The sequence below is a fragment of the Aotus nancymaae genome, unplaced genomic scaffold (genome assembly GCF_030222135.1).
Source record: "Aotus nancymaae isolate 86718 unplaced genomic scaffold, 86718_ANA_hifiasm-v0.15.2.pri h1tg000003l, whole genome shotgun sequence".
NCBI lineage: Eukaryota > Metazoa > Chordata > Mammalia > Primates > Aotidae > Aotus > Aotus nancymaae.
The window spans coordinates 33,371,348-33,613,964 of NW_026988414.1; the positions used below are offsets into that span (position 1 = coordinate 33,371,348).

General features: G+C 47.6%; 4 protein-coding genes, 1 non-coding gene and 1 pseudogene across 7 annotated transcripts; 3 read left to right on the forward strand and 3 right to left on the reverse strand.

Moving 5' to 3' along the window:
- The first annotated feature begins 13,340 nt into the window (after positions 1 to 13,340).
- TBC1D2 (TBC1 domain family member 2) lies at positions 13,341 to 69,345 on the forward strand. 2 transcript variants are annotated; one of them, XM_012475772.2, is made up of 13 exons: positions 13,341 to 13,829; positions 17,120 to 17,261; positions 23,750 to 23,885; positions 35,184 to 35,317; positions 38,476 to 38,672; positions 47,692 to 48,087; positions 54,430 to 54,540; positions 56,410 to 56,597; positions 57,893 to 58,369; positions 63,993 to 64,113; positions 65,698 to 65,883; positions 66,987 to 67,108; positions 67,772 to 69,345. In XM_012475772.2, the coding sequence occupies exons 1-13, from the start codon at positions 13,461 to 13,463 to the stop codon at positions 67,977 to 67,979; spliced, it is 2,787 nt and encodes a 928-aa protein (XP_012331195.2). In that variant the 5' UTR covers positions 13,341 to 13,460; the 3' UTR covers positions 67,980 to 69,345. The 2 variants fall into 2 exon arrangements, with proteins under 2 accessions (XP_012331195.2, XP_021521173.2); XM_021665498.2 differs by having other exon boundaries at positions 67,776 to 69,345.
- On the reverse strand, positions 33,182 to 33,688 carry LOC135276248 (ADP-ribosylation factor-like protein 8B; annotated as a pseudogene).
- Positions 69,346 to 74,620: 5,275 nt separating the features above from the next.
- CORO2A (coronin 2A) lies at positions 74,621 to 143,296 on the forward strand. The gene is made up of 12 exons (XM_012475776.2): positions 74,621 to 74,679; positions 107,584 to 107,784; positions 125,999 to 126,115; positions 129,075 to 129,224; positions 131,753 to 131,932; positions 132,678 to 132,794; positions 133,891 to 133,995; positions 135,039 to 135,135; positions 136,220 to 136,332; positions 136,672 to 136,762; positions 138,109 to 138,380; positions 140,017 to 143,296. The coding sequence occupies exons 2-12, from the start codon at positions 107,584 to 107,586 to the stop codon at positions 140,146 to 140,148; spliced, it is 1,575 nt and encodes a 524-aa protein (XP_012331199.1). The 5' UTR covers positions 74,621 to 74,679; the 3' UTR covers positions 140,149 to 143,296.
- Positions 143,297 to 145,039: 1,743 nt separating this feature from the next.
- TRIM14 (tripartite motif containing 14) lies at positions 145,040 to 180,335 on the forward strand. Of its 2 annotated transcripts, XM_064379662.1 has the most exons (7): positions 146,184 to 146,201; positions 146,361 to 146,426; positions 153,897 to 153,992; positions 165,978 to 166,211; positions 170,912 to 171,074; positions 173,954 to 174,046; positions 179,687 to 180,335. In XM_064379662.1, the coding sequence occupies exons 5-7, from the start codon at positions 170,936 to 170,938 to the stop codon at positions 180,220 to 180,222; spliced, it is 768 nt and encodes a 255-aa protein (XP_064235732.1). In that variant the 5' UTR covers positions 146,184 to 146,201; positions 146,361 to 146,426; positions 153,897 to 153,992; positions 165,978 to 166,211; positions 170,912 to 170,935; the 3' UTR covers positions 180,223 to 180,335. The 2 variants fall into 2 exon arrangements, with proteins under 2 accessions (XP_012331172.2, XP_064235732.1); XM_012475749.2 differs by lacking the exons at positions 146,184 to 146,201; positions 146,361 to 146,426 and adding an exon at positions 145,040 to 145,246.
- Positions 180,336 to 184,100: 3,765 nt separating this feature from the next.
- On the reverse strand, positions 184,101 to 212,623 carry NANS (N-acetylneuraminate synthase). Its single transcript, XM_012475752.2, has 6 exons — positions 212,430 to 212,623; positions 207,789 to 208,004; positions 197,673 to 197,772; positions 189,585 to 189,739; positions 185,869 to 186,135; positions 184,101 to 184,331 (listed from the first exon to the last, which is right to left on the reverse strand). The coding sequence occupies exons 1-6, from the start codon at positions 212,559 to 212,561 to the stop codon at positions 184,122 to 184,124; spliced, it is 1,080 nt and encodes a 359-aa protein (XP_012331175.1). The 5' UTR covers positions 212,562 to 212,623; the 3' UTR covers positions 184,101 to 184,121.
- A 15,970-nt stretch (positions 212,624 to 228,593) lies between these two features.
- Positions 228,594 to 228,699, reverse strand: LOC135277378 (U6 spliceosomal RNA). Its single transcript, XR_010344985.1, has one exon. It is a non-coding gene; the product is annotated as a U6 spliceosomal RNA (small nuclear RNA).
- Positions 228,700 to 242,617: the final 13,918 nt, after the last annotated feature.

The window sequence follows — 242,617 nt, forward strand, 5'->3', positions numbered from 1 at the left end:
GATGTCCCCATTGCTTAGCATCTCAGAGAAGAAAGTTACAAGAGGTCTGCCTTTGTTTGCCCCGCCATCAAACCTCCGGTTCTGACCATGAGGTTTCTGAAGGAGCACTTCTGGCAGTGAGGCACTGGATAGTGACAAGCTTAAGCCTAGAAACTGTCATGGGCGACACAGTTTAAGGAAGATTTGTGGGTAATGGGGAAGCATGGCATGACAACTATTACTTCCTAGGGAAGCCATCATACATAAAACAGCCTGTCCTACTCTTCAGTTCTCCAAAGAGACAAAGGAGGACAAACTGCAGCAAATTCCAAACAGACAACATCAGCTCAGTAGACATAACTGTTTACATAATAGAATGGAGAGTCTGGTGAACAAGGGGCCAGTCCACCACGGGGAGGGTTCCAAGAGGGAGACTGGAGAGGGAATGCCTGCAGCAGGTGAGAGGTTGAAATGGATAAGCCCAAAGACCCATGCTGCAGACATTGCAAATTGATGACATGCATGTCATTTGAAGAAAACGGACGTATTTTCTTTACTAGTCCAGTGTTTGCCTACAAAGTGTTTTTGTGCTTCTTAGTATTACCATTGTGTCAATAAAACCTGCATTTTGAAGTTCTCTTCTAATATAGAACAGAGCTGAGTAGAGAGCCTCCTTTTTTATGGATATATGTCCTTCAATTCACACAGCCTCCAGCACTCCCTCTTAAGACCCATCTTCCAAGTATCAATTGACATTTGTCATTGTGCCTGCACTGTAGAGCTGTTTTTCCCTTACACTCAGCCCACTTAACCTGTATATATTATTACCTGTGTTCTCTCTGTAGGCATTTGAGTGAAGGGCTTTTGTTGCATTCTGTGGTCTCAGCCTTCATTTGAAACAATGGTAGAGAGCCGTGTTCACCTCACTTCTCCCTCTCGCCCTGTGCCTTCTGTCACTGCTGTGAGCTGCTCTGAGATTTGCAGCACACGTGAACAGCACAGGAGGTCAACAAAAGGCGCAGCTCTGCAGTGAGACCCCCAGGAACTCAATGGAAGTGAGCAAGGCAGCTCCTTGAACTTGCCACTGGCAGATGATGAAGGCACACCACCTCTTCAGGCCAATGGACATTTTACATTTTGAAAGGGACATTATTTCTTGTTGAAGGAGCATTACTATCTGGTTGACTCCTATCTAGGAGAGCACAGGGACTCCTGTTACTTAATGAAACCAGCAACAGGCAGAATATGCACCAGACAGAAAAACTAGCTTGTGTGCTATCCTGGAATAAAAATAAGTAAGGGGCCGGGCGCGGTGGCTCACGCCTGTAATCCCAGCACTTTGGGAGGCCAAGGCGGGTGGATCACGAGGTCAAGAGATCGAGACCATCCTGGTCAACATGGTGAAACCCCGTCTCTACTAAAAATACAAAAAATTAGCTGGGTATGGTGGCGCGTGCCTGTAATCCCAGCTACTCAGGAGGCTGAGGCAGGAGAATTGCCTGAACCCAGGAGGCGGAGGTTGCGGTGAGCCGAGATCGCGCCATTGCACTCCAGCCTGGGTAATGAGCAAAATTCCGTCTCAAAAAAAAAATAAATAAATAAGTAAGAGTTTGAACTAGCCTGGAATAAGAATAAGAGTTTGAGCCACACCTGAATCAAATGAATGTTGGGCGTTTCCTACTAGCTCAAAGCAAAGGTTCCTAGGATTCATAATATTGTTAGTAGCTGACATTTGTTAAATGCTTTCTGTGCTAAACACTTGACACGGTTTATCTCACATATTCACATAACAACACTATGGGGTAGGTGCTGTCATTATACAAAGAAACTCAGGCACGGAAAGGTTGACTCCAAGGTCATACCTCTAGTGAGTGATGGAGCCAGAATTCAAATCCAGGTGACCTGACTCCAGCAACATGAGAAAATATATGAAAATACTGCCAAGATTCGATACCTAATTTCCTGTGGAAATTTCTTTTCTCTATCCATTAAATGACTTTGCTACATTTCTTGCCAAGCATAGTTTTTCATTTCTCTGGGTTATAAACTTACCAAAATTAAAAACATACCCCATGTTGTTCCAGTCTTAAAATATACAATAAGTTTAAAAGAAAGTTTATCTGGAACTGAAGTTCCTTCTGCAGAATCTGTTTCACATTCAGAATTTGAAATGGAATATAAAATAGGAGAATGTTCAATGTCTGCAGTGTCGGGTATTTTGTTCAAGGTTCTGTACCTAACTGCTGCGCTTGGCATGCGGAACTGAATTTCCATTACGTTCAGTCAAGCAAGATTTGACTGACGGAGAGGTCATTTATTACAATGATCCTGCCAAGTAGCTTGGGGAGCCCATTTTGGCCTCTGAGATCATATTATATTACGAGGTATTCATGCAAAACTAAACTTTCTTTCTCTTCCCTCTAGTTTCTAATAATCACTGTCTGAATCAATATTTATAGAAAAACTATCAGCAAGAAATCCCATTTGCAAATGACTTAGTTTTAAGTGAACCTAATTTCTTTAAAACATATGCATTTGAAAATCTGTGTCAAATAAACATAAATAATGCTAATTATTAGTAATGATATTATTCAAAAAAATACATATGTGAGGAAGTATATGATGTTTTCCAAACAAGAAAACCTAAAATTTTTAACATATTTTCAATAAAACTGTAGAACCAAATTCGTGTCCTTCATTAGTAAAAGAACTAAAATTAGACCAGGCGCGGTAGCTCACGCCTGTAATCCCAGCACTTTGGGCAGGGTGGGGATCACCTGAGGTCGGAAGTTCACCTGACCAGCATGGAGAAACCCGGTCTCTACTAAAGATATAGATATAGATATAGATATAGATATTTATATCTCTACTAAATATATATCTATATCTATATCAATATCTATATCTATCTATATATATATATATATAGAGAGAGAGAGAGAATTAGCCTAGTGTGGTGGTGCATGCCTGTAATCCCAGCTACTCCAGAGGCTGAGGCAGGAGAATCACTTGAACCCGGGAGGTGGACGTTGCAGTGAGCTGAGATTGCACCATTGCACTCCAGCCTGGGCAACAAGGGCGAAACTCCGTCTCAAAGAAAAAAAAAAAAAACACAAAAAACCAAAATCTAAAATTATCGTGTTGTAGGAGGAGAAAAAAAATTTGACATGGAAGACAACTCGGAATAGTTTGAAGTATAATGCTTTATTAGTGCATATAATAAACTTATACTGAACACAAATACATGATTTTGCTGAGAAAATCAATTTCTTATTGCCTTCACCAAATGGATGGGCTAGACAAACATTTAAAATATGCTGAATTTCAGGGTGTCAACTTAGTAACCTGTTTTGGGGAGACAGGGAGTAGTGCTTTGTGCCTCTTTTAAGTCCTTGACAAAAAGAGTTTGAGAACACCAAGTAGTGTCCCGGAGGGCAGGTCCCACAAAGGCCACAAGATGTCGCTTTCTGACAGCCTGTTGCTTGCAGCTACTCGTACCACAGCAGACGGAAGAGAGGTTGAAAGGTTGATCATATTTTTATGTAATAACCAGAAGGGCATCTGTTAGGATGTACAATAGTTGATGCATCTAGATCAACAGGGATTGCCTTATAATATCCCTAAACTTAAAATGTAAATCTTTTTTTTTCTTCATTTTTTCCCCCCTGGAGCAATCCTGAGTATGTTGGTGTTGATGCAGATGTGGGACACCAAACTAAAATTTTTCCATCATTATTTTCAGTCTTCACAGACATCCAGCGGGATGCCCTGAGTAGTAGTATAATCCCCATTTTACAGATGAGAAAGCCAAGGCCCCTAAAAATTGTAATTGGCAAATGAAAATTCCAGTGGCCAGGTTTCTTGACACCCAACACCCCAGCTGAGGCTTACGCACTCTGCCCCTCTCCCCGGCCCTCATAAGGAGGTGATTGGGGGAAGGCTTTGACTATTTTGCTTTTTTGAAATTGATTTAAAATATTTTATACTAAACTGTCTGATATGAACCCATATTTATTTATGTTTATCGAACAAGGCTTCAGAGAAATTTCATGGGTGCTCTAAGCCACTCTGGGCTGTGTCTGGAATGGGTTTCCGAAGGAAGCTCACTTCATTGTTTAGGGTGTGTATTAGTTTGCTAGGGTTGCCATAACAAGGAACAGATCGAGTGACTCCAACAACGGAAATGTATTTTCTCCTGCTTCTGGAGGCTGGAAGTCCAAGACCAAGATGTCAGCAGAGCTGGTTTCTTCTGAAGCCCCCCTCCTTTCCTTGTAGATGGCAGTCTTCTCTCTGTGTCCTCACGTGGGCTTTCTCCTGTGTGTCTGCGTCCCAATCTCTTCTTCTTATAAGGACACTAATCAGACTGCATCGGGGCCTATCATAATAAACGTATTTTACCTTAATTACCTTTTAACAGGCTCCATCTGCAAATAAAGTCACATTCTAAGGTACTGGGTAGGACTTTATTTATTTATTTATTTATTTATTTATTTACAGAATCTTGCTCTGTTGCCCAGGCTGGAGTGCAGTGGCATGATCTCAGCTCACTGTAGCCTTTGCCTCCTGGGTTTAAACAAGTTTCCTGCTTCAGCCACCCAAGTAGCTGGGATTACAGGAGCATACCAACCAGCTAATATTTGTGTTTTTAGTAGAGACGGGTTTCACCATATTGGCGAGGCTAGTCTCCAACTCCTAAACTCAAGGTATCCACCCACCTCCTCCTATTAAAGTGCTGGAATTACAGGCGTGAGCCACAGTGCCCAGTCTCAGGAATTAACAAATGAATTTAGAGAGACACAATTCCCCCCATAACAGGATGGAAACATTGAGAAGCCTGCATTATCCCTTCCAACTTTTTCCCGTGAGAATGATAAGAGTTCTATCTCTGTCCTTAATCTATAGCACCAGAGAGTTTAACATTGTGTCTTTCTTTCTCTAAGAAAGCTTCTCAGTTAATCTGTTGTTTATATGTGACTCCTTCGTTGTTTTTTATGGAAGAGGAGCTGGGAGAAATGATTTCTGATCTCCATTCTTGAGGTAAGGAATGATATTCAACTTTAAAACAACTTAAATACAGGAACAGATGTATACTTACGATTACATTTATTTTTTCCTTAAAAAAGAAGGACAACATGGATGAACCTCGAGGACATTACGCTAAGTGAAATGAGCCAGACACAGAAGGGCAAATGTTGTATGATACCATTTATGTGAGCAATCTAAAATAGTTGAACTCAGAGAAGCAGAGTAGAACGGTGGTTGCAGGGGGCTGGGGGAGGGGGAACATGGGGAGGTGTTGGTCAAAGGATATAGTTTCAGTTATGCAGGACGCGCAAGTCCTAGAGATCCACTGCCCAGCATGGTGTCTGTAGTTCGTAATACCATGGCTTATACTTTAAAATGTGCTGAGAGTAGATCTCATGTTATCACAAAATAAAAATAATAACACAGTGATAGGAAACTTTTGGAGGTGATGTTTATGTTAATGGCATTAATTGTGGTGATGGTTTCACAGTTTATATACTTATCTCCAAACTCATTAAGGTGCATACTTAAATATGTACAAATTTCTGTTTATCAATCCCATCTCAGTAATTTTATTTAAAAAAAAAAAAAAAAAAAAAAACTCTGGGCCAGGCACAGTGGCTCAACGCTGTAATCTCAGCACTTTGGAAAACCAAGGCAGGCGGATCACTTGAGGTCAGGAGTTTGAGACCAGCCTGGCCAACACAGTGAACCCCATCTCTACTAAAAATACAAAAATTAGCCAGGTGTGGTGGCAGGCACCTGTAATCCAAACTACTCCGGAGGCTGAGGCAGGAGAATAATTTGAACCCGGAAGGTGGAGGTTGCAGTGAGCCGAGATCTTGCCACTGCACTCCAGCCTGGGCAACACAGACTCTGTATCAAAAGAAAAGAAAAGAAACTGGCTGGGCGCAGTGGCTCACCTGTTATCCCAGCACTTTGGGAGGCTGAGGCTGGCGGATCACTTGAGTCCAGGAGTTTGAGACCAGGTTGGTCAATATGGCAAAACCTTGTCTCTACTAAAAATACAAAATTTAGCCGGGCGTGGTGGCAGGTGCCTCCTAGCTATTCAGGAGGCTGAAGTGGGAGGATCACCTGAGCCTAGGAGGCCAAGGCTGTGGTGAGCCATGATCATGCCACTGCACTCCAGCCTGGTAACAGAGTGAGACCCTGCCTCAAAAAATAAATAAAAATAAAATAAACTCTATACTGATTAACCAGCAAATCCCCATTCCTCCCTCCACCAGCCTCTGGTAACCTCTATTATACTTTCTGTCTCTCTGAAGGTAGGTACCGCATACAAATGGTATCATATAGTCATCCTTTTGTCTGGCTTATTTTGCTTGGCATAGTGCCTTCCAAGTTCATCCATGTTGTAGCATGTGTCAGAATCTCATTCTTTATAAGGCTGAGTATTATTCCATTGCATATATCTTACAGTTTCACTTTTTATATGTAATTCCCTGATCTACCGAAACTCTATTTTGATGAATGGTGCTATGGTCTGAATGTTGGTGTTGAACTCAAAATTCATATGTTGGAACCTAAAACCCAATGTGATAGTATTAAGAGGTAGAGGCTGTAGGAGGTGATTAGGTCTTGAGGATGGAGCGCTGATGAATGAGATTAGTGTCTTAGTAAATGAGGCTTGAGGGTGTCTCTTTGCCCTTTCCACTGTGTGGGGAGGCAGCAAGAAGGCGCCATCTTTGAAGCAGAGAGGAGCCCTCACCAGACACTGAATCTGCTGGCACCTGGACCTTAGACTTCCCAGCCTCCAGAACTGTGAGCAGAAGTTTCTGTTGTTTATAGAATACCCGGCCTAAGGTGTTTTGTTATAGCAGGCTGAATAGACTAAGACAGAAGGTATAAGATAAATACATAAACTTAACTAAATATGTCGATTTTTGTTTTTCAGCACTTTGTACTTTGCTCTATTGATGTGCCTGTCCATGTGCCAAAAACACTGAATTCTGTTGCTCGTGTAATTCTATTCACTTTCTTTCTAGCACTTAGGAGGCTCTGGAGGTTACTATGTTCATTTACTTCTTTACCTGCCTGTTACCTGGCTCCTTTGACTATAATGAAGCTCAATGTGAGCTGTGACCTTGTCCCACTCATTACTCTATCCCGAACATTTTACGTGGTGACTGATGGAAGGTGCTCACTCCATACCGGTTGGCTGAATTAATAATGTAAATGTCTGGTAGGTTAAATCCTTTCTAGTTGCTCTTTTTCTCCAAAATCTTGGCTGTCTCACTTGTTTACTGTTGAAAATGAACTTAAAACTGGGCACAGTGGCTCAGGCCTGTAATCCCAACATTTTGGGAGGTCGAGGTGGGAGGATCATGTAAGCCCAGGGGTTCAAGACCAGCCTGGGCAACATAGTGAGACCCCCATCTCTAAAAAAATTTTTTTTAAAAATTAGCCAGATTAGGTGGCATGTGCCTATAGTCCTGGCTACTTGGGAGGCTGAGGTGAGAGGACTGCTTGAGTTCAGGAGGTCAGGTTTGTAGTGAGCTGTGATTGCACCACTGCACTTCAGCCTGCCCAGGCAACAGAGAGGGAGAGAGAGAGAGAGGGAGGGAGGGAGAGAGAGAGAGGGAGGGAGGGAGAGAGAGAGAGAAAGAGAGAGAGAGAGAGAGAGGAGAGAGAAAGGAAAGAAAAAGAAAAAAGAGAGAGATGGAGAAAGAAGAAAGGAAGGAAGGAAAAGGGAAAGGGGGAAGAAAGAAAGGAAAGGGGAAAGGCAGGAATGAAAGAAAGAGAATGTAAAAATCATTTTAATAGGCTGAAAAAATTCTTATCAACTCCTCCAGGAGGTGGAGCTATCCAATTTAGCAATCCAATTCCAAAGACTAGTGTGTTGAAAGTAAAAACAGTAACTTTATAGCAGAGAAATCTGGCAAACACTACTTTATCCAGGTGATTACAATTAACATTTCTTGTTACTAAAACCACCACGCCTAGCCTTAACATCCTTTTAAAATGAGAAAATTTAGGCCAGGTGCAGTGGCTCACGCCTGTAATCCCAGCACTTTGGGAGGCCGAGGTGGGTGGATCACCTGAGGTCAGGAGTTCAAGACCAACCTGGCCAACATGGTGAAACCCCGTCTCTACTAAAAATACAAAAAATTAGCCTGTAATCCCAGCTATTTGAAGGCCGAGGCAAGAGAATCACTTGAACCTGGGAGGCAGAGACTACAGTGAGCCAAGATTGTGCCACTACACTCTAGCCTGGACAAGAGAACAAGACTCTGTCTCAAAAAAAATAAAATAAAATAAGATGAGAAAATTTAAACTACACCATTTAACAGTATAGGGACCATGTAGATATCACGTATTCTGATGTTATGTGATGGGACAGGCACTTCACCTCTGTGGTAGTCTCCCTCAAAATATAACCTCAGTGAAATCATGAGACAAACCCAAAATGAGAGTAATCTACGAAACATCTGACTAGTAGTCTTCAAACTGTCATGATCATGAAAAACAAGGAAAAATGAAATATGTCACAGTGCAGAGGGGACTAAGGAAACGTGACGAATAATTGTGGAAACTTGAATTGGATCTTGGAACAAAAAAGGCTATTAGTAGAAAAACAGACAAAATCCAAATAATGTCTGTAGTTTCAACAATAGTTTTGAACCAATGCCAGATGTTTATTTCTGCCAAACATTCCAGGGTTATGCAAAATGTTAATATTAGGGGAAACTGGGTGTAGGGTCTACAGAAATTCTCCCATTGTCTTTGTAACTTTTTCTAAATCTAAAACTATTCAAAAATCAAAAAAATTTTTTAAAAGCCTATCAAGGCCAGACTTTGGGAGGCCTAGGTAGGTGGATCACTTGAGGTCAGGAGTTCAAGACCAGCCTGGCCAACATGGTGAAACCCTATCTCTTCTAAATACAAAAATTAGCTGAGAATGGTGCCAGGTGCCTGTATTCCAAGCTGCTAGGGAGGCTGAGGCAGGAGAATAGCTTGAACCCGGAGGCAGAGGTTGCAGTGAGCCAAGATCACTCCAGTGCACTCCAGCCTGAGTGACAGAAAAAAAAAAAAAACAAAACCCTTTCGAGAGTTTGATTAAAAAGGTATTAACTGTGTGGATTAATTTGAGGAATATGGCATCTTTACAATATTAAATCTTCCCACTCAGGGACATATTTGTTTTGTCTTATATTCTACTATAAAGCAATAAGGTATTCATTATGTAAGTCATTTAGGTAAGGGATGTTGTCACCTTTTTTCTCATATTTTCCATTTGCTGCTGAAGACATCTATACACATACACAGTTTTTAAAAATAGGCCACCACTTGAGTTTTTTTGGTATATGTAATATATTTGTAACATAATTATTCTTTCAAATATTTATCATTGCCTAGCTAGAAAACCTAGAACAAATAATGTATGTTGTTTGTTTTATTAAGAGTTTTAAAAATCAGGAATGGGTGTGGGATTTGATCAAATACCATTTTAGAAAACATTAGGATGCTTTTACTTTTTAAGCTACAAATGTAATTAAATTTTCTTGTTATTAAAACATCTTTGCATCCATAAATTAATCCCTTCTAGGTGTAGTATATAATTCCTTATAAAATGCTGAACTTTTACTTGATAATATTTTATTTATAATGTTAACATTCTTTTAAAATGAAAAAATTTAAACTATGCCATTTAACAGTATAGGAACTACCTGTGGCTAGAAGCTAAGAAGGATTTATCTGTTAAAATACTTGGACCCAGGACCTCCTCTGAGGTGGTTTATTCACAATTGCTTTATGTTATGGTTACTATATCTACAGGCATTACTTTGAAGACAATATTGGCTTTATATTTCCGAGCAAAGTTTATATTTTCTGAGCAAAGTGCCCAATATTTTCAAACCCATCAGCAAAAAGCTATAATGGTGTTGTCCAGTGGCTTTTGTAATGGCCTTATCCTCGTCCTAATGTTGTATTTCCATGTACTTTCTGCATTTTTATTTCCTGCCTAGGTTTGCCAGTGATTCATTTCATGGCTCTTTTCCCAGTAATCTGATTTTGAATTTATTTGTCAATTATATGATTTTCTGTTATCTGAGTGGGTTTTTCAACTTTGATTTTATTAATTCCTCCCTCTTGGTTTTTTTTGAGTTCTCTTTCCCCCTCCTCCACAAAGATTTTTGGTTGAGTGCTTTTTATTTTCTTACTAAATAATACAAACATTTAAAGATATTAAATTTCCTCTGAGAACAACGTTGGCCACATCCCATAATAGCTAACATTTACCGAGTGATTGCTATGTTGCAGGTATGATGGTAAGTGCTTTATAAGCTTTATGTAATCGTCACTTTATAAGCTTTAGGTAAGTGCTTTATAAGGTTTATGTAATCGTCACTTCAAGCCTATGAAGCAGGTATTATTAATATCATCATTTTACAGATGAGAAAACTGAAGGTTAGAGAAGTCAAATAACTTATCCAGGGTCAGAGATAACTTATCCATTGGCTGTGCTTAGTCACTCAACACTGAGTGACTTAAGGCTAAGCGGGGAGGATTGTTTGAATCTGCAGCCTTGACCTCGTGGACTCAAGCAATCCTTTCACCATATTGTATTGTTATAGACAATAACTACATGTCAAAATTCAGCACTGAGTGCTTAATTCTAACACCAGAGTCCTTATAACTCCAGTGACTAAGTACTCAGTGCTGAATTTTGATATGTACACTTATTGTCTTCCACTCTCCCCCATGAAACAGCTTATAATGGCAGCTTCTATGTCTTTTACCCAATAGTTTTAAAGGAAATTTGCTGTTTTTATTTCCAGTGGATTAAGTTATTTAGTTGTTTACTTTTATGCATTATTTTCAAATTTTCATGCATTGTGTCCAAAGTACTTGCACAAATTCTGCTTTTTGAAACCAAAAATTTCTTTTTGACTTGGAACATAAAAAGACCAGATATTCTTCAGTACTTAAGTCAATCTTATTATGGCGTTTGAGTCTCTGTATCTTTATTTTTTGTTATTTTCTAGCAAATCTTACAAAGGCTAAAAGTGATGTGTTAAAATCTCCCATTGCAGTCTTGTAGTATTTCCCAGTTTCAGTGGTATGAATTCTACTATATAATTTACCATCCTCTTTGTGGCTTAATACTTTCTGCCTTGAGGTGTACTTTATTTGTCTTTAATTACAGTTAACATTTATTAAGTATTATGTCCCACGGCCTGGGCATGGTGGCTCATGCCTCTAATTCCAGCATTTGGGGAGGCTTAGATGGGTGGATCACCTGAGGTCAGGAGTTCGAGACCAGCCTGACCAACATGGTGAAACTCTGTCTCTACTAAAAATACAAAACTTAGGCTGGGAGCCGTGGCTCACGCCTGTAATCCCAGCACTTTAGGAGGCCAAGGTGGACGGATCACGAGGTCAAGAGATGGAGACCATCCTGGCCAACATGGTGAACCCTGTCTCTACCAAAAATACAAAATTTAGCTGGGTGTGATAGCACACCTACTATTCCAGCTACTCTGGAGGCTGAGGCAGGAGAATCGCTTGAACCCGGGAGGCAGAGGTTGCAGTGAGCCGAGATTGTGCCGTTGCACTCCAGCCTGGGCAACAAGAGCAAAACTCTGTCTCAAAAGAAAGGAAAAAAAAGAGTTTGTCTCACATTTTGTGCTAATAGGTTCACACGTGTTATTTTATTTAATTATCAAAGCAACTCTAAGGGTAGACAGGTGTGGATCCAGGTTTTGTGGGGATTGGAATTAAACAATATGGAGGGCCTTCTGATATAACAAATTTACAAAATGATGAACACAAAATTAGGTATGACGATGTTTATTTAGAATGAGAAAATAAATTATAACAAATGAAGGGCTCTCTGGCATTTACGAGAAATGCTTTCTGGCTGCAACTTCCCACCTGTTAGACTACAAATCCCAGCGACCCATGCAAGTGAATATTAATTTCATTAGCTTCATCGTAAAGTTGTCTGGCGGCAGGTCGGGGGTGGGTGGGAAGAAGTGTTATTATCTCCATTTTTAGAATGAGTAAATCACTCAATATTGCATAGTAGGAATCTGAAAATTATGCAATAGAAAATTATGCAAACAGAGCCCTCGCCTTTACCCCCAACCAGCTTCTCGTCAATATCACTGAGTGTGCTCTAGGGTCTCATTAATGAAGGCTGAGGGGGAAGACGCTGAAGTAAGAGGAGGAGCTGAACAAAGGGCAAGAGAAAGACGGAATGAAGGCCCTAAACAGAGCTGGACGTCATTGGGCTCCGCAGCCCTAATGCAGAAATGGCCTTAGGAGGGAAAGGGAGAAGTTTAAGGGGAGACAGGTAAAATGAGGCAGCAGTTGAACGAATTACTCAAACCCTAAGTTCTTTATTTACAAAACGGCCAGGCGCGGTGGCTCTCGCCTGTAATTCCAGCACTTTGGGAAGCCGAGGCAGAAGAATCGCTTGAGGCCAGGAGTTCAAGACCCCCTCTCTACAAAAAAAAAAAAAAAAAAAAAAAAAAAAAAAAAATTACAACAGCCGGGTGTGGTGTTGCGCAGCTGTGGTCCCAGCTACTAAGGAGACTGAGGCGGGAGGATGGCTTGAGCCCGCGCAGTGAGCTCTGATCGCGCCACCGCACTTCCAGCCTGGGTGACAGAGCCACACTCTCTGAAAATAATGATAACAATAACAAGATATAAATGGACAATCGTTTATTTTTACTGCACCCAACTATGCCCCAGGAGTGGCACTGGGTTTCCGCAGCGCAGCGGCCGCGCCTGGGTGCCCCAAGCAAAACGACCAGCGCTGTCAGGAGGCGAATGGGAGCCAGGACAGAATGCTGGGGAGGCCACTGCGGTCAGGCGAGGGACAAGAGGGCCGTTCGCTGCGTCACTGAGGGGGCTGAAAGAACACCGGGGAGAAGAGGGTCAGACAGAGCTCCGGAGCCGCGGGGCCTGGGTGGCGCCGGAAGAGGGCCCTCCCAGCGACGTTCCTTTCAGCCAATGGCCGCGTGATGCGCCGTCCGACGGTGACCCGCGCGGCACAGGGAGAAAACAAGCGGCCCATCCGGTGCAAGAAAGCACCATCTTTCTAGGTGACTATGCGAACTACCAGGAAAGTGTACTCAGGGACAGGCTTCTGTGTCCGCGGTTAACCTAACTCGGTGCCACCAGGTCTTTAACCTGAAGCCAGGCAGCACGGCTGCCCTCAGTAAAGATGGCTGACAGGCGCGGAGAAAAAGCCGGAAGCAGCCGGGCCGTGGGGGGAGTCAACACAGGGCTGCGGGGCGTGGCCAGCCGCCTTTCGAGGCGCACGCGCGGCGGCCAGTTCCGACACTGTGGCGTCCTGGGGGCGGGTCCGCAGCCGACTCCGTCCCGCCCAGGTGTCTCCCTTTGGGAAGGTGCCCACCGAGTCTCCGAAATTTGTCCCTGGTGGTCCCGCGGATCCCTCGTCCTTCCGCGGTCTCCAGCTGGCAGCGATGGAGGGCGCCGGGGAGGACGCCTCTGAGTCCAGCTCCTTCGCCCCCGGGTCCGAAGAGTCTGCCGGGGACCCACAAGTGCTGCCTCTGGAGGAAGAATTGGGGGGCTGCGCCCCGTCCCTGGAGGCGGTCCCCAAGAAACTCTGTGGGTATTTAAGTAAGTTGGGAGGCAAAGGGCCCATCCGGGGCTGGAAATCCCGCTGGTTCTTCTACGACGAAAGGAAATGTCAGCTGTATTACTCGCGGACCGCGCAGGATGCTAATCCCTTGGACAGCATCGACCTCTCCAGTGCAGTGTTTGACTGCAAGGCGGACGCTGAGGAGGGGATCTTCGAAATCGAGACTCCCAGCCGGGTTATTACCCTGAAGGTAAGTTCCTGGAAGGACTTTCTCCTTCCCAGCCGCGTGAGGTTCCCTTTTCTCAGGGCACGGCTGGGCGCGAGTGTGTGGTGGACACAGTGAATTGACTGGAACTGTCGTCACCGACGTGTTCTAAGAAGTTTGTGCTTTCCAAAGTGCATTCACACCCATTTCCTAATTGGATTCCCACAAGGCAGGGAGGACAGACCCATTTTACGGATCAAGAAGCTGAGTCAGAGGGAGATGAAGGGACTGGCCCGAGGTCGTGCATCTAGAGAGTGAAGTAACTTGGAATCCCGTAGTCTTTCTACCTCTCAGTGCTGAATCAAAACTTTTACTTTTGGGTGTGCCTGACGGTGCAGTTACCTTAACTTTCTTACCTGGGACCTAAGTAAGTCAAAATATGGTCTTTGCAATCCTCTGTCAATGCCAGGATTCTGATATCCTTTTCTTGATGTTTTGGCCAAGGGCAGTGAATGCTGAGAAGAGATTGGCAGAGATTAGGAAGATAAACACAGGTTTCACTGATCAGCCTAGTTTGTTCAGCTCGGCATGTCTAAACCTGTTTTCCTATCAGCCACAAGGAGTAGGTTTTGTTTTATCATCATGTTTAATTGAGAAAACCTAAAGCAGTAGAAAAGCCACATTCTTTGAGATCAGACGGGCTTGGATTCAAATTGTATGTTTGCTACCTACTAGCTGTGTGACCCTGGACAAGTTACTTAACCTCTCAGAACCTAGGTGGTTTGTAAGCATTTGACACATCACAGGCATGTACAAATTGTTGAATTAATTTCATCACCTAGAATATAGCCTGGTACCTAGTGGGGTACTTAAGAATTTTTTGTTGAATAAACATACATACATACACAAGGTGATGGAACCAAGGTCAGAGTGCTCATGTCAAGAGGAAGTGTCCCATAACTTAATTGGAAAGACAGATCTGGGCTAAGTGTTCTATGGGCATCAGAAAGGAATGTGCCAGGAGATAGCCTTTCCTACCCCACCCCCATCTTTCCACCCCTCCCACTCCACCTCCAGCTAAACAGGTATCTATGAATGCCCACAGATTCAGTTTCCCTTTACTGACTGGGCTTGGCTGGTGACCAGGCTGGGGGACTTTGTTAAAATAATGAAACTCAGGAATCCCTGGCCAGGGGAGGCATTTTCAAGGTCATGTGGTTCCTGGGTCTGTATATCTCTTCCACAGGTTGACTGCTGTATACAAGGTCTCCAACACTTGGTCTTTATAATACTATTCCATTGGTCCTGGCTCTGTGCTAGGCTCTGGGATGTGGAGGTAAAGCACCCCTGCCCCTAGTTCTCAAACAGCTTAAAATCTGGTGGGAGAGACTGACAGAGAAACTGGCATGCACCCTAAGATGTTCTGTAGAGACACTGCAATAAGTCTGCAAGAAAGAGTTGTCAGTTGCACTGAGTAGAAGGAGATAGCCAGAAAGGCATCTGGAGGAGGAACATACCCGAGGCTTGAAAGAAGAAATAGGTATTTGGCAAGCAGACAAGAGGTAGAAAGGTATTCCAGGCCAAGAGAGCGCCGTGGGCAAAGGTAGGAAACCATGATACATGATACAGCCCTGAGTGTCCAGGCAAATCGCACAAACCGGAAAGAGAGGCTCAAAGGATACAGTTGAAGAGCAGACCGGAGGGTGGGGCATTGGCGAGTTAGGCCAAGTAGCAAAAGCCCAGACTGGCTATTAGGTAGAGAAGAAACTAGGGGAATGGCAAGGCTGGTAATCAGGAGAGAGTGACAGCTGAACCAGAGCTGTGGCTGTGGGGAGGGGGACAATGGAGGTGGCTCGGGATAGTAGAGAAGTAGAATAGGGGAGATGTCAGGAGTGGCTGGGGTGACTGGCTGACTGCCTGGTTGGATCAGTCACTGACAGGAGGGAACTCAGGATGAGGAGCCATGGAACATCCAGGTGCATGTCCCCTGCAGGAGACTCTCAAGTTCCAAAAGGATAGGGACCATGTGTGTTGCCTCACCCCTGTATTCAGTGCCTAGCACTATCTCTGACACATACATCAGTGCTCAGTATACCCTGGTCAAGTGAATTAATAAAATGGAGTATTTGGGTTTGGCTGGGGCTCATCAGCGTTAAGGTCATGGTGAAGACCAGGGAGGTGCTGTGGTCTCTCTGGGAGAGTGCGTGAAAAGATAACACTGGTAGGCATCATTTATCTTACTGATACCTGCATGAGAGCCTGAGAGTCTCTCTCTTTCACAGTCACCCCTGGCATAGTGCACACCAGTGAACCCCTGCAACAGGGAGCTTGCTGCTGTTGCCATGTAGCCTGCTGCTGTACACATGAGGCCTTGATTGCAGGCAGCTCTGTGAGATTCCCCATCCATGCCCATGAGCTGTCCATCTTCTGCAACCCACCTCAACTGATCTCAGGCCTTCTTTATGAAGCCACCAATCTCCTGGCCATAAAATTCAACTTCTAGACCAGGGTTCTGGTCTACAAGTAGGAGGTCTGGGTTCTGGGACCAGCTCTACCACCGCATGCCTGGGCGGCTTCAGCTCCCTAGTTTCTCCATCTGTAGAAAGGGCTGCTGCTCACTCCTGCCTTGCCTCCCTCCTAGAGAATCCAGGGAGTTAATTGGATGTGAAAGTGTGTGTTTGGACCAGCCAGTGCTGGGAGACTTATGACCAGCATTTACCATGAACTTGTTTGGAGGGCCAGAGCACCTGGAAGGTGCTACCATGCTGTCAACAATGTGCATGTGGCTTTCTAGTTCCCATTCATATTCATGATACCAGTCCATCCCCAAGGCAAGAAGGATTAACCCCATTCCACAAAAGGCAGCAAAGACTTGGAGATGTCACACAGGTGAGATACCGTCTCACCTGGGAGATGATGATGGTACCAGGACCCCATCCAAATCAGAATTCAGTGCACCTCCCCTCTCTCACAGCACCTCCAAATTCCTCTCTCAAAGTGAGCACAGTTTGAGCACCTACTGTGTGTCAGATACTGTGTGATACCCTTGTCTCATTGCATCCTCATTGTCCTATGCAATAAGTGTTATTGTCACCATAGTACAGATGAGGAAACTGAGGCCCAGAGAAGCTAAGGATCTGAGTGGGAGACCAGAGCCTGATGATTTTCTGTGGCCAGGAAGCATGTGGTATTTCAGAGACGGGGACATACCTACAGTGACCTTTTTATTCTGGGAAAGAGAGCATTCTTAAGCCCCCCACAACCTTCCCCTCTTCCCACACCCAGTGCCACCCTGCAGGCACAGGGCCTTGCCAACTAATCCTTGTGCTTCTCAGGCCGCCACCAAGCAAGTCATGCTGTACTGGCTGCAGCAGCTGCAGATGAAGCGCTGGGAGTTCCACAACAGCCCGCCGCCACTTCCCGCCGCCCCTGACGCCGCCCTGGCTGGGAATGGGCCCACCCTGCACCTGGAGCTAGGTACCCAATGGGCTACCCGCCTGCCCACACACCCAGGGCTCTGGTGATTAAGCATTTACCTTCCTGCTGGGAATGAGAGGGAGGAACCCTCCGCTAAGGAAGCAGAGAGCCAGGGATCTGACTCAAGATTAGTTAGGGCAAGAATTGGGGCTGAGGCCAGATTGCCTGGGTTCAGACCCTAGTCCTATATGATTTTAAGCAAGTTGTTTAACCTTTCTGAGCTTGTTTCCTTCCCCATAAGATGAGGTTTATAAATTATTCCTGCTTCTTAGGGATTTTATGAAGATTAAATGAATTCATACACCTAAAATGGTTAGAACAATGCCTGCACGTGGTCAGAGCCCAATACATGTTAGCTACTATTATGATGACCAGTATGGAAGGCCTCAAGAAATGAGAGTTTCACAGAGTTGCCGTGAGGAGGTTAATGAGAAAATGCAGTGTTGTAGATTTGTGTCATGAGTTGGGTAGATCAGTGATTTTTATCGCTGGTGTTTCCATAAGATAGGATCTTTTCCCCCCAGATGACTCACAAATGAAGTTTCCTGATCCCAAATCCTGGATCCTCCCAACGTGGAGAAGTCCATGAGCTCACACCCTCCCACCCCCGTGCTGCAGCCAGGAACATGATTGGCAGGTTTTAGGATCGGTATGGACCACCTCACAGCTACCCCTGCAAGAACACGGAAAATCAGGTCCCAGCACAAAGCCACAGAGTGTCTAAAGTGCTTCATGTTCAGTTGACAGGGAGGCCAAATAGGCAAGGGGAGGACTTGTTACCAGGTACCTCCTGGACCTCTGTACCTGGGTGCCGTGCATGTCCAAAGCTGAGTGCATCTCTTCTGACCCTTCTTCCCCTTTCCCTTCCCTCCCTTTGGTAGATTTTCCCCCATGTACCCACTAAGAGTTGCCCTCCACCCTTCCTCAGTTTCACCCAGTGAGTCCAGTCAATCACTGTGGTGGCCATTTTTGCCCTCTGACCCACACATCAGACGCAGGCCTTTCTCACTGCCACCACCCAGGTCAGACCTCATCTCTCAAAATCACAGCGGCCTCCTCTCCAGTGTCCCTATGTGCAGTCCTGTGCCAGAACTCATCCCCCTCTCAGCATCCTGAGTGAGCTTTCTTAAGTGAAAACCTGAACCTGTCACTGCCATCCACAGCCATCCACCACCCAATTCCTGCACTCGGCACCCAGGGCCCATCCCTCCCGATCTCACCTCTGCCTGCTCCCCCAGTTCCCCCCTTGGACTTGATGCTTCAGCAGAGTCTCTGCTCTCTCTCTTCTTTGTCTGGCAAATTCTTGCTTATTCTCTATGGCCAAGCTACAGCATTGCCTCCTCCTCTTGCCAGCCTCCTCCTGGAAGCCTTCTCAGACTTTGCCAGCTGGATTCTCTCTGGGCCCTCAACACTTTTTTCAAACACTTCAAGGGACACCTGTTCCATTGTGTTCTGTTAATAATTACCCCGTCCTTGTTCATCTCCACCTGCTAGCCCTTAAGGGTGGAACCGATTTTTTGTTGTTGCTTGTGTTACCTCCCTGATGACCTGCCTGGCACATTGGATATTTGTGGAGTGAATACACTGAACTTTATAATTAAATGAGGAAAGAAATGTAAATCCCCGGCCAGGCGCGGTGGCTCACGCCTGTAATCCAAGCACTTTGGAGGCCAAGGCGGGCAGATCACCTGAGGTCGGGAGTTCAAGACCAGCCTGACCAACGTGGTGAAACCCCGTCTTAAAAAAAATAAAGAAGGAAAAAAATGTAAATCTCTTAACATAACTTCAAGCACATAGTAATTGCTCAATACATGGGAGTCATCCTAATAATACTGTTATTTGGTGTGTACTTGACTGTGTATACAACACACCCATGCTGTTACTATCATAATAGTATATACACACACATATATGTGTGCTATTACTGTTATAATAACTCTTCCTTTTATTCTTAATAATCATTAGTCATTTCTTTGGAATTTCTTTTGAAGGGTGTCCTTGCTTCTGCATTCTCCTCCAGCCCCCCATCCTCATCTGCCAGGGAGCCAGACAGTCCTGGCTTTGCATAATACTATGGCCTAAATTGATGCTGCTGCAAAGGTCAGCCTCAGACTAGACACCAGGAGAAACCTTTGCAATAATAGAATTCCTATGTGTCTTGAACTGAAATGTGAAGAAGCAGATTGTGGAAGCATGGCTCTGGGATCCTCAGCCCTCTTCTGCTGTGGTGAACCTGTTGCAGGTTCTTTAATTCTATGGCTTTGCTTGCACACAGTGGGCCTCTTCTAGGTCAGCCCCTGCTGTGGGCATTGGAGAAAGGGATGGAGTTGCTGTAATGACCTGGGTCTCCATCTCCTGAGGAGGATGCTGCCCAACACTCAGGAAGCAGGGACCTGAGCTTCTCTTCTTGAAGTCTTTCCTTGCCTTGCAGCAAGCCTGCACTCTCCTCCAAGACCCAGGGTCCAGCAAAACCTTCCCAGCCCCTGCAGAAAGACGTTTCTGGTGTCTTGGGCAAGTCAGCAAGGTCTGGATTAGCCATGTGGAGCAGGCTGCCCCACCTTGCCAGCCTCCACCCTTCCTGAGGAAGCAGGGGCCCACTTCTGGGTCATTGAAAACCTCCTGACCCATGTGTGACTTTGAGTCAGAGATTCCTGGTAAAAAGTGTCTCATCACTGCTTTTGAGCCATCTGCAAGGCATGTTCTCTCCTGCTTTTAAGCATTTACAGCTTTATGTTATACTTAACCTAAACAATGATCTCTGCAGAGCCAAGAAAGATCATAGGGAACCCAAGAGATTTATAATAATAAGAATAGCAGGTTGCCACAGTAAGTTACAGTTTACAGAGAACCTGTATAAATGTGTACCTTCATGAAATGTGCCTGCTGCCCCAACGTTTTACATGCATCATCTTATTTAATCCTCACAACAATTTTATAGGGTAGTTGGTACTATTTCCATTTCATAGACCAGGAAACTAAGGCTCAACGAGGTCAAGAGACCTGTCCTAGGTCATGTAGTAAGAAAATGTCAGTGCTGAAATTCAAACCCTAGGCTCCCGACTCATAACCTGCCCTCCCGAAGCTGAGGAGCAGCCAGGCATCTGTCCAGGGCCCTCTAGGGAGGCAGTGACCTCCTGGGTCAGGCCCTGTTTTTGTCTAGGCAGTGACTTCTTCCCACTGGTGGTGGGGCAACCCTCAGAGCTCAAGCAAAAGGAGAATTACAAATAAATGCTTCTGAAAATTCTCTGTACAATCACTCATGGAGGGCATTTCTCCAGGGTGTCCCCAACCAAAGCCTCAGGTCATCGATTCTGCCTCCTGCGGGAAGTGCTGGTCTCTGTTGTGGCATCGGCGTCATGTGCCTTGCACACTCCTTTGCACTGGGAGCTTATGTCTTCATCGGCAACCCCTCCTGTCTTAGATGATCTGCTTGTTAGAAAGGCTGCTCTGATAAGCCACACAGTTTAGTGGGAAAAGCAAAAGTGAGGACTGCATTTGAGTCTATAACTGTGTCACCTGCTAGCTTTGACCTTGGCCACAAAACTCACCCTCTCTGAGTTGCTATTTCCTTATTGGTAAAACCCAACAGTGATAAAACAAAAACAAAAACAAAAACAAAACCCAGGACTTGGCTCTGTGTAGTCTCAGAGTTGACCTAGGGCCACAGGTGGCTCTTACAGGAAAACAGACATTAACAGTTAGGGAAGTACTTGCTAAGATACCAAAATCTTAGAAAAACTAAGTTTTTTTGGTTTGCTTTGAAGGAGAATGAGATGGTTAAAGTATTGATAAATAAGAAAATTTTATTTATTTTGAATCAGCTTAGAGTCTGGCTTAAAGGCTACTTTGAAAGATGTAAGTCCATAATATGGGGCTTTATGGCTTTCTAAACATTTTTGTGTACTTTAACTCTGAAGGAGACAAGGTAGAGAGTATTATTCTTGTTTTTCTTTTATTCTTTTTGTTGTTGTTGAGATGGAGTTTTGCTCTTGTTTCCCAGGCTGGTATGCAGTGGTGCGATCTCAGCTCACTGCAACCTCAACCTCCCAGGATCAAGCAATTCTCCTGCTTTGGCCTCTCAAGTAGCTAGGATTACAGGCACTTGCCACCACACCTGGCTAATTTTGTATTTTTAGTAGAGATAGAGTTTTTCCATGTTGGTCCGGCTGGTCTCAAACTCCCAACCTCAGGTGATCTGCCTGCCTCGGCCTCCCAAAGTGCTGGGATTACAGGCATGAGCCACAACGCTCGGCCTCTTGTTGTTGTTTTTTTTAAAGTGATTTGCAAACAGGTTACCGCACCCTCCCCACAGAAACAGGGCTCAGCTTCAGGTCCTCCACCCAAAGCCAGATTCAGTTTTTCAGCCTCTTGCTCAAACCCCCAGGGGCTCTGGTTTCCATCGTGATGAGGTCCAGCCACTTACCCACACCCTCTTCTGTTTGACCTTCCCCACCCCATCTTGCCTGCCTTCCTCCCACAAACTCAGCTCTGGGTCTGAAGCCCCTTACTGTTGCCTGTATGCTCTGCACAGAAAGATCCTTCCTGGCCCTCCTGCAGGTCCAAATCAAATCCAGTCTTTAAGGCCCAGCTGCAGTGCCCCTCCTCCAGGAAGTTTTCCCTGACCTGGATTGGAAAGACTCTGTCTCCACCTTCCAGAGCTGCCCTTACCCCAGCACCCAGGGTTCCCCATGTGTGCCTTTCTTTCTTCCTGGCTCCTTAGGCTGTGAGTTTCTGCTTTGATTCATCTCACTTTCTCCAGCCCCACTTGCAAGCCTCAGGGTAAACACCCAGTCCATATTTGGTGAGAGGATTAATTGAAGAGAGGACCTCAAAGAGGTGGATTTGAGGAGTGCGAGTACTGGCCATCCTGCCAGATCTGATGGAGCCTGTTAGGAATTTACAAATATACTGTCTGTTGTTGTTTGAATTATTGTAAAGTTTCTTAAGTAGATTGAACAGCTCTCCCAGCCCCCATCATTATATTTAATATTTTTATACCTACACCCTTTTTGCAGATATAGTGCAAAAGCAATTCTCCACTCCTAAATATTTCAGTCTCCCAGTAAGAGGGCTCCAAGTGGAAAGTCTCAGGGCCTGTCTCATCAAGCTCATACCACCCCATAAGTGGTCCTGGCTCTTTTCCCCTTTTCTAGCACTCAAAGTTAATTTCTAAATATTTTACCTCCTCTCTTATACTTCAGGTAGTTACCTTAGCCTTGAAAGCTTGCTTAGCATTAAACATTTTGAAGTCACTCGTAGAAGAATCATTGTTTAAACAGCACATTTGGAAGACTAAAAAAAAAGAACTATAATCCTGTCACCGAGAGGCAGCCAGTGTTGACCTTATGTTACGGCCTCCTGCCTGCCTTTTATTTAAACATGTTTCAGATCATTTAATACTATAAAATGTCCTACTAATTATTTTTGATACTTAGTAGTGTGACCCTAATATTTGCCTGTGTTTTAAAATCTCTTTATAAACATCTATTTTTGACAAATATTCATTTTCTGTTTATAAGTAATTTTTTCCCAAAAATTTGGGAAAAAGTTAAAAAACAACAAGAATAGCCTTCTCACTTCAAATCCCATCATGCAGCTCAAACCACTGTTAAGATTGTGGAGTATATTTCTTTGAGACTTTTTCTGTACAATTGAGATAATACTATAACCCCAATTGTTTTTTCTTTTTTCTTTTTTTTTTTTGAGACAGGGTCTTGCTCTGTTGCCCAGGCTGGAGTGCAGTGGTGCCATCTCAGCTCACTGCATCCTCTACCTCCTGGGCTCAAGCGATCCACCCACTTCAGCCTCCAGAGTAGCTGGGACTACAGGCACGAACCACCACACCCGGCTAATTTTTCTGTTTTTTGTAGAGATAGGGTTTTGCCATGTTGCCTGGGTTGGTCTCAAACTTTCAGCTCAAGTGACCCCCACCCCCCGCCTTAGCCTCCCAAAGTGGTGGGATTACAGGTGTGAGCCACAGCACCCAGCCCTCCAATTTTTTTTTTTAATCTGGCTTTTTCCACTTAATATATTCCATACAGGTTTCCCTGTGTATAAGTATTTAGTCACATCGTTTTAAATGATTAATATTCTATTGCATGAAGATATTCTGATATACTTAACCTATTCCAGTTTTCTAGATCTTTTCCAACTTGAGGCTTATGTGACAATGCTGGAATGAACCTCTTGGCACATAAAGTTTTGTCTGCATTTCCATCTTTAGGATGCACTCTCAGATGTAGAATTAACTGTAGGTCTGCATATTTTTAAGGGATTTGCAGGAGGGCTATACCAACAAAATGCATCATTTTACTGGCTGCAGTGCATTTTGTGAAAAGCCTCTTTTGCTGCTGTCAACCTACCTTCCCCCTGCAACTCTCCAACTCCAGCCTGCTCCCAGTCAGGGCTGCACCCATAGCATCCCATCTGACCAGTCTTTCCAAGGGCAGTGCCCCCGGCTGATTGATTTCCCTTTTCTTTCTTCCCAGGGCAAGAAGAGGCAGAGGTGGAGGAGTTCCTGTGCCCTGTGCAAACACCCACTGGGCTGGTGGGTGAGGCAGCTGCCTTGCAGCCTTTCCCTGCCCTTCAGAATATTTCCCTCAAGCACCTGGGAACAGAAATACAGTAAGTGCAGGCAGCCCGTTCAGTGGAGCTTGACCTGCTATGATTCCCCTGCAGGGAAGTGGGCCCGGGGAGAGGGTTATGGGCTTTATTTTCAATTAATCACATCATCACTTTAAAGTATTATATCTGGCCAGGTGCAGTAGCTCATGCCTGTAATCCCACCACTTTGGGAGGCTAAGGCGGGCGGATCACCGGAGGTCAGGAGTTTGAGACCAGCCTGGCCACCATGGCAAAACCCCATCTCTATGAAAAATACAAAAGTTAGCCCAGCATGGTGGTGGGCGCCTGTAATCCCAGCTATTTGGGAGGTTGAGGCAGGAGAATCACTTGAACCCAGGAGGCAGAGGTTGCAGTGAGCCAAGATCATACCACTGCATTCCAGCCTGGTTGACAACAGTGAGACTCTGTCTCAAAAAAAAAAAAAATTACCTTCATTGTTCTTATTGGAAAAGTAGTATACATTCATTGTAGGAAATCAGAAACATCTGGAAAGGTATAAAAAATTACCCACTAGATGAGGTGGCTCACAGTCCCAGCTACTAGGAAGGCTGAAGCAGGAGGATCACTTGGTTATAAATAAAGTTTCTTTTTTTTGGATACAGTTTCATTCTTGTCTCCCAGGTTAGAGTGCAGTGGGGCCATCTCGGCTCACTGCAACCTCAGCCTCTCAGGTTCAAGCAATTCTCCTGCCTCAGCCTCCCAAGTAGCTGTGATTATAGGCAACTGCCACCACGCCTGCTAATTTTTGTATTTTTAGTAGAGATGGGGTTTCACCATCTTGGCCAGGCTGGTCTCAAACTCCTGACCTCAGGTGATCCGCCTGCCTTGGCCTCCCAAAGTGCTGGGATTACAGGCATGAGCCACTGAACCTGGCCAATAAAGTATTTTTAAAATTATCCATAATCCTATCACCCAGACAAATATTCTTAGCATTTGGTATATCTCTTACCTCTACATTTTCTATATACATATTGCATAATTGAGATCATGTTGAATGTGATATAGTGATGGTTTCACAAATGTCTATACATGTCAAAAGCATCAAATTATTCATTTTTAACGTGCAATTTATTGTGTCAATCATATCGCAACTATTTTTTTAATGTGTTATATATATATGCGTGCATATGCACGCGTGCACACACACACACACACACACACACACACACCTTACTATTGTCAGGCTTTGGTTTAGATAATTTCTAAGAAGGTAGCAGTATGGGCCAGCTGTGGTGATTCATGCTTGTAATCCCAACACTTTGGGAGGCCAAGATAGGAGGAACACTTTAGGCCAGGAGTTCAAAACCAGCCTGGGTAACATGGTGAGACCCTGCCTCCACAAAGTAAAATAAGAAATTAGTCAAGCATAGTGGCATGTGCCTATAATCCCAGCTACCTGGGAGGCTGAGGTAGGGGGATCACTTAAGCCCAGGAAGTAAAGGCTACAGTAAGCCGTGATTATAATACCAGTGCATCCTAGCACTCAGCAGAGTGAGACCCTGTCTCAAAAAATAAATAAATAAATAAAAAATAAAAGGCAGCAGTGTGGCCTGGGCTTTGGAAGCAAACTGCCTGGGTTTGTATCCTGACTCTACCAGTCATGGCTGTGCTGCTGTTGACAAGTTGTTTCTCAGTGCTTTGCTTACCTTGTTAATAAATGTAAATACAATAGTACTTGCCTTATAAGCTTAGCATGGTAAATAAATGGGTTAATGCATGCAGACTGCTTTAGAACTGTGCTTGGCAGTCTTAAGCATGCAATACATATTAGCTGCTGCTGCCCTTGTTACTCTAGTTGAAGGAATCTTGGCCCACCACAACCTCCGCCTCCCAGGTTCAAGCGATTCTCCTGCCTCAGCCTCCCGAGCAGCTGGGATTACAGGCATGTGCCACCACACCTGGCTAATTTTGTAATTTTAGTAGAGACGGGGTTTATCCATGTTGGTCAGGCTGGTCTCGAACTCCCGACCTCAGGTGATCCACCCACCTCAGCCTCCCAAAGTGCTGGGATTATAGGCGTAAGCCCCCACACCCAGCGAAGAGGCAAGTTTTAGGGAAAAGAAGGTAAGTGTTCTTTGGGGTCTGCTGGCTGGGGGTAGAGCTACCCCACAGGCATTTGGATGGAATGACCTGGAGCCTAGGAGAGAGAGCTAAGCTGGAGAGACAGGCTTGATGGGTATAGGGCATGGTTGAGCCCCCCAGGGTGAGCGGTTGTGGAGGGCATCCTGCAGGAGATGACCTGTTGGGAGGAGCTGCGGGGAACTAGGTGCATTGGGAGCATGCTGAGGTAGAGAGGGGGCCTGAGAAGTCCAGCTATCCAGCCAGCATGTGCCCAGGGCAGTCTCACCAAGATTAAGCTAAGCCTATGCCTGATAGACGCCACAGCAGCAGAAGTGGAACATAGAAAATGCAAAGACCTTTGGTTCAATTCATTCACTTAAGAGGACAGTGAAGAAAAAAAAAAAACGAAGACCAAGAAAGGAAGGAAGTTTCAGAGGGTCAGAGAGCAACTTCCCTCCTGTAATTTGTAGCCCACACAAAATGCCAGGCTACTTTGCAAGAGAAGTGCCCTGGGCTGCTAAGAGCCCCAGACAACTTGGTGAGATCAGAGCTGCCTTTGTGCCCTACACCCCTTTGCTCTGGCTGGTCTTGGAGCTTGCTGTTCGTGCTCCCATGAGCCCATGTCATAATCAGGGGAGGGGATAGGGAGCTTCCTGAGCACTGCACTATGTTAGGTGCTTTATGCTCTCGAGTTGTCTGGATAAACCTGTGAAGTGATATCATCACATGGTTACATTCTCAAACCATGGAGTTAGACGTCCAGGGCTGCTCAGCCCCACCACCTACTTGTTCTGTGGTTTTGGTTACTTATCCTCTTTGAATCTGTTTTCCTCTCTGTCCAATGGGGATGATAATAGTACTTAACTTTATTGGTCTTTGGAGGATTAAATTAGTGAAAGGCATCATAGTGTTTCGCTTAGAACTTGAGCCATGGAGGGGGCCATCCAGTGTTCATTATGGGTATGTTCATCATCCCCATTGCACATGAGGAAACTGTGGCTCAGGGAGGATGACTGGCTTGCCCAAGGTTATCCTTCCAGAACAAGTCTTTAGGACCACCACTCCTATGCTGGCCAGGCCTTGCAGACCTGGAATTAAACCTAAACAGAAAATGGCCCATGAACTGCTCCAAGCAAAGTTGATAAGTTTATAAAATGGAGACAGTTCTTCCAAGCATAGTTGTTTAGCTGGGTGGTGACCAGCCAGACTATTTCAGAAGTTAGTGAGCTCCCCATTACCAGAGGAGATGTGTGCTAGGGGCTTAGAAGGCCTTTCACTGCCCTAAAGTTGTGGTTTCTTTGCTCTCCCACACCCCAGGAATGATTGCTTATGAGACCCAGGACATATCAGGAAAGGAGCAGTTCCTGGTTAAAGGGAAGTGTGGGCAGCAGTGATGATTACCCCACCTAACCAGTGCCACTAGCTGTAGGGATGTGGCCCTGTGTCCCCATCCAATTCATGTAGTTTGTGGATTTCACAAACCACAAGCCACATGAATTGGATTCTGTCACAGGGCTCAGCATAGGACCCAGAATAAAGTGATGCTCAGTAAGTAGTAGTGGCCATCCTGATCATCATGATTCTCTTCAGTGATACTATATTCTTGTATTTTCAGATAGGGAAAGCAAGACTGGGAGAGGGAAGTCACTAGGCCAAGGAGTCAGGGGCTCCTTGTAATAGGACCCTTTAGTAGTTACAGCAAAAGATCAGGTTTTGGGAGCGCTGAGTTCTAATTTCTTCTCTGCTCTTAATTCAACTGATGAATTTTTCCTTCTATCATTCAGCTGTACTATACGTGAAAGTGTAATCTCATTATTTTCTTATTCTGGGACAAACTATACAAAAAAACAAAACAAAACAAAACCTGGATCTTGCTTTAAACTAAGTTTGAGATCAAATAGTGGTTCTTTGAAAAGAGCAACAAAATTGACAAATCTTTAGCTAGGCAGACTGAGAAAGGAGAGAAGACTCAAATGATTGAAGTCAGGAACAAAAGAGAGCATTGCTCTCCACCTTACAGAAACAAAAAGGATTGTACGGGAATACTTAGATGAAATTTGATAACTTAGATGAAAATGGACAAATTCCTAGGAAGACACATATACTCAAAGAAGAAGAAAATCTGAAAATATCTCATTAATTAGTAGGGATTGAATTAGCAAAATAAATAAATAAGTAAGTAAAAAACTACCCATGAAGAAAAAATCAGGACCAAATGACTTCATTGGTGAATTCTACCAAATATTTAAGGAAAAATGAATACCAATTCTTCACAGATCCTTCCAAAATATAGAAGGGAAGGGGCACATCCCAACTCATTCTATAAGGCTGATATTATTTTGATACCAAAACCAAACAAAGACATCATAAGAAAGGTACAGACCAATATCCCTTATGAAGGCACATGTAAAAATTCTCAACAAAATACTAGCGAACTGAATTCAGCAGCATATGAAAAGGATTATACCACCATGAAGTAGGATTTATCTTAGGAATGCATGGTTGGTTTCACATCTGAAACTCAATTTATGTAATACGGTACATTAATAAGATAAAGATGAAAAGCCACATCATTTCAGTAGACTGAGAAAAAGCATTTGACAATATTCAACACCTCTTTGTGATAAAAACACTCACAAAGATGGGAAGGGGCCAGGCACAGTGGCTCTTGCCTGTAAACCCAGCACTTTGCAAAGACAAGGTGGGAGGATCAGTTGAGGCCAGGAGTTTGAGACCAGCCTACAAAAAACTGTAGTGAGCCCCATCTCTACAAAAAATTAGCTGGGTGTGGTGGCATATACCTGTAGTCCCATCTACTGTGTAGGCTGAAATGGAAGGATCACTTGAGACCAGGAGGTCAAGACCGCAGTGAGCTATGAGCATGCCACCACACTTCAGCCTGGGCAATGGAGTGAGGCACACTCTGTTTCTAAATAATAACAATAAAATAATAACTAAAGAAATAAAGAAATACATTTTTTAAAAGTCTAGAAGGAGGCTGGGCACAGTGGCTCATGCCTGTAATCCTAGCACTTTGGGTGGATCACCTGAGGTCAGGAGTTCGAGACCAGCCTGGCCAATATGGCAAAACCCCGTCTCTACTAAAAATACAAAAATTAGCTGACCATGGCGGTGTACACCTGTAGTCCCAGCTACTCGGGAGGCTGAGGCAGGAGAATTGCTTGAACCCAGGAGGCACAGGTTGTACCACTGCACTCCGACTTGGGCGACCGAGCAACTCTGTCTTTAAAAAAAAAAAAAGGTAGAAGGAAACTTCCCCAGCTTATTAAAGGGAATCAATGAAAAATACAAAGCTAACATACTTAATGGTAAAAGACTGAATATTTTCTCCCTAAAATCAGGAATAAGACAAGGATGTTCATTCTGGCTGTTTTTATTCAACATTGTTCTGGAGGCTTTAGCCAGGCCAATTAGGCAAGAACATGAAATTAGGCATCCAGATTGGGAAGGAAAAAAATAAAACTATCTTTATTTGCAGTTGACATGATTTTTGTATACAGAAAATCCTTAGGAAAAACTATTAGAGCTAAGAAATTAGTTCAGCAAGGTTGTAGGATTCAAGATCAATATAGAAATATCAGTTGTATTTCTATACACCTGTAGTGAACAGTCCAAAATAAAATTAAGAAGCATTCCATCCACAATATTAGAAAAAGAATTATATATTTAGGAATAAATTTGACAAAAGTAATGCAAAATGTATGCTCTGAAAACACCAAACATTGCTAAAAAAAAAAAAAAAAAAAAAAAGGCTTAAAGACCTGGAAAGATATCTCATGTTCATGGATCAAAAGACTTAATACTGCTAGGCTTCCAGGTCCATCCTGCAGACCCCGGCCAAGCAATGAATGAAAGGAGTACTCTGGGCCGGGCGCAGTGGCTCACGCCTATAATCCCAGCACTTTGGGAGGCCGAGGCGGGTGGATCACGAGGTCAAGAGATCGAGACCATCCTGGTCAACATGGTGAAACCCCGTCTCTACTAAAAATACAAAAATGAGCTGGGCATGGTGGCCCACGCCTGTAGTCCCAGCTACTCAGGAGGCTGAGGCAGGAGAATTGCTTGAACCCAGGAGGCGGAGGTTGTAGTGAGCTGAGATCGCACCATTGCACTCCAGCCTGGGTAACAAGAGCGAAACTCCATCTCAAAAAAAAAAAAAGGAGTACTCTGACACAGGCATACAGTATAAGAGCAGCTAGGGGTCTGCCAGGTTCTAGTGGCCAAGTTGCAGCAGCCCTGAAAAGCTGGAGCTCACTGCAACCTCTGCCTCCCGGGTTCAAGCAGCCCTCTGCCTCAGCCTCCCATGTAGCTGGAATTACCACCACACACAGCTAACTTTTGTATTTTTAGTGAAGATGGGGATTTACCATGTTGACCAGGGTGGTCTCGAACTCCTGACCTCAGATCTGCCTGCTTGGCCTCCCAAAGTGTTAGGATTACAGGCACGAGCCGCCACACCCAGCTGAATTGTACACTTTAAATAGGTGAATTGTATGGTTTGTGATTTCTGTTTCAATAAGGCTGTTTGTGTGTGTGTGTGTGTGTGTGTGTATTTGATTGGAACATGTAGGTCCTTTTGGGAAAGGGCAAGAGAAGAATGAGCAAATCTTGAGCTATGATTATGTTCCTGACCATCATGTTCTGCACTTATGTGAATTATCTCATTTAATTTGTGGAAGGAGACAGCCTTGATTTCTCAGTAAAGGGAAGACACCTTTTAACAATCAGGGTCTTACAAGTTCAACAAATAATCACCCGAAGATTCGTTAGTTTGAACAATGTTTAGCCTCTTCTGTTTTGGGAGTCATATATTCTATGTATTCAGCAATCATTTCAGAAACTTTACTCTGCATATTTAACTTTAAGTCTTAACGCTAAGAAAAGTATCTCTGCTTTTCTCTTAAACAACCATAAGGACATCAAAACTTCCATGAGACCAAGTCTTCCTTATGTTTTATTGTCGCCCAATCTTTTAGTTCTGTCTTGGTTCACTCCCCTAATTAAACACTGTTTGTTTGTTTGTTTGTTTACAGTAGATGTTTGCTTAGATTTATCCTCATGTTTTCCGATTTCTTTGCCTATAGTTCCTTCTTGCATGCAGAATTTCCTATGGGGATCATTTTTTTTCTTCCTCAAGAACTGCCTCTAGAAATTCCTTTAGTGGAGAACTGTTGGTAGTAAACTCAGTTTTTTTTCTTTGTCTGAAAAAGTATTTCACTTTCACTCTTGACAGTTATTCAGGGAATAAAATTCTCAGCACATCGACTATCTTATTCTAGTGTCTTCTTGCTTCTGTTATTGCTGTAGTGAAGTTGGCTAATGGTCTAGTTGTCATTCCTTTGCAAATCACCTGTCTGGCTACTTTAAAAATGGAATTCTCTTTGTCTTTGATATGGATTCTTCTTAATTTTTACTGCTTGGGGTAGGTGTGGAATAGAATACAGAGGCCAGAAATAAATCAAATCTGAAGATTCCTATAAGCCATTGTCTCTTTATTTCCTCTCCCCGTTTTCTTTGTTCTTTCCGTAGCAAGCTCTGATTAAACATATATTAAAACCTATGGTGCTCCCCATGCGGTCTAAGAACCAACAGCATCAGCATCACCTGGGGGCCTATTACAAATGTAAATTCTTCACCCCAGACCTACTGAATTAACTTCTCTGTGGGTGGGACCAAGAATCTCTTTTTAACATGATCTCCTGGTGATTCTTAAGCACACTAAAGTTTAAGAAACACCATACAGTTAAACTATTTCATTCTACTCTCTGTGTCTCTTAACCTCTCTGTCATAGTTGCTATATCTAATTCTTTGCTGACTGCTGGGTAATTTATTTATTAAAGATCTTTCACCAAATTTTCCCATTACTTGTGTCTAATCTTCTGTTTAATCATTGGGTTTTATAGTTATATAAAATATATATATATATATAAAGATTGCATTTTACATTTTTATAGATTTGATTCTTTCTCAAATATGCCTATTTTTGTAGTCCTTGTTCTGTGATTCCATGTTGTACTTCTTAGTTTAATATAGTTATTTTATAATCACTAATAATGCCAATATTTGAAGTGTTTGTAGCTTCATAATTCCAGTATTTGAAGTCATAATTATGCTGTTTGCTGTTGTTCTGCCTTTCATTCATGGCGTCTTGTTTCCTGGTGTGTTTAGTAATGTTATATTTACAGCTTAAGTGGCTCTGGAAATTTTGGTGGTGGTTGTGGAAGTAGTTTTGGTGGGAATGACAACTTGGTCATGGAGGAAACTTCAGTGGTCATGGTGGCTTTGGTGGCAGCCGTGGTGGTGGTGGATATGGTGGCAGTGGGCATGGCTATAATGGATTTAGTAATGACGGTGGTTATGGAGGAGGCAGCCCTGGTTACTCTGGAGGCAGCAGAGGCTATGGAAGTGGTGGACAGGGTTATAGAAACCAGTGCAGTGGCTATGGCGGGAGTGGCAGCTATGACAGCTATCACAACGGAGGCAGAGCTGGCTTTGGCAGTGGTAGTGGAAGCAATTTTGGAGGTGGTAGAAGCTACAATGATTTTGACAATTACAACAATCAGTCTTCAAATTTTGGACCCATGAAGGGGGGAAACTTTGGAGGCAGAAGCTCTGGCTCCTATGGTGGTGGAGGCCAGTACTTTGCCAGACCATGAAACCAAGATGGCTGTGGCGGTTCCAGTAGCAGCAGTAGCTATGGCAGTGGCAGAAGATTTTAATTAGGAAACAAAGCTTAGCAGGAGAGGAGAGCCAGAGAAGTGATAGGGAAGTTACAGGTTACAACAGATTTGTGAACTCAGCCAAGCATAGTGGAGGCAGGGCATAGCTGCTACAAAGAAGACATGATTTAGACAAATACTCATGTATATGGGCAAAAAACTTGAGGACCATATTTGTGACTAATTGTATAACAGGTTATTTTAGTTTCTTTTCTTTGGAAAGTGTAAAGCATTCCAACAAAGAGTTTTAATGTAGATTTTTTTTTTTTTTTTTTTTTTTTTTTTTTTTTTTTGCATCATTGCTGTTGATTGCTAAATGTTTTAGTCTGATCCTGACAATTTCTTGGGGTTGGAAAGGACTGTATTTTGGGAAATACGTTAGAGAAACAGACAATAATTCTAGGATTATAGTCAAGAAGGACTGGAAGACTTCAGGAGACGCTTCAGCTTCTAGATTTTGAATGTTGAATAAGTCACGAAGTGTGATACCTATATTATCCTTTTCTTTGCAAAAAATCGAATAGTAGCACATTTCTTTATCCTGAATAGCAGACATTCATTTTTTAAATTAGCTGTTTCTCATCCAAGGCATTAGGAAGATCTCTGTCTCTCTTGTTTCCAAGTACTAGCCCTGGAATTCCTTGTAACTGTGGTTTATCTAGATTAGGTAGCTCATTTCTGGAGGCCTCTATCTTTTCACGATCTGCAGCATCTGATATGTAAACAGTAGCGTTGACTCCTCTGCAATACAGTTCCTACATGCTCCAAAACTGGGGTTGTCCTCCTATGTCCCAGATCTTTACTGTCATGTTACCTTTAGTTACTTTCCTCGTGTCGAAGCTCACTGTGGGTATCATCTTTTCACTAAATTGACCTGATGCAGTGATATATACGAAAATGGTCTTGCCCAAGTCCTGCAACCCCACAAGTGTCAATTCTGTCTCCTGCTTCCAAAAGAGCAGACAGAACCAGTACAGCAGGCAGGAGATGAGTGCCAGCATGATGGTCACCGGGAGAGAGGATAGATGGGAGGATGGATGGGAGGGCGGGCAAGCAGAGGCAAAGATGACTGCCACATGAGCCAGCCTTGGCCTGGACCCCCCAACAGCTCTTTGGGACCCTGGTGCAGCACAGGTGAACATAGGCAGGTGGCAGCAGCCCTGATCATTTCTATTTCATTTTTTAAATGCTGGTCATGACACTAAACTGATTTTACAACCTACCAATGAATCGGAACCTTCAGTGTGAAATACACTGACCTAGTGAATTCCTTTCATCATTTTCCTTTCCTTGTTATTAATCTTATCTCTTTGCAAGGGAAAATAAACTCCTTGAAGTGTTTTTTTTTTGTTTGTTTGTTTTTTTGAGATGGAGTCTCTCACTGTCGCCCAGGCTGGGGTGCATTGGCATGATCTCAGCTCACTGCAACCTCCACCTCCCAGGTTTAAGTGATTCTCCTGCCTCAGCCTCCTGAGTAGCTGGGATTACAGGCGCCTGCCACCACACCCAGCTAATTTGTTTGTTTGTTTGTTTGTTTTTTTAGTAAAGATGGGGTTTCACCATGTTGGCCAGCTAGTCTCAAACTCCTGACTGTGATTCACCCTCCTTGGCTTCTCAAAGTGCTGGGATAACAGGCATAAGCAACTAAGCCTGGCCTGAACTGTTTTTTCATCCAGCTCATTATGAACTTCTCTGTAGTCTGTGATCTTAGGTCAGCCATTGTTACTACCTAGTTCCTTCCTATAAACCAAACACGTATTGAGCCAAGTCTTTGGCACATACAACACAGTGTTGGGTGCCAGCAAACATGCAGGTGGGTTAGTATCTGGTTCTTAAAGAAATGACATCATGAGGTTTCAGCCTAGACAAGTACTTGCCCAAAGGGTGACCCAACTGTGAAGTGCACTAAGCTCCTTGGAGGCCATGAGATGGTCAGTGAAGGCTGCATAGAGGACAGATCTGAGCAGGGAAAGAGAGCAAGCAGGGAAAGATGCCAGGAGATGTTTGCAGCTTATCTCAGCAGAAGTCAGGAGCCACTGATAGTTTTGAGCCAGATAGTTATGAAACCAGATGAAAGTGTTGGGAAAGATGGTTTAGCAAGTCCATTCAGCATTCATTCAACACACCTGCATGAAGCACCTTCTATGTTTTGGGCACTGTGTAGGCATTCTAGGTGCATCAGTGAACAGAACAGACAATACCTCTGCCTCATGGCATTTATACTCCAGCTGCAGGGTTGGGGGTTGAGGAAGTCAAGCTTTTAATACTTACAAGCCATATAGTATGTGGAAGGTGAGAATGCAAAGGAGATGGGTAAAGGAAATTGGGAGTGTCGTGCATGGGGATGCATCATACAGGGTACCTGGAGTCTGGGAGACCAGTCGGGATAGCAGGGTGTGGGGATGAGGCCTGAGCTCTAGCAGTGGTGGTGGGAAGGGTAGATGGGCAGAAAGGCAGGGCTCAGCCTCGTGCTCCTCTGTTCTCATCTCCTTTCAGAAACACAATGCACAACATCCGTGGCAACAAGCAGTCTCAGGGAACAGGCCATGAACCTCCAGAGGAAGATTCTCCACAGAGTGGCGAGCCTCAGAGGGAGGAGCCCTCCTCAGCCCATGACCCCAGCACCCCAGGTGAGCCTCTCTCCAGGGCTGAGCTGCCTTTAGGGGTCAACTCCTCAGGGCTGGCACAAGTGTCTTCTTTCCTACCAGCGAACCAGCATTTGCGCATTTGTGTGTGTCTTAGTCGGCTTGGGCTGTTATACCAAAACACCATAGGCTGTGCAGCTTAAATAACAGACGTTTATTTCTCACAGTTGTGTCGAGGCTGGGAGGTTCAAGATCGAGGTGCCAGCAGATTCAGTGTCTGGTGAGGGCTCCCTTCCTGGCTTGCAAATGGCCGACTTCTTGCTGTGTGCTCACATGGCTGAAAGAGCTCTGGCCTCTGCTGCTTCTTCTAAGGGTACTGATCTCATCAGGCTCTCCACCCTCAAGACATTAAATCTGATCACCTCCCAAGGACCTCACCTCTTAACAGCACCATGCTGGGGATTAGCGCTTCCACATAAGAATTTGGGGGAACACATTCAGTCCCCAGCAGTATGCCAAAGATACAGCTCTCCAGGTCACTTCTGTGTTTGCAGAGGTCTAGGAACTATGATTTTTTTTTATTGTGGTAAAATATGCATAACATAAAATTTACCATTTTAGGCATATTGTTCAGTTGCATTAAGCACATTAACACTGCCATCCATGTCCAGAACTTTTCCATCTTCCCCAACTGAAAGGCTTAGTAATGACTCTTGAAGTAGCAAAGGAAGATATCGCTCTTGTGTTCTCCTTTCTTTGTTACTTATAAAAATGCCTTTTTGGAGTGATTAAAACCACATCTGCCCGAAGATGTGGAGCAAACGACCTTTAGGTTAAGGTTTCATGGTTGGGTCTTCTGGCAGAAAGAACCCCTGGGCTGTGTAGAAGTGACTCAAGAAAAAGTGGCCTTTGTAAGGGTTGAAAAACTATCTATAGGGTACTATGTTCACTATTTGGATGATGGGTTCAATAGAAGCGCAAACCCCAATTATTATGCCATGTACTCATGTAATAAACCTGCATATATACCCCCTGAATCTAAAATTGTTTAAAAAAAAGAATATTAAAAATAAAAGATAAAAAGGGCACTGCTTGGCTTCTTTGCCTCTCTGTCATAGATTCTAATTTAACATTTGCTAAAATGCAAAATTGACAAAAATTCATAGACTTAACCCATGTTTGGGCTCCAATTATAGTTATTCCTGGAGATCTCGTTAATCTAAACACTCTGCTTTTATAATCTTGAGGTGGAAACTAAATAAAAAATTTAGTTTAAAATTTCACTTTAGGCTGGGTGAGGTAGCCTATGCCTGTAATCCCAGCACTTTGGGAAGCCAAGACAGGTGGATCACTTGAGGCCAGGAGCTTCAGACCAGCCTGGCCAACATGGCAAAATTCTGTCTCTACTAAAACTACAAAATTAGCCGGACATGGTGACATGCACCTGTGATTCCAGCTAATCGGTAGGCTGAGGCACAAGAATCGCTTGAACTGGGGAGGCAGATGTTGCAGTGAGCCAAGATTGTGCCACTGCACTCCAACCTGGATGACAAAGTGTGACTCTGCCTAAAAATAAATAAATAAATAAAATTTCACTTTAACTGTGCACTTGTCTAAATTTCCTATAGTGATATGCACATTGCTACAAATAGTCTATGGTAGACATAGATGCTCTGACACAATAAATAAATTAAAGTAGGTGTTTGCACTTACAAATTGGCTTATTAAAATGAGACTCTATGAAGACCCGGTTAAAATAGTTAATACGGCCCAGTGTATCTTGAAATGGGCCTTCAAAGATTTCAACTTATTACATAAAACCCCAAAAGATCCTGAAACACAAGGGAATTATGCTAAGTGAAAATAGTCAATCTTAAAAGTTCATGTGCTGTACAAGTTCATTTATATGACATTCTTAAAATAACAAAATCGTCGATACAGAACAAATTAATGGTTTTTAGGGGTTATGGATGCTGCAGGGTTATGATCTACCTATGAAGAGGGATATCTTTGAGTGATAGAATAGTTCTATATCTTGAGCTATTAAATTGTGGTACTTTTACAAATGTACACATGACCGGGCGCGGTGGCTCACACCTGTAATCCAAGCACTTTGGGAGGCCGAGGCAGGTGGATCACTTGAGGCCCAGGAGTTCGAGACCACCCTGGTCAACATGGTGAAACTCCGTCTCTACTAAAAATACAAAAGTGGGCCGGGCGCGGTGGCTCACGCCTGTAATCCCAGCACTTTGGGAGGCCGAGGTGGGTGGATCACGAGGTCAAGAGATCGAGACCATCCTGGTCAACATGGTGAAACCCTGTCTCTACTAAAAATACAAAAAATTAGCTGGGCGTGGGGGCGCGTGCCTGTAATCCCAGCTACTCAGGAGGCTGAGGCAGGAGAATTGCTTGAACCCAGGAGGCGGAGGTTGCGGTGAGCCGAGATCGCGCCATTGCACTCCAGCCTGGGTAACAAGAGTGAAACTCCGTCTCAAAAAAAAAAAAAAAAAAAAAAAAAATACAAAAGTTAGCTGGGCCTGGTGGCTGGTGCCTATAATCCCAGCTACTCAGGAGGTTGAGGCAGGAGAATTACTTGAACCCGGGAGGTGGAGGTTGCAGTGAGCTGCAATCGTGTCACTGCACTCCAGCCTGGGTGACAAAGCAAGAGTCTGTCTCAAAAAACAAACCAACAACAAAACAACAGAGTGCAGAGAACAGACATTCATTCTGTGTTCCTATCATCAGACAGATTTGTGTGCTTTGAAAGTGTCCCAGCACATAGAGGTGGGATCCTGAAATAAGGAACAAAACATCCTGCCAAGGCTTGTGCCCGAGGAGAAAGCCACTTGGCAAACACCAGCAGGGTGGCATGAGACAGACCCATGAAGGCTGGGATCTGAAGGAAGAAGACAGGCACAGGTTAGCAGATGGGCTAAGTGACTAGGCCAGCATGGTGCAATAATGTTTATGTAGGCCAGTGGTTCCCAAAGTCTAATCCCTGGACAAGCTGTGTCAGCATCACCTAGGAACTTTTTAGAAGTGCAAATTCTCAAGCCCTGACCCAAACCTATCAAATCCAGAGCTCCAATTAGGGCCCAACCATCTGCATTTTAACAAGACCTCCAAGTGCTTCTGAAGCAAGCTCAAGTTTGAGAACTGCTGATGCCATCAATCATAACTTCTGTGTTTCTCGTCTTGAGCAGGGAGAGAGCCAGCAGATTCTCCAAAGCTTGCACCCAAGTCCTCTCTGACCAGCAATTTCGTTCAGAAAGCCAAGCGCCCAAGCAACACCTTCCCATTCTTCTCTGAAGGAATCACACGGAACCGAACTGCCCAGGAGAAAGTGGCAGCCTTGGAGCAACAGGTTCTGATGCTCACCAAGGAGTTAAAGTCTCAGAAGGTGAGGTCTGGTCCCAGGGAGGCCCCAGGTTCCAGCATACCCCTCCCGTCCCTGGAGCCTTTCAGGCAAGCTAGATGGGATGCCTTAGCCTAGCAGGGCACCAGCCACTCTCTGGTCTTTAAAGGCCGAACTGCAGAAGGTTGAAATGCACTATTGATTATGCAGAAAGCTGATATCACTCAAAGCAAGTCACAAAAGGGCACCAAGGCCAGGTATCTCTGGAGATCTACTCTAATAATTGTTTCTTAGACCCTTCCTGGGGGCCATGCATGGTCTCACCCCCAACCCAGAGAATGACAGTATTTGGAGGCAGGTGATCAGGATGCAGGGTCACAGGAGGGGCTGTCTTTGACCTGGCAGCTGATAGCTGGGCACAGATATCTGAATGACTGTCACAAGACTGTCACAGGAGAAAGCAAGTAAGCAGTGTGTGTGTGGCCCAGGGCTAAGCCAGGATCAACACAGAACAATGACAGGGAGGAGTTTGGGTTTAATATGGTGAAAAGTTAATTATAAGAGTTACAAAAAGGAAGAGCTATATAGTCATTGTAGAAAACAGATCTCGCACAGACATACATTAAAATTACTCCACAATTCTATATTCCAGAGAGAAATGGTATGAAAAGCCAGGGGCTACCTTGAGGGTCCCAAGGCAGGGATGCAAGGGGGCTGCAGCTCCGGGCAGGAACCCCTCTTTAGCGTGGTAAAAGCGACTAAGTTAGGCAGTTGTTACATAAATCCCAAGGATGGGGCCTGGTAGGGCCTGCAGTGGCGGTGGCGGGCTCCACTGAGGGCCCAGACGCCTTTTCCTCAAGAGGAAGGCCTAAGCTTTTGTGTTTGAACTTTGGCTGCCCGGAGTCCCTTTCTGCTGTTTCCCCGCCCTGGCTCCAGAGGGCTTAGGCTGGGGAGGTGGGGCTTATGCTCTATTACCTTATGAATATTTCTTACAACTTGTACCTTTCTTCTTTTCTTTTCCACCCTGTTTTGTAGGGGGGATGAAATGCAGAAAAAAATACTCTCCCTATACCTAGTTTTGCCCTTCATCTGTCTTTTCTGCCCCTAAGCAGTGACCACTATCAGCAGATCGCAGGGAAACCGGCAGAGGCTTCATTCCTGGCATGTCAGGAGTTACTTTTTTTTTTTGGACTTGGAGTTGGAGTCTTGCTCTTATTGCCCAGGCTGGAGTGCAATGGCGCAATCTTGGCTCACTGCAACCTCTGCCTCCTGGGTTTAAGCGATTCTCCTGCCTTGGCCTCCCGAGTAGCTGGGATTACAGGTGTTTGCCACCACGCCCGGCTAATTTTTTTTATTTTTTATTTTTATTAGAGACTAGGTTTTGCCATGTTGGCAAGGCTGTTTCGAACTGCTGACCTCAAGTGATCTGCCCGCCTCTGCCTCCCAAAGTGCTGGGATTACAGGCGTGAGTCACCACGCATTCTCAAAGGAAGGGGCTCATTCATTCATATGTTCTTAATTCATGTGTTTATTCACCAAATCTTTATTAAGGGCCTGTTATGCGCATGTAGTGCTCCAGGTGCTGGGAAAGAACAGTGAGCAAAAGACACAGGCTCTGCCCTTACAGGGCTTGCATTTCATGGCAGAGACAGATATTAAACAAGGCAACACCCAAATGTGTACTTATAACACATGAAGTCCCCTCTGCTGATGCTCAGCAGCCCAGCTGTCTTTTCCTCCTGTCATGATGGTGCTCCTGTTGTGAGGCTGCTGGACTCTCCTGAGAGCTGAGAGGGCATGAAACTGAGTCATAGCAGCTACTTGATCCCTGGAATACTGTAGCTTAAATCCCAAACCCAAACCTGGGGGAAAAAAAAGAAATCTGAATATATGGGCAGCCTCCCTTGACACAGGCTCTCTTTCTAAGACATTGCAAATTGTCAGATGAAGTAGAAAGGCCTAGATTTCATGAAGGTTTGCCCCTGATTGCTCTGCATCTCTGGAAGACTCATCATTCTTCAATAAATGAAGGCAAGACTCTTGGAGATTGATAAGGGTTGCCCAGGCTATTGACAATTCCCATATATTCAGAGGGAAAATGTCAGGAGGAAGCTGTTGAAGCATTGAAGAATCTGTATTTTTTTTTTTTTACCAGGTAACCTTCCACCAAACCTCAACTTTGTGTCCTGGGACAGACAGTCAAAAGGAGAATGAGTTGTGGTTTATTTAGTTTATTTATTTATTGTGCAATATGAGTGGATTTGTGGGCTCTCCAACCCATTCTACAAATGCACTTCAGTCTTCAGCGTGATTCAAAGCACAGGCCTTCAAATAAGCCAGCACAGACTCAAATTCTGGCCCTAAACAAGTTTCTTTTCCTTTTTTTTTTTTTTTTTTTTAGACAAAGTCTCACTCTTGTCCCCTAGGCTGGAGTGCAGTGCCACAATCTTTGCTCACTGCAACTTCCACCTCCCGGGTTCAAGCGATTTTCCTGCCTCAGCCTCCCAAGTAGCTGGAATCACAGGCATGTTCCACCATGTCCAGCTAATTTTTGTATTTTTAGTAGAGACAGGGTTTCACCATGTTAGCCAGGTTGGTCTTGAACTCCTGGCCTCAGGTGATCCGCCCGCTTCGGTCTCCTAAAGTGCTGGGACTAAAGGCATGAGCTATTGCGCCCGGCCCCTAAGCAAGTTTCTTAACCTCTCTAAGCCTCAGTTTCATCTTCTGTAAATGGAGTTACAGCCATGTTTACTGGAGAGGCCCGTGCCCAGATTCTTAAAGCCCAGTACTTGGCAGGAGCAGCTGCCCAAGAGATGCAGGCTCTGGTTGTTCCGGCAATTACTGCTGCACTCCTTACCCTCCATTTTAATCTCTTCCTGCCCTACAAGCAGTGAGGCGCCCCCTACTGAGGGACTCTGAGATGAGGTGGGAAGTGAGAGCCCATGAGTGACTCCAGGAAATGTACCACGGGCCATAGCAGTGATGGGGGAGCTTAAGTCTTTATTCCACACTAGGAAGGGAACAATTGCAGCCCCCTTACTCTAGTGTTTCTCTTGTAGCCCAGATACTAAAACCAAAGAGGTGAGACAGAAAAAGCCAGCACAGGCCAGGTGCAGTGGCTTATGCCTGTAATCCCAGCACTTTGGAAGGCCAAGGCAGGCGGATCACGAGGTCAGGAGATCGAGACCATCCTGGCCAACATGGTGAAACCCTGTCTCTACTAAAAATACAAAATTTAGCCAGGTGTGATGGTGCATGCCTGTAGTGCCAGCTACTCGGGTGGCTGAGGCAGGAAAATCGCTTGAACCTGGGAGGTGAAGATTGCAGTGAGCTGAGATTGTGCCATTGCACTCCAGCCTGGCAACAGAGCAACACTCTGTCTCAAAAAAAAAAAAGCCAGCACAGCTTCTGGGTGTCCAGTGGTGCCCACCCCCCAACCCCCATCCCAGGTACTCAGAATGCTGCTGGGAGAGCCGCTGTCCATCTGAGACCCTCCTTAGAGTCCCATTCATCAGCTGGGAAGATGGGCACCTGGACTCCCAGGGGCTACACGTACAAGGTACCTTCCTGTGTTTCTTTAGTGGAAAGGCACCTCCTATCTACCTCAAACTTCAGGAGGACATGGGAATTCGGGGTCTTATCCTGGCTAACCTGGCCATTGCCAATGGCTTTAGTGACTCTTTAAGAATTTCTATCTCAAACACTGTGAGATGCTCTTGAGAGCACATTGGGGTCAAATCCCTGCCCTTGGGTCCCTCACCATCTAGTGAGGAAGAGAAGATGTGAGCATGGGAGCTGATGGTATTCAGTGCGGCCCCAGGACTGTACTGAGGCTTCCCGTGTGTTATCGCTGTCCTTACAGTAGCTGTCATCCCCTTTCTCTGAAAAGGAAACTGAGGTTCTCAGAGTGTCTGCATGCTCAGGATCTCCCAGGGACTGAGCCAGCATTCGAGGAGCTCAGAGGAGGTGGGTGACTTGTCTATGCGCATGCAGCTGGAAAGGCCAGGATTGGGGCCCTGATCTCCTTCTCCAGGTCTTGAGGCTGGGCTGCCTCCTCTCCTCCATAATCTCATGGTGAGGCCAGGTGTGAGACACAAGCACCAAAACTGCTCTTGAGAAAAAAATGAATACACTCCCTGTGTACCCCCGGTGTCATATTAAACCACGGGCAACTCTGATACCCAGTAAGCCATTATCTATCCCCGCTCCTGCAGCACTGGCCTCACAAGAGGTTTGGGCTCCAGGAGATAGCACCAGATGGCTGATTGGCCAGGAACTGACCCTGGGATTGACAGAACTCCACCCAGCCTGAAGACTGTCTGCGCTGGCAGATGGAAGGCTGTTGTTTGTGGTGACGTTGGCCATCTGTTGGCTGCTGGGAATGATGAACCCCTCTGGGACCCTGCCTGCGGCCCTCTGGGGCCACCTTAGTTCAATCAGGATTACTGGATAAAGGAACATAATTTTTTTGGGAAACTTGGTGGGGGCAATGTGTGGCCTCTTACTTTCCTAGAAGTCCAGCCAAAAACTTCAGAGGACGTGAAAGAGAGCTGGGAGGTACCCTGGCCATGTCAGCTTGGGGAGGGCCGCTTGGCACTTTCTCTCTCATGCTAGAGGCAGTTGTGAGTGGAGGAGAAAGCTTTAGCTCCATTCGTGAGAAAGCTGAGGTTCAGTGAAGACGCCACCTGAGCCACCCTCCTTAGAGTCACCTCGTTAGATATACCCCCAGGGAGCCAGAATGGGAGACGAGGCCTGTGCAACTCCAAAGCCCATACCCCTTCATCTGACCGCTGTAGGGCTCACCACTGATGAAAGTAGAATGCTCTAAAAAGATAAAGGATTATTTTTTTAAAAGATGATTTATTGGCTTTTAAAAATTGAAATAAAATGACAACTTATGACCAAGTATCAAAATCTGAGATTAAACAAAACAACTCGATTGACAAACATTAAAAGTACCACTTGGGCCAGGCATGGTGGCTCATGCCAGCACGTTGGGAGGTTGAGGTGGGAGGATCTCTTGAGCCCAGGAGTTCAAGACCACCCTGAACAACATAAAGAGACCCTGTCTCTACAGAAAATAAAATAATTAGCTGGGCATTGCGGTGCATGCCTATAGTCCCAGCTACAAGGGAGACTGAGGCAAGAGGATCACTTGAGCCCAGGAGGTTGAGGTTGCAGTGAGCTGCGATTGTGCCACTGCACTCCAGCCTAGGCAACAGAATGAGACCCTGTCTCAAAAAAAAAAAAAGGAAAAAAAGAAAGCTTCATTTCATCAGCTTTTCTATTTTTAAGAATTGGTCCTAAGACATTGCTTATAATCCAGACTTCAAGTTTCCTGAATCCATGATCTATTTTCACTCCTCATTTTACAGGTCCTACTGAGGCTCCCTGCCTCTGCCCTGGTTCCTTTCTTTCAAGCCTGTTTTATTCTGGTACAAGAATTCTGGGGGTGGAAGGAGAGCCTTCTGGGCTGGTGTCTTGGTCTTGGATTCTGGGAGCCAAATGTGGGAAGAAGGAGACAGCTAGATGTAATGAAATGAGCTTTAGAGTCAACTCCCCAAAGTTGAGGGAAAGATACCCACCTGGTTCTGCTCCTAGGGCAAGTCTGAACAACAATGTTTGTTAGTTATTTCACTGGGAAGTTATCCAAGGTAATCTCCAAATCTCAGCTAAAGCAGAAAATGGTCTAGACCCCCAGTTATCCCAGAACCACAGGAATGTTAATCTCTCTCAACTGAGCCCCAAGAAGCTGAACATTCCAGACATTCTCTTTTGGTTTGCAATCACTGCCCTGTCCTCACCTCACCTTCCTGCCACACCCCAGGGCTCCCACAACTCCAAGCTAGCTCTTTCCTTCCTCCAGGTCTTTACTGAGACTGTCAGCTTGGCCACATCCGGAGGGCTGTCCCACCCTCATCTCCCACCTGCTGCTTGACCATCTCTGGCCTTTCTCATTCTTCATGGTTTCATTTAAATGCTTTGCACTGATCTATCCCCGCAACCTCCACCTCAGAAGTCATTGCCTTTCCCATGAACACCCTCATTCCCCTTTCTTGCAGTAGATCATTCCACTGCGATGAGTCCCGTTCATCACCACAAACCTCTGCAGTCCTTGGAGGTGGGAACTCTCACCAGTCCCTCTTTGGGCTACGGTACCTGGCTCAGGGCCTGGTCTGGCACCAAGTGGTGCTTGGTAAAGGTTGGATGGATGGATGGGTGCATGGAAGGAAAAGAGAGAACCAGAGAAAGGACGGTCACTAGTCCTAAGGTTTCAGAAGATGCATGCTAAGGTGGTCTTGTCATTAGCCTCTCCAAAAAAGTCATGGTTTTTGGCACTTCTCCAAAATAGAATTGTTCTTAGCAAATAAGCCTATCAGCCAATCCATTCATTTTAATACTGGTGTGGTATAGTTGACATGTCTCTAGGAAACCATATTTTTCCAAATGAGAAACACAGAGCAGGGCAGTGTAACCTGAAAGTCATACCTACCTGGCATGAGGTCCACATGGGCCTGGCTACTGATGTCCTGATCCTGGCCCAGAATGAACTCACATCCCTGCTTTGGGGCAGGATAGGCCTGAGTCCAGGCGTGGCCCTGGCCCTCCCTGGGGAAGTTACAGGCTTGAAGGCACAGGGAGCTGAGCAGACCTTGAGTTCCTACATGAATCAGTTGCGCCTGCTGAGGAATAAAATCAAGCTCTGTTGTTTCTGAACTTTCTAGAGTTCCTTCCACCAGCTTTGCAGGTATCAGTCTGTGGGCTGAAGGAAATGAGGCAAAAATGGGTTGAACAAGGCCCTCTGTGTGTGGCTTTACATGGGAATTGCCAGTGTGTTTCCTTTTAATGCTGCCTCAACTTGATTGGTAGTGACTGGATGCTATATTGAGAAGGGTTCTGAGGCCTCAACTAGGCTGTGCAGGAAGAAGTATGAGAGATTATTGGCAATGGGTTTATAACATCGGGAAAAATCTACATGGAGACAGTGGATCACTCAGCAAGGCTAGTTTACTTCCTGCAGGAAGGGTGCAACTCGCCGGTAGTCTTGCCACAAGAGCACACCTGAACAAGGGAGACGGGGGGCATTTATAACTTTCATAACTTGATGCAACCGCCCTGCTGCTATGTCCAGTTTCCATTGGCCAGAACGGGACCTCACATTCTATGCTTGACCTGATTGGCTAAAAATTTGGAAATTTTCCCAAGAGGTAAAGCCAGAGAAGAACAAAAGAAAAGAGGAAGTAACTTGAATGGTTAGAGAAGTGATAACATTTTCAAATAAGGAAGGGGAATAAGCTTTGACCTAAGACTTGCTGGTCTTGTCCAGGCACATCAGGGCAAAATATCTAGGTTAAACTGTAAGAACTAAGAACATGGGATGCACTTATTTCTTTATTATGACCAACACCTACTTTAAGATTATTAGCAAAAGCTTTAAAGTAAATTAACCTTTGAGGAAACTGTCATTTATTTGTAATGAACTAGGAGGAAAGCTTTGAAGAGGAACCTTTTATTTATTCTTATTTCCAACAGAGATTAATTAGTGATGTCTGCCACAGGGATGAGAGGGAAGAGTAATGGCACATAGCTGCCACCCCTGGTTTTATTGGTGATCAAGCACAGGCTTTGGAATCTGGTTGACTGAGATTGAATTCCACTCTACTCTCTTCTGGGCCTCAGTTTGCCCCTCCCTAAAATGGACATGTGTATGTCAGGGTCTGGGTTTGGCTGCTGTAACAGAAGCATCTCCACTGGATGTGGTGACTGTTAGAATGTGCACTCTGAATGAAGAGACTCCCCAAACAGGCTTTTTATGAGCAACATGGCTGTTTATTCACCTGGGTGTGAGCGGGCTGAGTCTGAAAAGAGAGTCAGCAGAGAACAGTGGGATAGGAGTTGGTTTTATAGGTTTGGGGTATGCAGTGGAAAGTTACAGAAGTTACAGTTTAGGGCATTTTTTTGCAAGCTGGGAGGGGGTTGTAGGGTCTGGAGTCACAAGGTTGACCAAGGTCGGTTACAAAGTCCAATGGCCTTATCAACTGAGGCAGGAATAAGGAACAATAGAAGAATGTCTCAAGTTAGTTAGGCACTGCAGGGCTGATCATTCTTCCCCTCTTCATGTTTCTAAAACCACTAGACACATGGTCTTCCAGTTACTTCAGATTTTCTAATTCCAGGAACTCATCTGAGTGTCCGTGCAAGTCACAGAGGTTACCATGGTGTCCATGGTACCATCAGTCAACCTAAAAGGTCTTACAGTGACCCACATCTGTAATCCCAGCAGTTTATGAGACCAAGGTGGGCAGATCATTTGAGTCCAGGAGTTTGAGACTAGCCTGGCAACATGGCAAAACCCTGTCTCTGCAAAAAATATAAAAATTAGCCTGATGTGTTAGCATGCTCCTGTGGTCCCAGCTACTTGAGAGGCTGAGGTGGGAGGATCAGCTGAGCCCAGGAGATTGAGGCTGCAGTGAGCCATGTTCATGCTACTGCACTCCGGGCTGGGTGACAGACTGAGACTCTATCTCAAAAAAAAATAAATAAATAAAAATAATTCAAAGCTCTGTGGCCCCAAACAAGTGAGAAGTCTATTTCTCTCTCACATTAAAGAACCCAGAGGTAGGTGAGCAACTCTGAGCTGAGGGGACAGCTCTCTCTCAACATTTACCTTCTGCTTGTGGGTCTGAGTTGTCCACTCTAGTTCCTGCCACTTCCCAGCCAGAAGCAAAGGGAACTGGACCAGGGAGCATGTGTCTAGTGGTTTGAAAGGTAGCACCTGGAAGCCTCTCATCTCAGTTTTTATTTCCCATTTAGGCAGAATAGTCACTTGGCTACACCTCACCGTGGCTTGGTTGGGAGATACAGTTTTGACCTGGGGAACCTTGTGCCCAGCTAACACTCACTTGAACAGAGATGGAGAAAGTGAGCATCAGGATGAGATGCCCCAGGGATGCTGCTGGGCACCTCTCAGGGTTGTTAGGAGAACTAGGGGTAACATATGCCCCGCTCTGGCACCCAGCAAGCCCTCCCTGAGCTCACAAGATGCTTCTCTGTCCCTGCCCAGGAGCTGGTGAAGATCCTACACAAGGCACTGGAGGCCGCCCAACAGGAGAAGAGGGCGTCCAGTGCATACCTGGCGGCGGCTGAGGACAAGGACCGGCTGGAGCTGGTGCGGCACAAAGTGCGGCAGATCGCGGAGCTGGGCTGGCGGGTGGAGGCCCTGGAGCAGGAGCGGGAAAGCCTGGCGCACACAGCGAGCCTGCGGGAGCAGCAGGTGCAGGAGCTGCAGCAGCACGTGCAGCTGCTCATGGACAAGAACCACGCCAAGCAGCAAGTCATCTGCAAGCTCTCTGAGAAGGTCACCCAGGACTTCACCCACCCCCCTGACCAGTCTCCTTTGCCCCCCGATACTGCTGACAGGGACTTCCTGAGCCAGCAGGAGAAGATAGAGCACCTGAAGGTAGGGGCCTTTCCTCCAGGACCTGCCAGTCCCCTCCTCTGCCCCAGCCCTTGGGGAGGGTGTGCTCTCCACTCTAAGGCTTTGCTAGGTGGAGTGGGGAAACCCCTTCATCCTGGAATATTCACATTAGAAACACACGTTGATGGGACTATTACTCTACGCTTCTTCACTCCTCACCACAAGACCCAGTGCAGTTTGCCTGGGCCTTGACTGACCCATTAACCAGTAGCGCTGATATCCTGGGCTACTGAAAAGTGAAGATAGGCACAGTGGCTTATGCCTGCAATCCTAGCACTTTGGGATGCCGCGGCAGGCAGATCATGAGGTCAGGATTTCAAGACCATCCTGGCCAGCATACAGCGAGGCCCCATCTCTACTAAAAATACAAAAAATTAGCCGGGCATGGTGGCACGAGCCTGTAATCCCAGCTACTCGGGAGGCTGAGGCAGGAGGATCACTTGAACCCAGGAGGCGGAAGTTGCAGTGAGCTGAGATCACACCACTCTACTCCAGCCTAGGCAACAAAGTGAGACTCCATCTCAAAAAAAAAAAAAAAAAGCAAAGAAAAGTGAAGGTGCCTCTAGATTATCAAATGAGAGATGAAAGCCCAAATCTAGCTGAGTGTGGGGCCTGGCCTGGTCAGCCTCCCTTAGTGCCATCCCAATGCACCCGAGAGCCCTAAGGGGCTAGCACGACCCTCCCCCACAGCCCCACTCTCGAATACTGGACAGATGACCTGCGGCTAGCAAGCGTCACCGCTCCCTTCTGTAGAATGTGCACAGTGTTTCCTGCGTGCCAGGCACTGTCCTCGGTGCTCTCCTTGCCTTGCTGCATTTAGCCCTCGCACCCACCCTGTGAGGTGAGGCGGTTGCTGGTGTGCTCCCCCTTTACGGACGTGAATGCTGAGGCTGAGGAAGGTTAAAGAGCTTGCCCGGGGCCGGCTGCTGAAGAAGTTGGGGAGCTGGAGTTGAGTTGGAGCTCAGGTCTGCAGACCGGTCTGTCTGCTCTGCTGCCACTTCTCGCTACTGCCACCATCCTTGCTCTCCCTTCCCTCCCCTTCCTTCCCCTTCTCTGTCCCTATCTTTCCCAAGACTTCCCCATCCCACAGGGACCAGTGGTGTCATAGAGGGTAGGAACTTTATTTGAGGTGTGTTGCCCGCTGTGGCCCAGTGTTTTGTGCTTTGTGCTTCAAAGGGTTGCATAAGGCCAGGCATGGGTGGCTCACACCTGTAATGCCAGCATTTGGGGAGACTGTGGCAGGAAAATCACCTGAGGCCAGGAGTTTGAGACCAGCCTGGGAAACAGTGAGATCCAATCGCTACAAAAAATAAAAAAATTAGCCAGGCACAGTAGCATGTACCTGTAGTCCCAGCATCTTCGGAAGCTGAAGCTAGAGGATTGCTCAAGACCAGGAGTTTGAGACCAGCCTAGGCAACATAGTGAGACCCTTCTCTCAAAAAAAAAAAAAAAAAAACAAATTAAATAAATTCGCTAGGTATGGCAGCACCCACCATAGTTCTAGCTATTCAGGAGACTGAGGTAGAAGATCACTTGAGCTGCCCAGGAGTTTGAGGCTACAGTGAACTGTGATCGTGCCCATGCACTACAGCCTGGGCAACAGAGTAAGACACTGTCTCTATAAAAAAAAAAATTTGCGGCCGGGCGCGGTGGCTCAAGCCTGTAATCCCAGCACTTTGGGAGGCCGAGGCGGGTGGATCACGAGGTCAAGAGATCGAGACCATCCTGGTCAACATGGTGAAACCCCGTCTCTACTAATACAAAAAATTAGCTGGGCACGGTGGCGCGTGCCTGTAATCCCAGCTACTCAGGAGGCTGAGGCAGGAGAATTGCCTGAACCCAGGAGGCGGAGGTTGCGGTGAGCCGAGATCGCGCCATTGCACTCCAGCCTTGGTAACGAGCGAAACTCCGTCTCAAAAAAAAAAAAAAAAAAAAAAAAAATTTGCATGTAGCTGGTGTTCCTTATTTTTTAGCTTTTAGAAGACTCGTCAGATATCCATTGTCTCAAGTGTGAAAACAGAGTGCTCAGGTTTCCTGCTTGCCCTGTGGTTGAGGACACCCAGCTTTAGCGAATGTCCCTGTTATTGAGACAGGTTTTGAGAACAGGATCACTGACTTCTTGAATTCACATCTTCCCCACCCATTTTCTGGCAGGGCCAGCTGAGCTGAGGCAAGGGGGAAGGACTGGCCCAGGGTCAGGCAGGAAGAGGCCGGGTTGCAGCTAGAACTGGGCCTCCCACGCCTGGGCCACGGCCTTCCACGCAGCACAGGGCCTAGTCCATGGGCATGGCCCAAAGAGAATTCCCAGTCTCCTGCTTCCTGCAAAGGCAGCAGGTTCTCTTCTTCCTCGGTCCCCCTTCTCCAGTGTTTTCCTCCTTTCACTCCACTGGTGACTTTTCTGTGACTTTTCTCTTTTCTGAGGTTTCTCTTTTTCTCCTTACAGTTCTGAGCCAAGATGAGAACTCAAGGTAGGGCACCGAGCTAGAGGGGACGGTGCTGCCTGATGTCACCTGCTGCCACTGCTGCTCTGGGCTGTGCTCACTCTGCCTCCCTGTCCAGCCTGTCCAGCGTGTCTGTGCCTTCCCTGGGGCTGGAAGCCGGGTACCTTATGTGACAAAAGCCTTCTTTCCAAAGCCTTAGAAATACCAGTGTATGGCCGAGCATGGTGGCTCACATCTGTAATCCAGTGCTTTGAGAGGCCACGGTAGGAGGACTACATGAGGCCAGGAGCTTGAGACCAGCTTGGGCAGCATAATGAGACCTTATCTCTACAAAAAAGTAAAAATTAATTAGCTGGGCATAGTGGCACATGCCTGTAGTCCCAACTACTTGGGGCTGAGACAGGAGGATCGCTTGAGCCCAGGAGGTCGAGGCTGCAGTGAGCTATGATCATGGCATTGCACTCCAGCCTGGGTGACAAAGTGAGACCCTGTCTCTAAAAATAAAAAAGAGACTGGGCATGGTGGCTTACGCCTGTAATCCCAGCATTTTGGGAGGCTGAGGCGGTTGGATCATGAGGTCAGGAGTTCAAGACCATCCTGGCTAACGTGGTGAAACCCCATCTCTACTAAAAATACAAAAACTTAGCCGGGTGTGGTGGCACGTGTCTGTAGTCCCAGGTACTCAGGAGGCTGAGTCAGGAGAATTGCTTGAACCCAAGAGGTGGCGGTTGCAGTGATCATGCCACTGCACTCCAGCCTGGGCGACAGAGTGAGACTGCACCTCAAAAAAATTAATAAATAAGAAAGAAAGAAAAGTAAGTGAATGAATATCCACGAGCATGTCTAGACCTGGGAAGAGGAAGGGGTGGTATCAGAGAGGGAGACTCAGTGGTGTGGAGTGGTGGCTGGCACCGGAGCTGGGTCTGCTTTCTCTCCGCAATGTCTGTTGAGCACCTGCCATGGGCTGAACATACCTGGGTTTGCATCCTGGTTCTCTTTCGTGACAAGGGGAACTAACCTTCTCTGTGTGTGTTTCCTCATCTGTTAAATGGGAATTAGGGCACTTTAATATTTATCCCACAGCATTATGGATGTGAGGGAGATGGGCCAGGTCAGGTAGGTCCTTTCCTCCCTTATGGGGGCTTGTTGTATTTCCCCGGGCATTGAATTCAGAACTCTCTCAGCCGACTGAGGGGGTGAGTGCGGGGTGGGAGTAGTGGCTTTTGAGTTGTCAGGCAAACCCAGTGAGGGAGAAGATGCTCATGGTGCATTTGCCACATGCCAGGCACTGTTCTGAGCCTTTTGCACATATTAACTGACGGAATCCTCTCCCAGCCGCCAGAGGTAGTACTGTTAGTACCCTCATTTTCCAGATGAGAGGATGCGGCACAGAGAGGTTAAGTAATTTGCCCAGGGGTGTAGTGGTCAAGACAGAATTTTCACCCAGACAGCATGGCCGCAGCATTCATGCTGCTGACCACCAGGCATGAATTATATGGCCAACGCCAGCATCTTTGATTTTTTTTTTTTTATTGATGTATTGTTATACTGTCTGATGGGCAGGAGAGGTCACATGAGCCTGTGTGTGTGTAGCCAGGAGACACCAAAGGACGACCCTTGGAGGTCAGGGACTAGAGTGTGGGCATCCAGGTGGATTCCAGTGGGTGGGGTGCTCAGAGGGTGCCCGACAGGAAGTTTAGTGGTTAGGGCTTTAGAATGAGACAGTCCTCTGGGCACTGTGGCTCACGCCTGTAATCCTAACACTTTGGGAGGCTGAGGTGGAAAGATTGCTTGAGGCCAGGAGTTTGAAAATAGCCTGGGAAATATAGTGAGACCCTGTCTCTACAAAATCCAAAAATTAACTGGGTGTGGTGGTGCATGCCTGTAGTCACAGCTACTTGACAGGCTGAGGTGGGAGGACTGCTTGAGCCCAGGAGGTCAAGTGTGCAGTGAGCCATGATCATGCCACTGCACTCCAGCTTGGACGACAGAGCAAGACCATCTCAAAAAACAAACAAACAAAAAGAATCAGACAGACCTGGGCTTGGTCACACTCTGCCTTATACTGACTGTGCCTTAGGCAAGTGACCTACCCTTTCAGAGCCTCTGAGACCTCACCTGTTACAGGAATAATAAAAGAACATTCCTTCCAGGGTTGCTGGGAGGACAAAATGAGAGAATGTAAGCAGCGTGGTGTTGGTGATGGGGGTGATGCAGGAAGCCTGCCTGGCCTCTGTGTTCATAAGTTTCTATATCTCCAGATCTGAAGTGTTAGGCTCCAGGGAGAGTGGGGAGTGGTCCTAGAAAGTCCTGATGCTCCTGGGAGGCTGGTCCCTACACCACAAACAGGATTTTCACTTCTTACCACATATGAATAGGAAATGGGGATTGTGGAGAAGCAAGCAGAAACTTGCCAGCAGAACCGCTGGCACACACGACAGCATTTCTAAGAGGCAGGGAAGCTGGGTTTTTGATCTAGGGCAGGGACAAGCTTGGTTAGCGGGAGGAGGGCGGCACCACGGGTTGGAATTGCCTGAGTCCAGCCAGGAGAAGGCAGAGAACAAGCTGAGTGGAGGCACTTTCAGCCTTAGCACAGTGAGGGAGATGAAAGCAGGGGTGTCTGCGGTGGGGGCACCACAAAGAGCCCCCGTGGAGTGGTGAGGGGTGACATGATGAAGTCCACCTGGGGCATTTGTTCCCTGCCCTGGGAGCAGAGGCCCTTCTAGTGTGTCAGATTCTGGGCAGAGGGCAGCAGCTGGGCATGCATCGGAGCTTCCAGGCTGGGAAGACCTTGGAGATCATCTTGGCCAGAGTGAAGACCCACCCAGGGAGGGCCAGGACCACCTGTGGGCTGTGCACATGTGGCCCTAATGATGAAGTGCCCCAAACTACGTGTGATGTTCTTCATTTCAAATAAGTCAGGCCATGTCAGAGTTATCCCTGCTGCCACTTCTCTTGCACTCACCTGTAGCCCATTCATCAATGGGAGAGAAAGGGCTGGAGTTTGAGTCAGCAAATACCCTGGAATTGGCAGGTATAGCTCTGAGCATATGTTTTGTGATGGAATGGCTTTTGTAATGACCATCCCAGCAGAATTGAAAGCCATTGCTGTAGCTGATCCTTCTCTGAGGCTCAGGTCTTTGCTTGAACCTTCCCAGTGCTTGTCTGGCTTCTCCTTGTATGCCCCAGCAGCAAGGAGTTCATTCCCTCCACTGGATGGACAACTTGCAAAGGGAAAACTCAAGAGATGTTCATCACAACATTATTCATAATCAAAACCAACTGCAGACACGCAGGGTTCAAATTAAAAAATAACAGGAAAAGGATTATGAGTTCACTCTGGTAAATTCACCCAATAGAGTCATCACCCAGATGTTAAAAGTGACCATCGGGAAGCTTAGGTAGCAGCATTGAAAGGTTTACAGAGTGACACTGGGTTAATTTTACAGTATGATTATAAATAGATGATAAAATATGTTGCTTTTAAAAAGCACTACTTGAGCACTTTGCTATGTTTTGGTCCCTGTACTTAGTGTTATCACACATTATCTCACTTAGTCTCCCAACTGCCCAGTAAGTTAGTTGGTATTTGCCCCTTTCCCAGATGAGGAAACAGAGGGTCAGAGTGGTTCAGTGGCTGCCTGAGGCCTTCCAGCCAGGGCTTGAATCCAGGCCTAGTACTCTCTCTACCACATCATGTTGACATCAAGAATAGAGAAAGGGGCCATGAATAATGTTTTTTTCTTTCATTCTTCCTCTTCTGTTGCCATTATTGGAAATGTGTAAAGAAAGGAAGCTTTAACAGCTCACTTGAGGGTGTGACTCCCGAGGACCAGGGAGATGTTTATATCCAATTCATAACATACTTTACTCTCTTCTCCAGGATGACATGGAGGCTTACCGGATCCAGAACCGCTTCCTCAACTCCGAGATCCACCAGGTCACAAAGATTTGGAGAAAGGCGGCTGAGAAGGAGAAGGCCCTCCTGACGAAGGTGCAGGGTGGGGCCCTGTTCTGGCCATCTCCATCTCCAGCCCCTCTGTTGGTCCCGTGCTGCCCACCCCGTCTCACTCTCATTTCCTGACTGCTCCTCTCCCTCTGAACTGACCCCTTGTGAGCAGGGCCCATATCAGGTTCTTCTCCAGACCCCTGTGGTCTGGCCATTGAGTCATTTGTTCTTCAGTGTTCACTGGGTAGCTATGGGGTAGGGACACTGAGACCAATAAGCCTGGTTCCTGCCCCCAAGGAGGGTATAGACTGGTGAGGGAGTGTAACACAATCAAGATGCACCTGGACTTTTCTTGGGGGCCCAAAGGGAGGAAGGAAAGTCATGGAGGGCTTCCTGGAAGAGGTGCCTTCTGAATTGAGCCCTAAGGATGAGTTAGTGTTATCCAGGCAAACACCGGAGAAGGACCTTCTGGGCAAAGAGACAGTATAGTAAAGACTTGTGGCTTGAGAGGCAGGGGGCAGGGCTGGGGAGGGTGAGACATGAGGCTGGAGATAAGGAGTTTGGAGCTTACTCCAAGGAAATGGGAGTTGAAGGATTGTAAGTGGAGAGGTCCTCAGTCAGACTTCTGTTCCTGTTCCAAGAAGACTGCTCAGGAGGGTAGGCTTGAGGAGGTGAGTCTAGAAGTGGAGAGAGTGTTTGGAATCAGTAGCAGAAATCCCTGAGGAGGGGCCAGGTGCGGTGGCTCATGCCTATAATCCCAACATTTTGGGAGGCCGAAGCAGGTGGATCCCTTGGGGCCAGGAGTTCAACACCAGCCTGGGCAACATGGTGAAGCCCTGCCTCTACCAAAAATACAAAAATTAGCCAGGCGTGGTGGTGCACAGCTGTAATCCCAGCTACTTAGGAGACTGAGGCACAAGAAGCATATCTGAACCCAGGAGGTGGAGGTTGCAGTGACCCAAGATCATGCCACTGCACTCCAGCTTGGGCGACAGAGTAAGACTCCATCTCAAAAAAAAAACAAAGCAAGAAATCCCTGAAACAGGTGTTACTGATGGGACTCAGGAAGCAACCCTGGCCACAGAGGCTGGCGCCAGGTGGGGTAGGAAGAAGCACAGGCACAGAGGATGGCTTGGAGCTGGTGCCCGGCAAGTGTTTGGAGATGGCGACCGGGCAGGGGTACAGCAGAATTGTTCCCTGGCTGCCACCCAGGATGAGATAGGACTCAGGGTGGCCCAGAGGTCACTGTCCCCATATCACAAAAATGGACAACAGGGAATTTGCCTAGCACCATCCAGCTTGTATAAATGGAAACTCACAAGTTCAAGGGGAGGGAGAGAGGGAGTATCCCAGGCAAGGGAAGAGGGTGCAGGAGGGCTGTGAAGTAGGAGGGATGTGTGTTGGAGGAACAGAAAGAGCCTAGCTGGTGGCAGCAGAGGGCACAAGGGCGGTGTCTGTCCCTCGGGGGCTGCTTAGTTATACCACCTGCAGAGCATGCTCTGTGCCAGGCGCCATAGGAAGGAATTTACACACATCCACTCATCTGATCCTCACCTGAATCCTGAGGCAGACTTCGTATGATCCTCATTTTATGGATGAAGAAGACACAGAGAGGTTAAGTAACTTGCAACAGGCCACACGGCTAGCAGTGGCTGAACCAGGATGGGACCGTAAGCTGTGTAAGAGCCTGTGCTGTCTCTGCATGTCCCTTTCCTCTTCTGAGCCAGCTCCAACCTGGGCCTGGGCCTCTCTTGCCTGCCTTGCTGTAAACCACTGGCTGCAGGGCCTATCTTCTTTCCCTTATGTGGGAGTCAGGAGTGGGGCAGATGAGAGCCGGAAGGGCTGTGCTACCTCAGGCCTCTGGGGTAGCCCAGCTCCCACCACGTAGCCTGATCAGGCCTTCCCTGCTTGCAGTGCGCCTACCTCCAGGCCAGAAACTGCCAGGTGGAAAGCAAGTACCTGGCCGGGCTGCAAAGGCTGCAGGAGGCCCTGGAAGATGAACCCAGCAAGTGCTCAGAACTGCTGAGGCAGCTCATCCAGGAGGCGCTGCAGTGGGAAGCTGGGGAGGCCTCAGCTGGCAGCATCCAGCTGAGCCCCATCAGGTGAGCTGGGTGGCCTAGGCAGGGCTGGTCTGTGTGAGCTGGCAGCCCCACCCCAGCTGCCCTGCTGCCAGGTCCTGCCAACCACATGCAAGTCCAGCACAGCGTTACCTCCTCTGAGCTTCACCTGCGTGAGCATGCGGCTACAGCTGAGATGCTGTGTGCTCAGAGGAGGCAGCCCCGTGCCATGGGCCCTACAGTGCGTTCACGGCCCAGGCTGCCTCCAGAGCCCCCTGCTTTGCATTTCTACAGAGACCAGCAGGCTCTCTCCTCCATACCAAGCCCTTGCTGAGCACAGTGTGGACACGGACCATGAACTAGAAAGGAGGGGGCTGTTCTTAGAGGCCCCTGGAGGCTGAGCAGTCCAGTGGCAGGAGGTAGAGCTTTGGAGCCAGTCCTGGCTCTCTTGCCACATGGCAAGTCCCTTTACCTTTCTGAGCCTCGTACTCAGCCTCCATAAGATGTGGGTGAAGAGCTGGGCACAGTGGCTCACACGTGTAATCCCAGCACTTTGGGAGGCTAAGCTGGGCGAATTGCTTGAGGCCAGGAGTTTGAGACCAGCCTGGGCAATATGGTAGAACCCTGTCTCTACAAAAAAACACAAAAATTAGCCAGGAGTGGTGGTGCACAACTGTACTCCCAGCTACTCGGGGGGGCTGAGGTAGGAGGATCACTTGAGCCCAGAAGATCGAAACTACAATGAGCTGAGATCACACCACTGCACTCCAGCCTGGGCAACAGAGTGAGACCCTGTCTCAAAAAAAAAAAAAGAAAAGAAAAGATCTGGGCAAACAGCTGCTTTGCAGGATTGTTAGGATTAGATGAGATTGTGCAGGCAGGGCACAGAGTGGAGGTGAGTCAATGCTGAGTACATGAAAGGCCATCTGGAATGAGTCCCCAGCTGTCCCTGCTCTGCCTGTCATTGGCGCAGTGTGCACAGTGCAGGGCTCCTGAGGCCTAAGGCTGCATGGAGTAATAGAGGGTCCTTTATATTTGCACAGAATTAGAAGGGAAATAACTCTTGAGCATTTTCTGTGTACTAGGCACTATCTAGGCCCCCAGCATCTTACAACAGAGGATCTCATTGGGTCTTCATGAGGCAAAGCAGAGATTCCTATACCCATTATAGAGATTCACAACCTGAGGTTGGGAGAACTGAAGTGACTGCCCAGAGCTGATGGCTAACTCTCAGTGCTAAGGCAGAGCAGGACCCTGGCCTGGGGTCCTCCCTGCTCCCCATACCCCTTATCTAGGGCAGGGTTCTGCAAGGTGTGGCTAACATGGACTTTCGCTGTCAGTGAGTATGATGAGTACGGCTTCCTGACGGTGCCCGACTATGAGGTAGAAGACCTGAAGCTGCTGGCCAAGATCCAGGCGCTGGAGGTGCGCTCCCACCACCTGCTGGGCCTCGAGGCTGTGGATCGGCCACTGCGGGAGCGCTGGGCTGCCCTGGACGAGCTTGTGCCCTCAGCTGAGCTCAAGCAGCTGCTGCGGGGGGGAGTGCCCCGTGAACACCGGCCTCGTGTCTGGAGGTGGCTGGTCCACCGCCGTGTCCAGCACCTGCACACTCCGGGCTGCTACCAGGAACTGCTGAGCCGGGGCCAGGCCCATGAGCACCCTGCTGCCCGCCAGATCGAGCTGGACCTGAACCGGACCTTCCCCAACAACAAGCACTTCACCTGCCCCACCTCCAGCTTCCCCGACAAGCTCCGCCGTGTGCTGCTGGCCTTCTCCTGGCAGAACCCCACCATCGGCTACTGCCAGGGCCTGAACAGGTGAGCCACCAGAGCCCTGTGAAGGTGTGACCTTCACCTTTTAGAGCAGGGGTCTCCAACCCTCAGGCCACGGACTGGTAGCCATCTGTGACCTGTTAACGGGGCCACACAGCAGGAGGTGAGCAGTGGGTGAGAGAGGTTACCGCCTGAGCTCTGCCTCCTGTCAGATCAGCGGCTGCATTAGATTCTCACAGGAGCGTGAACCCTATTTCGAACTCCGAGGTTGCTCGCTCCTTATGAGAATCTCATGCCTGATGATCTGCAGTGGAACAGCTTCAAAACCACCCCTGCCCCACCTCAGTCCATGGAAAATTTGTCTTTCACAAAAATGGTCCCTAGTGCCAAAAACGTTGGGAGCTGCTGTTTTAGAGCACTGCTCTGTCTCTGGAGCCTCCCAAGAACCTGGAGACATGAGCCCAGGAGGCATGGTCCCCACCCACAGGCCAGCGAGAGGACAGGTTCAAGACAGAGATGGGCCAGAGCTGAGAGCTCCAGGCCCCGTGTCCCTGCTCTCTCCTTTGATTTGTGCTTGGGGAGGTAAGACTCGTGGCATCTCAAACCGCCTGCTGGAGTCTATAGGGTGTGGCCCTACTCACATATGGCAGGACTCCCTGGGTCAGGAATCATTTGCTTTCAGTGAAACCCATGCAGAAGACCCAGGGAAAAGGGGCTTTCTAAATGTTACAAGGGTAGCTCACAGAAGCCAGGAAAAGAAAAGAGAGCTGAGGACCAGATGGTCATTGGAAGCCAAGACAGCTGCTCTCTGCAGCAGGGCCACAGCCCTGCACAGCCCTGGGGGCAGCCTCCTGCCACAATCTGTGAATGCCATCCCCTGAGGCCGTATAGCACCAAGGCGCTGCTCTGCTGCCCTCTGTAGCTGCATGGCCGCTGGCGTCTCTTCATTCTGCATGTCTGCTTCCTTCTCTCGCAGCAGAACAGCCTCTCTCTGTTCATTCTTTGGATATTTAGGGTCCACTGAGGCTGTCAGAATGGAGACCTCAGCTCCTGAGTCTTGGGCCTTTCAGCCAGTCTTCCCACCCCACCCCTCATGTTCCAGTCCTAAATTCCCCGGAGAAAGAACCTGATTGGCCCAGCCAGGAATAATTTCCACTGCTGGTCCAGTTGGTAAGAGATGGAGGGAGGGACTGGGAATAGGGAATGAGGTCATCTGGCTCACAGGGCTGTCCCTTCGAAGACTGTGAGGGACTGTCATTCCCCCCCGCTCCAGCCCCAGTTATTTCAGTAGAAGTTACATAGTTGCAGATATTTTCCCAAAGCAAGTTTTGACTCAATTTAAATACACATATACGTAAGCAAAATTTACGTAAGCTATGCTGCTCTTTGTTTAGAATAGGTAGTGTGTGACATTTATTTAACACAGAATCAACACTCAGTGCCCTTACTCAAATTTGAATGGTTCCCAAAGGTAGATATTTTTCATACTCTATTTCCAGCCTAAAATTGGGCAAAATTGAGCATGTATATGTACAATTCCTGGGAATTAAGAGTTAAACTCCAACAATAATGCCTCTCAGTCAAAGCCTCCTTGGGAAATATGTTCAGATTTCATGCCACACTAAATGTCTGCCACAGGTCAGGTCTATAGAAATTTCATTCATTCAACAGTCTGACAGAAGCCCCTGTACTTCTCATTTGTTTGAACATGTTAAAATCCGCAAAACCTGCAAAGTCTCTTTTAAGAATAGCTGTGAAGGGAGCTGGAAGCTATGAGATCAGAATAGATAATAACTTTTACATTTCACACAAAGGCCAGGCAGGAAGTAAGGCGTAATGGGGGCCTCTTGGAGGCCAGGTGCTTAACACCCGATGGCATTTAATCCTCACGAAAACCCTCACTGGTGCCCCCATGCCCAGACGAGGCATGAGAGGGTCTGAGAGGCTGTGGAACCTGCGTATTGCCTCACAGGTTCCACGAGGCACAAATGCTGGCCCAGCCAACTGCTCACCCTGGCCCCCGGCCTGAAGCCGGGTCCTTTCTACAACCCACCCTCTCTCCAAATAGCAGCAGTGGCAGAGGGTGTGCTGAGGCCTCCCAGAAACCTTTCTCTATGTAGATGTAACCTTCTTGAGGCCTGCTTTTGGAGTTCAATCTGTGCTGCAGGGGCAGAGAAAAATCCTATAGCAGGAGGGGCACTTGAGCTAAGCCTCATAGAAGGAGAGAAGCTTCTCCCTATGTGGAAGGAGGTGGCACACAGGCCACAGAGGGGTGCAGAAGGGACAACTAAGACCAAGAGAGGCAGAAGGTGCCCAGAGGGGTTTTCTAAAATACCTTTCTTTGAGTGGTAGTTTTACTTAAATCTGATATGCAAGGGCAGATAATTGGTATTTGTGTAAATATTTTTTTATTTTTTATTTTTTGAGACAGAGTTTTAGTCTTGTCACCTAGGCTGGAGTACAATGGTACAATCTCAGCTCACTGCAACCTCCACCTCCTGGGTTCAAGTGATTCTCCTGCCTCAGCCTCCCAAGTAACTGGGACTGCAGGTGCACACCACCATGACTGTCTAATTTTTTGTATTTTTAGTAGGGATGGGGTTTCACCATGTTGGCCAGGCTGGTCTCGAACTCCTGAGATTACAAGCATGAACCACCACGCCTGGCCTCATGTAAATATTTATACTACTGCTTAAAATAGAAAGTTACTTATAACAGGCTGGGCACAGTGGCTCACGCCTGTAATCCCAGCACTTTGGGAGGCCAAGGCAGGCAGATCACGAGGTCAGGAGATAGAGACCATCCTTGCCAACATGGTGAAACCCCATCTCTACTAAAGATACAAAAATTAGCCAGGCGTGGTGGTGCATGCCTGTAGTTCCAGCTACGTGGGAAGCTGAGGCAGGAGAATTGCTTGAAGAGGCAGAGGTTGCAGTGAACCAAGATCATGCCACTGCACTCCAGCCTGGTGACAGAGTGAGAGTATGTCTCAAAAAAAAAAAAAAAAGAGAGAGAGAAGGAAAGGAAAGGAAAGGGGGAGGAAGGGAGGAAAGGAAGGAAGGAGTGAAGGAAGGTAGATTACTTATAATAAAAACCTGTTCATATGGCAAGTGCAGTGTATTCTTTGGAAGGCTCTAAGCCGGAGCCTGCAGGCCCCTGACACATGTCTTCCTTGCCATCTAGTGGTGGCCATTAGAATTGCATGTGTGGGCTGGGAGTGGTAGCTCACACTTGTAATGCCAGCACTTTGGGAGGCCGAGGCGGGTAGATCACTTGAGCCCAAGAGTTTAGACAGCCTGGGCAACATGACAAAACCCTGTCAAAAAAAAAAGAAACAAACCCTAGCCAGGCGTGGTGGCACGTGCCTCCAGTTCTAGCTACTCCGGAGGCTGAGGTGGTAAGGAGGCTTGAACCCAGGAGGTAGAGTTTGCAGTGAGCCATTATTATCATAGCACTGCACTCCAGCCGGGGCAACAGAGTGAGTCTCTGTCTCAAAAAAAAAAAAAAAAAAAGAAAAGAAAAAGAACTGCATGTTTGATGTCTCAAGATGACAGACCCTGCCACCAAGGCAACAAATCCAGCCTGTTTAGACCACAGTGATGATATAATGCTAATTTAGAGCAAATGTTTTAAACCCACTTCCCTGTGAAAATAAGTACAGTGCTTTAAAAGTAGTGTGTTTTTCCCCCATCAACACACTCCCTTCTTTGTAAGCCTACCTGGGCCCTGAATGCCTTAGGTTAGAGTTCAGCCATACTCTTGAGCAGCCAGTCAGCCCTAGCCACCAGCCTGAGGTAACTGACATTTTAACCTGTGCTGAAGTCTAAACCAATGCTGGCTGCTAACTCCTAGACTGAGGACATCCTGAGGCTCATGGAGGACCGGGTAGAGTGGAGAGAGCACTGGGATAGACCTTGAGAGCCCTGGGCTCTGTTTCTACCCTGCCACCAACTGACTATGTAATCTTGAGCAGGTAACTCTGCTTTCTGGGCCTTGGGTTTCCTACCACTGCCATAAGGAGTTTGTCTAGACCAGAGACGACCAGTAGGAAGCAGCTGCCTAGAGCCCTGTCCTGAGAGCTTCTGAAGTAGCCTTCAGACTCAGTGGGAAAGAGTACTGTGATCAATTAGTTATGTCCACCATGGCCGTAGACAAAGGGAATGCTGCCATGATCAGTTAGTTATGTCTGCCCTGGGCACAGACAGAGTAGAGGCCAGTGTATCTCACATTTGCTATCCTTGAACTCAGTGACCTGTGGAGGTCCCTTGCCACCAGCTCTGAGAGAACATAGCCTCCTATTTCCCAGGAGACCTGTGACTGTTTTTCATCCATTCACTCCGATTCAGGAAGGTTTTATACAAATATTTGAACCATAGTCGGGAGAAATTCCTTCCCAATCTAGTGGGGAAAGAGAAGGGATATTTCTTTTTTCTTTTGATATTCAACCCTGTTTCTAAGAGTTGTGAGCCTCAAAAGAAGGTGGAGGTCATGAACCCAATCTAGAGAGAACCCGAATAAGCATAAATACCTGGATGATAGAATGTGTTCCTTAAATGCTGGTTATGACCATAGAGTGAGAGGCTGTCTAAAGCGACATCTCCCCAAGGTCCTCTGAGGAACACTCGTTCTACTAGGCCTCCATGGGTGCAGTGGACAACAGGGGCTCTGTGGACCCCCTGGGCAACCCTGGGTTCGAGTCAGCCACACAGGGTTTTGTCACCATAGGACTTCTCAGAAGCTTTACTAAGACAGTGTGTCATAAGCCTCTCAGGGGCTAGAATGTGCAGCATTCCCCAGATATCTTTGAATATAGAACCTTGTGTTTCACCTAGCATCTTGGGAGACCAGTAGTCCCTGGAAGACATTTTTGGGAAATGTCTTCTTGGATTGGCCTTAGATGGGAGGTGCCAGGGAAGATGGGAAAAGTAGAGAAAATAGTACTGCTCCCAGGAAGACTTCCTGGCTCAGCCTTGCGGGGTTTTGTTTTTTTCTTGCCAATGATTTCATTAGAGCCTTGTGCTAACTCGGCAGGGAGGGGAAGTAAAGGAGAAAAAGAGCTATGTGCATTGAGCATCTGTTAAATGCCAGATAGTGAGCGAGGCACAGTAGGTCTGTCCTTTCAAGATGCCTCATGGCCTCGGGGGGATAGATACTGTTAATCTCACTTTACACATCAGGAAACTGAGGACCAAGGAGGTTAGTGTACTTGCCAAGATCTTAAAGCCTGTGAATATTAAGGTGAGGATAGCTAACTATTTTTATAAAGAGCTCACTGTGTGGCAGGCACCGTGTGGGGCACTGAATGAGCTCTGTTCATCCTCAAAACAGTCCTGGGATTTATTACGAGACTGAGGCTAAGACTGGTTCAGTAACTTGCCCAAAGTCACCCGGGAGGCTGCAAGATCAGGATTCACCCAAGCAACCTGACTCCAGAGCCCGTGCTCTGAAGTGATCCCCATTCCTCTGGAAATCGCCAGTCATTTCCCCAAAAGAGCATTTGTCTCACCCCAGGTGCCAGGAACACCAGTCTGGTTAGGGATCGGGGTTGCACTGGTGCTCATATGGAAGGACTTTCCCCCTGGAACCCAGGAAGCCACCTCTGCCATGTGCTGCCTGGCAGAGCCACGACTTCTGTAATCACTCTAGGCCTCCTTCCCTACCACTCCAGGCTAGCGGCCATCGCTCTGCTGGTCCTAGAGGAGGAGGAGTGTGCCTTCTGGTGCTTGGTGGCCATTGTGGAGACCATCATGCCGGCTGATTACTACTGCAACACGCTGACAGCATCCCAGGTAAGTGAGGCAGGCAGGGCCCCAGAGCCCTTCCTAGGAGCTTGTGGCTCTCAGAAAAGTTGGGAATCTCTCAGCCTTCAGTTTCTCCCTCTGCACTATGGAATTGCATTTGGCTGCATGGAAGGGAAGCCCAACCTAACAGCAGCTTCAGCGGGGGATGATTTTTCTCAGATAATGAATGACCAGGCAGTACCATGGGGTTCAGGCTCCCAGCTCCCTGCTCTGCCATCTCTGGGATATGGCCTTCATCCCCACACCCATCACCTCCTGGTCACAAAATGGCTGCATCGCGTCCAGCACCGTGGCCATGGCCTAGGCCAGGAGAAGCAGAATGAACACCAGGAGCTGGCTCCCCCACCCAGCTATTTCTACTTGCCGCTTACTGGTCAGACTGTATTCATGGCTGCCCTAGTTGCAAGGCAGGCTAGGAAATGTTCGTATTTAATTTTTACATCTTAACCTCTCCCAAATTGACCTGTGTTATATGACCAATTTTTTTCATTTTTTATTATGGAAAATTTTGCACATTCAAAACAATAGAGGGAATAGTATAAGGAACCTCCACGTGTCCATCACCTGGCTTCAGTTATCAAGCCAGAGAGCTAGTGTTGTTTCTTCTGAACTCCCACCCACTCCTCCTGCAACATATCAGTTCATCCATAAATCCTTCAGTAGCAACGGCATCTTAGACTCGGGAGTTACCTTCAGTTTTGAACTGGACACTTGGCCTCCTTAGATGACCCAGGGTTCTGGGTGAGGGCGGAGGGGAGCTACTGGCTGTTTGCCACAGCTGAGACTAACACCTGGAAGAGGACTTGAGTGAGGGGAGAGGCCTGAACCACCAGCATTTCCAGGAAGGAAGAGCAAGGGGAAACTAAATTGGGGTCATCACAGAGGGAGGAGGAGAACCACGAAAGAACCGTGTCTTGGAGCCAGGGAGGGAGCCAGGTCTGAGAGTGGTTAACCCATCCAGTGAAACAAGGGTGGAGCCATGACAATGGCCACAAGGAGAGGTCACTGGCCTCCGTCACCAGGAGCATCCTGCTTTGAGAAGATTCCTTGATGTCCAGCGAGGCAGGACATTATGACCTCCCACATACACACCTGTCCCCTGAGACATCCACCTAGCCTCTTAGGTGTCAGGCACAAATTGGGTGTCGAAAAGGGGCTGTGGGTGTCAGCTGATGTAAGCATAGAGACAAAGCTTCCATTTCACCAGGGTATGAGACCAGTGTCTCTGAACTGCCAGGAGGATCAGCTGGCCCCTGAGCTCCTGCTTGGCTCAAGGGATTCAGGTGGGTGAGGGAGACAAGGATATGCCAGCCCACATGGCTCCACTGCAAAGCCCAGTGCCTCAGTCCAGAGGACTCCGGCCTGTGTCAGGAGCAGCAGAGGGATATGATGCTGTACCTGACTCCCAGCTAGGCTGGGCTCCGGCTCCCTGAGGTGTCTCCTGGGCAGGGAAGGACCTGCCCAGAGCGGCTTCAGGACTGTGTGTGGACTGACTGGGTAGGAAGGCTGGGCAGGGAAGGAGGCAGCCCTTCCCTGGGGCTGCAGGTGACAGGCCCTCTCGCTGGCTTCCAGGTGGACCAGCGGGTGCTCCAAGACCTGCTCTCGGAGAAGCTGCCCAGGCTGATGGCCCACCTGGGGCAGCACCACGTGGATCTCTCCCTCATCACCTTCAACTGGTTCCTCGTGGTCTTCACAGACAGTCTCATTAGCAACATCCTCCTTCAGGTCTGGGATGCCTTCCTGTATGAGGGGACCAAGGTAGGGTGCTGCCAGGGGATGGGCAGGGGGCCCCTGAGCAAGTCCCTTCCCTGTCTGGGTCTTGGCTCTGCCCCTGGAGAATGGGAAGACAGTGCTTACTTGTCACGGCTGTTGCGGACGTCTCCTGACAGTGTGGCTTTGTCAGTTGTAAAGTCCTTTGCATATATGAGAGGAAGTAGTGGTTCTGCCTCTGAAGGTGTATCCCAAAGTTGGGGGAACTCCTTTCCCTGGAGAGGAGGGATGAGCATGATTAGAGAGGCACATCCCTATTCTGTCCTTGCCCCCCAGTCACCTGAGCCCTCTTTTTCTTCCTCCTGTTTGGAGTAAGCCTTGGAAAAAGAGACTGGAGCTCAGGTCTGGACCCAGCTCTGTCCTGACCTTGCCCAGAGATCTGGGCAAGTCTCCCAACTCAGCCCCAATTTACACCTCAGTCTACAAAGCACCCTCAGATTTCTCATTTCATTTTTTCTTTTTTTTTTACTTTTTGAGATGGAGCCTCGCTCTGTCGCCCTGGCTGGAGTGCACTAGTATGATCTTGGCTCACTGTAAACTCCTCCTCCCAGGTTCAGGCAATTCTGCCTCAGCCTCCTGAGTAGCTGGGATTACAGGCATGTGCCACCACACCTGGCTAAGTTTTGTATTTTCAGTAGAAACGGGCTTTCACTACGTTGGCCAGGCTGGTCTCAAACTCTTGACCTCAGGTGATCCACCCGCCTCAGCCTCCCAAGTGCTGGGATTATAGGCGTGATCCACCGCGCCCAGCCTGTCATTTCATTTGCTTCCTGCCAAAGCCCCATGTAAAGATACAGATTAACCCCACGAGATTCAACAGGAGCCATGCCTCACCCACAGTTGTGGGTCAAGACAGGCTAGAGCCAGGACTCTGTCCAAATCCCCAGATTTCAAGCTGTGTGCCCCCCGGGGTATTCAGTCTCCCTCACCTCCCTGTGGCCCTCCCCCTCCCCCGTACATTGTGCCTCCAGACCTCAATTTCTGCAGCCAGTCCAGGCTCTTCCATACTGCCTGGGTCTGTCAGGTTCCCTCCCTCCAGGGATGACCTGCCTGGCCCCCATGCCCCACCTGAGCCCCCACTGTGCCCCCAGGTGTTGTTTCGCTATGCCTTGGCCATTTTCAAGTACAACGAGAAGGAGATCCTGAGGCTGCAGAATAGCCTGGAGATCTACCAGTACCTGCGCTTCTTCACCAAGACCATCTCCAACAGCCGGTGAGGACCCCCACCCCTCTGCCACTCCCACCACCCATGCACCCTCAGGACACATAGCAGAGGGGAGGCTGGTGTTTGCCAAGTAGGGATTCGTAAATGACGCTGATGCCCCATCATAGCTTAGAAATATTCGGGGAAGTCCGACTGAGTGATCTGTCTGCCCCCTTAACATGGCATTTGAGGCCTCCACGCAGTTTCATTTTTTGCCCACCTTGCCCTACCCTGAACACCCATGGCCTGTGATCCTGGAAAACAGAATTATTTGAGTTCCTAGAACAACCCCACCTCCGGGCTTTTCTTTCTTCTTCTTCTGCAGTTTCTTCTTCTTAGAATGCTTCCTTGCCACTTCCACCACCACTGTCTTCTTTGCCTGGTCACCTTTTATTGATTCTTTAAAACTCAGCTCACATGTCACCTCCTCCAAGAAGCCTTCCCTGATCAGCCCTTCCCTGCTGGGTTAGGTGTCTTTTTTCTGATCTTCCTCCTTCCTCAGTACACATCTCTGTGGGTGGAAATCACCTTATTCATTGTTTCCTCCTAAGGGCAGGGGCCAGGGCTCAGCCACAGGGGTAGAAGGAATGTGGGAAGGTCTGTCTGGGAAAGCCTGGTAAACGCTGGCCAGGTGGGGCGATATGCTCTGGGCTGATTGTGCCCTCCTCCCAGGAAGCTGATGAACATCGCCTTCAACGACATGAACCCCTTCCGCATGAAACAGCTGCGGCAGCTGCGGATCATCCACCGGGAGCGGCTGGAGGCTGAGCTGCAGGAGCTGGAGCAGCTTAAGGCCGAGTACCTGGAGAGGCGGACATCCCAGGGCAGAGCCGTGCCTGAGGGCTGCGCCAGCGAGGACGAGGGGGAGGGGGAGGCCTGACTTGGCCACCTCCCCTCCCCAGAGCCTTCCTCACCCTTGGCTGGCAGACCCACTGGAGGTCGGGCCCAGACCAGTGGCCCAGCCCTGGGTGTCCCATGGGACCCTGGACACATGCCTTCCCCTCTCTAGGCCTCAGTCTCCCCACTGGGACATTGTGTGCTGCAAAGCCATTGATTGGACTGCTTCTTCATAGGCACTTACTTACCCAGGGATGCCACCCCTTTGCACCTCGTCCACAGAGCACTTTGGCATAGAAACAAGCAAGAGCACTGCCTCTATAGGGTAACCTGGAACATTCTCTAAGTTATATCAATATAAAACTATATATAAATGGTGGAAACAGTTCTCAGTTACCAGTTGTTCCTGGATGGCCCATGGTGCCGGGGTGTGCCACCACCAGGCTTCCAGCCTAGGGCATCTCTGGCTGCCAATTCTGAGCGCGTCTGTAGGGCCAGCCCCTGCCTGGTTCCCTGAGATGTTAGGGTTTTGTCTTTCTGGGTAGCAGCTCCTTTTCAGTGCGGCCTGGGTCTGCATTCCAGGACACTGTGTACTGAGGCCTGTTTCCAGAACCCAGCCGGCCCCTTTGCCCTCCTTTCTGCTCACAGCCAATTTTGGGGGGATCCCAGGGAAAACCCCCTGTGTACCACCACCAGGAACTTGGTGTGGGGGTTGGGAAGAGAGCCCTGGGTCTGGTGCCCCACTTGTGACCTCCTACTGCCCACTTCACAGGCTGGGGCTCGGAGGGTCATCTCTCCTCAAAAATGGGTGATTGAGAGGGTGGGAGAAGGTGGCCAGTGGAGACTGTGGCAGCCCAAGCCAGGGCTGGCTCATCACAGCACCCACTGTGGCGCCAGCCCAGCGTCGGGCTTCTCCAGGTCCCGCCTCAGCAGACAGAGACTTCAGTCTGTCCCCACCTGAGGCAGGGGTTCAAGGCCATACCAGTAACTTAGGCAACTCATTTCTCAGCAAAACCTGTGTCTGTGCTGGTCTAGCCTTGCGTTGGCTGTCTTTGGTGTGAAGGATTGGGCGTGGGGGGGTTCTCACACGGAAGCTGCCTCTCTGGAAAACCACCCAGGATTAGGGGACACTGCCCTGGAACCTCCTGGCTCTGATCTGAGGCTCCAATCCGGGCTGGGGAGGAAGCTTTGCCCATCCCTGGGGACCAAGGACAGTCCCTCTGGTGGCCCTGGTTGGTCCCCAGCCCCCGCTGTCACCCACAGGTGTGAATTCAAGGGGTTGGTGCACCAGGCTTTTGATTCCCTACACTGCACTGCCTGTGCAGCCTCAGGGAGGGGACGCTCAGGGGTCTTCTCCTCCCTGTCCACGTGGGCTCCTGGCTGGCCTGAGGGCCCCGCGTTTCCGTGAATACCCTGCACTGGGGCTCGACTGCCTTTCTCATTTTTGCTAAACATTTTTCGTCTCCTGAGGCCCTTTCACTAAACTGTTCGTGAAGTGTGATGGTGGCATGAGGGCAGCCTGGGGGTCCCAGCTGTACCCTGGACAGGCTGGATACTGTGCCCCTAACTTGGTCATTGGGATGCTGAGGGGTCCAGCCCCGTGGGGCTTCTGGGAGGGCTAAAGCAGGTAAACTGGTGCTGAGCCTGGAGCCTGGCACAGAGGAACATGCCACCGACGGCAGCGAGCAGCCCTCTTAAGAAGGAAACACCACTGGTGGGGCCTGATGCCTGCGAAAGCCCCAAGGCTGCAGGGGAGCTCTGACCCAGGGGTCCCTCTGCCTTTAGCCTTGGAACTCAAATTCCCTCTTCAGCAACAACACTCAAAAAAGAATCAGGCAATGGGCACAGGGGCTGCTGGATAAATAGCAACCCACCTCTACCCTTCCCTCCCCCTCCCCTGTCTCCCCCCTTTCCTCTTCCTGCCTCTCCTTCCTCCCCTCTTCTCCCTCATCCTCCTTTTCCTCCTTCCCCATTCTCTCCTTCCCTTCTTCCTCCTTTCTCCCCTCTTCTCTGCTTTTCTTCTTCCCTCTCTTCTTCCTCTCCGCTTCTCTTCCTCTCCTCCATCTCCCCACATTCCCCCAACCCCAGGCAGAGAAGAAGCTCTGGTCAGAGCTGGGTGCCTGTGCTCCTTCTCTCCCCTCCTGGGGAGAGGGGTGGGTGGTACTTTGCATTTGACCCAGCACTATGTAACCTCTTGTTCCTACCTGGCTGTACCTTAGAATCACCTGAGTAGGTCAGGCACAGTGGCCAGCACTTTGGGAGGCCGAGGTGGATGCATCACTTGAGGCCAAGAGCTCGAGACCAGCCTGGCCAACATGGTGAAACCCTGTCTCTACTAAAAATACAAAAAATTAGCCAAGCGTGGTGGCAAGTGCCTGTAATTCCAGCTACTCAAGAGGCAGAGGCAGGAGAATCGCTTGAACCTGGAAGGTGGAGGTTGCAGTGAGCTAAGATCACGCCATTGCACTCCAGCCTGGGCAACAAGACTGAAATTCCGCACACAAAAAAAATCACCTGAGTAGCTTTTTAAAAATGTCAGTGCTAGGGTTTTACGCTTGGAGCCTGTGGTGGGGCCCAGGCATTCTGATACTCGGGAGGGTTGGGAACACAAAACAGTGAGGGCTAACTGCCTCCTCAAGCCCTGATGGGGAGCTGGATTGAGAACCACCTGACCTGCAGCATCAACTCACCCAGGCCAAGCTCAGGTTACCAACGAGTAGACAGGGCTCAGAGACGTCAGCTAGCCTATCCAAAGTCACACAGCCACTGGTCGAGCCCTGCTCAAACCTAGAGCCCTTACTGCAAAGCCAGGGAGGGTTCCCCCTGGTTTACCTCACCTCTAGAACCTAGAACACCTTCCCCAAAGACCTGGGGAAGGGACAGGCTTGGCATGTGGCCTCCTGTGGGTACCCTCAGAAGATAGTTCTAGACCAAGGAAACCTAGAGGAAGAATTTCCTCATGGTTGCCTCAAGCTGGGATTGTAGCGCTATTTCTCCCCTTCATCAGAGACAACAAGGGAAGCGTGACACCCACATGCCAGGGAGGCTGAGAGGGACCAGTGGGCCCACCCCAGAGCATCTGTGCCTGCTGCTGCTACTCCCAGGGCAACCGCCCGCCCTCCCCTGCTCTTTCTGGAGTGTGTTTGGGGCCCACTCCTGGTGTCGGGTTCCTGGCCTGCACCACAGCTGTCACCCTTTCCCCCGGGGCTGCTGCCTTCCAGGGCTGGAGGATCTGATCCCTCTCAGCCCCACCTTCCCACCCTAGGGGACGGGACCTCATGCTCAAAGCATGCCTTCCCCAGGCCATAGGCCCCCGGCAAGCTGTGGTCCAGCCTGTTCTATAGAGGAGGGAAAGGGAGTTACCCAGGGAACCTCCCTGGGGCAACATCCCCAGGAATAAAGGGACTCAAAGGAGGTGGAAGGGGCCCCCTCGACATAAGCACTGCTCACTCACTTCCAGATAGTGCCCACATTCAAGGCTACTATTCTCCAAACACCCCTCAGCCCCCAGGTGCTGTCTCCTCATTCTTTCTCAACCCCCTCCCCCGTGGACATGGGGCCATATCGTACAGAAAGTTCCATGCAGGGCAGATAGATGGAGAACTTGCTCCTCCCCACCACACACATATGTTCTGGTCCTGCACAAGATGTTTACCCACACATGGAAGATGAACAAAGCTGGCCATGTGGGTGCACTGGGAAGGAAGAGGAAGGTTTTCTGGCCCATCCCAATCCACACTAAGGCATAATAGAAGATGCCAGCAGATGGGCCCAACTTTGGAGCCAGACCTGCTATGTGGTTTTCTAGCTAGGGGGTACTGGGTAGGTCATGCCCACTGTGGCTTCAGTTTCCCCATGTGTGCAATCCCACATCTGGACCAGGATGAGAGGGAGGGAAGGGGAAAGAGAGGAGGATGCTCCCCAGCCACAGCAACCCCAGGAAGGGTCCCAGGTTCATTGCAGAGGTCTCCCTCTGGCTTATGGGTCCATATGCCCACAGGCCCCAGAGATGTCTCTGTCAAACCAGCTGTTCCCCAAACAGTCCCAGCCACCAACCACCATGGCACAGGGTAGGAAGATGCAGATGCAAGCGTGGGAGGGACATCCACAGGACATCTAGGAAGCCTAGGCCTGGAAGGATGAGTGGGTTTACACAGGGGAGATGATGATTTGGGAAGCGAACTGCAGGCAGAGCAAAGGCGAGTGCCATTGGCGGAGGCAGCCACACCAGAGATGCTGGCCCAAGCCCTAAATGAATTAAGACATTCAAGGCCATGCGTGGTGGCACACACCTGTAATCCCAGCACTTTGGGAGGCCAAGGCAGGCAGATCACTTGAACCCAGGAATTCGAGATCAGCCTGGGCAAGGTGGTGAAATCCCATCTCTACAAAAAACATAAAAATAAGCTGGGCGTGCTGGCATGCATCTGGAGTTCTAGCCATTTGGGAGGCTGAGGTGAGAGGATGGCTTGAGCTTGTGTGGTGGAGGCTGCAGAGAGCTAGGATTGTGCAACTGCACTCCAGCCTGGGCGACAGAGCAGAACCATGCAAAAACAACAACAACAGAGATCCTTAGATGCCTTAGCCTGGGAAAGATTATGGTGTCCACTGTCCAGCTATAATTCAGGTAAAAACCAACCCATGATCATAAAGAATTCCCACAGTGTTCTGATTTCATCCATATGCTTTTTGTCTGTTTATATTGTTTTTTTTTTGAAACAGAGTCTCACTCTGTTGCCCAGGCTGGAGTGCAGTGGCACAGTCTTGGCTCACTTCAAACTCTGTCTCCCAGGTTCAAGTGCTTCTCCTGCTTCAGCCTCCCGAGTAGCTGGGACTACAGGCACATGCCTCCATGCCCAGATAATTTTTGTATTTTCAGTAGAGACAGACTGGTCTTGAACTCCAGAGCACAAGCGATCCACCTGCTTCAGCCTCCCAAAGTGCTGGGATTACAGACATGAGCCACCATGCCCGGCAATCCATATGCTTCTTGGAAAGTTCAGATACCCAACTCTTGCATGCATTCAGTCTGCCTGCTGGGCAGTCCAGCTCCAGGAGGCCTTTATCAGAACTGCAGGGTGGGGGTTTTCAGAGCCATACTGCACACTGGGCTTTGGGTGGTAGGCAGGGAGCCCATCCAGCTCTGGGCAGGGGAGTGGTGCAGTGGACTATGAAAGCTGAATCACATTCTAAGGAGATAATCAAGAGCTCCCCAAGTACCTTGCCACTCAAAGCCTCAATTTTTTTTATCTTTAAAATGGGGGTAATAATCGTGGCTAAATAAAGGGGTTGGTAGGCTTAGAATAAATAATACAGATATGGCCGGGCGCAGTGGCTCACGCCTTTTATCTCAGCACTTTGGGAGGCCAAGGAGGGCGATCACGAGGTCAGGAATATGAGACCAGCCTGGCCAACACGGTGAAAGCCCGTCTATAAATATATAATACAATACAAAAAATAGCCGGGCGCAGTGGTGCGGGCCTTTTCTGCCAGCTACTCGGGAGGCTGAGGCAGGAAAATTGCTTGAACCCCGGAAGTGGAGGTTGCAGTGAGCCAAGATCGCACCACTGCACTCCTGCCTGGGCGACAGAGTGAGACTCTGTCTCGCAAAGAAAAAAGAAAGAAAGAAAGAAAAGAAAAATAATACAGACATGTAAAGTAGTACATAGTGTACTCTGTTATCCACTCGATAGCTATATATTGAGTGCCTACTATGTGCCGCGGAGCAGTTCAAGGCCCTCAAGATACCCTGTCTCTACTGAAGAAAACCAAGAGCTCTTCAGAGACGTGGTGTGGAGTTGCTTAGTAGCCTTGGGAGCCATACCGCCTGGGGTTGCATGACAAGCCGTGCGATCTTAACCTAGTTACTTAACCTCTCTGTGCCTCAGCTTTCTTTTGTGTTCCATAGGTGAGTAATGGATCAACCTCATAGGCCTGTGTGACAGTGAAGAGGAGTAGCGCACAGACGGCGCTTAGAGGAGTGCGTGGCTCAGTAGTGTTAGGTGGGGGTGGTACCCAAAGGCAGGGCCTCCCCATTGCCTAGTGTCCTCAGGGCTCCCTAGCCAGCAAGGCAGGGCAGCAGCGCCCCCGCTGGTCCCGAGAGAAGGAAGGGCGTCCTCCTCGGCTCGCAGCGGCGCTCCCGGTTCCTCTGCTCCCTGAGGACGGGGAAGCCTCGGCAACCGCTGTAACTGCGCGGGGAAAGGAGCGCTTCCCCAGCCGGGCTCTGCGAGTGCACTGTACCTGGCCGGGATCGTCACATCCAGGGCTCAAACAGCTCTAAGAGGTGGACGCAGTGACTGTCTCCATTTCGCCAAGGGGGAAACTGAGGCTCCGGGAGGTCAGGTTCCTTGTCCCACACCACGCAGCCAGGGCGCAGCGGGACGTGGAGCCGGCGGCTGTGCCTGTTCCCAGCCTCCGCCTGGTGGCCGGTGGCCCGCCCCAATCACTGCGGCGTGTGCGCGCCTGTTCCCAGCACGTGTGCGCGCCCCGAGACCCGCCCCGGGGAGCCAGGAGCACGGTCCGGGTCGTGGGGGCGGAGAAGGGTGGCGCGGGCGGACCCGCCGGGAGGGCGAGAGGGCGGACCTTGGGCCGGGCTCCCGCCCCGCCCTTCGGCCCCGCCTGCCGGGCTGCAGGGGGAGGCGGCAACAGCGCTAGGCGCGGGGAGTCGGCGGGCGGCGAGGAGCGCGGAGCCGGAGCTGGACGCCGCCGCCGCCGCCACCACCACCTGCGCGGCCGTCATCAAGGTAGGGCGGCCCTGCGCCGCCGGCCGTGCCTTCCCAGTCTACGCGATGGGGGTGTCGGGCGGGAAGTGCGCGCTGGGCCCACCCTCGGCTGCAGCTCCTGGAGTGTGAGGGATGCGGGGCTCGGCGCGCTGGGGACCCGGCGGGTCGCGGAGTACCCGGCTTTCAGCCCCTTTGCGTGACCTTGCACAAAGCACTGCTCCTCGCCAGGCCTCAGTTTCCCCGTCGGGATAGCGTGGTGGACCCCTCCTTGCGGGGCTGTTGGGAGGGGCCGCCCCGAGGTCCAGGCTCCCGACGGCTCGCGGCCCGCACGGGCACTGTCTGCACCGCCCACCCCTCCCGTCTGCAGTGAGGGAAGCTCACTCAGGGCGCGGCCAGTCGGTTCCAACAGGCCCTTGCTGTGGCCCGGGTGCCCCAAGGGACTCATGTCGGGACCCTCCACCTCTTGGTTGCGTTACCTGCTGGGCCTCAGCTTCCTGGTACTGGAAACGGTGGGGTGGGAGGCATCCCCGGGTCCTCACCAAGCCGGCCTGGGCGTGCAGGTGGGGTGTCAGCCGGCCCGCCAAGACGATTTACTCGTCTGGGGCTAGAGGAGCCCTAGGTTGGAGGTGGCTGGACCCCTGGCGGCTCGCCTGCCAGGGGACCAGCCCCATGTATGTACCTCTTTAGAGAGTGGCGTAGGACAGCTCCTTCCCCTTCCCCACCCAGGCCAGGTCCCGGCCAGGTGCTGGGGCCTAGCTCTGTGTCCCAGAGCTAGTGTGTGACAAGGTGTGACACACACTAGCTGGTGTGACAAGGGCTGACTCGCGGCCACTCCTGAACCTCGGAGGGGTGACAGTGCCAAGGGAGCTGTGTCTGTGTGGCATTAAGACAAAGCACGAGTCTGAGAGACTGTGGCCCCGGGCTTTCTGGGTAAAGAAGACCTATGGCATCTGGTTCAGCCTCTCTGTAAGGTCCCCTCTGGAAAGTCTTGCTGACCCCTTGCACACTCCCTGTGATTGGGATCTCACGAGCTGTAAACCAAGCTGGAATCTGCTACCCAGTCCAGTCACTGCCTCTCCTGCTGGTCCTGCTCTGGACAATCTCTGACTCTTCTTCCCTCACCCTGGGGCAGTGATCAGGTCCCTTAAATATACTCACCTCCAGGCCAGCAGCCCCAGTCCCAGCAATTTCTCCATCATAGCCCAGGGAGCCAAGGCAAGAAGAGGGAGCTGTGGAGTCTGCGCCGGAGCAGGCTGTGGGGCCTCCGACTTCCTGGGGCTTGTTCAGAACCCACCTGTGCATCAGGACTGGCATGTGTCTCCTGAGCTTCCTGCCTCTCCTGGGCACATTCTGAGAGGTCTGGAGTGAGGAGAGCCAGAGCCCCTCACAGACCATTCCTGCCTCATGGGGCCTCCTCTCCACCTCCCTGATGCTGGCTCTGTGTGAGGGAGCAGTTTCTAGGAATCACTTCTCAGCCTTCTGGTCTTTCTTGTCCCCTTTATGACCTGCCCCACACCCAGCGACTTTCTTACAGCCAAAAGAAGGCATGAAGCCCCTGGACAGGTAGTGAGCTCTTTGTCATCACAAGTATTCAAGCAGAACCTGAGTGTGAGCTACCTTGGACTTAAAGTCTGTGGAACTCTAGGGCTGAAGCAGCGCCTATGACCTTGCCCTGCAGCCATGGCAGAGCTGCACAGGACTGGAAGCTGGACCACAAATGAATGTTATTATCCCCTCATAAAAGCAGGCTAAGTATACAGGCTGACCCAAGAGCCTAACTCCGACACACAGGCTTAAGTGCTACCTGGGTCTCCTGTCATATCGACACATGTATAATCTGGGCCCTGTTTTCCTGCTCACCCAGTTCAAGCCTTTTTGGCCTGATTTAGGAGCATGGCAGATTCTGGTTATTAAAAAGTCATGCTATGACATTAATTGCTAATAATTTTTAAATGCACCATGGAATTATGGAATGTCTGAGCTGAAAGGAGCCTTAAGAAGTCATCTCATTCAACCCCCTCATTTTACAGATAGGCATCCCCTGTCCCCAGAGGGGATGTGACTGGGCAAAGGCCACGCAGCAAACCAGCAACCGAGCCCAGGGATCCTGATTCCAAGACCTTAGTACCTTATTCCCCACACCCCAAAACACATAACATATGATAAATGAAAGCAGTTTATATTTATTCCTGTAAAATTAGCAAAAATAAAAGTAAAAGGATAAAACTCTGTGCTGTCAAGGCTGCAGGAATTCGCCTCTGGCATTTAGTTTTACAGGGCAATCTGGCAGCCTGTTATCATGAAAATGATCCTACTTGCCCTAGCCAGCTACTTTGGGGACTTTATCCTAAGGAAGTAACTACAGAGAGAAACATACATAGTGCTGTTATTTCTAAGTTGTCTTCCGGCTGGGCGTGGTGGCTCATGCTTATAATCCTAGCACTTTGGGAGGCTGAGGCAGACGGATCACCTGAGGTCAGGAGTTCAAGACCAGCCCAGGCAACGTGAAACCCCGTCTCTACTAAAAATATAAAAATTAGCCAAGTGTGGTGGTGCATGCCTGTAATCCCAGCTATTCAGGAGACTGAGGCAGGAGAATCGCTTGAACCCGGGAGGCAGAGGTTGCAGTGAGCCGAGATTGTGCTACTGCACTCCAGCCTGAGTGACAGAGCGAGACTCCATTGAAAGACAGAAACAGAAAGAAAGGAAGGAAGGAAAGAAAGAAGTTGCTCCCCACCGAGATGTTTCAGCCTTAAACCTTTGCTGTTTTAAAATGGCCAGAAGCTGGATTGTTTTAGAAGTTGGTGTGTTTTTTTTTATCTTCTCTATCAAATCTCAGGAGGTCCAGAAAATAATTCAGCAGGATCTTTTTGTATTTTAAGTCTGTAATCAGTGCCTTGCCTCCTTCAGAAGAGATTGGACATGCTTTGTAATCACACCTGTTCTGAAGGGCCAGGAGCAGGTGATTTCATTTCTGTGAGCAAACTGTGCCTCCTGGGGGTCTGCAGGCTGCTGTGGGAAACTTACTAGGTTAAACCACCTGAAACAGCCAGTATCTGACTTTTTTTGACTTACAAGAAATGGCAATTTCATTTGGTTTAGCCTAAATGGAAAAAGATATACAGGTATTTAAAGAGTGGCATGCTCCTTACTATAATTGAGAGATTGGTAGGGTGTGGTGGGGACAAGGAAAGTGTGATTATGAGTTTGGAGAAGGAGGAGGGAAATGGGAGCCTCACTCTGAAGAATCACTGATGGTAATAACAATAGCTAACATTCATTGTGTATTTACCACTGCCTAATTCTGTCCTAAGTGCTTTACATTCATTTATTCATTTAACCATTCAGCTGGTATTTATTAAGCACCTACATTGTGCTAGGTATTTTCTTTTTCTTTCTTTCTTTTTTTTTTTCTTTTTTTTTTTTTTGAGATAGAGTCTTACTCTGTCAACCAGGCTGGAGTGCAGTGGCACAATCTCGGCTCACTGCAACCCCCTCCTCTGCCTCCTGGGTTCAGGTGATTCTCATGCCTCAGTCTCCTGAGTAGCTGGGATTACAGATGCGTGCCACCACCCTGGATAATTTTTGTATTTTCAATAGAGACAGTGTTTCACCACGTTGGCCAGGCTGGTCTCAAACTCCTGACCTCAAGTGATCTGCCCATCTCGGCCTCCCAAAGTGCTGGGATTACAGGCATGAGCTGCCACACCTGGCCTGTACGAGGTATTTTCTGAGTTCTAGGGAAAGGGGGAAGGCACTGACATTAAACAAAATAGACCAGAAAGATCCTCCCCCAACAAACTTACAATCAGAGGGGGGGAAGGTAGATGAAAAACAATAAGTAAAATAGATGAATAGGTGATAAATAAAATCAATGATAAATGAGATGGAACATAGAACTTAGGAGGGGTTAGGGCGATAGAAAGAGGGATTGCAGTTTTAACTAGGGTGAGTTGGGGGCCTCATTGAGAAGGTGATTTTTAGGCAAAGGCTTGATGGAGGAGTGGGTGAGCCGGGCTCATTTCTAGGGAAACAGCCATTCAGGTGGAGGGAACAGCTGGGGCAAAAGCCCTGAGGCAGGATCATGCTTGGCATGTTTAGAGAAGCACTAGCACCACATACAGTGGCTCATGCTTGTAATCCCAGCACTTTGGGAGGCTGAGATGGGCAGATCACGAGTTCAGGAGTTTGAGACCAGCCTGACCAACATGGTGAAACCCTGTCTCTACTAAAAATTAGCTGGGCGTGGTGGTGCGCACATGTAATCTCAGCTACTGAGGAGCCTGAGGCAGGAGAATTGCTTGAACTTGGGAGGCAGAGATTGCAGTGAGCCAAGATCACGCCACTGCACTCCAGCCTGAGCAACAGAACGAGACTCCATCTCAAAAAAAAAGGCATGAGCTGTAACAGAGTGATGGCGGGAGAAGAGGAAGAGAGGAACAGTCAGACTCTGGACTAGACTGTGTACCCCATCATGCTCAGGATGGAATCCTGCAAGTTTATAAGGGAGCTACTCTTTTTATTCCTCTTTTCTGGTAAAGAAAACAAAGATACAGAAAATTTACATGGCTTGTTGAAACTGTGTCTCATGGAGAATCTAGGACTTTCAGCCAGAGTCAGTGGGGAGCCATGGAAGGCTTTGAACAGGGTAGGAGCATGGCCAGATTTGAATATTAGTATGATTCCTGTGAGATTGCTATGGTCTGAATGTTTATGTTCCTCAAAAGCTCATATGTTGAAATCGTACCCCACAAGGTGATGGTATTAAGAGGTGGGGCTTTTGGGAGGGAATTAGGTCATAAAGGCAGAGCCCTCATAATGGGATTAGTGCTCTCATAAAAGAGGCCCCAGAGAGACCCTCACCCCCTCCACCACATGAGGACCCAGTAAGAAGGCACCGTTCCATGACCCAGGAAGTGGGCCCTCACCAGACTCCAAATCTGTTGTCTTAGTCTTAGACTTCCATCCTCCAGAACTGTGAGAAATACATTTCTGTTGTTAACACAGCACCCAATTTTTTTTTTTTTTTTTTTTTTAGATGGAGTCTCGCTCACCTGCTCAGGCTGGAGTGCAGTGGTGCGATCTCTGCTCACTGCAACCACTGTCTCCTGGGTTCAAGCGATTCTCCTGTCTCAGCCTCCCCAGCTGGGATTACAGGCACCTGCCATAATGCCCAGCTGATTTTTGTATTTTACTAGAGACAGGGTTTCACCATGTTGGCCAGGCTGGTTTTGAACTACTGACCTCAGATGATCTGCCCTCCTTAGCCTCCCAAAGTCCTGCGATTACAGGTGTGAGCCACTGTACCCGGCCCAAGCACCTAATTTATGACATTTTGTTGTAGCAGCAGCAGTGGACTAAGCCCAGTGCAGAGAGAAAGCTGTAGAAATAGTCCAGGTCTGGAGTGCTGCGGCGGGACCTGGGCAGTGAACTTGGTGCTGGGGAGAGGTCGGGGTCCAGGACAGGTGAGCAGGAGGAGGATGAGGTGGAAGCCAGGCTGGCCCTATGCTTATTTATTTAACAAACAGTCATTAGCACTTCTTGCTACCATCTAATATTTTATAGACGTTAACCCAATCCCCATAACAACCTATAGGGTCGATACTGCTACTTCTTATTTCTCCCATTTTAAAATGGCTATATTATATGTAAATGATATCTCATAAAGTTAATTTACAAAGAAAATACATTTTTTAAAATTATAAATACTTGATCATGGAGAATTTTAGAAAAAGGCAGGAAAACAGACAAAATAAATTACCCATTATCTTCTCCTCTTCTCATCCAAGATAATCAATATAAATATTTACTTTCAGTCTTTTTTCTACTATCATTTCCATTTTATAGATGAGAACACTGAAGCCCAGGGAAGTTGGGTAGCTAGCCCAGGATCATACATTCAACCTATGTCATCTGCCACCAGTGTCCAGGGTCTTAATCACCATCCCCTGCTGCCTATAGTCAATCCCTGGAATGTCAGAGTTGATGGGTTCCATGAAGATACCATCCCCCAAACCTAGTCCCCCCTACCTCCCAGCCACCCCACTCCTGGCATCATTTCACATATAGGTAAAGCAAGGCCCAACGAGAGACGGGGCCTTGCTCAGCATCTGTCAGCCAGTCAGGAGCAGATATGTGAAGTCTCATTCAAACAAGAAATCAGGAGCTGAGCATTTGTGCAGGGTTGATATGACAGCTGCTTCCAGCCTGGCCTTGAGCCTGGAGTTTGCAGGGGCCTGGCAAATGGCATGACCCTGCCCACAGGCAGTGCAGGGGACTACCGGGGCAGGTGTGTGTTCCCTGGGCCCAAGAGTCTTGTCCCTCCAGCGAGCCCTGGGTGGGAGGTGAATTTGGGTCTTTGCCCACACTGCAGGCCCCCTGAGAGTTGTCTCCTGTACTCTGACTGTGCATTTATTTCTGGCTCTGGTGCCAGCAAACTCCTGGGGCTGTCTGCTGCCAGGGATGCAGCCCTGGCTTCTAGCCCCATCTCAGACACTGACCTTGGGCCAGGGTCTTTCCTCACCTACCTGCAAAATGGCATCATAATGGCCCCAGCCACAGGAAGAAGTAAGAAGTGAGAGGGAAGTTCTTGCACAGGGTGTGGTCCAGGGCATGCTCAATAACTGGGCAACTCCTGTGGCTGTTCCTAAGGCTGCACCAGGGTGCGGGCACAGGCTGGGGAATCGAGCCCACTGCAGACAGAGCTCCCTCCTGACAACCTCCCTTGCACACCTGGCTGGACCAGGTAGATCTGCCTGGGAAGACAGAAATGAGCCTCCAGCAATGGTTTGAAGTCTAAGATTGCAGAGAACAAGGGATGCAGTGGAGCAAAAGAACCCAGGCCTCTAAAGAAGGAGACGTGGCCCCGCTGCTCACATGCTCCTTAGGCAAGTCTTGACCCTTCTTTATGACTCAGTGTCTTCATCTGTAAAAGGGAGAGAATATTTCTTGCCTTAGTAATTGTAATAACCTTCACGCCAGCAACCATCTATTGAGGTTTTTCTAATGCTTGGGAAGTGTTGACGTAGACAAGCTAGACCCATCACAGCCGTGAGGGCCCACAGCCTGGCAGGGGCATTACAGTTATCACAGGGGAGCTCGGGAGCTGTGGGCCCTCCAGAAGGGGCACCTAACCCTGCCTGGGGTGGAAGTGGGGGCTTGGAGAAGGCTCCCTAGGGGAGCTGATACCTGAGCTGGGTTGCTAGTGGGATTTGGAGACAGCCAGACTATGAAGGGTAGAAAAATTAGGGAAGATATTGGGTCAGTCACTCCACTTCTTCAAGCCTCGGTTTCTTCATTTATAAAATGGGGATAATAAATGCCTGCTCTGCATAATTTATAGGCTTGTTGTATAGCTCTAAATCGAATAAAAGTAAGGAGGTGCTTTATGAACTCCAAAATGCCAGGCACCTACCTGTTCATTGTTTATTGTGATTTCTGGAACCCCTAGAGGTTAGGGAAATACCAGGCCAGGATCTGGGACTGGGAGAACTTCCAGTTGGTTTTGAAAGAGCTGCAGTCAAATCAAACAGAGACAGACAGCCGCTATTAACCTCACACCCCTCAATTCAAGAGCTCTGGAGTATTTCTGTGCCTGGGTGCAGCTTTGGTTGGTGGGGTCCCTGAAGGTAGCCATGACCCCATCACAGATCACAGCCCCACTGTGAGTATGAGGAGGAACAGCCTCAGACCCAAAGCCTACATCTCTGTAGAGGCCTGGGACCTGCCAGGGGTAGGGATAGAGGACGGGGACACTGTGGAGGCACCATGAAGAAACCAGTCTGTAGAGAGAGGGCCACCATGTCACCGTAAGTGAGAGAGTAGTATGTGTGGAATGAACCTGTTTGGGTTTGAATACGAAAAAAGAATCTTTTCCCCTCAATGTGTAGACATAGCAAAATATTCAGACAGACATCAAGCTAATTATCACTAGGTGGGAGAATTTTGTTTTCTTTGGTCTATTCTACATTTAAAATGTTTTGGCTGTGTGTGGAGGCTCCTGCCTGCAACCCAGCACTTTGGGAAGCCGGGAGTTTGAGAACAGCCTGGGCAACATAGTAAGACCCTGCCTCTATTGAAAATAATAATAATAAAATAAATTAGTTTTATACACGATAGCTAATTTATTTCTGTAAAGATTTTGGTGATGTGTGTACAGTCATTTCTAAATATTCAGCTTCCAGGACACCCAAGGATATCAAAATCTGCGGGTATTCAAATCCCTGATATAAAATGGTGTCGTATTTGCATGTAACCTACACACACCCTCCTGTATACTTTTATCTATAGATTACTTGCAATGCCTAGCACAATGTAAATGCTATGTAACTAGTTGCTATCCTGCATTTTTTTTTTAAGACAGAGTCTCGCTCTGTCACCCAGGCTGAAGTGTAGTGGCACAATCTCGGCTTACTGCAAACTCTGTCTCCAGGTTCAAGTGATTCTTGTGCCTCAACTTCCCGAGTAGCTGGGATAACAGGCATGCACCATCACGCCCAGCTAATTTTTTGCATTTTTAGTAGAGTTGGAGTTTCACTATGTTGGCCAGGCTGGTCTCGAACTCCTGGCCTCAAGTGATCTGCCCGCCTCAGCCTCCCAAAGTGCTGAGATTACAGGTATGAGCCATTGTGCCCGGCCAGTTATACTGTATTTTTTATTTGTATTTTTAAGTTGTATTGTTATTTTTCTTTATTTTTTCAAATTTTTTCCATCTGAGGTTGGTTGAATCTACAGATGCAGGACCCACAGATATGGAGGGCCAATTATGTATGCAATATAAGTTATAATGATACTTAGATAATAAAATAAGCAGGCCAGTCTGACATCACCAGGCTGCAGGAATGAAGGCAACGCTCACAGCGTAAGGACTTTGGTGAGGCCAAAAGTGATGATGACACTTTTGTCATTAATGATGACATCCCGGTGCTGGCCTTCCAGAACAGTTGAGAGCAGAGTCCAGGGATGGCTTGATGGAGTCACACTGGAGGAGATGTTTTTGGGGGTTTCTGAAGGTGGGAACTAGGACTCTTTTCTTGATAACAACTGGGGGTTTTAGGTGACTGCAAGCTCAGTAGCATTGGGACCAAACTGCCCAACTGAGGAACCTGCTGCTTCAAAAGCAACAGAGGGTCAGATGCAGACGTGAGGGTCCTGCTGAAGTTTGGGCCACCTTCTGAGCAAGACTAGGACAGCTGAGACAGATCCAGAGGGGTGCCAGGCCAGGGAAGGGCTGAGCCTTCAGATTCCATGAAGCTTTGGAGATCAGGGTGAATGCTAGGCCTCAGGAGACCCTTGTCCCTTAACGAGCTGTGTTCTTGGTCTCTGATCCCATCTCACAGGCATTCCAGCCTCTTTGCAAGGGAAGTAAAGAATCTAAGCTACTGCGTTATTTCATTCAAGGCAGGGCTTCGTCTGTTGTGAGATGTATTCTTATTTTATAATCCATTTAAGAAAGAAAAAGCAGCAGAAACTATGGTTATAAGTTGCATCCCAGTTTCAGAGATGTTAAAATGTAAAAAACTGTCTTGGAATCATGTGACATGTGGCGGGCCCCCAATTAGACTCTTAGTGTGCATTCACATCTTAAGTCTTCACCATCACGTTGGAGCTAGATATTCTTGTCCACTTTTTTTTTTTTTTTTTAAAGATGGGGTTTCACCATGTTGATCAGGCTGGTCTTGAACTCCCGACCTCAGGTGATCCGCTTGCCTTGGCCTCCAAAGTGCTTGGATTACAGGCGTGAGCCACCATGCCTGGCCTCTTGTCCACTTTTTATAGATAAGGAGACAGGAACCCAAAGAGGTTGAGTAAATTTGCAAGGTCACACAGCCAGCAAGAGGCAAAGCTGGGCTTTGAACCTGGTCTAATTAGATTTCACTTCTTTTTCCTCATCCAACCCCACAAAGAAAAGGCTCCTGGGTCCTGGCCCTTGGGAAGAACAGAATGTCTGCACTGCAGAGTGAAGGTATGCTAGCTCAGAAATGCTCCAGTAGCCTGGTTATTAAAAGCCTGGTGCTCTGAGTAATGGGGGGTGGGGAGTGTGAAGGAGGGCTGGGGAGATAATGAACAGGAAGGAGCTTGGAGAGCTTGCTGGCTGGGTCACTAGCCTCATCCCCATTAAAACCATTCCAGGAGTGACTCAGCCTGTGTGGCCTCTCCTGCAGAAAGGCTGTAGTGATATCTACCCTACACACATAATCCTGGAGCCTCGCCCAGGGTGATCCATTCATTCATTACCTAAAAAGTTATCTTTCAATGTAATTTTTTGACTAGGACCTTTGTTCATGATTGATTACTTTCTGTATGTAAAGCACAAGCCTCATCATTAGAGACATTGAGCAGACACAGGCCCATCTTTGAGGGCTCACAGACCAAATGAGAGATGGACAGTAATCATAGAGTCCCACAGAACCTGGAGGAGGAGAGAAGAGTCAAGCGCGTACAGAGTAGAGAATGTGCTGAGCCCGGGGTCACTGCAGAAGGCTCTTCTAAGGAAAGGATGTTGAGCTGAGATCTGAAAGATGAGTAGGGGGTGACCAGGTGAGGGTGAGGAGTTGGGCACGCTTCATGGGAGAAACAGCCTTGCAAAAGGCCCTGAGGCTGGAGGAAACAAGCCTTTGAGGAACTGAAAGCACTGATGTGTGCAGCTCATCACGGCAAGCTGAGGCTGAAGAAGTAGAACGATGGCTGGCGAGTGGTCTGCTCAGATTTACTTATTTCAAAAAGATCAAGGGCAAGATGGCTGGTGGCTGAGACTAAATGACCAAGTTTAACAGATGTTTGGAGCCAGATACAGTGGCTCATGCCTATAATCCTAGCACTTTGGGAGACCGAGGCATGAAGATTTCTTGAAGCTGGGAGTTCCAGACCAGCCTGGGCAACATAGTGAGACCTCATCTCTACAAAAAAAAAAAAAAACAAGAGAGAGAGATAATTTGAAGGTGGGATAGGAGGCTGAGATTAGTGATGGATTGGCATTGGGTACAAGAAGAAGGAGGCCACATGGGTGCCCGTGGGTTCTGGCTTTTCTGGCAGTGCCCCTCTCAAGGCTTGACTTACAGAGGGAGTTGTGCTGGGGGACACAAGCAATATGGGAGCAGCCTTCACCCGACTGGGGCCTCCTGCCCTGGGCTGGTTATTGTCCACCGTTTTCCTCCCAGCTGAGCTTAGATATCCTGGTTCACCCAGTACTGGGCTTTGCCAGATGATGCAAAAAAAGTCAGTGGGATGAAGGATTTTAGGGTGTTGATAGGAATGAACTGATGTCCCAGACTACTGGGGACAAGAAATGGGCTTCCATAGCATGCCCATGGAAATCACATGGCCCCCACCCCATCCCCGGAGCTGGCCTTTCAGCAAAGCTGTTACTGACCATGGCAGTGGAGTCGGGGCATTGCTTGATGAGTTGTGTCATCCTGGAGAGGGGTCTCTGGTTGTAGCTTCCAGGGCCCCCTCCTTGGGCCGGACCCTGGTTTTACTGATCCATCAGCGGGGATGCTTGCAAAGGGCAGGTCACATCTGGCAGGTGACAGGAGGCTGGAGGTGGGAGGGTATGGTCAGGAGGGGTGGTTGAATTAGTGACTTCGGAAGCGGGTGGAGCATTTTCTCCTAATGACAGGGTTCAGTGTGTGGTCAAAAGAAGGGATGGTGCAGGTCAAGGAAAGGAGGGTATTTGGAGATGAGATGCTTCTTTTAAGGAGGTGAAACGGAGGCTCAGAGGGGCTGTGGGACTTGTCTGAGGTCATACAGCTCGGAAGTGACTCTCCTTATATGGGTTTCTGTATTGTGGGTTCCTTTCTTGAGTTTTCCTTTGGAGATGAAACCATGATGTGAGGGGAGCCATGGCCTGCAATGGGAGGGATGGGAATGCTTACAGGAAGACTTCCTGGAAGAGAGATCATTTCTCTAAGCTGAGCCTCGTAGCAGCTGGTCATACAGAATTGTGGAGAGGGTGTTACTGGCAAAGGAAATGATGTAAGCCAAGGACTGGAGAGGGGAGACCTTACTAGGCCTACCTGGGATACGATGAACATAGGATCGGGTTTGGCTCAGTATAAGAGGAAGAGTGTATTTGGTAGATGCCAAGGGCAGGGAGATAGGTGCAGCCTGCCCTGTCAGGGAAGAGTGTTTTATCACTGATGTTGTTTAGAACTGCAGGCACATTATGATAATAAAATGTCAGACTTTGGGGAAGTTTTGTTTTTAAGTTCTGTTGAAAATGTACCCCTGAGTGTCTGCGCCCTGCCGACTAGTCACCTCCCTCCTTCCCTAGTCCCTGCCACGTCCCCGCCACGTCCCCTTCCCCACTTGCCTCACATCCCTTCTTGATATACTCCTGGGCCATACCTTAGCTTTGAATCCCCAGCTGAGAAGCTATTGAAGGTTTTGCATAGAGGATGCTGACATCTACCAGTAGCCCAAATGGGGGCTCAGCTTTAGAGAGGTGGGATCCAAGATGAGGACAGCCTGGAGGAGGCAGGAAGGACCTGGAAGATGGGGAGGGTGAGAGATAGGAGCAGGATTGCAGGTCATGGCTTCATGAGACCCAGGACCCCTGTCCACAACTGCCCACCACCACGCCAGGCCCAGGCCAGCACACAGCTGGACTGCAGGGGCTCCACATCCCGCAGGGTCCACTGCTGTGGCTGGTAGGCAGAGGCAGAATCCTCACGCTGTCGTGGTCTCAGATCTCAGCCACTCAAGTAGGACCTTCCAGAGTGTAAGGAAGGGTTTCTTTCCAGCCCACAGATGTCAGCGAGACCTTATTAGCACTCAAACAGCAGCCCGAGAGCTGGTTTGATTCATTCCATTTTACAGATGAGGAAACTGAGGCTTCAGAGGGAAGCTGACTGAAAGGCACAGTAAAGTATAAGGACCAGTAAAGAGCTAGACTGTGGCCATTTAGCAGCAATCAAGACCTAGAGATTTGCAATCTCTCTAGGATCTGCCACTGACCGCCAGGTGACCCTGGACAAGTCACATCCCTTCTCAGGTTCTTGTTTCCTCGCCTGCAAAGTGAAGACTATACTAGATCATTTCTGCCATCCTTTGAGCTTAAAAGTTATCTCTGACTCTCTTCATCTTCTATCCCAATCGCCTCCAAAGTGATCTATGCAAGATGCACATTGGGGTGCAGGAAAAAAATATCTAAACAAACTTAAAAAAAGAGAATTCAGCTTTACCTACATTTGCCAGATGGAGACACACTCCCCAGCTGGGGTGTCAGGCACCTCATGTCTCGTGTGGTCCAGGAGTCTCCAGAGAGAAGAGGGAACACTCTGAGAAAGGGTGATGAGGACTCCCTCACTCTTTGGTCCGTTTTTGACAGGTTATCCCAATTAATTAACCTGGTTAATTAATCCAGGTTAATCCAGATTGGATTTACAGATTATATTCACCACTTTAAACTAATGCTTACAAAATGGACACGTGGTTTTAAAAGATTCCTGCTGAAAACTTGTGACTTATTAGTAGTGCTTACTTATTATGCTGATAATGCTAGTACATATAGACAGGGAAACAGAAGAGGTTGGGTGCCAGCCTGTAATCCCATCACTTTGGGAGGCCAAGGCGAGAGGATTGCTTGAGGCTAGGAGTTGGATACAAGCCTGGGCAACATAGCAAAACCCTGCCTCAAGAAAAAGTTTAAAAATTAGCCAGGCATGGTGGCACATGCCTGTGGTCCCAGCTACTAAGGAGGCTGAGGCAGGAGGAGTGCTTGAGCCCAGGAGTTGGAGGCTACAGTGAGCTATGATGGCACCACTGCACTCCAGCCTAGGCGACAGAGGGAGACTCTGTCTCTAAAAATTTTTTAAATAAAAATAAATTGAAAACAGAAAAAAAGTGAGAGAATGAACACTGGGGTTTCCAGTACAGTCACTTCATCAGCCACAAGACCCAGGACAAAACCAGTGACAAGCTAATAAGTCTGACAAGAAGTCAGCTCAAGTTTGTTTGTTTTTACACTGGGGGACAGTATTTGAAATATGTATTTACAGTCACTCTGGTTAGTGATGAATCTCACTCTGTGTATATGTTTTGTCTTCAGGGTTTGATGATGATTACTTGTATATAATATAAGATAATGCGGTGTGAGCTCAGTTTTTTTTTCTTGTGGAAAGAATGAATGATCAAAAAGTTTGGAGATCACCTGAGGTCAGGAGTTTGAGTCCAGCCTGGCCAACATGGTGAAACCCCGTCTCTACTAAAAATACAAAAAAATTAGCCGGGTGTGGCAGCACACACCTGTAATCCCAGTTACTCGGGAGGCTTAAACAGGAGAACTACTTGAACCTGAGGGGCAGAGGTTGCAGTGAGCCAAGATGGTGCTGCTGCACTCAAAAACAAAAACAAAAGACTTTGGAGCCCGTTGCTCTAACCTCCTGGTCTCTTCCTTGCTGCTGCCACCTCTCACAGGCCACCACGTTTGTGATCAAATGTTGTTCCAGTAGAGTAGGATTTCTACATTTTTCCACCCATTCCCAGGGGAAAGACACCATGGAAATATATCCGTCCACAGAGCCCAGCACACGGGCTGCCTCTGGCTGGGGACTTGGAAAATGTGGGTGGAGTGAGCATGCTCCAGTTTTCCCCTCACATCTTGGGGGCGGCTGATGCGCTGCCGGCCTTTCTAGCAGAAAAGACCTCAGGTCTGCGATCATTCCCAGCCTAAAGTGCTCTCTGGAGGAACTGTTCCCCTTTCAAAGGTCTGAGTCCAGGAAAACCTAGATAAGGCAAATGACCCCCGAGCTCACAATTATAACCTTTCTTTCCTAACCATCTTTGGAATTTGTCCCTCCACCAACGAGTTTCCACTATTACTTAGAGCAACATAGATAAGGAAGAAAAATGTTTGGTACCGTCTCCAGGTGCAGGAGGACAGGGCTGTGTTGTGTGTGTTAGCGCACTCTTTGGGATGGATACTGGTCCTGGTTCTGCCCTGTGTGGGCAGCCTTTGGCGTGCTGACTCCATTTCCTCTTTCTGTACCCCATGATCTCTTGGGGTCTGGCTAGGGTTGTTGTTCTCAGATATGACGTCTGGGATCCTACTGGGGACCTGCTTTACTGAGGGGTTCTCAGCCCCCATCTGCAGGGTTCCAGTATGATCTGGAAGACAGGGACAGCTTGGAGCATATGGGCGACCAAAATGGGGAGGACATGGGAAACCGAGTCACACCAGAAACTCCCCAACCCTGAGTGGAGCCATCCCAGGGACCTGAGTGAAGAGGCCGTGGATCTCTGGATGCTGTCATGGGGCAGAGGCAATGGATGTGGCTGGCAGGGCTCCAGGAGCAGAGAGGGCAGTGGAAGTGAGGAAGTCCACCGGTTGAGCACATCTTCCCCCAGCAGGGGTGAACTCCCCATCACTAGACTGGTACAAGCCAAAACCCTCAGACTCTTCACATGGGATGCTGGGGAAAGAAAGGCGGAATTCTGGGGTATTATATTTGTTGCTTGCCCCTAGATGTAAAAAGATCTTTTGAGAGAGAGTTAGTGGGTCTGGCTAAAAATGGAAGAATTAGAGCTTTAGATTCTAAATCAGCACTCATGGGTTGATAAGGGGCCCAAGGCTCTCTCTGCTTTCTTCGGTTCTGAGGCTTCTGGTGCCTCCCAGCACAGGTGACAGCCCTCACCCCTCCCCTGAAAGTTTAGATCTTTACATGTTGCTGCTTTGAGGAAAAAGAAAGGACCATGAATACTTTGTGCTTCTAGTTTAATCTGTAAGCCCTCTTCGAAGCCCATATTTATTTTTATTAAATGTTCATTTCAATCCATGAATACAGATAAATAGCTTAGGACAGTGCCTGGCTCACAGTGAGTAGTACTCAGTAAAAGTTATTACCATTATTTATTATTTCGAGTTTAGTTATTTAACAGATACTTACTTTGAGTTTGTCGTGTGCCAGACTGGGTTCTAAGTGCTTGACAGATATTAACTCATTTATTGTTATCATCCCCATTTTACACATGAGGAAACCTAGGGCCGAGAGAGGTAGATAACTGGCCCAGTGTCTCCCAGCTGGTGTGTGGTAGGGTTGATGTCTGAGCCTGGCAGGTGGGTTCCCCCCATGTCAATTGCCACTGTGCTGCTGCTTCTCAATGCAATTGCACCGTGTAATAAGTAAACCAGGCCTCTGCATCCATTCTCCCTCAGAGTACCCCTATAGCCTCCAGAGGGTGACAAGCAGGGATGCTCATGCCCATTTAATGGGTTGAGACACTGAACCCCAGAGAGGGGCTTTTACAGCATCACACAGCAAAAGGGGGCAGAGCCTACTGGAGCCGGGTCACTGGCCTTGGACTATGTGCCCTCCCTGCACAGAGCAGGGCTCCCCGCTCAAGCCCAGTGGGAGTTGGTGCTGACTGGGGGGCCCTGGTCCCTCAAGGGGCCCTTCCTTCATCAGGAGGAGGGAGGTTGGTGGAAAGAGCCACCACTCTGCCAGGGGCCTGGGGAAATAACGTCCAGGCACGTCCTGAGGCAGGGAGGCTCCCGGTGTCTGGGGAAATGGCAAGGCCTCCTCACCCCACCGAGCCTCTCTGCTGGGGCCCTGGCAGAGATGGTCCTGAATAGTCAGGAGTGAAAGGGGAAGCAGACAAGGAAGGCCAACCCACACCCCGCACCCCGATTTGAAGTCACACCAGGGACCAACTCTAAGGTCAAGGGTTGGGAAGGGCTAAAAGAAGTAGGAGCTCCGAGGAAACCAACGTGGAAGCAGAGATGTAGCTGCCAGGGAGTGCAGGAAAGCTGTGTGCTGATACCTAGGTGCTGTTATTTCTTTTTTCTTTATTTTTTTTATGATGGTGATATATACATAGCAAAGTTTACCATTTTAACCAATTTTAAATATACAATTATGTGGCGTGAAGTACATTCCCGTTGTGCAGCCATCTGTGTTAATCCACTCTCACACTGCTATAAAGACATACCTGAGGCCGGGCGCGGTGGCTCACGCCTGTAATCACAGCACTTTGGGAGGCCGAGGTGGGTGGATCACGAGGTCAAGAGATCGAGACCACCCTGGTTAACATGGTGAAACCCTGTCTCTACTAAAAATACAAAAAAAATTAGCTGGGCATGGTGGCGCGTGCCTGTAATCCTAGCTACTCAGGAGGCTGAGGCAGGAAAATTGCCTGAACCCAGGAGGCGGAGGTTGCAGTGAGCCGAGATCGCGCCATTGCACTCCAGCCTGGGTAACAAGAGCGAAACTCCGTCTCAAAAAAAAAAAAAAAAAAGACATACCTGAGACTGGGTCATTTATAAAGGAAAGATGGCTGAGGGGCCTCAGGAAACTTAGAATCATAGGGGAAGGGGAAGCAGGCACCTTCTTCACAGGGCCGCAGGAGAGAGAGAACGCGCAGGGTAAACTGCCACTTTTAAACCATCAGATCTCATGAGAATTCCCTCAGTAACATGAGAGCAGCCTGGGGGAAACCGCCCCATGATCCAATCACCTCTCACCAGGTCCCTCCCTCCACATGTGGTGATGACAATTCGAGATGAGATTTGGGTGGGGACACGGAGACAAACCATCACTGCCAAGATTTTTACGTTTCGACTTCACAGTAGCCTACTCTATTCCTTAATGTTTTTGTTTGCACGTATCAATGAAGAGTGTATTTCAGACTGAAACATATTTGACGAAACAGGAACACACATGTAGGAGACTAACACCTGGCTGGGTTCCTGCCGAGCACCACTCTGAGGCATTTTAGATGAGTGAACAACTCCCTTATAAGGTGGGTGCCATCATGGACCCCAGTTTGCAACTTAGGAAACTGAGGCAGAGAGAGGTTTAGAAAAGCTACTCCAGTGCTTCCCTGGTCCAAGCCTGGGCCCCCTGCTTGCTGCCATTTATTGAGAACTTTACCGTGTGCTACACGCTCTTAAGCTCCTTGCCCATCTCATAGCAACCTGCCGGTGTGGTACCGAGACTTAGAGAAGGGGAAGGAGTCTGGATTTGGACCCAGGTTTCTCTGACTTTGAAGCCCATATCTTAAGCACCTGTACTGGGCTGCAAAGCTGTGATGGGACAGCAGACACAATTGGTGGATTTTGTTTTGGCTGTGGAGCACCATGAGAAGGAGGATGGAGTGCTGGCCTCAGAGCACGCAATTTATATATTGAGAAGACCTAAGAAAGCAAGCCAAAGGCGCCGGGCGGTGGCTTACGCCTATGATCCCAGCACTTTGGGAGGCTGAAGTGGGCCGATCATGACGTCAGGAGTTCGAGACCAGCCTGACCAACATGGTGAAACCCCATCTCTACTAAAAATACAAAAATTAAGCCGGGCATTGTGGTGAGCACCTGTAATCCTAGCTACTTGGGAGGCTGAGGCAGGAGAATCGCTTGAACCCAAGAGGCGGAGGTTAAAGTGAGATGAGATCGCGCCATGGGACTCCAGCCTAGGCAACAAAGCGAGACTCCATCTCAAAAAAAAAAAAAGAAAAAAAAAGGAAGCCAAGGAGCAGAGCTGCAAGTGGCCACCGAGTTGGGGGTGTTTGAGTGCTCATGGAACCCTTGAAGTTTAGACAGGGGTTCCTGCTGCTTGGTAATTATGTAACCTCAGAAAACTGACATGGCTGCTCTGCAGAGTACCCCAGCCACATTCATGAAGAGGAGATAATCCTCCCTGCCCCCAGGTGGTTGTGAGGGGTATACTGAGCCACAGTTGTGAATCATTTGCTGGACTGTAGAGCTGTGGTTCTCAAAGAGTGGCCCATGGGCCAGCGGCTTCCTAGTCACCCGGGAACTTGGGTGAAGTGCAGACTTGCAGCTCCCACCCGCTCTGCTGAATCAGAAACTCTAGGTGGGCCCAACAATTGCAGTTTGTTAGTTTGATTTTGTAGAGACAGAATCACTGTGTTGCCCAGGCTAGTCTGGAACTCCTGGCCCTAAGTGATCCTCCCTCCTAGGCCTCCTAAAGTGCTGGCTTTGAAGAGTGAGCCACCACCTGGGATTGTTGTTTTCCAGCCCTCCAGGTGACTCTGAGCATGCTCAGACGATCTGCAGTGACACAGCAGGCAAACACATGTAAATGTGATGCTGTCACCCTTCCTCACAGCCAGCCTTGTTGGCGGAAGTGCTTTTCCCACAGGGGCATCTTTCCTGCCCTCTTTTCATCCTCAAAAGCCCTGGCTGCTGGCACTTGAAATTTGAGAACGGCAATCTGGCCTCCTGACTTCCCTGGCCTGCAGGCCCAGCCTAAACAAACAATTTAGGTGGAGCTCCTGGGGATGGGAGGCAGGGAGGAGGTGCCTGGCCATCCTCTCCTGCCAGCTGTTGCAGACCCTGCTGGGGAACTGATGAAGGGTGAGCAGAGGCCTTTCTCTCCATGTTAACAAGCAGCTGAGAGAGTAGTGGAAAAGAACTTTCCATCCCCTTCCCGCTGTGGGGCCAAGCTCGGAAGTGGGGTGTGGGGCCGAGCTTGGAAGTGGGGTTCTGGGCCAAGCTCATAAGTGGGGTGCGGGGCCGAGCTTGGAAGTGGGGTGCGGGGCTGCCAGCATCTGCAGGAGCAGGCAGGCCCTTGGTGGTATCTGGGGACTCTTTCCCCAGGGCAGTCACACCCTTTTCCTCCTGAGTCCAAGCACTGAAGGCCTCAGAACTCTCCCCCTCCTCCTCATGGCATTCTGCAACCCCTCCAGCCCACTGGAACTGGACTTGAAATGAAACCCACTTATGTCTTCCTTAGATACCAGACCAAAGTTGAGGAAAGAAAATCGTTTCCCAGGCTCAATGTCCTAACTTCCTAATTGCAGGGGCTAAGTCTACTTTGGCTCTGACCATGTCACACCTCCAGTTACAAACTTTGATGCCTCCCCACTGTCTCAGGTGCCATCTCGTCAGCATCCCCCTGCCCCCACAGCCCCTCTCCCAGCCGCAGCCCTATTGCTGGCCTGCATTTGCCTAGACCCAGCCTCCCACCCCAGAGCCGAAAGCTCCTAGTTCCATCTCCGCACACCACACAGGGCCAGGCGTGGCCTAGCACAGCGCCTTCCACCCAGGTGCCTCCCCTTCCCTCCTCTGCTGGGCTTGCTATACTTGGCCTTGAAGGCTCAGCTCAACCGTGTCATCCCGGAGGCCCACCCTGACTCCCCGGATTTCCATCTCCCTGCTGCAACTTGCAGCGCTGGCCTTAGCCCTGGTGACCCTGAATTGAGCTTGCTGGTTACATGGGGGGCTCCCCCATAACTGACCCTGTCTGGGTCCATCATGCGTCTCCCTTACAGTGCCCAGCATGGCATCAGACTCAGAGTGAGCACTAATGATGTCGGCTGAGCTGACTCTGGGCCCCGGGTCCCTGAGGCAGGCAGAGTGAGGGCTGATTTGTGGGTCCATGCTGAGAACAGAATGCAGGGCCCCTGGTTGGATGCCCTCCCCAGGACCAGAGTTGCAGAGCTTCAGCCCTGCCTCGGGCTGACTGTGGGACCCTAAGCAAGACATTCTCCCTCTCTGGGCCTCAGTGTCCTTCTCTGTCTAAAGGCAGGCCCGAAAGCTCTGTGCCAGAAAGTGGACAGTGAGCAGGAAGTGGAACCCAGATTTTCAGTCTCTGGAGGCATCTTGGAAAATCCCCAGTGACCCTTGTCGCTCGAAACTCCCAGATAAGGAGATTGTGGGGCAATAAACCTGTGTGGAGTTTTGTCAGATCCTGATTTGAGGGGGTTAAACAGGAATAAACTCTGCTGTGTCTTCAGAAGGCCTAGGCAGGAAGGGGACCAGCCTTCTCAGGACGGCTGACAGGTGGACAAGCTCTGCCGCCCTCGAGGTCTTGAGTGTGTCTGGCGTGTGCAGGCTGCAACGCCCTCACAGATCGTCCTAACAGGTGGGCAGGGCAGGGCTGTTACTCTCATGTGGATAGAAACACAGAAAGCGGGAGAGGGGATGAGATTTGCCCAAGGTCATGGAGTGAATTGGTGTCAGAATTAGGATTGTCGGCCAGGGTTCAGGTGGCTCATACCTGTAATCTCAGCACTTTGAGAGGCTGAGGCGGGTGGATCACCTGAGGTCAGGAGTTCAAGATCAGCCTGGGCAACATGGTGAAACCCTGTCTCTACTAAAAATACAAAAATTAGCTGGGTGTGGTGGTGCATGCCTGTAATCCCAGCTACTCGGGAGGCTGAGCAGGAGAATCACTTGAACCCCAGAGGCAGAGGTTGTCGTGAGCCAAGAGCACGCCATTGCACTCCAGCCTGGGCGACAGAGCAAGACTTTGTCTCAAAAAAAAGAAAAAAACAAAGCAAAAAAAAAAAAGAATTAGGATTCTCCAGCCTGACCAGCACACTGCTATGACAGTGATGGGCCCAACCCATTGGCTTCTAGCACCCCAAGGTGAGATTCGGAAGAAGCTTCTGGTGTGAGTGAAAGCTCAAGCTGGGAGTCAGGTGGGCCTCCTCCTGGGTCCCCACAGGGCTGTAGGTGGGCGCAGCAGAAGGGGAGAACCATCTGGGGTTGACAGTCCTCGGGGTGTGTCGGTGGGGGAGGAAGGAAGAGAAGGAAAAAACACAGTGGGCAGGAAAGGAGGAGGGGAGGGGCGCTTCCATGAGCCGAGCTCCTACGTTGTGCCAGACACATGCAAAGTCTTTTATGTACATGATCTAATTTAATCTTCTAGATTCTATGAGAAAAATATTAGGATACTCTAATGCTATGGTGCAGAGACAAACAGGGGTCCAGGGCTTGAACCTGGTGCCTTCTTTTTCCCTGCCCTTGGCTACCTCCCCAAATGTCAGGATGGGACCGCATGGGATGGAGAGACTGCTCAGTCTGGGAGGTGGGGAGGCTCCCTGGAGGTAGTTCTGTTGGAACTGGGCCAGGAAGGTGGGGTGAGAGGAAGGGGCATCCTAAGAGCCCAGCTAAGTGCCACCCAGTGACTTACCTGGGCTGGCTTAGTTCTAGGTGGAGGGAAGGGGTGTGAGCAAAGACGGATTATCTAGGAAAACATGATGCTTCTTTATTTTCTTTTTGCTTCTCCCCTTCTCTTTTGAAAAACGTGATGCTTTGAGGGGAAAGCAGACAGACCAGTTCAGCTTAGAGAACAGGTCTGTGGAGATGAGAAGGAGATCAGGGACTCAGGGGGAATGTAGAGACCTCAAAACCCAAGTCCAGCAGAGGACTATCCTGAGGACAGAGGGGACCCGGGGTGGGTTTCAAGGGAAAGGGCAGGGCCAGAGTTGGGGTTGGAATACTCCAGGCCTGAATCCCCAAGAGAGAAGGCTGATCAGGCCTTGGCATGGCCTGGGAGAGGAGTAGAGAGCAGGTGGGGGCTGTGGGGGGCAGGGCTGGCTGGGGAGGAGGCAGGGCATGAGGAGGAGGCCAGTCCAGGGACGGTGGCTCTGGGCAGTGTCAGATATAGGGAGGAGGCACTCCCGCAGGCCTAATCTCATCAGGAAGAAAGAGGCCTTGTCTTGGCTCGCTCTCTGACTCAATCTGTACTTCCTGTGGGCCTGCAGGGAGGCATCTGTGCTGGACCAGAATGATGGGCAGCGCAGGGGCGGGGAAGGCGGAGACCTGAGGACAGGGCTGTTTGTGTTTGCTGGCTGCAGACCGCTTCTGCCTCCCTTGTTGATGGTCGAGCCCCAACAACCCTCACTCGTGAGGGTCCCTGGATGGCTGTGCTCCTGCTTCCCTGCCTGGGCTGTGCTGATGGAGAAGCAGCAAAGGGTTTCTTCCCCTGCTCCTCCACCCTATCCCAGGCCCCTCAGCACCAGGGCAGGGTGGAGCCTTCTGGCCTCCACCCGAGAGAGCCCAGCCCGGGGAAGCACAAATGCACTCTCTTGGATTCTTCTCATCCAGCAGGGATTGTCAGCTAGCCTTCTGCATGTGTGTGTCTGTTCCCCATCATCACGGTGAGCACCAGGGGTTGGAACTCTCACGAGCCACTCAGACCCTGGCAGGCTGCTTTATGCTTTCTGGTTTGGGACTTTTATTTAGATCCTCAAAATGTTGGGCCCCCAGCATATACCTGGTTGTGTGTGTTAAATCACATCTCAGTGTCCTGTACTGAGATTGTTGCACAGGACCACAACAATCTTACTAGCCAACGTCTGTTGAACACTAAGTATGCACCAAGTGTGACTCTGCATGCTGTGTGTATCACCTCGTGTCAGCGTCCAGGCACCCCTGCGAGAGTGTGGACCTGCGACTGAACAGCCTGGCCTGGATTCCAGCCCAGCCACTAACTAGCTGTGTGATCTTAGACAAGTTACATAACCTCTCTGTGCCCTGTTTCCTCATCTTAAAAATGGGGTGATGATAGTATTTGCATGAGGGTTGAGTTAGTACATAGAACATACTAAACACCTAATCAGCAATGTAGGTGTTAGCTATTATTTGTACTTGTAGTGCCTGATTCTCCTGTTGAGGAAATAGACACATTAACTTGCCCAGAGTGGCAGATAGGAAATGTTAGAGCGGCACTGTCCAACATAACTTGGTTCAGTGATGGGCGTGCTCTATAATTACACTGTTGCTTATATGGCTTCATCTGTGAATATTAAGCACATGTGGCTTTTGAGCTCTGGAAATGTTGCTAGTGTGACTAAGGAGCTGGATTTTACACTTTATTTGATTTTAACTTTAATTTAGAAGTCATGTGGGACTAGAGGTTCTGTGTTGCACAGGGCTGTTTAGAGCCAACGTTCGAACACTGACAGTCAAGCTCCAGAGCCTGGGCCACCTCTGTGCTCTCCTGCTTCTTTCTTGCGTAAATCTTGTACAAAGGAAATTTAAAGACACATACAAAATTAAAGAGAAGATTCCAGTGAATCCTCATGTACCCTGACCCACTTTCAGTAGCCATCAGCAACCTGTTTCATCTCTACTCCCTCATTTTCTCCTCCCAAGGTATTTTAAAATAAATCCCGGATGTTATACTATTTCATCTGTGAATATTAGGCATATGTCTCTAAAAGATAAAGACTCTTGTCTAATATAAGCACAATATTATTATCACACTGATGACAATTCTTTAATATTGTCAGGTACCCAGACTGGAGTGCAGTGGTGTAATCATAGCTTACTGCAGCCTCTAACTCCTGAGCTCCAGTGATCCTCCCACATCGACCTCTTGAGTAGCTGGGACTACAGGTGTGTGCCACCATGCCCAGGGAATTTTTTTTTTTTTAATTTCTAGCAGAGATGAGATTTTGCTGTGTCATCCAGGCTGGTCTTGAACTCCTGAACCCAAGTGATCTACCTCATCCTCCCAAAGTAGAATTTTCTTCCTTTTGAAGGTTGAATAATATTCCATGGTATGAATATAGCACATTTCACTGATCCATTCATCTGTGGATGGACACTTGCGTTGATTCCACATTTAAGCTATTGTGAATAATGCTGCTATGAACATGAGTGTGCAAATATCCCTTCCAGACCCTGCTTTCATTTCTTTAAGCCTGCATATTCCAGAAGTGGAGTTGCTGAATCATATGATTGTTCTACTGTTAAATTTTTGATGAACTGCTGTACTATTTTTCATAGCAACTGCACCATTTTACATTCCTACCAACAGTGCACTAAATCAGGTTGTTTCAAATCGAATTGTTTGCTTGCTTGTTGTTGAGTTGTAGGAGTTCTTTATATATCCTCAATATTAACACCTTATCAGATGTGCAAATATTTTCTCTCGTTCCGTATGTTGCCTTTTCACTCTGTTGCTAGTATCCTTAAATGCACGTTTTTAATTTCCATGAGTACAATTTGTGTATTTTGTTGTTGTTGTTGCTGTTCCTGGTGTCATAACCAAGGAATCACTGCCAAACCCAGTGTTGTGAAGATTTTGCCCTTTGTTTTCTTCTAAGTTTTTTTTTTTTTTTTTTTTTTGAGATGGAGTCTCACTCTGTTGCCCAGGCTAGAGTGCAATGGCGCGATCTCCACTCACTGCAACCTCTGCCTACCAGGTTCAAGCAATTCTCCTGCATCAGCCTCCTAAGTAACTGGGATTACAGGCATGTGCCACTATGCCCAGCTAATTTTTGTGTTTCTAGTAGAGATGGGATTTCACCATGTTGGTCAGACTGGTCTTGAACTCCTGACGTCATGATTCTCCCGCCTTAGCCTCCCAAAGTGTTAGGATTACAGGCATGTGCCACCGCACCCAGCCTTCTTCTAAGGTTTTTATAGTTTTAGCTCTTACATTTAGGTCTTTGATGCATTTTAAGTTAATGTGAGAAACCAGATAATTTAGCATGTAGCATTTCCTATGTTTTTTCCTGATTGCTTCCAGGTAGCTGTTGAACACATTTCTCCATACCCTGTGTGTGTAGTTACATCCAAAGACTCAGTCAATGTTGGGTTTCATTTCTTGTCAAAGCCACTTTATAAGGAGTGTTTCCTGTTGCTTCATATTAGCAGCACATAATGTCTGGTTATCTCTTTCAGTGATGCTAAGATTGGTCATTGGGTTCAGGTGTTGCCAACCCAACCAATCTATTACACCAGTGAGTCTCAAACTTGGTTATGCATCAGTCACCTGCTGGCTGGTTAAAGAAGAGTGGTGAGCCCCGCCCCCAGAATGCTTGATTCATTAGGTCTGGGAAGAGAAGCTTGAGAATTTGCAACTCTAAAAAGTTCCCTACTGATACGGTTAATGGGGAACTACACTTTGAGAACCACTGCATCACATCCATTAGGCATTTCTGTTATCTTTGCTCCTAATATGCACTGGGATCGCATGGGAAGCTTAAGCACTGCTGGCGTCTGGGTCCCCCAGCCAGTAATCTGACTTAAGTGATTCTAATGTGCAAAGTTGCAAGCCACTGCATTGCATGTTAGCATTCCCTCAAGGTCACCCCATCTCATCTCTTCCTGCTCTTAGCCATTTCCCTGAGAGGTGTGAACATGTGAAGAGCAGTGACTGAATTATTCATCTCTGACCCCTCCAAGCCCTGCTCTTGACTCAGCTTGGCGCAGAATAAACACAAAGCCAATATTGGTTGAAGATTGGAGATTGAATGAAATCCTCTTCACCTCTCTTTATAGAGCTTCCTGGATTATTCTGCTTTGAAATTTCTATTCTCTGGTTCAGGATGTTGGGCTTTTTAAGAAATGGACATCATTCTAAGCAAACTGAAACAAGAACACAAAATCAAACACTGCATGTTCTCACTCATAGGCGGGTGTTGAACAATGAGAACACATGGACACAGGGAGGGGAGCACTACACACGGGGGTCTGTTGGGGGGAAATAGGGGAGGGACAGCGCCGGGTGGGGAGTTGGGGAGAGATAGCATGGGGAGAAATGCCACATATAGATGAAGGGGAGGAAGGCAGCAAATCACACTGCCACGTGTGCACCTATGCAACAATCTTGCATGTTCTTCACATGTACCCCAAAACCTAAAATGCAATTAAAAAAAAAAGTCACATGTAGCTTAAAAAAAAAAAAGAAATGGATTCTAGAGCCTCCTCTCTCGCAGGCAACTTGACAAAGTCAGGGCTACTAGGGATTTACAATAGAATTTTTATGTGTAACCCAGGCGCAGTGGCTCACACCTGTAATCCCAGCACTTTGGGAGGCTGAGGTGTGAGGATCGCCTGAGGCCAGGTATTGAAGAACAGTCTAGGCAACAGAGTGAAACCCTGTCTTTACAAAAAAATTAGTCAAGCATGGTGGCACATGCTTGGTCTTAGCTATTCAGAATGCTGAGGTGTGAGGATCACTCGAGCCCAGGAGGTTGAGGCTGCAGTGAGCTGTGATCACACCTCACATTCCAGCCTGGGCAGCAAAGTGAGACCCTAGCTCAAAAAAAAAAAATGTTACATATAGACCTTGGCGGTGGCAGTGGGAGAGTGACCATCTTATCCCTGTTTGCCTAACCTACCCCCAGTTTAGCACTAAAAGTCCCGCATCCCTGGAACCCCTTCACAATCCAGGGCAAACCAGGACAGTTAGTTACCCTACTTCTGTGGACAGCAGACCTTTATTGCTTAGAAGGAGGGAGGAAAACTTCCCCTGTGGGGTGAGACCCTTAGGTCCTAGCACCCTGGATCCCACTGGGTCACTTCAGACCCTGTTGCTGACCGGTGCAAAGCAAAACCGAAGACACCTTGTGCCAAGAGGTAGTGGGTTAAACCAGGGCCAGGCCTCAGATTCACAGAGGCTGGTTGTGAATAAAACCCTTGCAGAGGAGAAGTACCTGAGCCTTGTGGTTTTTTCTTCCTGCCTGGTGAGAAAGGAAGGTGGTCTGGGAAATGGCTGGTTACTCAGAGGCTGAGGTTGGCAGCAGGGTGGCCTTACCCTCCATGGGCTTTGACTTCAGAGCCAGATATCCCACCCCCAATGGGTGGGTCAGAGACGCCATAAGGATTCTGGATGACTTAGAAAGGAGCTTTCCCAGAAAGTTTGGGGCCAAGGCCAGGATCAAAATAAGCTGTGATGGATAAGAGTGGGTCAGGGATTGGAGTCCAGCTGAGGGACCCACCCATAATGCGGTGTGTATTGTGTTAATTCCCAGCCTGTGTGGAGCACCTTCACATAGAGTGTTCTTTATCCTGGTTAACAGCAGCCCCTTTTCAGCTTTTGAAACAACTGGGTAACTTGTGGTTCTAATCTTCCCTAACTGTGGCTGTGACATAAGTGTGGTGGTTCAGACCCTCTCACCAGGCACTTACAGGGGGCAGCTCACTGTGCTCACAAGTCAAATCTTAAGAAAGAAAAAGATAAAACTTCAAATATTAGATGTGAAACCACAAATTTACAAAGGGGCACTGGTAGCCAGCAATGCCTACCTATTCCGTTCAAAGAGCAAATCAGGTCATTTCATTCTTTCTTTAAAGCCACAAACAGTATAATTAATGAATAATCTATTACGGTGGTTTGCACCACACCCAGTTTGGGTTCAGTTTCAGCTACCCTGCAGCTAACCCTTGTCCTGCAATGAGTTTAGGGCTGGGCAAGGGAGAGGACCCTTTGGAACAGGCAGGAAACTCTCTTCTCTCTCTCCCTCTCTCTCTTTCACACGCACACACACACACACACACACACACACACACACACCCTACATGTATGTCAGAGAGGAACACATGGCATAGCAGGAAGAGGGGTCTCCGAACTAGACCTGGGACTCCTTCCCACCTGCACTGCTCATCATAACATGATTTCAGTCTAGTCACTTCCCTTGCACCTCAGTTTTCCCATCATCAAATGGGGAAAATAATCCCCACCTACCTTGCAGGAGAGTTATGAGGCACCGTCAGGCATTAAGAAATAAACTCAAGGCCGGGAGCAATGGCTCATGCCTGTCATCTAAGCACTCTGGGAGGCCAAGGTGGGCAGATCACCTGAGGTCAGGAATTAGAGACCAGCCTGGGCAACTTAAAACCCCGTCTCTACTAAAAATACAAAAATTAGCTAGGCGCAGTGGCACACACCTGTAATCCCAGCTACTTGGAGGCTGCGCAGGAGAATCACTTGAACCTGGGAGGTGGAGGTTGCAGTGAGCCGAGATAGCACCACTGCACTCCAGCCTGGGCAACAGAGCCAGACTCCTTCTCAAAGAAAAAAGAAAGAAATAAACTAGGTGCAGTGCAAAGCCCAGAGATGACTAAATTCTTTTTGGGAGTGGGGAATTCACAGGCCCTGGAGCCTAATCTCATGGCATCAGGCCCACCAAGCCTGCATGGGATTGCAGCAGTAGAATGGATGCCACCTCCTGCTTTGTGCCCCAGCATGTTGTCCCAGAGTGCCACACCTGAGGTGGCCTGCTGTGGCTTTGATGTGGGCCCAGCCAGCTGGAATGGGACAGGATAGGACAAGTGGCCTGGGATAGACCTGGCTCGAATTGACTGTTCTGGCCCAGCCTGTGGGCGAAGGGCCCGCTACAGTACTCACTTGTGGGCAAGTGCCTGCTTGTAGGGAGAATGAAATGCCTGTTCTCTGAATTGCTGAGTCATTAAAGTCATGCATGTGCTGATACACGCATGCGCTCATGCACGTGTATATACACAGCCTCAGTTAAACATCCAGATGGATGCATACCCACAAGAGGACACAGGCACTCATGAACATCCTGATGAGTGCAGTTCTTGTGCACACACAGTGTACACACAAGCCAACACCTGTGCACAAGCTTCACCCATGTATATACACATACACTTCCATACCACACACAAAGGGAGAGGTAGCTGGGCCTGCTAGCGGCTGCCCCATCCCCAACATGTACAGTTTCCCTTTGTGACAGCAGGTCTGGAAGAATCTTAGCAGTACAAATAAGAGTTAGGGTGGGGAGCGGATTGAGGGGCGGACAGAAGGGCACTGATGTTCAGCTCCTTTGCTGTCCGCTAGCTTCTTCCATGGGGAAATGGGGAGCCTGACCAGAGGGGTCTAGCTAGCTTCCTGGGCCTCATGTTCCTTCTTTGTAGAGTGGGGGTGATCATAATCATGACAGTTCCTCTTAGGGGTGGAGCTGAGATCCAGGACTGTGACGGATGTGAAAGATGTCCTCATGGATATTGTCTGTGAGAACCTGGAGCTGCAGGCTCAAAAGCTGCAGGCTTGAGACAGCTGAGTTCAGCCCCCAGGGCTGCTGTTGACTAGCTGTGTGACCTGGTTACTGGCCTCAACACCTGCATCTGAACCGGGGAGCAAGGTAGCACCCACTTGCTCTATTCCTGCTGCATGGAAAACACTTGGAATGGCACCTGGCAGCTTGTAAACACTCAAAAACCGTGACTTCTTACTGCCACAGAAGTGACTGTGAGCTCCAGGGGAGGTATTGTCCAGGCCTCTTACAGCCTCCTAACTCCTCCTGGATAGGGGGTGGCTCTCAGGAGTTAGGCCAGACCCCAGGGACCCCCTACAGGCACACAGGCAGGCTGTGAAGGGAGAGAAGTCTGAGGGTCCAGAGGGGGCCAGGGCTGTTGTTAATGTAAGGTCGGGTCGACTTCAGTGATCACCCCCGGCCCGCCGCATGCGCTCAGGCACCACATTTGGTTGATCCCACCTCTCTGGTATTTCAGTAACATCCTCTCCCCACCATTCCGCCCACTTCACTGCCCTACTTCAGCCCAGGTGGCCATTGCCTCTCACCTGCTCTAACCTTTCCTCTGCTCAGTAGTCAGAGGAAAATCTGAAAATTAAATCTGGTCCTCTATCTTCTCCACTTTATTTATTATAATTATTATTATTTATTATTTTTGAGACAGAGTATTACTCCGTCACCCAAGCTGGAGTGCAGTGGTACAATCTCAGCTCACTGCAACCTCCGCCTCCTGGATTCAAGCGATTCTCCTGCCTCAACCTCCAGAGTTGCTGGGACTACAGGCATGTGCCAGCACCCCTGGCTAATTTTTATATTTTTAGTAGAGACGGGGTTTCACCACATTGGCCAGGCTGGTCTTAAACTCCTGGCCTCAAGTGATCCACCTGCCTCAGCCTCCCAAAGTGCTGGGATTACAAGCATGAGCCACAACACCAGCCTCTCTCCTGCTTTAATTTCTCCAGTAGCTCCCCACTGCCCTCAGAGTCCAGGTTCCTGAGAAGATCTGGGTCCTGCTTCCTTCTCTGTGGCCACACCAAGCATAGGCAGCTACCCACCATCTCCATGGACTGGACTTGCATAGGCTGTATGAATCAGGACATGTCACTGTGCTCCATGACAAATAACCCCTTATCTCATGGTTCACTCTACAAGTGTATTTCTCTGTTGCACTGTATGTCAGTAGAGGAAAATGCTCTGCTCCACGTGGTTCCTGAGGGACCCACCACCTTACAGCTGCACCATCTGAAACATGCACGCTTCTCATCCCTTCAGCCAAGGACAAGAGTCCTAGAGGGTCACAGGCAGGTCTCATGTGCTTTGCCCTGGAAGTGACACACATCACTGCCTCCCATGATCCACCGGCCAGTGGGTCATGGGAGGCAGTAATGTGCACTATGGCTGCCTGACTTCAAAGAACCTGGACATGAGGGGAGCAGTGGGATGTCTGGTGAGCATCACGAGCTGCTGGGGGTGGCGGGAGTGCACCTCACCTCAAGGTGAGGCGGGGTAGGGGGTCTGGAGCGGAGCTTGCTGATTTGCTCCCTACTTTCCCACCCCCAGCCCAGGCCCAAGATGGCTCCTCCACTGCCACCTAGTTGCCAAGACCCTAGGGAGGTCATCTGCCCTTGTTGTTCCTTTCCAAGGGGACCCCCAGTACCCATTTCTCTCAAAACTCACTATAGAGAAAAGAAGTGCTACTCCTTAGCAATGGGTGGCTTTTATCTTACAGACACCAAATAAATCCTTTTCTGATTCTGTTTTCCCTGTTGAACTGGTCACTAGGAAGCTCAGACCCAAACCTGGGCAACATGGCAAGACTCTGTCCTTAAGAAAAAAATTTTTTTTAATTAGCCAGGCATGATGGCATATACCTGTAGTCCTACCTACTTGGGAGGCTGAGGCAGGAGGATTCTTGAGGTCAGGAGTTTGAGGCTGCAACGAGCTGCAATCATGCCACTGCACTCTAGCCTGGGTGACGGAGCAAGATCCTTCCTCAAAAATAATAATAAATAAATGGTGACATGAGGTAGCGGTGGGGTGGTGAGGGCTTGGTATTCAGAAGGGTCCCTCTGGCCAAGAGGAGGCCCCATGGTATTATGGGCACAGGTTTGGGCACAAAAGAGGCCTAGACCCTCTCACAGGCCACTCGTGATCTAGCTTTCCTCGCCCCTCTGGCTTGTATTCTCTTCACTCACATTACCCAATTTACATGTTGTTCGTGTGTGTGAGTCTGAGAGAGAGAGAGAGAAAGAGAGACAAAGAGAGAGAGATTTTTTTTTTTCTTTTTAATTTTTCCTTGATAATCTTACTAAACCACATTTGGTTCCCCCAAACTGTTCCATCTGCCTAAGACACCTTCCCCCTGCTCTCCCTCATCCTGCCTACATGACCAACTCCTACTCATCCTCTAAGTCACAGCTTAGTTGTCACTTCCTCTGAGAAGCCCTCCCTGACTGTCATGTGCAAATCTCTATTATTATCCATAGAAGAGTGGGTCCCAGTGGCCCAGACTCTCCTAGTAGCCTCACCCAGAGGCCTCTTCACCCCTGTAAAGGCTGGGCTCAGGCCTACTGTTTCCAAACTCCCTGGTACCTGGCACAGGGCCTAGACACACAGTGATGCTCAGTAAATATTGAGTGAACAAATAGAAGGCTGGACGAGGAGCAGAGCAAGCTGAAGATTCCCGGATGATACTAGTGGTTGTGATTGCCACTGTTGATTAAGTATCTGCCACATGCCAGGAGTCTAAATACATCACCTAACTTAATCCTTATGACAAGGCTACGAGGCAGATACTTTTTCCAATCTCTCTTTCTTTCTTTTTCTTTTTTTTGAGACAGGGTCTTGCTATGTTGCCCAGGCTAGTTTCGAACTCCTGGGCTCAAACAATCCTCCTGCCTTGGCCTCCCAAAATGCTGGGATTACCAGCATGAGCCACCATGCCCAGATGAGGCAGATACTTTTGTTACCTCATTTTACAGATGGAGAAACTGAGACTCCAAAGGCTAAGTCACTTGTTATCGGTTGATAAGAGACGGAGCTGAGATTGAAGCCCAGGCAGGCTGGCTCCAGAGAGCACCTTGGCACCTACTTAGTTGGGCTGAGAGTGCTGGGCTGTCTGGTGAGACAGCAAATAGGGGTCAATGTGGTGGATTCTCTCTATGGTTTTTCTGCCTTTTGTATTCACACTCAAAGGGATGAAAAGCCTTAAAACATCGGCAAGCAGGTCAGTGGTAGTTCTACGTCATCTCATCTTACCTCACCAGGTCTATAGAATTAACTATAATTAGAGTCTTTGCACTTGGTTGCCCTTCATAGTGTGTCACCATCCACGTCGAACGGACTGTCGTCCTGCTCGCACCCTGTTATATACTCTGAAGATGAGAGCTCCGTGTGTCCCATGATCAGGGCAGTGAGCCTCATGCCCTTTGTCCCGTTTGTCTCCTGCAGATGTCATGGCACCCCCAGTACCGGAGCTCCAAGTTCCGTCATGTGTTTGGCAAACCAGCCAGCAAGGAGAACTGCTACGACTCCGTGCCTATCACCCGCAGCGTTCACGACAACCACTTCTGTGCCGTGAACCCCCACTTCATTGCAGTTGTGACTGAGTGTGCTGGTGGAGGGGCCTTTCTTGTCATCCCCCTGCACCAGGTAAGGACAACCCCAGGCCCAAACAGCTCTCTGGAGGCAGGGCAGGATGGAGGGAAAGTAGAAAGAGCCTGAGTTTCTGGAAGTTCTAGCTCTGCCCATTACTGGCTCTGTGACCTTGGGTAAGTCATTTCATCTCTTTGAGCCTTGGTTTCCTCACTGGGAAAAATACACCTGTCTTGAATTTTAGCCTCTAGCAGTTGGCCTAGCTACTCCTAGACCTCTCCTCTTCTCTATAAAATAATTCTGCAAATTAATTTTCTCCTGAACAAAATATAATTCGTTAATGCTTTACTGGGATTATAGGAAATTGGGGAAGTCTCCAAAGCCACCTTCCCCACCAAAAAAAGGGAAACAAACATTGAGTCAAAACTACCTAGGAGAGGTAAACAGTAAGCAAGCAGGAAGAACAGGCTTGTCCTGAGGGCAAGTGTTGCTAGTATAGGTTGAACCATATACAACTGTGGATATTCAACTGGTTTTGACCCCCAAAAAGCAAGAGTATAGATCAACCTAATAGCAGGTCTCTTGAGGATGCCAACCCTGAGTCTCCACCTTCAGGCAGAACACCTGAAGGGGCCAGAAGGCTCCCAGGTGAGTAGTGCCACTGATTCACAGCAGAAGCCAACATGAAACCTCTCCAGATGAAAGCATCCACAGTGTGGACAGGATCCCCACAGATTAAACTTAGGGAACTATGAATTCACAAAGATCACAAAGCATGTACACCACCATGAGTGAGAGTCAGTCGAAGCAACAAATAGCAGGCTTAGATCCCCAGAGGACTCGGATCATACAGATTAGAATCTCACAGACCAGGTTTTCTGAACACAATGCATTTGAGTTAGAAATCAATAACAAAAGATAAATCTTAAATTCCCATTCATTTGGAAACTTAAAAACATATTTCTGAATAATTTATAGGCCAAAAACAAAATCATGGAAATTTAAAAATACTTAGAACTGATATAATGAAATATGCCACAAAACTTAAGGGATGTAGGGAAAGTGGTGCTTCAAGGGAAACCTATAGCACTAATGCTTATGTTAGAAAAGAAGAAAGGCAGGCCAGGTGTGGTGGCTCATGCCTGTAATCCCAGCACCACAAGGTGGTAGATCACCTGAGGTCAGGAGTTCAAGACCAGCCTGGCCATCATGGTGAAACCCCATCTTTAAAAAAAAAAAAGAAAGAAAGAAAAGAAGAAAGGCTAAAAATTAATGACTAAATATTCCATCTGAGAAGTTAGAGCCTCTGTCCCCAGGGACTGGTCTCCAAAGCTCTTGCCATTGCCCAGGGAGGGAAGGTTCTGAGCAATAAAGTTTCTTAGATAAATCAATTTAAAAAAAAAAAGAAGTTACAGCCAAGTACCATGGCTCACACTTGTAATCCCAGCACTTTGGGAGGCAAAGGGCAGAGAATTACTTAAGCCCAAGAGTTTGGGACCAGCCTGGGCAACATGGTGAAACCCCATCTGTACAAAAAATACAAAAATTAGCTGGGCATGGGGGCATTTGCCTGTGGTCCCAGCTACTCAGGAGACTGAGGTGAGAGGATCACCTGAGCCCAGGGTGATTGCGAGCCATGATTGCAAGACTGTACTCCAACCTGGGCAATGGAGTGAGGCCCTGTCTCAAAAAAAAAAAAAAAAAAAAAAAAAGCTAAGCAAAGAGCAGCAGAATAAACCCAAAGAAAGTTTGAGGAAGGTGATAATAAAAAGCAGAAATCAATGAAAGCAAATGTAAGGATACATTAGAGATGATCAAAAGGGCCAAAAGTTTGTTATTAGAAAAGGGTGATAGACAAACCCTGCAGAGACTGGTCAACAATAAAAGAGAAAGGGTACAAAAGGCATCAGGAATGAGAAAGACAATATCACAGCAGAGCTTTGGAATCTAACAAGACACTGATACAAGCAACTGTATGTCAATAAATGTGAGAACATTGACAATATGGGCAAACTCCTTAAAAAATATAACTTGTCAATACTGATTCATGTAGAAATAGAAAGCCTGAATAGTCCTTTAAACTACTTTAAAGGAATAGTCCTTTAAGTACTTTAAAAATTGAGCAATAGGCCAGGTGTGGTGGCTCATGCCTGTAATCCCAGCACTTTGGGAGGCTAAGGCGGGTAGATCACCTGAAGTCAGGAGTTTGAGACCAGCCTGAACAACATGGCGAAACCCCTGTCTGCTAAAAATACAAAAATTAGCCAGGCGTAGTGGTGGGCGCCTATAATCCCAGCTACTCGGGAGGCTGAGGCAGGAAAATCACTGGAACCCAGGAAACGGAGGCTGCAATGAGCTGAGATCATGCTACTGCACTCCAGCCTAGGTGACAGAGCCAGACTCTATCAAAAAAAAAAAAGCAATAAAAATTTCCCTTAAAGAAAATAGCAAAAGGAAAGGCAAGCTATAGGTGGAAAAGGATATGATAAACATGATAGTCCCAGCTCCTTGAGAGGCTGAAGCAGGAAAATTGCTTGAGCCCAGGAATTTGAGGTTGCAGTAGCTATGAAAAGCACCACTGCACTCCAGCCTTGGTAACAGAGTAAGACATCTCTTTAAAAAAAAAAAAGTTATCAGCTGGGTGCAGTGGCTCACGCCTGTAATCCCAGCACTTTTGGAGGCTGCTGAGGTGGGCATATCACTTGAAGTCAGGAGTTCAACACCGGCCTGGCCAACATGGTGAAACCCTGTCTCTACTAAAAATACAAAAAAATAGCCAGGTGTGGTAGTGGGTGCCTGTAATCCCAACTATTCGGGAGACTGAGGCAGGAGAATTACTTGAACCAGGAAGGCGGAGGTTGCAGTGAGCCAAGATTGCACCACTGTACTCCAGCCTCAGTGACAGAGTGAAACTCCATCTCAAAAAAACAAAAAAAGAGAAAAAGTTATAGAGATGACCCTTTACTCCCAAATACTGTACTTCGGTCTGTATCTTCTAAGAACAAGAACATCTCTTATATAACCACATTCTAGAAATTGAACATTGATACAATGCTAATTATAATATACAATCCAATTTCAAATTATATCAGTTGTCCCAGTAATGACCTTTATAATAGCTTTATTTTTCTAATCTAGAATCCAACCCAGGACCACACATTAGTTGTCATCTCTTAGTCTTCTTTATTTCATGATACTAACATTTTTCAAGAGTAAAGTTCAGCTGTTCAGTAGAATGTTTCTAAATCTGGACCTGCCAAATTGTTTCCTCATGATTAGAATCATTTATGTATTTTTGGCAAGAATATTGCATGAGTGGTGGTATATCATTTTTAGGTCATTACATCATGGGACACATGATGTCAGTTTGTCACATTATTTATGCTATTGACTTGACTTCTTTGTTAAATGGTGCAAATATCATTCATAGAGGAGAAATGTTAGAAGCATCCACAGGCCAGACAGGGTGGCTCACACCTATGCGCCTAGCACTTTGAGAGGCCAAGGTGGGCAAATCTCTTGAGTCCAGGAGTTCGAGACTGGCAACATAGCGAAATCCCATCTCTATGAAAAATAGAAAATTAACCAGGCATAGTGGCGCATGCCTGTAGTCCCAGCTACTCAGGAAGCTGAGACAGGAAGATCCCTTGAGCCCAGGAGTTCGAGGCTGCAATGAGCCATGAACGTGCCACTGCACTCCAGCCTAGGTGACAAAGTGAGACCCTGTCTCAAAATAAATAAATAAAATTAAATCAGGAATAAGATAAAAGGTCATGGACCATACAGTAAGGCTAGAAAAATATAACTTGTCAATACTGATTCAAGTAGAAACAGAAAGCCTGGATAGTCCTCTAACTACTAAACATTGAGCCATAAAAATTTCCCTTAAAGAAAAGATTAAAGAAAAATAGCAAAAGAGGCTAGGTGCAGTGGTTCATGCCCGTAATCCCAGCACTTTGAGAGGCTGAGGCAGGTGGATCACCTGAGGTCCGGAGTTCGAGACCAGCCTGGCCAACATGGCGAAACCCTGTCTCTACTAAAAATACAAAAATTAACCAGGTGTAGTGGCGCGTGCCTATAATCCCAGCTACTCAGGAGGCTGAGGCAGGAGAATTGCTTGAACCCAGGAGGTGGAGGTTGCCATGAGCCGAGATTGTGCCATTGCACTCTAGTCTGGGTGACAGAACAAGACTCCATCTCAAAAATTAGAAAAAAGTAAAATAGCAAAAGAAAAACAACTTAAAAGTGATAAGATGGAAAAGGAAGAAATAAAACTGCTATTATTTACATATATGATTGTCTACATAGAAACCCAAAAGAACATGTAGTCAAATTATTAGAAAACTAAGAGTGTTTAGAAGGTAGTGGATACAAGAATCAGAACACAAAAATGAATTACATTTGTACATACTGGGAATATTTAGATAATATAATTAAACATTTGCAATAGAATAAAAGAAGATCAGATACCTAGGAATAAACAAGCAACACTTAGAAGGAAAATGACAGGACATTGTTAAAAGACTAAAGATGACCTAAATAAATGGAAATATTTACTATATTCATGGATAGACACTTTTACTTCCCTCAAATTCCCACAGCATTCTCCTTTTTGAGGACATATTCCAAGGCTGTTTTTTCCTTAGAACCATGCCCTATTTTGAATTAGAGTCATTTGTGTTTTTGTGCTAGTACCTCCTCATGTAGTTGGGTGCCTAATTGTTGCTCATAACTTTTTATTGACTCCACAAATTATCTAATGGTTGTTCATCCAAATAAATAGGGAGGGCATAAATGGCAAAGGGAATGGCACAGGCAAAGGCATATACGATTGTATATGGAATGTTCAGGAAGCAATGCAGAGAGCAGCTGTCTGGCCAGAACAAATAAACAATCTGTGAAGAAGGAGAAGGGGAGTACCCTAAGAGAGTGGACTGGGGCCAGAGGACCAGAGCCTTGAATGCTGGGGGTGAGGTGTGTGACTTGTATTCTAAAGCGAGAGAGGATGTTTCAAGCTGGGGAGGGACAAGTGCAAAATGGAATTTGTAGAAAGACTTGAAAAGGTCAGAATGGGAAGAACCCCTGTAGATGGCCCATTTTGCTACTTGTTTCTTCCAAGTTCTGCATACTTGTAAAAGATTGTGTCCACCAAACAAACTGCATCCTTAATTAATTCAATAATTAGTTGGTATTCCCGACTTTTATTACTCAAACTCTCAGAACTGTCACTGTTTCTAGCTTGCATGAACTGCTCAGTGTAAATGGGTACTAACAACTGATATAAAGAAAATAAATGGGTGTGACGTGATAGAGTGTGACGTGGTGGGGAGAGGAGACCTAGTTTAGGCAGGATTGTCTGGGAGGGCATTCCTAGGAAGGTGACCTCTGAGCAGAGAGCCACATGAGGCTCTAGAGGGAGAGCACACTGGCAGTACAAATAGAACATGCAAAGGCCCTGGGTGGGAATGGGTTTGATGTGTCTGTGCATTGTCAGCACATGGGCAAGAGTGGTAGGAGAAGGTGAAGTCAGACTGGGGAGTAGGGCCTGGACTACGAAGGTGTCGTAAGCCCAAGCAAGAGTCTGGACTCTATCCTGAGTCCAGTGGGAAGCCACTGGAGGGTTGAAACTCACTTGTCAGCCAGGTGCTATGGCTCACACCTGTAATCCCAGCACTTTGGGAGGCCAAGGCAGGTGGATCACAAGGTCAGGAATTTGAGACCAGCCTGGCCAACATGGTGAAACCCTGTCTCTACTAAAAAGGCGAAAAATTAGTTGGCATGGTGGTGGGCCCCTGTAATCTCAGCTACAGGAGGCTAAGGCTGAGGCAGGAGAATCACTTGAACCCAGGAGGTGGAGGTTGCAGCGAGCAGAGATCGCACCACTGCACTCCAACCCAAGCAACAGTGACTCTGTCTCAAAAAAAAAAAAGAAACTCACTTGTCCTGCACAGCCTGATCCTAGGTAAAATGTGTGATTCCCTGTGGGCTTTTTGAAATCTCATAAATAGCTCAAAGATACGTGTTAATTGCTATCATCGCAGACTCCTAGGAATCCAGGCCCAACAGGAGCTGTGCTACAGTTTGAAGGTTTGTCCCCTCCAAATCTCATGTTGAAATGTGATCCCCAGTGTTGGAGGTGGGGCCTGATGGGAGATGTTTGGGTCCTGTGGGCAGCTCCCTCATGAATGGCTTGATAACCAGTTCACCTGAGATCTGATTGTTAAAGAGTCTGGGACACCTCCCCGCCGCCTGCCTCCTTCCTCTCTTGCCATGTGGCACACCTGCTCCCCACTTCACCTTCCGCATGATTGGAAGCTCCCTGCAGTCCTCACCAGAAGCAGATCCTGGTGCCAGGCTTCTTGTGCCACCTGCAGAACTGTGACCCAAACGAACCCATTTTCTTTATAAATACCCAGCCTCAGATATTCCTATATAGCAATGCAAAATGGACTAACATGCCTGGGAGCCACTAACCAGAGCTTCTCACACTTTAGAGTTATGATGCAGATTCTGACGCAGCAGATATGAAGTGGGGCCTGGGAATCTGCATCTCCAATAAGCTCCCAGAGGTGCCCGATAAAATACAGGATGCCCAGGTTAATTTGACTTTCAGATAAACAACAAATCATTTCTTTTGGCTTTTTCCTTTTTAATTAAAAGTTTTATTTTGACATCATAGGAGATCCACGAGCAGTTATAAGGAATAATACAGTGCGATTCCGTGTGTCCTTTTCCCTGTTTCTTCCAGGGGCAGCATCTTGTAAGACTACAGTACACGGTACAGTATCACTGTTGTGATACTGGCATCAGTACAGTCAAGATACAGAACTTTCCATCATTAGAAAGATCTGTTCCCTCCACCCCCACTCCCTCCCTAACCCCAGATGACAATTCACCTGCTCTTCATTTGTATACTTTTGCCATTTTAGAAATGTTACATAAATGGAATCATACAATATGTAACCTTTTCAGCTTGGCTTTCTTCACTCAGCATAATTCTTTCGCAGTTCAGCTGGATTGTTGTATGTGTTGAGTATTGATCGTGTTTTTTGTTTCTTTTTTTTTTTTTTTTAATAGAGACAGGGTTTCACCATGTTAGCCAGGATGGTCTTGATCTCTTGACCTTGTGATCCACCCACCTCAGCCTCCCAAAGTGCTGGGATTACAGGCATGAGCCACCACACTCAGCCACTTCTTTTCCCTTTCTTTTTTTTTGTTTTTTTTTTCTTTCTTTCTTTCTTTTTTTTTTTTTGGTTTTTTTGTTTTTTTGAGACAAGGTCTGGCTCTGTCACCCAGGCTGCAGTGCAGTGGCATGATTATATCTCATTGCAGCCCTGAAACCTCCACTTCCTGGGCTCAAGCAATCTTCCCACATCAGTCTCCTGAATAGCTAGGACTACAGGTGCATGCCATCACACCCAGCTAATTTTTGTGTATTTTTATGTAGAGGTAGTGTTTTGCCATGTTGCGTAGGTTGGTCTTGAACCCCTGGGCTCAAGTGATCTACCCGCCCCAACCTCCCAAACTGCTGGAATTACAGGTGTGAGCCACTGCACCTGGCCTGAATCATATGTTCCTTCTTTCTTTTTTATTTATTTTTTCCCAGGCTGGAGTGCAGTGGCACGATGTCGACTCACTGAAACCTCCACCTCCTGGGTTCAAGCAATTCTCCTGCCCCAGCCTCCCAAGTAACTGGGGCTACAGGTACACACCACCATGCCTGCTAATTTTGATATTTTTAGCACAGATGGGGTTTCACCATGTTGGCCAGGCTGATCTCGAACTCCTGACCTCAGTTGATCTGCCCGCCTCAGCCTTCCAAAGAGCTGGGATTACAGGCATGAACCACCTTGCCTGGCCTCTTTTTTTTTTTTTAATAGAGATGAGGTCTCATTATGTTGCCCAGGCTGGTCTCAAACTCCTAAGCTTGAGTGATCCTCCCACCTCAGCCTCCCAAAGTGCCAGGATTACAGGCGAGAGCCACCGCATCTGGCTCTGTGTGTTTCTTATTGCTGACTCATATTTTATGGTATGGATGCACTCAGTTTATATAACCATTCACTCTCTGAAAGCCAGTGGGTTGTTTCAAGTTTGGGGCTGTTACAAACATTTGTGTACATATTTAGGGTTGAACATAAGTAAGCTTCCATTTCTCTGGCACAAAGGCCCAGGAGTGCAGTTGCTGAGTCATAAGGTCATTGCATGTTTAGCCTTACAAGAAACTGTCAATCTATTTTTACAAACTTCTAGTGTAAGTAAAGTATTGCATGAGACCTACTTATGCTAAAAAATTAGTGGGTGTTTATCTGCAATTTGAATTTAAGTGGACATCCTGTATTTCACTTGCTAAATGTGACTTCCCTCCTCCCAGGTGATACTGATGCTACTTGTTTGCCAGTTGCATTTTCAATAGCAAGGCTCTAATCTAGCTCATCTTCATAATTATGGAAAAATCTCAAGCACAGAAGTAGATAAAAATAATATGATGAACTTTCCTCGGCCCAGATTCTACAATTATCAAGAGTTTTCCCTCTTGCTTCATTCATCTCTTTTCCCTGAAATGTTTTAAAGCAAATTCTGGACATTTTGTCATTTCAACCCCCCACTCCCACCCCCACCAACATGTCAGTATGCAATTCAAAAACGAGGGACATTTTCTGACATAACCACAATGCCAGGATCACATTAATAATAACTCCTGTGTCGTCTGATTCCTAATTCATGTGAAAAGGTCCCTGGTTGCCTCATACCTGCCTCTTTGCTTGTGGTTTGTTTGCCTCAAAGTCCAGATAGGGTCCATGTCTTGCATTTGATTGATGTTTCTTTTTTATTTTTTCTTCTTATAATTAGAGATGGGGTCTCACTGTGTTGCCCAGGCTGGTCTCAAATTATTGCACTCAAGGGATCCTTCTGCCTCAGCTTTCCAAAGTGCTGGGATTACAGGCGTGAACCACCACACTTGGCCAGTATGTTTCTTATTAAGTAACCACATCCAGTACTACCGTGCAGGTGCCATCCCATAGCACTTACCTGCACAGACAGGCCTTAGAGGCTCTTTATTATGCCATAACCAGGGATGGAGTGATTATGCTGATGCCTTATGAACATTAGCCCTATTTGTAGGGGATATTGTCCCATTGCACAGATGAGGTCGCTGAGGCTCAGGAAGGTGACTTCCCAAGGGACCCTGAGCAGTGTGTCCAGGACCCAAATGGCAGCCCAGACCGGGTGTGGCCTTGGAGACTTGTTCTCACTTCACTGACCTGCGGCTCCTGAGGTTTCGCTCTGATTTGCATCAGTTCCTATTGGTTACCAGGATTACATTCCGTGCCAGGCACAGAGAGGTGTTAGTAGGTGAGTGATGTGAGAACAGGGACAAACTAGCTAATGATTTAATTAAGCTCATAAATTGTACTGGGATTGGGAGATGTCTGGCCTTGCCACTTTGTCCAGGAAGTCCCTCTCAGAGGGGCTGGGCTGCCCCAGGCAGTTTCAGATGTCCCAGAGGGAGTGACACCGCAGACAAGGTCCCTCCCTCTTGCCTGTTTGTGACCCAAGGTGAGCTGGTTAGAGGGAGGCTGGAGGTGAGTTTCGCAACCTGCAGCCTTGGCAACCAGGGACTGTACTTGGGGAACAAAGGCAGCAGGGGAAGGCTGGGGAGAGACCAGGACTGTGCTCCCGAGCCTGGGGCCCAGCCTGCTGCAGAGTCACTCCAGGGAGGGAGTGAAGAAGGTGGACTTTGCTGTGAGGTGGGGAGGAATGAAGGCAAGGGCAGGTAGAGCCCCTGGGGGTCAGCCCTGGAACCCTGCTGGTAGTAGACAGGCCAGAGGGGACGTGGGCCTGAGGGCCTAATGGACACCTCAGCCTTCAGGTGCCTGAGAGCGGGGAGGGGCACTTCACTGCCGTGCTCTTAAAAGCCAACCTTAGCCAGCATGGTGGCTCACACCTGTAATCCCAGCACCTTGAGAGGCCAAGACGGGAAGATCACTTAAGACCAGGAATGTGAAACTAGCCTGGGCAACATAGTGAAACCCCATCTCTATTTAAGAAAAAAAAAAAAAAACAGGCCAGGTCGGGTGGCTCACGCCCGTAATCTCAATACTTTGGGAGGCCAAGGCAGGAGATCACTTGAGGTCAGGCATTCAAGACCAGCCTGGCCAACACAGAGAAACCGTGTCTCTACCAAAAACACAAAACTTAGCCAGGTGTGGTGGCACACACCTGTAGGCCCAGCTACTCGGGAGGCTGAGGCAGGAGAATCACTTGAACCTGGGAGGTAGAGGTTGCAGTGAACCAAGATCGCATCATTGCACTCCAGCCTGGGCTACAGAGTAAGACTCTGTCTCAAAAAATAAACAAAAAAAAAACCAAGGCCAACCTGACCCTTCTCCAGCCGATGTCTGTCCACATCACTCTGCTGCCCAGAAGCCTCCCGGGACTCCCCATTGCCTGCAGATACAGTTCTGCCTTCCTCATCAAAGCCCTCTTTGCCCTGTCCTAGCCAACACATTTGGAACTTAGAGCCTTCCATAGCACATCTGTTCCCCCACACGAATTCCCGTTCTAGAAATGCAGGGTGTGGGCTAATCTGGCGTTCTAGAGGTCTCTTCCAGTTCTAGGAGTTTGTTCAGCCTGTAAAAGAACATACTCAGGGAATGGGCCCCCGGCCTTCAAATATCCAAGGAGCTGGCCTGTGACAGAGGGTGGCAGATGTGTCTATAGGTCCCCAAAGGACAGGGCTAGGACCAGAAGTGGGAAGTGAGGGGAAGCAGGGGCCACCCAGAGGCCACATTGGGCTCAAAGTAGGAAACATTTCCTCCAAATTAATAAGTTCTGAAAGTAGGATAAACTACCTCGGGAGGAAGTGAGCTCCCCATCCCCACAAGTGACCAAGTGGGGTTACCAGCTAACCTCTGTGGTTCACTACTGTCATCCCTGGGTGTTGTATCCTACAGTAAACCCTCCACAGGCTCATCTGGGTGCTCGTAAGGAGAGGAGCAATGAAGGACGCTCTGCCCTAAATCATGGGAATGTGCTGTGCATTTTAGAAGTGCTCATATCCTAGGGTCAGGAAATGCTCCTCTCATCTCTCCCTCTGCTCAACCCCAGCCTCCTCTGGGCAGTCCCAATCCCACATCTCCCCCTCCAGTCAGAACATGGCTCACCTGTCCATTTGTCCATCTCTCCATTGGGTCCAGCCCTGCACCCTGGAAGGGGTGAGTAGACTCCATGCCCTCAGCCTCAGCCCTCTTGCTCAGCCTCCTCTCTTGCCCTGTCCTCCAGCCTACCTTCCCCACTGGCTGCTTCAGCATCCTGTCACTTAAAACCTATCTGCCTTTCTGACTTGAGATTCTGCCCCTCCACCTGGCCTGGTCAAAATCTTCCTCCGATTTAAAGGCCTCCTCCTCTTCCAGGAAGACTTTTCTGGTTCATCCACTGGGTCTCTTATGTGCCTCTCCTCTGAGCCCTAAGTACATTCCATCGTGCCTCCTCCATAAAGCAGGCGGCTCCTGTAGCACAGGATTGTGAGTACCGTACGTATCTCTGCCATCGCCAGCATGCTGCATGCGGTCTGGCACATAGTAGGTCCTCAGTGAAAGGCCTGTGTGATGATGATGATAACCATGATTCGAGGACAGCAAGTGAGAGGAAATATGCCCAGTCCTGGCTCTGCTGTCCTCAGAGACATTGTCAACCTCTCTGAGCCCCAGCTCTGCACTTGTAAACAGGGAATTCTTATACTACATCCTGGTTGGGAGGTAAATCAAATCATATGAGCAGAGCACCTGGAATTGAACAGAAAAACTTTTTTTTGAGACAGGATCTCACTCTGTTGCCCGGGTTGGAGTGCAGTGGTACAATCATGGCTCACTGTAGGCTGGATCTCCCAGGCTCAAGTGATCCTTCTGCCTCAGCCTCCCGAGTAGCTGGGACCACAGGCTTGCATCCCTACATGGGACTAATTTTTGTATTTTTTGTAGAGATGGGGCCTGTTGCCCAGGCTGGTCTTAAACTCCTGGCCTCAAGTGATCTGCCCTAGACTCCCAAAGTGCTGGACTTACAGACATGAGCCACTGTGCCAAGCCAAAAAGCATTTAAAAACCTATTTCTTATAGACATGGGAACATGTTTGATCCAGCTGCCTGAGTTTACCGGTAGGAAAACAATCAAGCCACCAGTTCATTCACGGAGGGCATGCTTGGAGCCGCTGCTATGTAGGAAAGGATGGGAGTCCCCCAGCAAAACAGTTTGCCCCCTCCCCGCCCAGTGATTATATCCCCTGGCCCCTGAAACATACCCAGCAGCAATGACACTGGGTAATGGTAATGAGCTGTGATGAGCTTCTTCTGGCTAATGTACTGAGCGCTTAGCAAGTACCAGGTGCTGTCTTCAGTGCTTTACGTGGATTAACTCATTTAATTTTCACACCCTTCCTGTGAATGAGGTCCTACTACTGTTGTCATTTCGCAGACAAGAAAACAGACATAGAGAACTGAGGTCACTTGCCCAAGGCGGCCCCGTGGTAAGGGAAGTGGCAGGGATTCCAGCCCTGGAAGCCAGCGTCCGCCCCCGCTTCACCTCTGCTGCACTGTGCCCTCCCTCTGCCGTCCTGTCTCCCCTGCCTCCCAGTCCCCACCCTGAACTGTTGGGATGCTCATCTGAGGTCGTGACTGTGATGGCTGCTGTAGGAACAGCTGCTCCCTTGAGTGCTGAGGGTCATGACAGTGGCCTCACAGCCTCTCCCATTCTGGCAGTGGGGGTCTGCCCTAGAGCATTCTTGCATCAGTCCCCACCCGCTGGGCTCCTCCCTCTGGGTCCTTCTGTCCTGTCTTCCCCATCTGCCCTGGGGCAGCCCTTCAGAGACTTGGAGGTGGCGCCTCTCCAGACAGAGCGGCCCAAGCCAGGGTTCTGTGGGGTCTGCGAGGGGAGCAGGTGTGTCCCCCTGATTTAGAGCATGTACACCCCATCCATCAGAAGCCTGTTTCTGCCTGAGTGCTGGCCTAATGGGCAGAAGGTGGAAATGGCCTCCTGATGATAAATGTCCCTGACAGGCTTTTAGCAGCTCAGTCAATAGCCCACCAGGCTGGCTAATGTCTGCTCCTGCCTGTGGTCCTCAGCATAAAACCCTTTTAGAAGCAGAGTAATCTGGCAGCCCAGGGCAGGGCAGGGGAGATGATGCGGAGGGGAGGGGGGCGGTGGGCTGGGTGTGAGTGGGCAGCCATCCCTCATCGGCTGAGAAGGAAGAGAAGCTGTCTAGGGCTGGGACTTCTGCTGCCCTCTGAGCCACGCCTGACCCTCAGGCGCCTTCCCTGAGTCTGTGGGAGGCAGGAGGGGTGGGTCTGAATGGGGCTTCTGGGCAGTTTGCCCAGAGGGCAGCCCGAGGGCTCTTCTGGCTCTTCTTGAGAAACTGCAGTGCAGAAATTGGGGCATGGCCCCGGGCCAGAGTCTAGAGATAAAGTCCCTGAGAGCAATCAGTGCACCGCCCCCAAAGACCCAGTACTGCTCATGGCCTTTGACCCATGAAACGATCCAAGAGAAAGGAAAGGCTGTATACAGGAAGGAGGCCAGGGCGTGACTCACAGAGCACAGGAAGTACAGCCCCAGCCTCACACTTCGGGGGCCAGAGGCCTGGGCTCAAGCCCAGCTCTACCCCTCACCTTTGCAGTGACCCTGGGCAAGTCCCTCCTCCATGCTGGGTTTCCCCAAGTCAGAGGTCCAAGAGAGGGTGCTGGGATCCATTCGTGATGCCTGCCGCAGGCACAGGATAAGAGAGTGCAGCTGTGGGCTCTATCCCTGGTCTCTAGAGCCCTTCAAGAGCTACAGTTTTGTCTGGGCACGGTGGCTCACGCCTGCCTCAGCACTGTGGGAGGCTGAGGCAGGCGGATCACAAAGTCAAGAGATCGAGACCATCCTGGCCTATATGGTGAAACCCCCATCTCTACTAAAAATACAAAAATTAGCTGGGTATGGTGGTGCACGCCTATAATCCCAGCTACTCAGGAGTCTGAGGCAGGAGAATCACTTGAACCTGGGGGGCGCAGGTTGCAGTGAGCTTGCAGTGAGCTGAGATCGCATCACTGCACTCTAGCCTGGCGATAGAGCAAGACTCCATGTCAGGGGAAAAAAAAGAGCTGCAGTTGTATAACAGAAGTTTTTGGCTAATCCTGGATGAACCCATTTTTTCAGAAAATCTGTAGTTTTGTTTTTAAACACCTTTTTTTAATTGTAAAATTTACATAGCTAAAAAAAGGCAAAGATACTAAAGCCAGCCATTTATCCCACCATCTAGATATAACCATGATTAACATTTTGGCACATTTCCTTCCATTTTTTTTCTCAGTTTTGATATACAAATGTACATACATATACATATAACAATAGCTTCTGTTATTGAGCACTTACAGTAACACCTGACTGTTGGGCTTCTCATGCATAATATCTTATTTAACTCTCAACAGTCCTGCAAGGAAGAGATGATTATCTATTCACATTTTACAGATGAAGAAAAAGAGGCTTGCAAAATTTGAGCAGGTGCACACCATGCTCAAGTTTTAATTTTTGAAATCTCTCCTTGAGGACAGTGTACAAGATGCCCTGGGGGCTGAGCAAGAGGTCAGTGCCAGCCGGGCGCTGTGGCTCACACCTGTAATCCCAGCACTTCGGGAGGCTGAGGCAGGTGGATCACGAGGTCAGGAGTTGAAGACCAGCCTGGCCAACATGGTGAAACCCCGTGTCTACTAAAAATACAAAAATTAGCCAGGCGTGGTGGTGCATGCCTGTAATCCCAGCTACTCGGGAAGCTGAGGCAGGAGAATTTCTTGAACCTGGGAGGCACAGGTTGCAGTGAGCCGAGAACGCACCACTGCACTCCAGCCTGGGCGACAGAGCGAGACTGTCTCAAAAAAAAAAAAAGTCAATGGCTTAAGTGTCGGTCCATGGAGACCTGGGCCATGGCCTGTAGGTGCAGTGTCCTTCCAAGACCCTAGTTCTGGGTACCGCCATGCCAGGACAGGGCAGGAGACATGTACCTCTCTTCCCTACCCTGCTGTGGAGGAGGCAGACCACTTGAAAGAAATAAACTTTCAGCTACCTACATAAACGTCACAAAGGACAGGAGTCCACATTTTTCCCTCTTTTTTTGTTCTCTTTCTCTCTGAATGTGTAGGTGTGTGTATAAATTTTTTTCAGAACCATTTGAGGGTAAGTTACATCCATTTTAGCCCTTTATCCCTAAATACTACTATGTTTCCTAAAAATACACATATCCTCTTACCTAACTGCAGTATATTATCAGCTTCTGTAAGTTTAACATTGCAATAATACTTTAATCTACTATTCTTGTTCAGATTTGTTAAATAATGTCCTTTATAGCCTTGTCCCCTCCAGTAGGGGATCCAGTCTAGGAGGTGTCTGATCACTTTTTCCTGAGGGGAGAGAGCAGGATTAGGTAGAGTGTTTCCAGAGGGAGCATAGCAGCACCTCCTCTGTTTGCAGAGCTTCTAAAATGCATGCAGAGGCCAGGCATGGTGGCCCATGCCTGTAATCCCACACTTTAGGAGGCCAAGGCGAGAAGATCACTTGAGCCCAGGAGTTCGAGACCAGCCTGGGCAACATAGCAAGACCCCATCTCTATAAATAATTTTTAAAATTAGCTGAGCTGGCTGGACACGGTGGCTCACTCCTGTAATCCCAGCACTTTGGGAGGCTGAGGTGGGTGGATCACAAAGTCGGGAGTTCAAGACCAGACTGGCCAACATGGTGAAACCCCATCTCTACTAGAAAATACAAAAATTAGCTGAACACTGGGCATGGTAGCCCATGCCTGTAATCCCACACTTTAGGAGGCCAAGGTGGGAAGATCCCTTGAGCCCAGGAGTTTGAGACCAGCCTGGACAACATAGCAAAACCCCATCTCTACAAATAACTTTAAAAATTAGCTGAGCTTGGTGGCACACACCTGTACTTCTAGCTACTTGGGAGGGTGAGGCGAGAATATTGTTTTACCCTGAGTTCAAGGCTACAGTGAATCATGATTGCACCACTGCGCTCCAGCCTGGGCAATAGAGTGAGACCCTGTCTCTTAAAAAAAAAAAATACAGTGGTCTCTACACAGTTGGAGGAGGTAATGGAAGAAGAGAAGGTCGGATATTCCCTGAGTCCACCCTGTTCTTGAAAGTCCCTCTATAAAAAATCCTGAGACTATTGATTCTGCAAAGTTAAGGTCTATATTGTGTATTCACCTTGCATTCAGCCCCTGCAACAGTACCTGCCCCGCTGGGCACCTCGGGAATCTTGTGGGATGGATGGATGTTGGCCAGTTTTCTTCTCAGCTGTCTCTTTCACGTCAATATAAAAATGGTTGGGGGAGCATTCTGGTGGGTGGCTCAAGAACCAGGGACTAGATGGTGGCTGTGAGCTGCATTGACAGGCCAAGGGCCTGGGTCCTGGTCCTTGTGGTCCCTGTTCTGCCAGGGCCATGCAATGTGATGTGCAAAATGAGCGGATCAGTCACACCAGTCCAAGGTTCTGTGATTGAACTCTTGTGGTTTCCCTGAGACCCCAAGAAATCCAAGTCTGTTGGTAGAGTTGGAAATAGCTTCAGGACTGCGTGGCATGGGCTGGGGGGCCTGTATGTCCCTCCCAGCACCTATACAGGTATTCTCAACAGGAAAGGGGAAAACAAGGGAAATGCCCTTTCTGTGTAATTGAGATAGAATTCGCATACCAGAAAAGTCACCATTTTGGGTTTTTTGTTTTCTATGTGAGACAGAGTCCCATTTTGCTGCCCAGGCTGGAGTGCAGTCACGCAATCATAGCTCACTGCAGCCTTGACCTCCCAGGCTCAAGCAATCCTCCCACCTCAGCCTCCCAAGTAGCTGGGACTACAGGCATGTGACACTATGCCTGGTATTTTTTTTTTTTTTTTTTGAGACAGAGTCTCACTCTATTGCCCAGGCTGGAATGCAGAGATCTTAGCTCACCACAATCTCTGCCTCCCGGGTTCAAGTGATTCTCCTGCCTCAGCCTCCCAAGTAGCTGGGATTATGGGCATGTGCCACCATACCCGCCTAATTTTGTATTTTTAGTAGAGATGGGGTTTCACCATGTTGACCAGGCTGGTCTCAAACTCCTGACCTCAGGTGATCCATCCACCTTGGCCTCCCAAAGTGCTGGGATTACAGGCGTGAGTCACTGAGCTGGGCCTAATTTTTTGATTTTTTTGAAGAGACGGAGTTTTATCATGTTTTCCAGGTTGGAAAATTCACCATTTTAAAGTGTATAGTTCAGCGGATCTTAGTATATTCACAAGGTTGTGAGTATACAACAAGGTTGTGAATATACTGTGAATAAACTGTCACCACTACCTAATTTCAAAATAATTTTATCACTCCAAGAAGACACCCCACACCCATTAGCAGTCACTCCCTATTGCCCCTTCTCCCAAGCCCTAGGCAGCCCGACTCTGCTTTCTGTCTCCACGAAAGTATTGTTCTGGATTTTTCATATGCATTACTTTGGGCTCCAGATACCAGGTGCCAGGGAGATGCATTAATGTGCTCAAGCAATGAAACCGCATCTGAACATCATCTAAGTGGAATCACACCACGTGTGGCCTTTGGTGCCTGGCTGCTGCTTCTAGTGTTTTCAGGTTCGTCCGTGCTGTAGCATGGACCAGTGTTCATTCCTCTTTCTGGTGACGGCAGTGTCCCACTGCACGAATATGCTGCATTTTGTATATCCATTCTTCACTGGAGGGGCACTTGGGTTTTACCACTTTTTGACATTATGAAGAATATTGTTGTGAATATTGGTGAACCAATTTTTTGTAGACCTATCTTTTCATTTTTCGTGGGGATAGACCTCGGAGTGGAATTGCTGGGTTGTGTGGGATCCGTTTAACCTTTCGAGGAACTGCCAGACTGTTTTCCAAAAGAGCTGCACCATTTTCATTTTACATGCCCGCCAGCAGTGTCTGAGGGGAATGCCCGTTTACCAAACATCTGCCATATGCCAGGCACTGTACCACACCTCCTCTCCCACGATCCTCACACCTACCTGTGAAACACCTGTGGCTGCTCCATTTCACTGAGGACACCAGAGCTCAGAGAAGTGAAGTAACTCCCCCAGGATCACATAGGGAATAAAAAGTAAGGCCTAGATTCACACCCAGCTCTGTCCCTCACACGTTCCTGCTGACTGACTACGTGACTGTCCGGATGCTAATGTTGAATCTACCTCCTCCCCAATCCTCCTGGGCACTGTCTTGCAGACAGGAAAGTTGGACCCCCACTACCCAAAGGTCTGCGGGCACAGAGGGAACGTCTTGGACGTCAAGTGGAACCCTTTTGATGATTTTGAGATCGCCTCCTGTTCTGAAGATGCTACAGTGAGTGTCAGCCCAAGGGCCTTCCCCTTCCTGAAGGGTGGGATTGGGCTGGCTGGGTGGATGGTACCTGTTCTTGGCTTTGGTGCCCCTGACTCCATTGCTGAGGTGAGGTCACTGTGTGGGGAGGTGTTCAATTAGGTAGAGGAGGAAACATTTTGGGTGCTGTAGGACTAGGGGCACCACCCCTCCTCTCTATGGGCCTCAGTTTCCCACCTATAAAATGGACATAATAGCTCCACCCAGTTAATAAAGCCCAGTGAAAATGTATATTCCAATGGGAAAGCCCAGTCTTTGGGGGACTATAAAATGCTACAAGGGACATTTTTATGGTGATCAGAAAAGATGTTCCACTTAATCCCACAGCGAGGAAGCGAGCTGTAAAAGGCTGTGAGGGGGCCGGGCGCGGTGGCTCAAGCCTGTAATCCCAGCACTTTGGGAGGCCGAGGCGGGTGGATCACGAGGTCAAGAGATCGAGACCATCCTGGTCAACATGGTGAAACCCCGTCTCTACTAATACAAAAAATTAGCTGGGCACGGTGGCGCGTGCCTGTAATCCCAGCTACTCAGGAGGCTGAGGCAGGAGAATTGCCTGAACCCAGGAGGCGGAGATTGCGGTGAGCCGAGATCGCGCCATTGCGCTCCAGCCTGGGTATCAAGAGCGAGACTCCGTCTCAAAAAAAAAAAAAAAAAAAAAAAAAAAAAAAAAAAAAAAAAAAAAAAAAAGGCTGTGAGGGCCTTGGATGAATGTGGACACTAAAACCATTCCAACCGCTTCAGTCTCACTCACTTTTTTGAGCTCTGTTCTATACCAGGGTTGTATTCCTGCCCCAACAATGTTCAGTGTTACCTATTTATAATTCACTTTGTACCCACTTCTAAAATATGGTGGATATTGCTTAAGACAAAAACCATAGATATGCCGGGTTCAGTGGCTCACACCTGTAACCCCAGCACTGGGAGGCTGAGGTGGGAGGATCACTTGAGGCCAGAAGTTGGAGACCAGCCTGGGCAACATAGTAAGACCCTGTCTCTATGAAAAAAATTTAAAAACACAGATATGATCAGATGATTAAAATAAAGATAAAAGTCATTGTCACCATTTATTGTGAGCCCACCATATTCCTAACTGTCCCATTTCACAATCTTCCTAGCAACCCCACAAGGTAGGATATTTTTCTGTTGGAGAAGCTGAGGATCAGAGAGGTACAGCAATTTCCCCAATGTTACACAGCCTGTGGGAGTAAGAGCCAGGCTTCAGACTGAGGCCTGATCCAGAGCCCATTCTCTTTCCACTGTGCTATGCCACGTCTTTAAAGAGCAGCAGCCACAGATGGAGAAAGTGAGGAAATACTAGAAATGATGGCTATGGAGGGTTGCAGCAGCCAAGTTCTTAGTTTAGCTCAGAGCTACCTGGCAGCCAAGGCAAAATGGGCAATAAAGTGTATTGCAAAACCTTCAGTTAGATCAAAGGAAGCAGACCAGTTCATCTGGAAAGGCAGGCAGAAAATTTGAAGAGGATTTGCGTAGGTTTCCATATAGCAAATGCGGAGGAACGTAAAGGACAGTGTCTGCCAAGGTGATTTCACCAAAAGGCAGTCAGGTCCTATGAGAATTGGCCCCGTCTCCAGGGAGTGTAGGGCCTCTGGCAGGATATCAAATATCTGAAACAGTCCCCACTTTTGTAATACCTGCCTTTCCAAGCCTGCTTTAAAGGCTCCCTTTAAGATCGTTATTAAATCTCTTGCTAGCCTCATTGCCCGCCACTGTCCCTTCCCTGATGCCCCAGGGCAGGACATGACTACTGGGGGGTGGGAGTGGCAGTTCCTTTTCTCCCTGAAGCTATACCCTCAGTGAATTTATGGAGTGAATTCAGTCCTGTTCCTCCCGGCCTTCAGGACCTGGAGGTCACGGTGGCTCCTCCAGCACTGGGGAGTCTTCTCTGCTTCAGGGCTGGGTCGGTACCTTCATCTTCCAAACACACCTGTTTGGAGTGCGTCCTCCTCCTGGCGTTCTATACAGTGGCAGCCCTCACCAGACCGAAGTTTCTGGAGCCTGGCACTACTCTCATGGGGTTGGTTTCCTGGTTTTAAATCCAAGATGACCAGGAAATAAATATTTGCTGAATTGAGAGCAAAATTATCTACTTGAAAAACCTGTATACCTCCAAGGGAAACAGTGCGTACAATCAACCAGGGGCCAGAGAACCTTGCAGGACCAACAAGGAAGGTCAAGTCAGCACCATCCCAGGCTTGCCTTGTACCTCCATTTGTGTACCTCCGTGACAGGGAGCTGACTCTCTGCCATGGCCGCCCCTTCCATCTGCAGACACAACTCTGGAAGGAAGTCCCAGTCCCTCTTCTCAGGCCCCAGGCCCCTCACCATGAAATATAGGCCTGTGACCCATCCAGCCCGGCCTCCTGGCCTTCAGAGTTTCCTCTTGCAGGCTATCCAGAGTGTACCTCCAAAGCAAGAAGTTTGTCTCTGCCTTGCTCTAGAGATGTCACTAGCTCCCTAGTACTCTGAAGATGCAGCCTAAACCCTTCATCCTGGCGTTTGATACTCCACCCTGGGCCTTTGGGACAAGAAGTGTATATAGATCAATGTACTCTGGGAAATATCCTAGCCTAGGAGACAGGCCTGCAACCCAGCCACCTGCCCACCACCTCAGGCCAGCAGGATGACAGAGATCCCTAGAGGGCAGATTTGGAGGCTTAGACTCAACTCTGGTCAGTGCTGGCCCCTGCTCAGGCTGGAGGAGCTTGGCGAAGCCCCTGTCCCTCTCAGGACCCTCAGCTGCCCCTCCACTGCCCCTCAGTGCCCATAGCCACTGAGTGGGAGGAGGCTATGGATAGCACTCCCTCGGGCCTTCCGCTGGTCACTGCCAGATCTGTGGCTTAGGCTGGTGACGGTGCCAATGTGCCCTGGCTAATGCTCCCTTGGGCCATGTCTCCCTTGCCAGATTAAGATCTGGAGCATCCCCAATCAGCTGCTGACTAAAAACCTCACGACCTGCAAGAAGGAGCTCGTGGGCCACGTGCGCAGAGTGGGCCTGGTGGAGTGGCACCCCACGGCTGCCAACATCCTCTTCAGTGCCGGCTATGACTACAAGGTGAGTCTGGGTGTTCTTTTTCTGGGGCAGCCCCAATAAATTCCCACAAACTGGAATACAACAGAAATGTATTCTGTCACAGTTCTGAAGACCAGAAATCGAAAATCAAGGTGTTGGCCAGGCATGGTGGTTCATGCCTGTAATTCAGCACTTTGGGAGGCTAAAGCGGGCAGATCATGAGGTCAGGAGTTTGAGACCAGCCTGACCAACATGATGAAACCCCATCTCTACTAAAAATAAAAAATTAGCTGGGTGTGGTGGCACGTGCCTGTAATCCCAGCTACTCAGGAGGCTGAGGCAGGAGAATCGCTTGAACCCGGGAGGTAGAGGTAGCAGTGAGCTGACATTGTGCTACTGCACTCCAGCCTGGGTGACAGAAGACTCTGTTTCAAAAAAAAAAAAATTAATAAAAGAAAATCAAGGTGTTGGGAGAGCCAGCTCCCTCCAGAGGCCCAAGGGAAGAATCTATCTGTGTGTCTCCCAGCCTCTGGTGGCTCCAGGCATCCTTGGCTGATAGCTGTGCCACTCCAGGCTCTGCTTCTGTCTGTGCATGGCCTCTCTCTGTGTCTGTCTTCCTTATAGGAAGAGGAGAGCACCTGTCATTGGATTTAGGGCCCACCCGAATCCATTATGATCTCATCCTAACTAATTTCAGCTGCAAAGACCCCATTTACAAATAAGCCCACATTCTGGAGTTCCAGGTGGACATAAGTTTGGGGGAGACCCTATTCAACTCATTACAGCCTGCCTGGAGGGGATGGGATGGCACTGCCCAGGAAATTGGTCCCCCGACCCTGCTCCACTGACGACCAAACATGGAGGCAGTAGGCCCTGTAGATTGGGACCCACCATGCAGGAAACCTCAATTCTATTCTGACTCAGTCTCTGACCTGCAGTATAGCCTGGGAAAGTGCCTTGACTTCTCTAGGCCTCAGTTTCCCAATCTGTACACAAATTGAATTGGTGGGACCATGACTATGGCTTTTCAATTCTTTCCTTTTGACTCTATAGGGGTTTACAGAGGCACCTCAGAACCCTCTGTGATGGATAAAAGGGAGGTGGGGCCCAGACACGGTGGCTCACACCTGTAATCCCAACAGTTTGAGAGGCTGAGGTGGGAGGATCACTTGTGCCCACGAGTTTGAGACCAGCTAACATAGTAAGACCCCGTCTCTGCAAAAAAGTAGAAAAAATTAGCCAGGTATGGTGGCATGTGCCAGTAGTCCAGCTACTCAGGAGGCTGAGGCGGCAGGATCACTTGAGCCCAGGAGGTTGATTCTACAGTGAGCCATGATCATGCCGCTCCACTGCAGTCTGGGCAACCCTGTCTCAAAAATAAATAACTAAAAGGGGTGTGGGGAGCACTGAGGGAACCTGGGCTCTCTCTTCTGATCTACAGCGCTTTCTTTTCTTTTCTTTTTTTTTTTTTTGAGACGGAGTTTCACTCTTGTTACCCAGGCTGGAGTACAATGGCGTGATCTCGGCTCACTGCAACCTCCGCCTCCCGGGTTCAGGCAATTCTCCTGCCTCAGCCTCCTGAGTAGCTGGGATTACCGGCACGCACCACCATGCCCAGCTAATTTTTTTTTTTGTATTTTGAGTAGAGACAAGGTTTCACCATGTTGACCAGGATGGTCTCGAACTCTTGACCTCGTGATCCACCCACCTCAGCCTCCCAAAGTACTGGGATTACAGGCGTGAGCCACTGCGCCCGGCTGCAGCGCTTTCTTAGCTGTTTGTGTGGGATGTCTGCAGAGCTGCTGACTGTGTTTGTGCTGATTGTTCTTTTTTTTTTTTTTTTTTATTGAGGCAGAGTCTCACTCTGTTGCCCAGGCTGGAGGGCAGTGGCACAATCTTGACTTGCTGCAACCTCTGCCTCCCAGATTCAAGTGATTCTCCTGCCTCAGTCTCCCGAGTAGCTGGGTTTACAGGTGTGCACCACCAAGCCCAGCTACTTTTGTATTTTTAGTAGAGATGAGATTTCTCCATGTTGGTCAGGCTGGTCTCAAACTCCCAACCTCAGGTGATCTGCCCGCCTCAGCCTCTCAAAGTGCTGGGATTATAGGCGTGAGCCACTGCACCCAGCCTGTGCCAGTTGTTCTATACACAGCTCCAGGGGGCGCTAGTCCCATCCTAGGCTATAGGAATGGATTGCCCTGGAGCTCTGCATGCACAGCCTGTGCAGATTAACATACAGCCTTGTTGATTTGTGTGAGTTGCAAACTGCTGCTAATAACTGAAACCGCCTGGACAAGCTGGTTCCCTGGGGTCCTCTCCGCATGGATGTTTTGTTGTTCAGAGGCAGGTGGTTTCCTTTCACCACTAGGCAGCCTGGCCCTGAGATTCCCCCTCCTGCCACAAGCAGCTTCAGCCTGCACATCATCCTCCCACCGAGGCTTCCTGGCCAGGCTGCCAGCTGCGCTGCCCTCCCGGGGATACCGTGTTTCATTGCAACCTGGCCAGCATGTGACTGTGGGGGCCAGGGGCGGGGTGGCCCCAGTGCTGAGAGCTGGCTCTCTGCCGTACAGGTGATGATCTGGAACCTGGATACAAAGGAATCTGTCATCACAAGCCCCGTGAGGACGATTACCTGTCACCAAGATGTGATCCTCTCCATGTCCTTCAACACCAACGGCAGCCTGCTGGCCACCACCTGCAAAGACCGCAAGATTCGGGTTATCGATCCCCGAGCAGGGACCGTCCTCCGGGTCAGTGCTGGGCCAGGGGCTGACTCGGGCTCAGAGGAGCAAGGGGTAGGGGTGTGGGGGGAGGCTTCAGAAAACAGGACAGTGATGCTGTCAGCGTCGGGGCCATGCCTTCACAGGCAGCATCCCCGTCTGTCCTCTCAGGATTGCTGGGGGTGGGATATGTCATTTCCATTTTGCAGATGAGAAAACTGAGGCCCTGTGAGAGATGAAATGACTCACCCACATTGAGAGCTGGGATCTGAACCTGGTTTGACTCCAAAGCTTGTTGGTGTGCCTCAGTTCTGTCACTGGCCAGGGGGGTCAGGAGAGCCGACGACATCACTGTTTAGTCCCTGTGCAACCTTAGGCAAGCATTCCTGCTCTGAGCCTCTGTTTTCGCATCTGCAACAATGGGCTGTGGGTCCTTCCTCTCCAAGGATTAGATAAGATGGGCCAGGTGACAGCGCCCTGCTGCGGTAGAGGTGCCCGATACTCTTTCAGCAAGAACAGGGATTTGGGCAGAGGTTTGCTTCTGTTCTTGCTCAGAAAAATAACTCTTAACAAAGATAGTGGGGAGAGACTCCATGTGGATGAGAGGGATCCAGGTGGTGCCCCTGGGAAGAATCTCCAGGCAGAGTTGGGGTGAGAAAGGGCAGCCTTCCAGGGGGAGCAGCAGCATAAGCAAAGCAGGGAGGCCGGAAACCCCAGCTGCCCCCTGGAATCCCCTCCAGCATCTCTCCAACACCCACCACATATGTCCCTCCAGGAGGCCAGCTACAAAGGACACCGGGCCAGCAAGGTGCTGTTTCTGGGGAACCTGAAAAAGCTGATGTCCACGGGCACATCACGATGGAACAACCGGCAGGTGGCCCTCTGGGACCAGGTGAGGCCTGCACCCCACACCATCACCCCTCAGCTGAGAGCCAGCGTCATTCATTCACGCATGCATTCATTCAGACACCCATTTATGTCTCACATATTTAGCATAGATTGCCAGGTGCTGGGGATCTGGGGAAGAATAGCAGGGAGGTGCCGACAGCCCTGGGCGCGCCCTGACCCCATGCATCTTACCTAGGAGGGAGATAAGTCAGGACCCAGTGGAGGCTCTGGGCTAGAGGAGGGGAGGTAGCTGAGTCTGGGACCAGGACTAGGAGAAAGGGAGAAGGAGAAGGCCAGCTGGGCAGAGGGGGCAGCTGGAGTAAATGAGGTACCAATGGGTATGGGAAGGAGGAGCTTTCATCAGGACAGCTGAGGGTAGAGCAGGGGTGAGGGTCAGGCCTGCGGTAGTGTTTTGAGGGAGCATTTGACAGGAGTTTTGAAGACTGGGCAAATCACACTTTCTGAGTCTCCTTCTTCATCTATTAAAATAAAATTTTAAAAACAGGTAGGGGAAGACTAGAATGAGATCGGGTATGTCAAAAGTGATTTGTTATGGCCAGGCATGGTGGTACATGCATGTAATCCCAGTACTTTGGGAGGCCAAGGCGAGAGGATTACTTGAGGCCAGGAGTTCAAGACCAGTCTGAGCTACACAGCAAGACCCCCATCTCTGCAAAAAATCAGCTGGGTGCAGTGGTGTGTGTCTATAATCCCGGCTACTTGGGAGGCCGAGGCAAGAGGATTGCTTGAGCCCAAGAGTTTGAGGCTGCCGTGAGCTATGATTACACCACTGCACTCCAGCCTCGGCGACAGAGATAGACCTTGTCTCAAAAAAAAAAGTGATTTATTAAGGGCAGAAAGCTGACAAGATAGGTGGTAGCAGTATGTTAGTGCCTTTAACATGTCATCTCCACCAGAGAGCAGCCCACACATTGGACCCCAAGAACAGGGACATCTTCCCCCAGCACACACATAAAAATCACACTTTTTCTGACACACACACTCTTGCCCAGAGCACCGTGGCAAGAATCATCTCCGGGAGCACTACTGAGGGCCCCCAGGAGTGACCCAGGCCTTCCCTGCCTCCCCTTCCCCTGCAGGATGACCTCTCTGTGCCTCTGATGGAGGAGGACCTGGACGGCTCCTCGGGCGTGCTGTTTCCCTTCTATGACACGGACACCAGCATGCTCTACCTGGTGGGGAAGGTCAGCTTGGCACCAGAGGGAGGTGGCCACCTGGACCCCTGAGATGGGCAGACAGCAGCCTGGGGCCATTGGGAGCACAGAGCAGGGATGGGCAGGCTTCGCTGGCCATTCTTCTGCCATGAGAAAGAACGCCTCCCATACTCCTGGTTCCTTAGGAACACCTGGGGCTAGGGCTCTGGCTGGAAACCTTGACCTTGTCGCTTCCCAACTCCAGGCCCAGATGTGGGGGGAACTTTGGTGTTTCTCAGCAGGGGCACCTGCTGACCTGGGGGCAGAACAGGTCTCCACTGGGTAGGCCCATCCCATGTCTGGCAGCCCTGGCCCCTACCCACCAATGCCAAGACCAGCATCTCTCCCCCTCCACCTGAGTCATTATGACAACCAGAGATGTCCCCCATGGTAAGACCTTCTGGATAGCCTCTGAGGCCACCCCAGCTCTGACCTTTGCTGCTGCTCTCAGATAGGAGTGGGATTGGACTTGTCTTCCCAGAGCTTCTGTCTTAGAGGAGTGAGGGTGGGCTTTGGGTCATGGTGGGGGAGATTGAATATTAAAATAAGGACCCAGGCCCAGCACAGTCGCTCATCCTAGCACTTTAAAGGGCCAAGGTGGGAGAATCACTTGAGCCCAGGAGTTTAAGATCAGCCTGGGCAACATAGTGAGACCCCATCTCTACAAAAATAAAAAAATAAAAAAAATTAGCCAGGCATGGTGGTGCACACCTGTGGTCCCAGCTACTCTGGAGGCTGAGGCGGGAAGATGGGTTGAGCCCAGGAGGTTGCAATGAGCTGTGATTGCACTGTTCTCCAGCATGGGCGATGAAGTAAGACCCTGTCTCAAAAGAGATAAAGTGTAAAATGAGGATCCCCCTGTCACCCTCCTGCCTTGGTGACAGGGCCCCCAGTTTCCTGGTGTTCCCTTGAGTGAGATAGGTTTACCGATCATCAAAAAAAAAGCCAGGTTTTTGCTGGATGGCTGGGTTGCTGATGAGCTGATGAGCTCATCTCACCTTCCTCCTCCTCCTCCTCCTCCTTTTCCTCCTCAGGGAGATGGCAACATCCGATACTATGAGGTGAGCACCAACAAGCCTCACCTGAGCTACCTGACTGAGTACCGCTCCTATAACCCACAGAAGGGGATCGGTGAGTGAGGGACACTGAAGTTCACGCCTGTAATCCCAGCACTTCAGGAGGCCGCGGCAGGAGAATCTAGGTCAGGGCTTCAGTGCTGGGTCTGGGGAGACAGAGATGAGTCAGATGGGAGGAGAGACAGCACAGCAACACTCTGACTTGATGGGGGCTGTCCTTGAGGCGTGCAGCAGCACAAAGGAGGAAGTCAGGGAAGGCTTCTCAGAGAAGGCAACAGTTGGAGGCACTGAAAGAGGAAGCAGAGCCCGGCAGGGGAGAGAGGGGTGTGTTCTAGGTCAAGGTCAAGCAGTTACAAGAGCAGAGAGATGGAAAGGGCTGTCCTAAAAGAGGCTCCAGGAAGCAGTCCTCAGCTCCTTTCTAAGCATGTTTGAGGATTAAAAACCCAGCTATATTTCTGTAATCTACAAGAAACCTACTTTAAACATAAAGACATGGCTAGATTAAAAGTAAAGGACTAGAGAAAGATGCACCATGCTAACGCTACTCAAAAGGAAGCTGGAGTAGTTTGATTAAGAGCATTTGGGTCACAGGAGCTGTGGGGATGGAGATGGGGAGCCTTAAGCAGAGCAAGCTGCCTGTAAAAGTCCAGCTAATCCAGCACTTTGGGAGGCCAAGGCTGGAGGATCACTTGAGCCTAGAAATTTGAGGCCAGCGTGGGCAACAAAGTGAGACCCCTGTCTCTACAAAGAAATAAAAAAATGGAGGTGCACACCTGTGGTCCCAGCTACTTGGGAGGCTAAGGCAGGAGGATCGCTTGTACCCAGGATTGTGAGGCTGCAGTGAGCTATGATCACGCCACTGCACTCCAGCCTGGGCAACAGAGTGAGACTCTGTCTCAAAAACAAAACAAAACAAAAGTTTAGTTAACCTAATTTAAATCTTTGAAGGTGAAGAGTCTGATTAATTCAACTCCATTTCCCAACACAGGGCCCAACCCAGTGTAGGTATTTGTCCCTGAGCTGTGATTTGGGAGGAAGTCGGCCTCTGTTGAGGTCCAGGTGTGTGACATGGCTTTGGCCCTTGCAATGTGGCCCCAGCCCTGCCAGAACCTCTTGGCCCTTCCTGACTCTGCCTGCAGGTGTCATGCCAAAGAGAGGACTCGACGTGTCCTCCTGCGAGATCTTCCGCTTCTATAAGCTGATCACAACCAAAAGCCTCATCGAGCCCATCTCCATGATTGTGCCTCGGCGGGTAAGGGCAGTGGGGACCGCGTGGGAGGGAGGTGGGAAACCCGTCCTGGAGAAGACAGACCCAGGGCTGTAGGGAACCAGAGCCTGGAGCCCACGTTCATGGGGCAGCCACAGAGCAGCCTTTCTCACAGCCAGTGTTACATCAGTGGGCGTCAGGAGTCCTGGGTCTCAGCCCACCTCTGCTTTTGAGCTGCTGAGTGACCTTGGGCAAGTCCCTTTGTTCTCTGGGCCTCAGTTTCCTCAATTCAGTAGGGATTGGGGAGAGCCTGGACTCTAAGGGCCCTTCCCATCTGGGCAGCCTACCCTACTACCCTCCTTACTGTCTGGATTTCTCCTGCAGTCGGAATCCTACCAAGAAGACATCTACCCACCAACAGCAGGGGCCCAGCCCTCCCTGATGGCCCAGGAATGGCTCAGCGGGATGAATCGAGGTGAGGAAGGCAGAGAAGAGACCCAGGCAAATGTGGCAGGAACGTGGAGTGCTCAGTAGCCTCAAGCAACTGAGAGGGGTTGGGCCTGGATTTTTATTCTCATGTAACCTCAGAGGCCATGCCCTTGACCTTCAGTTCCCAGGGGCTAGGATGGTCACATACAGGTCCAGGAAGTCAGGTGTCTTGACCCGAGAGCTCAGGAAACTCCAACTCAAGGGACTTTGCCCCATGGAAAGCTTCTTTACATTTTGGGGCTATGAGGGGTGCCTAGACCCCCTCAGCCAGACTCCCCATACCTGTTCCCCACCCCTACCTCTGCAATTCTTTTTTTTTTTTTTTTGAGACAGAGTCTCACTCTATTGCCCAGGCTGGAGTGCAGTGATACAATCTTGGCTCACTGCAACCTCTGCCCTCCGGGTTCAAGTGATTCTTGTGCCTCAGCCTCCTGAGTACCTGGGACTACAGGCACGTGCCACCATGTCCAGATAATTTTTTGTATTTTCAGTAGAGATGGGAATTTTGCCATGTTGGCCAGCCTGGTCTCAAACTCTTGATCTCAAGTGATCCACCTGCCTCGGCCTCCCAACGTGCTGGGATTATAGGCATGAACCACTGTGCCTGGCTTTTTGCATTTCTTCTTGACCCAAGAAGCCCTCCAGGCAGCAACCCCCATCCAGGTCCCTCTGTCCACTCTACCTGTTCTGAGCCGCTCTCCTGCTCTTGCCAACACGAGGGCCAGCCCAGCAGAAGGAGGGGGATGTGTGCTCCCATCCCCACCCCACTTGCTCCGTCTCCCTTCCAGCCCCCCAGACTTCCTTCACCCCTACCCCAGTGGCTGAGCAGGCCTCCTGGTGTACTGGAAGAGCCTCTGCCTTGGGGGCAGGAGACCAGTGCCAAGTCCCAGTTTTGAATAACCTTAGGTAGGTTTTGCTCCCTGAGCCTCAGTTTCCTCATCCATAGCCATGATGCCAGCCTCCCCTGCTTCTTGGGAGTGGTGAGAGAACTCATGAACTTGGTAGACAGCAGGGTGCAGTGTGGGTGGGACTGTCCTTACAAAGCAAGGGCAAGGTCTCACGTAAGCTTGAAGTGTTTGGGGACAGCTCCAGAGCACACACTGTGCCATTCCTACAAACCAAGCTTCACTTCGAGGGTAGCACACATGGGTCTCTGTAGCTGATTGCCCTGCTCTGTGTGTGCCCTGTCCACATGTGGCTATATTTCCTACACCTGTTGCATGGGTCTGCATGGCTCTGAGTGTCTCTGCATGCCTGCCTGTGTCATCGGTGCCCAATATGCCCATGTGCCCCTGGGCACTCAATCCTCACATAGCTCTGCTTCCCTTCCAGAGCCAATCCTGGTGTCTCTTAGGCCTGGCTCTGAGCTGCTGAGCCCCCGGCCATTGCCTGAAGAGAAACCTGTCTTCAACTCCGTGGCCCCAGCCTCACCCCGGCTCTTGAACCAGGCAGAAAAGCTCGCTGCAGAAGACGGCTGGAGGCCTTCCTCCCTGCCGGAGAAGACCCCAAGGTGGGCAGGAGAACACAGGCTGGAGGAGAAGAGATCCTGGCTGACAAATGGCTTTGATGTTTTCGAATGCCCCCCACCAAAGACAGAGAACGAGGTGCGAAGGAGGATGGGGTGGGCCTTTCACAGGGGGCAACTGGGGTGGAGGGGGGCAGATCCAGGCTGAGAAGGAGGGAGAAAATGAGGCATGAGAAGAATAATCAGCTGTGTGGCCTGACCTAGTCGCTTGACTCATTTTGTTAATTCATTCAACAAACAGGCAGTGAGCACCGTCTTATGCCAAAATGATGGGCATACATAAAGTTGGTGGGAGGCCAGGCACAGTGGCTCACACCTGTAATCCCAGCACTTTGGGAGGCTGAGGCAGGTAGATCTCTTGAGGTCAGGAGTTCGAGACCAGCCTGGCCAATACGGTGAAACCCCGTCTCTACTAAACATACAAAAATTAGCCAGGCGTGGTGGCGCTTGCCTCTAATACTAGCTACTGGGGAGGCTGAGGCATGAGAATCGCTTGAACCCAAGAAGCAGAGGTTGCAGTGAGCCAAGGTCATGCCACTGCACTCCAGCCTGGGCAACAGAGCAAGACTCCATCTCCAAAAAAAAAAAAAAAAAAAAAAAATAGATAGTGGGGACCAGGCGCAGTGGCTCACACCTGTAATCTGAGCACTTTGGGAGGCCGAGGTGGACGGCTCTCATGAGGCCAGAAGTTTGAGACCAGCCTGGCCAACATGGCGAAACCCCATCTGTACTAAAATACAAAAATTAGCCAGGTGTGTTGGCTTGTGCCTGTAGTCTCAGCTACTCGGGGGGCTGAGGCAGGAGAATCACTTGAACCCCGGAAGCAGAGGCTGCAGTGAGCCAAGATCACACCACTGTACTCCAGCCTGGGCAACAGAATGAGACTCCATCTCAAAAAAAGAAAAAAAGATTGTAGGGAGCCATTTATAAAATGAAAAGGGTTTGACCTGCTGGGTGGTATCAAAGTCTTTCCAGTTCTGACATCATTGGATTTTCTGTGCTTTCAAAGTCCACATTTGTTAGGTGCCAGATCCTGGAGTAGGCACTTTGCTAGAGCATGTGATTGAATGCTCTCAACAGCCCTGGAAGTCAGTCTATAGTGGCTAAGAACACAGAGGTTGGCATCTCACAGATGGATTCTGATCCTAGCTCTGCTGAGTACTAATTTAGGTCTCAGACCCCAGAACTGAGTATCTCTAAGCTTCCGTTTCCACAGTGGTACGGTGGGGACACCGGCACTGATAGGGGTGTCACAAGCATCCAATGGGAATGAAGGCCCTTAGGGCATCACTCAGCATCTAACCCCATTCTGCACAGTGGCAACAATTATGATAATGATGAACGCAGTTTTCTGGCCCCCATTTCCCAGAGGAAGAAATGGAAGCTCAGAGTGGGTAAGTAACTTGCCCAAGGTCATACAGTTCAGTGGTGGCGAAAACACCAGTCTCCAGACTCCAGAGCCAGGCATCCTTTCCTCTATCCCATGGGGGATCTATGGAGGCAAAATATATCAAAACATTCCAGTCTTTTCGAATTTCATTTATTGGGTGAGGTAAACAAGGTGTTTGTAAAAGATCTATGCAATGAGCCCCATCAGGCCTCAGCCATGTTAATGTGACCACCTCCACCTTTCCAAGTCAAGGAGGGATAGTGGTTTAGCTTTCAGCTGATGTCCTGACACCCTGGTGATCCTGCCTTCCATCTTTCTTTCCCAGTTGTTGCAGATGTACTACCGGCAACAGGAAGAGATCCGAAGGCTCCGGGAGCTGTTGACCCAGCGAGAGGTCCAAGCCAAACAGTTGGAACTGGAGATCAAAAACTTGAGGATGGGCTCAGAGCAGCTCTGAGCAGAGACCTCTGCCCTCCGTACCCTCAGGGACACCACTCGGCTCCGTGGGGAGGTTCAGAACCAAACCACAAGTCCCCCTAAGAACAACCACTATTTCTATATTTTTTACCAGAAAACAAAATTCTCAGTCGCTGAAAGAGATTCCAGTGGGACACGGTGCCGTTTTTCTATTTGCCTTCTTGCAACAACAGTTTCTGAATTGACTTTGTTTTTAGATGATGCCTTCTGTTGAATTCTATTGTTAAGGGTCCATGATGAGCTATAATTTCTCAAGGGGAAAGAATACAGTAGAAAACTAGAGCTGGAAGGACCTAGGTTGACCTGCCTGTGATTTTCAGACTGTGGTCCAGAGGCTAGGGGAAGACCGGGCCAGATGCAGTGGCTCATGCCTATAATCCCAGCACTTTGGGAGGCCAAGGTGTGCAGATTGCTTGAGGTCGGGAGCTTAAGACCAGACTGGCCAACATGATGAAACCTGTCTCTACTAAAAATACAAAAATTAGGCATGGTGGCGAGCGCCTGTAGTCCCAGCTACTCGGGAGGCTGAGGCAGGAGAATCACTTGAACCCAGAAGGTGGAGGTGCACTGAGCCGAGATCATGCCACTGAACTCCAGCCTGGATGACACTTTTTTTTTTCTGTCTCAAAAAAAGAGAGAGAGAGGATAGGGGGAGACTAAGCAGGAAGGCTGTGTCTCCCTTCCCCACACTGTGTTCCAACCAGACAGCTCCTTTCTATTTTCTATGTTGGGCTACAATGAAAAATTCTGCTAGTTAAAAAAAAAAAAAAATTTAGACGTTTGAAAACTGTGATTTGACCAAGTTCCTCATTTTACAGGTAGACAAACTAAGGCCCAGAAAGAGGCAAGGGATAATTGTTTCTTGGCGGGGCTGGGCTGAGATCCTGGTTTTCTGGGTCTGTCTTTTTGCTATTTTGGGTCTGTGCAGTCCTCAGCCCACAGAGCAGAAATCTGTTGCTTCTGGCCTCAGCTGTGCCCTAACTTACTCAGTGACCTCTTGCAAGTCCTGCCCTCTCTGGTCTCAGTTTCTCCATCTGAACAAGGGATACCCTGGAACGAGCTGCTCTCTGCAGGATCTGCCATCTGTAACCTTGACCTAAGGGAAAACTACCTGTGGGGTGATCTGAGTTTGCTGCAGAAACTAACAGACACTGGCAAGGGGCCAGGCCAGGGGGTTTAAACCCGATTCCACAATACAGACATGTCAAAACCAACCTTTCCAACCAGAATCAGCCTGATGTGGGTAGACACTGTCCCTTATAGGGGGATACAGACTTCAGAGCTGTGCCCATGACTGCTGACTGCCACCACCAAGGCCCTCAGGTACACAGCCTGCCTCCTGCAGGATGACATGGGCAGATTTCAGCCCTAGTTAACAGAAGAGTCCCCCAGGAGGTAGGGGGCCTCCATCTCTGGGGACATGCCAGCATAGCCTCTGGCTACCTAACCAGGAGGTCTTCTGGAGAGAAATGACTACTCTAGGTAAGGAAGTAGGAGCAGATGATCACAAAGTTCCCTTCTCGCCTGAAAGCTTTTCTTTGTCCCTCCTTAGTATGTTCCAAGCCCTGCTCTAAAATTCAGTGGTCAATACAACAGTTCATCAAGAGATAGGGAATGATTAGAAGTGAAATTGGTCCCTCCTTACCAAGGAGGGGCAGATGATCTCCATTGCACAGGGTGATTAGATTCTGGAGCTGAGATGGGGACTGCAGGAGGCTGTCTAGCCTGGTAGATTTCAGCCCAGGCTGTACATTAGAATCCCCTTGGGAGCATGCAGGTAATACAGACTCCCGGGCTCCATCCCAGACCAACTGAAGCTGAATCTCCAGAGTAGGGCCTGTATATTCATATGAGCTTCACAGGTGATCTGCAGTACAGTGAGTATGGCCGGCTACGTGTGTACCTATTTGCAATAAAGATGAAGAGGACAGCGAGTGCCAGACAGGAACTGGGACTCAACCGAGATCTCTTAACTCCTGGCTGGTGGCTCCTTAAAAGTCCAGAAGTGTTGTCCCAAGCCCTCCCTCAACATTTCTGGGAACCACAGCTGCAGCACGATGGGGGTTCATTGCCTCCATCTGCCCCTTCCCCAGCCATGGTTTATTCTGCTTGTCTGTCTGCACAGGCCAGATGCCCATGTTCCTTATCTTATTCTCCATTTACTCAGTCACTGGGGCTCACTCCCGTCTGATGCGCCAACCAAATTTGCCTTACAGTGTGCTCCAGAACAGAAGGCCAAATCCCAGGCATTGTCAGTGCAGCAGAGCTCCACAGGACAGGCTTACCTGTGTGGCCAACACTTCCATTTACAAACTCCTCCCACCTCCACTCACTGACACATGCTATTCTAACACAGGTCAGGCAGGCATTACAATCCCCATGTTCAGAAGCAAAGACCTAGCCTTAGAGAAGTGAAGAAACATCATGCCAAGGTCACTGGCTGCCAAGCGGCAGAGGTGGGGTTGTATCCTGAGAGCTTCCCAGAATGCCTCTGCACAGCGGCATTCCTTGGCCAGCTCTCTCCACCCCAAGGGACCCAGACTGCACTCTGACAAACAGGACACAGGTGTTTTTGAACAAACTTTTTTTTTTTTTACATCTAGAATAAATTATTTAAATTATTTCACAGCAAGGGAGAGGGATAGGTAATTTTTATCAGATATTTTTTTAAACCATCTGTTTTTTAAATTACATTTTTGTTTGTGTTCTTGAGCTGATGTAGTGGAACTCGACCAGCATTTTCAGGGCCCAGCCAGTTGGCAGAGCAGGCCTTCATCTCCTTATTCCATACCCTGGGCGTCCCCTTTCTGTTGACTCAGGAACTTTCCGAGAATGAGGACAGCACTAGGAGATGGGCTTTGGTGGGTGTCCACCTTAATGCTACAATAATTGTGCTTCCTGGAACAAAACGTGAGATTGTATCACAGAAGGGAACAGGAAGTCAGAAATCAAATCTATGCTTTTAATTGCAACTGTGCCTGACACCGTTTGAATGACTGATTTAATGTTTCTGAAATTCCTTGTACCTTTGTGAAAAATAATAATAAAAGTGGAAATAAATAGATGTGGAATGTGCAATGGAAATAATGTAACAAAATAATAAACATCTGGCCAGACATTTTACTACATGGAGCTTTCATTTTCTTGATTTGTTCCACAAATACCAATTCACTATCTACTGTTGGAGTTAGACACCAAGCTGGAAAACAGGTAGGACAGACACAGTCTTTGCCCTCTCCAGTTTTCAGTCATGGTTTGGGGAATGGGGAGGGCCAGGACAGGGGAAGCGTAAGCTGTTTTGGAAGGAGAAGCAGGGAAGGCTTCCTGGAGGAGAAGATAGTAAGGTAGAAATTCGCAGGATAAGTTGGAATACTCAGGGCAAAGGGTATTTGGGAAGAAGAATGTTCCAAGTAGGACAAACTGCACGTTCCCCAGTCTTGAAAAAGCAAAGGGTGGAGCATAGGCAGGGCTGGGACCAAGGATCTTAAGAAAGAGCCAAGGAGACCAGGCACGGTGGCTCATGCCTGTAATCCCAGCACTTTGGGAGGCTGAGGCGGGCGGATCACAAGGTCAGGAGTTCGAGACCAGCCTGGCCAATATGGTGAAACCCTGTCTCTACTAAAAATACAAAAATTAGCTGGGCATGGTGGCACACTCCTGTAGTCCCAGCTACTCGGGAGGCTAAGGCAGAAGTATCGCTTGAACCCAGGAGGCAGAGGTTGCAGTGAGCTGAGATTGTGCTACTGCACTCCAGCCTGGGTGACAGAGCGAGACTCCGTCTCAAAAAGAAAGAGAGAGAGAGAAAGAGAGAGAGGAAGAAAGGAAGGAAGGAAGGCCAGCCTTATAAATGGGAGCCGAGACTTGAGCCTGGAGCAAGTGGAATTAGTGGTGGGAGTGTGTGTGTGAAAGTTGTCAGTACCAAGATGGAGTCACTTACGTCAAAACTAAACTAAATGGTGCTCCTGTAGTCTCAGCTACTCCAGAGGATGAGGTAAGAAGATCACTTGAGCCCAGGAGTTTGCGAGGCCAGGAAGTGGGGGGCCCTCACCAACGATTTGCCTGGTAACAGGAACTATTATTGCGTGATAACAGGTTGCACCAAACCGCAACCTTGCACAAAGAACCACAATCTTGCACAAAAGCCACCATACGAGGACATTTGCCCAGCAACTGCCTGTTCAACTTTTGGGCTGAAGCCACCATATTTATTCTTGTAACCAAGTATTATTATTTTAAAACAATATATGCGATCCTCCTCGTTTTGCCTTTAAAAGCCTCTGCTCTCCTTTGCCTCCCTGAGTACTCCGTGCCCCCACCCCTTGGGTGCCATGGCACATTTATTCCCGGATTGCAATCCTTCTGCTCAGTCCGAAATAAACTCATTTGGAGAATCTCTGTGTCGTTATTTGAGGTTGACAAGGTTTCTCACAAGTGTGGGAATGGCTATCTTTCCCGGGAAAAGGGCAAGAGAGGATCAGGAGAAAGTAAGAGGCGCACCGTCCCCCCGACCCCGGAAGGTCACAGCCAACTTTGGTCCCATCATCAGGGGTGCAGTTTTCTAGGCGTTACTGGACCAGCGTCATTAAGCAGGAAGCCCACCCTCTCCCAGCTGGCCCATTAGGAGCCTCCCATGTCTGCTGGGGCCACCTCCCGATCTGGGCGGGCCAAGGGAGCACCCTGCTGGTCGGAGGATGCTCCGAGGCCCTTCACTGCTCCCGGCTGGCTGCCATCCTCCCGGCGGCCGGGGGCGCCCTGCGGTCCTCCAGTGCCTGAGCTGGGCCGGCCTGGAGCCGCCCCGCCCACGGCCGAGGTTTCGATTTCCCGTGGGAGCCCCGCCCCGTGCCCCCGGGAGCCCGAGGCGGCGGCGATGAATGGCGGGTGCGGCGGCTGGGAACCTGGCCCCTGGGGCGTCGGAGCTCGTCGAGGGATGCGGCTGGCGCTGCCCGGAGCATGGCGACCGCGTGACCGAACTCTTCTGTCGCAGCTGCCGCCGCTGCGTGTGTGCGCTTTGCCCAGTGCTGGGCGCGCACCGCGGCCACCCGGTGGACCTGGCGTTGGAGGCGGCGGTGCACGTGCAGGTGAGGACGGTGGGGACGCCCGCGGGAGTTGTGGGAGCCAGCTCAGGCACAACCACGGAGGAGGGGGCGTGCCTGCCATCCTGTGGCCAGGGGCGGTTAACAACCTGGAAACCAGAGGTGCCCCAGAGGGCGTCTAAGCGGTCGACCGAAAGTTCAGAACGGGAGTCTGAGACCCAAGGAAGGGCAAAGGCGAGCCAAGGCCATCAATTGAGCTTCAGAAAAGGTGGGTTTAGGAGTGAGAGGTTGGGAGCCCAGACTGGTACCGAGATGTCCTTGACCCTGTCCACCATGGCGGGTCCACCACACTGCCATTGGGCTGGAAGACAGTCTGCCTTTTAGTTAGCAGAGGTGCAAACCCTCCGTGTTAATAAACAGCCCCGTGTAGCTCAGAGAGTCACACAGACATCTCCAGTTTACTCAATCTGTAGTCTACAGAAATGGCCTGTGAACCTTGAACTGAGGATGGCCCAATTGCCCTGGAAGCAGCCTCAACAGTCACTGCCTACTTCCTCTCCCCTCACCGGCCACACAGACACTCCCATTCCTGCTCACAGCAGCCCTGTGTGAACTATTATTATTACAGCCATTTTATAGGCCGCAAGAGGAAGGCTCTGAAGGCAGGGGCAGGCCTTGAATCCAGGACTCCATTAGCCAGATGCCCCCAACAGGGCCCTTCTCATCATGGAAGCCTCACCCATGCATAATCCTAGCAGTGGCCAGGGGCTTTGGGCTCCTGCTCCAGCTTCCCAGCTGAGTTATTCTGTGGCTCCTCTCAAATTCTCTCTCTCTGGGTTTCATGAAGCCTGGGTGATGCAGGCCCTCCTGTCTGATAGATGTTGATTCTACCACTTCCGTCTCAAGAAGTCTTCTGTGATGAACTCGGCCCCATCGCGAGTTGTTCCCCTGCACTGCACGACTCCAGACCACTACATTGTGACAACCTTGGAACTCCAAGGTGAAAAGGGGAGCATGGGGGACAATCCATTGGAGTCCTGGGCTCAAGACCTGTCCCTGCCACCAGACCCTTCCATTTTTTATGTATGAAATGGCTGTAATTATAATAATAGCTCCTTGAAAAACTGTTATTCAGAATTAACAAGGCTGCTTTCCACAGATCTGGCTCGAGTCTCACCCATCCGTTTGTCCATCCCCCTACCCACCTACCTACAGTCAACTTCAGGTAATAAGATTCAGAAAATATGATTAAGTACAGAGTTTATCTAAGCCCAAAGCTTGGGGATGGCAAACTGGGACCAGAGATTCAAATTTCCCTGACTATCCACTCTAATTAGCAGCAGTTACACATACGTTTTTGAGGAAAAAAGCAGAGGCAGTTCCTCAATTGTTTACCAAGAATTTATATGAAATAACATGAAAATTTATATGAAAATAACATAGTGGTCGGGCACAGTGGCTCATGCCTATAATCCCAGCACTTTGGGAGGCTGAGGCTGGAGGATCATATGAGGCCAGGAATTCAAGACCAGTCTGGCCAACAGGGTGAAACCCCGTCTCTACTAAAAAATATGAAAATTAGCCGGGTGTGGTGGTACATGTCTGTAATCCCAGCTACCCAGGAGGCTGAGGCATGAGAATCGCTTGAACCCAGGAGAGGGAGGTTGCAATAAGCCAAAATCACGCCACTGCACTCCAGCCAGAGTGAGACTCTGTCTCAAAAAAAAAAAAAAATAAAAGAAATGAAAGAAAAAGAGAATCTCTATGGCAGAACACCACCAACCCTATTCCACTGGGGAGTCAACTAAAAACATCATGAAGAAAATCCCAAACTTCCCTTAAAAGCCAGGAATTTGGCTTCTACAACTTTGTCTACAACCTTCCTTCTTGTAGCCAGGAAATAATTCAGGATTTAGTCCAAAATGTAGGAAAATAATAAAAACTCAAAAACAATAGGCAGGGCTGGAATCTAATAACAGGAATAACAAGTGTGCTAAGATTTTCTTCTCAAACATGATTTTTCTCTCTCTAGTTCCTTGCTTTTACCAAAGATGAGTCTTGATAGGACAAATTTACTTGCAAAATAAGTTTTAGTATTATACTTGGTCTGTTAATTTGCACTGTTGAAACTTTCGTAAGGAATTTTGGATTCAACTTTTTTTTTTTTTTTTTTTTTTTTTTTTGAGACACAGGGTCTCGCTCTGTCACCCAGGCTAGAGTGCAATGGCATGATCTTCACTCACTGCAACCTCTGCCTCCCAGGCTCAAGCGATCCTCCTACCTCGGCCTCCCAAGTAGCTGGGACTATAGGCATGCACCACCATACCAGGCTAATTTTTCTGTATTTTTTTTTTAGAGACAGGGTTTCACCATGTTGTCCAGGCTGGTCTAGAATTCCTGGGCTCAAGTGATCCTCTCACCTCAGCCTCCCAAAGTGCTGAGCTTATAGGCATGAGCCACCATGCCTGGCCTGGATTCGACTTTTAAAAGCCTCACAGCTAAAAAGTTAAACCAAGGATTCACCATCAGACTATGCCTGTGATACCCATACACATTGGGTGAATTCTTCTCTTTTCAAGGTCCCAAATTTTTTTCTGAAGACAGAGTCTCACTCTGTTGCTCAGGCTGGGGTGCAGTGGTGCAATTTTGGCTCACTGCAGCCTCTGCCTCCCAGGTTCAAGTGATTCTCCCACCTCAGTCTCCCAAGTAGCTGGGACTACAGGTTTACATCACCACTCCTGGCTAATTTTTGTATTTTTTGGTAGAGATGGCGCTTTACCATGTTGGCCAGGCTGGTCTTGAACACCCTGACCTCAAGTGAACTGCCCATCTCAGTCTCCCAAAGTGCTGGGCCCCCTTTTATTTTATTCCTGTTAACATTTTTTAATAGAGGCAGGGTCTCACTATGTTGCCCAGGCTGATCTCAAACTCTTGGACTCGAGTAATCCATCTGCCTCAGCCTCCCAAAGTGATGGGATTACAGGCTTGAGCCACCAAGCCTGGCCCCCAAGTGTCTCTGTATGGACTCTATAAAGTCGACTTCAGTTCCTAAAAGCAATCTGGTCATACCTGAAGATACACCATTTCAGTCAAAGCCTTGGTAAAATTACCAGTGTCTCCAATGTGGTCTGTTACGCAAGAAAATGTATTCTTACTGAATTTATGCAAATAACGATATTGTCCTAAAATAAGAATACTCACAAATAGCCAGGTGTAGTGGCTCACACCTGTAATCCCAGCACTTTGGGAGGCTGAGGTGGGCAGATCACTTGAGGTTAGAAGTTGGAGACCAGCCTAGCCAACATGGTGAAACCCCATCTCTACTAAAAATATAAAAATTACCCAAATGTGGTGGTGTGCACCTGTAGTTCCAGCTACTCAGGAGGCTGAGGCAGGAGAATCATTTGAACCAGGAGGCAGAGGTTGCAGTGAGCCAAAATCGTGCCACCGCACTCTGCACTCTGGCCTGAGTGACAGAGCAAACTCCATCTTAAAAAAAAAAAAAAAAGATACTCACAAATAGTTTGCAAATTTTGGGGAAATCAGGTAGAGACAAACGCAAATGTTTCAGTTTTGCTCACAAAAGTGTATTTTATCCAGTTGCTGTGACAAAAGAAAAAAAGCTTTTTGACTGAAAAACAAAATATAAAAAGAATTAGCAATGTTTTGAATTTTTAAAATCATAAAAATCACTTTTGTCTTCTATCAGTGTAGTCCCATGTAAATAATTCTTGCTCTGCTTGATGTTGGGTTAACAGTCTTCATGAATGCCTCAGGTTTTTATTAGAGTTCTGGAAACTTTTACTTAGTCCAGTGGTATGATCTCTGAAGTTACCAGAAACCTGTATTCAAGAGTACTTGTCGGCTGGGCATGGTGGCTCATGCCTGTAATCCAAGCACTTTGGAGGCCAAGGTGGGCAGATCACCTGAGGTCAGGAGTTCAAAACCAGCCTGACCAACATGGTGAAACCCCATCTTTAAAAATAAATAAATAAATAAATAAATAAAAAGAGTATTTGTCAGGGTCTTTTCCAAAAATTTCCTTAAAGAAGAAGCAAATAGAGGCCGGGCACAGTGGCTCACGCCTATAATCCCAGCAATTTGGGAGGCCGAGGCAGGTGGATCACAAAGTCAAGAGATCGAGACCATCCTGGTCAACAAGGTGAAACCCCGTCTCTACTAAAAAATACAAAAATTAGCTGGGCATGGTGGCGCATGCCTGTAGTCCCAGCTACTAGGGAGGTTGAGGCAGGAGAATTGCTTGAACCCAGGAGGCAGAGGTTGCGGTGAGCCGAGATCACGCCATTGCACTCCAGCCTGGGTAACAAGAGTGAAACTCCGTCTCAAAAAAAAAAAAAAAAAAGCCTGTAATCCCAGCACTTTGGGAGGCCGAGGCAGGTGGATCACGAGGTCAAGAGATCGAGACCATCCCGGTCAACATGGTGAAACCCTGTCTCTACTAAAAATACAAAACATTACCTGGGCATGGTGGCGCGTGCCTGTAATCCCAGCTACTCAGGAGACTGAGGCAGGAGAATTGCCTGAACCCAGGAGGCAGAGGTTGCGGTGAGCCGAGATCGCGCCATTGCGCTCCAGCCTGGGTAACAAGAGCGAAACTCTGTCTCAAAAAAAAAAAAGAAGAAGCAAATTTTGGACCATAACGGATTATAAACTACTTTCTTAAAAAAATAATCAAACCAAGGCTGGGCACAGTGGCTCATGCCTGTAATCCCGGCACTGTGGGAGGCTGAAGCAGGCAGATCATCTGAGGTCGGGAGTTCAAGACCAGCCTGATCAACATAGAGAAACCCCATGTCTATTAAAAATACAAAATTAGCCAGGTGTGGTTGCAGGCACCTGTAATCCCAGCTACTCAGGAGGCTGAGGCAGAATCACTTGAACCTGGGAGGTTGTCGTGAGTCGAGATTAAGCCATTACACTCCAGCCTGGGCAACAAGAGTGAAACTCCATCTCAAAAAAACAAAAAAACAAAAAAAAACCACAAACAAGAATCGAAGTAAAACAAAAATTGTCTATGGATGGTAAAAGGCTTAGAATAGCCATGGTTAAAGATGAAATTGACTAGGACATTTGGTTATTTGTGTGGCATACAACAGTTTATCATAATAATTATGATAATATACTGATAACACATACTAAGACATATCAGATTTTTAGGAATCTCATGCAATGTTGGAACACATTAATAATACATTTTTATAAATATAACTGAAAGAAAGTTGAACATCATTGCTTATTTGACAGTATTTTCCATATGACTTTGACATACCAAATAAGCCTAATGTGTCTCTTTTGGACTTGCAGAGGTTCTGATTATGCCCAAGTCAGCTTGGGTCAAAAAGTCTTAATTTTTGAATTTGAAATTTAATTTTGGGAAGTATCTCAAATATTAAAGGTTTAAAACACTTGTTATAAAAATAAGAAAGGTTTAAAACACATGATCAAATAGAATCACAGGTCACTACAAAATAATGATAATTCATTTTAGCCAAAATGATAATTCAAAGATTTCAAAAAGCAAAAACCACTCTGATAGAGGAGATTCAGTTCTCAATCAAGAGACCTAATAAAGACAGCATGGGACAAACTCCCCTGTTACCTTTTCTTTGCCATTAATGCAAAAATAAATATAGCTTTTACATTATTAATACCACATTACATTGTTATTCAAAGAAGAAAAACAAATTTTACTTTTAGGCCCCAGGCACAGTGGCTCATGCCTATAATCCCAGCCCTTTGGGTGGCCAAGGCTGCTGGATGACTTGAGCTCAGACGTTCAAGACCAGCCTGGGCAAAACTGTGTCTCTACAGAAGATACAAAAATTAGCTGGGCATGGTGGTGCATGCCTATAGTCCCAGCTACTTGCGGGGCTGAGGTGGGGGGATTGCTTGAGCCTGGGAGGTCGAGGTTGCAGTGAGCCAAGATTGCACCACTGAATTTCATTCTGGGTGACAAAGTGAGACCCTATCTAGAAAAAAGAAAAAAATTACTTATGTATTAGTATATTATCAACCATCCAATCTCAGTCAGCTTTGACGACACAAGACAAGAGTTCCATAAACCTTCAATAATCACTCACCATTTTCTATTAAAGAGCAGATCAATGCTCTGATAAAACCCTGTTGTTCCAACACAGGAGCCCGGACTCTGGCCTTACGTGAGTGTGCTTTTGATATTAATACTCAAGTTTTAGAAAACTTATAAATGACCTCCTTCTGATTTTTTTTTTGAGATGGAGTTTTGCTCTTGTTGCCCAGTCTGGAGTACATTGATGCCATCTAGCTCACTGCAACCTCTGCCTCCAAGGTACAAGCAATTCTCCTGCCTCAGCCTCCCAAGTAGCTGAAATTACAGGTACACACCACCATGCCCAGCTAATTTTTGTATTTTTAGTAGAAACGGGGTTTCACCATGTTGGCCAGACTGGTCTCAAACCCCTGATCTCAGGTGATCCACCTGTCTCAACCTCCCAGAGTGCTGGGATTACAGGAAGCCACCTTGCCTGGCTATTTCCTTCTAATTTTAAACAACTTGGTCACATGTAAAATTTCTTTTATGAGATTAATCTTCCACAGACCTTCTATAATTTGCTTAAATCTTCAGTTTTGTCCTATACGTCCTTTTTATTTTGGCATTCTACCTTTGGACAAAAATGTACTTCCCTTTTCCCAGTATCGTTCTGACTACATGAAGCTCTCTCATGCAAAAGAAAAATTCCTCTTTTTCAACTCTCTTTACCAAAAACACATCTGACTTTCTTTATACACTCTGTAAATATAATTGTTTCTTTTATATCAAGTAGTTATTAACTACAATTTCCACTCTTAATAACCTGAATTTCCAGTGAAAAACCTAGGAAGTAAGTAATTTTGAGCTGTTTTCTACCACCATTTGTAACTGAAATAATTTTATAATTTCTAGAAAGATGGCTCCTTAATTTTTGTAACAGATCTAAATATATTTAGCTTTTCTATACCATATAAATGACTCAGACATTTTATGATGACCTATTACTTAATTTAGCATAACATGATATGTTACTGAAAACAACTTTTAAAACTATGAAATGTTCATTTATAAACTTTTATCTCATTTATTTAATTTTTTCATTCATAGCAATTTTGCCTGAATTGTTCATTAAATAAAGCTAGCCATCATCAATTTATTTCTTTAGTAATCATTTCTATAGCTTGGGAATGTCAGCCTCCCAAGCAGCGGGGACTACAGGCATTCTCCACCATGCCTAGCCCGGCTTCTTGTTTTGTTTGTTGTTTTTTGGTAGAGGTGAGGTCTTGCTATTTTGTGCAGGCCGGTCTCAAACTCCTGGCCTTAAGTGATCCTCCCACCTCAGCCTCCTGAATAGCTGGGATTACAGGTGCAAGCCACCATGCTCAGCTCTTGAATCTCATTATGTAAGGTTGACACTATGAATACCCATTTTACATCCACATATCCACCTTCCTATCCATTCACCCATTACTCATTAATCCATCCACCATTCACCAAACATCTATTCAGCATGTATTTTAGGCCATGAGTCAAGGAATAGATCAGATCCTTCCCTGATCTGGAAGAGTTCCGTGGCTGGTTGGGGGAGAAGCTGGCAGGTCCTGATAATTCTTTTTTTTTGTTTGTTTGTTTTAGACAGGGTCTTACTAGCCCAGGCTGGTGTGCAGTGGTGTAGTGGCATGATCATGGCTCACTGCAGCCTTGACCTCCTGGGCTCAGGTGACTCCCCCCAACCTCAGCCTCCCAAGTAGGTAGGATTACAGGTGCATACCACCATGCCCAGCTTTTTTGTTTGTTTGTTTGTTTTTGTGGTAGAGGCAGAGTCTCACCATGTTGCCCAGGCTGGTCTGGAACTCTTTGGGCTCAAATGATCCTCCTGCCTCAGCCTCCCAAAGTGTTGGGATTATCGACATGAGCCACCATGCCTGACCAGCCCCTGATAATTCTGTTCAATTCAGCATACACTTCTGGGTCACCCCCGGTCCCTGTGGGGAGCAGGAATGGAGCGAGCCTACCCTCAGGAAGCTCCCAGTCAATGGGGCAGCCAGATCTGGGCCCAACAGCTGAGTGTAAGGCCAGCTGTAAGAAACACTAAGATGGAGATGAGGTCACACCTGTGGGGAAGGGGAATGCAGAGCAGACGTTGGGGAAAACATCAATTTCAAAAAGCAGAGATATGGAAGGTGGGAAGAGCAGGAAGCATGAACCCCATGGACCTTTCACCTAGTCCAGGGCCAGAGGGCCACAGACTCCCTGGAATGTATGTTTCATGAGGGCAGCACCTGGAACAGGGCCCAGCATGTAGTAGGTGCTCAGTTAATAGTAAGTGGCTGCTCTTCCCCACACCCCAAGCGGCTTGCCTTAAAGTCCTACTTGAAAGGCTGGAAAAGCAAGTCACAAGCAAGACTTGTCCTAGATAAGAGAAGTGTGGGGAGGGGGTGAAAATCAAGATTTGAGGCATACATGATGCAGACCTCCAAGGATCAGAGGGGCCCTAGTCCCAGCTCATCCACCAACTTGCCACATGACTTTGGGCAAGTCACCTCACCTTCAGATGCCTCCACTGAAAAAGAATGCAAGGGTAAGTGGAGATGACCCTTGTGAGGGGCCTGTTATTCAGAAGTGACAGTATTATGACTTTTTTCCTAACTCCCTCTTGTACAGAAACTCACCCAAGAATGTTTAAAGCAGCTGGCAATCAAGAAGCAGCAGCACGTTGACAACATAACCCAGATAGAAGACGCCACTGAGAAGCTCAAGGTGAGTGGACGTTTCTTCCTCATTCCCATGAAGAGGCTCACATTTCCCCCCAGACACAAGGGACCCCCAATACAGAGCCAATGAAAAATAAAAACCAACTTCGAAGGGGCAGATCGGGTTTGGTGGGGCCTGGAGATTCTATAATTCAGAGTTCTGTAGAAAAAGAACACCAAATTACAGGCGAAATTAGGTGTAAGACCATGGAGGGGCCCTGAGCTTTGGTTTCCTTTGCTTTGTGGCAAACCTCTGGTTCCTTAGAGTCATCTGCCAGTCTCTTGGAAGAACTAGTCCATTATCCCAAATTGCCTTAAACAAAGCAAAATGTAGCTTAAGGAATATGCAGGTATCTCTAATTCCACAGCCATACTGAAAGAAAGCGAGTAGGGTATAGATCAGTTCCACAAATAGGTACTTTCTTCACTCTCTTTTCATAATGATGTTGAATGGATTCTCTGTGGATTTTAAATGGGAAGTTGAGGCTGACGTTATTCTAACTAACCATTGTGACTGTGACGAACTTGTTGTGTTTGCAGGGGCTCAGGGGCTGCCCCTTCCCCTCACATCGTCCGTTGCTCCATCCTCACAGTGAGGGCTGGGGTGGAGGCCCTCCTGGGGCTTGCCCCACTGAGAGTTGGAAAAATCTTTGCTCTGTACTTTGAGAGGCTAAGGCTGGGGGATGACTTGAGCCCAGGAGTTCGGGACCAGACTAGGCAAGACAGTGAGACCCCCATCTATACTAAGAAAAAAAAAAAAAAAGGCCAGGCACAGTGGTGCTTGCCTGCAGTTCCAGCTGTTTGAGAGGCTGAGGTGGGAAGATCGCCTGATCCTGAAGCTTGAGGCTGCAGTGAGCTAGGATCACATCACTGCGCTCTAGCCTGGGCAACAGAGCAAGACTCTATCAAAAAAAAAAATAAAAAGGAACCCCTGACTACTTCACATAAAGAGGAGCGGCTCTGACCATGGGAGCAGCTAGCACTGGTTTTTCCTGTGACCACGCCAAGCAACAGAGTTGGCTCCCACATTTGCCTAACGTCCATTCTTTGTCAAGTGTCTTCATGACAGTTTGCTGGTATGCTGAGGATGTTTGTGGTTCACACCTGTGGCCCCAGCTTAATCATTTAATAGTGTCCCTCATGTCTTCAGGAACAGAACTCTGGGCTTGGAAGATAAACAGTTCCACAGGATTTGGAAAGTGAAAGCTGTCAAGTTGGAAGGGCCTGGGGAGGTGCTGGGGCTGTTCAGCCTGAATATCCAGCTCCCTATTTGCAAATCCCTGAGCAGATGTGGTTTGAGGGCCCCCAGGGAAAGAATTAGGACCCATGTGGAGGGTCTAAGGCTTCCCTGGGCCACATTGGAAGCAGAAGAATTGTCTTGGGCCACACATAAAATACACTAACACTAACAGTAGCTGATGAGCTAAAAAAAGAGAAAAAAAGAAAAAAAAATCCCCCAAAAACGCATGATGTTTTAAGAAAGTTTACAGATTTGTGTTGGGCCACATTCAAAGCTGTCCTGGGCCACATGCAGCCTGCAGGCCACAGGTTGGACAAGCTTGGCCTGCGGAATGAGGAATCATTCTCTTTCTTTTGACCCCTTCCCCAACTTTTGAACTTTGTATAGATTCAGAGGAAGTTGCAAAACTAGTAGAGTTTTGTGTACCTTGACCTAGTTTGCTCCAAGGGTTACTTGTTATATAACGATAGCACACTATCCAAAAAAAAAAACTGGATGGTACGTGTGTATAGTTTGTTTTTTTTTTTTAAGACGGCATTTCACCATGTTGGTCGGGCTGGTCTTGAACTCCCGACCTCAGGGGATCCGCCCGCCTTGGCCTCCAAAGTGCTTGGATTACAGGCGTGAGCCACCACGCCCAGCCATGTGTATAGTTTTATGTCAACTTATTACATGGATAGATTTGCATAATCATCACTGCAATAAAAATGCAGGCTGTTCCATCATACCTACATCTATGGTAGGTATTTACCATAGATGTCCCATACATCCTGGGTTGTGAGCATGCCCCTTCAGAGCAGTGTGACATGAGCATCTTCAGGGGATGCTATGAGTTTCAGTAGCTCCAGACTTATTTTCATATTATTTTTCAGTTTTGAGGTCCATGAATTTGGACTCCAACCCTGCTTATAATGCAAACCTGTTGTTTCAGTTGTTTTGCTGGTGATTTTCTCTTCACCCATGACCCTGGATAGATGACCAGATTCCTTTTCCCTTCCCTGGGCCAGTGGGTGGAGTTTTTCTGGTGTCTAGTTGATGGATGGAGCAGCTCTTTGTGGATCTGGCTTGATGCAGGTCACTCCTTTCCCACTTTCGCTGGAATGTGGCCAGGTATCCTGTGCTCCCCTGGATGGCCAGGCCCCATTGTGGTGTGGCTTTCACCTGAGTGCACCTCTGGTTCCACTTCTTCCAGGTTGCTTAGCTTCGACTCCTGCCGGGTCACTCACACTGTGTTTCCTCTTTGGTTTTGGCATCAGTGAATTTCCTTTGTTTGTTAGTTTTATTTTGTTTTTGTTTGTTTTTGTTTTTGTTTTTGTTTTTTTGAGACAGAGTTTCACTCTTGTTACCCAGGCTGGAGTGCAAATGGCGTGATCTCGGCTCACCGCAACCTCCGCCTCCTGGGTTCAGGCAATTCTCCTGCCTCAGCCTCCTGAGTAGCTGGGATTACAGGCACGCGCCACCATGCCCAGCTAATTTTTTGTATTTTTAGTAGAGACAGGGTTTCACCATGTTGACCGGGATGGTCTCGATCTCTTGACCTCGTGATCCACCCGCCTCGGCCTCCCAAAGTGCTGGGATTACAGGCGTGAGCCACCGCTCCCGGCCCTGTTTGTTTGTTTTTTGAGATGGAGTCTCGATCTGTCACCAAGGCTAGAGTACAGTGGCGCAATCTCAGCTCACTACAACCTCTGCCTCCCAGGTTCAAGTGATTATCCTGCCTCAGCCTCCCGAGTAGCTGGGACTATGAGTGCCTGCCACCATGCCCAGCTAATTTTAGTATTTTTACTAGAGATGGGATTTCACTATGTTGGCCAGGCTGGTCTCGAACCCTTGACCTCAAGTGATCTGTCCACTTTGGCCTCCCAAAGTGCTGTGTTTGTTTTATTTGGAACTTAGTAATATAATTTTGACATTTGCTTATTTTATCAGCATTTCTCTGTGTTTGAAGTAGAGAGGGGGATTTTCCATGTCGGCTCCTCCCTTGTTAACCAGAACCATAGGTTGCTTTATATATGGAGTTTTGTTGTTATTTGTTCAGGATCATAACACTTTCTATGTCATTAAAGGTTCTCTTTCAATGTCAATATTAAAGTCTGTATAGTCCATTAGATGAATCTCCTGTGATTCACTAAGGTAGTTACCTAATTTCTAGACAGTTTGGTAAATATTTTTGGCACCTTGATTTATTTCCTTCAGGACACAATCCTAGAAGTGATGCATCTCCAATAAGCACAAACGTGTGTAAATATCCCAATGCCTTCTGTTGAATTATGGCAGGCATAGTTTGTGGCAGAGAGGTCTGGGGCAACCATGTGGCTCCATTCTTATTTACATAGAGGCAGCACTAGGGGAAAGTCCACTCATTTGCCTGAAAACTAATCCATAAAGCAGGTCTGTAAACATATGAAAATCAGTAAAATGTATACATAGTCCAAAGTCTGTTGTTCAGAAGCCAATAACCAGGCCCAACCAGTTCCTTCCAGAGAACAATTAAGGACGTGGTCATTAATTCCCAGCTGACACCCATTAAGTGATTTTCTCTTATATCCTTGTTAATAGGCTGATTACCTCTCCCATCATGCCGTCTCAGGCGATGTCATGATTTAAATGTTTGTCCTTTCCGAAGCTCATATTGAAACATAATCCCCAATGTGCCAGTATTGAGAGGTTATTGAAGAGGTGACTGGGACATGAGATCTTGATCGGGTCACGAGGGCTCTGCCCTCATGAATGGACTAAGCCATTCATGGAGTAATAGATGAAAGGATTATCACTGGAGAGGGGTTATCATAGAAGAGAGACCAGAACTAGCATGTTAGAGTGCTCAGCCCCCTCACCATCCAATGCCCTGTGCCACCTTGGGACCGTGCAGAGTCTATATATTAGGCCATTCTTGCATTGCTGTACAGAAATAACTGAGGCTGGGTAATTTATAAAGACAAGTGCTTGAATTGGCTCACAGTTCTACAGGCTGTACAGGAAGCGTGGTGCTGGCACCTGCTCGGCTTCTGAGGAGGCCCCAGGAGGCTTTTACTCATGGTGAAGATAAGCAGGAGCAGGCGCTTCACATGGCAAGAGCGAAAGCAAGATGTGGAAAGGAGCCACATACTTCTAAACAGCCAGATCTTGTGAGAATTCACTCACCACGGTGAGGACAGCTCCAAGGGGATGGTGCCAAACCATTCATGAGAAATCCACCCCTGTGATCCAGTCATGTCCCACCAGGCCCCACCTACAACACTGGAGATGACAATTCAACATGAGATTTGGGAGAGGCGGGGGACACATATCCAAACTCTATCTGTCTTTACCAGCAAGAAGGCCCTCACCAGATGTGGCTCCTTGATCTGGGACTTAGCCTCCATAATTGTAAGAATAAATCCCTTTTCATTATAAATTACCTAGTTTCCAGTATTCTGCTATAAACAATAGAAAACAGACTAATACGGGGGCCAGTACATCCAGGTGTAGGGAAAATTCAACACACGGCCTTCTACCCTAACTTTTTACTCAAACTGGGATTAGATGACAAAATAGCAGAGTGGCTATGTTCTTCTTTCAGAGTCTTCCAAATTTTATACAGTGAGCTTTTGATACGCTCATAGTAATATACATAATATTATACATATTATATTCACAGACTCTCTGGAGGGTCCCAAGGTGGCACAGGACATCGAATGGTGAGGGGACTGAGCACTTTTAACATGCTAGTTCAGGTCTCTCTTCCACTCCTTATAAAGCACCAGTCCCACTCCAGTGATAACCCTTTCATATTATATTATATATGATATATAACATGTTATATATTTATATATTATATATATTTTATATATATGTATATGTGATTGGTTAGTGTCTATTGAATTTAGATATAGTTAGGGATTTAGAATGTCAAAACTGAGGCTGGATGCGTTGGCTCATGCCTGTAATCTCAGCACTTTGGGAGGCTGAGATGGGCGGATCCTCTGAGGTCAGGAGTTCGAGACTAGCCTGCCCAACATAGTAAAATCCTGTCTCTACTAAAAATACAAAAATTATCTGGGCATGGTGGCACACACCTGTAATTCCAGTTACTAGGGAGACTGAGGCAGGAGAATTGCTTGAACCTAGGAGGCAAAGGTTATAGTGAGCTGAGATCACACCATTGCACTCCAGCCTGGGTGACAGAGCAAGGCACCGTCTCAAGCAAACAAACAAAGAATGTCAAAGCTGAAAGGTCCTTAGAGATGGGGGTATCCAGGAAAAGGAAATAATTTGTCATTGGTCACATAGCAAGGTAGGACCGGGGACCACAGCTCCATTCATCCAAGAAGTCCACTCAGGAACATAGAAGCCATTTTGAGGGTTTCATACAAGAGGGGATTAATGCAGGGAATGGTGGCACAAGCATGGAAGAGGCTGAAAAGCTAACCAGAAGGTGGTGAGGCATTTAGCACCCATAGGACGCCATATCCACCCCTGGGCTGGTGTTAGCAGAGTGCAGGGGACCTGGACAGAAGCTGGAACCAGAATGGGCCTGTCCTTGGGAGCTGGAAGATGGAGGCAGCCATTCCTGGAGCCACTGCCCTGGTGGGAGGGGTGTCCTGGCTGCTCCCTTGCCCTCACCCCCTGATCCTCCTCTAGTTCCCCCTCCCATTGACTAAAGCCAGCCTGAAGGAGGATCCTGAAAATGCAGTGTGCAGGGCTCAGCCCCTCTGCCCTATAGAGCAGAGCTGGGAATGGGCAGGAAAGGGAGCTGAGACACAAGGGCCCAGCCTGGCACCAGAGCCAGAACCCCTGTGGGTGGAATAAAGAGCCTCAGTTGCTGGCTCTGTGCCTTTCTCTGTGACCCACAGGAACTGTAGGAACTGAGCCATGGTTTAGGATCAACGGACCAGTGGGGTGACATGAACCAGCCTTTGCCAGACTAGGAATGAAAAGATGGGGACCCTGGCAGGCCATGCTACTGACCTTGACAATGCCACTGGTGTCCATCCCCCTTCAGGGCAGGCAGGCCACTCCCTGCCTCTTCCTGCCTGCCATTGCCACCATATTAGAGTCTAAACAGTCCCCAGACTAACGTGGTCTGGGCAAGGTTGGACGGCACGCCCCTTTCCCTGGTGGTGCACCTCATGAGAGGCATTCATGGCAGGGCTGTTGGAAGTCATACTGAGTTTTCACCAAAGCAGCACCCTCCTTTTGGCTCCTCACTCTCCTCGGGACTCAGAGGTGGATTCACACAGCAGCCTACACTCTGTATGCAAAATCCCTCAGCCTCCCCTAACCAAGGCTTCCTGTCTGGTCAGCTTCTTTCTCTTCCACAGTCCTTAGACTCTGCACAGCTAGACTCCATCTCGCCCTCACCCAGACACCAGCTCTCTTCAAACTCCAGTTCAATTCAGCTGGGATCCAGTTTCACTTTGAACTAAGGGGACCCAAACCAGATGGCGTACTTCCTTGTTTCATGACCAGCATGACCAGGATATTCTCTCGCTCTCTTTCTCTCTCCCCCCTCTCTCCTCTCTCTCTCTACCCCTTTCTGACCATATTGCATAATCAGCCTCATCCGCTTACACATGAAGTTTTCTGGTGGCTGTTTTCCATACTGGTTATCCTCGTGCTGAGAGTTAGAACGAGGTATAGTGTCATGAAGCTTCTTTTGTATTTTCTGCTTAACAAAATGGATCTATAAAAACCATTTATGGGCCGGGCGCGGTGGCTCAAGCCTGTAATCCCAGAACTTTGGGAGGCCGAGGCGGGTGGATCACGAGGTCAAGAGATCGAGACCATCCTGGTCAACATGGTGAAACCCCGTCTCTATTAATACAAAAAATTAGCTGGGCATGGTGGCGCGTGCCTGTAATCCCAGCTGCCCAGGAGGCTGAGGCAGGAGAATTGCCTGAACCCAGGAGGCGGAGGTTGAGGTGAGCCGAGATCGCGCCATTGCACTCCAGCCTGGGTAACAAGAGCGAAACTCCATCTCAAAAAAAAAAAAAAAAAAAAAAAAAAACCATTTATGTCCTTGTTAATAGGCTGATTACTATACTTGGTTGGGAGGAGATATTTGCTCTCTTGGTTTCTCTACAAAGGTCCTCTGTGTACTTATGTTGCCTCAACATGTGTTCATAAATCAAGAGTTTGAAATACATTTTCTTTATTTGGACATTCAGTAAAACACATTTGTGTCCAGGCTCAGTGACCCATTGCAACCATATAAATGTGGACTAATTCCAAGGCTAGCTTAAAGCCAGTATAATCCATAGACCAGTGGTATGAGCTAGTCTCTGAACCTATCCACAGCCTGGAGCATTGGATAGGAAACACAGATTTAGAGAACTCATCTCCTGTTTGCTGCCAAACCACATACTGTCCCCCTAAGAAGAGAACATGGTATCACGGGAGCCTGCCCACCCCTCGTGACTGGCTGGGTGCTGGGATCATTCTGCTATGTGGATTGTACAGATGTTTGGGCTGAGGAAGGGGGCTGACCTGTGTCTTTTTTTTTTTTTTCAATGTACAAATAATATATGAAAAAATGGTCATTTTTAAAAATTTAAACAATAGTATAGTATGGAACTATATAAAGTACAAAAGTACAAAGTGAGAGCCCTTCTTTCTCCATCTGCCAGTCCATGCCTCTTACCAAACATGACCACTACTAACAGACATTTTAATTGCACTTGCAAATATATAGATGCACACATCCCTCCATACACAGGTTTTGTTTTACTATGTTTTACGTACATTTGGATCATCTTGCATGTATTACTCTGCAGCTTGTTCTTTTTCACCTGTTTTTTTGGAGAACTTTCCATGCTAGGACACATAGGTCTACTGCATTTTTTGGTTTGTTTTTTTGAGGCAGAGTCTTGTTCTGTCGCAAAGGCTGGAGTGCAGTAGTGTGATCTCGACTCGCTGCAACCTCCGCTGCCTGGGGTCAAGCAATTCTCCTGCCTCAGCCTCTCTACTAGCTGGGATTACAGGCATGCACTACCACGGCTGGCTAATTTTTGTATTTTTAATAGAGATGGGGTTTTGCCACGTTGGCCAGCTGGTCTCAAACTCTTGACCTCAAGTGATCTGCCTGCCTCAGCCTCCCAGAATGCTGGGATTACAGGCGTGAGTCAGCACGCCCGACCTACTGCGTTGTTTTTGTTGTTATATTTTCTTCTTTGCTTTTATATAGGTGATAAAATATATATATATAACATAAAATTTGCCATTCTAACCATTTCTAAGTATTCGATTCAGTGGTTTGAATTATATTCACAATGTTGCACAGCCATCCCCTGTGTCTATTTCCAAAACTTTTTCGTTATCCCAACCAGAAACTCTGAAACCATCAAGCAATTACACCCCATTTCCCCTCTCCTAGCCCTTGGTAGCCTCGACTCTACTTTCTGTCTCTATGAATTTGCCTGGTCTAGATATTTCATATAAGCGGAATGATAAATCATTTGTCCTTTTGTGCTTGCTTATTTCACGAGGGGTGGTGTCTTCAATGTTCATCCATGTTGTAGCACGCATCAGCACAATGCATTCTTGGTAATCACTATACATTATTTCATTGTACAAATGTAGCACAATTTATATAATTAACTTATATACACATCCCATATTGAAAATTGTACCAAATATTTCATGGTTAACAACTGTCTGAGGCTGGCGCACAGTGGGGATAAAATAATTTACCAAGACAGTATTGAGTGTAGAAAGGCAGATTTATTTATAGAGAAAAGGGAGAGGTACATTGCAAGGGAGCTGCGGGCGAGGCAGCAGAAAGAAGGCAGGGGGCTGGAGGGGGAGTTTTCGAAGGTTTGCTGCTTGAGCTGAATACTTGCAGACAGGATGCCTGTGTGCAGGTGGACTGTGGGCTGAGTGCCTGTAACAGGATGCATGAGTGCTAGTGAGCTGTTTGTGGTTGACCCTGTTTCTCAGAACATTCGCTCCCCACTACCCTTGTTTCTGTTTCTGCCAGTGAAGCCCATTTTTCAGTTTTCTTTTAACTTCTTAAGTTTCCACAACTATTCTCTATTTTTTTTTTAAGTCGGAGTCTCACTCTGTCGCCCATGCTGTAGTACAGTGGCCTGATCTCAGCTCACTGCAACTTTCGTCTCCTGGGCTCAAGTGATTCTCAAGCCTCAGCCTCCCAAGTAGCAAGGATTACAGACACCGACCACCATCCCCAACTAATTCTATTCTCTAGTCTCTATGTGTAAAAGCTATGTACTGAGAATCTTGGTACACAAATCTTCATGTACATGTGAAAGCATGTTCCAGGATCTAAGTAAAGTAAGAGGAACTGCTGCATGAAAGAATATGTGCATTTAAAACTTTGAGGCCAGGCGCAGTGGCTCACGCCTGTAATTCCAGCACTTTGGCCGGCTGAGGTGGGCGGATCACCTGAGGTCAGGAGTTCAAGACCAGCCTGGCCAACAGTGAATCTCTGTTTCTGGTAAAAATACAAAATTAGCCAGGTGTGGTGACAGCCACCTGCAGTCCCAGCTACTCCAGAGGTTGAGGTAGGAGAAGCACTTGTACCCAGGAGACAGAGGTTTCAGTAAGCTGAGATCTTGCCATTATAGCTGAGATCAGCCTATATGAAGCTGGGGCGGAAAGTGGCAAGAACATTTTTGGATTATTATCGGCTGAACTCCATGGTTGAGAAGGTGACGATTCCCATGCCGAGACTGCGATGTAAAGATTTGAGCTGGAGACGACACACCCATGAGAAGTTCCATCTTGGGTCCTCTTCTGGGGCCAACTTGCAGGTCCACTGAGGAGAGAAGTTCAAGAGGTGACCCTCCATCCTGTCTGAGGACTTGGCCAGAGCCTGAAGCACTGGGCACTTCGATGACCACTGGCTGTGAGCCCAGCTAGCATAGGACCGTGACATCCCATGGCATCTGGAATGTGCTGGCCCTGCCCTACCTCTTAGACTCATCTCCCACTCCCTCAGTGGTCCATCCTACTTGAAGGACATAACAATGTCCAACTCCTGCCTCCTGCCAGACCATTCTTTCCACTGACCTTTGCCATGACCTTGTTCGTGTATGTGTGTTCCTCAGGGCCTTTGCACTGATGTACCTTCCTCCCTACCCCATTATTAATAAAAACAATATACATCCCCATTAAAAAAAAAAATCTTGTTGCCTGGGCAACAAGAGCAAAACTTATTCTCAAAAAAAAAAAAAATTGATAGATATTGTCATACTGCCCCCTAAAAGTGAAGTACCAATAGACCCTACCACCCGCAGTTTATATAAATGCCCTACTTCATAGACTCTTACAGACTGCATCTCAATCTCTTAAAAATCTTCCAATCTAATGATCAAAAACTATTTTCTGGGCTGGGCGTGGTGGCTCACACCTGTAATCCCAGCACTTTGGGAGGCTGAGGCGAGTGGATCACCTGAGGTCAGGAGTTTGAGATTAGCCTGACCAACATGGTGAAACCCCGTCTCTACTAAAAATACAAAATTAGCCATGCGTGGTGGCGCGTACCTGTAATCCCAGCTACTTGGGAGGCTGAGGCAGGAGAATCACTTGGACCCAGGAGGCAGAGATTGCAGTGAGCCAAGATCATACCACTGCATTCCAGCCTGGACAAGAGTGAAACCTCTCTATATCAAAAAATAAATAAAAATTGTTCTATATTTCATCTAATTGATTTATTCTTTGGACTTTATGTACAGTGCTTTAGTTTAACTGGACTTTCTCTTTTGTTTGTTTTCCTTAACCTTTATTGTGGAAAATCTCAAATTATTTTAATTATTTTTATTTTCATATTTTTAGTACGAAAATACAAAACTTTATTCTAAAATGCCACTGTTACATCACAGATGCACATACATACACACATCTCTCTATATATAATTTGAGTTCTTTTTTTGTTGTCATTCTTTTTTTGAGATGGAGGTTTGCTCTTGTTGCCTAGGCTGGGCTGGAGTACAATGGCGCCATCTCAGGTCACTGCAACCTCCGCCTCCCGGGTTCACAGGATTTTCCTGCCTCAGCCTTTCGAGTAGCTGGGATTATAGGCACCTGCCACCACACCCAGCTAATTTTTGTGTTTTTAGCAGAGACGGTGTTTCACCATGTTGGCCAGGCTGGTCTTGAATTCCTGACCTCAGGCGATCCACCTGCTCAGCCTCCCACAGTGCTGGATTACAGGCGTGAGCCACCGAGCCTGGCCATAATTTGAGTTCTTTTAAAAACTCTTTATTTTGTGCTTTTGACTGTTTTATCTGTGTCAGAGCCACATGGTTTTAGATCCTGTAGATTTATCATTTGTTTTGTTATCAGATAAGGCAGATAACGTGTTATCCGGTTTCTCTTCACTGATTTTTTTAAAGCAATTTTGGCTTTTCTTATGCTTATTCTCTCTTCAAATAATTTTATAATTTTTTATCTGCATGTTAAGATTTTGATTGGAATTTTATCAAATTCCAATTTGATTGTCTAATTTAGAGACAAATAGTGACTTTATAGTAATGAACCTTCCCAGTCACTAATATGGTTTTTTATTAGGTTTATTTCCACATATTTTGCTATTTTTTCTCCCATTTTCAAAAGGATCTTTATTTCTCCATGCATTTTATGATTGGTGATGGCTGGTGCTTAGGAAAGCTTTGTTTTTTATAAGTTGATCTTGTATCTGACTGGCCACTTTGCTGAACTTATGTTTCAGACATTCTGATTATTTTCATGTTGATTATTCTGGGTTTCCCGATTGATAAACATATCATCTGCAACTGGTTTTTCTGTTTTTAGGCTCATGCAGAGTCAAGTAAAACCTGGCTGAAGGGGATATTCACTGAACTCAGATTACTACTTGATGAAGAAGAAGCAGTGGCCAAGAAATTCATTGATAAAAACACACAGCTTGCCCTCCAGGTGTACAGGGAACAAGTTGACTCTTGTAAAGAGCAACTTGACATCACGAACGATCTCTCCAACAGGGTCTGGAGTATCGGCCAGGAGCCTGATCCTGTCCAGAGGCTTCAGGTAATGCTTGGGTCACTGCTCTTACAGCTGCCACCTGCCACCCACACTTCATCTCAGGTGTTGTGGCATTGAGCACAGTATTGACACACAGAATATTGCCTGGTTACCATGCAGACTGTCTTGCCCCGACACAAGTGTTCAAGAGAATATACATTGTTAGGAAGATAATACACATCTTGGGCTAATTAAATAATATTAACAGCCACCAATTTCAAAGGCCTCTGTGTTCTGAGCACTGTGTAGCTTAGTATGAATATTCACTAGAACTCTGCAGAGTGGCCTCACCCATTATATAAACAAGAAATTGAGGCTCAGTAAAGTGAAGTGACTCACCTGGTCTCACACAGCTGGTAGATGGCAGAGCTGGGATCAGGTCTGTCTGTCTGTCTAGGTCTGACTCTAAAACCCACAAGACACCTTGCCTGGCCATCTGCCTGTATAGTCTTAAATTGAGACACTCCTCCTGAAAAGGCAGGTGTCCTTGCAGCTACTGAGCACATTTCAAAAGCTGAGTCACAGTTCACTCAATGGTACTCCTTGGCCACTGGGCTTTGTTGAGGAAGAGTCTAAGAAACAGCCCCTGTGGCAGATCACTTGAGGCTAGAAGTTCGAGACCAGCCTGGCCAGCATGGCGAAACCCCCCTCTACTAAAAATGCAAAAATTAGCTGGGCGTGGTGGCACATACCTGTGAGGCTGAGGTGGGAGAATCACTTGAATCTGGGAGGCAAAAGTTTGCAGTGAGCCAAGATTGCACCACTGTACTCCCACCTGGGTGACAGAGCAAGACTCTCTCTTAAAAAAAAAAAAAAAAGAAATAGCCCCTGCAATACTCATTGCTACATTTGGGGAAAGCATGTTGTCAAGGATGGTGTTCCTGTCTGTAGGGAACTGTGGAAGAAACTCTTGTCTGGTGTCAACACCCCTGTGCAGTCACTCCTGCACTAGAATTGCTTTATCACTGTTAGAGCTCCTCTTGTTTGCTTCTTTGCCTTGGGATGCTCAGAGCCAAATCTGCTTTGACTAACCAGGCTAAGGCTTCATGGCAAATGCTTTGTGTCTCATTTTCTCTTTGCTTCATTTTTCTCGCTATGAAGAAAAATCTTGCTGTATTAGAGGACCTTTGCAAGATACTTTAAAGGCTGTGGGACAAGGCAGAGTACAACTAAAAGGCACCAACTCTAACCACAGATGAGTATGGGCTCTGGCTGGAAAATCAGACAGACAAAAAAGCCAGTCAGCACAAAACCAGCCAAGCCGGTCCCCAGGTGGGGATTTCCACTCTTGTGTCTTATGTGGCCTCAATCAGTTCAGCCTGTGTCTCATCGTCATCTGTTTCAGCCAAATTCTGGGTGAGGTGCTTTCCTAGGAATGGGTATTGTGCTTTAAAAGGGCAAGATGCACAAAGGGATACATTGAATTGTTTCTTTTTAAATAATGGTCCTTTTTAAGGCTATGGAATACTAAGGAATGCTTCCATGGAGAAGCATGCTATTCTCCATTATAAAACGGTTTCAGGGCTTTGCCATCTCTTTTTCTGAAATCCTTTTGTGCCAGCCAGGCGTGGTGGCTCATGCCTGTAATCCCAGCACTTTGGGAGGCTGAGGTGGGCGGATCACGAGGTCTAGAGATTGAGACCATCCTTTGGCCAACATGATAAAACCCCATCTCTACTAAAAATACAAAAATTAGCTGGGCATGGTGGCGCATGCCTGTAGTCCCTGCTACTCCGGAGGCTGAGGCAGGAGAATTGCTTGAGCCCCAGAGGCAGAGGTTGCAGTGAGCCAAGATAGCGCCACTGTATTCCAGCCTGGCGACAGAGCGAGACTCTGTCTCAAAAAAAAAAAAAAAAATTCTCTTGTGCCAAAGCTATTGATTCTAATCATTCAGCATTCCCACCTTCTATGTGTTCATTCATTTATTCATCAATACGTACTGAGCCATGTCACTTGCTGGACATTAGGAGCTCACAGTAGGTGGGGAGACTTGCTCAGAAACAGTTATTTACCGTACAGCTTAAGCAATTTTGTAAATATGAAGCTAGCAAAATTATGTCCAAGAAATGTCTGACACTCTCTGGGTGGGAGAAGGATGTAGTCTGGGAAGACTTCTAGAAAGAGGTGATGGTAGGGCTGGGTGTTGGAAAATGAGTAGGAGCACACTGTATATATAGAGAGAGCAGAGAGGACAGACAGGAACTGTGTACACGTGAGAGCTTGGCAGGCTGGGGAACCAGTTGGGGTTCAACCTGGCTTGAGGAGGGGTGGGGGATATAAGGGTGGGGGTATTGAGAGACACAGCTGGATCCATAGGTCATGGTTAGTTCATGAAGGGCCTTCTGTTTCATGGATTTTAGCATTTTCCTGTAATACAATAGGAGACAGGAATGGGTTTTTGTTTGTTTGTCTGTTTTTGAGACAGGGTCTCACTCTGTTGCCCAGGCTGGAATGCAGTGGCTCAATCTCGGCTCACTGCAACTTTGCTTTCCAGATTCAAGGGATTCTCCTGCCTCAGCCCCTTGAAGAGCTGGGACTACAGGCACGTGCCACCATGCCCAGCTAATTTTTGTATTTTTACTAGAGGTGGGGTTTCACCCTGTTGGCCAGGCTGGTCTCAAACTCTTGACCTCAAGTGATCCACCTGCCTTGGCCTCCCAAAGTGCTGGGATTACAGGCATGAACCACCATGCCCAGCCCGGAAGTGGTTTGAACTGAGGGATGAAAGCAGTCACGTGGTCAGTTTAGTGCTTTAGAAAAGTCACTTTAGAGACAGAGTGGGAGATGGACAGAGGAGACCAGGATGGGATGCTGGAAGGGAACTTGGGGAGTCCAGGAGAGAGATGATGGTGGCCTGGACCAAGATAGGGGCAGTGGGGATAGGGAGAAACAGGCAGGTCAGGAGATGCCACAGGAATGGAGATTGGAATTGGAGAATGAGTAGGGGGAATCCTGAGATGACGCCGGAGTTTCTGGCCTGAGAGATGAGGGACTGGGTTTTCTGTTCTCTGAGTCTGCAAAGGCAAAAGCAGCTGTCCTTGGTTTCATGCACTGATTTTTCCATCATACATATGTTTTGAGAACCCATGTGTCTGGCCTGGTGCTAGTTGCTGGAGTTTGGGGTTATCAGGTGGTGACATGTGTCCTCTATCGACCCCTCATCCTACCCTACTCATCTGCCCTCTGAGCCCTCTCTCACCTCCCTGGAGCTGCTCCCTGCCCACCCTGGACTTCCTGCTAGTGCTCAGTCTTCCCTGGCCAGCTCCATTCCAGTGCTCTGGGTGTGACCTTAGCCCTGGTTCCCCACCAAAATGAGGTTGGACTCTAGACTCCTGGCCTCCTAGGCTGAATGGGGCTTGGAGGCCATCTCACAGCCCCCTCCCAATGCACAGCATGCTGCCAGGTAGGGCCTGCCCCTGCCCCACAGCCGAGTGCCAGGCCACCCTCCTCCCTCCTGAGGCCCCCATCTGTCCACCCCTTCTCGGGCACGCAGCACTGCCACTGCCAGCCAAGCCTGATCACTGGGGGCAGTGAGCTTCCTTCCAGCTCCTGGCCAGGACAGCCCTTCAGAAAGTGCCATCCCGGTTCTTACCTGCAAACAGGAGAATCCACTGGAACCGTTTTAAGCAAGAAAGGAGTTTATGGAAGAATATGAGGTAGTTGGTAGGATCTCCAGGAGGGCCAGAGAGTCAGGATGGCACATGGGCAGCAGGAAGGAAGTCCAGGCTCCAGCAGGGGTTGGTGCCAGTATAGGCCCCACGGCGCCTCTGCTGGGCAAGACATCACCACTCACACCAGTGACCAGAGCCCCCACCACTGCCGTCCCTGAGCGTCACATGCCACCATCGCTACCTTCACCTTTACTTCCAAATCCATGCTTTGGCTTGGAGGTGTCTGGTGACACTCCTGTACCAAGGGTGCAAAGGGGGCTGGGAGACAGGGTTTTCTAGCTTCTCCTTAGTGAAGCCACACAACACAGAAAAGTGTTGAAGAGGGGCTGTCCAGGCGCAAAACAGAACACATGTTCCCTTCCGTGGCCACATCCCCTCAGTCAGCACTGCAGCTGAACCGTGCTGGGTTTGTTTTTTTTTTTTTAGAGACAGGGTTTCACCAAGTTGGTCAGGCTGGTCTCGAACTCCCAACTTCAGGTGATCCACCCGTCTTGGCCTCCCAAAGGGCTGGGATTACAAGCATGAGCCACCATGCCTGGCCTCTTGCTGGGTCTTTGATGTCCTTCTTATAAGACAGTTTCCTGCTCCACCTTTGTACAAGTTCCAAGGGCTCCTTCCCCAGGGAGACTGACCTCTCACTCGTTTTGTACCCGACGCAGACCCATGGCACAGTGTGTGTGAGGCTGAAGCCTCACTGGGAAGGGCCCCTGTGTCAGCCTGACCCTGCCCTCTGCCCTCATAGCTGTCACAGAGTAGGCCTCAATGAACACAGAAGGAAGGGAGGAAGGGAGAGGGAGGAATCCCCAGTGCCAGCACTGAAAAATCATACCTCCATGTGGCTCCCACCTCAGGGCTGCTGTGTGGTCTCTCCAGGGCTCTCTCTGCTCCTGGGGGCACAGCCTGGGCTGACCGCAGGTGCCAGGGCAAGGTGGAGCCTGGGCATGCTGGTGTGGGTTTGTTCCTGGGCGCAGCACGGGAGGCTGGGACACTGCCTGCATCTCCCAGAGCCACCCTGACCCCTGTGTGCCCACACAGGCATACACGGCCGCCGAGCAGGAGATGCAGCGGCAGATGAGCCTCGGGGAGCTGTGCCACCCTGTGCCCCTCTCCTTTGAGCCCATCAGGAGCTACTATAAAGGTCTCGTGGAAGCCATGCAGAGTACACTACAGATGCCACTGGACATTCGCCTTAAGGAAAGTAAGTCGCCAGGTGACCAACTTTGTGTCCTTAACTCCCCTAGTGCCCTTTAGCTCAGAGGTGAATGCAAAGATCATCACCCTACATCCTGTCTCTCCCACACTGAGGCCCTTGGTTGGGCGTTCAGGGGCTCCAGGGCCTGGTGCCCAAGCCACCCTCACGACTTCACTTCCAACCCTTCCTGAGACGGAGACCTGCCCTTCTCCAGTCACACTGCCCTGCTTCTGCCCCTCAGATCGCTCCTGGGACCTGCCATATTTCAGCCTTGCTCTGGGCTCCCAGCTGCAATGACCAACTCTTCCTCCGGCTGGGGCCCAGGCCCAGCACCCCTTCCAGGCAGGCTGGCACAGCTGTGCCCACCTGGGAAGCCCTTTCCTGCCAGCCCAGCCCTGGCTCACTCCCTCCCCTGGCCATCTCCCCTCTCCCTTCCCGCACCAGGGCCTGCCCACATCCTGCTGGAGAGTGCTTATGAAGTGGACACCCGCTCCTTGCTCCTTCCTTGTAAGCACCTGAAGGGCAGGAACCAGCTTTGGGTCTACCTCTGAGCTCCCCAAAGGGCCTGGCGCAAAACATGTACTCAAAAATATCTATTCATTGATTCATTTATGGGCTCATTCATTCATTCATCACCTCTGCTGTCATGATTCATTCAGAACATTGATCAAGCCCCTCTTATGTGCCAGGCATAGGAGGGCACAAAACAAAGCTCCTTCTCTTTTGGTGCTCATAGTCCTTGTAGGGGGAGACAGTGCACAAGCATGTCAGGTGACAGGAACCGCTATAAAGAATAATAAAGCAGGGCAAGATGGAGGACAGGAAAGTGAAAGGAGGAGGAACCGTTTTTCTTTCTTTTTTTCTTTTTTTGAGATGGAGTCTTGGTCTGTCACCCAGACTGGAGTGCAGTGGCACGATCTCGGCTGACTGCAACCTCTGCCTCCCGGGTTCAAGAAATTCTCCTGCTTCAGTGTCCTGAGTAGCTGGGACTACAGGTGCCTACCACCATGCCAGACTAATTTTTGTATTTTTAGTAGAGACGGGGTTTCACCATGTTGGCCAGGCTAATCTTGAACTCCTGACCTTGTGATCCGCCTGCCTCTGCATCCCAAAGTGCTGGGATTACAGGTGTGAGCCACCCCGGCTGGCCGAGGAGCTGTTTTATATAAGCAGTTGGGAAGGGCTCTGAGAAGGGGACATTCAAGGTGGCCCAAAGGAAGCATTCGTTCTGCAGGTTCTGCTGGTCTGAAGGGCCAGAGAGCACAGTGGTCATAGGCACAGCCTCTGGATCCAGGTCTCCTGGGTTCCTACCCCAGGTCTACCACCTTGGAACCCTGCTGAACCCTGCTGCACCCTGCCATGGACAGGGCACCTCCCTTTTCCATGCCTCTGTTTCTGTATCTGTAAAGTGGAGACCATAACACAGCCGCTGCTTTGAGAATTGAATGAGCTCTTACACACATAGCGCTCAGGCATAATAAGCGCCATGTACGCCTCGGTGATTATGATTGCTGCTGCTGTTACATCTTGGGGAGGTATCCTAGACAGAGGGAAAAGCAAGGGTGCAGGTCCTGAGGCTCGAGGGGAGTGAGCTGGCCACATAGAAGGAGCACCAATGGAGACAACAGAAGTGGAAGTGGAGTCGCAGGGGAGAGAGGAAAGAAATCTGAATCCCAGGATTTTGACCTGGGCAACTAACAGAAGGAAACTGTCATTTTCTGAAGTGAGAAAATAGCATTTAGGGCTGGAGGGAATGAAGTGTTTGAACCTGTTAGATTTGAGAAGTTGGACTTCCCATGTGGTGGTATCGCCCAGGCAGTAGGACCTATGCCTGTAGAGTTCTAGGGAGAGGGGCGAGGCTTTTGCCTTGATGAAAGAACAACTTCAGCCAAATTAAAGATAAAGGAGTTTAAATGAGCAATGAACGATTTGTGAATTGGGCAGCCTTCTCAGCCTCGGTACGTTCACAGACTCTAGCACAGCCACGTGGTGGAAGAAGATTTAGGGACAGAAAAAGGAAAGTGGCATACAGAAAACAGAAGTGAGGCACAGAAGCAGCTGGGTTGGTTCCAGCTCAGCATTTGCCTTATTTGAACACAGTTTGAACAGTTGGCTACTTTTGATTGGCCAAACTGGGTGATTTCCATATCCAGAGTAACAATTCTAGTAAGAAAAAAAAAGAATAATTAAAAAAAAACTGGGTGATTGGCACAAGTGCAGGCTTGTGCAAGTATGGTCTGTTTACACCTCCACTTGTTATAGTTCACGATGCACAGAAAAACCTTTAGGCCGAACTTCAAAGATGTAAGGAGGCAGCTTTAGGCAAAACTTGATTTAACAGCGTGCAGGTGGGCTTGATCTCTACAGGCCCCTGTGATGAGTGCTGGGAGTGGTGGGGGCCGAAGGCAGGTCTGGGGAGGCGCTGAGTGAGCTCCAGCCCCAACAGCTGGGAAGGAGGCACCATGGGCAAGAGGGGAAGGGTGTGGGGGCTGTCCAGGCAGAGGGCACAGCAAGTGCCAGGGGCCCCGGTGCCCCTGCTGTGCCCGTTTGCTGGGATGGCTTCCCCTCCTTCCTTCTTTGTGAGCGCTCAGACCTTCCTGACTCAGCTCTACTTTCTTGTTTCCCTGGAATTTGCGCATCCTCCCTGAGTCGTGGCTCATCCTTGAGTGTTGGGTCCAGTGGTGGTTCGCTCCTCAGCTCCTCCTCCTATTTAGGGCTCTGCCACACCAGTCTCATCACCCTGGGGTTTTCCTGTCCCTGTGAATTTACGTGAACCCCTTAAATCTATGAGCTGCTGCGACTCTCCAGTTGTGTGGTATTTTTAGCACGTCTTATTGGTCTGCTTGCGTGAGCTCCAGGCGCTCATTTCTCACAATTCCTTACAGACATGAACTGCCAGCTCTCAGGCCCTTCCAACACCAAGCCAGGTACCTTGTTGAAAACCAGCCCCTCACCAGAGCGATCCCTCTTCCTAAAATGTAAGACCCCGGAGTGGGGAGAGGGTGGAGAGGGCGGAGACAGTGGGATGTTGGGTGGAGGAAGATCATGGAAATGGAGGTCCCTCTTTTTTTCTCATTAGAATTTTTTTTTTTAATTATTATTTTTAAGAATTTTTAAAAAAACAGTACATGTTCACTGTAGAAAAATTAGAAAAGGAAAAAAAGTCTCATAATCTTCCCTCTTCCGTGAACAACTATTTGTCCTTTTAGCTTTAGCACATCTAATATGCATATAATGATATATTTACTATATCTTTTTATTTTACAAATGTGGTGTCATACTATACATACTGTTTTCTCATCTGTTTTCATTTGCTGATATATTATGAACGTTTTTATTCTCTTGAAATATTATATATGTAGGGCCAGTCCTGGTAGCTCACACCTGTGATCCCAGCACTTTGGGAGGCCGAGACAGGCAGACAGCTTGAGCCCAGGAGTTTGAGACCAGCCTTGGCAACATGACAAAACTCCATCTCTACAAAAAATACAAAAATTAGAGGGCATGGTGATATGCTCTGTAGTTCCAGCTACTCAGGAGGCTGAGGTGGGAGGATCACTTGAGCCCTGGAGGCGGGGGTTGCAGTGAGCTGTGTTCATGCTACTGTACTCTAGCCTGGGTGATAGAGTGAGACCTTGTCTCAACTGGAAAAACAACAACAACAGATAATGCATGCTTATTGTAGAAAATCAGAAATTACAAATATGTAAAAACAATGGTCCCTCCCAAGGAATACTATTAATATTTTAATGTATATTCTTTCAGATATGTGTGCATATTTTTTACAGGGATATTATATTCTTTGTAATTTTTTTCATTAACAGTATAGCTTGAACATTTTTTTAATTTCCCACCCTACACTGATGTGACAATTTTCTATGTCAGTAAATATATAACCTTTTTTGAGTCAGGGTCTCACTCTGTTGTCCAGGCTGGAGTGCAGTGACACAACTATGGCTCACTGCAGCGTTGACCTCCAGGGCTCAAGTGACCCTTCTGCCTCAGCCTCCCACATAGCTAGAAACACAGATGTTTGCCACCAAGCCTGGCTAACTTTTAAAGTTTTTGTAGAGACGGAGGTCTCCCATGTTGCCCAGGCTGGTCTCGAACTCCTGGGTTCAAGTGATCCTCCCACCTAAGCCCCCCAAATTTTGGGATTACAGGCATGAGCCACTGTGCCCAGCCAATATTGTGTGTGTGTGTGTGTGTATTTGTCTTGCTCTGGATTGCAGTGGAGTGCAGTGGTGCAGTGCTCACTGCAGTCTTGACCTCTTGGTCTCAGGTGATTTTCCCACCCCAACCTACACATAGCTGGGACTATTGGCGTGCGCCACCATGCTTAGCTAATTTTTAATTTTTATTATTTTTTGAGGTTGCATGGCATTGCATTGAATGGATGTGTCATATTTAACCAATCTCATAATGTTGGATGTTTACATTTTCATTTCTATAAACAATGCTGTAATAAACATTCATTCTTGTACACATTTGTTGAATTAATGAATGAGTGAATGAACACACCATACCTCATTTTCAGATTATTTTTTAGGAGTAATTTCGCAAAGTGGAATTACTGGGTATCAATTTAAAGAAGACTCAACCTAAAGTAGCCTCAGTATCCAGTTAGCAGAGTTTATTCCAGTGCAAAGTAACCATCAGGGGACATAGGCAAACCAAAGAATGGTGGTCAGTGCTCCTGGTGTTGGGAAGGGGGCAGTGAATATCAAAATGGAGGCACTGAATAGAATTACATTTTCCATTCAAAGGCTAACCTACTGATTTAAAGGCTGGGCATGGTGGCTGATGCCTGTAATCCCAACACTTTGGAAGGCCGAGGCAGTTGGATCACTTGACTGACGTCAGGAGTTCAAGACCAGCCTGGCCAACATGGTGAAACCCTGCCTCTACTAAAAATACAAAAATTAGCCTGGCATGGTAGCAGGCGCCTGTAGTCCCAGCTACTCAGGAGGCTGACGCTGGAGAATCACTTGAACCTGGGAGGTGGAGGTTGCAGTGAACCAAGATCGTGCCATTGCACTCCAGCCTGGGTGACAAGAGTGAGACTCCGTTGCAAAAAAAAAAAGAAAGAAAGAAAGAAAGAAATACTGATTTAAGATTTGATTGGCTACTATTGATTACACCTAAGGAGTAAACATCCTAGTGAAAATAGTTAACAATCAAAAGGGTCTCTATCTGCAACGTCATTTAGTATGGGTTTGAATGAAGAATAGGGAATCTGGTTAATGTATAACATCTCAACACAAAAGTCAGGAAGTAATGGTCATGCACAAGAGAAGAAAAACGCCACATTATGTGACTCAGTTTCCAGGGCTTAACTTTTTCCACTTGGCATAATAAATTTGGAAAGTCCAGAAATTTTATTTTCTTTTTACACTGGACATGAATTTTTTTTTTTTTTTTTTTTTTTTTTGAGATGGAGTCTGGCTCTGTCACCCAGGCTGGAGAGCAACGGTGCAATCTCGGCTCATTGCAACCTCCACCTCCCGGGTTCAAGTGATTCTCCTGCCTCAACCTCCCAAGTGGCTGGGATTACAGGCGCCCAGCACCACACCCAGCTAATTTTTTGTGTGTTTTTAGTAGAGACAGGGTTTCACCATGTTGGCCAGGCTGGTCTTGAACTCCTGACCTCAGGTGATACACCTGCCTTGGCCTCCCAAAGTGCTGGGATTACAGGCGTGAGCTACCAGGCCTGGCATGCATTTTTAAAGTAAACTTTAGTTGAAATATAAAATGCATAAGGAAAAGTACACAAGGCCGGGCGCAGTGACTCATGCCTATAATCCTAGCACTTTGGGAGGCCAAGGCAGGTAGATTGCCTGAGCTCAGGAGTTCCAGACCAGCTTTGGCAACATTGTGAAACCCGTCTCTATTGAAATACAAAAAAATAGCAGGGTGTGGCAGCATGTGCTGTAGTCCCAGCTACTTGGGAGGCTGAGGCAGGAGAATTGCTTGAACCAGGGAGGCCAAGGTTGCAGTGAGCCGAGATTGTGCCATGGCCCTCCAGCCTGGGTGACAGAGCGAGACTGTCTCAAAAAAAAAAAAAAAGCAAAGTGCACAAATCAAAAGTCTGCAGCTCAATGATTTTTTTTTTTTGAGACGGAGTCTTGCTCTGTCGCCAGGCTGGAGTGCAGTGGTGCAGTCTCAGCTCACTGCAACCTCTGCCTACTGAGTCCAAGCGATTCTTCCGCCTCAGCCTTCCGAGTAGCTGGGACTACAGGCGTGTGCCACCACGCCTGGCTAATTTTTGTGTTTTTAGTAGAGACAGGGTTTCATCATGGCGAGGATGGTCTCGATCTCTTGACCTCGTGATCTGCCCGCCTCGGCCTCCCAAAGTGCTAGGATTACAGGCGTGAGCCACCGCGCCCGGCCTCAATGATTTTTTTAAAGAAGAAATATATTTTGTAATCACCTTCAGATCAAGAAATGGAAATTTTCACTCCCCAGAAGTCTTCCTCATGTGCCCTCTTGTTTACTATCCCCAAAGGGAATCCATTCTCCAGACTTCTAGGACTATAGGTTAGCTTTACCTGTTTTTGAACTTTTAGTAGATCATTCAGATTGTACCCTTCTGTTTTGCTTCTTTCTCTCAACATATTATTTATGAGATTTATCCATTTTGTATACTGACATATTGAGTAGTGGTTTTTTTTTTTTTTGGAGACAAAGTCTTGCTCTGTTGCCAGGCTGGAGTGCAGTGGCGCAATCTTGGCTCACTGCAACCTCTGCCTCCCATGTTCAAGCATTCTCCTGCCTCAGCCTCCTAAGTAGCTAGGACTACAGGCCTGTGCCACCACGCCCGCTAATTTTTGTATTTTTAGTAGAGACAGGGTTTCCCCATGTTGGCCAGGATGGTCTCGATCTCTTGACCTCGTGATCCGCCTGCCTCAGCCTCCCAAATTGCTGGGATTACAGGTGTGAGCCACTGCGCCCGGCCTGAGTGGTTGTTGTAAATTCACTTAGCACTTCTAAGCTATCCACAGATTTTCTGGGATTTTCTGTAAATAAGCATGTCACCTGTGAATAATAATCTTTCATTTCCTCAATCCTTATTCTTGCCTTTCACTTCTTTTTCGTGCCTTGAGTTACTGTTTACTACATCTAGAACAGTGTTGAATAGAAGTGGTTATAATGAGCAGCATTTTCTCCCACCTTGGATAAATATCCAACAGAAATGCATACATATGTGAATCAAAAGACCTGCACAAGAATGTTATGTGACTGAAACGCAGGTTCAATCGCTCAACGCTTTGCAGAGTCCAATTAACAAGAGCAAGGTCTGGCATAAAGAAAGTGGTCTTTTTCCAAAGCTTAGCTTAGGGGAAGAGGTACAGGCTCCTCCTGCCCTTAAGGGTACCACCTCACTTTTGTGGCAGAAAACAGAGGCTTTTAAATGGGGACTTTGTATGAAGGGCATGCAAGGGAGGAGCAAGCAGATGGGGGTCTACGTGACTCATTTTGGTGCCTCATCTACCAGGTGGGTGAGCTGGTGCCATTGACGGCAGAACTAGGTTGTAATGTGGCCATTGTGTTGAGATTCTCCAGGTGTAAGAGTTCTGACACAGGCATACTTAGCTGGTAAACTGACTGTTGTCTCTCGAGGCAATCTCCTGGTGGGAGAAAGTTCTGGTTCCTTCTAAGTAGGCAGTTAGATAAGCTTGCCCTGTAGGGGATTATCTGGTGAAGGGAATGTAATGGTTATAATTGCATTTCTAAAGAGCTAAATAGGGGCAGGCATGGTGGCTCACACCTGTAATCCCAGCTCTTTGGAGGGCCCAGGAGGGCGGATCACCTGAGGTCAGCAGTTTGAGACCAGCCTGGCCAACATGGTGAACCGCCCCCGCCCCCGGCCCCGTGTCTACTAAAAATACAAAAAATAGCTTGGCATGGTGGTCAGCACCTGTAATCCCAGCTACTTGGGAGGCTGAGGCAGGAGAATCGTTTGAACCTGGGAGGTGGAAGTTGCAGTGAGCCAAGATCGTGCCATTGCACTCCAGCCTGGACAACAGGAGCAAAACTGTCTCAAAAAAAATAAATGTAATTGTATTGGTGGTTTCAAAAGCTTTTTAAACAGACTAAATATTCAAAAAAAAAAAAAAAAAAATAGAGGACTAAGTTATGTGTCCAAACATCAAAATCATAGACTCTCCACTAAAATACTCTTGTGAAAGAAAGACTATTATTTGATGTGGCAAAATGCTCAGTAGTAGATCAATCAATTTTGAAAAGCAGATTACCTAACGGCATGTATGGTGTGACACCAATCTTAAAGCTATAAAGAACGGGGGGGGGGGAAGATAGGAAGTAACACACCCTAGTGTTAACAGTGATGGGATTATTTTTAATTACATTTGTATTAGTTGGCAACAAATTTCATGGCACAAAATTCAGACAGTATAAAGGGTGTGCAGTAGAGTGATTACTGCTTCCCCAGCCCCCGCTCCAGGGACAATGGAGGTTAAAAGGGGTCTTTCACTCCTTCCTTAAGCCATTTTCACGCTTCGCATTTTGTGCTTTGCACGTGCGTGGGTGGGCTCCCAGGGACGGGCCGCCGCGCTGGCCCCGCCCATCAGGCGTGTCTTGTGTTCCGCCCCCTGTAGACGCGCGCACGCCCACGCTGGATCCGGACACGATGCACGCGCGCCTGCGCCTGTCTGCAGACCGCCTGACCGTGCGCTGTGGCCTGCTGGGCAGCCTCGGACCCGTGCCCGCGCTGCGGTTCGACGCGCTCTGGCAGGTGCTGGCTCGCGACTGCTTCGCCGCTGGCCGCCACTACTGGGAGGTGGACGTGCAGGAGGCTGGCGCCGGCTGGTGGGTGGGCGCGGCCTACGCCTCCCTGCGGCGCCGCGGGGCCTCGGCCGCCGCCCGCCTGGGCTGCAACCGCCAGTCCTGGTGCCTCAAGCGCTACGACCTTGAGTACTGGGCCTTCCACGACGGCCAGCGCAGCCGCCTGCGGCCCCGCGACGACCTCGACCGGCTCGGTGTCTTCCTGGACTATGAGGCCGGCGTCCTCGCCTTCTACGACGTGACGGGTGGCATGAGCCACCTGCACACCTTCCGCGCTACCTTCCAGGAGCCGCTCTACCCGGCCCTGCGTCTCTGGGAGGGGGCCATCAGCATCCCGCGGCTGCCCTAGGGGCCAGGACCAGCGTGACAGTCTCCAGGTCTGTACCTAGATCAGCGTGGCTGGTCCCCTTACTGCCTACTTCTCAGGGCCCTCTCCCTGCCCCAGCCCTCCCCAACCAATCACACCCATAGTGCTTTGAAGGGTTCCTCTCCTAGGCTAGTTTGAAACATGCCCTAAACAAGTCCGCTGCTGCCCTCTCATCAGACCTCTGCACCCCCACCCCTACCCCCACCATCACTTACTCTACTTTAGTCCACTTCCTTCAAAGTGACACACCCATAGGTAAGCCCTCAGCATCCGGAACACATCATCCACCACCTGGGAACTTTCTCCCTCGTACAGCACAGGAACCTGGCACATAGTAGGCACACAGTAAATATCTGTGAATGAATGAGTCATCCAGCACTGACTCTTCTGTCCCTTGAGGTCTCTTGGATCTACCGCTTCCTCCTCACCTATTTCATCTTGTCCACATCACACCTTCCTCCAGAACAACTGTGAGAGCTTCTTAGCAATTCCTGGTCTGAACCCTCTCCCAGTCCTCATCTTCCACCTAAAACCAGGGTGCTCTTCCTAAAATTTCACTTAACTTGTTAGAACTATGAAGAGGCTTCCAGGAGTTTCCACGGAAAAACAAAAAAACACTTTAGCATTTAAGGCCTGTCTAGTCTGCTCAAAATTACTTATCCTCACCTAGCTCCTACCGCTCCTCTTAGAGGCTCTCCAGTCAGAAATGTGTCACATAGCTCCACCTCCACACCTCTCTACTGCCAGCACATTCATGCAGGAAAAGTCTTCACTTGTCTCAGTCTTCGCCAGGCTTATCTGCGCCAGGAAGTCTCCCCAAACCACAAGAATCTCACTATCAGAGCCACCTGGTACCTATTTTCCAACTAGATTGGAAGCTTTGGAAGGTTAGCTTTGTCCTATACTCTCTCCACCCTGAAAAGTTCAGAAAGCCCCCTTCCCTCCCAAGCAGTGAATAATAACCAGCAGGTGCCTATCACTGAGTCACAGAACAGCTGAGCTGGGAGGGCCTCACAGGTCACCCAGCCAGTTCTTGTAGATTTGCAGAATCTGAGGTCCTGAAAGAAAGCAGAACTGCATAAAGTTATCCCGTGGTGCTGTAGGGGGGGCCAGGCCTGTGTGCCATCCACCCACTCCCAGGCAAGCATCTGACCTGTCCCCTGGCTCAGCCCTTAGGCCCAGCTTTCAACCTGGGAGATTTTACTTCTTGTTTCTCAGGAGATGCTGGAAAGGAATCAGCAGGTGACCGTTGCTAAGCAATCAAAGGGGGTGGTGTTTCCCAATTGTCTTGAGACAGAAAGGGGAAGAGCGCCCTTAGATCCAGATGTTGCCAAGGAAACCCAGAGCGCCCAGCTGTCTGGAATGAAGTGACAGAAATAGAGAACAGTAGGCCCTCACATGGAGGCATGCTCCTCTAGCAGGGAGGGGGATGCCTCTTCCCAGGGCCTGTGTCTCCGTTCTGAAGGTTCTGCATCCTGTTTTGTCAATTCCCTAGATGGTTTTGAAGTTAACATTCTGTTAAAGGATCTTCGTAGGTGCTTGGTAGGAAGGGAAAGCCGAATCCTTGTGGTTTAAACAGACTCTCAGTGCATTAATTAGTTTGAACGATGTAGAACTGACAATTTTCAATGGTTTTTGAGTTTAAAATGGCACTTTGATATGGGGCAGTATAGCAGAATAATACCAGATAGACAAAACCTCGCAAATGCCTTAACTTCTAACCAAAGACTAAAACTCTGGTTGGACAGTCTTGAAGCACTATGCTGCAGGAATAAGGAGAAAAGGGGAAATTAATCCTACTAGGAATGGCCCAAACTGAATTGTGACAGGCAGAGGACATTCCTGACAGAGGGAAGATGAATACACTTGACCCCCACATCTCTGTCCATCCCTGATGGCCAAGACCTCGTCCCAGACCAACAGCTGCAGGGGCCAAGTAATAACAGCTCTTACTAGTATGTAAGGCACTGTTCTAATGCTTTACAACAAAACTCATCTGATCCTTTCATTATCCCTAGGGAGTAGAAAGTTATCCCAATTCTACACATGGCAAAATGGAGACCGAGTCACTTGCCCAAGGGTCACACAGCTAGTGGTGGAGCTGGGGTCTGGGTCCAGACCATGAGTTCCAGGTTTGTGCTCATGGCCACCACAAAGCCCTACTGCTCAGGGTGAATGCAGCTGGTCTCTGGCCAGTGCCTGGTGCTCTGGCCCCTCTCATGGAGCTACTGCCCATGATGCTTTCCTTTTGCCTGGTTAGTCTGCGAGACTTGAGTCTACCTTTAGATTGCCTTCCTTGGGGTCTGAGATGAGGCCTTATGCCCAGAGGGGAACTTAAGTTTGGGATTCATGTAGCACAGAGAGAGCTAGGCTATAAAGGTCATAAACTAGCTATATCAAGGCCCATGCTAGCCAGAAAGCTGCAGTTTTAGTCCCTAATCAACTGTGTGACCAGGACTAGTCACGTTTTACTTCTCTGTGCCATCTATAAAATGGGGATAATGGCACTGACTACCAGTGTTGTGAGGCTCAAATGAGCCAAAGGTTATTAACTTGCCTTAAAAACTATTGTGCTGTATCATTTTTATCAGCATTCTCAAGGGAGCTTGCACTATATTGACAGAGTGCCGAGACTACTGGTATTCCCAGCTGCCACGTGGCAGTAGCAGGAACTACTAGAATATTCTCAGCACAGGATGAGGCTTCCTTGGTTTCCATGTCTTTCAGAGTACTAATCACTTACCTTATTCTGAGACTTGAATTTGTAGACATTTCTTTATTGATATGTCAAATTGCTTGCAGCTATCTTTAAATGACAGCAATTCTCTAATATTTGGTTTAATAAAATGTGAATAATGTCCCTTTTAACTATGGTCTTTATTAGGAGTTCATGTTGCTTCAAGTCCCTGGCACTCAGACCTGGACAGGCCCTCACTCATATCCTATTCCTTCCACAGCCTCCTGGTGATAGTCAGCTGCTCCCTGATAAACTATCTCTAGGGATGGGGCATTCACTGCTTCTAACGATAACTCACTAAAGTTCTCACTAATGTGTAAACAAACCCTGACTCCCACCTGTTCCCATCTAAGACAGTATTATAGCTCACTGCAACCTTGAACTCCTGGTCTCAAGTGATCCTCCCGCCCCAGCCTCCTAAGTAGTTGGGACTACAGGCCCATACCAGCATGCCTGGCTCACATATCACCTTCTAACATATTATGTGACTGACTCACTATACTGTGGATTTTTGTGCATCTGCCCCCATCTCAATGGAAGTTCCCTGAGGAAGGAATTGGGGCTGTTAGTGGCCATATCCTCTGTGCCTAAAGCAGTGCCTGGCACACAGAAGGCCCTCAATATTTGTTCAGAGAAGGAACACATGCCATTTCCCTCTGCTCGGAGAGGAGTGCCTTCAGCATTTTTCTGCCTACAAGATCCTGTGATCAATCCTTTCTCTGATGTGGAGTGACTGCTATATGATGCTAACTAAACACAGAGGCCAAGGGTGGGAAAGGGATAAAGGCAATGGAGAAGTAAAGGGCTGTAAACAATCAGAATGAAGGCTTACTACAGTAGAGGACCTGTGCAGCCAGCTCTCGCCCCTCTCTGCAGCCAGCCAGCAACTGGAGGATATGGACTGCTTTGGAGCCACCTCCCCCTCTGGGCTGGCCAACTTGAAGCAGAGACTGCTTCACTGGATCTTTCTCTCTCTCCAGTGGGCCGACACAGGGCTTAGCCCAGAAATGTCCACTGTCTAAGGAGCGGGTGGAGGTGGATGATGGCCAGGTCCCTGGAGACCACCATTCCTGCCCCCGCCTCACTCAGACACACCTGATAGCACCAGCAAGGGAACTGAGAATGCAGAGAATGGCACTTTATTTTAAGACTTGATTTTTTTGCCATGATTATCTACCAATTCTTCCATGATGGTGTCATCTTCTTCAATAGTGACCAGGACCTTCTTGCCCACTAGATTAAAGATGTCTTCAGGAGGATAGCCTTTGGGCTCACCTACTTTCACGGTGAGCATGTCCATTGTTAGAATGGTGCCTTCCGGAATTTTCACTTTGGCCACCACAGACTTGCCCAGCTGTGGACAAAATGAACATTCAGTGCCAGCTTCACAGAACTAACTAGTGTACACTATGTACACTCGAGGTCCCTGAGTAGTACCAAGGCAGTGCCTTGGGAGCAGGGACTCTTGTCGATCCCTACACTGCTCAGAATATCTCATACATTCAGAGACTCAGTGGAGGGGCCTTTACAATAAAGTGCAAAGGAAAGAGAGTTCAGGCTGTGTAGGCGGAGCCAGGTTCAAATCCCAGTCGGCAGGGTATAGGCTGTGTTTTAGTTTCTGTCAAACAAACTGTCCTGTCAGATGACTGTAAGGATTGGTGATATTACAGAATGTACTTGGAACACAGAATGCTCTCACTACATGCAAACTCTGATTCCTTTGGTCACCATGCAGCTCAGTGTCTCATGGCAAGAAAAGGAGCCCCTGAGGAAGGGGCCCCCGAGGAAGAAGCAGATTGGACAGGCAGGTGAGGGAATGAAGGGTACCTGAAGCTCGCAGCCAATGTTTGTCTTCTCCATAAATGCCTTCAAATAAATTATCTGTTCTATTACTCTACATCCTCCACATAAGAGCGCAAGGAATCAATTCTGCTTGGAATGTAGTGCCAGGAAAAAATGTCTGTCAAGTGATAATCTTGCATCCTGTTATGTTTTACTATGTGCTTAGGGAGCCAAATTAAGTGCTTAGCTGTTATAAATCTTACTCTGGTTTCTGGCCTAATTCTCTCCTGTTTCCTCTATAAAGAAACTTTCTTTTTTACTATTAATTTCCTAGTACATATGCATCTTTGATTTGGGGAAGCAGGGAGGCCCCACTAGAATAAAAGATGAGCACAGTCCCAGGCATGCCTCGTGTTGGTCTTTGCCTTGACCCTGACAGCTGCAGAGGTTAGGTATGTGTGCGTGCCTGCAGCCCCCAGATGCCTGCCTGGCTCTATGACTCAGAGGCAAGAAGGTCCAGGCCATGGCTTTCAGGAAGTCCTGATAATCAGCATGCCAGCCAGTGTTTCTAGGCCCACCATCCCTCTGTCTGAAGGTCAGTGCTGCATAAGGAATGCTGCATCATCATCCACCCACCCCTGCAACGACCCGCTGCCCCTCCAGCCAGTGCCACCCTGGCTTAGGAAATGCCATAGGCTCTTCTGGTACCTCAAGGGACACCTTGCCTAAATGCTTCTCAGGGCTTACCTGCTCCAAGGGAGCCCAGACTTGACTTATTCCAGGGCCTTACCCCCATTACGTATTCTGGAGTCTAGAAGTATGGGCCATGGGCTTCAGAGAATTAGTGGAAGACTCTAATGTGATCCTAGCTGGCGAGAGAAACCGCTAAAGTTCCCTTTAGATAACACATTTCTCCTGCTGCTGCTACCAGCAGGAGGGACATGCATTACTGAAGAGGCGCCTGAAGAAGCCGACAGGGTTAGGGGCACATTCCTTCATCATTTCATCAGCCTGGTTCAGGGAGGGCTGGTCCTGACCATCCCTCCCAGGTCAGCCTGTCCTGTTTCTGCTCACAGCAGCAGAGATGAGTGGAGTCGGGCAGGACGCACCTTCTCATTGCAAGCCATCTCACAGGGCAGCAGCTGCTTGGTTGGGGAGCCTAGGGCACGCTCCACAAGGCGCACTGACCGTACCAGCTCAGCCAGTTCTCCAGGCTCCAGTGAGGCTGAATGGTCACTCCCCTTCCAGGTCTTGTCCAAAGTTATGTGACGCTCTAACACCTTGGCCCCCAAAGCCACTGCGGCCACAGATATCGCTATGCCTGTTTCATGCCCAGAATACCCTATGGGAATGTCAGGAAAGAGCTTCTGATATTCCTTTAAAATAGAAAAAGGAAAATAAGGTTAAATATCATGCTGCTTCATGCATATTCTCCAGGGTCAAGCACATCTGGTTGAACCCCGGTTTGGCTACTCACTAGCTGTGCAACCAGGGGCAAGATACTAAGGCTCTCTGAGCCTCTCTTTGCTAGAGATGATAATAGTACCTGCTGAGTGTTGCTGTAAATGCATGAAAAGCACTCAGCACACTGTAAATGCTCTAAAAACAATGGTTACTGACAAAGAATGCATTTTAAGAATGTTTCATATTGCACAATACATCAAGAATAACAACAGAACTATAAGTGAATAACCTCATTCATAAAGCGTCTGTCACATTTAATTAGCCTGAGCTGCTGAAAGCAAATGTGCTATATGCACAAATATCACCATCAATAATATACACAGCTCAATCTCAAAACAGTCCTTTGGTGGAAATGATAATCTGCTATCTGTAATTCACTGAATGTAACAAAAGCCACTCTAAGACAGTTGAGTCCTCTTGGTGAGGGTGACCAGAAAGCTGAGTACAGTAGAAAGACTCGGGGTGTATTATTATTTTTTTGTCATTATTTCTTTTTGAAACAGGGTCTCACTCTGTCGCCAAGTCTGGAGTGCAGTGGCATGATCACGGCTCACTGCAGCCTCCATCTCCCGGGTTCAAGTGATTCTCCTACCTCAGCCTTCCAAGTAGCTGGGACTACAGGTGTGCACCACCATGCCCAGCTAATGTTTGTATTTTTAGTAGAGACGGGGTTTCATCATGGCCAAGCTGGTCTTGAACTCCTGGCCTTAGGCAAAACACCTGCCTCAGCTTCCCAGAGTGCTGGGACTACAGGCATGAGCCACCGTGCCTGGCCTTAGGTGGGGTTTAATAAAAGATTAGCAGGGTTAGGCGACAAAAACCTTGAAAATCAGGCTTAAGGATGTGTGATGGAATGTGGATTGCTAAGTTTGGAAATCCAAACCACTGTATTGTGCATGGGCTAGGCCCAAGATGGGGTAGGCTGGCAAAATACTGCAATGTGTGGTGTCAAGAGAGAGCACATGAGAGCAGCTTGAGTGGGGACGGAAAGGAAAGGGTGGCTGCAACATGCTGAAAAGGAAAATATCTGGAATCACATGTACTAAACTGTTAATTATCAAAATCTCTGTGGGATGGGAGTGCAGGGTTTGTTTACTTTTGACATTGTGTGTTTCAGAGTTAAGAAAAAATGATTTTTAACTTAACGATTTAGATAAGTTATAAGTGAGGCAAAAACAGGTTTGGGAGGGACAAAGTTTAGGTAAAAAGAGAGCAATGTCAGTTTTCAAAAAGGCTAACTTTTAAAAGTTAAAGAGCAACATGTAAGAAAGCTTATATTATGGGAAAAAACAATGTCAAATACTATACTGAAAGGAAAATATAAAAGGAAAACAACTGCAATATCAGTAATGTAGCATGTTGGCAGAGAAAAAAAACCCGCAGTATCAAAATTATGTGTGGATAGATTTCCATTAATGTTACTATGATGGTTTTAATGATAATTACATATATCTTTTTGAATGAAGTTAAATTTCCAGTGCTACAGGAAGAACTGATAGAGATGGTGTGAGATGATAAGAGACAAAGAACTAGGAGGACATGCGCAGGTTCTAGTTCCAGCTTTGCCACAAGCTGCTGTGGGATCTCAGGCTTCTCCACTTGGGACTGGACTTCACCATCTGTGAAATGACTGAGTAGGCAAAATCTTAGGAGAGAGTAATCTCCCTTAGGGCTGTCACTGTAAGTAGTTTGAGCCTCAGGGATGCTCAGAATTAGAAAATAAGAACCAGCAAATAACAAAGCAGAAAAAGCCAGAAGTTTCTAGAAGGCCTCCTATAACTCAGTATGAAAAAAGACATATTTATCTGTACACTAGTGTTCGTAGCACGGAGTCTCACTCTGTCACCCTGGCTGGAGTGCAGTGGCATGATCTCAGCTCACTGCAACCTCCACCTCCTGAATTCAAGTGATTCTCCTGCCTCAGCCTCCTGAATAGCTGAGACCACAGGTGTGCACCACCATGCTTGGCTAATTTTTCTATTTTTTAGTAGAAAAGGGGTTTCACCATGTTGGCCTGGCTGGTTTCGAACTCCTGACTTTAGGTGATCCACCCACCCTGACCTCCCAAAGTGTTAGGATTACAGGCGTGAGCCACTGTGCCTGGCCTTGGGTAGAGTTTTTAAATGTGGTATATATGCATGATGGAATACTACTCAGCCTTAAAAAGGAAGAAAATTCTGACACGTTACAACCATGGATGATCCTTGAGGACATCATGCTAAGTGAAAAAAGCTAATCACAGATAAATACTGTATGATTCCACTTTGCCTGAAGTAGTCAAATTCATAGAGACAGAAAGTAGAATGGTGGTTGCCAAGAGCCAGGGAGTTGGGGTTTATTGGGTGTGGAGTTTCAGTTTGAGAGGATGAAAAAGTTCTGGAGATGGATGGTGGTGATGGTAGCACACAGTGTGAATATACTCAATGCCACTGACCTGCACATCTGAAAATGTTTTCTTTCTCAGTGTATTGTCTGCTTTTTTTTTTCTTTTGTGGTAAACACAAAGCATAAGATTGGCCATCGTAATCATTTTCAGATGTGTATGTATTTAATGGCAAAGATGATGACTTGACTTTAAATTTTATAATCGGAGTTTATGTGCAGTTTTGGTATATCAATTATACTTTATTGAAGCTGGAAGGAAATGGTAATAGAAAGTTTTTGAGTTTTATAATTTGACAGCAAACTGAGATTTTATTCTTATAGCTTGTGATCCAGTGATTCCTTCAGCAAGCATTTGCTGACATCTACCAATTTCCTGAGTCTTGTTGATAAATCCTAGAGAAGGATGTTGAAGTGCCCTAAATAGGTAAGCTCAAGCAGTGACCAGTTAAGCTTGGTTTTAAGAAATTTTTTCTTTTTTTTTTTTTTGAGACAGAGTCTCAGTCTGTTGCTCAGGCTGGAGTGCAGTGACACGATCTCGACTCACTGTAACCTCCGCCTTCCAGGTTCAAGTGATTCTCCTGCCTCAGCCTCCCAAGTAGCTGGGACTTCAGGCATGTGCCATCATGCCTGGCTAATATTTGTATTTAATATAGAGACGGGGTTTCACCATATTGGACAGGCTGGTCTCAAACTCTTGACCTCGTGATCCACCCGCCTTGGCCTCCCAAAGTGCTAGCATTACAGGCATGAGCCACTGCACCTGGCCGGCCAAGAAAATTTCACTTACAGTCACCCTCTTTAGAATGTATGTGCTTCCTCAACTGCTTAGTTCTAATTTGATTTGATAACAGCAAGACTGTCAGAGGATGTTCAAATTATAAAGTATGCCATGGTTTATAGAATTTTGTTTATAAAAACGACTGTGTCTTCCACATAGTAAACAGCCCAAGAAGGGAACCCCTTCCCTCCTGCTCACCGGGATGACTCGCAGGTTGACATCCTCAGCCTGGAGTGGGTATGCGCTGGTACACTGCAAGAAGCAGAAGTTGGGGTTGAGGGGCTTCACGATCTGATAGACTTGCTTCATGGTGTCCATCGACTGCATCCCGCTGGAGATCACCATTGGGCGACCTGAGTAACCCAGTACCAACACCATCAGCACTGTCTCTTTAGAGGTTCTGACTCTTCCCAACACATCCCAACTGCTGGTCTCATCATTCAGCTGAACTCCACAAACATCTCTTAAAACACTGTGCCAGCCACTGTGGGGGAACAGAGAGGAGCTTGTTGGGTTCCTGCCCTCAGCCACAGGTAAGGTGGGCTCCCCTCTGCCCCTCAATACTGTTCTAGAGCAAAATGAATTGAATTAAAGAGGTAGAGGAATTTCACACTGCCAAGAGGAAAATGAACATCTCATCTGATTAGCAGGTTGTACACTATGGCAGTATAGTAGAATGTGTCCTGATTCAAGAGTGTGAATATGAGGTGCGGAGCTGCCACTTCTAGCTTTGCCTGGGCAGAGCACTGTCCTTCTCTGAGTCTCAGAGGCCTCCCCTATGAAATAAGTATCAAGCATCATAATCATGACCTGGTTCAGTCCTAGGGGTGTTATGAGAATGAAATGAAATTGTTCATATGTTGTAAAACCACTTTGCATGACCATAGCCCACTGTGGTCTCAAACTCAAGCAATCCTCTTACCTCAGCCTCCCAAGTAGCTGGTACCACAGGTATGCACCACCACACCCAGTTAGTTAGGTTTTATATACACTGTCATAGCCTTCATTTCTTATAAATTTTAATTAAAATTTTTTCTAGGACAGGCACAGTGGCTCACACCTGTAATCCCAACACTTTGGAGGTTGAAGTAGCAGGATCACTTGAATCCAGGAATTCAAGATCAACCTGGGCAACACAGACCTTGTTGCTATTAAAAAAAATTTTTTGTGGAAGGGATCTAAGATGGCCGATTAGGAGTAGCTCTGGATAGCAGCTCCCAGCAAGAGTGCCGAGGGTGAGTGGACGCTGCATTCCAGATGGATTTTTATTGCCCACAGACCAGGAGATTCCCAGGCGGAGGAGCCCCTCGGGTCACCAGATCCGGGCGGGTGAAAAAGTGCCACAAGCCCCCAGTGTGGCTGTTTCAGCCAGTGCAGTGGGTCTCTGCACAAAATCTCACACAAATCCAGGCCCTTTTCAACTGGCGACTGGAACACCTGGGAGACAGAGTCGCCTGTTCAACTGAAGAAAAGGGGACTGAAACAGGGAGCCAGACCAGGAGATTCCCCAGCGAAAAAGCGCCACGAGTCTCCAGCGGCTGTTTCAGCCAGTGCAGCGGGTCTCTGCACAAGAAATCACACAAATCCGGGCACCGTTTCAACTGGTGACTGGAACACGAGGGAGACGGAGTCGCCCATTCAACTGAAAAAAAAGGGATCTGAGGCAGGAAGCCAGGTGATCAGGTTCAGCTGGTCCCACCCCCACAAAAACCAGCAAGCACCACTGAGCCCAGGACAGTCCAGCTCTGTAGGGGAGGGGCATCTGCCATTACTGAGGTAGTCCGCCATTGCCAAGGCAGTCTGCCATTACAGAGAGAGTCTGCCATTACAGAGGTGGGCTGCTATTGCCAAGGCAGTTCTAACTATACCCCTATAAAAAGGACTGCAGGGAAGTTCACACGGCAGCTGGGCGGAGCCCACAGCAGCTCAGCAAAGCCCCTGCTGGCAGACTGTGACTAGGCTGCCTCCTCGCTGGACAGGGCAGCCCTGAAAAAAGGAAGCAGCACAACAGAAACTTATAAATAAAGCCCTACCTTCCCAGGACAGAGCACCTGGGAAAAAAAGGCAGTTATGAGTTCTGCTGCAGCAGACTTAAACATACCTGCCCAGCAGCTCTGAATGGAACAACAGAGCTCACAGCTCAGCACTTGAGCCCCTATAAAGGGCAGACTGTCTCCTCAAGCAGCTCCCTGACCTCCGTATATCCTAAGAGTCACCTCATAAAGGAAAGCGCAGACTGACAGCTGGCAGGTATCCTTCTGGGACAAAGATAGCAGAAGAAGAAACTGGCAGCAACCCTTACTGTTCTGCAGCTACTGCAGGTGATCCCCAGGCAAGCAGGGCCTGGAGTGGACCTCCAGCACAGGGGCCTGACGGTTAGAAGAAAAACTAAGAAAGAGAAATAACTTCATCAACAAACTGGACATCCACTCAGAGACCCCATCTGAAAGTCACCAACTACAAAGACCACAGGTAAATAAATCCATAAAGATGGGAAGAAACCAGCGCAAAAAGGATGAAAACACCCAAAACCAGAACCCCTGTCCTCCTACAAGGGATCACAACTCCTCACCAGCAAAGGAACAAGGCTGGATGGAGAATGAGTCTGATGAATTGACAGAAACAGGCTTCAGAAGGTGGGTAATAAGAAACTTCTCTGAGCTAAAGAACTAAGAACCTTGAAAAAATGTTTGACGAAATGCTAATGAGAATAAACAGCTTAGAGAGGAATATAAATGAATTGATGGAGCTGAAAAACAACACGAGAACTTCGCAAAGCATACGGAAGTTTCAACAGCCGAATTGACCAAGCAGAAGAAAGGATATCAGAAGTCGAAGATCAACTCAGTGAAATAAAACGATAAGGCAAGATTAGAGAAAAAAAGGGTAAAAAGAAATGAACAACGTCTCCAAGAAATATGGGACTATGTGAAAAGACCTAATCTACGTTTGATAGGTGTACCTGAATGTGACAGAGAGAATCAATGAAGCTGGAAAATACTCTTCAGAATATTATCCAGGCAGGCCAGTATTCAAGTCCAGGAAATACAGAGAACACTACAAAGATATTCCTCAAGAAGAGCAACCCCAAGGCACATAATTGTCAGATTCACCAGGGTTGAAATGAAGGAGAAAATGCTAAGGGCAGCCAGAGAAAAGGTCGGGTTACCCACAAAGGGAAGCCCATCAGACTCAGCAGATCTCTCAGCAGAAACCCTAACAAGCCAGAAGAGAGTGGGGGCCAATACTCAACATCATTAAAAGAACTTTCAACCCAGAATTTCATAGCCAGGCAAACTAAGCTTCATAAGCGAAGGAGAAATAAAATCCTTTACAAACAAGCAATTACTCAGAGATTTCATCACCACCAGGCCTACTTTACAAGAGCTCTTGAAAGAAGCACTAAACATACAAAGGAACAACCAGTACCAGCCACTCCAAAAACATACCAAATGGTAAAAAGCAGAGACACAATGAAGAAACTGCATCACCTAATGGGCAAAACAACCAGCTAGCATCAAAATGGCAGGATCAAATTCACACATAACAGTATTAACCCTAAATGTAAATGGGCTAAACACCCCAATCAAAAGACAGACTGGCAAATTGGATAAAAAGCCAAAACCCATCAGTGTGCTATATCCAGGTAACCCATCTCACATGCAAGGATACAAAAAGGCTCAAAATAAAGGGATGGAGGAAGATTTACCAAGCAAATGGAGAGCAAAAAAAAGCAGGAGTTGCAATCCTGGTCTCTGATAAAATAGACTTTAAACCAACAAAGATCAAGAGGGACAAAGAAGGGCATTAAATAATGGTAAAAGGATGAATGCAAAAAGAGCTAACAATCCTAATATATACGCACCCAATACAGGAGCACCCAGATACATAAAGCAAGTTCTTAATGACTTACAAAGAGACTCAGACTCCCACACAATAATAGTGGGAGACTTTAACACCCCATTGTCAATATTAGACAGATCAATGAGACAGAAAATTAACAAGGATATCCAGGACTTGAACTCAGACCTGAACCAAGCAAACCTAATAGACATTTCCAGAACTATCTACCCCAAATCCACAGAATATACATTCTTCTCAGCACCATATCACATCTACTCTAAAATTGACCACATAATTGGAAGTAAATCACTCCTCAGCAAACGCAAAAGAATGGAAATGATAACAGTCTCTCAGACCACACTGCAATCAAGTTAGAACTCAGAATTCAGAAACTAACTCAGAACCGCACAGCTTCATGGAAACTGAACAACTGGCTCTTGAATGTTGACTGGATAAACAAACGAAGGCAGAAATAAAGATCTTATTCAAAACCAGCAAGAACGAAGACACAACACACCAGAATCTCTGGGACACATTTAAAGCAGTGTCTAGAGGAAAATATATAGCAATAAATGCCCACATGAGAAGCAAGGAAAGATCTAAAATCAACACCCTGTCATCAAAATTGAAGGAGCTAGAGGAGCAAGATCAAAAAAACTCAAAACCTAGCAGAAGACAAGAAATAACTAAGATCAGAGCAGAAAAGAAGGAGACAGAGACACAACCCTTCAAAGAAATCAATAAATCCAGGAGCTGGTTTTTCGAAGAGATCAACAAAATAGGTGGACCACTAGCCAGATTAATATAAAAGATAAGAGAGAATAATCAAATAGATATAATAAAAAACAATAAAGAGGATATCACCACTGATTCCACAGAAATACAAACCATGATGAGAGATTATTACAAACAACTCTACGCACATCAACTAGGAAACCTGGAAGAAATGGATAAATTCCTGGACACTTGTATCCTCCCAAGCCTAAACCAGGAAGAAGTTGAAACCTTGAATAGACCAATAACAAGGGCTGAAGTTGAGGCAGCAATTAATAGCCTACCAACCAAAAAAAGCCCAGGTCCAGATGGGTTCACAGCTGAATTCTACCAGACAAACAAAGAGGAGCTGGTACCATTCCTTCTGAAACTATTCCAAATAATCCAAAAAGAGGGAATCCTTCCCAAATCATTTTATGAGACCAACATCATCCTGATACCAAAACCCGGCAGAGACTCAGCAAGAAAGGAAAACTTCAGGCCAATATCCATGATGAACATAGATGCAAAAATCTTCAATAAAATACTGGCAAACTGATTGCAACAGCACATCAAAAAGCTTATCCACCATGATCAAGTAGGCTTCATCCTGGGGATGCAAGGCTGGTTCAACATACGCAAGTCTATAAAAGTAATCCACCACATAAACAGAACCAAAGACAAAAACCACATGATTATCTCAATAGATGCAGAGAAGGCCTTTGACAAAATTCAACAGCCCATTATGCTAAAAACTCTCAATAAACTAGGTATTGATGGAACGTATCTCAGAATAATAGCTATTTACAACAAACCAACAGCCAATATCATATTGAATGGGCAAAAACTGGAAGCATTCCCTTTGAAATCTGGCACTAAACAAGGATGCCCTCTCTCACCACTCCTATTTAATACAGTATTGGAAGTTCCAGCCAGAGGAATCAGGCAAGAAAAAGAAATAGAGGGTATTGAGTTAGGAAAGGAGGAAGTCAAATTGTCTCTATTTGCAGATGACATGATTGTATATTTAGAAGACCCCATTGTATCAGCCTAAAATCTCCTGAAACTGATAAGCAACTTCAGAAAAGTCTCAGGATACAAAATCAATGTGCAGAAATCACAAGCATTCCTATACACTAATAACAGACTTAAAGAGAGCCAAATCAAGAATGAACTGCCATTCACAATTGCTACAAAGAGAATAAAATACCTAGGAATACAACTAACAAAGAATATAAAGGACCTCTTCCAGGAGAACTACAAACCACTGCTCAAGGAAATAAGAGAGGACATAAACAGATGGAGAAACATTCCATGCTCATAGTTAGGAAGAATCAATATTGTGAAAATGGCCATTCTGCCCAAAGTAATTTACAGATTCAACATTATCCCCATCAAGCTACCAATGACCTTCACAGAACTGGAAAAAACCACCTTAAACTTCATATGGAACCAAAAGAGAGCCCGCATAGCTAAGTCAATTCTAAGCAAAAAGAACAAAGCTGGAGGCATCACACTACCAGACTTCAAACTATACTACAAGGCTACAGTAATCAAAACAGCATGGTACTGATACCAAAACAGAGATATAGACCAATGGAACAGAACAGAGGCCTCGGAGGCAACACCACACATCTACAACCATCTGATCTTTGACAAACCTGACAAAAACGAGCAACGGGGAAAGGATTCCCTGTTTAATAAATGGTGTTGGGAAAACTGGCTAGCCATGTGCAGAAAGCAGAAACTGGACCCCTTCCTGACACCTTACACTAAAATAACTCCAGATGGATTAAAGACTTAAACATAAGACCTGACACCATAAAAACCCTAGAAGAAAATCTAGGCAAAACCATTCAGGACATAGGCGTAGGCAAGGACTTCATCACTAAAACACCAAAAGCACTGGCAACAAAAGCCAAAATAGACAAATGGGACCTAATCAAACTCCACAGCTTTTGCATAGCAAAAGAAACAGTCATTAGAGTGAATTGGCAACCAACAGAATGGGGAAAAATTTTTTGCAATCTACCCATCTGACAAAGGGCTAATATCCAGAATCTACAAAGAACTAAAACAGATTTACAAGAAAAAAACAAGCCCATTCAATAGTGGGCAGAAGATAGAAACAGACACTTTACAAAAGACGACATATAAGGCCAACAAACATATGAAAAAATGCTCATCATCACTGGTCATTAGAGAAATGCAAATCAAAACTACATTGAGATACCATCACACACCAGTTAGAATGGTGATCATTAAAAAATCTGGAGACAACAGATGCTGGAGAGGATGTGGAGAAATAGAAACACTTTTACACTGTTGGTGGGCGTGTAAATTAGTTCAACCATTGTGGAAGACAGTGTGGCAGTTCCTCAAGGACCTAGAAATAGAAATTCCATTTAACCCAGCAATCCCCTTACTGGGTATATATCCAAAGGATTATAGATCGTTCTATTATAAGGACACATGCACACGAATGTTCACTGCAGCACTGTTTACAATAGCAAAGACTTGGAACCAACCCAAATGCACATCAACGATAGACTGGACAGGGAAAATGTGGCACTTATACACCATGGAATACTATGCAGCGATAAAAAACGATGAGTTCCTGTCCTTTGTAGGGACATGGATGAACCTGGAAACCACCATTCTCAGCAAACTGACACAAGAACAGAAAATCCAACACCGCATGTTCTCACTCATAGGCGGGTGTTGAACAATGAGAACACATGGACACAGGGAGCGGAGCATCACACGCTGAGGTCTGTTGGGGGTAACTAGGGGAGGGACAGTGGGCAGTGGGGAGTTGGGGAGGGATAACATGGGGAGAAATGCCAGATATAGGTGATGGAAAGGCAGCACACCACACTGCCATGTGTGTACCTATGCAACAATCTTACTTGTTCTGCACATGTACCCCAAAACCTAAAATGCAATAAAATATATTTTTTTAAAAATTTTTTCTTAAAAAAAATTTTTTAATGTCTTATAAAAACTGTCATATCCTTAATTTTCTTTCAACTTTGCACACAAAAAATGGAAGCACAGGCTGATTGAAAAGAGGTTTCTGTGGCCAGGCGTGGTGGCTCACACCTGTAATCCCAGCACTTTGTGAGGCCAAGGTGGGCGGATCATGAGGTCAAGAAAGCAAGACCATCTTGGCCAAGAAAGTGAAACCTCATCTCTACTAAAAATATACAGATTAGCTGGGTATGGTGGCGCACACTTGTAGTCCCAGTTACTCGGGAGGCTGAGGCAGGAGAATCGCTTGAACCCAGGAGGCAGAGGTTGCAGTGAGCAGAGATCGCACCACTGCACTCCAGCCTGGTGACAAAGAGACTCCATCTCAAAAAAAAAAAAGAAAAGAGGTTTCTGGCAGGGCACAGTGGCTCATGCCTGTAATCCTAGCATGTTGGGAGGCCAAGATGGGAAGATTGCTTGAGGCCAAAAGTTCCAAGACCAACCTGGCCAACATAGCAAAACCCTGTCTCTATTTTAAAAAAAAAAATGAAAAGAGGCTTCTAAAATTTGTCTTCATGAAATCTGCCTCAAAGTGGGCCACCATGAGGGGAGTAAAAATATGAAGGTTTGGACTTTCTTGGATTTTATGTCAAAAATTAGACACTTATCCAAGTCACGGCACCATAAAAAAAAATTAAAAAATAAAAATTAGACACTTACCTTTTTTGGCTGTCTTTTCCAGATAAGGAAAATTATTAGTATCTCCAGATCCAACTTTGAAAAATGGAACATTCAGTTCATGTAGGAATTCAACTGCCATCTACAAAAATTAAAGAGGGAGGCCCTTTTCACCATTGTTCAAAAACACTGTTTTCATGACAGGCGAGGAATAAATGTTATTTATAGAAATAGAAGAATCCCCAAGTGGGCAAAAATTTGTTCTCAGTCATTTCATTCAAACTTGAACATTCATTCACATCCACCCATCCATTAGTCCAATAAACATTTGGTGCTGGTCTTTGCTGGCTACAAGAATCTGGAAAAGGGCCGGGTGCGGTGGCTCACGCCTCTAATCCCAGCACTTTGGGAGACCAAGGTGGGCAGATCCCGAGGTCAGGAGTTCGAGACCAGCCTGACCAACAAAGTGAAACCCCGTCTGTACTAAAAATACAAAAGTTATCTGGGCATAGTGGTACATGTCTGTAATTCCAGCTGCTCAGGAGGCTGAGGCAGGAGAATCACTTGAACCCGGGAGGTGGAGTTTGCAGTAAAGGCCCAATGAACAAACATGAAACGGTCATGACCTAATCTTGACCCAGAAAACTAGGCAGTGAGAAAGTGAATAGTCTCAAAGGCTTTCCCCTCAGGGCCAAAAAAGCAGGAAAAGGGGCTATTTCAATCCTTGGCAAAAGGGGGAAAATGAAGCATTATTTCCCCCAGCCTTGACACAAGGATCATGGCTGGCAGGGCCCATTCAGCCTGAGCCCTTTCAGGCTTCAAACCACGCTGCCCACAGAAAAGTGAACCTCAGTCACTTTTTTCAGCTATAACGTCACTGCTTGAGGTTACCTATTTAGGGCACTTCAACATCCTTCTCTAGGATTCATCAGCAAGACTTAGGAAATTGGTAAATGTCAGCAAATGCTTGCTGAAGGAATTACTGGATCACAAGTTGTAAGTAAAAAGTTTGCTGTCAAATTATAAAACTCAAAAACTTTTCATTACCACTTCTTTCCAGCTTCAATAAGGTATAATTGATATACCAAAACTGCATGTAATATATGTAATTTGGTGAGTTTGGACTTAAGTATACATTACCGCTACCATCACCACAGCGTAATAAACATATGCATCACCTTCAAAAGTTTTCTTGAGTCCTTTTGTTTTGAAGTTGGAAATCAAAAATGGCAAAAAAAATCAATGTCTCTGAATGGTTCCAAATATCTTAGTTCTATCCTAAAATGATGCGACACAGAAATAAGTTAGGGCTTAATGAGTTTCTCACACTTGATCACGTGCGCACAGATCTCTCCCTCTCCCAGGGATCTTGCTAAAATGAAATGCATATTCTGATTTGGTTGGCATAGGATGGGGCCTGAAAGCCTGTATTTTTTCCTTTCTTTTCTTTTCTCTCCTTCTTTCTCTCTTTTTCTTTCTCCTTTCTTTCCTTTTCCTTTTCTTTTCTTTCTTGACAATGTCTCATTATGTTGCCCAGGGTGGTCTGGAATGCCTGGGCTCAAGGGATCCTCCTGCCTCAGCCTCTGAAAGAGCTGGGATTACAGGGGTGAGCCACCACACCTAGCCAGAGCCTGAATTTCTAAGAGCTCCTGGGTAATGCTGCTGTGTCTGCTGTGATAACCTGCTTTTTGTTGGCTTAAACTGACTCTCTCTTTCTTAGCTGAGAGCTGTTCAGGCTTCTTGTTAGCTTCTTGAGCCAGACAGACTCCATCTTAGCTTCTTCATTTTAGTTATTCCCCTCATTAAGTATGTAACTGTAGTATGTAGCTGGGGCAGGTAACACTGGGCACATCCAGGCATGCATTTGCTGATAAGAGGCCGAGTTAAGTGGCACCAACAGAGCCTGGGAATGCAGGTGCTGTCGAGTACCCAGAGCCCCCATATCTGTAAGTTGTATGTCTTTTTATGACAGCTTTAGCCCTTGCACCTGGTACTGTTTTTCTCATGTACTAGTTTTATCTTTTAACTTTTTGCTTACTCTGCTTCTGTGAAAAACTTGCTTCAGTTAGGTTCCCCACTCCCTTTTCAAACTGGGGTAGAAGAAACCCCCAGACTCTTCGGGGCCGAAGGAATTTTGGGCGTTAGCCACCTCTCGGTCACCGGCTAAAATAAAGGACTCATAATTCAATCTCAGAGTGTGGCGCATTCCTTGACTCACTAGGGTATAACGCTGCTACTGGCCCACAAATCATACCCTGAGTAGCAAGGAACTGGGATACCATGAGTGAGAATCCGGAGAGTGCAAGCACACTAAGGAACATACGACGTTATTCTGTGAGTGGCTCTTGAAGTCTACCCACCCACTGTAGTAGATTTGTGTTCATCTTCCCAGCAGAGGCAGAGCTACTCCTAACACTCGGAGAATAACTCCTGCACTCAGAGAATAACCACTCCCTTGTAAGTCCTCTAAAGTGTGGCTGGGAGTTGCTGGTTAGCCAGTCAGGGAACAGTTCCAGGGCATTTTGCATCCCTCTTGATCCAAGAGACACTGTGCCGCATGGCCGTAGTGCCACTCATCTCCAAGCTCCAAGCATCTAACCTTTGATGCCGTTCTTTTTTTGTTTTGAGACGGAGTTTTGCTTTTGTCCCCCAGGCTGGAGTGCAATGGCACCATCTCGGCTCACTGCAATCTCTGCCTCCCAGGTTCAAGCAATTCTCCAGCCTCAGCCTCCCAAGTTGCTGGAATTACAAATGTGCACCACAACCCCCAGCTAATTTTTGTGTTTTTAGTTGAGATAGGGTTTCACCACATTGGCCAGGCTGGTCTCAAACTCCTGACCTCAAGTGACCTGCCCGCCTCAGCCTCCCAAAGTGCTGGGATTACAGGTGTGAGCCACCATGCCCTGCCCCCTTTGATGCCATTCTTACTGCTCTTCCTCTCCACTTTATTTTTTCCTCTTCTTTTCCTTTCCATCTTTTTCTTTTCTGGTAGAGACGGGGTCTTGCTATGTTGCCCAGACAGGTCTCAAACTCCCGGGATCAAGCAGTCCTCCTGCCCCAGTCTCCCAAGTAGCTGGGACCACAGGCACGTGCCACCACATGTGGCTAATTTTTTTTTTTTTAATTTGTTGTAGAGTTGGGGTCTTGCTGTGTTGCCTGGGCTGGTCTCAAACTCCTGGCCTCAAGCAGTTGTCCCACCCTGGCCTCCCACAGCACTGGGATTACAAGCTTCAGCCACCATGCCCCTGGCCTCCCACAGCACTGGGATTACAAGCTTCAGCCACCATGCCCAGTACCTTCCATACTTTTCTCCCTCACTCTGTCCTGTTTCTGTCTCACACTGCTAACTAGCTAGCCCTAAGACGGAACTGAAAAACAGTTTTAACTATATTTTCTGAATAAAGTGTCATTTTCCTCCCCTTCTTTTCACCCCATCTGGCAGAAGAGAGTGCTTTCTGCTTAAAGAAGGAAACTTTCACTGAGTTTTCTTTTGTATAATGTTCACCTTGTGGGAGTGTAGTGTGGCCCTCCAGCACATAAACAGATGCACGAGCCCCCTCAGGAGAGGGGCAGGACAAGCAGGGGCAAGGAGGGGGGCCAAGTGCAGAATAAACACTTTGTAAAAGCTTACCTATAGAGGCTGTAAAATCTGCATGGAATTCTATAGTTTTCAAGTAAGGAAAAGGGGGCCAATTCCTGCTGGAAAGGGAAGGGGGCCTCTTTCTGCCGTTCTCCTGGGGAGCCAACGCCACCCAGTGGCCATTTAGAAAACTGCCACTTCAGATCCATCCTGCAAAGGGAATCTGAGTAATCTGAAAGATCCTAACTTTCAGCCTTAAGATGGTATCACTATGCCCAGGAGCTACCACAGGCTGGGTCAGCAACTGGTGACCCCTTTCTCTCCATGGAATTCTTGGCTTCCCTTAGCCTGCCCACCCTGCTATTGGGTTTCGTCTCCATCTAGAGCTCCATGCAGCCTGTGGAAGCCTCAGCACTCCTCTCTCCCTCCTGTCCCATAGCACAAAGTCTGTGGGAGTCTGAAGGGAACTCAGGCATGTACAACCCTCCTCCGGCACCTAAATGAGTTTAACACGCAGAAACGGGCCCCATGGACAGCCTCGTTAGGGAGAACCACTGCACTGCTTTAATACCTTCTTAGAGGGTCCCAGTAAATCAGCTTATCTGAGTTCCAAACCCAGTGTTTCCCAAACTTACTCGACTCACTAAATTCTGGCCAGGCACAGTGGCGCATGCCTGTAATTCCAGCATTTTGGGAAGCCAAGACAGGAGGATCATTTTAGCCCAGGAGTTTGACACCAGTCTGGGCAACATAGTGAAATCCTGTTTCTACAAAAAATATAAAAATTAGCTGGGCATGGTGGCATGTGCCTGCAGTCCCAGCTACTTGGGAGGCTGAAGTGGGAGGACTGCTTGAACCCAGGAGGTTGAGGCTGTACTGAGCTGAGATCGTGTCACTGCACTCCACCCTGGGTGACAAAACAAAAACCAAAAAACCCTTCATTGATTCTAAATAAATTAATAAATGAGGGTGGATAACGCATGCCCAAAGAACTCCCTTTCTGTTCTGTGTCCTGTGGGACACTCTGGGAACAGCTGATCTAAGTCAGGGGTAAGGAAAGAGAGGAGTGGAGCTGAGATTTTTCCAAAGTCCCTCCCTCTCCCCTCAGTTTTGGGATCCTGCAGGGTAAAAAAAAGAAGCCCAGGCCAGGCATGGTGGCTCACGCCTGTAATCCCAGCACTGTGGGAGGCCAAGGCAGAGGAGGATCACGAGGTCAGGAGTTCGAGACTAGCCTGGCCAACATGGTGAAACCCTGTCTCTCCTAAAAATACAAAAATTAGCCCAGCATGGTGGCACATGTCTGTAATCCCAGCTACTCGGGGGTCTGAGGCAGGAGAATCGCTTCAACCCGGGTGGCAGAGGTTGCAGTGAGCCAAGATTGCACCATTGCACTCCAGCCTGGGTGACAAAAGCAAGACTCCGTCTGAAAAAGAAAAGAAAAGAAAAAAGCCCATGGTGATGAGCTGGGGAGAAGAGTCAGCGGAAGGGTGGAGCCACAAATAGGCTAGGCTGGCCTCAGGGCAGTGGCCTGTCAGAGGGCACCATTACTGGAACAGTGGCAGGTGCTGGAGGGAAGGGTGGCTCTGCTGAGATCGTCACTGTGTGAGAGGGTGGCATGTCCCTCAGGAGTCACGGCTATGCTCATGGCTTCCATTTGCCTTCTCAATAGAACTTTCCATTTGGTCACCGAAATGATGCAACTTTCAGCCAGAAGCCCTGACAGTTTTCTTGGTCTTAATAAAATTCTGCCACTCCTTAACCTTTCCTTAACACACAGAGAACGCCCTAGAACAGCATGCAGTGTGGAGAAAACAGGCACGCAATAAATGCCTGCTTCTATAAGGAAGTTAGGATAGGTAAACACTGGGAGCCACTTGCTAGGTAAATGCAGTACAAGGAACCAGCCCACCTCCAACAGATTACACAGGGCAAGGCAAAGTAACTCTTGTAAAGGCTCTTAGGAATGCACTTTCCCCTCACTGCCCATGACCTAGATCAGACAGGAAACCAGCTGGGGACAAATGGCATTCCTCATCCAGAGGAATCTCCCTGCCCAGATAGGCTAAAGCAGAAAAACTCCAAAGGGTTCTGAGTAACAGAATGGCCATCGCTGGGTGAATGCAGACCTGGCCCTGTGCTGGCACCCCATGGGCTTAGCTCCCTGAATACTCCAGATAGCCCTAGGGGGAAGGCATCTTAACAATCCTGTTTTTACAGATGGGGGCCCCTGCAGCTCCAAGGTTACATGAGAAGCCCAAGCCACACAGAGAGTGTGAGCACCAGGAGCTGAGCTCAGAGAGCCTGGCTCTAAAATACACATCCCAGACAGCAAGCAGATGGGCTGCCTGGGGAGTGGAGGGAAGGAAAACCAAGTCCCGCTACAAACACTGGACTCCTCCCTATTGCCCAACCGCTCCAGGTTCTCAAGGTTGTCAACTGATGCCAACTGCAGAGCATGGTCCGCCTCAGCAGCCTCCCAGGCGCAGGAGGCACCTTTCTCCTAGGTCAGATCCAGGAGCTCAGGGAGCTCCCGTTTCCAGGAAATGTGGTCGGAAGCAGAAAAGTTCCCATTCCAGGTGCAAGTCACCTTGATGATATCTTCCCTGGTTCTGTGCTGACTCAGGACACCAGAATAGGGAGAGCCCTTGGATGGCAGCTTGGACACAGAAAAGAAAATGGAGGCACAGTTAGAGAAGTGGCTCACCAAGGTCACACTGAGAGTTAAGGGCAAAGTCAGGGCAAGTACCCAGATGTCCCAGCCTTAGCGCAGGTTGCTTTCCTTAACTGTAACTAACATTCACGGAATACTGATTGTGTACCATGCTTTATATTAACAATCACATTTAATAAGCTCAGGAGTTCAAGACCAGCCTGGCCAGCATGGTGAAACCCCATCTCTATTAAAAATACAAAAAAAAAAAAAAAAAATTAGCTGGTGATGGTGGTGCATGCCTGTAGTCCCAGCTAACTGCAAGGCTGAGGCAGGAGAATGGCTTGAACCTGGGAGGTGGAGGCTGCAGTGACCTGAGATCACACCACTGCACTCCAATGTGGGCAACAGAACAAGACTCCATCTCAAAAAATACAACTTAAAATTTGACCTTAGGCTGGGCGTGGTGGCTCACACCTGTAATCCCAGCACTTTGGGAGGCTGAGGTGGGTGGATCACGAGGTCAGGAGTTCGAGATCAGCCTGGCCAACATGGTGAAACTCTGTCTACTAATAAAACACAAAAATTAGCTGGGTGTGGTGGCGGGCGCCTACAATCCCAGCTACTCAGGAGGCTGAGGCAGGAAAATCATTTAAGCCCGGTAGGCGGAGGTTGCAGTGAGCCAAGATCACACCAGTGCACTCCAGGCTGGACGACAGTGCAAAACTATGTCTCAAAGAAAAAAAAAAATCTGACCTTACAGTCCATTCACTTGGCCACTGGGCCATACAGCCGGGGGATGGGCCACATGGCAGGGTGTGTACCATACAGCTGTGGTGTTTATCATACAGCTGGGGTATGGACCACTCAGAATGGGTATGTACCATACAGCAGAGGTGTGTGCCATACAGCCATGCTGTCATCATATAGCCAGGGTACACACCACACAGCAGGGTATGCGTACACACCATTCAGCATGGGGTCCTAAATGTTTTTTTCTTTAGAATCTTAAAAATTACTGAGGAGGCCAGGTATGGTGGCTCACACCTGTAATCCTAGCACTTTGGGAAGCCAAGGTGGGAAACTGCTTGAGGCCCAGAGTTTAAGACCAGACTGGGGAACATAGGGAAACCCATCTCTACAAAAAATTTAGAAATTAGCTGGTCGTGGTGGCATGCACCTGTAGTCCCAGCTACTAAGGAGGCTGACGTGAGAGGATTGCTTGTGCCTGGGCAGTCGAGGCTGCAGTGAGCTATGAGCTATGATTGTGTCACTACTCTCCAGCCTGGGCAACTGAGCGAGACCCAGTCTCAAAAAAAAATTATTAAAGAGTATACATATCTTTCAACATACAGAAGGTACCATGATGCCACTGCTACAAGGACTTTTCCTGTCACCCCTTTCTAAGCACAGCCCCTTCCCCTGACTAACCTTTGGCAACTACTTGTCTGTTCTCCATCTTCATAATTCTGTTATTTCCAGAATGTCATGTAAGCAGAATTGCAGAGAATGCAACCTTCTGTGTATGCCGCTTTCTCACTCAGCATCATATCCTTGAGATGCATCCAGGCTGCTGCGCACATCAACAGCTCATGCTTCTGAATGCTGAGCAGTACTCTATGGTACGTTCGTACTACAGTGTGTTTCAACATTCACCCGCTGAAGAACATTTCGCTTGTTCTAGTTTCGAGCTACTAAGAATAAAAGTTGTAATGACACTCACTTACAAGTTTCTGTATGAATGTTAAGTTTTCACTTCTTTGGGGATAAATTATCAAATGACAACTGGTGGGTCATATGATAAACACATGTCTAGCTTTATAAGAAACTCCCAGTCCACTGTAAGTGGTTGAATTTTACAGCATATGAATTATGTCCCAATAAGGCTGTTTAAAAAAGAAGGAATGAACTATTTTCTAGAATGATTGGATCATTCTACATTCCCACCAGCAATATATGAATGACCTATTTTCTTTGTATCCCTGTCACCATGTGGTCTGACTAACATGGTGAAACCCCGTCTCTACTAAAAATACAACAAAATTAGCCGGGCATGGGAGTGCATACCTGTCCCAGCTACTTGGGAGGCTGAGGCAGGAGAATCGCTTCAACCCGGGACGCAGATTGCAGCGAGCCAAGAGCGCACCACCGCACTGCAGCCTGGATGACGGAGTGAGACTAGATCTCAAAAAAAAAAAAAAAAAAAAAAACCTGAAATAAGCTCCATGTCCAAAAGTAGAGGAATGGTTAGGTACAGTATGGTCCATGAAGCAAAAGAAGTATTATGTTGCTATTAAAATCTTCAAGCATAAGGTGGGGTAAAAGTTCATGCTATAATGTTAACTAAAACAAGCATGCACAGAACTCAGTGTTCACTAAATAGCACAAGCACGCAATAAAACAAGCATATAAAAAGACTTGAGGAAATATATAAAAAGAGCTACTACAGAGGGATTATGGGTCATTTTCTCCCCTTTTCTTGTTTTCTAAACTTTGTCATGTTATTTTTACAACTAAAAGTTTTTTACGTTCAAAAGAACACATGAAGAAATTTTAAGGAGGCAGGTCACAGAGCAGATGAGACCCGGGACCTGGCACCAGCTGGACTCTCCCAGGATGTAGCATCCTGCAAGTGACCTGTGACCATCCTGCAAGTCACTCCCTTCTGGACAGTGCCAACGTCTCCCCACTCAAGTCAGTCAAGGCTAGTCAGCAAGGGGCAAACTCCAAAATTGTGGTTTCCTTGCTCTTTTTTTTGTGTGTGAGATAGGGTCTTGCTCTGTCACCCAGGCTGGAGCACAGTGGCCCAATCTTGGCTCACTGCAGTCCCAAATACTTGAGCTCAAGCAATCCTCAGTCTCCTAGACTACAGGCTAATTTTTGTGTTTTTTGTAGAGATAGGGGTCTCCCTATGTTGCCTATGCTGGTCTTGCACTCCTGGCCTCAAATGATCCTTCCAGCTTAGCCTCCCACAGCTCTGGGATTATAGGTGTCAGCCACCACACCCAGCCCCTGGTTTCCAGACCATTTTCTATGAGGAGAAACCTGGCCAAGCTGGGGTGTCCCCACAAACTTGGAGGGACTCTGGGATTCCAGTGTGGCTGCTCCCTACTTCCAGACAACTTGCTATTTGTTGTTGTTGTTGTTATTATTAGAGACAGATTCTCCCTCTATTGCCAGGCTGGAATGCAGTGGCGCAATCTCAGCTCATTGCAACCTCCACCTCCGAGGTTCAAGTGATTCTCCTGCCTCAGCCTCCTGAGTAGCTGGGACTACAGTTGCGCACCACCACGCCCAGCTAATTTTTTGTATTTTAGTAGAGACGAGGTTTCACCATGTTGGCCAGGATGGTCTCGATCTCTCAACCTCATGATCCGCCCACCTCAGCCTCCCAAAGTGCTGGGGCTACAGGTATGAGACACGGCACCTAGCTTTTTTTTTTTTTAATTTGAGATGGAGTCTTGCTCTGCTGCCAAGCTGGAGTTCAGTGGCAAGATCTCAACTCACTACAATCTCTACCTCCCAGGTTCAAGTGATTCTCCTGCCTCAGCCTCCTGAGTAACTGGGATTACAGGTACACGCCACCACACCCAGCTAATTTTTGTACTTTTAGTAGAGACTGGGTTTTCACCATGTTGGCCAGGCTGGTCTCGAACTCCTGACTTCAGGTGATCCACCTTCCTCATCCTCCCAAAGTGCTGGGATTACAGGCATGAGCCACCGCGCCTGGCCAGAGACAACTTGTTTTTAAAACAATGGCATCCTTCCTACAAATTCTCACTGGGCTTTGGCACCTGCTAGCCTCTCCAGTAGTTGGGCACAGATAAGATGAGCAAGGGCTGGAGCTGGCCCTAAGCCGGAAGTCAACAGGCTGCCTGCTGAACATGGTCTACTAAAGTGGCAAATGACAGAGCAGCAGAAGGCTCACCTCATCCATGCCAGAGGCAGTGAAGAAGATCCCAACCTCCTCGGCGTACTTCTGCAGCTCCCTGTACTGGTCATGGCTGAACTCCAGATGTCGTTTGTGCTCCCCATATGTCTTCCCCCAGGAATGCTTCGAGGTGTACGGCCTTGCCAAGGCTTTCCGATTAAACTTGAATTCCAGCTCACTCTTCTGGAACTTGGCACAGTCAGCCCCACACTCCTATAACACACATTAGGATGCCTTTCAGTGACTGTCACAGATCTCAAAAAAAGAAAAAATTCTCGGGCAACCACTATGACATCACCATCTTTATTTGTTATTTATTTATTTAGAGACAGAGTTTTGCTCTTTCGCCCAGGCTGGAGTTCAGTGGCACAATCTTGGCTCACTACAACCACTGCCTCCTAGGTTCAAGCCATTCTCCTGCCTCAGCCTCCCAAGTAGCTGGGATTACAGGTGCCTGCCACAACACCCAGCTAATTTTTATTTTTAGTAGAGACAGGGTTTCGCCATGTTGGCCAGGCTAGTCTTGAACTCTTGACCTCAGGTGACCCACCCACCTTGGCTTACCAAAACTTGGATTACATGTGTGAGGCGCCAGGCCTGGCTGACATCACCAACTTTAAAAACAACATAGACTGACAGAGACCTTAAGGACCTCCGAAGAAGAGGAACACAAAAGGCAAGAATGTCTGAAAGGAAGAAAAGGTTGTTTGGAGATGGGAGATCTCCCCCCTTTTTTTTCTCTTAACATGCCAAAAAAAAAGGGGGAGGGCTTTATTTCCTTTGTTTTGCATTGTAAAAATGAAAAATACTGGATCAGAGAGTTAAAAAAGATTTTAAGTTATATAACTCAGCAAAGGATAGTAAAATGAGCACTGAACCAGAATTTAGTAAAGAAAGAAACCAGTTTAACTGGTTTAACTTTGACCCTAACTCTTAGATAAGTCACTTCCCAGCTCTAGACTCAGTTTCTCCATCTATATAAAGAGCAGGTTGGGCTACCTCCAGGAAGTGTAAACTGTTCTGAGGCCTTCTCAGGGACAGGGAAACCCAGGGACAGTACCTCTTTCTCTGACTTCAACAACAGCAGCTCTGCTTTTAGCTACTTTGCACTGACACTTTTCTGCATGACATTTTCTTTGAACAGGTTAGGTGGCAAAAAGCAGACAAAACAGAAATGCCCCAGCCCCTAGGTGACTTCTAACAAGCAGAGGCAGTAATATAAAAGCTGAATTGTTTGACTATAAAAGCTATAACGGGCCGGGCACGGTGGCTCACGCCTATAATCCCAGCACTTTGGGAGGCCAAGGCGGGTGGATCACGAGGTCAAGAGATCGAGACCATCCTGGTCAACATGGTGAAACCCCGTCTCTACTAAAAATACAAAAAATTAGCTGGGCATGGTGGCGCATGCCTATAATCGCAGCTACTCAGGAGGCCGAGGCAGGAGAATTGCCTGAACCCAGGAGGCGGAGGTTGTGGTGAGCCGAGATCGCGCCATTGCACTCCAGCCTGGGTAACAAGAGCGAAACTCCATCTCAAAAAAAAAAAAAAAAAAGCTATAACTAAAAACAAACAAAACACTCAAGAGGTCAGGCACAGTGGCCCACGCCTACAATCCAAACACTTTGGGAGGCCAAGGTGGGAGGATTCCTTGAACCCAGGAGTTCAAGACCAGCCTGGGCAACAACATAGTAAGGCCCTGTCTCTACAAAAAACACTAAAAGGAGCCAGGCATGCATGGTGGCATATGCCTGTAGTTCCAGCTACTAAGGAGGCTGAGGCAGGAGGACTGTTTGATCCTCAGAGATCAAGGCTGTAGTGAGCTATGACGGTGCCACTGCACTCCAGCCTGAATGCAGAGTGGTGAGACTGTCTCAAAAAAAAAAGAAACCTACTCAAGAAAAAGAGTAATTAAAGCCCACTAAAGTCTCATCTCACTGCCATTTCTGTAGACACAGAGGTATTCATGCTATTAAAAACTTCTTGGGTCTAGAAATGTCAGTGCTGAGATCACTACTCCCGCTCTTAGACAAGTCATAAGATGGTAGGGTCAGGATTTGATGTTGGAAAGTTCAAAGAACATTAGAACTGAAAGTGACCTCAGGCAACAGCGTTCTCATTGTCTCATGTCTAAATGAAAATCCCAAGTCTAGATGAAGATCTCATGTCTAGATTAAGATCCCAAGGCCCAGACTCACCTAACGTTGCACAGTGTCTGTAGCAGAGCTGGCCAGATCCCTTTCCTAAAGGCTGCAGCCACCTGGATCGCAGCTCAATGGAATTAGAAACAGGGTCTCACTATGTTGCTCAGGCTGGTCTGGAACTCCTGAGCTCAAGCAATCTGCTTTCTTCAGCCTCTCAAAGTGCTAGGATTATAAGAATCAGCCACTGCGCCTGGCCAGTATAGCTTTATTTCTGTGGCTTCAATATCTCTAGATATTTTTACAACTTCAGCATTCCAAGAGGAAAAATAGGTTGCTCCTTCAAATTAAGAGCAGGAATTTCCCCCTAGAAAACAATGTTGCAGAAGAAAGGCTGGAGCCCCGTGGCTTAGGAGCAAAAACTGAAAACTCCCTTACTGTATTTATTATACTAGCTGTGTGCTGTTGGCTAAGTCACTTATTTTCTCTTAGCCTTTAAAATGAAATCGGCAGTTATCAGGGCACTGGGTTGTTGTAAAAATTAAACGAGATGGTACATGTACAGCATTTAGCTTCGTATCTGGTAGAGTAAGCTCTCAAAAAATGTTAGCAATGTTACTTTTGTAAAGTATTTTTATGACTCAGTGGTTAGCTTTCCATAAAATCAGTCCTGAAACAGTAAGGGCTGAATACAGTGGCTCACGCCTGTAATCCCAGCACTTTGGGAGGCCAAAGCGGGCAGACTGTTTGAGTTCAGGAGTTTGAGACCAGCCTGGGCAACATGGCCAAACCCCATCTCTACAAAAAATTAGCCCAGTATGGTGGTGCACACCTGTGGGTCCCAGCTACTCGGAGGGTGAGGTGGGAGAATCACTTAAGCCTGGGAGGCAGAGGTTGCAGTGAGGTGAGATCACACCACTGCACTCCAGTCTGGGCAATACAGAGAGACCCTGTCTCAAAAAAAAACAGAAGCAAAACCAAAACAGAACAAAAGAACAGTAAGATAAAACCTCCAGCCTGGGTGATGAGCAAGACCCTGTCTCTAAGATAGACACATAAATAAATAAACATTTTAAAAACCTAATCACAAATGACACAAAATCCGTTGAGCAACACTGATGAAGGGAAAGGAAAGATGGGGTTAGCTATCTCTAAACCAAAGAATCATAGTGCAGGCCAGGCCTTAAGCTGGGAGCTGGGGTTGTAATGAAGAATATGGTAGTCCCAAGAGAAGAGGGAGCACGGAGAGCTATAAATATCCTATCACTAATAGCTCACATTAGGCTGGGCGCGGTGGCTCAGGCCTGTAATCCCAGCACTTTGGGAGGCCGAGGCGGGTGGATCACCTGAGGTCGGGAGTTTGAGACCAGCCTGACCAACATGGAGAAACCCCGACTCTACTAAAAACACAAAATTAGCTAGGCGTGGTGGCCCATGCCTGTAATTCCAACTACTTGGGAGACTGAGGTTGCAGTGAGCCGAGATCGCGCATTTATGGACTCCTATGTGCCAAGTGCTGGGCTCAGAGCTTTATCTGAGAATCTCATTTGATCCCCATAACAATTCCATGAGGTAAGAACTGTTACTATCAAGGCCCGTTTTCAAACGAGGAAACGCATTCACAGAGGCTAAGCAACCAGCCCACATACACACAGCTAGTAGTGGTGGAGTCAAGATTTGATCTCACAGCCCCAGCTTTTAACCACTTCATACTCCACATACAGGGAATGGTGGGTGAGAGACCACAGCAACTTCCAGTAACTGTTACTCCTGAAAGTAACTCTGTGCCGCTGAAGAATGTCAGAGATGAATTATGACGGGCTTTTAGGGCAGTCATTAAGATCTTGAAGGCTGTGTTAAAGGATTTCGATTCGGCCTGGCGCAGTGGCTCACGCCTATAATCCCAGCACTTTGGGAGGCCGAGGCGGATGGATCACGAGGTCAAGAGATCGAGACCATCCTGGTCAACAGGGTGAAACCCCGTCTCTACTAAAAAAAACAAAAATTAGCTGGGCATGGTGGCGCGCGCCTGTAGTCCCAGCTACTCAGGAGGCTGAGGCAGGAGAATCGCTTGAACCCGGGAGGCGGAGGTTGCAGTGAGCGGAGATCGCGCCATTGCACTCCAACCTGGGTAACAATAGCGATACTCTGTCTCAAAAAAAAAAAAAAAAAAGGATTTCGACTGTACCGTGGGCAGGAGGGAACCACAGTAAGTACCAGGCAGGGTGTATGGTGTGATCAAGTCTGGGTTTTAGAAAGAGTATTCTGGCAGAACGGGGAAGAAAGAGGTCGGGTTAGGAGGCAGCAGCTGTAATGCAGAAAGGTCAGGAGGATGGCGGACGGGGTGGAGAAGAGATACCCGAAGGATTCCGAAAACGGAACTGGAGGGCGGGAGGAGGCCAGACCAGGAAACCGAGCTGCAGAGGCCGTGGGCCCTGGCTCTCCGCGGCCCCACCCCGCCCCGCCTGCCACTCGGGTCCGGGAGCTCGCGCCTCACCTTGGCCACGCGGATCATGCGTTTGGCCACGTCCAGGTCGCCCTGGTGGTTCTGGCCGATCTCGGCAATGATGAAGCACGGGTGTTGCCCGCCCACCCAGCGCCCGGGACACAGCTCCAGCTCCAGCGGCATCGCGGCGGCTTGCGCTCCGGAGCCTCACTGCCAGCCTGGGTCCGGCCGCCGCCGCCGCCGCCGCCTCGGTGGGTTTGGTGAGCAGCGCGGCGAGACCCACACGCGTGCCCCGCCACGTCAGCCCGTGGCCGCCGAGCAACCAATCCCCCGCATCCCGCCTCGTTCCCGACAGCCAATCGGGGAGGGGCGGGGCGGGGCCTCCCGCCAGGCAGGGCGGGGCGGAGCAAGGAAGCTCTGCGCCGCTCTCCGGCGCTAGGCTTGAGGCTCTCTGCCCCAGACTACGGGCTCAAACCAACGCAGGCTCCGTGCGTGCACCCGGAAGCAAGCATTCCCTGAAGGTAGGCGACCGGCTGCTTGCGCAGGGCTTAGTTTATGTCCAACTCTCAGGAGAATGGGGGAGAGCGCACCCTACGGTGTAATGGGAAAAAACAGGGTTGCTGGAATTAGAATTACAGAACTGGGTCGAGTCCAGTCTATGCCACTCACCAGCTCCTGCTCATATATACGTTACTCAGTCTTTCTGAGCGTTATTTTTCTTTCTCTCTGAAGCAAAATAATAAACTAGAACTGTGAGATGATGTATAGAAACCCTTAATCACATTACTTGGCTTGTAGTACGTTTTCAAGAAGTAGAGGAGGTTCCTATTATATGAGAGGCGACAGGTGCGAGAAGTTGCACTGACTTGTCCAAAGGCATCCCGAAAGCCAGAGCAGAGCTCTGCCACTAGGACCCTGGCTTCCCAGTCCCGGGCTCTTAAAATACACTCACCTGAAACTCTGGCCTTCAGGCAAATTCGATAAAGACTGATTTCCACGAGAGAGCACCGGGGTGGAACGTGACAAGGGCAGGTTTTGGACATGTTGGTGTAAATGAAACCACCACTACAAAATTATGACGGAGACAGTGAAAGAGATCTGAGCTAATCAACTTCATCTTCTAACATCCAAGCTGCCCTTGTTCATTCCTGGGAGTAGGCCAAACTAACTTTGGGAGAAACTTAGTTTATAGTTTAAAACAAAGGGCCAGGGATGATGCCTCACGCCTGTAATCCCAGCACTTTGGGAGGCCAAGGTGGGCGGATCACTTAAGGCCAAGAGTTTGAGACCAGCCTGGCCAACATGGCAAAACCCTGTCTCTACTAAAAATAAAAAAAATTAGGCCAGGCATGGTGGCAGGTGCCTGTAATCCAGCTACTCAGGAGGCTGAGGCAGGAGAATCACTCGAGACCAGGAGGCGGTGGTTGCAGTGAGCCCAGATCACACCACTGCACTTCAGCCTGGGTGACACAGCCTGGGTGTCTGGAAAATAAATAAAATAAAAAGTAAAACAAGGTAACAGTCCTTTACCAAAATAAACCTCCTTTTTGCCTGGGGACTAGACTGCCTTTGTAGGACTAACAAATTGGCCACAAGATTGGAAATTTAGGATTTATGCAGCTGGAGGCTACAAGATTCTGACCCTCCCCAGATTGCTCTTGGGGATAACATCACTGTTGTAAAACCTAAGCTTGAGATATTTTGCAGACCCTGCACTTGATGGATCATCTGGCACCACCAGATTGATAAACTGGCTTATCTAATCTTGTGGCACCAACCCAGGAACTGATTTGGTGCAAGAAGACAGCTTTGACTTTCTATGATTTTATCTCCAACACAACCAATCAGCACTCCCGACACACTGGCCTCTCTTGACCCACCAAATTATGCTTAAAAACTCTGATCCTTGAGGCAGGGTGCAGTGGCTCACACCTGTAATCCTAGCACTTTGGGAGGCTAAGGCAGGTGGATAACCTGAGGTCAGAAGTTCAAGACCAGCCTAGCCAACATGGTGAAACCCCATCTCTACTAAAACCACAAAATTAGCCAGGTGTGGTGGCAGGTGCCTGTAATCTCAGCTACTTGGGAGGCTGAGGCAGGAGTATCACCTGAACCTGGGAGGTGGAGGTTGCAGTGAGCCAAGATCGCGCCATTGCACTCCAGCCTGGGCAACAAGAGTAAAACTCCATCACAAAAAAACAAAAAACAGAAAAAAACCTCTGATCCAAATGCTAGGGGGAGCTGATTTGAATAATAATAAAACTCCAGTCTCCTGCACAGTGGCTCTGCATGAATTACTCTATTGCAATTCCCCTATCTTGATAAATCAGCTCTGTGTAGGCAGTGGGTACGGTGAACTGGTTGAGCAGTTACATATCTGGGGGCTCGTTTGGGATTGCCCTCGTGCCACCTGCCCCTGGTTCTGTAGACCCCCTCTGGCAATGGATCCAGAGGCCAGCCCAAGTGGCCACCTAGTTTTAGACTGGGGGCTAACTTTGGCATCATCTTTATCGGCAGGGCACTGCTAGCCCTATGTGTATGGAGTAAATTTTGCAATAGAGAAATTGTCCTGGGGAGATTTCCCATAACTGTAGCTCCATAGCGAGGTGTCTGTCTGTAGTTCCACCATGGGGTGCCTGTAACTGTAACCCCATCACAGTGTCTGTTTGTACCACCGTCATGGCATGTCTGCAGCTGTACCCCATTATGGGGTGTCTGATTTGGTGAGTATTCTAGGTGCTGCCAACGCCCCATTCCTTCTCCTAGTTGGTTCAGCTCCTTCAGGGGTCTTGGTTGGCTCTCCCTAACTAGTAGGAAGAGTCTTGGTTCTGGAGACTTCTCCTCAATCAGTAAGATTTCGGGGAGGTTTCTCAGATGGAGGATGGGAGGATAGTTTGGAAGGAACACTCTTGGAATTTTTGGTTAGGGATCTTGGTTTGGAAGGCTGTCTGTCCGTCTTGTCTTTGTGTGTGTATTTGTATATGTGGAGGGATCCCTGAAGGAATTGCTGATGCAAGTCCAGCAGGCTTAACTCAGAGAACCCTCTGTAAGTCTGTTCACATTCGGTGAGCCCTGAAAAAAGGCTTAACAGGCCTGACTGTTAAGGGGTAACTGTCTGTTCTTTGTCTTGCCTTGACTACTCGTTGAGGCCGTCCCTCCCCGCCTTGAGTGGACCAAAGATGATAGGGAGCAAAAGAAGAAAGTTTGAGCCTTGCCAGGTTGATATTGGGAGCCAAATGAGGTGACTACTGTCTGTTTGGTTATGTGTATTTTGCTTCGGCTGGGATGGAAAATATTAATTCGGTTTCCCATGCAGCCTATCAGGCAGCATCTTACGAAGTTGAGAAGCTTTGCCTATGGTACCATACAACAGGAAAGGATTTTTTTTTTTTTTTTTTTTTTTTTTGGTAGTAGGGCTTGGCCCCCACAGCTATAGCATAGAGATAGGGTCATCAAAGGCTGCTCCATGAGCTGAGATTGTGCCACTGCTCTCCAGCCTGGATACTGGAGCAAGACTCTGTCTCAAAAAAAAAAAAAAGAAAAAAAGTAAATGTTTAAAATCCTCAGAACTTGTAACCGTTTGGAGGGTGGGGGGAAAGCAGCTCCATTCTTCTGGAAGCTGCAGAGAAAGGGAACCTAGAAACCTGGTATGCCGGCAAAAAGGGTAAGAACTTCTTACCAGCCAATAGAAAAAAAGACTTATGGGCCGGGCACGGTGGCTCACACCTGTAATCCAAGCACTTTGGAGGCCAAGGTGGGCGGATCATCTGAGGGCGGGAGTTCAAGACCAGCCTGACCAACATGGTGAAACCCTGTCTTTATTTAAAAAAAAAAAAAAGGGCCGGGCGCGGTGGCTCAAGCCTGTAATCCCAGCACTTTGGGAGGCCGAGGCGGGTGGATCACGAGGTCAAGAGATCGAGACCATCCTGGTCAACATGGTGAAACCCCGTCTCTACTAATACAAAAAATTAGCTGGGCACGGTGGCGCGTGCCTGTAATCCCAGCTACTCAGGAGGCTGAGGCAGGAGAATTGCCTGAACCCGGGAGGCGGAGATTGCGGTGAGCCGAGATCGCGCCATTGCGCTCCAGCCTGGGTATCAAGAGCGAAACTCCGTCTCAAAAAAAAAAAAAAAAAAAAAAAAAAAAGACTTATGAGACTAGTCCTTAGGCTATAGAAAATCTGGTGTACTTAGTGCTATACATTTGTTTTTCTGTGTCGTTCTATAGTGGAGGGGGTATCACAGGATAGAACGTGGACTTAGGAGCCATATAAGCCAACTGTCCAAGCCAATTCAGCAGGCTGGTCATTTACAAACTTTGCTGTGGGTCTCTGAAACCAACAGTAGATAAAGTTTCTCTCTTATATTGTTTTATGTCCTTGAACTTAACCTTGTGACCATGTGAGGATACTTTATCTTGGATTCTGCCATCCAGAGGACAGGAATTTTGGGGTTCATGACATAGTTAGCCCTGAAAATTATCTTGAGTAGTCAAAAGCCTTTACAAGCTCAAAATCTTCCTTCTGGGAAGAGCAATAGAAAACACTTAATGTGGTAGCTCAGTACTAAGGCTTTGACATTTGACAGTGGTGGCCCAGGTTCAATTCTTGGCTTAGGGGCTTAGGGAGTGAGTCCTCTCTGGTTTGTTATCTGTGTAACTTTTTGCCATTTATTGGTTCTTTTCCATGGGCTGATTCTGATTTCCTGTCTTTATTTTCACTTTTGCTGAACTACCTTTGGGGAGACTCTAATTATCGTTTAAAAAAAAACTGCTTACCATCTCTTTTAGACAGTTTATGCATCCATGTTTAAGTTATGACTTTAATTAATATGTATTAATTTCACATGGGAGGTTACCTATGGTAGGATACAAAGCCAGAAACATTGGCTGTCCTAGCTAGAGTCTGGTATTAAAAGATTTAAAAAGATTTTTTTAGAAAAAAGAGCTCAATGGTTACAATTAGCTTAATAAAACATGAATATCCAAACTATACATATATTTTAAAAGCCTTTATGTTTGTTTTCTTTTCTCTTCTTGGATCTTAATTTTCTGAAGGAAAAGAAAAAGTTTTTTTTGCTTCTCAGTCAATTGAATTGTTTTTCTCCATTTTGTCTTCTTGCCATTCTCGATGCCCACACGAAAGAACCTAAGATAATTAGCTTGGAGCTCCTGGGGAAAAACAGAGGCGGTGTCACAGAATGTAAACCCATTCTGGGAAAAACCTCTGTTTTCCTCATGGAACCCCAGGAATTGAAGGAGAATAGAGTCCTTTCAAGATCTAAGGCTCTGTTCTGTTTTACGTTACATCACTTGACACTTTTGACTTTGGGGGGTATCCAAAATTACTTTGCATTGTGAGAGAGTTTTTAGCCTTGATGTGTAATAACCAGGTAGGAAATATATTTTAAGGGATGACTAATGGCATTTAGGAGGGTTACTTGGCTCTTTGCTTGCTTAGATCAAAGAAACATGATCTTGATCACTCAGAGGCATGGGTCCATCACCCGACCTCCCGCTCCTGCTGCAATATGGGACTCCCAAAGGGAATGGGCTGATTACAAAATGAGCTGTTTGGCTTTGGGTTGTCTTGCAATGAAATGCATAGTAGGAGCATTGCACTATCTTCTCTGGTAGCATTTTCCTCCTTTTTGGGGATCCAAGATCCAGTATAAAAATTGGACCCTTAATTTTAGAGATCTGTTTTTTTGCCTTCCAGCTGTGGCTGCTTATTACGCCATAGAAACTTCATGCTTTCCTGGCCCTGTTTCTCCAAGGGCTCCTCCCTGAACCCAGTAATCCAATTAAGAAACTGGCAAATGAAAAATCTTAAAACTACTGGATCTTCTTCTGTCTGTGTATTTATATGTGTTTGTGTGGTGTTTACATATGAGAGAACTCTGATTATTCAGGTTAAAAATAAGCACTTAGGCTGGGCATGGTGGCTCACACCTGTAATCCCAGCACTTTGGGAGGCCAAGGTAGGCGGATCACAAGGTCAAGAGATGGTACTGGCCAACATGGTGAAACTCCATCTCTACTAAAAAATACAAAAATTAGCTTGTCGTGGTGGCGCAAGACTGTAGTCCCAGCTACTCAGGAGGCTGAGGCAGGAGAATTGCTTGAAGGCAGGAGGCGGAGGTTGCAGTGAGCTGAGATTGTGCTACTGCGCTATAGTCTGGCGCCTGGCAGCAGAGCGAGACTCTGTCTCAAAAAAAAAAAAAAAAACAAAACGAAACTGTAGTATACCTGTTGTTAGTTGTTCTTAAAGTTTTTTTTCCCTGCAATTTGGACTAAATCCTAAATTCTTTGTGGACTACAAGTCCCCATACTAATGCTTTCAAATCTTTTAAAACTGGGAATTTTCATTCCTCATCCTAGAACTCATTATTTACCTTATAGTACGCTGTTCCCTTAAATACTATACTAAAACTGTAGATGAGAATACTGACCAGGCACAGTGGTTCACACCTGTAATCGCAGCACTTTGGGAGACCGAGGTAGGTGGCTCACTTGAGGCCAGGAATTTGAGACCAACCTTGCCAACATGGTGAAACCCTCTCTCTACTAAAAATACAAAAAATCAGCTGAACGTGGTAGTGTGTGCCTGTAGTCACAGCTACTAGGGAGGCTGAGGCATGAGAATCGCTTGAACCTGGGAGGTGGAGGTTGCAGTGAGCTGAGATTGTGCTACTCCATTCCAGCCTGGGCAACAGAGCAAGACTCTGTTTAAAAAAAAAAAAAAAAAACGGAGAGAGAGAATACTAATGCCTTTGTCATGCAAGTCTCGGAACCCCAGCCTGGACTGAGGTGAATATGCTGCCAGTTGCAAAGCACTTCCACTCCTTTCCTTGGGGTCAACACCTCTCCTCACTATGCCCCTGGTCAGAAGAAAAAAGTTAGGGTGGCCTTTGCCCTTTTTCCATCTTCTTTAGCCAACACTTTCAGATTAAGGTGCTATAAAACCCAAAAGGAGGGATCAAAATCGCCACTGTTAAAATTATGACTGAGACAGTGAAAGAGATCTGACGTAACCAACTCCATCTTGCTTGCTTCCAACCTCCAAGCTGTCCTTGTTCATTCCTGGGCAGACCAAACTAACTTTGGGAGGAACTTAGTTTATAGTTTAAAACAAAAATGATAACAGCCCTTTCCCAAAATAAACCTCCTCCTTGCCTGGGGACTAGACTGCCTTTGTGGCACTAATAAAGTAGCCACAAGATTAGACATTACGGTTTAGGATTCATGTAGCTGGAGGCTACAAGATTTTGACCCTTCCCAAATTGCTCCTGGGGATAACACCACTATTGTAAAACCTAAGATCAGTGCTTGAGATATTTTGCAGACCCTGCACTTGGATCAGCTGGTACCACCCAGATTAGTAAACTGGATCATCTGATCTTGTGTCCTCCAGCCAGGAACTGACTCAGCAGGAGAAGACAGCTTAGACTCCCTATAATTTCATCTACAACCCAATCAATCAGCACTCCTGATTCACTGGCCTCTCCCAGCCCATCAAATTATCCTTGAAGACTCTGATCCCCAATTGCTCTGCATGAATTACTTTTTCTTTATTGCAATTCCCCTGTCTTGATAAATCAGCTCTGTGTAGGCAGCGGGAAAGGCAAATTCATTAGGTGGTTATGAAAATATACAGGTGGCCAGGTGCAGTGGCTCATGCCTGTGATCCCAGCACTTTGGGAGGCTGAGGCAGTGGATCTTGAGGTCAGGAGTTCAGGACTGGCCTGGCCAAGATGGTGAAACCCCCGACTCTATAGAAATAAAAAAATTAGCCGGGTGTGGTGGCAGGCACCTGTAGTCCTAGCTACTGGAGAGGCTGAAGCAGAGAATTGCTTGAACCCAGGAGGTGGAGGTTGCCATCGAGCTGAGATCCTGCCACTGCACTCCAGCCTGGGCAACAGAGTGAGACTCCATCTAAAAATAAAAATAAAAATAAAATGTGCAGGTGAAGCTGCCCCCCACACAGGAGGAAAGGCAGTGTGGAAGCTCAGAGCAGAGCTGGAGTGGAGAGAGATCTGGGAGCCACTCTAAGTTAGAAAAACACTGAGGATTGGCCCAACTGCTGCAGGAGAGAGCATGCAGAAGAGTGAGCAGTGTGGAGGAGCCAGCGGGCACAGCTGCACTGGGAGAAGCAAGCAGGAGACAGAGCAGATGTGTGTCCTGAAGAGGTGAGACCCACAACATCAAAGGCCCTGAGTGGTCCATGAGAATGAGGCACAAGAAGACACTAGTGGCCGTGGGGATCAGAGGGCCACTGGAGACAGCAGATTTGGTGGCACAGGGGAGTTGAAGAAATAGAAAAAGTGAAAACAGACCGTTCTTGAAAAAGCTCAGTTGTCAAAGCAGGTGGAAAATGGTCCCTGGGCTGGAGGAGGCCAAAGAGATGAGGGGTTCTGAGGAAGTGCGTGTTTGGAGACCAACAGGCAGCCAAAGGAAAGAGGGGGAGGGCGGGTGTGGTGGCTCATGCCTGTAATCTCAGCACCTTGGGAGGCTGAGACAGGAGGACCACTGAGCCCAGGAGTTCAAGAGCAGCCTGGGCAACATAGTGAGACCTGGTCTCTACAAAAACTAAATTAGCCAGGCATGGTGGCGCATGCCTGTGGTCCTGTAACCACCCAGGGGTTCACTTTGCCCACTGCCTAGGCAGAGCCGATTCATCAAGACAGGGGAATTGCAATAGAGAAAGAGTAATTTATGCAGAGCTGGCTAAGTTTTATTATCACTCCAATCAATCTCCCTAAGCATTCAGGAGCAGAGCTTTTAAAGATAACTTGGTGGGTGGGGGGAAGCCAGTGAGCCAGGAGTGCTGATTGGTCAGAGATGAAATCATAGAGAGTCAGAGCTGGCTTCTTGCACTGAGTCAGTTCCTGCATGGGGGCCACAAAATCAGATGAGCCAGTTTATTGATCTGTGTGGTGCCAGCTGATCCATCAAGTGCAGGGTCTGCAAAATATCCCAAGCACTGATCTTAGGAGCAGTTTAGGGAGGGTCAGAAGCTTGTATCCTCTGGCTACTTGATTCCTAAACCATAATTTCTTTTTTTTTTCTTTTTATAATTTCTAATCTTGTAGCTAATGTTAGTCCTACAAAGGCAATTTAGAGCCCAGGCAAGGAGGTCTGCTGTGGGGAAGGGCTGTTATCGTCTTTGTTTAAACTGTAAACTAAGTTTCTCCCAAAGTTAGTTCAGCCTACACCCAGGAATGAACAAGGACAGCTTGGAGGTTAGAAGCAAGTTGGAGTCAGTTAAGTTAGATAGATCTCTTTCACTGTCTCAGTCATAATTTTGCAAAGGCAGTTTCAGTCCCAGCTACCCAAGAGGCTGAGGCAGGAGGATTGCTTGAGCCTCCAGAGCTGGAGGCTGCAGTGAGCCATGATCATACTACTGCCCTCCAGCCTGGGTAGTAGAGTAAGACTCTGTCTCTTAAAAAAAAAAAAAAAAGAAAGAAAGATGGAGGTTGAAACAGGTTCACTTATACACGGGATGTGGGTGTGCTACCCTAGATGGCATGTGTTTTAGGTCTCAGGTTTAAATAGCCTTCCACATTCTGGGGTGAGGCTGAGCAGCAGACTCTGATCACAGAGAAAATGAAATCCGGCACTAAAGTAACTCAGTCACTTTTGACTGAAAAAAGCTTTTGTATTGCGGTTTTGCATAATTTGTGAATAAGTGGAAATTAAAGGAAAAAAATCACATTTAAAAAATAGTAATCTCATAAAAGCAAGTTAGGCTCATTTGTGACTAAATAAAAATTTTCAGTAAATTAACTTAGTACTTTGTCTTACTATAGTAAAGAAGAAAGGGCATAATTTTCATTCCACTCTTGTTCTTGGATTTAAAGTCAGTTTCTGGTGTTTGTTCTGCTTGTGTAATGAATCAATGTTCAATCTGTCCAAATGGATGAGAACATGTAGGAAGGTCTTTAAAATTAAATTAGATCAGGCTGAGTGGCTTATGCCTGTAGTCCCAGCACTCTCGGAGGCCGAGGTGAGTGGATCACTTGAGGTTAGGAGTTCAAGACCATCCTAGCCAACATGGTGAAAACCCATCTCTAGTAAAAATACAAAAAATTAGCTGGGTGTGGTGGCTCACACCTGTAGTCCCAGCTACTTGGGAGGCTGAGGCAGGAGAATCACTTGAACCCGAGAGGTGGAGGTTGCAGTGAGCCCAGACAGCACCACTGCACTCCAGGCTGGGTGACACGGCAGGACTCCATCTTGAAAATAAAATAAAGTTAAATTAAAATTAAAATTAAAATAATAAAAATAAACTAAGAGTCGGGTGCAATAGCATGCACATGTAGCCTTCCAGCTACTTGGGAGGTTGAGGCCATGAAAATTGCTTGAGCCCAAGAGTTAGAGGCCACGCTGGGCAACATTATGAGATCCCATCTCAAAGAAACACAAATAACAGCAATAAATTAAAACCAATGAGGGATGCTTTCCTGTTGTTATCAGGAGAGGGCAAGGAAGAACTTAGTTTGGAGAAGCTAGAGTACACAGAGTGCTAGAACATAGGGTCAAGTGAGGGTGGGGGCCCAGTTTCCAGATTAGACCCTTTAGAGTCTGAGGCCCCAGTGGCTACCCCAACTGTGCCAAGCTCCTTTTGAAGTTGGCTCCTAGAAAACTTCTTCCAGCCTTTAGGACTCCTGCCTAATTTTTTGCTACTCTGTGCTCCAGCTACACAGAGCTGTTTTGAGTTCTCTAGAGGATCATGTTCTGTCACCTCCAGGCCTTGGCACAGCCTGTTTCCTGTTCCCACACACTCCCCACTCATCTACCCTCACCACACTGAGCCTCGCCTGGCTACTGTCTGCAGGTCCTTCAGTGCACAAGCTGCTTTCTCTTAGAACCTTCTCTGCTCTCCCCAAATGGGCTCCCACAAGACTCTCTTCACTTTTTTTTTTTTTTTTTTTTTTTGAGATGGACTCTTGCTCTGTTGCCCAGGCTGGAGTGCAGTGGCATGATCTCAGCTCACTGCAACCTCCACCTCCTAGGTTCAAGTGATTCTCCTGCCCAGCCTCCCAAGTAGCTGGAATTACAGATACCTGCTACCACACCTGGGTAATTTTTGTATTTTTAGTAGCGTTAGGGTTTTACCATGTTGGCCAGGCTGATCTTGAACAACTGACCTCAAGTGGCCTTGGCCTCCCAAAGTGCTGGGATTAAAGGTGTGGGCCACCACACCCGGCCCCTTCTTCACCCGCTTCTCCTTTATGGCATCTGCCTCTTTTGTCTGTCATTCCCTCCAGAGTGTAGGTGCCTTTAGGTAAGAAACCATCTGGAGCACTTCCCAGCACTGAACCCAGGGCAAAGCCCTAGAGAGACAAGGTAACAAGTCAGGTCGGGCCTCTACCCGAGGTTGCCTGGAGCCTTGTATTGTCACTGTGTCCTATGGGCCAGGAGCTCCTTGAGATTAGGGTGTGGACTCTCTCCTACTCTATGCCCAGCACCAAGCACAGGACTTCCTTTTTTTTTTTTTTTTTTTTTTTGATGGCATCTCACTCTGTCACACAGACTGGAGGGCCATGGCGCAATCTTGGCTCACTGCAACCTCCACCTCCCAGGTTCCTGTGATTCTCTTGCCTCAGCTTCCCAAGTAGCTGGGACTATAGGCATGTGCCACCACACCCAGCTAATTTTTGTATTTTTTGGTAAAGACAAGAGTTTAACCATGTTGGCCAGGCTGGTCTCAAACTCTTGACCTCAGGTGATCCTCCTTGTAATCCTAAAGGATTACAAGAACTTCTTACACGTAGCAGATGCCAGTAAACATTTTCTGAATGAGCAAGTGCAGAAGAGAAAATATGGCAATGATGACTGAGGCGTAACTGACTGCATCTGTTCTTAGGCCACACTCCGCCCCTCTGGTGAACATGACTGTTCCCTGAGTTGTTGCTGAAGTCAGCTTCCTGGCCAGTTCCTCAGTGGAAGAAGAGACACATGGAGCCACCTGAGCTGCCCAACCCCAACTGCCAAGGGTCTGCCCCAAGGTCATGTGGCCAAAGAACCTGCTTCTCCCAGGGCTGTCTGTTGTCTCATTTTCAGGCACCTTTGCTGATCACACCCTCGCTGGTCACACCCTTGCCCATGCTACTTCCTGCTTCCCCAAACTTAGTTCTCATCCCTGTAACATAAGCATTGCTTTATACTGTCCCTGAGAGAGCAAACCCCCATTACACTCTGGAGGGTGTAGGAGGTGAAAGTCAATACCTACAGTCTGATGGAGGCTTGTGACTTGTGACAACCCCACTTGCCTCCATTTTCCAGTGTACCCCACTGCTGCATCCACCAAGGCAGTTTCGAGTGCCTGCTGCATGCCTGGTACCACAGCAAGTGCTGGGGATAGAATGCGGAACAAAAGAGGCTGCCATGATCCCTTTGCTACAAACTGTAGTTTACAATAAAAGTGAACTATATCCACAGATAAATATATGATCCTGAATTATGATGAGGACGGTGCAGAAACTAATTGAATACCATGTGAGAAATTAGGAAAGGGACCTTTTTCCCCCCCCGAGATAGAGTCTCACTCTGTCTCCCAGGCTGGAGTGCAGTGGGATGATCTTGGCTCACTGCAACCTCCGCTTCCTGGGTTCCAGCAATTCTCCTAGACTCCTGAGTAGCTAGGATTACAGGCATGCGCCACCACACCAGGCTAACTTTTTGTATTTTTAGTAGAGATGGGGTTTCACCATGTAGGTCAGGTTAATCTTGAACTCCTGACCTCATGATCCACCCTCCTCGGCCTCCCAAAGTGCTGGGATTACAGGCGTGAGCCACCACGCCTGGCAAGAGGGACCTTCTTTAGATGGGTGACCAAGAAGAGTCTTTTCGATGAGTCGATGTTTCAGCTGAAACCCTCACTACAAATGCCTTCCAAATGATAATGATCTCTTTCCTCGCTGGGTCCCTAAGGGGTGCTGGAACACTACAGTGTCCTAAGAAATGCACAGGGTTTTGGATAATTAAGGCCGGGGTTCACCTCGGAGTGTGTCCCTTCACACAGAACTTCTCAACGTCCTTCCCTGTGAAATGGAGACAGCCACCACGAGAGGGCAGTAGTGAGGACTGCATGAGAAGAGGTGTGTGAGGCCACTACCCAAGCACTCAGGGAGGGGTCTCATTCCTAAGCCTCCACTCCCAGGCCTGTTTCCACCACCTGCAGCCTTCAGGGACCTTCCCACCCTCAGACCTCATCTTGACAGTTTATCCCTGTCACTGGCTTCATCCTTAGTTTGGCTGATCCTGCCCCTCCCCATACCCAGTTAGGTCAGTGAGTCACATTCTCTTCTCACCTTTAACTTCAAAGGGTCCCCAAAGCTTTCACAGCTCTCATGTTTCTCCCTCACTGTCCTTGGGAATCTCCTCCATTCTTGGGCTTCAAAATCTCGCTGGGCATAGTGGCTCACGCCTGTAATCCCAGCACTTTGGGAGGCCGAGGCAGGAGGATCACTTGAGGTCAGGAGTTTGAGACCAGTCTGGCCAACATGGTGAAACCCCATCTCTACTAAAAATACAAAAATTAGCCAGTGTGATGGTAGGTACCTGTAATCCTGGCTACTTGGGAGGCTGAGGCAGGAGAATCACTTGAACCTGGGTGGCAGAAGATGCAGTGAGCCCAGATGGTGCCACTGCACTCCAGCCTGGGCGACAGAGCAAGACTCTGTCTCAAAAAAAAAAAATCTGTATCTACATGGAGACCTTTCTCACCACACTGCTTACTCAGGGTCATCTCTGAAAACAACCCCAGGACACCAGAGTGCTCCATAGTAACCTGGGCTCCACTGATGCTGCCCCCTACCCACCGAGGCTGACCAGCTTGATGCAGACTTGTGCTAGAAGATCATCTCCAGGTCAATAGGCAGATGAAGAGATGCTCAACACAGTTAGCTATCAATCAGGAAATGCAGACCAAACCCACGGTGAGATACCACTTCGTCCTTGCTAGGATGTTTAAAATTGAAGAGATAAATAATAACAAGGATGTGGAATTTATTTATTTTTTATTTGTGAGACAGGGTCTTGCTCTGTCACCCAGGCTGGAGTGCAGTGGCGTAATCATGGCTCACTGCAGCCTTGAACTCCTGGGCTCAGTGATCCTCCCACCTCAGCTTCCTGAGTAGCTGGGAACACAGGTGTGTGCCACCCTCCCCAGATAATTTTTTTGGTAGAGATGGGTTTTCGCCATGTTTCCCAGGCTAGTCTCAAACTCCTGGGCTCAAGTGATCCTCCCACCTTAGCCTCCCAAAGTTTTGGGATTACAGACTCATGGTGCCCAGCCTGGATGTTTGGCTATCCTTCCAAAGCTCTGTTAACCAGGTTCTCTCCTCTTCATGATTCTCTCTGCTAATGATGCCTTTTGAGCCCGGAAATCATGAGGAATGGCATGTCTATAGATTTCTGCCAACCGAGATGCCCAAAGCTGCCTGCCCAGTTTCAACTCTTTTGAGACCCTTCCTTAGATTTTCTGACTCACCCCATAACACCCCAATAAACCCATCATTTTGATTTGTATATCCACACCCACTTCTCTCCAGCCACACCCCCTCCCCGACCTCTGGCAACCACTAATGTTTTCCATTTCTAGACTGTGTCATTTCAAGAGGATTTTATAAACAGAACCATGCAGTTTTGTAACCTTTGGGGGCCGGCTTTTTTCCCTCAGCATGATTCCCTAGAGATTCATCCTGGTGGTTTTGTGTATGGGTAGTGTGTTCCTTTTTAAATTTAATTTAGTTTTTGAGATGGAGTGTCGCTCTGTCACCCAGGCTGGCATGCAATGGCGCCATCTCAGTCATCAGAACTTCTCCCTCCTGGGTTCAAGCAATTGCCCTGCCTCAGCCTCCTAAGTAGCTGGGATTACAGACATGCGCCCCCATGACCGGGTAATTTTTGCAATTTTAGTAGAGATGGGTTTCACCATGTTGGTCAGGCTGATCTTGAACTCGTGATCCACCCAGCTGGGCCTCCCAAAGTGCTGGGATTACAGGCACGAGCCCCTGTGCCCTGCCGTGTGTTCCTTTTTATTACTGGGTATGGAATGGGTGCACCACAGTTTATTCAACTCTTCACTATTAACTAGTGAAGGACATATAGTTTGTTTCCAGTTTGGGGCTATTATGAATACACCTGCTATAGACATTCGTGCACACACCTTTTGCATAAGCGTAAGTTTTCATTTCTCTGAGATAATGAATGGTCAGTAGTGTAATGTCTGGCTCATGGGGTAGTTACATGTTTCATTTTTATAAGAAACTGCCAAATTGTTTTCCAGAGTGGCTGTACGAGTTTTCATTCTCACCAGAAGTATATAATTGATCCAGTTTCTCTGCATTCTCACTAGCATTTGCTATTGCTGCTACTCTTTATTTTCTCCGTTCTGAGAGGAGTGCAGTGATATCTCATTGTGGTTTTAATTTGCTTTCTCAAACGGCTAATAATAATGTTGAACATCTTTTTGTGTGCTTATTTGCCTTCTGTATATCCTCTTCAGTGAATTTTTTCATGTCTTTTGCCCCCTTTGTAATTCTATTCTTGTTTTTTTGCTGTTGAGTTTTGAGAGTGCTTCTTATTTCTAGACACTAGTCCTTTTGTCAGGTATGTGGTTTGCAAATATTTTCTCCCAGTCTGTAGCTGTAGCTTGTTTTTTTTTTCCTCTTTACAAGGTCTTTTGCATAGCACAAGCTTTTAATTTTGATGAAGTCCAATATATAAATTTTCTCTTTTTTCTTTTTCTTTTTTTTTTTTTTTGAGACGGAGTCTTGCTCCGCACCCAGGATGGAGTGCAGTGGCACGATCTCAGCTCGCTGCAGCCTCTGCCTCCTGGGTTGAAGTGATTCTCCTGCCTCAGCCTCTTGAGTAGCTGGGATTACAGGTGTGCACCGCCATGCCTGGATAATTTTTGTATTTTTAGTAGAGACGGGATTTCACCATGTTGGCCAGGCTGGTCTCGAACTCCTGACCTCGTGATCTGCCCACCTCAGCCTCCCAAAGTGCTGGGATTTCAGGCTTGAGCCACCGTGCCCAGCCATAAATGTTTCCTTTTATGAATCATGTTTTGGGACTGAGTTTAAGAGCTCTTTACCTCACTCTAGATCCCAAATATTTTCTCCCGTGCTTTTTTTCTAAAATTTTTATAGAATTGTTGTTTTTTTAAAAAATCCTCAATGCAACAGTATTGAGAGATAGAATTGTCTTTAAAATATGAAATGGTTCACAAATTTTTATGTCATTCTTACATGGGGTCATGCTAATCTTCTTTATATCATTCCAATTTGGGTTTATGTGTTGCCAAAATGAGCACAAAGTCTTATGGTTTCATGTTTACATTTTAGTCTGAGGTCCTTTTATTTATTTTTTATTTTTTGGAACAGGTTTTGCTCTGTCACCCAGGCTGGAATGCAGTGGTGCAGTCATAGCTTGCTGCAGCCTCCATCACCCAAGCTCAAGCAATTCTCCCACCACAATCTCTGTAGTAGCTGGGACTACAAGTGCACCCCACAATGCTCAGCAAATTTTTGTATTTTTTTTGTAGAGACAGGGTCTTGCCATGTTGGTCTCAAACTCCTAACCTCAAGTGATCCTCCCACCGTGGCCTTCCAAAGTGCTGAGATTACAGATGTGAGCCACCACATCCAGTGCTGAGGTCCTTTTTAAGTTAATTTTTGTGCAATATATGAGACTTACGACAAGGTTTTGTAGTTTGGTTGTTGGGGGCCTATAGATGTTCAGTTGCTTCAGCAGCATTTGTTGAAAAGATTTTGATTGCTTTTGCACCTTCATCAAAAGTCAGCTGTCAAAAGTAGTTGCGTGGAACTATTTCTGAGTTCTGTGTTCTGTTCCACTGATCTATGTGCTATTCCCGGCCCAGCACCACACTGTTGTGATTACTGTGACCATATAACAGGTTTTAAAATTAGGTAGACTGATTTTTCTCTAAAATTAGCTGAAGTTTAATGAACTATCTACAATTATTTTAGCTATTCTAGTTCCTTTACCTTTCCACATAAATTTTAGAAAAGTTTTGTCAATATTTGCAAGAAATAGATTTTTTTGGAATTTGGATAGGAAGTGTGCCAATATGGGAAAAACTGACAACTTTCCTAGGCTTAGTCTTCCAACCCATAAACACAGTTTTACTTCTCAGTTTATTTAGATATTCTTTGATTTCCTTCATCAGCATTTTGTGGTTTTCAGCATAGAACTCCTATACATGTTTTGTTAGATTTCCACCCAAATATTCCATGTTTTGAGTGATTATAAATGCTATTTTATTTTTAATTTTGGTTTCCATGTATTCATTAGTATAGAGATTCTAGGAGTTTGTGTGTGTGTGTGTGTGTAGATTCTTTGGGAATTTCTACTACATCACTATATCATCTGCAAATACAGACTGTTTTATTTTTGGCTTTCTGAAACATGTGCCCCTCCCCTCCCCTCCCCTCCCCTCCCTTCTCTTCTTTTGTTTTCTTGCCTATTGCACTGCCTAGAATGTTCAGGTCTATGTTGAATAAGAGTGGTGAGAGTGGGTATCCTTGCCTCGTTCCCAATCGCAGAAAAAAAACATTCCGTGTTTTACCATTAAGTGTAGTATTAAATGCAGCGTTTTGTAGATGCTCTGAATCAAATTCAGGAAGTTCCCTCTATTCCTAGTTTTCTGAGGGTTTTTTGATACTTTGAGTTTTGTTTCTAATAGAGCTAGAAGCTGTAGAGAACTTTATGAAATTGAATACATTCTAGTATAGCCACTTTATATCCAAACTGTTAAGAGTTTTGTATTAGAGGCTGGGCGCGGTGGCTCATGCCTGTAATCCCAGCACTTTGGGAGGCAGAGGCAGGCGGATCTTGACGTCAGTAGTTCGAGATCAGCCTGGCCAACATAGTGAAACTCCGTCTCTACTAAAAATACAAAAAATTAGCCGAACATGGTAGCACATGCCTGTAGTCCCAGCTACTTGGGAGGCTGAGGCAGGAGAGTTGCTTGAGCCCAGCAGGCGGAGGCTGCAGTGAGCCAAGATCGCACCAATGCACTCCAGCCTGAGCAACAGAGCGAGACTCTTGTCCCTCCCCACAAAAAAAGAGGGAGTTTTGTATTAGAGAAACCATCAACCTTATATGAGAAGATTATTCATGTGTGTTAGAATTTGCATCTTAGAGAAAACCCTCATTTTAGAATTTGGTTGAGAACAAGACCCTGGGTTTATTAATTGCAACTTTTGGCACAACCGTTAGAGCATTTATTTGCATCACGGTTACATTTCTGGGAAATTCATCTTATAGTAAAGAAGGTAAATAAAAGAATATTTTTTCATAAGAATTAATATAGAAGGGCTGGATATAATTCTAGACACCCACAGTCCAAACCTTTCACCCATTGACACGATCCACAAACTAATGGAATGACACAGAATGAATTAAGTAAGAAATAAAGATCACATGATCATTTTGCAATGTTCTCCCTGGGCTTCATGGAAGAATTAGGAAGCCACACTAGGTGCAGGTGCCCAGGCTGGAGTGCAATGGCACTATCTCGGCTCACTGCAATCTCTGCCTCCCGGTTTCAAGTGATTCTCCTGCCTCAGCCTCCGGAGTAGCTGGGATTACAGGCGTGAGCCACTGCACCTGACCTAATTTTGTATTTTTAGTACAGATGGGGTTTCACCATGTTGGCCAGGCTGATCTACAACTCCTGGCCTCAGGCGATCCACCCGCCTCGGCCTCCCATAGTGCTGGGATTACAGGCATAAGCCACCATGCCCGGCCCCTAAAGCCAGTTCAGATGACCCTGAAGACAGGGTCCTCAGAAGCCTGGGGTGTCGCATGTGTCCATGCTTCCAAGGCCACAAGTAAGATGAGGCCTGAGGTGCATCATCGCTAATCTGTCAGAGAGCAATTCAAGGGTCTGGGTTGGAGTTGAGGCCAGATTAAGGAGAGTTAGAAGTGAGAGGGATAAATGGAGATAAAAAGTGTCCTTCAAGAGGATTGGTTGTGAAGAGGAGCGAGAAGGTGAGGGATGAAGAAAGGACAAGGGATGTAGGGAGCTTCCCCAGCAAGCTGAAAGACCTGACCATGTTTCAATGCTCATGCAAAATGCCAGCTGGAAAGGGGAGGTTGAATACACAAGAAAGAAGACAGACCACTAGGCAGGTTTTCTCCAAAAGCCTCATGATGCATAACTAAGATTGGGGTTTGGGTTTTGAAGGATAGAGCGTTTAGGTTTGATATAAAGAAAACTAAGGAACAAAAAAACAGAACTGTGAATCAGTGGCAAGGCCTTTGCAGACCAAGGTACTTGGACAAAATGAGGGCTGAAGTGCCTTTCAAAGATTTGAATTCTTGATCCCATCCCACATTTTATGGTGAAAGGGTTCACAATTTACAAATGAACTGTGCATTTCTGATCAAGAATGGCTGATAAAACTCTCCTCATTATTTCATTCAAGGTCCATAAGTACCCACTGTGTGCCAAGCCTGGATTGGGACACAGCAGATCTGAGTTCTATACACCAATCCTTTTCCACTTAATGTCAGTTATTTAAAGAGATCAGGTCAGGTGCAATGGTGAGCACCTATAATCCTAGCTACTCGAGAGGCTGAGGTGGGAGGATGGCGTAAGGCAGGAGTTGGAGGCTGCAGTGTGCTACAGTCACATCTATGAATAGCCACTGCACTCCAGCCTAGGCAATGTGGAAAGACCCCATCTCTAAAAATAAAAATAAACAATTTTAAAAGGGCTGGGCATAGTGGCTTACATTTGAAATTCCAGCACTTTGACAGCTCAAGGCTGGAGGAGTTTTTGAGGCCAGTAGTTTAAGAACAGCCTGGACAACCAAGTAGGACCCCCATCTCTACAAAAAAATTTAAAAATTAGCTGGGCATAGTAGCAAGCATCTGTAGTCCCACTTTCTTGGGGGTTTGAGGCAGGAGGATTCCTTGAACCCAGGAGATCAAAGTTACAGTGAGCTGTGATCATATCTCTGCACTCCAGCCTGGGCAACAGGCTCATGCTTGTGGTCCCAGCTACTTGGGAGGCTGAGATGGGAGACTCACCTGAACCCTGGAGGTTGAGGCTGCTGTGTGCCAGAAGCCACTGCACTCCAGCCTAGGTGACACGGTGAGACCCTGTCTCAAAAAGAAAAAAAAGAAACCTGTAACTTCAGTCAAGACCTAGATGCTGAGACTCATTCTTTTCTCTTGTTCTGTTCCCAGCCTGCTCCTCTTTCTCTTCCATTTCCTGTCCTGGGTGTCACTGATCAGGTGCCAGATCTGAGTGTCTGCCCTCCATTTCCTCTCTCTCTAAACCCAGACCCTATTTGACTCTTGCCAGCCCATCCACTTCTCTAGCTCAGGCCCCCTTCATTCCTCATTGTGACGGCTTCTTCTAGAATAGACTGCTACCTATTCTAACTGGTCTTCCTGCCTCCAAACCTGCTCCTTCCCCAGCCATCTCCATGCAGCTCCATGTGCAATTTCTTTTCTTTCTTTCTTTTTCTTTTTTGTTTTTTTGAGACAGTCTCACTCTGTCACCCAGGCTGGAGTGCAATGGCGTGATCTCGGCTCACTGCAACCTCCGTGTCCCAGGTTCAAGTAATTCTGTCTCAGCCTTCCAAGTAGCTGGGATTAAACGTGCCTGCCACCATGCTCGGATTTTTTTTTTTTTTTTTTTTTTTTTAGTAGAGACAGGATTTTACCATGTTGGCCAGGCTGGTCTTGAACTTCTGACCTGAAGTGATCCACCTGCCTCAGCCTTTCAAAGTGCTGGGATTACAGGTGTGAGCCACTGCACCCAGCCTCCAAGTACAATTTCAAAAAGAAATTTTAGTCCCACCACTTGCCTGTTTAAGATTGTTCAAAGACCCCGAGAGCTCTTAGAGTAACACCCAGACTCTTCCTGGCCTGCCCTACTCCGGCCTCCCCAGCCTCATCTCTTACGAGCTCTCTCTTCACCCTTCATTCCTCCCATGCTGATTATCTCTCAGCTCTCCAGCCCCAGGCCCTTTGCACAGGATAGTCCTGCTGTCTGAATTCTCTTCCTACCCCACGTTGCCAGGCTCCCTCCTACTCACTCCTCAGGTCATTTTCTCTGGAGCTCTGTCCCTGCCCTGCCCCTCCTCAGTTCCTGTACCACCTGATGCTACAGAACTTGTACACTGCATTGCAATTGCATATTTACTTAAGTGTTTTGCTCACTAGCCTGTAGGTTCTGTGTGGGTAGGGCTATCCTGTTCATCTTTTGGTATTCTCATATGTAAATATAACTCATCACCTGCTGACATTTGAGCCCTTCTGCTGCTCCAAGTAAACAGTACTTAACACAGAGCTATGTATACAGTAGATGCTCAATGTGTTGAGAGGAAGAATCAATGACTCTTCCCCAGGGAGCCTGTCATCAGTTCTAACATGGATGGCTGGGCTGCCCCATGCTGTTTGAGCAGTTTCAGATTTACACCAGGAGGGAGCGCTGTCCACCATAACCTCTGGCAACTTATTGTCCTCCCTCTCCCAAAGAACTGCCCCCACATTCAGCATAGACATGAGGAATGGAGCCTGTATTATTAAAATAGGCTTCCTTCTTTAGTGTCTGAGTGGCCTCCAGGGAGGTCATGATAGGGGACAACCATTGTCAAACTAAAACAAATTCAATGGGGCCTATAACATCACCAGCCCAGATCCAGGATGGAGAGGTGGGGAGACAAGGCTCAGCCATGTGCCCAGCATGGGGCAAAGGAAGTTTCAGGGGACTGAGCCCAGTGGCTGTGGCAGTATGATGGTGACATCAGAGGGCTGGCAGCTAAGGTGGTATCAATAGGGGTGTAATGGAACAAGGGACAGGATACCCCTTGTTGGATATCCTGATTGACAGAGCCACTGATTTGATAGAGCTAGACCTTGTCTTTAAAAAAGAGAAAAGAAAAGAAACGAAAAAAGCTGAATTTGGCTGAGTGTGGTGGCTCACATCTTTAATCCTAGCACTTTGGGAAACCAAGGTGGGCGGATTGCTTGAGCCCAGGAGTTTGAGACCAGCCTGGGAAAGATTGCAAGATCCTTGTATTAAAAAAGAAAGAAGCATAGGGCCGGGCGCAGTGGCTCACGCCTGTAATCCCAGCACTTTGGGAGGCCGAGGCGGGTGGATCATGAGATCAAGAGATCGAGACCATCCTGGTCAACATGGTAAAACCCCGTCTCTACTAAAAATACAAAAAATTAGCTGAGCATGGTGGCGCGTGCCTGTAATCCCAGCTACTCAGGAGGCTGAGGCAGGAGAATTGCCTGAACCCAGGAGGCGGAGGTTGCGGTGAGCCGAGATGGCGCCATTGCACTCCAGCCTGGGTAACAAGAACGAAACTCCGTCGCAAAAAAAAAAAAAAAAAGAAAGAAAGAAGCTGAATTAAATCCATTATTCTTTGGCTCCATGGGGCAAAATTACAGCCAAAAGTTACAGGAAATTGCATAAATAAGAGCTTTTTAAAAAAGGATTATCATTCAAAACAAGGCCTGTGATTAAAAAAAGAAAAGCTGCCTTACTATTTTATTATTACTATTTTTGGAGGCAGGGTTTCACTTTTGTCACCCAGGCTGGAGTACAGTGGTGTGATTTCGGCTCGCTGCAATCTCCGCCTCCTGGGCGCAAGTGATTCTTCTGCCTTAGCCTCCCAAGTAGCTGGGACTACAAGTGCATGCCACTGCGCCTGGCTAATTTTTCTATTTTTTATAGAGATAAGGTTTCATCATGTTGCCCAGGCTGGTCTTAAATTCATGAGCTCAAGCAATCTGCCTACCTTGGCCTCCCAAAGTGTTGGGATTTATAGGAGTGAGCTACTGTACCTGGCCTGCCTTACTATTTTAGAGATAAAAAAGTTTCTGTTTTTAAAAGATGGAATACATTGCCTTATAAGGAGTAGGCTCCCCATCACCAAGGTATCCAACAAGTCAGGTAGGCATGTGGCAGAGGGGTTTCAGCATCAGCTGAGGGAATAGATGTGGTCTGGTTTCTTCCAGCCTAGGGTGCCTGCCTTTCACCACATATTAGAAGTTTCTATAGGTCAGACACGGTGGCTCATGCCTGTAATCCCAGCACTTTGGGAGGTTGAGGCGGGTGGGGTGGATCATGAGGTCAGGATTTGGAGACCAGCCTGGACAACATGGTGAAACCCTGTATCTACTAAAAATAAAAAAATTAGCTGGGCATGGTGGAGGGTCCCTGTAATCCCAGCTGCTTGGGAGGCTAAGGCAGAAGAATCACTTGAACCCAGGAGATGGAGGTTGTAGTGAGCTGAGACTGCACCATTGCACTCCAGGCTGGGTGACAGAGCAAGAGACTCCTTCTAAAAAAAAAAAAGAAGTTTCCATAGGTGTCTGGAGATACCAACTTTCTTTCTTTCTGGTTTTTTTTTTTTTCAAGTTGGCCACTCCTGGAGATACCAACTTTCTTAACTCCAGATTGGTGGGTTCTGATTTTTGGGGGTCCACACCCTCTTGTATTGATTTGTATAATCTGCCATTTTAGCCCTCTGTGCCTCAAAATGAAACAATTCTGGTGAAATTGGAAGGAGATGGGAATTAATATAATGTGAAAGAGAAATACAGTTTGGAATAACTGACTTACACGGATCACAAAACAGATAGGAGACAAACCAGGACTTGATTCTGCTCTCCAGACTTGAGCTCCCAAGTCCTCCTTTTACTCACATCACTCGTTTCCAAACACCGGACTGTGAGGGGAGTGAAGCACCCGACTGCCATTCTTAGTCCAGAGGTTTTCACAACTCATTTGTTTAGTGTTGGGGCTAAATTGTGCCCTCCTAAAATTCATATATTAAAGTCCTAACCCCCAGTACCTCAGAATGTGACTGTGTTCAGAAACAGGGGCATTGCAGAGGTGAGTTATTAAGATGAGGTCATTAGGGTAGGCCCTAATCCCAGACGGCTGGTATCCTTAGAGAAAGGGCAGTTGGGCGGGATGCAGTGGCTCATGCCAGCAATCCCAGTGACTCAGGAGGCTGAGGCGGGAAGATCACTCAAGCCCAGGAGTTTGCAGCTACAGTGAGCTGTGACCACGTCACTGTACTATAGACTGGGTGACAGAGAGAGAACTTGTCTCAAAAAAAAAAGAACAAGGAAACGGGGCCAGGCGCAGTGGCTCACACCTGTAATTGTAGCACTTAGGGAGGCCGAGGCAGGCAGATCACCTGAGGTCAGGAGTTCAAGACCAGCCTGGCCAACATGGTGAAATCCCCCTTCTACTAAAAATACAAAAATTAGCTGGGTGTGGTGGCACAAACCTGTAATCCCAGCTATTCGGGAGGCTGAAACAGGAGAATCACTTGAACCTAGGAGGCAGAGGTTGCAGTGGGCCAAAATCATGCCATTGAACTCCAGTCTGGGCCACAAGAGCAAGACTGCTTCATAAAAAGGGCAGTTTGGACATTGACACACACATACACAGGGAGAACTCCATGTGAAGAGACACAAGGAGAAGATGGCTGTCCTCAGCCAAGGAGAAAGACCTGGAGCAGCCTCTGAAGGAACCCACCCTGCTGACACCTTGATCTTGGACTTCTAGCCACCAAATTTGTTGTTTAAGCCGCTCGGTGTGTGGCACTTGGTCATAGTGGCCCCAGGAAATGAATACATTTGGTCATTGAGGAAACATTCACTGAGTACCAGTGTACTAGGCCCAGCAAGAGGAATCAGACACACGGCCCAGAGTGCTATCTGGCAGGGGAGATAGGACAGGGGACAGAGCAGCCAGTGCCAGGGCCAGAATGAGTCATCACAGTCGTCCAACAAGAAATCCAGGGAAGGAAGCCTCCTGCCTGCCAGGCTGTCTGGGTTAATGCCTTTGCTCTGGTTCTTGGGATGGATTTTGCTGGTGCAGGTAGGGAAACAGACAGAGGAGGCAGCATGAACAGTCAAAGTGTGACAATGTGTAGACATCCAGCTAGGGTATGTGGGGACTGTGTGAAAAGAAGGCTGAAATGCAAGTTAAGAGCAGGTTGGGTGGGACGATGCCAGGAGTGCTCTGCAGGCTCTGGGAATTTAGAGAAAGTTCCTGAGCTAGAAGCTGCTGAGAGCACCAGCTGTGTGGTTACTTGAATGAGTAGTGGTGGGGGACAAGCTGGAGGTGCGGACCAGCGCTGAGGGCTCTCAGGTGGTCAGTAATGCAGACCCAATCAGACCCAGGAGAAGCTGTCACTGGGAACTTGGATTTCCTCAGCCTCGTTTGTCTTACACTTGCTGAAAGCACCTGCATTGTGGAGAGCACTAGGTTTCAGAAATTCCCATCCACTGAGACAAGCTTCGCCTAAGTGTAGTCCCAGCAGTCCCGTTAGCTGCCTCACCCCCAGCCTTTCCCAAGAGTAGCATAAGGGAGGCAGGGAAAGAAGTCAGCCTTGTTCTGTACTCAGGGACTTTGCAAGTGACCTGAGCCTTAGTTCCCTTATCTGAAAGATGGAGTCAGATCCTCACACTGCCTCCTTTGAACAAGACAATGCATGTGAAAGAGCCTGTAAACTGCAGTGAGCCATGGGCACATCAGGGGCCATCATTCCTTTTGTCAGAAGTAGGGCTCAGGCAGTGGCTGGTAGACCTGAGCTTGGCAGGGTGGTTGTAGGTAGGATCTGGAGTTAGCTGGTGGGGGAACTAGGTGTGACTACAGAAGCAGGAAACAGTGGCTCCATGTCACAGTAGAAAGGGAGCCTAAGGGCAGACTGAGCCCTGACCCAGTCACTGGAATGGAGAAAGCCAAGGGCTGGATAGGAATTCCCATTCCTGGGGCTGTCAGGTCCTTCACCCACTGTCAGACTCCCCAGTGCCAGGTCACTCACGCTGCTCAGATGCTGGCTTCTCACCCACTCAGTGCTACTGTCACTCCCAGGTGAAGCTGGTCTAGCACCAGCTATGCAGAACCACTTCCTGGGATTTCTCATGTGCTCAAGTCCTGGCTGGATGCACGCTAGCACAGTCTGCCACCAACAGAGGCCCATGGCATAGGCTCTCCCCAGCTCTTCTTGTTATTCCTCATGGGTGTCCTGCACTGTCATATTGGCTCAGAGTGGGCAGGACACTCCCAATTTATAAATGAGAAAGCTGAGTTCCCAGAAGCAAAAGGTCTTTTGCAAGTTCTCTAAGATGGTATATGGGAGGACTGCCTCCCACAGTGTGAAATTATCATGAGTGGTAGCTGTACTATTTATTTATTTATTTTTGAGATGGAGTTTAATTCTTGCTGCCCAGGCTAGAGTGCAATGACGCCATCTTAGCTCACTGCAACCTAGGTGTCCTCGGTTCAAGAGATTCTCCTGCCTCAGCCTCCCAAGTAGCTGGGATTGCAGGCGCACACCACCATGCCTGGCTAATTTTTTGTATTTCTAGTAGAGACAAGGTCTCACCATGTTGGTCAGGCTGGTTTCGAACTCCTGACCTCAGGTGATCCACCCACCTCAGCCTCCCAAAGTGCTGGGATCACAGCCATGAGCCACCATGCCCAGCCAGTTGTATTTATAGTGCTTGCCGTTTGCCTGTTTCCCTAAGCATTTTATGATTCCAGCTCTGAAAACTTTAGCTCTGTTCTTGCCCTGTCCTGAACCTTTGGAACCAGTGAGTCTTGTTAGCTAGTGTCTACTTTGTTCCCTACTTTGGACTAAGGGAGAAATAAGTGCACTGACTTTCTCATCAGAACTGAGCCAGGAGTGAGGGCCCTAAAGAGAGACATAAGGCAACATACAGCAGCTTTGATTTTGGGCAGAGCTGGGTTCGGATCCCAGCCCAGCCACCGTTACTAGCTACATGACATTGGGCAAGGCACTTCATCTCCAAACCCTTCAGTTTCCACATCCATAAAAGGGGATTACAGATTATTTTTCAGAAAAGTTGAGGACTAAATTCTTCTCAATCAATGGCCATTGATGGCAGATATATGTGCTAACTTGCTTCTGTAATGCTAAGTAGATGACTGACTAGTCTGACAACTTATGTGTATTCCTATGGCAGTTTCTGGAAGACACCTCCTTCACAGAAGTCAGTGCAGCTCTCATCTGGCTCCCTGCTACTGGTCTATCCTTTTCAATTCCATCAGCCTAAACATAGCTCTGACATTTTCTACTAGTCCAAACCCTTACCTACTCCTTGAGAGGGTTAACTGGGAATTAAAAGCATGAGCAACTAGTAGTATCCCTGTGGCTGGTTAGGCTCACAATGAACCACATGCAGATTTGTACAGCTGAAACCACCTGCAAACTCGCTTAGTTTGGGCCTCCAATTTTCAGTTGAGGAACTGGAGGCTCACAGAGGGGAAGTGATAGAGGGGGAGCAAATACCATCCAGTGGCCAGGTTGGGGCTAGAATATAGATCTCTAGTTTCTCAGTTTGAGGCCTCCTTCACTATACCGCTACTCTTCCTCTGCTGGGGCTGGGGTTGGGGAGTGCTGTCTTAAACACAGACACCCTAGACCCCTCCTAGCCAGGGGTCAAGTCCCCTTAATCAAAAATGGAGTTAACTCTGGCCAGGTGCGGTGGCTCATGCCTGTAATCCCAGCACTTTGGAAGGCCAAGTCAGGAGGATCACTTGAGCCCAGGAGCTTGAAACCAGCTTGTACAATATAGTGAGACCTCATCTCTACCAAAAATACTTAGCCAGGCATATTGGCACACATGCCTGTATTCCCAGTTACTCGGCTGAGTTGGGAGGATCGCTTGTGCCCAGGTTGCGGATGCAGTGAACCGAGATTGCCAGTACACTCCAGCTTGAGCAAGAGTCAGACTGTCTCCAACAACAAAAAGCAATAGAGCAAGAGTAGTATTTTCTCCATATGCCCTCCCAACACCCCTGGGACAAGTTATAAAATACCCACTTGATCAGAGATTATCAAGCTGACCTAATTGGCTCTGAGAACTTCCACACCCACTGCAATCTTGGTAGTTTTCCTGCAGAGCAACTGTTGGGCTGGCTGAAGCTTAAGTCTGCTAGTAACTTGATGCCCTTTCCAAACTATCAACACAGCGGTATCATCAGGCTCATTAAAATTGATGTCAGCACAATGCAACAGAGCTGGAGAAAACTGGAAGGTCATAGCATAGTGTACAACCCCTTTTGTGCTTCTGTCTCACTTTTCTCTGGTGATGGGGTAGGTAGTGTAGCCCAAATAGGAATGCCAGGAACAGGATGACTCAAGTCTCCTGTACCTATCCTGGAATATGTACCAGGAGTCCTGGTGGTGGTGATACAGGAGCAGGTAGGGTTCAGTATCTTACACAAGGTGGTTTGCACATTTCCACACTGGCCAGTATTATTCTTCAGGCGCTGGACTCCTAAGCAGGAGTGAACTAATGGTAAGAGCACAGGTTGGCAAAACGGTGCCATGGTTTCTAGGCTAGGTTCTTAACTACTTCACAAGGACACCTTTGGCCAGTCCTGGATCCTCTCTTGTGCCTGTTTCCCCATCTCTACAAACAATAGCTTCAACATTTTAAAGCATGAATCATAGCTTCAAAAAGATGACATGCCAGTGTATCACACACATAACAGGTGTGTATGTGAAACACACCTCCACCAATCTCAGAGCAGCTAGTCAGGACCAACCAGCCATCTAGCACATCATAGCTGCCACCCGGCTCAGACATTTTGTAACTCAATTTACTGCAGAAGCTGGAAGCAAACCCTCTCAATGTTCTCCTTCAGATGGCAGACAACTCCAAAAATAGTCTGCTGTGTGACCTCATCACCAAAAAGCTTGCTTCTCTTAAAGACCATGTCAAAGGCATCCTCACTGGCCACGTATGTCAAATCAGCATTTTACTATAATGCACAAAAAGGGTTTGACCGTCAAGGCCCTGTAGAAGGGCCCAAATGATTTGTCCAGTATCATCATCTATTCATGTGGTGTCAAATCTACTTGTATCTAACTGTACTTAGCAATTTCCTACCTCTAACCTCTGCTTACCAAGATACTCCCTTATCTATTCCTGTTTATAAATGCTATTCACACTTGCATGTGCAGCTCAAGTACTTTTCTAAGAAGCTTCCCTCCCTCCAGGTTGGGTGCTACCTCTCCAGCCTCTAAACTACATTAAAACTTACCTAAACCTTTTGCTCCTAAGTCCTAGTAAATATTACTTGTGTTGATGTCTTTTCTTCTTAGTTACTATGAGCACCAAGGGCAGGCTTCTCGCTTTAACCCAGTTCTCTTCCCTTTTGCCTAGCCAATGAGCATATGGGCTTGGTAGATACTGGAAACTTCAAAAAGCAAACAACAAACAGGGAAAATCATCACTCAAAGTTACTGTGTTTGACATTTGACAAATAAGCAAAACCTTAAGGACACACCTAGGTTACAGAAGAAACCATTTTGCAATGTACTGAAGGTTTGCTAAAATGGCCTTATGCTTGGGGAAAATAAAGTCATACCAGTAAAATCAGAAATCAAATTCCATTTTCTTGGATTTTCTTTGCAAAAAAGAAACTCCATTTTAAAGTCTATGGGAGACTTTGATTTTACAGTACAGTATTTGGGGGCTCCACTGAGGCTGACTTTTGCTAATTATAAATTCAAACTCAGTTCCAATTTTACGTATTGCTTTTACATGCATCAAAAACCTCACTCATTCCAGTAGCTATAGCTAAGATTTACAAAAACAATCCTAAAATCTTCCACTATCAATAATTGTATTGATGCCATCATACATCTATTTTCACTAAATGGTTAATCAATCACTGAATACAGACAGAATATCCTTCTCCTTTCTTTAAGATCTGTAAGAATAGAGAAAATCTTACAGCTTTTCAGAAACAAAAAAAAATAGAGAAAATCAGCATCTTCTGGAAAACCTGAGTTGGCTCAGGCAGTGCCTACCCCATGCTTGGTGAGGCTTTTCACGTCATTCCCCCTTTTCATGCTTGTCTTGACAACAAACCATACTCTGCTCACCCATCAGTCAAACCTTACATGTTTCAGCCTAGTGCAAAGCCCATTTTTTTCTTCAGACCTTCCTGTCAGTGAGGGTCACAGAACATCAGGCTACAAGTGACTTCAGAAACCATTTGGTCACACCCCCTCAATTTTACAGACTGGGAAGTGACCCAGAGTCAACACAAGGTCACACAGAAAATCAGTGGCAGAGCCAGAACTAGAATTCAGATTTCCTGGGACTCTAGTGAAGGCCTTTTGCTTTATACTGTCTATCTTCTTTCCCTTAATTCACATAACACTTGAACCTAATATTAT

Coding starts and splice junctions, on each gene's coding strand:
- TRIM14 (XM_012475749.2), top strand. CDS start 145,040: ATGGCGGGTGCGGCGGCTGGGAACCTGGCCCCTGGGGCGTCGGAGCTC. Junction 171,075..173,953: donor GGACATTCGCCTTAAGGAAA/GTAAGTCGCCAG, acceptor AATTCCTTACAG/ACATGAACTGCCAGCTCTCA. Junction 174,047..179,686: donor GCGATCCCTCTTCCTAAAAT/GTAAGACCCCGG, acceptor CGCCCCCTGTAG/ACGCGCGCACGCCCACGCTG.
- CORO2A (XM_012475776.2), top strand. CDS start 107,584: ATGTCATGGCACCCCCAGTACCGGAGCTCCAAGTTCCGTCATGTGTTT. Junction 135,136..136,219: donor TAACCCACAGAAGGGGATCG/GTGAGTGAGGGA, acceptor CTCTGCCTGCAG/GTGTCATGCCAAAGAGAGGA. Junction 138,381..140,016: donor CACCAAAGACAGAGAACGAG/GTGCGAAGGAGG, acceptor TTTCTTTCCCAG/TTGTTGCAGATGTACTACCG.
- TBC1D2 (XM_012475772.2), top strand. CDS start 13,461: ATGGAGGGCGCCGGGGAGGACGCCTCTGAGTCCAGCTCCTTCGCCCCC. Junction 23,886..35,183: donor CACCTGGGAACAGAAATACA/GTAAGTGCAGGC, acceptor ATCTCCTTTCAG/AAACACAATGCACAACATCC. Junction 64,114..65,697: donor ACACGCTGACAGCATCCCAG/GTAAGTGAGGCA, acceptor GCTGGCTTCCAG/GTGGACCAGCGGGTGCTCCA.
- NANS (XM_012475752.2), bottom strand. CDS start 212,561: ATGCCGCTGGAGCTGGAGCTGTGTCCCGGGCGCTGGGTGGGCGGGCAA. Junction 186,136..189,584: donor TCAACCTGCGAGTCATCCCG/GTGAGCAGGAGG, acceptor TCTATTTTAAAG/GAATATCAGAAGCTCTTTCC. Junction 184,332..185,868: donor AGATGGCTTGCAATGAGAAG/GTGCGTCCTGCC, acceptor TTTTGTCCACAG/CTGGGCAAGTCTGTGGTGGC.